Raw genomic sequence first — 232,406 nt, 5'->3', positions numbered from 1 at the left:
AAATCTCTGCAGACTTCTAATCTTAATACAAACACGTGGGCCTATATTTCTTAATGTTGACGTTTTAATGGCACTATAGATTGAACGTCATGAATGCATAATTTGCTTAATAAGCTTGTCTCCTGTAGATCAAATTCAGTCTCGGATTTAACACAGAATAATCTCATTTGGCAGATACGTTTGAAATACATAAGAGCAAGAACTTTTATATATCTGATCAAGAATAGTAAGAATGAATACATCGAGTAGAATTTGTTGATTAATATGAATATTTTACCTTTGGTCTGGATCTGAAAGGCTTAGTCTACATTTGCTTTGGAAAATTGCAACGAGAGTGAGAGAGGGGAGGGGGATACCATGGAATCCACATTTGAGGAGCGTGAACGCCTAGATACATAACTTGGTAAAACTTTGGTGACAGCGCGCAAAGTGACAAGAGAAACTAATTGTGTGACAGCTTTGATGATAGCCCTCCGCTGGGTGTTACGTGGCAATGTGACAACTTGTCATTATGGATCTAGTCATCGTTCACTAGCAAGGGGTGAATGGCCTCTTCCAGTATACATCCAAAGACCTAAAGTTCAAATCAGTGAATGGATAAACCTTGAACTTAGAGATCGTTAAATTGGTCATGACCAATCTTTAATGAACGTTGAAAAGGGGTTATTGTACGTTACCAGCAAACGGATACTGCAGGCTCTTGAGAGCATAGAGACAGTCTCGACTTTTGGAAAATGCATTAAGTAAGAATAGAGAAAAGGACAGAGAGAAAAGAGGGGAGGGGGAGAAAGCGCGAGGGAATTTTTTTTTATGTAGAATGATATAAATTAAAAGTAACATAATAACGTTACAGATAAGTAACATTAAAACAATGGCTTTATTAATGACAGTTGTTTCAACAAGCGAAGGGGAAATCTTGATCTCGATCTATATAATAATGGCCCATCCTAAAATTTGAATCTGCCGCTCGATACACAGGACGATAATGCAGTAATGGGTAACTTGCCAAAATGCCATAGTTGGCAGACTCATATGATCATTCCCCAGGAGTTGTAATGGCCGCATCGCATCCATCAATCAGTTGGACGACAAAAGTTATTAAAAATTTTGAACGTTGCTTTGTTCTCAAGTCCCTGTGGTATGAATTCAATGTTTTTGCTGTTCCCACCACTACTAAGTCTTCTTTTCATCGTTACCTCTTATTTGACATTTTTTCATCAAACTTTCCTTTCGTTTATTACTTCTTCTCCTCATTATTCTCCTATCTTCAGATCATCCTCTCCGTTTATCTTCTTGACTTCACATCTCCTTATCTTCTTTCTTTTTTCCTCCTCCTCTTCCTTCTTCTTCTTCATCTTCTTCTCCTCCTTCTTCATCTGTTTTGTCACCATTCTTTTGAATAGCTGTCTTTAACATGACCTTGAAAGGGTGAACTGCGTTTTCACTTGCAGATGACACGTAGGAATGGTCGATACAGTTATAAATGGTAAGATAATAATTCTGCCACGATTATTTTTCCAGATCAAGCAGGCTCCATGATGAGAAGTCTTCGAGGGGCGTTGTACTTATATGAGACAAAAGAAAGTATTTTGATATAGAATCAGGGCGAATGAGGGTGTATATGTATACGAGATGGTGAAGTATGCGGGCACAAAGAAGGCAAACTTAAAGAATAGATGAAGAGTCATGAATTTACGAGTATTATTGAAAAGCATGACGATGATTATGGTTTAAAGGAAAATGATCACGATGATAATAAAGATGTCGATGATGATTATTTTCATTAATGATGATGATGATAATAATAATGATAATAATTATGATAATAGTAATAATGATGATAATAATAATATTAATAATAATAAAAACATAAATATATAATAACAATATCAATTATGATGATTACAATGATAATGATGATGACGATGCTAATAGCAATAATACAATAATAATGATAAAAAACGATAATAATAACAATTTTACTGTTATATTGTCAAAGGCATTGACTATTTTTTACATAAACGTGCATACTATTCATCGCTGCATCAAGCAGGTATCTCATCCGGAGATCGAGTTTCCTTGAACGATGAAAACGGAATCCGTTCATGTTCCCGGAATTAAACGTTTTTCTTTTTTTCACCGTGATCTGATTTAACCCCTTTTTAGAGACTTTAGCAGGCTTACATTTCAATTTCCACATGGATTTAAACCAAAGTTGGGCACGCAGATGACTACGTGTACCCCAGCAACAACGTGAGATGACCTTCACCAAAAATTGGTCGGCAGGTATACATGAGAGTAGAGGGGGGGGCAGTGCGTATAGTTGGGGTGGGGTAGTATACAGGTACTTTTTTCTTTGCTGAAGAGTTGGGAAATATGAAATATGAAAACGATGAAAATTTACGAGAGAGAATGGTGAAAGGAGAGGGGGAAATATTGGAAGATAGAAATAGAGGGAATACCACAGAGGAAGCAACAGAGGGAGACAGACAAACAGAGATGATGAAATAAAGAAAGACGAGCGATAGAGAGAGGTACAGTTGTGAGAAGAGAAGGAACAGACAGACAAAAAAAAATACACTCAATATCAGAATATCTCCTTGAATCTATTTCACACCTCCCCTGCCCCATTAGCATCGTAACAAAATATATAATTACCTATCTCGGAATATCACCACTTCCACCTCGATTTTTATGGTTTTCCCTATTTCTTCTAGAATGAAATAATTGTACTCCAACGGACCTTCGGTATTTTCATCAATCAAACATGGTTTTTTACAATTTGAGGAATCGAAAAGTTAAATCTTTTATTATTTTTTAAAGTGAATGTAATGATGTGCGGTTTTGTTTCTTTCTCTTTTTCAAAAGTTTATTTTCCCTAACATTTTTATTTCAAATACAAAGTAAGACATAGAGTATAAAAAGTAAAATATGCTACAATATGCTTTGTCTTACATTTCTCTTTCGAAATATATTTTACACAGAAGTAATTATATTTTGGCATACAACAGATATTTCATCAACACATTTGCTATAGTTAAAAAAATAACAGAATTATATTTCTTTCCATTCAACTTTTTTACATTTATTTTCCTATCTTTAAACACATTTTACCTGGAGAAATTTTTAAATGATCGCAAATAAACTTCATCTTCGTTTATCCATATGTGCATGGACCAGGTCCATGATTTAAATGTATCTGTTACAGTAGTCCTGTACCTTGTAGAGTCTCCACAATACTATGTGCATTAGCGCCACCTTGAGTTGAATTTTGAACAGCAAGTTAGTTTGCTTTGATCGTTTTCCTGTGAAATATCATGGCCTCGGATATCATTGCTGCTTTGCCCTTTATTAATAGAGTCCACCACTGATTTCGTGAAAACATACAACATATATGAAATATACAAATTGATGAATGAAACAATGTGAACATATAAATACAGGTAATGAATTACTCTACATAAAAATAGTAAACGAAATAGTAATTTAATTAAATTGGAAAATGGTATTGTATGCCATTTCTTTCTCTAGTCTCGTTTTGAGAGCTATTTTAATGTTGTTTTATGAAGGAGGGGGGATAGAGATTGAGAGTAGTGGGATGTAGTAGTAGGATGGGGTGTTGGGAGAGTGAGAGGTGGTAAGATAACTTCTCCATTTTAATGAGAGAAGCAAGTTAGTAGGATGGATGTAAGGTGGGGAAAGTAAACTTCTCCATTTTATAGCGAAAATCTTTTAAAGTTCAATAAATTGGGTAAGCACTAATATAAAAAAAAAAAACGATTCGTTACAAAACTCATTTTGCTCGTCAATAATTGTGATCAATGGAAAGTTAAAGAAACTGAGAACGGATTTTTTTTCTCATCTTCTACAAACATTTTCATCGTCACAGATTCACTAACTATATTAAAATGAGTGTTTACAAATACTACTTCCAGACTCTTTACGAAGCGCCGAGAGATCATGTTCCACATCAACTGGCCAAATTAAAAAATTAGACCCCAGTTACAACCATGTCACAAATAATTGTAGAAAAAAAATCACCTGATATTGTGAGGGAAATGTCAGGTGATCCCCGCACACATCTTTTATGTTCAAGGGCGATGCTTTGACACTATACTTTATGCAGATTCGTATAAAATTTTATTTTATGCTGCCATCTTGAGTTTTACAATGCTCTTTAATGGAATCAGTTCCGAGTATAGAGTTGTGTGTGAGGGTGTGGGTGGGTTAGGTGCGTATGGTTGTATACACGTACAACATATAGTGAATGAAAAGGGGAAAGAGAACAATGATTTTCATAAACGATGACAGCTCTTGATTCTAAGCCACGTCTACTATTTCTTTTTGAAAATTAAGTTTATTCAACATTAATAGGCCTACATTTAATTATTTCATTGTATTTCAAATTTTTTTCCTTTAGGGCCTCAAACACAAGCACAGACTGCTTTTAAGATATGGATCTGTTTTTTTTTACATTGCACACTCTTGATTGTGTTATTTTGCCCCCAAAATGAACTGAATTAAAATGTATAATACATAGAATGCAAATGAAACTACAAATACATGAATAAATTAATGAATAAATAAATAAATAAATAAATAAAGCACTATCGTGCCTATGAGGGGGTAGAGTGCGCCCCTCCCCCTAATGATTTTCATGACTTTTTTCTTTTCGTTTCTTTTTTCTTTTCTTTGCTTTTCGTATTTGTTTACCTCCAGTTGACGTTTCTTGATAGGCCACATACATGACTTAAATCAGTTCGGTTGACCCTTGCCTACAGGGGATGGCGCTGTTTGGGGCATATTTTTACAAGGGGACATTAAACATGGGATATTCAACCGACATAGTAAATCTCTATTGCATGCCAATATGGAGATGCAACTTTACACCAGTAACTTCGTGAATGCCTGTCAACTGGAAATCTGACAAGAATAGTATATTCTTTCTTGGGATATGTCAGGACAGCCGTATGAATGAGACCACGTGACCACGTTATGACACACTTTCCCAAGGGAATATAACGGATGCTGAGGGGAGACTTGATCCCTGGCGCGTAGTCTGCGCCCAAGGCGTTAGAGTTTGCGTTATGATTTCATGTCACATCCGATCATCGTCCGTTATTTTTATCTTTGCGTAGTCATGTTTAGGAAGTTCCAGCAATTTATATTTTTTTATAAGTTGTCAGGAATTTGATCTTAAGTAGCAGTGGGCAGTGATATTGCGATTGGCATTACGCCTCCCTCGGACCCCCTTTCCCTTTTCTCTCACACATACACGCGCCCATACTTACCCCGCCCGCAGAATTGTATTTCCGATGACTTTTTGTCCCTTTTCCTTTCCTTTCCTTCCCACAGATAACCCAATTCGAAGTCTTTGATTCAGGCTACAAAATCTTCAGCTTGTATTTAAATCTTCCCTCAAAAAGTCAAGCAATAAAAAAGGTGAAAAATGAAAACTGAGTTCTTGACCATATTCGGATTCGAACCCGCAACCTTGCCGTTGTAAGCGCAAGGATTATCATGACATAATGCGCCACGTGTAGCTTAGCTAGCACCTTACTTCAAGAATTGCAAAAATGCATCTGAAAAAATTGATGTGTTCCCACTTTGTCATTCATGAAAGTAGAAAGGGTATAGCCCCCTCCTTCCTCGGGGGCCTGTGAACGTTATTCAAAAAGGCGGGTGCTGGGTTGGCTTGTTTTTTTTTTTGGGGGGGGGGTGACAAGCAGAAAAGGGGGCTTACTCCAAAATGAAGGTGATTTTGATCAAATTTCTGCATTTTAGTATACCAACCTGATTTCCAGGGGGTGCTGGCAATGGTGTATAATGGTTGCATTACAGCATCCCGCTTTTCAGTGCCATGCTAACGGGGGAGGGGGGGGGTACACAAATTATTTTTATGGGGGGGGGGGGCGTGCCTCGCGAAACCGTGAAATGGGGGAAAATCCCCGTACTACCAATATAAGTGAGTGCCCCGGGGGCCATGGCCTTCCTCTTCCGCCTCTCTCCTTCCTCGGTATGTATTTCGCTGCTCCATGTTTTTATATACTAATTTTGAAACAATCGTTGGATTCATTTGATAATAAAAAAAAAAAACTGTACTATGATACAATGTCATTAATGGAGTTATTTGCACTGGTTTATCACTGTACAATATTCCATTCATTCACTTTTCGTTAACCTTGGGCATTGCTTTCCATTGACGCTATTAGTACTAGCCTGTCGCGCGTAAACTGAAACGTTACAACACATGCTTGTAAGTGTTACTTGTCTTTAATTAGCTGCTCTACTACCGCATGGGTAGAGAAAAGTACAACTAAGGACATAAGTAAAAGAAGATAGGCGACTAACTGATTAATAAGTGATCATTGGCATTATGAACAGGTAGTCAAGTCTTAAAGTTAAGCTATTGAATAGCAATAAGGACACACACATTATGCGCATAGATAAAAACCAGGTTTGAGTCCAAACTAAAATTGTCCACAATTCTAAGGAATGCCAGAATTATTCTTCTTTATTCAAAATGCAAAAGATAATGTATAGACAAAAGACATAGATTTGAATATTATCTTCTGCTTCTCATTCTATTGCAAAATTATTTCAAACAATTTTCACTGCAGGAAGCGAATAAATTGACAACTTAAATGTAAGCAAAAATATTTCAGTCCTACGATCCAGACCTCACTGTTGAATCTAATTCAATTCTTTATTTCATTTCCATTCAAACATAATACAAAATAATATAGATCAGATACAAATTTACAGATTAACACTCTTAATTCGTAAAAAAAAGATAAAATTGAGCATAAATGGAAATAGGGGGTCAACTAGGAACAAAGCTCTTCCTTATGCTTTTTATATATATATATTCCAATATATTTATCATATTAAAGGTGATAGATGCAGTGCCACACCCCCAAAAAAACTAAATGAAAAAAAATTATGAAAATAAAAGATTGCAGCCCCTTCATGATAATACTACAGAAGTGGTCATTGAAGGATGAACGAATTGGGGCTACTAATTCCATTCATCAATTTGAAGTTTGTCATCATCATAATCAACTAAATCCGCTGATTTTTTTTGCGCAAATAATGTCCTACAAACTAGACGTAGTAGTATAGTTGTAGTAGTAGTAGTCGTAGTAGTAGTAGTAGTAGTAGTAGTAGTAGTAGTAGTAGTAGTAGTAGTAGTAGTAGTAGTAGTAGTAGTAGTAGTAGTAGTAATAGTAGTAGTAGTAGTAGTAGTAGTAGTAGTAGTAGTAGTAGTAGTAGTAGTAGTAGTAGTAGTAGTAGTAGTAGTAGTAGTAGTAGTAGTAGTAATAGTAGTAATATATAGCTTCTACTTCTTCTTTAAAAACTATTGATATCTCGATTTAGGATTAGTCTACATGAGATTTAATTGCGGCTAAACAGTTTTTCTGGTTGTTCCTTTCAAAATCTAATAAAAGAAATATAGGAAGACGTGGTCGAGGATTCGGATGAAATCTATCAAGTAATTTGTAGGTCGATCGGTTTGCGTTTTACAATATACTTGATCTCTTTATCTCATTTCAAAATCAGATTTCATGTCGTGGGTGATTTTCAACTGAAGTGGTTACTCTAACTTTGATCATATGGAAAGCCATCTAAGCAAAACTGTTTTTAAAAAATGTGACTACAAAAAAAACCGGATTTGATTGGTTTGCCTTGGCCTATGTCATTTCACAATTTATTTCATTCTATTGCAACCAGTTTGCTGCTACTTTCCTACAAATTTCCCCCATTCTTAGCAGAGATAAAATTTTTAGCAGTACAGTGTACACGATAACTTGTTGAAAAAATTTTATCATCAACTTTTTATGTTGGTATTGATAATGATTCATCTTCTATTTTCCATAATTTTTTCAAAGAGGTAACAAATCTGTGAATCTCATAGAGAAAATATGTTTTTATTTCCATATTTGAACTAGATTTTTGAATGTCTATAATCTATTAAAACGATATTATTTAATAACAGTCTCACTCGACTGATTAAATATGAATACATCATGGCATATATATACACATAAATCGAATAACGTGCTTTTCGTAGCCACATACCTAAAACTATTTTTTATGTCTCATCCGGCGGGGCAAATTATGAAGCGATATACATAAATCACAAGCTAATGACGCTTGATTTTTTTTTATAATGATAACGTGATAAATCTTCAAAATCCTCATGGAGCGGTTCGGGAAACATACCACGTGACATTCCTGATGCTGACGGTATAGACCAATTTTCACGTTATTGGCCAGCCATAGCAAGTTACCCACCCCCTTTTTCCCGTCAATTAGCTCAATTCCGATGTTTTTCGTCACACTCACTATCCATTAGTTTGTGGTAAGTATATGAATGCTGTCAGGTACAGATGAGCAGCTGATCACTTCGACGAATATCGGTTAAAGCTTGGCATCACATCGGGGATCCAGGATTTATCAGGAAGGGGAAGGGCCCCATTTTTTTTCAAAAAGAAGGTCAAAATGTCATCGGTTTTTATATCCCTGTTGTACCATTTTCTCGCAGAAAAAAACAAAAATAGGAAGGGGGGGGTCTTTGCGCCAATCACACCGTCCCCATTTACACCAACAAATATGTACCCCATTTTGTATTGTCTTTTTTTTACATAGCCCTTCCGTTTATATCCTACCCCCAGCACCCCCCTGCCAAATAAACAATCACATTTAACCCTATTTGTGCTATGCATATAAGCTTTATTACAAAGTTGAATTTATAAGACAATGTTAGCATCTTGTTTTCTCCTCTAATTCGCCCTTTCACCCCCTCCCCCCCCCCCCCTAGATCTCTCCCTCTCCTCATCTCCACCTCCCCCTCTCTCTTTCACCACGATCTCTTTCTCTCTCTTCGTCCTCCTTTTTCTTTGATTCATCTCCAAAACGGTCGTCCAAAAGAAAAGAAAAGCCGAAGTATTATAACAGGTGATTAATTGTGGTGTAATTATTTATTTTACTTAATCATGTTAATGAAGTTACTGGGATGATGATAATAGAGGTGGTCCATAAATTCAAGGAAATAATTTGACAATTAATAAATATTTTGTATGCATGCTATAGATGCAGACAAATAAATTATGCCAAAGACACGGTTTCCAGCATTCGGCACCAGGGGCCCGTTGCAGAAAGAGTTGCAATCAATCGCAACTCTAAAAATCACAAGCGCAACTTGATTTTCAACCAATCAACAGCGTGCATTTGGGACTTGCGATTGATTTTTTGACTTGCGTTTAAACGAAACTCTTTCTGCAACGGACTCCAGATGAATCAACAATATCAACAACAAAAATAAACCTGAACTTCGTCAAAATTCATTTTACATTTAATACGAGTAATAAGACAACCTGTTAAGGCACATTTTGGTAAATTACACATTTTGGTAAATTGGATTACCAAAATGTGCAATCTACCAAAATGTGTCGTAATTATGTCACTGCACATTTTGGTAATTTACCAAAATGTCCTGCAACACAACCATACTTTGCAGCTTTGAGAAGGGAATGGCGATCTTTTTTGGGAGAAAGCGAGAGAAAGAAAAAAAATCTTGTTGATTTATATTTATCAATCTCAACACGTGTTAGTATATCATCAAAGTTAGAGACGTTTATGTACTAACCACCCAGAAGGGTGTATAAAGAAGGGATTCGAAGACGTGTCGCACAGAAATATGGCCCAAAACAGCCAAAATCTTGACATTTTCAGAATAGTTAAGAAAATACGTGTAAGTGGGTTATAGCTAGAACATCGTTGGTGTTATGGATATGATTATCATTATCATTATGGAGTACACTGTAAAAACGCTGTTTAAATTTTAAGGACGTTGTTTAAGCCTGTCACTCTAACAACTACTGTTCAAACTTTTAAACAGCTGTTTAAACTTTTTAAACAGTTGTTTAAACTTTTTAAACAAGTTGTTTAAAAAGTTTAAGCAATTACAAAAAAGTCTAAACAACCTGTTGTTAAAGTGACAGGCTTAAACAACTTGCTATTTTTTTTACTGTGTAAAGACTTCAATACGCATCTACGTACAAGTGTGGGAGGGATTTGGCAGGGGCTCCGGCACATTAAAAAATAACGAATATTTGAAATTTGTATTTTCAGACATTATCATTTTCGCCCCGTGTTTCTTTGAATATCTGGTTGTCTGGGTGATTGTTATGCCTATCTTTCATTGGAATTCCCTGTTTTAAAAGAGATCAAAATACAATTTCGTTCAAAATATAACAAAATTAATAATCATTCTGTGAAGGCATAATTTATAACCTTTTATTGCTCACTCAGATCAATTCACTACGCGAAATGTTCTATTGTCCTTCACCGTACCTCCCTTTAAAGATTATTGTTTCATTACGTAAATGTTCCTGTGGGAATTCAATAGCTGCAATAAAAAACATGAATGAATGCATTCTCCAAATATTTTGCATATTACAAATCTAACAACAGAAATTGGCCCTTCAAATGATATTCTTTTATATTTCATTGCAATGGAATCACACAACACTGAACATTTCCATCTAACTCATACTCTATACATACATGTGGAGTAAAATATTAATATACGAAATGGGTTTTTTTATGATTATGCATTCGACATGTAACCTGAGTTTTTTAATAAAATTGTATAATTCGTTTTTTCAAAGTTTGATTAACGTAATTTTAGTGTAATCCGATTGCTTAAAATATATGACATATTCATTTTTCCTAGGTGAATGTATCCCAAACCTCCTTGCTTAAGACGGGAGCAGGAAGAATCATCTTATCGAAAGTTTGCCGAATAAAGTCCCAAAAACCCCCCCCCCACAAAAAAAAATTATGAGACAAGTGAAGAGCTCACTTGCCAAAGGGGTTAGGCTCATTGATCATGAATTTTTATTGTTTTCTGTCTCAAAACCTCAAAATTTGTAGTCGCTCTGATAAAAGCAAATAAAATTTGAAATTCACATGAAAGCGTGAATAAAAGTGACAAAGAAAAATCACTATTTGAATCAAAATAGATTGGATTCATTTCAGTTTACTTGGAAAAGGGGTTAGGTCCACAATGATAATTTTCAAAAGAATGTATAAAACAAATTGAAGACAGGTAGATTTATTTTATACCCAATATAATGTTCACACGATAGAGTAGACTTCATGACAATTTAGTTTCTCATAAGAATATTGCAATACGTGAGAACACGTAAAAAACATGGTTTTTCTCGGAATGGTCCAAAGTGGACCTATAACACCTTTTTCAACCCAACTCTTCAAATATAAAACATTTTATAGTATTTGGTATTACATTGAAGTTTACGACTTCTACACTTTTATACAATAACGAAAGAATTTCATATGAATATCAAGAATCACGATGAATTAATATATATCAATAACAACAATCACCTACAAAATTCATAAAAAAATCGTCACAAAAAAAAGATTTTATTTCCATACCTTGAATATTTCTGTTATAAGGTGATTGGAAATCCGAGCCCATAACAACATTACAATATCTTGCTTACAACATACAGACATTGCCTATTTTACATCTACGTTGATATATATTTTAATGGTATCTTTATTCTTTCACTGTAAAAATATTGGATAACATTTTTACCACCGTGAGGGTAATTATGTGTCCAACCAATTTGGGGCAGTATTTTACCCAATGTGGAAAGCATAGTAAGGTTAAAAAATAAGCAATTACTAAAACATGGGCAAAATTTTCATCACACTGGATAAATAAAAATGCCCAAAAGAAATGCTCAGTGTTGGTTGGATACATAATTATATACCCTCATGGAGCACTTTCACCCAATATTTTTTAGTGTGTTTTCGGCTTCTAATCTAAGGCATGCAATTTCATGCTCCATTGTTTTTTTTACATGTACTTTACAGGAGCAGGGGATGCTAACATTAGAAAACAATGATTTCCATCGATGATTGATATTGATCAACATACCTTAAATTTGCAATTGAAAAATAGGTCTCTTCCCCAACCCCATGCACCCCTGCATAAAGCCAAAGTTATGCATGTTCCTTGACATATATGTCAAAAAATGAAACATTTATGCGGCAATCCAAAAGCCAATTTGTTTTCCTTTCTTGAAACATAAATCTTGAATCTTGAAAAACATATTCTTTGGGCGATGATGGCGCCATTACAAAAATAAAACGGTGCCCTTACTGTCAGATAAGTCTACGGACTTGAACTATCCTCCAGAAGAGGAAAAGAGCTAAAAGAAGGAATATCGAATTAATAAAATTCTCTTTGTTTAGGGATGTTTCTGGACTCAATTCCATCGCGATTTTACGGCTCGTTTAATCAACTTTCATGGTTAGACGAGTTTCTCGTTGACTTTTAGAGGGCTAAGTAGCTTTGGGGAAGGTTTTTATGAGAGGTGGCAGGTCAATGTAGTTTGAAGAGATGTGTATTGGTAAAGTCTGTGAAAATAGCGATTTAAAAGCGTGAAATGGGGGTCATAGTTCAACAAGAGCAATGCAAGCACATGTATCTTATCTTCAAGAGGAAGGCAGATGACGAAAAGAAGAACAAGTGAACTGAGGAGATAGGGAGAGATGGAGGCATCCATGTCTTTCAGCAGACTTTATTTTTTTATTCCAAAGGAGGGGGTATGTGAAATAAGTCAAAATGTTAGCGAGTGAGCAAAGTGATCAAACTGCCCACTGCGGCTTTATTTCTTTTTTATATGGCGATTTACAAAATAGAGACTATTTTAATGGAATTCCCCAAAAGCTGATAGCAAAAATAATGTATATACTACTGCTGATAGAAATGAACCGTCTTCTTGTGTGGCCTGCGAAAGAAAGAAAGAAAGAAAAAGTGAGAGAGGAAGAGACTAAGAAAGAAAGACTCAAAAATAAATATTAAAAAATGAGAGAATTACCGAAAAGAAATATGAATTGATGAATAGGAGCATAATAGGGCTATCCCCCCTCCCCCTTCCCCCCCCAAAAAAAATGAATAAAGTAAATAGTTCCTATAAGGAAATGACGTGGAAGAAGTTGGTGAAGGCGGGGAAAACGAAGAACGAAAGAATTTGTATTTGTCTTTTTTTAAGAGAAAAGTCCAGTATCAAACCGAAATCCTCAGTTGACTATAAATTTTCCCACGATCACAGCGACAAGTCCAGTTTAACAATTATATTTTTTCATATGACTCTCAACTTTTCCCTTCATTTTTTCACGTCATGCCGTAAATGCCGCACACGCGTCCTAAAATTTCATTTCTGACGCTCCTACGAGCCAGCAAGGAACAATTTTGTGTCAAGTACACGAAATTAATAGGTCATAATAGGCCCATTTGGTGACTTGAAATGCATTCCATATGTGAAAGGGAAACCTGCATGTCTACCGGGAGAAATATAGGTATCACTATCTAAATCTCAAATAACCACCGCGTCGCGAAATAGAAACAAAGAAAAAATATATATTCTAAAAAGCAGTGGAAATGGTTGCACTTTTTGTATTTTGTCATGAAAAGCAAAGCAGAAATTGCATTTGAATAAACTACTTGAACAAATAAAGAAGATTATCAATGTTCCCCCGGTCCATTTTTATGGTATAATAATTGATATAATAATATTCCAAGTGTTGAATAACAAACGACATGGGTGTCCTGATAAATGCTTTAGACATAGTGCCCTCTCAGAGATATTTTCGAATTCAAGATTTGGCCGGATTCTTTTCATCCTTTTCCCTTAGATTTCTACAACAATTTCAGAAAAAAACGAAAAATGAGAACAATGTTTTTCGTGTTCGTGTTTTTCATATTCCGCCCCACCCTTTTTTAAGGTTCTGGGGAAGGGATTATTTGTTAAATGTTTTTTTTTTTCAAATGGACACTGTTCCAATGATATTTCATGATTTTATGATATAGACTAATAAAAATATATTTTAAACCGACATAATTTGGGATCATTATGGGAAATATGAAACTCACTTAATAAACCCGGTGGAATTTTTACGAAAGAATGAAAGTTTATTGTACATTTGTAAAAAAAAAAGAAACGAAAAACGTAAATGTGAAAGGCCAAGTCCAACCCATGAAAAAGTTGATTTGAATCAATAGAAAAAAAATTAAACAAGCATTACCCTGAAAATTTAAACATTATCGGATGCAAAATAAGGAAGTTATGATATTTCAAAGTTTCGATCATTTTTTAAAAATCACAGTTATATAAACAGCACAATGATATGCAAATAAGGGAATCGATGATATCACTCATTCGCAATCCCTTGTATTTTGTATTGTTCGAATCAAATAATATTCATATTTATATTATGGGTATGCGGTAGGATGCGAAAGATATTGCATGTTTAAATTTGCCAGTGCCATAATGAGGCTGCGATGAATGCAAAGAATGCTCCCCAGTGAGTGGATATTTTGTGTTTATTAGAAATTAATGCTTTAAATTACAATATTTGCATACAACTGGGAAGATCATTATGAATAAATCAATAAATAACAAAAGACATAACACACATTTAATTGTCTGTAGATTGTAATGTTACATGAGCAAGACCCTCATGTTGGATTTCAGATATGAATATACACTAGAGAAGAAGGTCTTCTAGAAAATTATAGAAAATATGCAAGCCGTATTATTTGCATCCAATGTTGATTAAATTTATGTTTGTTAAATGTTTCTCCTTTTATTCGATTCATCTTTTTGATGCATTTACATCTTGATTTATTTGAAATATTTTAAAGAAACAAAAATAAAGGGTTTATTTATAAATCTGAAAGAGCCTTTACAAGAAACCGAAATTAAGGTCTTTAAGCAGAATGATATAACCTTTTCGAATACTTGTTCAGGTTTTCCCTCTCAATAATCACGAAGGGCCTATATACCAAGTATAATAACATATGAGAATATATTTACCAAATTGCAACTAATATGCTGATACCAATTTCAAAATTTAAATTTGTTATTATTTTAGGTTTTTTTTTTAACGTTAACTAATTTAAATTATAAGCAAAATGTTATAAGCAAAAAAGTCGGTCAAACTGTTATTGGCGACCTTTACTTATTGTGTCATTCATTAGTGAGAGGATGATATCACAGTTTTCTGACCTCAGTGTCCACTTGTCTCAAACAATTATAGATTGGAAAAAAAGGATTACAAACTTTTAATTTCTTCGACTTTTCTCAAATTTCAATCATTTTAAAAACTTGTTTTCTCCATTTATCAAATTTGGTCTATCGTTTTACTTTGAATCATTTCAATCGTGTTTTCATATTCATTTTGAAATTTCCACGGGCACTGCTAGTTTTGAAATATCACGGTGAGAGTCACATTATAAAAGTCTGTAAGAGTATACGTCTATAGTGAATATTTAGAACAGGAAAGACAGATAGGGGTTGTACTAGCCTCGGGCGACTAGCCGTTTAATCCACCATGTTTTCTTTCTCAAGATATCGTCATCGAATCGGACCCGTCTCTCTCGATATGATCTTGACCCTGACTTCATCAACTTCCAGCTTTCCATCCAAATAAAATATGAAGAATATGGTCTGAAGGTCAACGGTGGTCTAGAAAGGGTTAACTTATACCACCCCCTAAAAAAGCAGTGGTCAAGCCTTTTACAAGACATTAATTATTTGCTCCGAAAATAGCACCCCTCGAAATTATCTCCATATGATTGCAGCCTATCAGAGCTTGACATTTTATCCTGATATGTTAACCAAATATATATAATCATTCTAACCAGTAAAAAATAAGTGATATGTTTTGAGGGGTACAACACGTCATACAGAGGAGTTAGCATTCGTGAACGAACAAAAAAAGACCTTTGTTAAATGAAAATATAATTGTCAGATTTTAACATAATATTCATAACGAAATTTCATCGCTCACCATTTTTCTTTTCATTTGCTTTTATTTTTATTTTATTTATTCATTTATTTGTTTATTTTTATCCATTTAATTTTCGTTTATTTATTTCTTTTCATATCTATCTATGCATTTATCTATTTCATTTGGGGTTGGTGCCCCAAGCTCTAACTCTATACATTCTCATGGGTGGTATATACTATTTACGATAAATGACATGTATAACTGAACCAAAAAATTCATTAAAATTGACGGACTATATGTTTGCATCTTTAACATAAGAAATGTAACATACATGTGTAGATAGAACATCCTGTTTTAATAAAAATAAATTACATTATTGGTAATTCAGCATGTTCAAGATTAATGAATTCAATGAAATTTAATTGAAATACAGGAGGAAGGAATTCATATACTATATTTGTATAATACTAGTAATATACAAAATAAGTTTTAAGTGTGTGGCATCATCACTTCCCTCAATTGCATACATCACACTGTATGCACAATAGGCCTATAATCGTTTTGTGAAAATGAGTAGAAATATGTTATATTTGATTGTTTTACATCCATGTTTAAATTAAGTTCTTGGTGTTATGTTTGTGTGTGTCTGGGGGGGGGGTAGGTATGGGTGTGTGTGTATGTGTGTATTTTAGTTTTGTCAGACGTGTTTCAATAAGATATGATTAATTACGTCGCGGACCGACCACCATCCGGAAGACGTGACCAGGGCTCGAACCTCGAACCTCTGCATCAATTTGTAACTTCCCCACATAGCTTAGATTACAAGTGTACGCCACAACGCCCAGTTGTGTGGTGTTTCTCCATTTATTCAATTCAACTTAAAATGGTCGATATCATGGTTATGTTGCATGTAACGTTATTTCGAATGGTATACCATCGTTCGGTTTGGAATCGATTTTGTTGGTGTAACCAGGAAAGTGTTCCCTGGTGTAACTGTAACATTCAGCTTGCGCTACGATCACTATTGCTTTACTAGATTTGTGTCATTTGGTCAGATATTAATATTTCAATGTTCATCTATATGTTTACTAGAATATTGTAGCTGTACTTGTCTGATCGAGAAGTTTATAATCAGACTATATAAATCGTAATTGTACATGTTACACCAGGAGAAACTTACTCTAGACCGATCAAAGCTATCATGTTATTTCGAATAAATGTCCTGTCTATTTCATCGGTGTGAGTGCAAGTTCTATTCTTAGAATGATGAGTCTATCATATTTGTGTTTTTCTAAGACCTTGGAATTTCCCAAGATGATTTTCAACGACGTCTGAAGATCTCGATCTAGGTGCGAGAATGGTCATGGATCCTATATTGACCGACTTGAGAGATTTATCACGGAAGGTATTTAGTCCGTGCAGCGATGAGATGGAAAAGATAATGAAAAGTAAAAAAAAAATCGAATGTTAAATCAACATTTGAAAGGTTGGAGGAGTGACAACCTTTTTTCAAATGTTACATCCAACCTTGTATAAAGCTTTGTGGTATATGCAGCATTTAGAAAATTTTGTCACTCCTCCAACCTTTCAAATGTTAAGTTAACATTTCTTGTTTTTAGAGTGTAGATATTGGTAACTATTTCGTCATCGGTATATAAACATTTTATTAGTGACGTCTAAAACATTAATCATATAACTTCATCAGAACTTCATATACTGAAAGGTTCATAGAGGTGTTGAGATAAAGTATTCCGAAGTTGATTATGAAACAAAGAATGGGAGGGTTGAAAAAACAGAGAGAAAGAAAAAGGAAATGAAAGGAAATGAAGAGAGATATGGGGAGGGGAGGGGCGAGAAACTGAAAATTTGACAAAGAAAATTAAGTACACCGTGGATTATTGTGCAGAGATGGAGACAGTTGGGATCGAGTTATGCAATGTATGCATATAGGTTGGCAGATATAAAAGGTGGTGGAAGAGAGTACGTAAAAGAACAAAATTAAACTTTAAGAAAAAGCAAGGGTTGATACAGGTACAAGGAGAGGGAGTGTGAACTGGTGAAGACGGGAGATTTTTGTATCACTCAGCATTCACGCAACGGAAGACGAGACCCGCGCGAGACTCATTGTCCAAACAGAGTCACTATCATAGCGCCTCGATGCAGGCGACACAACAACCCTTTTCTCCAAGGTATTTCCCGCGCAAAACCCTGTACTGTAGACAACAACATCATTAAGGCCAGACTTTAACATGATCTGAGGACACCTCGAATGTTATGAACTGCAACTTTTATGAGAAGTCCAGATCGGTTTTAGGATAAACATCACGTAACTTGACTCGCAATTTTCTTAATTTCAGTTCATTAAACATGTTCAAAGAAACATGAAAATAACGATTATATATGGTACTTTGATAACAAACACATAAACAAAAAGACACTAAGAACTATTTGTCGTATCATATTGATTTCTTAAAAATGTGTGGTTTAAAGATATTTACCAATGCTTTTCATTGTATTTGTATAAATTTTGATGCTTATACGCTTTCGAAAGAAGAACACAAACAACGACAACAACAACTTGAAAAAAATATGTATTTTTTTAAAATCCCAATGCTTTTCAAAAACATAAGCAGTACGTGCTACAATTGAGTTATTGGTGATAGGATTAGATGTTATTCACTTTTTGGTTTACTTCAAAGAAGTTGCAACCATCTGCTCCACCGGGGGACTTCGGGGTGACAGGTGTGCCTCTACCACACGCGGGACACACCCGGCACAAGTGTGCGACACCATGCTGCTCGAACCTCCGACATTCAACCCCTCGTGACCTACCTAACCACATGGTCTCATTTAAGTTCACGGCTTTCCAACAGGTAAGAGTCGATTGCAAAGTGGGGCAGATTTCATTTTATGTAAAGACCACACACATCAACTTTGTAACATTTATTATCCTTTAAAGGTTACATGGAAAAATATGATTATTGCAACGAATTCCAGATTTTCAAAAAAGACGCATCCACAAATAAAACACGAAATCACGAACTCGAAATAGATAAAAACATTGCATGAAATTGCTTTCAAATATGAAATCACTCACGGGCTTGCATGCAATTATAATATAAACCGTCTGCGTTTTCTGGAGTAAATCGTATTTTTTTGTAATTATTTAAACACATTGATCTCGAAAGTACAAAAAATGTTAGACCAAATAATAAATAATTGATATTAATATGAATGGATACATATAATAGATAGAAATGGATGTCTTGAATGAATGAACGAATGGAGGAATGAATAAATAAATAAATAAAACAATATAGATAAATGCAGAAAATAATAAAAAGATTAAAATCAATTCTATACTATTTCAGGAATTTCACAAAAGACATCTTAGTGTATATATATATGTGTTAACAACTTAACATTTAAATGTAAAGCAGTACCTTTATTCAATTTATTTGTTTTGATAATTGACCTATAAAATGACTAAAAATTGAATCAACTCTATTTTAACAAGAAAGATGAAAAGTACAGATATTATTCCGCAGTAAGAACGAACATCCATTCAAATTAGGTCTTTGGCTCAAAAAGGGTGATATTTTATGACTTTAAAGACATAAGTGGCACCTTGCGACTTCGCTAAACGAATCTTGTTTTTGTAGAAATTTGAGAATCTTTCTATCAAACGTACTTGTTGCAAATGAAATTAGGACATACTGAAGTTCAAAAAGGAAAAAAATATTGTCGTTTTTAATGAAATCGTGTGTGGCAAGATTTAGCCAACAGCTAGTGTCACAGTCAGACGAACAAAAGATACTTTATACCGATCGAAACGATTTTTGTCAGTTCTTTAGCTCATCGATCGTTTTAGTCCGGCTCGTTGAGACTGCGGCAGAACAGGTGTATATTTTTTGTATTTTCTGTCCTTATCTTTTGGGGCGTAGATTCGCATGCTTATCATATCCAGTATATTCATCATTTGTTCATACTTTCTTTTTATTTCAAAGGTGTTATATATTTTTTTTTCTTTCTTATTCCACATTTAAGCCACCTTTATCTAAAGATCCGTTTCCATGGTTGATACTTATTCAATAAGAGAAAACAATTTATTCGAACATGCATCACTTACTTATAGGGAAAATGATGCAGTCATTAATGGTAGGTTTTAAACGGAGTTGGTGCAATTCAAGGCTATATATTTCATATATTTTTGTTTGTCAGGTGTACTTTGATTTTTTTTGTCATCATCGTTGAACTTATTTGATTCATTGATTTCAAGAGGTAGGGAAGACCGGGGTTAGTTGGAATATGGGGTAAGTTGAAACATTGTAATTTTCTTTAACGCGTGCAAAATAAATTTATGCAATACTGCCCTCAATTTATTGCAATAATAATTCTACACTGTTGTATTATTAATAGCAATAAATTGAGGGTAGTATTGCATAAATTTATTTTACAGGCTTTAAAGAAAATTACAATGTTTCAACTTACCCCATGTTCCAACTAATCCCGGTCTCCCCTCCTCCGGGCTGAAAATTCACAAAGCAAAATGCTCAAAAAATTCATAAAAATCGGATAGCAAATAACGAAGTTATTGTTTTTTTAAGTTTAACCATCTGTGTAAAATTACACGTCATTATGAATATTCATTAGATGGGCTGATGATGTCATATCCCCACTTTCCTTTTTTATGTTATTACATAATTTTTCATACAAGTTTGAATAATGTGTCTATTCTATAATGAAATAAGTTGCAGCAATGAAAATCTAATGCACTAAATCAGTTGTCCATCCATTTTTTTAGTTCTTGGTAGAAAAAATTTGAATAAACATAATTTCATATAATAAAACACAAAAGAACAAGTGGGGATATGATATCATCAAGTTGTTCATTGAATATTCACGAAGGCATTCCTAGAACATGCCTAGAATAATACAAATCTTTAAAATGCCATAACTTTGTTATTCCTTGTTCAAATCATATTATTTTCAGCCCGGAGCATTCCTTTAAGATTCAATCTATATGTATTTTGAAAAAATAATCATAGGTTAGACATAGGCAGAGTATAAGATGCAACTCTCCCTGTCCTCAACGACGCCATTCAGTAAAGTTCGTACAAGTAAAAAAAAAAGAAAGTTTTATATATTTTTTTTCCTTTATTACGTCATATTATTCGTCATCTAAATAGTCTATTGTGGTCTCAATTACTCATGTATCTGTAGATTTGCCCACATAAATGCTGACAAGGGTCAATGGACGGAAAATTCCCCCGATTACCTTGATTACATAATTCATGTATACTGGGAACTTGTCTGTCATAACATCATTAAATGTTGTTCGGTAACGGCCGCAGATGCAGGCGTTTTATCTTGACTCACCTGCATAAAATCGGGTGATCAATTATCGCGACAACCGAAGCAACAGTAATTAATCTAAATATCAATAACGATATAGTTGCATGACCGTAAATGATTTGATAGAATGCTTGCATTTTTATATAACTGAGTATAGAAAAGAAAAATAAAGTGTAAATGCGATGATCCGTCGCAATCTAACCACCCCCCCCCCCTTAATATTGGGTAAAGAGGGGGGCGTGTCTGAATGTTTGCTGGTAAAGTATACGCAATGTTGTGTGGAAATTTACCATTACGCCTTTTAGTTTACCAAATAATTTTTACTCACAAAACGTGCATAATATTTTACAATTTTAACTAGTTTTAGAGATTTAGAATGTAATTACATGAAATAAGTTACTTTCATAACAAAGCGGAATCATTTTACAGAGTACAAGAGACTTGTTGAACGTGCAATGAGACTTTCAGAAAGTAAAAATATATACCCTTCATGATTGTGCGTGCTCGATCGCCCCATTCGCTTGCTTGGCACTCAAGCAGCATAGGTACCTCCAAACACCATGAAACACATCAAGAATCTGCATGTCGTACGTTACACCGAACACTATAATTACGATTGGTTGCATTGGTCATTATGTGAAAGCAGTCTTCCGACTGACACTCTCTGTTACCGGGGCCAAAAATATCAAAAGCGAAAAATATTATTTGGTCATGGTCATAATCAACCAAATAATACCAATTTGATTTGAATTTCTATTGGAATCTACTGGTTGATCAAGCCTAGAAACATCACTCATCGATCACCACCTTGTTACATGGCAATGTGTGTCCGAATTACTTAACCGCTTTCCTCCTCGTTACATGACGAATGAAAGTTCTTGGCTCGAGGAGAACGAGTCAGTTTCAGGCAAATCTTGTGTAAAGTTTAAGGACGATCAAATCCGGAAACCCAGACAGTGTTCTGATCTGATGCGAAGGAGATAGATACGTGTGAAATGTATACTGATATTCCTTTATATTAATTTCCATGATCGTGTCTAGAGTGCAATGTCAAATTTGAGGAATTATTCCTTCCTTTGAAACAAAATGAATACATTACCGTTAATCCATAAATTTATTCGAGTTAACATTTGTCACAACCCTGATGCTTCTAAACATGGGGGAGCCTCGTACGAAATGTGCACAATTGTAAGGGACGATTGAAAGTCCTCCATGTAACACGATTAAGAAGGGGGATCCTTTTTAATTTCAATTTGTTCCCGATATTCATGATTTTGCGACATTTCATGCGATAGTGCATGTGTCCAGGGATCTGGGAACGATTTTTTTTTTACTGAGAGCACTGATGTAAGTTTTGACAAGCAAAACAAAAAAAACAGTTTTTTATAACCGAATGAAAGTTATTTTGATCACAAGAAATTTCACAAAGAAAAAAAAACACACTACAAAATGGAGGTTATTAATATTTTTTACATTTTCTCTATTTTTTTTACACCTACCAGAATTTCAGGGGTGCTGCCTATGGAGATTAATACACGCAGCACCCCAATGAAAATCTTGGGGTTGCTTCAGCACCCCGCTTCCCTGTGTCACGTGATTGAAATTCAATAATTTTTCAAAATGGCTCATGATAACTAAATATATATGTACATGAAATAAAAGGGAGTAAGTTGTTTGCGTGTTACAAATTAAAAAAAAAACAATTAAAACAACATAGTGTTTTTTATTTGATGGATTTTCGCCATCAATAAACTCATGTTTCTCTCATGTTTTCCGCTTTAACAACATTGACAAAGTTGGCGTTAAGTTGAACTTTCCCTTTATGTAACACTAATGCACACGGCATTTGCCTGTAACGGACTATTACCCCCTCTTTCGTCGGATAAAAGTCGGCTGGAAATGGTTGATGATTCTGATGATAGGGATGTTTTCCTCATTGTGTGGTCCCAATGCATTCAGTAATCCGCGATTTAGCGGAATTTAACTTATTCTTTTCACTTTCTTTTTCAAACGTTTGAGCAATCGATCTACACCACTTAAAAAGAGACCGAAGCGAGAAATTAGTTTTAAAACCCTCTATCAATCAGCCGATCAATATTTTAAGTGTCGAGATCGGGAGTAGGTTTGGTGGTGTTGAAAGGGTAGTTGCTGAAAAATTAGCTTTGATTCAGCAACAAATTTGAAATTATCTCCGTTTGTGGCATTTAATGTAAAGTTGTATCCATTTCATTATTGTTTGAATCCTCGCCACTACCATCGTTACCACATTGATTTTAGTAAAAAAAAATTATAAAATCTAGACTCCAGAATCGATCTTCCATTTTTTTTTTTTAAATCATTGTCACCATCAGCATCATCATATTTATTATCATTTCAATATGTTTCGTTGCCGTCACTTACCGTTATCGATTTGTGTATTGCAAAAGTGATACAGACATAATGATTAGTTTTCCGATTAAACACCTTTTAAGTATTTTTTTCAAGTTGTCTAAGCCTTTCCTCCAGTTTAACTTCTTTCTATCAATAATACAATATTTTCATTCCCCATAATATACTTTTAGAATAAACCAAACTTGTTTATCGGTCGTATTCTTCGTGATTTCCCGGACATCACTTATTCTCCCAGTAAATACTTGATGAAGACATCACTTCCCAATCCACAATACAAACAAAACTCGACATCAAAGTGCTTAAAAAATATCCCTAAATTGGTCAAATTCTAAGGAACAAAAAGGGGGGCAAGAGGCGGGAGATAACAGCGCGCTTTTTACGACCTTTTATATAAAACCTCTCTTATAATTCGATGTTTTGGGCTAAATAATTGCGTTAGTGTCTGGACAATGACGCGGAATAACCATTTAAGGTTCTTTACTGGTATAGAATTAACAAATCAGGATATCAAAAGACGGAAGACAGGTGACAAGGGGAAAGAAAATCTCGAAGTTGGTTGTGCAGTTCGTTGACACCCCCGTTTAATCATGATGGTTAAGAATTAATCAGAGGTTGACATCGAAAAAAAACCTTATAGGATATTGGTAATGTTTTGATGAGTTTGAAGAGATGTTTCATCAGACAAAACGGCTTCAATCAGTGTCACTCTAAAGATGGATTATCCTCAATTGGTGTTCTCATCAAAGAAAAGAAGAATATAAAGCAGTGGGATGAGTTAAGATGAGACGGTAAATACCGCAAAATTTATGTTGCAGAGAAGCCGTTTGTGGAGGGATTGCTTGGCTCTTAAGATGTGTCAAAATGCGATGACCACGATGAACTTTTAACAGCAAGATTACAAGAAAGCGAGATTGCTATTACAAGAAAGCGAGATTGCTATTACAAGAAAGCGAGATTGCTATTGAGCCATAATCAAAAGTAAATTACTTTGTTCTGCGAAAGGACAAAGTAGAAAAATATGAGAAAAATGAGAAGAATAAAATCAAATTTTGCTCTTGCAGCTTGCAGGCGATTTCTAGGTCGAAACATAATTGCTTTAGCATAGTAATGATTAAAAAAAATCGGTTTACGTACTTTACCTTTACTTTCTCTCATTGCTCGGACCCTTCATTTTCATGAATTAAAAAGCTTTATCTTAAACAGCCAAATGTAATACTACAGTGAGGAGTAATAGTAAATGTATCATGTCAGATGAAATTAAAACGAGGCAACTGGTGAATACCTGTATTATCTTCTGGATAAACGACTAGTTTTTCTTATCTTGTCTGCTGCCAGCTTTCGCTAATATTTGAATTTTGGTGTCACGATCTTCACATTTTCATATTCCTCCTCTTTCCGTCTATATTAATTCTGTAATCATCATTTTTTTTTCACTATAGTTATCATGATTTATTCATTCATGTGTTTTTATTTCTTGACCTATTCATACTTTCCAGTTAATCCCCTTATTTGAGCAGATATTTATATTTACATATCCCCAATCTTTTTAAAGTCTTTCTTTTATTGCGTATAACGGGCTCGACTTTGCCACAAAAGGCAATTGTTCTCTGATTTTAAAGTGTTTTTTTCCCCTCACTACATGCAATTGTTAATAAAACTTGAGCAATTCATATCATTCTAGCTACTTGATGCAGATTATCATTAGAGTGTGGGAAACGATATGTTGATAAATAATAATAACAACGCATCTAATACATATATTCAAGAGGCGAATCGAATAATGTTCTCGGAAAAAAAGTCCTTTTATCTGTCAGTCGCTCGGCTCGCTTGTAGAATGAAATAGTTTTGGTCAGCATTGTGACAAAATTCCAGAGTAAAGCGATATTCAGCAGATATATCTTACCAAATATATTTCGCTTATATTGTATTTTGATCATGAAATTACATTTCGTTTACTACATCGCTTATTTTCTCATGTACGCTATGATTCGTATGGTACTAGGGATGATTGGAAAGCAAACGAATTAAGCAAGCGAGGTGACCATATATTTTCTTACATACATTTCAGAGAAGTCTGTGACATGGTGTAATTAAAAATATGATTAAAGACTTATCACTTATACTGTAATAGAAGGGTGCTATTTTTCTCGCTCGTTTCGCTCAGTCTGATATTATAACACGACATAAACAGGATGGTGTATGCAAGACGATTTCAGACCTCAGACAAATTACAAGATAGATTGATTGAGCACGCATATTATGCTTACAATTAGATACAGCTAGCTTTCCAATTTTCGTCTTTAAAAAGAAAGTTTCCCACCTCCATCACGTGAAAGGAGGGATCCCTGTCCTGTTTGTCATGCTCTAACATGTTACCCTCTATGACTCATCAATGCCGCCCCCAAGTTCTCGGCCACTTTTTTCATGGAGCATAATGGTACCTCTAGAAATAGCCTATTCTAAAAAAAATCAATAAACCTAAAGTATCACATACTTGATGATGAGGTATTGGGGTGTCTTAAAGCTTTTGTACATCCCTCTACACTCTTCTTTCTTATTCTAGGATAACTTGACTCGGTAAAAGAAAAGAGAACAAAAAGCGGGGCGAGATCACTGGACAGTGAAGCTTTTGAAAGCGTCAATAAAAAGTCAAATCAACTACTTTGTGAAAATCCTTACTTAAGACCACCTTGTATCAATACAGTGTTTGTAACTGATATCTAACCGTAAGAGTTGTATGCAGTTATACATCAATAACGAAGTTTGTGAACTCCATGTAGGCATGTAACCTCCCCCACCCCCCCACACAAATATACCAAAATACAATATGTTTACCTGAAAACACAGGACGCAATATCAATGTATAATTACTATACTGTTGATTATGTCACAGTTTTCTTGGGGTACACTCGGGAAACATAAATTTCAGCTATATTTTAAAAATTAACAATGTTTACTTTAAAGAAAAACCCTGCAAATCTTTAAGTATCTAACTCTAGTAAACAACGAAAGTGTGTAAAGTATAAATGTATGTTTTCGTCACAGAGTGCCGTCTTTAACGATATAGTTGATATAATCATTTTTGGTGAGTTAGTAGTAAACTGTGACTTTCATGAATAATACCTCTCTCACTTCATGGAAATCCAAAATAAGATTGAAAATAAGGACGATTTCAAAAAATGTTTCGAAAGAATATAAAATATTTTGCGTTTCCACTTGGGGCAAAGACGCGCGCGTCAAAGCGGTAGATGACTTTTGTTCGTGGACTCTTTGCAGGGGTCGAAGAGTTTTATTGTCAAACCTTTATCCGGATAGGGCTAACTAGAGATGTACAATGCCTTTTGTGTGGGCTTGGAAGTAGCTAGGTTTAGGTTTGAAAAGGTTAATTAAGTGGTTGGAGGATTTAAGGCTCGTGCGTAGTACTTACTTAAATTGTTGGATTATCCTTTATTTGGTTTTGATGGGGAATGTCTTGTAGCTTCCACATGCGTTGGCATGGGGCAAAGGGATGGGGCATTGACAGAATTGAAATAGTAGTTGAGACTTTGGAAGTTCTTGTGTTAGAGGTGAGAGCGGGCGTGAATAGTAAAATAAATAAAAAATCTCGCCATATTTCATTGAAAAGTCTACTTCGAGAACATACCAATCATACTTACCAGACTAACCAGTCCTCAAACTTTGTTTGCTTTATATTCTACTGAAAGAAATAAAATGTTAATTCCTCTACGAAAAAGACATTCATTGAATAAATCAAAATCATGTCAGAAAGAACAATACAATATTTTTTATCAGAGCCCTATCTGTCTTCGCTATGCAATAAACATGATAGACAGCCTATCTTGTTTATTGCATATCATAGACTTTTCCAAGAAATTTGTAAGTATGATGCACGGTCAGTTTTCGCAGGCCCCAAACTTTGAAAATTCGACGTTTTCAATTTCATTTCATTTGTTAATTTCCAAAGATCTGAAAGAAGGCAGTATTTTTTTCATTTTATTTTAACTTTAGACATTTATTTTGTACAGCAGAATCCTTTGTATGAAATTACATAAGAAGTACAAATGTAATATATATATATATATATATATATATGAATACAAATCAAAATAAATGCACAACGGAAAAACACAAATTATAACGAAAAATGGTAAATGAAAACAGAGCAAAACTAAAAAACCAAACAATTAAAGTTTCACACGGATTAAAACGGAGGTTTGTTAATTCATATTTAAAATGTCATTTTAAATACTACCTACAGATTATAGCTTGGACATCTCTGCAAAATCATTGCAAAAAACCCTCATAATTATTGATAACTCAATCCATTCCTGAATCAGAATTTCGTTATTTTCCTTTCTACCCTTTAGAGGTCGAACGAAGGTCTTCCATGGCTGGCCTAACAAGGAAACACCCTCAATATCCGAAACTTATTGTGGTCAAACATTGAGCATAATAACAGTGTAATTTGTGTTGAGAACCACCCGGCTAGTTTAATTGTGGTCAGTGAAAATAATGAAAATAGGTTATACCCCTTCTGACCAATTACCATATTTGAGGATACTATAATAGCTTTGAAGTAAAGGATAGTTTCCGAGTTTTGATGACGTAGTCATTATTGTGAGAAGTAATTCGTATGCACGCGCCGACAAAAATTATATTGGGTGGCTACTGTAGCTTTCCATTTAAAAAAAAGCTCAGGAAAACAAGCAATTTGATAAAAATTGAATGTGCGTGGTTATCTAGTTCAAGTATTAGATAAAAATCATATTTTTTTTGGTAATATTCACATAAGATTTTGCATTATTGTCCAAAATGCATTTATGCGTGTTCTGTCTCCATGAGATAATGGGTAAACTTTTTTTTAGTGTAAGTGGTACCGTATGTTACTTTCGTCTGGACTCAATCTATAGTATCTTACATGTATTCTTCGTTTCTTGAAAATAATTTCCATCCGTGTATTAACGAATGAAAAGTTGCTATGCACTCATTTTGTTTTTAATTCTTCTGTCCAATACAAGGAATTTTTTTTACACTATATAATGAACAGTGTTAGCAATAAACGATTCATGCCTGCAATATAACTAGTTATTTTAGAACCATTTCACTAAAATTATTAATTATGCAGAAGAAATGACAAAAATTTGTATATAAATTATGCCTACATAAAATAAAACATCAATGTCAATAACGTTAAAATTGACTTATCTGGTGCGCCACAATAACTTATTACCCAACATTAGCCATGCAGCCTGAAATGTAGTGCTCTTGAAAAATGGAAATTAAGATATTTAATGGTCGTTGTCAGCGTTATCAATTTTAAGCATTACAGTCATTACACAGAATGAAAAATAACTGTGGAACTACAATTAATGTTTTGATTGTTCATTCAGAATGTATGATGATCATTTCCATTGTCATTCTTTTCACATTTTTTACTCAAATTATACAGGAACCTCGTGGCTATTAACACATTATCAGAATACATTTACCCAATATTAAAAATAGCAGGTTCTTGGGTAAATCATGTTAAATATACGTTGAGTGGAAATTTTCCTATCAAAGCATATTTGTCACCTAATATTTCACTCCTATATTATTTTTACTCAATATTGGGTGATTTTTTTACTCAACCTTTGTTGAGTGCCAGATCATAATTCTCAGTTTTATTAGTAGAAAAGAACACCTTCAAGTACAACTAAACAAATTCAAATTTTAACCCTAAAGAGTGTAATAAGCAGAAAATTGAGAAATCAAATCATACCAGAATATACAGTGATTTGTTAAGATCTTTGAAACTTTAAAACAAACCGCGGATTGTCCAACGTGACATGTGATGAGAAACGGAAATGCGCCGAAGAATTAAAAAAAAGAACTACAAAGAGAACTTCTTTTGAAATATTCTCTATAGCTACTGCCTAAATAAGGTGTCAATGTCTTTTGATACGTAATTGTCACTTCCTTTTGATATCAAACATATTAGGATCAATAAGAAAAGGACAACAGCTAAGAAATAATTTTCTGCTTACGGCCTTTATTTATTGCAGCGTGGTATAGGACACAGTACAAATTACAAGTTAGCTCTTGAATATAACAAAGACAGGCATGACAGGAAGCGATTAAGTTACATTTATATATTTTATCAAACAGTTAAGACAATAATTTTAACATTACAATATTTGGTTAGACATTATTTCAGAAAAAGATGTCTGCCATTATAAATGGTTTGAAAATGTTAACAATCTCAAACAAAACTTTTAAAACGGAAAACAATGATTTGTTGAAGATATTGGTTATAATGATGAGCTTGTTGTCGATGATGATGATGATAATGATTATGATGATGATGATGGTTAGGATAATTTTGTAGTTACTTTTCTAACGATGACTATGATTGTGATAACGACGATGGTTTTGATGATATAAGAGGATTTTTTAAGGATGGCAATGCGATAAATATTTTTTTTAAGTCCCCTAATATTGACCTTAATTATTCTGATTGAAGCCGATAATTAAAACTTCGCTTTATTTAACGAACCAAATCACGAGATAAGATCAGTACATCGATAATGTGACATCATCACAACATATACAAGACTTATAAACTGTGTCATGTCTTATTTTCTTCAGGAAAAGTGAAATTGTCTAGTGTATAGTATTTTACGACCTCACACAAATTTGAAGAAATCGTGCAGGAAAAATATAAAAAAGTAGGACGTTGATGGAACAAGAACCTCGATGACGCAGCACTATTTCGTTCGTTAAATCTTTATCATTCTTCTTCATCTAAAGTTCAGTATAAACATCTGATAAAATGGTTTAAAATGACAATTGTTCAAAGTATTATATTATCAGTTTGATTACATGTATTTAATATTCGCTTTTGAACATGTTAAAATCGTAGTTACATATATTCTTTACTCTGAATATTATCACAATTTTACAGTTCATTATTTTCTTTGTCGGAATAATGATAATCCGATCTGAAAATATAATAACCGTGTTTTTTTTGTTTTATAATGAAAGTAGTGCACAATAAATGCAGAACGAAATGATAAAATCAAGATAAAACATTAAACATGCGAGATTCAACCTAATAGGTGACTGAATTTATTAATAAATACATTAATGCAGTTTTATTTTGACACAGAAAAAAGTGTATATAACATTTGAAAACGTGCTAACTATTTTGTAATAGTGAATTCATCATCACAACTGATTATTTTTTAATGGACAAATTAATTTAGAATAATCCTCTATTATCTTTTAGTATGCGTTGATTAAAGTTGATAAAAAAATAAAATGAATAAATACAGAGGCATGGAAACATGTCATAAGAGTCTATTAGTCTTGAAAATTCAATTTTACCGTTCAGAAAGATTTCAACTAACTACTCATATAGAGTAAAATTCATAAAGATTCTGATGATCATCATGATGATGCAAAATGTATCTTTATTCTAGAGACAAAAGAAAAGTTATAATAATCATCTAGAATATCAAGATTTTTATGCTCGGGGGTACAGGGGATAGGCCCTTGGAACGATTTTTTAAAAGGGACTCTGTTAAATTTGACAAGCAAAAAAAAGTTTGCAATAAAGAAAATGAAGGTGATTTTGGTTAAAATCTTCAGCACACCCGCTTGTATAGGGCCATGGCAGAGGGGGGGGGGGGCATGGGTGTTGATCAGGTTTGAATTAGTAAAAAAAAAAAACGGAAGAAAATGGGAAACAGAATAAAGAAGATTATCGAATAGGATCTTGTTTGTTCAACTCTAATAGATTACCCGTTATTACACTGAAAGAAAAAAAAATGTTGCCCCCTACCAAAATACATAGGCCCCGCCCATTGTTTATGACGTTTCTACCCGTGGCTCAGAATCAACTACTTTTCTTCTTTTTCGCGCCATTTTTCCCGTCAGGTAATTGAGTCAACTCCATCGTCTCCCACGTGATGTAACATAGGAAACATGAAATATCATTCTCATAAAACTCACCACGATGAGAAGGCAAAACTCACCAGCACAATGAACCCACAAACAATGCTTCCCAAGCTACAAGAGACTCTTCTTAGAAGTGTCTCCACTTTTGAATAATGTACTTCGATAATTTGTTTCATTCTATCAGACATTGATAACGAGTAAATCATGTGATGGAAAGTATAGGACATATCAGGGCCAACTGGAATATTTGCGTGTGCGTCGGGGATGGGGAGGGGGTGCTGCCCAAATTAAATTTTAAAAAAAGATGATATTGTTCAGTTTTGTGTTGAATTTTGAACATCACACTTTTAATTGGAATTGATAATGACAGAATTAGTATATGTGTTGGGGTAGGCTGTTACCAAAATAAGAAAAAAAAAATGATATTTGTGTTTTAAGGATGTTTTTATTGCATTCTCTCAAATCAAAATACACATTACTATGTATTTGATCGATTGTATTTTTTTTTTCAACATCACGGTTTTTAATCGAGCTTCCTGTAATATCTGGCTGCTTTGATTTATTTTACACACCAAATTTTACCAAACATATCGATTGTGGTGCTCGCTTGGTTAGCTCACTTTCAATTTCCCCTTCAAAATACTGCACCTTATTTAAACAAAACTCCTCTTGTTTGCCTCTTAACGCTATTTGCAAAGGACACTGTTGCACAGATATTATAAAGTTTGATTTGTTATTAAAAGTACCTACCATGGTAACAGGCTTCATATCCAATCAAAATCAGGTTACACGATGGAAAAGTTGCTGTCGAAAGTTATCGCAATGAAGTAATAATAATGTAAGGAACCACTATAGCGCACGAAGGGAAGGGGCCATGGACCCCCCACCCCCCCTCAAAAAAAAGAATAATATAAAATGAAATAAAAAATAAACAAGAAAAAAACAGGAAAAAGGGGGGAAAGGGTGAAATATTATACTATGTTAAAAAACTTTTCTTTCTGGCTTCGCTCATTAGCCATGTCTGTCCCCCTACGTTTCGGGGGCTCATTATGCCACTGTAATGAACTATAATAGTGACCAATTATAAGGTATTGTAAGATTTTTTTTATTATGCAATGTTACCCAAGCTGCGATCATATCAAATCAAGTTTAACTTGAGATCTATCAAACCTCTTAAGTAAAAATTGAGATCAATCTCGGATATAGATTGGATTTAAGCAGTTCATTTTTTTCTCAAGAAAAGTTCCAGATCGGCAGACTTCTTTTTGGAACTTGCAGCTTATATGGAATTAATTCATAGAGTTCGTCATTTTGAACTTAATTCGATCTACATTGACCTACATAAAAATGGTCTATGGTTTAAATTTTAGGCCACTTGAAAGAACTATAAAACAAACACAAATAAACAAAAATAATCATATATTGATTTTAAACCAGAATCACGTATTTAGGAAATGCGTTTGGTATTGTTATATCTTCTCCCTGCGTTTGATTTGTATCGAATAAATTCTACAAACCTTAAAATGTTTTAGAAAGATAATTCTATCTGCAACAGACACGAGTGCTCTCCTCCTTATTGTACATAATCTGAAATGAAGGCCCATGGATTTGTTTATGTTATGTTCCTTTTAGAGAAAGAAAACTTTCACAGAATGAAATATAGTGGACGTGGACATATTCGATGCCCAGAAATGTGATATGTGCTCAATATGCCGCTTTAATGAAGACACTGACTTCCAAAATGTCGAAAGCCAGTCAGAAATACTTGATTAACTCTTTTTATCAACAGAATCTAACGATTGAACACTAACTGGCTTCAAGTTTTATGATATCATTGAAATAATAATTTACAAGATATAATTGTGTTAGCATCGTGTCCTTGGCATTAGATGTATTCAATTTTATAGTGACGTACTGTATTCTTTCCTGAAAAACTGACACCGTGATTGTCATCTAAATTGTGTGAATTAAAATGACATACTGTCCAAACTCTTTTAACACTGTAAACAGTAAACAAAATATATTTTGACAAATACTCTACGTAGGCCCACTACTGGTACATTATGATAAAAGTGACTGCCAAAATACAGGGCAGTATTAAACGATGTGTACTGAAAGTTGGACAGAAAAATATCAAAGTTGATTAAAAATCGTTTCGAGTTTCAACACAAACAAAGCCATTCTATTGTATGATCGTGTGAACTTGCGCGATCTTGAGTCAAAACTCAACACTTCAGTCCATTTATTTCATTATAAGGTCGAGGCAGAGTTTCTTACAAGTCTTAAGCGATTAGAACATTGAAAATGAAATAGACAGAAGAGAGAAAAGAAAAGGAAAAGAAAAGAGAGACAAAACTTTGTAAAGAAGATGCGCAATTTCCCACGGGACGGTGTCAGGAGTGAAACGATAAGTACATGCTCGACCCAGCTTTTGAGAAGGCAAAGAAAATTGAAGCTTTTGATTGGGCGAGAAGTTGTCCAATCACTACACTGCTGTCGACGTGAATGCGGCGCGCGGTTTGTAAGCTATTGTTTCGCCCCGTTAAAACTGTACCAATAGCCCCAAAAGCTATAAGCGACCACGACAAAGTGACCGGTGTATCAAACAGGCATCATACTCTAATACTTATCGATAGACAGTAAATACTGGGTCATTAATCTCACCTAGAGCTTAGTTAATCCACAGCAAATAGCTGAGAACAAACCTCACCATCCCCGCCTCTCTGCGCTATCTGGATTTTGTAACGTCGAAACTGTCACTTTTTATTTTTGTTGTCTCCGTCCGTCAAAAATTGTTTGCTCATTTAGTTATATGAACGAAGACAGGAAAGTTTGGCTTTTTTATTTTCGTTTGTCTTATTGGCTGATTTTCCGTTGTCTCTCTCTCTCTCTCTCTTCGTATCATTTTATAATTTGATCAATAACTTCTCATGGTCATGAAAAGGAAAGATTGCTGTTCCGTCTGGCCTCAGCACGTTGAATACTGAAACAGGTTCCGGACATGATTGAGTAAGAAGTGGGAGTTAGTTTGGTGCAATATCCAGTTGTTCTGCCAAGCTAAATACTCGCGGTAACGGAATTCAATCTACCCGGTGCCCTTTATTTTTAAGCAACATTTTCATCTGTTGGCATTTGTGTCATAACCCGCAAGAAGGATTGCCACAATATTGCTAGGCAACTAAAGAAGTACATGTTATCAGGCGAAGTACCTTCATCGGGATGAATCGTCAACCTATCTAGGATATATAGAGGAAGAGAATGAGCATCTTGAATTCTTGGATTCCTACAGCAGTCTCTTCATAATGTCCAAATCAACCTGAGGAAATGACAAGATTCTTCTGGACGTAACATACTTCTATACGAATTGAAGACCGAAACTGAGGATATTCTATTTTTCATTTTGGAGGATTGCTAATATCAGCTTGAGGATTAGAAGGAGGAGAAGGATCGAGTTTATAAACCTTACTTGACGGGACAGTACCCCTGAGGGGGCTAGCTAGACAAGGTTGGAAATACGCTTCAATTCATCTTCGTGTTTTGCCGGATTCTTACATTCTTTTGTTACACTTTACACTTTTTTCTTGGAGTTAGTTTAGATGAGGATATTGAGATGAAACTTGAGTGGTTTGTAGCGTTTTTCTTCATTCCAACTGCCAGCTTACTCGCCAAGAAGACAACAGCGGCATCTAGTACAAAATGGTGGTAAGTGATCCCTCGATTCTTTCTAATTCGTTCTCAGCATCACCGACAATCGTCTTGTAAACCGTAAATGGATTTACGCTTAAAGCTTGCGTCTTCGCGTGTGCAATATCAAACGATAATTCACATCACACCGTGAAAAGGCAGATAAAATAATATTACCTACATAAACATTTCTCTCTCGTGTTAGTTTAAATGATTTATCCTTTATATTTGTGAAACTCGAACTGATGCCTCGTTGAATTCTTGAAGAAAAAAGGTATTCGATATTTAATAATAATAATAACAAGCAGTTCTTGTATAGCGCATATCAAGATAATGAATATAACGTCTCTATGCGATTCCAAATGACTTGAATATTATTACCCATCAGGCTTCAGCTTGGACGGATCGTTACAGCAAACCGCTGTAATTTATTTCAATGACAATCATTTCAGTCAAACATGTCCCACTTAGTTTGAAAGGTAAATGTGCATGTAGATAGATAGATATCAAATACCAATAAACTATGTAAAGTATATGATTGCATGTAGTACTAAATTATCATCAAGCCTAAATAAAATTAAAGGAAAATGACAAGTCATGTTAACCAGCATAGGTATAAGAGGCCCGCACTATTATGGCGCCAAAGATTTGGGAGGTTTTCTAGACTTTAATTGACCCTATCTACGCGATTCTCCTTTCCTCAATGCCATGCATTCCGTGTCTTCCTGTTCGAATAAAGTCTTCGTTGAAAGCCACTATTGTATCTGCTTTCAATCTTTCAATATATCACCTATACGAGGAAACTTCATAAGAAAAGTATGAAGCTTGTGAGAGACTTATTTTGAAACCAGACGAAGTAAATGGGGAGTTACTTGTATCTATGAAAGGTGTAATATATATATATAGTTCACATTTCCAAAAACTAAAACTCAGTTTGAGATGTAATGAAACTCAGTTTTGTTTTCATTACATGGAGTATTAATAGTATATTCCTTAATTATACTCCCTTCGAAGTGCGTTATAGGAATTAAACATTCGTTTCAATTAAGGTGAAGTCATCTGCCTAATAGGTACACGATTGTTGCTTTGAATAATGCACTGAGAACATAATAACATATGGGACGATTGTTGTCATCAGATATGGTGTGCTGAATATGATAACAAAGTATGGCAGTGATATTGATTTATTTCAATCAGATGAACAAATTTCATTTCAGATGTTAGTATTTTATTCTTTGATACAGGCTTTGAAGTTTTTTCGTGCATGCATTTTCGTATAGGTGCCAGCGACATGCATTTTTGCATTGCAGCTCGTTTACAGATAATAATTATAGCTTGCCAACAGTGTACGGAAGTTGACTGGTCTATGAACACGTGTGTTTTAGGCGATGAGCTCATAAAAGAGTGCAAAAAGATACCTCATTACAATACGTGTTGACTGCTACCTGTCATAACCTCATAACATCGACGAATAATTCCAAGCAGCTGAGGTAAACACGACACTACCACCGAACACTTGTTCTTTCCGGCACTACTAAACTTTCTGGGGAACTAACATTTAATCCATCAAGACTTGTATGTATGAACCGTGCCAGATATATCAGCATAGCCTTAAACAACTCTTCCATCCAAAATCAAACTTACAGAGAATACAAGAAAGGCAAAGCGCGTGTGAAGTATTGTTTACAAATATCAAGGTGATGGCGGTAATCATATTTAATATTCAAATAGGAATGAGCTTGATATGGGCAGACTTAAGGGTTTTCAAGGACAATAATTATGCACAACGAGAGTTCAGAAAATATATATTTAAAGTTAATGAGTATTAGAAATGGATGAGGAGTAACATAATTTGGATAATGCTGTAAAATCAACATTTCACGTTGGTTCAAGGATCATCACCTTTTTCAACAAGAAGGGGAAATCTACCAATTTTTTAAATACCACTTGTTTTTTTAATGTCGATTTAGTGATTGTATTAAATGCAATATTTTTTAAATTATAATTATAATTCAACTAAATATGCAAGTCAAACGATTGACAGATTAACAAGTGAAGACAATTTAACGTTGATTCAATAAAACACTGTATAATGTATTCGTGGGCGTTTGTCAGAAACATCTGTTAATGCATCCAATACAGGAATCGAACTGGTTCCGTACAGGGAGGTAACCTTTTCAAACCAGTAATTTTTTTGTGTTTTTCCCAAAACAAAAATATAATGATATAACGATACTGACATAATATCAAAGCATTTTATGTAGACCCCGTATGATTTGAATGTTACTTAAGATATACATTATAAGGAACCCAATATAATCTCTTAGAATTCAAGAATTCATGTTCTCTTCAAAATCAGATAAGGTCATTGTACTTTGGCTAAAGCGATGTTTAGGTTTCATGTAAAAATAATTTTATTGAATATGGTTTATTCAATATTTGCCGTATTGGGTGCATACTTGATAGATTTATCTTTTTTCTGTTTTACTTTAATCTTCGATCGTTACGTCACCCTTCTTTTGGGGAGAGGTAAACATATCTGCAGTGAAATTATATAGAATAAGCGAATAAACAACAATTTCCTAGTATCATGAGTATGGGAATCCAGAAAGTGGATATTGTTGTCATCTTCACATTCTTCTAAATTGATTCTATTGTTCAAGCCAAAAAAATATTATGTAATATTTCCATACAGTCCAAAAACCTTGATATATTGGACTTAATTTTTTTTACGCTTTACATTTATTTGAATTTGATATTAAGTAAAAACATTTAAAAATGCAAAGAAAAAATAGACAAGATTGTATGATCAAACGTGAATCAAGAAACGAAAAATACTGGATTAAAAAGAAATTTTGATATGGGAATCTTCACAGAGATTACCATGTATAAATTATGTTCAAGAACACCTCTTTGTAAGGTACAACCCCTAAACACCAACGATGATATGTTTTAGTCGATTTAAACGTCTGTTCTTTACACAAGCCACATGACTTCTCTTTCACACGTCTAGGCATGGCAATTCAATCAATTCACGACAATAAAGATATGATTGAAGAATAGGAAATATGACAATTTTTCTTTTCCGATTGACAAGTTTTGCCCCTTTCCTGCGTCTAATGAATCCAAGGCGGATTGGAATAGGATACTACAGAGATGCTAAGAATTGATAACTATATTTGTCACTGCCCCCTTGTTGAATAAACTTTCGATTCACAATGTAGTTCACAGAACAACATTTCTTACAAAAGTGATTACAATATCTTTAGAAATAAAGAGTTTGTATTATATGATATCGTATATTCATATATTATGTACATGGAATGTTATTAGATATATTAATAATCTTTAATAAAAGCAAGTGAAGTATGGTAATCATATCACCAAATCATAATATTGTTTTCATTTTCAGAAAGCACAAACATTATTTTGTACCAATTATTCGTCTGCACTCATAATGAAATCCCAGCCACATTAACTCTCTAATTATAAAGTTACGATACAAAAATGATATAGGTTCTATTCTTGTCACATTTTGTTAGAATTTCGGTCACTTGCCGAACGAAGTCGAAGTGGGTTATTTTCAACTGGATCAGTCTGTTTAATAAGTAATTTCATGTAAGTCGAATATCAGGAGGGGACAATCAGTAAGTTACGTGTAGTAAAGAATGACACATTATTCATACATGCACTGTAGATAAATATTTTATTATTTTTATAATCATCTATTAATATTCCTATATACCAATTTTCATACATTTATTTTAATTGTTTATGCTCTACAGAAAAGGTACATATTCAACTGAAATGTGTTTTAATTAGCAATACTCTTGTGTTAGTGTAGGCCTACGTATATTGGTCATTCGATAGTGTTTAGAAATAGAGTGGTTACTAAAATTCACTATGATGTTATATGCGTCATATTCTAATTGTAATGTTCATATTATATAATGATCTTCTCTTGAATATAAAAAAAACATGAACAAATTTTACTCCTTTATTTGAATTATGATAGAACTTAGATAGATACTATCCTCCTTCACAAATATATAGTTTTGTCAAACAAACTCAATATCATCATGTAAAGAATATTTAACAATTAGTTATCATTGCTTGAGTTCGCTGTATTTATCTAAGAAAAAAAAAAGATTTAGAAAAGTAGCGTTATATACACTTTTGTGTCACGTATGTGTCACGTTTGTGGTATGAACTTGCAGTATCAGACTCCTGCTCAAAATGGCAGCAGTTGGCAGACCAATCGTGCCAATAGAAAGAATTATAATCGCGTTATCATGGTGAAAAACATTATGATGTTCATAATTTCAACGCCTTGTTTTATGAGCACGCGGAAGTCGTCAAAATAAGTAAGTAATTTGGCCATTACACCGTGTTTCGTGCAGTTGAGAAGCCCCTTTTTGGCTTCAAGTCGGTGTGAAAGAATATATTATTAGGGCATGCCGGTTGCCTGTCCTCCATATCATATCGAATTAGGAAAATTGACATGGATTTTGACGCCGTGGCCTGCGTATATTCAACAGATTCTTTTCCGGTGTAACGGGGAGAGGGGTAACGGGGCAGAAGGGACACAATACACAATAACAGGGTTGGTTTGAAATAATTTACACTATGATGGGTAAAATGAGGACATAAAGTACATGTTTCGGGAGGGGGAGGGGATGTTGGATAGGTATTTGTTGGGCGTTGGGGGCATTATACTCTTCTTTTCTCCGTTATAGTTTCAGAGTTTATTCCATAATTCTCATTAAATAAATAGAAATATACAATATACCAAATATACCGAGTATTAAGTATAATACAGAATCAGTATAATTATCAATGGTTCGAAGGTTATTTTGGCCTGTACGTATATCCATTTTGCCTATATAAATGGCTATTATATAGGCCTTTATATGGAAATTTCTTTTATCGCATTTCCTTGGGATTTGGATATTGATAGGTGTATGAAATTTTTTTTGTGTATATAGGCACTATCCATATAATAAAATTGTTAATTCTGTTACATGTAAATCAATTACTTGAATTGCCGATTATGTAAACGTCATGATAATAGGAATGATAAACATCGATATTCTGAGAGATAAGGAGATTTTTTATGTTTAAGTGTCAGTGTCTATCTTAATTTACTTTCAAGTTCACTTAAAACCCTCCTTCCATGAAACGAAATTCATCAAAGATAAATGCCAAAATATGACCTCAAGTCCTTAGAGAATGAGGTTCCTCTGCCATTCTTCTTCATGCTATTCATCCATATCTGGATGTTTGTAGACGTTTGTAAAGTTCAGAGATGGCCTACAGGATCTATTGGCTCATTTCACCTTCTAACCGTACAGATTCTCACACCCCCTCCATGAAAACAGGAGGTATGTATTGTACGTATCACCGATTATGTCCATCAGCTCCTTGCCGGGTTTTTCACCGAGGCGTTACATGAACTCGACCGGGGAAGTGCCCCGACTGGTAAAACATGCTCTCGTGGTGGTGCGTAGCTATCAATAGCTGGCACGACGTTTGGCCTCGCTGACTTTCGTCATCATGAGGATCTATATCCGCTAGTTTCCCAAGCTTGCTTGCCTGAACTTCGGAACAGCAGGTAAACTTGAACTTAAAGCCCCAGAAGCAAGATATAAATATCACTAGTGGCGCATTCTTTCAATAAGCCTTCACGGACGGGGCGGTTTCTTGCGTTACCCCTCCGGAACTTTGAATCAAATACGGCAACATGTGGTTCGAAGCGACAAAAAGTTCAGCAGGAGCCCTCAGGGACCGGTTTTTACTCCGGTTCTTGAAGTTCTCAGTCCCCCACTTGTTGTCCGTTCGGATCGTTCCTTTCAGACAATAGCATGATTCAATACAACATGGTTTATATTATAACAATCACCCCATCCCACCTATTTGAATCATTTAGCATGAAAGATTATTATGCTACCGTGGGATTGTTAGACATGACGGCAGTATCGCCTGAAATACATTTACGCCTTGATTAAATACGTCTTGTGGTGAGCCATCAGGGCATCTGTTTTGATGTTAATTGAATATCAATTCATTATGAATGATTCAGTGTTCAATAATGAATATATGATCAGGGTTTATATCGATATCATGTGTGTTTCCTTTTCCAAAGTGTTTGGCGTTTATACAGATAAATTCTTGGCCGAATGAGAGTTTTCAAATGGCCATATTTTCTTCGTTATATGTCGTTAATTGAATAGGATTCCCAATTCATTAATGATAATGACAATAGAGGGCTCTTATAAAGCGCACATTCTGTCAGACCATTGCCCATTATTGTAGCTTCAATAACCTGGTTAGAAAAACATTTCAAAACATAAATTCAAATTACCCAAGAGTGCACACCGAGTGCACAAAAGTTCTTATGTCCAATTTCGCCTCTCATTTTCAGAGATCGACCGTCATTTCTTTACCTGATATTTCCAGGGTCTATCAAATTTCTTTGAATATCCCATTGTTTTTTTATCTGTTCTCATAAAACTTTCCAGTTTATCCCCAGTCTAAGGTACAGGTTATAGAAAACGTGCGATGAAAGTAGGATAAATGTTTACGTTGCTGTGGCAACGCCTGATGTCATAAAAACGGCAGACGGTTTTAGCAATCTCCAAGTCCCCACTGTTTACAGGTACAATTTCATCAGCATAAACTGTCCACTCCTGCATCCTTAATGTTAACTAAATAGAAAGAGTTGATGAATCCAGTGCGGTGCACAACCATAAACACAGTGAAAGCTAGTCTTCCATTGGCAGTGATGGCAGCCCAACGAAAGTGTACGTAAGGAAGAATAAAGAGTAAAAGACATAAACATTGTAGAAATCAGTCTCACTGATCAGTGTTATGATACACACAGGCTTCAGTTAATAAGCTGTTCTATGCTAACCATACAATCGGGGACAATGGTCCGGATACTTCAACATCTTGATAAGATTCTAGATCATGCTTCATGTCACAGATTCATTTCCAGAGTAAATACATGTATAAAAAAATAAACCTTTAAATGAAGTGCAGACAAATACGAAGAGAATTAACTTCTTCGCTTTAGATAAAAGTTTGGATATTCTCTAATTATGACGGTTCTGATGCGGAATACAAATAATCATCCTTTGGTTTTACTTGTAGATGGTACAAACTATCGCTTCATGGGCGATGTGGATGATAGATGTTATAATTCTTTATCTCTGCTTCGGAAATATAACTATATCGCATATAATATAATCCACTTTTACCAACGGTAATTGCTTCATACCCTTTGCGCTTTATTCTCCAATATTAAAAGAACCAAAATAATGTTCAAATGATGATGAAATAATGTATTGTTGCTTGATGATACACCTAACAATATTTCTGAACTTCATTTATCACACAAGCCATACAAACGCCAAATAGTACATACATGTCAAGTACATACAGGCATGGCATAATTCCATGGTAAATGCATTATCTATGAATCATGTTTAATATCTAATTAAGTTTATCCGCGTATAGCAAGTGCATGACCTCAATCTAAGCACATTTTCTATACAGATTTTGTTGTCAGAAGCGGAAAAACACGAAGATGGTGCCAGTGTGAACACATCCATGGAGAGTGGAATTCTTTTGAATTTGAGGACATGATCATAATCTTTGGTTTTTGCCATGGAATCTAGTGGAAATGGAGAGAGCACGAATACCGTGGTTTTATATCTGCCACAATACCATAACTTTGATGAGGCATTATTCTGTGTTAACTTACCGGACTCGACATAGGAGTAGCAGGATGTCCCAAGTGATTAAGTCCTTGGATATAATACGGTTTGTGGAGCCGAACCTAAGTAAAATGCCTAGATTTATTATTTAGTAATAATAATAATAATGATAAAATCAATAGTAATAATCGTCATCATCATCTTAATTACAATAATAAAAACATCAATATACTACTACTACTACTTATACTAGTATCATCATCATTATCACATAATGATGATATCAAATTACTAGAGAAAGATGAAATGTGAACACGAAGTAATTTACCTTGAAAGCGATCCATGGCAATCTTGTACGTGTGGCATACATGTTACGTCAAACTAGAATATCTAAAATGATATGACAGGTACATTATGAAGTCCTTGTTCGTAATAAAAACTATAGTAGCCAACAATATCCAAAACTTCCCGTGTAACAAGGCAATGTCTTCTTCCTGTTAATATTCAAGTCGTTGGAATGATGAAATGCAGTTATGAAACATGGATTAATACCTTAATTACTTTATTTCAGTAAGTGTACATGGGATCACAAAATATAAAGAAGAAAGATTCTTAAATACATTTTCTTTCATTCAGAATGATAGAATAATTTTGATTTAATTGACAAATTAAAGTGTTTTGTATTAAAATATCCAAGAGAAATGTCAATTTATATATTGACAAAATAATACAGATTAAGTTTCATGAAGGCATAACAAGGTGATGTTAATTAATCAAATCGTGAATGCATTATCAAAAGTGACGCCAAAGAATTCACCACACTTAGGAAGTACTTTCTAAACAATTCATAGTGATTTCAATAAAAGCATTATAAGAACATTTTACAGAATGTCTGCAACTTAATTGACCGTAGAATCTTGTCGAAATGAATCGTTCTATGGTAATTACAAGATTTCTATTTTGACAAGAATGGTGCGTTTAATAACATAAATTTAATTTAGTGTACGTCTGGTGACTATTCAAATTTTAGTATATTGTTTTGAAAAGTGCAACCATTGCGTTCAGGTATAAACCGTCATTGTTCACATCCTTGCATAAAATATGTTGAAAACATTATTTGTAACATGGGCGTATCTGTAAAATCACTTTCTTCTATCCCGAATAATTATCAGTATCACCTTGTAATTGGAAAAGGAAGTGATCATAAACTATCTGCATGGATTTCATATCATTTAATTGTCATCCACGGGAGAGCCTCATATTCTTCGACTATGTAATTGGAAAATAATTTCTCAATTTCTCAAAGAAAGTCAATGTTAACAATGTTTTTAAGTAAAAGGAAAGCTAAATATATCAGGCTATTTGAATGGAGTTGTAAACCATTAATAAATGTTACGGTTTATATTGCCATATCAATATTTTCAACACATCATCTTTCTACTATTGAATGATATTTCAATTTATTTCATACAGTTATTAGAACAGCTCAAATCTGTCTTCTCATTTCGATCAATGTTCACAATTTCATTTTGTTGAAAATATTTAATAATGTTTACATTTCTGTCACTTTTAATCATCAATGAATTGTCTGTATACCAGTCATTATCTCTCGCATCATCTCAGCTATCGTGGAAGTATGATGTGCAATATTACCAAAGTTCTTGTCATTATGATGATGGCAACCATCTTTCTATTCCACTATAAATCATTTTTAATTTATAATACAAATATGTATCTATCATGGCCACATTCTGGCTTGAAATATTTTTTCATTCTAATTTATTTTTATATTGCCCTTACGCTATATGAGCACTATCTGGAATACCACACTCCATTTGCAAAGAAGAGTGAAATAGGAAAACAAGACGATCCGAGTTAGCATGTCTTAATACGATTCATTCTAGCAGAGTACACGCAACATTCGCCATAAGATCCTAATCTCATTTCACAAAATTGGATTAATTTCGCCCGTACATGATATTAATATCATAGGCGATCTCCTAGTAAGGCACACGATACAAGCATGACCATGTGTGAAGGAAGAAGACACTTCAATACGGGACAAGAGGTGAAAATTTGATCGACAGTCAGTGTGATTAACTTATAATGAAAGTCAAGATTAATTTTAGTACGATGATGACCTAATTATGAGACGGGCTATGATTATGCAGGTACATAGGCAAACTGCATGAGAACCTCCACGAACAGTCCCTTTCGATAGGAAAGGTGTTTGTTATCTTTCATAAAAATAGTCTCTCCATTATGACACGGTTTCGTAGTAAAGTATAAGGTTTATCTCAGGTGTGCGCAAGGCAATTTTCGATGATAGGAAAAACACACGAACATGTTGACTCATGCACTTTACCTTAAAGCATTTAATTGATATTAAATCGAATTGTCCCCTTTCTTATAATATACCACTCTCCAAAACTAGGTCGTATGGGTTATTTAGCTCAGAGATGTGACATCAAACATTACTATCATCCTTGCCCTCTTCATTTCTTCTGAGATAAAGATAGTTTTGGCCATGATATTGAAATGTGGAAGAAGAAAGTATGTCACTGTTTTCGGGAAACATTTTTCACTCTAGAGTTGTTATTATTATTGTAATATGCTGTAAGATTTTTAATTAACAAAATTGTCAGAAATAATTTTGTAACTATTATTTGTTAAACACATTGTGGAAATGAAAGTGCTATCGGATGGGTTGAGAGAGGAAAATACTGGTTGGTATTACAATAATGTCTTAAATGGGTCAATAAATTCTAATATATCCTACTATAAATTGTATAGATGTTTGCATTCATACTTTAAGAGTATGGGGAAAGGGGAAATATATTATTATATACACCAGTGACCATTACATATTCACTGGGGCATGATAGCGCGGAAGTCAAGAACAGCATAGTACTAACGCTTTCAATTATATAGGTTGTACCTGACCTTAAAACAAATTGCTACAAATGGTTGCTACTGATCCTGGTGACCTTTCCTTGTCTGTCCCGTCCAATTACGAACCATAATGGCACCTTTAAGGTGTCGATAATAAAATAAAGAGCTTGATATTTCATAGTGGGTTACTTGAAAGGCGATAACGCCTTTCTGAATTAGAAGAGCTCGTGAGATTTCTACAGTATATGTGACGTCATCTATAAGGAAACGATTTCCTAAATTATGTTAAACGTCATAACTGCAATGTTGGTTATTCATTGGGTCAGTCCTTCGTTAGCAATTCTCTTCAACCCACATGCACATTAGTATCATTTTAGCTATAATATTTATCGATTAGATTCAAGCAGATGTGGTATATGATTGGATAGCATGGAAGTATACATGTATGAGTAATAATTGTTGCAATAGTATAGTGATAGTAGTAGTAGAATTAGTAGCAGTAGTAGTAGAAGAAGAAGAAGCAGCAGCAGCAGCAGCAGCAGCAGTAGTAGTAGTAGTAGTAGTATAGAGTAGCATTAGGCCTGTCTTGTGGTACTATTTGCAGCAGCATCAGCTGCAGTATTATAGAGAAAGTGGTTTGTCCTTATAAGTAGTTTCTTACTGTGTTATATAGGAGAGAAATTTGTAGAGTATTAAAATAATATTCAAATAATTAAACATAAATACAAGATACATGAAACGAACATCATTTTGATTAATGAGCATTGTTTAAAAGAAAGAACTGAGGTCAGCGCAGTCGATGATTTGAAAGTGTAATAGAGAAACTCGATCGGGGGGGGGGGGGTAATTAAGGTAACGAGGTAACAACATGAAAAGATTGGTAAAATTAAGGTCAAACAAGGTTTTATGAATTTAGACTATCCGTCAAATTGGCGAAACATCTAAATATGACAGATTCTAGTCGTCCTTGGGCTATGCTCGCCATAGACATCAATGGCGACTGAATTCTGGCGTTACATTATTAGAAAGTCGTAAACGAGAATGAGCGGATTAAAGGCTACACTGTTCCTTCAATGAGCAGAAGTAAGCACCTATTCTAAAACCACATCGACAGGTGACCATACACTCATCGTGATGTAATTGGTCAATAAAGTAACACTTGCCGATTATTTCAACCAGTTCATGCAGATTGAAAGTAGGCAACCGCCGTAAATATTCGACTTCCTAAACACAAACACGGGACATGCACATCTACAGTACACTCACACTCACGCTACAATGTATAACTTAGCGTATAATGTACACTGCTCCTAAACTCATCAGTCTTTGTCACTTCTTAAAAGCATAGTAGTAAAAATGAATATGGATCAATATGATCAAGGGGGTAATCAAGTCAAGTCACATTCGATTAGCCTCTAAATTATCTAGTAATTAAAAAGACATAGGCACACCCGCGCGTAAATACATACACAGTGCACACACTACAACAGCAGAAGATTACTTGCGCTCTTTCGGGTGGCATGTGGTCATTGAACATCGACTTGAAAATTTATCAATGATAAAGTGTAGATTTTAAGATTGGTTAAAACATCTCAAAAATCAGTAGCTATCTACAAAATATGGATTAAATCTTAGAACATTCTCCTAAGATTCTGAACGATGTATTTTCTTGAAGTTACGCGATGATATCGTGGTCTTAATGTTTGTCTTTTCTATATAGTTGAACATTGGTTTAGGGCTACTAGTATGTTAGAAATTTTTTTAAAAAATGAAATAACATCAATCTTCACCTAGTCATGCTAGGGGTAGGCTAATAAATCTAGCATAATATGTCCTGTGGATTAAAATAAAAGTAATTATACATGATTATGATATTCATATCTCAATCGCTTTGTTATTGTTCGAAAGTGCGATTTAGCGATTAATTTACAAACCTTTGAGCAATATAGAGTCATAAATATAAAACATTTATTTCAATAATTACCGCCATTCAGAGTATTGTTGATTTATTATCATGTCTCAATAGCAAAAACACCGACCGGTACTTTGTTAGGGGTACCTCAAGGTTCAAGTCTGGGTCCTTTGCTTATCATATTTTTTTATATTGTGACACAAATAAAAACAAAACTGAATAATGAATTACGAGGTAAAATTTTAAAAAGAGGAAGAATCTAAAGTTGAATGACATAAACGCGAAGTAATTTCCTTACTGAAGTTGCTACCCTGGGTAGATAAAACGTTATTATTATTTTTTTTTATTATTTATGTCAAACAATATTTGATAACTTTTTTTGTTATCCAATATTATCTCGATCATTGCTCATTTCTTATTTACCCCCAAAGACGTTTAACCTATACATTTATAAAATTCAGTAAATTAATCTGGACTTGTAAATAAAAATGGTCAATCTTGTAAACGCTTTAAAAGTGTTAATCTTGATTTATTGGTTATATTTATTTTGTTTTAAAATCTTTTTAATTATTAGTGTATGCGTACATAATAGGCCTACTAGTTAAAAATTGCAAAGCATGACTGGTTACTACAACCCTCGGTTATCAGAATTTGACTTCTTCATTTACAGAACACCCTACTTTGATCCCTGACCAAATACCACCTCTATCTCAATTACAATCAGTACATTTCTCTTCTTATCCCACTCCTAAGCAGGCTTCTGTCAGCGGTTAAATTGTTCTTAAATGATCCGCCAGAGTTTGGCTTCAGACCGCCCGCTTACCCTCTGCTTACGGCGATAAACATGCGGCTACGATCAAGGGATAGAGCGCGGAGAGTTCGTAAGTGCCCCCCGAGCTGTCGGCCTATTATCCGCACGGCGCGAAGGGCTCACCCCGTAGAGCAACGTTTGTGGCAGCATGACCCCATTGTGGCGTTGCCTATTTAACGCGCAGTAGGGATTCTGGTCATGTCTGATTGATACTTGCTTGTCCTTCCTCAGAGAGTTTAATCTTGGAGAGGGAAAAGATACTGTTAAATATTGTTGTAGGTATTGTTATCATAGAGCCTGGGTTCTCGTGTACTTCTTAGAGTTGAAATTGTTTCAATTTGTTCCTGCTTGATTCGGCCTCGCTGCTAAATCGTCTGGGTAGATGAAGTTCACGTCCCCTATTCATTGCCAATGTACATTAATATCTGCACGTATGGCTGTATTCACTTGTTTAATGTCCCTGTTTTCATGCCATGTACACTTAAAGAAAAATGCGTGCACTTTTTGGAGTTACACGAAAATAGCCTTTAAAACACACATTTCACAAGATAATTTGAAGGCAATCTTATCATGATGCACTGTAATGGCAGGGTTAATGGCAGAGTTACTGTAGTTGTTCCCAATAATGTTTCTAAACAGCTATTAATTTCTTGCACTTATGCCTTAAGCCCTAAATTTTGTGTGGGAGTGTGCTTCAATGGAACGAATAAGTTAAAATTAATTATTGAAAAAATAACACGTTCATATCTGCTTAAGATTTAAAGCACTTTTGTCCTTCCATTTGAAATGATCTATTGTTGGTTTTATTCAAAAGTTCATGGTACAAGAACAAAACCTTGGGCTAAGATAATTTGGTGAATATGTAATTTACAAGATTTATATCACTGATTGAAGTATTACGTTGATTTATCATTAATGGTTCGTTTCAATATTACATAATTACATTAATAATAAAGATGCAGCGTGTATGAATATTCATCTTGTTGCATTTCAAGTGAAATGATAATCACCAACATCTTTGTTCAAATCACCTCAACAAATAACGAGACTTTTTTAAATCTAAAGTGGCGTTAAATCAAAAGTGATATCCAATCATATTTGAGAAAAATATAAAAAAAAATGATTGGTAAGATGTTTTAAATTGTGGTGACGTCATTATAATCAATTCCTTTTATAAAGTCGATATTTTTGGCTGTACATTTCTTTCTGGGATATACAAATTTAATTGTTCCTTATTTAGCCAGAATTTCATCCTTCCCCTTCCAAGAGAAGATGATTGTCGATATTGGCTTGGCACTACTTACCAGTCTCAAACACAAATCGAATAAGACTTGCAAGACCGTGCGTGCAGTTTAACAATCAAAATAGGGTGACTTTCTCGACTTTTAATCATGAATTAGGTTGTCAGATACAATGGGATCATGACTGATTTTTTAGATGCATTGTTTCATCTAGGTCTAGAAAATGTCAGAATGATGATATCGAGACGATCTTATACAACTGTGGTATGGAGACATAATAGTCGAAGGCAAACAGACTGCCTCCGTCCTTCCTTAGATTTAAATTGGCACCTGTTGTCAGCCCTATTGCCCCTCGTGATAATTTCGGCCACAATATTGTCTTTGTGTTGAGACAAAGTAATCTTCGTATACGTTGCTCAATAATCTCATTCATCGTTATGAATGTAATTTAATGATGCCAATCGAGTGATGCTATATTAAATAAAACTGTATATATGCCAATCGCAAAGGCACATTTTCTTTCGCTAATTTCCAAGTGATCAAGTCTTTTGGGGAATACATCATTCATACTCATTGCAATACTTTCAATGTTCAGTTCATATCTTAACTTCTTCTATGGACATGATTTATGTGACGTCACTCATGCATGGTTCGTCGAAGTGTGCGCCAGTTTCTACGCCATGCGTTAGCAAAACTCCTTGAAGATTTCAAACTTTGTTATTCTTAAATTGGCCCTTTGATATTATTTGGGAATTGGTAGGGCTAATAATGTTTGAATCGTATTTATCGATTGAAAGATCATGACGGTTTTACATTGGTCAATATAAAGTAACCCTCCTGTAGGCTCAATACCCTTAACCTTCTCTGTATAGGGTATACTACAGGCAACAAAAAAGTAGTGAAACTTTGCTGGAGGGCTAAGGAGTGTTCCAAGACCAGTAGCGCGTTGCTAAATTGTGTAGGTGGAAGCGAAGAAGGATGAGAAAATTCTGGCGGAAGGGGGACGGTCATTGCATATTTCCGCGAGGCTGGGTGAAATAATTAGACCAATTTCTAAGTTCTTGTCTCGATGCGATCAGCTCAGCTGCTTGAGGATCAGCCCAAGACGGCAACGTAAATAATGACGCGCTTCCGAGAACCACTGTGCACTTTTTATGTACTCTCACTTCCACCTATAGCCTACGTTCCTTCATTCTTTGACACGCACGCGTCTTACACATCACCAATTCATTTCTAGATGTCCATTCGAGACGCAGTCTGAGTGTCGCGTTGCTCGCGCAGGTTACAAAACCGTCCAAGAATGCGTGAGTTTAATCACCAATAAGTATCGGACGCGCCGCTGCCAATTTGCAATGGTGTTGTCTTGTACCCATCTAATTGAAGCTAAATTGGCAAAACCAATATTCATCCGTTCTAGTGGCCGACCTCGTTATTAGGTCAGAGAACACGTGAAACTGTCCAGTGTTAGAAAATACTTATTCTATTATCTTATCAGCACGTGTCCGGTTAGATGGATACCCGATTCTTGTTAGGTGACGAAAGGGCTACCGTGACCTTACATGCCCTTGGTTCAAGAAACCAGATTACACCTTGACAATAGACACAGTCCGCAAATAGGCCAAGAGGCGTACAGTGGGCCCTTGCAGCTATTGAGGGGGTGGGGTGATGCACTTTTAAAAAAAATATTGGGTAAAAATGTTCCATGAGTGTAATTTTGTTTGTCCAACCAACATTTAGGCACTTCTTTGGGGCATTTTTATTTATCCAGTGTGACGAAAATTTTACCCATTCTCAAGTAATTGCTGCTTATTTCTTAACCTTACTGGACAATATGCTTCCCTCATTGGGTAAAATACTGCCCCAAATTGGTTGGACACATAATCACCCTCGTGCTGGTTAAAATTTTACCCAATATTTTTACAGTGTGGACGGGGAGAGGGTACTTAGTCACTTAGTAAAAAATAATTCCTATCTTACAGCCTCCTTATGTATAAAAGTCTTTTCTATTCTGTTTAGTACTCTTTCACCGTTTTATCTTTCCTTTTATCCAATATGTATTGGAGGGTAAATATTGATTTTCTTATTTTTTAAACAAAAAAGCGCTGTTTGTTTTTTATAACGATCTTTTCATGGGTTTGTGAACGTGAGTGTAATCATTTGTAATAAGTGTCCATGATGTAATCCCTCAAATTACATAACTGATTCCCCAAATGGACATCCACTTAATATCTTTGACTTTCGTAAGTTTTAGGCTTTGATCTTTATAACGGTCAATTATGAATGATGAAACAAATCTTCGAAAAATAAACTACTGCTAAACCAATATTGGCACTAAAACTTCTAAAATATTTCTCTAACATCCTATCCACCGCAAATAGTCTAAACCTGTGCAATCTCCTATTAGTAAGTAGATCTGTAACTTTTCTAAGTGGCATACCGCCTACTAAGACGTTCTCCCATAGGGCATTCACAAAAGAACGAGAGAAATAAAAATTTCTGTCGTGATCCCCCTCCCCCCTCAGCTTTTAGGTATCAAGTCCTTGTGTAAAAGTAGAGAACTTCCGATATGTCATATTTTTCCTTCCTCTAACATTTTTGCTCGTCGATATGAGAGTCCCATGGGCTCGTCAAAATGGAAGTCTTTCATCAAAATCAAGACTATTGTCTCAGTCGGTCTGTGATACTTGAAAACATGAAAATACGGCAAGAAAAACGAGATTCTCTTTTCATGTCAAGGCCAGAAGAATCAAAACTATGAAAATAATACTTAGGATAGCAACTCATCATACCACAATATAGACTATATATCGTGCATGGAATTTCCCTATTTTGAACATTAATTGCAATTATCGACAATAAAATAAAACTAATCGTTAAAGTTTAGTTTATGCCCAAATCTGTCGAAAAGTTCATTGTCCTTAAAACCATATTTTTAGGGGCGGTGTTATGTTGCATTTTGGGTCGAAAGTAAGGTAAGAATTGCATTATTATATATAGTCACCAATTCGTTAATTTTAAATTAGTTCTAAATTCATGCGAACGCTCCACGCTATATAGCCATGAATATAATTATCATGATTGTTGTTAGAGAGTGAAAGAGAATGAAAATGATTAGGCCTAGAGTGAAATGCTAAATCAAAAATGAGATAGTAGTATATTGTCAAGGCTACTTTGAACTAATGTACGGATTAGACATTGGATGCTTAACATCGATCCATGCATGGACCATTAGTAACTAAGGCATTTAATTGAAATACCCACTAATGTGTGATTGAAAAGGGATGTGATTTAGAAAAGTGGGGAACGATTTCAGAGAAGTTTTCCTACAGATATCCTTAGATTTATATAAATACAATGCCTTTTCTATGAGTTCAAATCCATGGCTTGTGTGTCGTGCAAACCACTAAAGATTTCTTCCAAGTCGATCACCTCGTTGAGAAAGTTCATTGTATGATCCTGTCTCAACGTCACACTCTCCCAACAAATCCATGAAATCCAAAGAGATCAGAAAGAAAAATGACGCGGTTCCTTGCATGTGACACCATAACTAACTTTCTACTAAACATTGCCATTTGTTTCTTGCTTAAACCCGGGGATTATTTTTGTCGAAAGATTTAAAATATCTGAAATATCCTTCTTTTCCCTCATTTTTTTCTCGATATATCTCGATGAGCTCCTCTGTGTGCTGTTGCTTTCAAAGGGTAGATAGTTTGAGGTTTGTTTTGTGTCAAAACTGTGATTTGTACAAACCGGAAAGATTTGTTGGAAAATCCTCGAATATGTCGGTTTTGACCTTTGCGGTGGAAGATATTCTAGAATAGGGATAGTGGTATGGAATTTGAGAATGACACGAGGGACTAAGGGAATTAGACATGTTAGACAATAATCTATGATAAGAAACAATGAAAACATCTTCAAGTTCTGTGCTAAAGATATCTTTCCATTACTTTCTTCCAAAATGTTATGAAAAGTAGGTACTGGCTCTTAATAATTATGTCCACTTTTGCCACAACTACACTCTCTTTAAGCATATCAAGCAGAAGGGTCATCTTTTCATAAATCTTGATTAGTGAAGTTTGGAGTATTACCAATGACAATAATTGATAACAAAAAATCCATGTTTAAAATGTTGCATCAAAATTAAGAAAATGACTAGATCCATTTTTACAATTAATCGGTAAGGGAAGACGAAGGTGTTCATACACTATTTTATTCGAAAGCATCTCTCTCCCATGGAAACGGCAAGCTTTCCCTTCATAAAAAATGCATTCGCGATTTACTTTAATAAGCTAGTGGAAAACCTCTTTATTACCTGCCATTAGGCTTAAAAGATTAACTCGTAATCTTTTTACAATCATAGAGGCACAATTAGGAGGTAGATTACAGACTTCGATGATGTTATTTTGGCAACCAGTCTGACTATGTTGCTGTTGCCGTCTTTTCATCGTGTACCTGTTCTATGACTCAGTCAATGTTTCCTTGAAATATTGTGCAAAGGATCATATTGGCAATGTTAACATGACAACACTGTATGGCGATAGAGGTACAATATTGTCAGATTATTTATTTGGTATAAAAATATTTTGCTTCATATGGAATTTTCAGTGATCGAGACTGAATGTAATATTTGTTTATCTTTCAGTAATCTATTGTGATAATTATCATTCTTGTTATTATTTCCATTATTGTTGTTTTTGTTGTTATTATTTCAATTATAATAATTATTATCATTTATTACTATTATTGTTGTTGTTATTATTATTATTTTGTTTCAGTTAAGTGGATTATTCTATGAAATAAAAGAGACTTCTTAATATGGCTCATGAATCTGTTCTTGCGTTGATTCATACATGACTTTATTGATTCGTTTATTTCATTGATATGTTTATTAATTTGTAAGCAATCTTCATTATTTATTTTGAAATATATTATATACCTTCGTTTTATATTTCCTAATTGAATTTCTCTTTGTGTATTTCCATATGCCTCAAAACAGAAAAAATATAGATATTACAGACAATGTGAATACAATGTTGAAATACGTGTGTTACATTTCTAATTACTTTATTTGATATTACCGAACAATAGTTACCCATTATAAAACATGATAACAAAATATTGTCATATATACTGAAATTATATCATTTGATTGGTCAAGAGAGATCTATAATACTTGTAATGAATGATTTTAATTAGGATGTTCGAATTTCTCTAATTTGTTTGTCTTTATATTTTTTTTAATAGGAGTATGGTGCTATCACCGAGTATGACGAACAGTGTGACAGATACACAAGGCATCATAAACATCATAGATAACAAATTGAAGATTTTAAACAAACGACAAAGAAGGTTGGTCTCTCAGAATCGAGGGGCATTAGCCGCCATTAACAGAGCAGTCAAGATGGCCGTTTCAGAATGTCGATACCAGTTTAAAGAAAGAAGGTGGAACTGCCCGACTTTCAACAAAGATAGGGGTCCAGAGAGCCTCTTTGGAAAGATTTTGAATAGTGGTAAGTGTGAACGTTTTAATTGTCTTATAGCAGTCTTGGTTATACAACAAGATTGAGGCCCAACTGAAAACAAAGAAAATGAGCGAAATTAACATTAATTTTATTGTAGAATTGTGATTGGGTCTGTAATTCGAGATTTGATATTCAATATTCAAGAGTTTGTTTCTTTAAAACAGTAATTTACAAATGTAAATTTTTAAGAAACAAAATATGTATTGACATATTGTACAGTTAGGTTGGCAGTGGAATCCGTCAGTCACATCGGTTATAATAATATAATTCTTGTCCAATTTGGCACAAATTTGATTACTATTCTCTTTCTGTTCTACGACCACTGAATCACACTGGGACCAAAAATTACTTGATCAAATTTTAGCAAAAAATCAAATGAATTCAAGTTTAAAGAAGAATCAGTGTTACGAATCCTTATGAAATTTTGTTGTTTCCATGTATGTGACTATATGCATGATCCGATATGTGTCTCAAGAGAATATGTATAATGTGTAATAGGGCATTCAATTGGCATTGCGATAATCATAGTGCAGAAATAGTCTTCTCTACTTGAATGCTAAATACTACATGCTAACATGATTATTATTGCTCTATAAAAAATTATTACCGAGAGGTCACTTAGGGCCTCCCGCAGTTCTTCACATCGATTGATATTTGTGACGTCAAAATTCATTATTCATCATTGTGACGTCATAATGCAGGTTCAACATGTCAAAGTGATGGTGCTTTTCTTTCAATTCATTTATTTTCTCTTTCAATCTTTTTTACATTTACAATGATAGTTCAATATACATATTTACAAAATATAATATATAAATCATTTCTATAATACAATAATACTATGAAACCGAAAGAGAAGGAGACCAACTAAAAAGCAGAGCTTGTAGGGTGAAGGCCCCCTTTCATAAATACATTTATGAATAAAAATAAGATAAAATAAAGAAATAAACAATACATATATACAATGAATAAAAAATAAACAAGAATGAAATAAATAAAAATAAAAATGAATGAATCAGTATACACTGTATACAGAAATCATAAAACGATTAAATATATATACTTTCTTTGAGAGAAAGTATGGTGTATCGTGACATTCAAGGGGCATTTCGATATTCTTGGGACCACTGCATGGTGCACAGTTACCCATCCACATTAGATCGACTTGCAAGCTATATCCGAATATGATTATTATTGCACTAAAAATTTTCAAAAGAAAATTACCCAGTGGTCACTTGGAACCTCCGGCGGTTCTCCACATCGATTGACATTTGTGACGTCATAATTCATCATTCATCATTGTGACGTCATTTTATTGGTTCAGAGTGAGGCTATTTTTCCATGTCCGAGAAATGCAATGACAGCATTGCAACATCACATGACACAAGCAATATTCTCGTCCTCAATTATTGTTCATACTTTCCATTGAATGGGTTGTGATTGCATCGGATTGGATCTATGTTTCATGTTATATCCCCTCCATGGGTGGCATATCATTGCAACAGCGCTGGTCAGCCGCTTCTCTACAACACAGAGCAATAGCATTCATTCCCTTTAGGCAATAATGACTACGACTCGATCGTTAATTTTGATATCGTTGTGACCCACGGTGTTATAATAATAGTTTGGATGAGGATTAAGGTGAACTAAATTATTTTGGAATAATTCTTTCAGAAATAAATTGAACAAGAAAATGGGTAAGGAATCTCAAGCATAAAAAGACACTGAAATTGGAAGTTCGATTACAGATTTATTTAAAAAAAAAGGTGTAAATATAACAATGCATGTAGTGGTTAGTTGTTTGAAAAATATATACATGTACACAGCTCTGTGCAACAATAACAATTATCCTGTTTTTATAATTTGAGTATTATTTAGGTAATAAAATTATGCTAAATACGCTCAGGCTGATACATTGACACGAGTTCAATCCCAAATCATGGAGAAAAAAAATTGAAGAAAAATAAAAAATCAATGGCAAATTTCTTTTATGAAATATTTGTATGGTATTTTTAGAATTTACGTCGTGACTCTTGGACTGGCATGACGAAAACGTAAACGAACGTAGACCATCTGTGTCGTTTGAAACAATAGAGGTATAGTAGGAACATTGGGAATCTGGGAGGGTGCTTCAGGATTCTTACGTCTTATTTTGGTGGGGGGGGGGTAAAGAAAATCTAATCTATTTTTTCAGAGGGTATTATGATGTGTCTAAAGACCATCGTTATGATGATTACACTGTGAATAAAGCGTACCTTTTAACAGCGTATTAATATTATTAGTCAAAATAATCATTGTGCTTCTATGTGCTCCTGACTTTCGAGATGAAAAAAAATCGTTATGGGGCCGAGTTGCTACATCTTTAAGAGTTCTCTCATAGGTAAAGTTGGGACCACCAGTTTACTTCTCTCTGTTTGAATAAAACAAAATATCATGACAATGTTATTGGACGCCATTAGCCAGCTAAACTCGGACGAAAAAGGGATGCGCCTCGACACCCCTGTTCCTTTGTTCCTTCTCTTCACCCCTCCGTACTGGTTCCTCCTTAGGCGTCCGTGACATTCTAAACTAGACTTCTCTGCTTGTTTTTCGAAAGGATATCTGACATGTGTTCATTTTGTATGTGAACGGAAAATCAGAGGTCTCGTTTCGTCCTGAGAGAGAACAAGTTTCTTGACATCAGTCGACAAATTCTCTTCTATCATCTCACCAGCCTTCATCCCCCGAGTTGTCTGTCGTTAACACAATTCTCTTTTCTTCTTTCAGTTATCTTTGAGTTTCGTATAATAATCGACGGATGAATATATATCAAACAACTTGTGTGTCTAAAGTATACGTGCCGAGTTCTTTTCTTAATCTTCTAATTCCGCAATTTGCACTAATCATTTTTTTTATTAATGATCATATTTGTTTTAAAATGGTTATGTTAATTATTAGATTATTTCGTTTAAACAGAGACATTTAAAGGTACAAATGCCTTTAGATGAAAAGAAAAATTCATTGATACACAAGCAAAAACAAAAGTAACGTACCAGAATTTGTTAGGTCAACTATTTTCATAGAGTTGATGAAATCATCGTGCAGTCATTCCGGCTGAAAAAAAAATTGATTGTATAGAACCACGGATGTGATTTGTTTTATCTGAGATTTCTTTTGTAAAATATTCCTTTTGTTTCTCTCTCTAGTCCTTTTTTTACATTTTTAAATTGCTTTTCTAGTTCAGAGTTTTATTCAGCATAATAAAGCACAAATGGAAATAATTATTAAACATCTCTTCCTAAAAGGCTTTTGAAATGGCCGTCTTTACACCAACAGATGGCACCATACCAAGTGAGCATAATAAAGTTAATGAGACTGGATGAACATTGAATGCCACAAAGAATGTATGGCAATCCTCAATGCAAAACAAGCAGTAGCAGTCCAATTAACGTTGAACTTTCTATATGGCACTGAGGCCATGTTACTAACACGCATTCATCCGAGCCTTAGAGTAGACAAACAACCCTAAGGAAAAACCCCACCAAGACATCCTCTCCAAAACAAAAATTGTTACTGTGTCATACTTTCCATTTTCATTTTTCCCCTTGCCTCCATTGCTCATCTGTTGCCATCATCCCAAGCCCACCGCAGCGGGGTTTATGAGAAAAACCCATCAACCCAGCGCGAGATCGCGCCGGGCGCTCCCCGGCGAAATCTGCCGAACCTTTCGCTGAAAATGACATTAAAAACCCCTGCCAAAATCTAATTTTCGGGGAGAGTCCATGTCGTGAATTTATTAAGTCAGCCAGCGGCAATGACTTTGATTTCTGTCGCGAGGAAGACAGGTTTAGTTAGAGCGAGACATGTTCAATACTATGTGACTACTATGAGATAAGCTGAACGATAGGAGATAAATTCATTGGGTTAGGCACTTTACAAATTGGAATTCGATAATAAGAGCTACAATGAATAATGACATTATGTATTCTTATGAAATCTAGCACGAAATGAACCAGGAAAAGGGGGCTGTAGTATACTTCAGGACTTGCGTGCGATTATAATAAAATAAAAAAAATTATTTCTGATACTGTTACTGTTTATGTGTTTAATGAGTATTAAGGCCCAGCTCGTCGTACCACGTGACCTGAAAAGTACAAAATTCATCCGACACCTATGACGATTATGAGTGACATACACCATGGGCCTTAACCTAACAAAACACCTGACACAAATGATTTAGAATTAAAATCATCATGGTCATAATGATTTTTATTGTGCAGTCAATGTTCTTTGGCAAAGTTGTTACGTGCTTGTTCTCACGTATATTACCTAGTTATATTATCCCGACCAGTTAAGGTTGAACCGAAATGGGGGCAAAGCCACGCCCTTAGGTGTACTTCAGACACCCCATAGAAGCTTCTTGAAGAGAAAATCATTATGTCAGCTTCAATATATCTGTGATGTAACAGTTGTACAAACATTTATTGAAATTGATCTAGTTCTGTTTGAAAGAGAATGTGGGTAAGTTTTCAAAATGTCAAGACTTGTCATCTTCTCCTAAAATGATATTGGCAAAAAATGAAAGCGTCAGGTAACGTTATGAGCAAAAATCTCATTTCACATTTTCAGCAGTCTTTTGACGAGCTTTGTTTATCGAAGAATCAAGCCGTTCGAGTTATATTCAATAAGAGAAAAAGAAAAAAGTCTGCTTTCTGATTTTAATATGTTTAAGGGTGATTACTATTCCTTTCAAATTTCCCCGTCCACTGATGTCTGCCGAATATCTTAACTTCTTGTTGGATCTTCCATCATCATTGCTGATCAGTATTATTTGAGATGATAATAATAATAATAAAATGATGACAGTCATGATGATCACCACTATTATCTTCTTACAAAAAAATACACAACCACTGTCGTCATTGCAATTAGTATCATTATCACAATGCATCGACAAAAAATTGGGGTTATTTCATATATCTTATATCTTTCCTTCTTTATTCACAAAACCAGCTTATTCAATGGATGATATCGATTTCAAGACGATAGACCTACAGCGTCGGACAAGTCGAAAACATCTCTACATAATCATGACAAAATTGTCAAGGCATGTTTCGAAACTTTGTATAATCTATCTAAACAAAGATGAAGTCCCTTCAAGAATACGACACTAAACATGCTTGAAGAATTGTCCGTTTCATAAAGATATGCAACTATGGCAACTTTGGCATCATATTGCACCTACCATGGTTACAGGGCTCAGCAGCCAATCACAATCAAGTAATCCATGGTAGGTAGAATAAAAATAACCATATATATCATTGTGAAACAGACCCCAGAAGTTGAATATGCATGTTATGCCACATTAGCTTGACAAAGTACTTTTGAGATAAAATTACTTTCATTAGCGAATCTAGTAATATTTGACGGGAACCTGCGTCATTTGACTGATGAATTACAACTTGAATTCACAGATGGACCCCCTTAATTGCACAGTCTCTTATTAAATCTGACAGTAAAGATGAATTCACAGATGGACCCCCTTAATTGAAGAGTCTCTTATTAAATCCGACAGTAAATATTGTCTCTTTTGAATGTGAAACTAGTGTCTCAATATTCACCTTCTATTGGTTACATCTTATGTCAACACCAACTTGCGCGGGCTTGATAAGTCTGTTTCAGGCAGATGCCAACATTTTAATAGACCGATGAAAGGAACTCACTTTTGATGGTAGCTTTTATCACCAAGATGTCTCGAAAGAAGACTGCTTAAAGATAGTTCAGATAAAATGATCCAATATCTTAATTTTAAAGAACATTAATTGCTTTACAGATTTATTCCTTGGTGCATTATTATCTGTACACAACTTGCTGAGCTGTAGATATTGTCCTGCTGCCCCGTTGCGTGGCGCCCGTCTCCTTATCTCATCTCGTGATATGTAAAAATAGACCAATCAGTGGACGTTGTTGAATAATTTTTACTGCATGAGGGTATCTGTGATCTATTAACAGTGGGCATGTGATCTTACCAATATTTCATAACGTGTATGTCGACAGAACACAGGAGTACACACACACCCACACACCTTCATCGACACAAACATACATTCTCACAAATATAAAGAAATTAAAAAAAACTGAGAATCAATCACGTAAGTACATATACACAGATACAAATAAAGAAAAAAATTCAAAGTGTGTTTTAATTTAATGTGTCATACACATTATGCATTGTAAAAGTGACGATCACAATTATCGAACCATGACTTTAACTAATGAAAAAGAAAAAAAAACTGTTTACCGGGTGTTTCAATTTTATTCAACGAATTAGTTTACGCATCTATACCTGCTACATTAAAGAGGAAGTTTTTTAAGTTGATGAAATATTTCATATTGACTGTTCTTTGGCATATGGGAATGGTTTCTGAAAGGGGGCAAGCAAATTTAACGCCTCGTCATCTTCGGTTGCGAAAATAGTTTCTTGGACATTCAGAGCTTATTACCCTCGACACATCTCGAGACATGCCACGACTGGCAAGATGGCCCTTTAAAACGTTTCAATTTCATTCTGACATCGTAGGAAGTGAAAAGCAATTTGTACACTGTAGCAAACTCCTATTCACCTGTTGTACTCAATCACTCTTTTCTCTCACAGAAAGCTCTTTGCCTTTTTTTCATCGATCCTATGTCGTGTGTGAGGGTGAGTGGGTGTGTATATGACAATAAAAAAGAGAAAAAAAGGGAGAAGCTGGGATAAGGAGAGAGAGATGGGAATAGAGAGAATAGGAGGAACGCAGAGGAAAGTCTTGAAAAGAGGTTGCTAGGGGAAAAAAGTTAGAAGAGGATGGAAGGATGCGGGCGACCACCCCTAGCGATGGAGGAATGTGACGGGGCAGCTTCCCCGGAGAACAGCGGCCTGGGTTGCGGTAATTGAGTCGCAAAAGAAGACAGATAGAGAGCCGCGCTGAAAGAGTCCGTTACACGGTTCTTAACGAGCAGGTCATTTTGTTTGGCAGGGAAATTGTTACGCAGATCGTCACCTTAAAGTCGATTCATCATGGTTATTGTGATGAATGAAACAAAGAAAAATAGGGAGAAGGAACTTAATCCTTCATGGTATGGGGAAACATCCTTGCATGGTGACTGGGTGTGAGTGGCCATAGTGGGAGTGTTTGTGTGTGTGAGGATGTGTGTGAATTTACAGATGTTTATATATCCGAGTAATACGTCTGGGACCGACCTTTAACACGCCATCCGAAAGACGTGACCACGGGGCTCGAACCTCGAACCCCTTAAACATCACAATTCGAAAGACGTAGCAAGGGCTCGAAACTCGAACCTCTCTACAGATGTTGTTGAAAAGATGATTTTTTCGATGACAAGTTCTTTGAGAGTCGGCCAAAGTTTATTGTTTGCCCGCGCGGTCGATGTCCAAATGTTTAGGAGTTGGGGAGGATGACGAAGGGGAATATTGAAGTATTTCGCAAAATCTTGGCATCCTTTGGGAGAGTCGCTCCATGCAATGACATAGCAACCACAACACTCTATCCCTTCTACACCTCTTTTCTCATCGACTTTGTGGTTAGGAGCGAACTGTGACTGAAATATATCCATTACTTTGACCTCATTTTGCGTTAGAGGGACCGCTTTACACCTGAAAACTGTTTATTATCCTATACCCATGCTTCTGAATGAGGGATTGTCAATATTTTCACATAATTCACGAATAATCATGATACTTATAACAATTTTATGGGTGCATGTTGTGCTACTATGCGCCTTTTGGTCTGAAAGCACCTAGGTGCATGCTGGGTTACTTTGCACCTGTATGGTCTAGGAGCAGAATAAAAGATCATTGATTTGTTCGATAATCATGAGATGAAATGTGTTTTTCAAAACTAAAGCATACACAATCTGAAAGTCATATCTTTATAATGGAATGTTCATATACTTTGAAATATTCCGTTCAATATCATAGAACATGTAGAAAAAAAGATCAATGATATTTCATGTCTCGTTTTCTTCTTCAAATGAAGAAACATCAATACCATAAAGAGATGACGATAGATGTCACAGAGTACGTTAACGCGTCACATATGTCTCTGATTCAAAGACGTTTGGGTTGAAATTTAGAGGAACAATCCTTTGCCGCTTAACCTATGCTGACACCCTTCATTCGACCCTCTTGTTCCACAAAGTGGGGTTTAAGGAGGGCTTGTCGGACTTGATTCCTTCTCCACCTAAGCTACTCTCTTCAGTCATCGCCATCACCAATGAAAAAGCACAGTGCTCGCGCCGTAACCCCGTATAAAACGGAAAAGGAGTCCACTCTGGCGCCTTGCCGTCTGCTGCGGGCTCCCGCCGGGATTCCAAATCAAGAAGAAACAGAAGAATTAGATGGATAAGAAGGTGGAAGGTAGCAAATCTTAGGGAATCTTGCTTCTTTGGTCGAGAAAAAGGTTGCTGGCGATCGATAGGGGGTCGTGAATTTATTTGATAGGATTTTCGGCAATCTTAGTTACCACCGGAAAACAATTAGCTCAACGCTTCAGACCAAATATTATTTTCACGCCTTTGAGGGTTCAATGTTTTTCCCCCTTATTCTATATGTTTGCCTTCACTTTGCTCTTGACATTCATAGAAGAGGGGGAGGATTGTCGATAAAACCCTGAAAGAGTGGAGCGCGTTCAGTTCATGGTCAAACGTCTTCAGGCAGTACCGACCTATCTTCGTCACCCATTCGTCAACACGCCGGTATCGTACGCCTTGGTCGTTACCGTTCAAAAACCATTCCGAAATTCTGGGTGTTATCCCGCTTAATCTCAACGAATCCTAAGGACCTACTACGCGTTGGTCCACGTTAAGACTGGACGCATTTGAGAAACCATTTCGCAATTGGAAAGAGATAATGTGACACTTTAGCCAGGATAGGTTTTCGTGAGCATGACTCATGCAAAAATGTTTTGATATGGACGAAACTTGTGAAGGTGTTATAATATATCCTGTCAGTCGCAGCTGTCGAAAACGTATCCTTAGTAAGGAATGTCTATTCTACGTGTTCAAAACATCTGCTTGTATGACAAAAAAATATTTCAAAAAAGTTTTATCTAGTTATATACTTTATTTTTATTAGCTTAAACTAAAGTTTCCCTCAGCTGTCATACAATTTAACAACGAAAAATTGTCAGGATTAAAACCATCTCTGAATCTTGAAAGGGAGAGAAGGGGGTAGAAGATTACCGTGTTTAATGTCCAATAATGTCATTCATATTTTTAAAGCCCAAATAGGACCAATATTTGCAAGACTGAGTTAGGGATATTCGTTTACCACATAGATATCCTAAGTCACCATGCTAAACACCTTGCAAACCTGTAAAAACTTTCAAAAGAGAGATTCACTTGTAAAGGATTTGGTGGTGATCGGAAAAAAGTATTACCATTAAGGAGGAATGTGTTGATTTTTTTGGCAAGCAATTATAAAATATTTATAACTCTAAAAACGGACGTCATTTCTATATTTTGGGGTATTTATCTTTTCAAGAGGGTTCACGCGGATCCCTCGTTTGTATGACCATGCAATGCACTTTTACTCCGTCTAAAATATCCGATGAAACTCGGAAATGTTCAACCACATTTACAAATGACATAAAAAACATTTTAATGTGTTTCCTCTCTTGTGCGTTTGTGACTTTTGTTGAACCCGGAGGCAAATGGAATTCACCCGTTTCCCAATTACCTGCTCAATTTAAGCTGCTGAAGTATGCATGTACGACTCATCGAGAGGAGACTGTGAAACACAGGAACGACAGAGAAACCGAAAAGGGAAACAGTGTTTTAACTGTCAACACCGATTAATAATCTGAATTCAGAGAGACCATTTTGATAGTGTTTCAGATTTGATGAGTAGGCGGAAAAGTAAAAATTAACAGATTTGATGTGGATATGATAAAATTCGAACGTAATTATACTGCTTATGTATAGAAATCCCCATTGTTCTCTGAAATGACGAACTAAGACATAAACACGGCACTTTCGAAAGTTAGTACTCTGTATTACATTTTAAACCTCAGTCGTAACCCTAAACGTTAGTGTCTTGATGAACATGCAAGCATTTGAATACCTCTTATGGACCTCATGTGTCCTAGCAACATACGCAGAGAAGGAATACATCAACGCGCATGGGGCTTGGGGAAATAAATAGAGCATGGTATACCCCTAATCCGTCTTCGAGGACACCGTAGACAAAGCGGAGCGAGTGGGGAAAACTTCAGTCGAAAAGTTTGTTTACTATTTGGCGGCTAACTTCAGTGTCAAAAGATGGGGAGGGGGAAACGGAAAGACGGGTTAATGTCCCAAAGGAGATGAAGCCTTCTTGAATAAAGAAAGATAAGAAGAGGTAAAATTCTAGAATATAAATTGAACAGAGAGGAGGAGGAACGGAACGAATAAATGATAAAAATGGTATGGATGATCAGACGATTCATTACACGAGATCATGTAATTTTTAAAACAAGAGTTAATGAAAGTCAAAGGCAGTTTATACTGTCTACCCCATGCCTCGTTCTGATATATCATTCAGAGATTTCTTCTTCTTTTCTCTCACCACATTCTTTATAGTGTTATTCTTCTCGTTCAGATATTCTGTTTTCCGACCCTATTTCCATCTTTTCTCGAAATAACTTCATGTTTCCCCCAAGAACATCTCCCTAGTGCTTCATAATCTTATCGCACACTTAATCTATGTTGTCGAAAATTATAGAACGGAACTAAACTTGCTGCTCATTTATGTCAATACAATTAAGTCATGATTTTATCACGCATGAAGAAGACTTTTGTATATCCTCTGACTGCAAGTCTCATATAAACACGATTTCAATCAAAATAAATTTTAAAAAGCGGTATGACGAAAAAATAAAATGTCCAAATCAAATAGGTAGCATTTTTATGCGAGCATGATTATTATTTACAAATCATAATTAGCTTCTCAATTTCCATATGATTATCATATTTACAGGGAAAAGGGATATTGCGTAGCACTAATGACGATCAATGACCTAAGGAAATACCATTCATCAATAAACAAAAATCATTTTCAAAAGTTCGTGTCTCTCGAATTGCAAATGATCTTTTTAAAGATTCTTCTTCCTCTGATATTGTTGACCAAAGAATTTTTTCATTCTACACACGGAACATGTTCAAAGTTTACGAGCACCTTAATATCCCACAAGAAGTTGCCCTCTTTTTCTTAAAATCCTACCAATCTCATTGATTAGTGGTTGAATCTCTTTGTTCGTGAAAAAGTGGAGTTTATTGAGACATCTTGTTCTGCCAAACAGAGCCAGAGTCAATGTATAGTCCATGCACGCATGCCTGAACGCATTCGGAGAATAACGCCATCGACGTTCAAAAACACGTACGTGTGAAAATCGGTCCAACTGTCCAAACCAACGTATCTATTGATTTGATTAAATCCTTTCATAATCATCCACATTTTTGACACTTCAATATCGCTTTTGACTATTTATATTACCCGCTTTAAATACTATTGACTGATTGAATAGAAGTTAACACAATTGGTGAGTAAAGAATTGCATATTGCCCGCGCGTTCGGGTATTCCGCAACCCGCAAAGAAATTCGATTGCTCTTAATGCATAATTCACTACTTAATATCCTTAAGCTCCGTTAAGCTGCTATTGATACCTGTAACTCTTGTCTGTCCAATGTCATCTCGAATGACTAACGGGGAGGGAATCTCTTAACCCGCTTTTTGGAGGTTATAATCTTGAGTATGGATTGTTAAAGTGTCACGGTGAAAGGCAAGTCTCAATGACTCACCCCTCTTTGACCCGGAAGTAGTATCTTCCTGTAACCCATGCTCATCAAGATGGTGTCAGCATAACCATCACCACGCCTTTGTCGCAGAATGATGAAAGCAATCATGTCAAAAAATGCTCGGTCATTGATGAAGTCACGTGACTGTTCGAGATTTCAAGGTTCAGCATGCAACGAAAGATTATTTGAAATGCTTATCGTATTAATTTATTTATCACCTCACTTTCGTCACATGCATTTCTCAATTTAAATTTATATTCAGTTTTGTTTGGATTTTATGGATGGAAATGAAATGAACGGTTCTTTTCGATTTTCCTTCGTTTTTGGTTTATACATCGACAAAAAGGATTAAAATCATATAAAGATAGCGCAAATACCTTTGTCGGATTTTTTCACCATTTTTGTATGAAATATGAACTTATTATAAAAAAGAATTACGAACTTTGTTGGCAACATTTTATAGAACAGTATGGGCTTGTCAAAACAGCACCGAAGAGATAAAATAAAGAAATAACATTGAAATAATGAATATCAAATAAAAGAGACGTATTAATTCGATTTTCGATTGATACAGTAATTTTGACTTTCTCTCTTTCTTTTCTGAACAGGTTGTCGAGAAACTGCGTTCATCTACTCAATAACCAGCGCAGCAGTGACGCACTCGGTGGCCAGATCGTGTAGTGAAGGAACAATCGAATCTTGCACGTGTGATTACAAGTACCGCGGTGACAGTGGAAATGACTGGGAATGGGGCGGTTGCAGTGACAACGTCGACTTCGGCCACCGATTCGGCAAGAAGTTCGTGGACTCGGGCGAAAAAGGACGAGATCTCAGACACGCTATGAACTTACATAATAATGAAGCAGGGAGAAAAGTAAGAATATATTTATTTCTGTCGATGCTCGATAGCATTGGACTACACGATTTAGAATGAAGCGCGATTGATTAAATCTAAGTCCTCCCGTGCAGTCCAAAATATAATCACTGGTAACACTAGTGAGTTAATGACATCCTTGTCTAACGCCAATTTATTAGTATTGGAAATTTTTAAGTAGAAAATAGCATATGTTCCCTTGGCCATTGAATTTAATATATTGAAGTCAAACTTTTTCTTGTTGAGTAGTTTAAAAAACTAATACAGATTATAACAAACTACATAGCTAGTAAAAAGGTAATGTAGGCTTCAATGTTGACTATCATGACTGCACTTATGTCAACATCAGGGTAACAAAAGTCAATGAAAAAACATAGGAGGTCGTTACTTATGTACTCTTATGACTTGGTGCTCATACCGTACAGAGCATTTTTTTATTATTATTTTACTGCCTCGTTCGTCTTGCTCGGGTGTCGGTCAGAGGGGAAGGAAATTAAAATCTTGAAACTTTTCTCATGAAATGGGAGGCAATTTGGCAAAATAAGAAAAAGAGAAACACGGATAACTTTATATAAAAGCAAACCCGTATTCCAAATTGACGGTGTTTACTAAGCGGCTATTGAGAAATGAAATGGGCTAAGTGACTAAAGCGAATGGGACCGCTTTTAAAACGAAAACGCTCTTAAAACGGTGCTTCTTTTCACCAGTTTCGACTTGAAGAGATCGTAAAATCTCTCTGAAGTCTGAGAGGATGCCGCCTTAGCTTTCTGAATGGTGGTCTATAGTTGAAATGATTGGAACCGCATGCCGAGTGTTTCTTTATGGCTCTCGACCATCTTCACAACCTCTACTTTCATTATTGGGTTGGTTTTCTATTAAATGTCATTTTAAGAAATGTCATGATCTCACAATCATTACTAATTATACAACCTAATATTAAGTTTTAGACCTTCGTTTAACATAGTAAAGGGTGTAAAAAAAACACGTATAGGATCCACGAGAGGGGTAGAATAGGGACAAAATCTAATGAAATTGGTGGAATATAAATTGACTATTTCAGGGAATGAGAGCCTGAGTAACTTTTAATACCCATTTCAAGAGTCACATGAAATGTCATGACGATAAGAAGTAGTGATCGTGAAAGATTTTGGATATTACAACATGTTTAAGGATCCAGTGTTGGTTTCAATGTTGAATTGCTCTAGAATTGGGAATGATTAAAACAAAAACTATTACTTTTTGAAGTTCAATATTCACACATTATTATTGTTATTCCCCCCCCTTTTTTTACTTTAGACCGTTTCCAGTGAGATGCGTCGAGAATGTAAATGCCACGGGATGTCTGGCAGTTGTACCATAGAGACGTGTTGGATGAGATTACCGACCTTTAGAACGGTGGGAGAACTAATCAAGGACCGTTTCGACGGCGCCTCACGAGTTACGATGAGAAACGACGGCAATCCAAGCGATCGCGAAACCGAATCCAGCTTCGTGCCTTACAACCCATCTCATAAGCAACCTTCTTCACGAGATCTGGTGTATTTTGAAAACTCGCCTGATTTTTGCGAGCCGAATCACAAGTTCGGCACCCCAGGAACGAGAGGGCGGGAATGCAACGCCACGTCATTGGGCGTGGATGGATGCGATCTTTTGTGCTGTCAAAGAGGTTCGACAACAACTGAAATCAAAGTAAAAGAAAGATGTAGTTGCACCTTTCACTGGTGCTGTAAAGTTAAATGCGAGGAGTGTACGTCGTATCGGAACGTGCATAGATGTTTGTAGTCAAGGTAACCATGTCTGGTTCCCATGTAGGTGAACCAGGCGTGATGATGAACTTGGTTAATGACTGAACAGAGGTGCATTACGAAATCTTGATTTTATTTTCTTTAATGCGACGGCACTTCAAATCATAGACTCGGAAGACTTCGAAGTGGATCTCAATTTCTAGTTGGACAGGTCATTATTATGATTTCAATTATCAGCGAATATTTACTGTCCATTTAAAGCCTGAAATACCTGATTGTGAATAAAAACCATGGGAGTTTGTTCTTTAAGAACTTTTTGATAAACGGGCATTTGAAGTGTGTGCCAAACAACTGGACTCTGCTGATATTGTTTGACAATACCACGTAAGAGTTCTGGTGTATCGTAACAGGTGATTGGCTGTGAGACAGTATCATGTGACATTTTGTCTAAGCCAATCAAAGGGTGGCGTTTGCAAGTGGATGGCGCCATCGTATTCAATAGCACCACTCTTTCATGTCTTTTAATATGACCTGCTGTGAATTCAATTGTGACGCTAATAGTATATAATTGCATGACAATGTATCTAAGATAGTTATTATTTATGATGAATGTTTTCATACTTGCATTGCTTCCTTGTTTGTGTTTATATGTGTATAAAGTGATTACCACAGAGAAATGTGGAAAGGAAAATGGTTCATGTATAACGATTTATGTGGTACTACAGTACTATTGATAAAAAGAGTAAATTCAGAGAAGTCTTAGATTACTGTACGGAAATTTCTCTTATCAAAGGAAAACAAGAAATTGATCGATGTAGAAAGCTTATCAACAGATTAAAAATGAAAAAAGACAGCCTTTTCCACTTATTGGTGATACAAAATATTGTTTCTTAGAAACTTAATGAAGAACATGTTTGTTTTCATTTACCATGTTGGCATTATTTCACTTTCAATAACAGTGAAATCATTTAATCTGGGTGTAATGTATCTTAAAACTCTTAAAACGTAAAACTCAGTCTTCAGATCTCGAAAGATATAATACTATACAATATCGTATAAAAAAATGGTATAAATTATTATGTACAACGCTTTAGCCAAATTTTTTCCCCACTAAAAACCATTTTTGTTGTGTTATATCGCGACGTGTGCTATGTATGATGTAAAGAACAGTATTATCATGACTTATTTGATCATCATTTTTGGTGCTGATAGTAGATAGTTGAACAGATTATCAATTCATTGCCAAACATTTTCCATTTTATGCCGACATGAAATGGTTCATACGAAATCTACGAAAAAAAAACATTGCTTTGTTAAACTTTTAAACTATGTGCATTGTCGGGGTATATCGGGCTATCAGAAGACACTGAAACCCTGAAACAATCCGATCATTGTAGGAGATGTTGCTTGGTCATAGTTACCATGGTTACATAGAATTGATCGGAGAAACCACTCAAGACTCGATTGACAGCAGGAAGGGACACGGTGAAATTCAAAAGGATTTCATTTATCCATCATGATAGTAGTAGATCAAATGGATTTGAAAAACAAACAACTTTTATGCTTCTTTTTCAACATTTTGAAGTCATTAAGATAGTTTTGATACTTACAATCATCATACTGTAATAAACCTTGATTTCGCTTTTCTGTCTCAAGAAATCCATGATGATGGCGGGACTTCAGTAGCTCACCTTGCTCTCCTCCTGAAAAACAGTAATTTCTAATGTTAATCAATAAATGCAACAACAAAGTGTTAACTACTCTCAATTTGTCCGATTAATATACGATGTACGTCTTAATTTATTGGAACGAAGTTGATAAATCCACTATTTCTTGAAAGAAAATCTCATTTGGTGAATAATCTGTAATGTCAGATGTAAAATTTTGAAAGAGGAAGTATAGTAAGGCATGATTTGTTTGGGGACTTTACAGAACTGCTCACATCACATTCAAAGAATAGCTAACAAAATTGGATTTTCCGTTTAGTATATGACTTGAGGTGGATCCAGAAGATCCCGCAAAAACTGAGACACACAAACAACTGGGAATTGTTTTATTATCATATTGCGCCCCCCCCCCCCCCCGACCTACATTGGACAGATTTTTTTCTTCATATTTCTGATTGGCTAAAGAAATAAAAAGACAAAAGTATCACCAAAAATGAAATATTTTTTCAGAAGAAATATGGACAAAGTACTACTCTGGCAAGGGGCACAATAAAATTGGACGAGTTCCTGTCATCTGAGCCCCCCTCCCTCCCCCATTTACTCCTGGGCCGGCGCCAGCTCGTGATAGGTTTCTCTTTATTACGTGTGGCCTGACATGAATTTATGCTGCAAAATATTAGTCTGCATCCGTAACATTTAATCTTGTTCATCTACACAGTTCCCTAGATCAGAATATATTATCCTAAAATTGAATTAGATATAAAGCTTAGAGTGTCGGGCAGATGTTAAGATAAGTATCAAGTTATTATTCACAAAACTTACATCTTGATGGCATTTGATCGATATGACAAGATATCGCTCAACTATTGATATGAATTTGATTCGTTATTCAGAAGTATTTTTGTCAAAATTTATTTAACAGTATTCAATATTTCCCATGTATTGACTTTAGGCAAGCCAAAATATGAAATAATTATCGTTATTAAACCTGATTCTTTTTAAAATGTATTCGAATTGTGATTATTTTGTATTGCATATGTATATAGTTCACACAAGGCTGATAAGTAAAAGTTGAATATATATTTTCGTAAAGAGTTCTTTTTATATTTGTCGTATTATTTGTCAACGTTCGTTTTGGCATCGAAACGGAAACAAATGTGAAAAATGATAAAAAAAAATAAACGTACTGTGTGCAAGTTAATGAAACAATGAAAATAAGTGCTGAAAATATTGTAAATATTTGTATGAAAAAAGAAACCACTTGCCGGTTTGTGAAGCATTAAATATGCGATTGAATACTAACAAAAATTATTTTGTATTGTATGATTTCTTAAGATTAGATCGATCGAAAAGAAAGGATTATATTCAAATGTTTATTATTACACTGTTGAAAATAACTTAAACAACGCAGTTTACTATGTGAATCGTACAGTAGTTTTTTAAACAGTTTAAAATCTTAAGCAACCATAGTATTGATAATTTAATATTTTTGTTGTTTAAGAGTTTAAACACTTGTTTTAAAGGTATAAAACGTTTAAAATAACTACTGTGCGATTCACATAGTAAACAGCGTTGCTTAAATTATTTTTTAACAGTGTAAGAGAGAAAAGGTAATTCAAGGAATTGAAAGATCGGGTGACAGAAACTGAGAGCAAGACATTAAAGAAGGAATAAAATTGAAAGTAAGAAAGAGAACTGAAGAAAGCATAATATAGAGGGACGAAAGTTGTGATTACTAGATCTTGCCAACTTGTATTGCTGAGAGAGAAAGTATACAAACTGCATATCAAACACAACGATTGGATATCATTGAAAATTATCTAGTACAGAAAGAGAAAATCGACAGAGAGAGAGATAGGGAGAGACAGAGGGAGAAATAGAGAGACGAAATGAATAAGGAAGATAAAGAGAAAGAAGTCCCCAAATATAAGGGAGGACTAGAAATCAGAACGAATGAATCATGGAAGGACAAAAAAGAACACTCTAACATCAGAGAGTAAATTTTACCCAATATTGGGTAGAAAGGGAACATGCATGTTCGTTGAGTAATTTTTATCCTCCAATATCGGGCAAAGTGCACGTTTGAAGGGTAAAATTTACAAAATATTTGGTTTCTTTTTACCCAACAAACATGAATTTTCCCATTTTACCCAATATTGGGTAAACCTTTTTTAGAGTGTAGTAGTTGGTCTAATTTTCAGAATTTCGCACACCACTTGGACTAAAGCGATTTTTTTTAGGTGTCCAAACATGGACCCTACGGTCTAACCGTCCCTCGTTCGTTTGCTCTGTCATTTAGATTAATGACCAGGTCTACCCAGTGGTGTAACTACGGGGGGGGCATGGGGGCACGTGCCCCCCCCCCCAATCGGCTGACACCAAAAAAAAAAAACGGGGAAAAGGAGAAAAAGAGGGAGAAAGGAAGATAAACGTAGTGGGAAAAATGTATTATTGTTCATTATAATGTCATATTATATCGTAATTATGTTATGTTATATAACATAAGAAACATTTTTTCATAACTTTACGAAACATAATTTGCTCAGGGCCTATGTCTTCATTGTTCCTGGTGCTCGCATTGTCTGTTTAACGAGATATAGAACCCTGTTATACTAAATCCTCCCGTTTTCAAGTGAATATACAGCATACTGCCAAATATATTTCCTCGCACTTCGAGTTATTATTGTTTTATGTACAATAGTATGCTTCTTTTTCATGACTACTCAAAGTGATTGCCCTATTTTAAGGTCTTAATATTAAAACATTTCCTTCGCAGTAGTGGATTGGTGAAATATGTCTGCTCTCCATGAATTCCTAGAATCAGTCCTTAAAATGTCCCTTTTCTGGTCTGAATATCAAAAATTTTCAGCTCGCGCTTCGCGCTAGCATCATATGGTAAGTGAACTACGTATGGTCTTTGTGAATTCCTACAAACAATGCCCCTCTTCGGGTCTGAATTTCCTAAATTTTCAGCTCGCGCTTCGCGCTCGCAAGATTTGATTAGTGAGATGGGTATGTTAATCATGATTACAAGTGCATTATGTGCATGTTTATATGTAATTCTAACAAAATCAGCAAGCGCTTATTGGCACTCGCATTAGATGACTATGGTGAGATGTGTATACTCTTAATGGATTCCTAAAATCTAGTCCTTAAAATCTTCCTGTTTGGGGTCAATATTTACATAAATTTCAGCTCGCGCTTCGCGCTCGCATTATTTAGTGAGACAGGTACGTATCATGATTACAAAAGATTAATTATAGTGTCCCTTTTTAGGTCTGAATATCAAAAATTTTAAGCTCGCGCTTCGCGCTCGCATTATTTGACCAATGAAATACATATCCGTTTAATGGCACTGTCCTTAAAGTGACTCTATTAGGTCAGTATACCTGGCAACTGAGCGCGCTTCGCGCGCTCACTAGTGACTCAAAATTTTTGCTGGTGCCCCCCCAATGCCATGGCCCACGGTACGCCACTGGGTCTACCCATATGTCTACTTACTTTTTGCACTTAATCAAACTTAGTTGCGAAACAGTTACAAAGTGTGTGTATAAACCCAAATAAGAATTGGACGAAAAGGTATACATGTACAAGAAAATGAGCCAAGTGGTTATTCGAACAAACTGATAGTGGATGTGGATTAAGTAACAATTACCGAAATTGAAGGGGAATTAAGGGAATGATCCGGGAGGGGGTGGGATATAATAGGATAAGACATGAGACACATAAATGCCATCGAACACCTTACGATGACCCGATGTGGGATAAATCGTCGTAGACTTTGATGCTAATATTGAATAATGAAATACATTTTTGTGTAATGTTCAAAATCATCGTATATACGAATACCTTTGTTCAAATTTGTGACTATGCTATCATCCTTATTAGAATAAACAGCGAATTTAATATCTAGTCGTAATACGGTTGGCTACGATTTGAAACTAATTTGGACTTTACTCCAAAGTGAAGGCTTGCAATCAGCCAAAATTTATATATTGATATCCTTTCAGTTAATTTGATCCTTAAATTAAAAGAGACTTTTGTTCACCTTTTTTTCGAAAATGAGCAAAATGCGAATTGTTTCAAATTCGGATGGTGTTAAGGTGTGCTGTTGCCTTATATACTGACTGCGAGGCGGTGTGTTATATTCCTGTAAAAAGTTTTCAAATTACTTTGGAGATGTGAAAGTATACATGAAAGTCAATTTTGAAATACTAATAGAGCTTCATCGTTTCATTCAATATGTTAGTTTCCTTTGAACAAGAAGGCATAAAAAACAATTATAGTGAATACTACAAACCCAATATTTTTTCAAATTAATTTGCTCTCTACTTTTTTCATCTAAAATGTGTTATTTCTGTCAAAATTCTCAAATTCATTTCCACAAATCGAGTAAATTGAAATATTATATACAATCCAAATAAAACAACTAATAGAAAATCAAAATATAAAAAACAAATAATAGGCCTATCGACGAGTCCACTTTTCTCATAAATATTCAAATATCGTCACATCCTTATAAAAGTCTTTTGTTGTGCAGGTCAATTTAAAAAGTTGCGGTCATAAAAAAAACATTGTAACTCGTATTGCTGTTGCAGTACAAAATTTCAAATCACTCTGCATTAAACTTAAAAATAATCTTGTCTACTCTTTTTAAAAGTCACTATCCATAAACCTTATATAACCCATGATTTGTATTTATGCCTTTTCTAGGATATTGTGTCTCATTTTTTTATCTCCTGATTTTATTTTCTCCGTGTCTCGGAACAGCCCTGGATTGCAGCCAAGCAGGCATCGCACTCCATAATGAATCATAGCAATGGCGGCGATGGAAGGCGGGCTTAAAAGAAAAGGAGTTAAACAGAATTTTGTATCTATGTAGTATCAACTCGCAGACGTTAGGAAAATAATGACTGGCGGCGAGGAACAGAAAATCATGTAATTAAAAACCTCGAGACTTCCCCTGTTCAGAGACCAGATCCTGACCTCAGAAAGTGCACGCTCGTGTTGGACGCTAATTAAATGACAAGTTGAACAACTTGGAGGTTGTCCGAAAACTTGGAGATGATCTCCCGGGAGAGGAGCCCGTTAGAAAGAGATATGACTTACAAGAGAGATGACGGAGGACCCAGCCTCCTTCAGGCTTAGTATGAGTCGTAAAACCACTCTTAGCAATTTGTTGTTTTTCCCACTTTGGTTAATGTCTTGTAGACCTAATTTTCATAATCGTCGCGAATTAAGAACACTCTTTTCTATGACTTTGCAGATTTAAGTTGGTTCACTATCATTATTTTGAGAATGGTATAGGGCAAAGGGTCAGTTTCGTCGTAGTGTCTTACAATTACAAAGTCATAGCAAGTTTGATTTTTCTTTTCTTTTCAAATTCGTGAAAAGGCAATTTCTTGTCGCTTATTTCTTTTCGTTTTTTACTGGACTGAAAATGAATCATAGTTTGACCGGTAGAATTTAGTGATAAATCATTACAAAAGAAAACGATATCCGACCTTATTGAACGTCTTGGTAGGATTCAAGAGAGAGAGAGAGGTGGGTAGACAGGGTTTCGAACCGTGGTGGTCAGACTCCGAGACTTCTACCCTACCAATGTTGTGTTATTATTCCTGCAATCTGAATGCATCATGCGAAGCATTAATGTAATATACAATACTACCTCAATGCAATACATAAAAGAGATATTGAATATAACGTGTCAGATAGAGGGACTGGCGTTCACTCATTGGAGATGGGAAGTAATTTCCCGGTTTAATGATAAGCACCATTGATGCATTTGGTAGGTGAAAGTCAGTTTTAAAGCAGATCTAATTATTCGAAAGAAACGGTATGACATCTCACACAAGATATTTGATATATTTTAATGGTGAAATTGACCTGAAAAGAGGAAGGGGGAAAAGGGAAAGGGAAATGCTGGATCATAGAATAAAAAGAGATGGAAGGAAAAAGGAAAATGAAGGTCATGAGTATTGTAATAAAACCGTTATACTCTGGTATTCAAAATATTTCTCGGCCCTTTACAATTAACACAGTTTAAAGTGTGTACTGTTAAAAAACGAGAATGAAGGAAACCAACAATATGAGCAATATCCATTCCAATGTCACGAGGGATGAGGATACCGCTCGCTTGAATGATATAATTCGGCCGTACATATTTGTGATGGCGCTCTTACGTTTTAGATGGGATATGAGAGAGAGACACAATACACTTGTACAAGTTTTAATCTATCACTGTAGGTACTATTCAAAAGTTGTAACCGAATGTTTTCCACAAATAAATCTTTAAAAAAAACAAAATTGATGTTTAAATTTCAAAACTTTTAGAACAGAAATTGTAAACCAGGCCCCAGAGAGCATTCACGATACATACACTCAGCATACACTCTCCCATAAAAAAATCCATCTCTCTTTCTCACACACACCCACACACACTCTTCTGCTAAATGTCTTCCTACCCCCCCCCCTTCTCCCTCCTCTTTTTTTCTGTCATGCTTATAGTGTATGTGTGCGTCTACCTCCACCCCCCCCCATCATGACCAATGGCTCATCTTCAATTTCATTATTTCTACTAAAGGGACCGTCATATCGGTTTTTGAAGAGCGCCATCACAATAAAATGACGTTTTTTCTTAATCCCCAACCAAAAGGGGTCATCATTTACAAATGAAAGGAATTTCGTCTCCTGAAAACCTGGACGACCCCCCCCAAAAAAAAAAAAAACAGGAGAAAATATTTGTCCGAGCCCCGCCCCCAAGTCAGAATCATCCAATATTCTTTTATGTTTTATCTAATTATTTTTTATCAATAACCATCACATTTGTCAATCTATACCAATATTTTGATGGGTCACATATACACAAACAAGTTGGTTATTTTGGCAAATGATAATATATTGCACCATTTTTACTTAGCGACACCATCCCACTTATATGAATTATGAAAACGTCATAAATAAAAAAAAACATTTCTGTAGTAAGACTGTCTTACTTGATTTAAGAAGAAACGAGACTTGAGACCGATGGATAAGGAGTTCCTACGTAGAACGGGACATGCGAAGAAAGTGAACTGATGATTCATGATATGGTTCTATTGGAACATCGAAGAATAGGTTTAGCTCCTGAGGCGTCGATTATGATGATCTATCATGTCAATTTTCTTCTCATACTCCAAGCGAGTAGACGACACGGACCTTGCAGTATACGCTCACAATATAGATGACCTGACAACATTTCATTGAAGTTTACGTGAATATCCGTCATAATGGTTTAAAGCATTAGTTTAACGATTTTGGATGGAATGTTTTTATCAATGGAGATGCTTTGAATTCATATTTCATTATATTCACCATTAAATAGCATAAAAGATGAATTAAAAGTATCTCGAAAAAAAACTTCAAATATTCCAGCCAAAAGATTAAGCTAACATGGCTAAACTATAGACCAAGTCGAAATGAAGTGTCCGCCATTTTGCTCTTTGAACGGCTGATGGTAATCACCCACTGTCATTACATGGAGTAAATGTATACGGATTACTTTGCATTAAAATGGATAGCCAATGAAGTAACTCTTTAAATCACCTGTCTGTTAATTTGAAAGCCTTCAAGACCAGCCTTTGAAAATGAGCATGACAGCGGAGAAAAGATGGCAATCTTTTGTATCATAGGCTTTGGAACTAGTCTCTCACTCTTTTAAATTCAGACGTCGAAAGGAGGTTTGTGTGAGAGTGTGCGTAGCGAAACTTTTATTATCCCGGAATACTTTCTTACTTCAAATCCAAAAAAATGAAGCATTGTACTTGTTTGATTTTAGTCAGTTTTATTACAATCATGTTTTTGTTGGGATAGGCATGACATTTAACGTTTTCTTATCCATGTTACCCAGGGATGTCAAGAGGGTATAGCTTTTGGGGAGAAGACGAGGGCATGGCGACCCAAAGATGATATTCGTGTAAATTGTTATGATGATATCACTCTCTCTTTTTCATCATGTTTATTTTTCTCTCTCAAATTTCCCCCTTTCAGTTCTACCGCGTAAAAAATCACAGGGACAGTGTCACCCTTCCCCCTTATACCAGGGGAACTGACCATGCTCCACCACAACATATCACAAAAATGGCATTCACAATAATGAGAAAGAAAAGCTGTTTCTTTGGCTGAACATTTCATTTTATTCAGAAAATCGGACAAAAAAGTTTAGCTGGGGCTGTACTCCATACACAAAAACGTATTACATGCGCTGTCAATGTTATCGATAAAAACTGCATTACATAACAATCATGTCAATACAGAACGAATCTCAACAATGTTATAGAAGCTTCTTGTAAACCCGGGGGTCGTTTCATAAAGCTGTTCGTAAGTTAGGAGCGACTTTAACAACGAGTGGTGAACCCTTCTTACGAGCTAAACCATGGCCAATTCAATATACCAGGGGTTCTTAAACTACGGCCCGCGGGCCGGATCGGGCCCGCAGAGCTCAGTTCTCAGGCGGCCCGCGAGACTGCTGGGATTCAATTTGATCACTATTAAGTTTTAAGTCACAAAATGAAACATAGCTCAATATGATTACATTGTGTATCATTGTAGACCTAACTAATAAAAGTAATGGCAGTCAAATTAATTAACTTTTAAACAAAGTTTAGTGGAGTCGTTTCTGTCTGTTCGATCTACTCTCTTATTAGATGACCAGCGCTGTTCTCACCATGTTTGGTTATACATACAGGTGCGAAAGTGCATTTTCCACAATGATCATTTTAAAGAACTAACTCATACTGAAGTACCTTGACAGGGGCTGTGGAACGGTTGAACAAAGTGTGTGTGTGGGGGGGGGGGGGCTAGCCATGCACAAAATCACAATATGGTCATTACGTTTTTGTAAAAAAAAAAGTGGAGGCTGAAGCCCCCCCCCCCCCCCTGCTTGACCAGTGAACATTTGCACCAGTGCCTTCGTCTCGCAATTACATCTTTTGTGCCAAGGTTCAAGCAACTCGTTGCTGACAGACTGTCACGTTTCCCATCCTTGTTAGAGTCTACAATAGACATGTTCTATTATTCAATCTACCTTGACTACAAAAAAAACATTGTTACTTCAAGACATTATCTGTCTCCCAATACCAGGTATGAATAGGAACAATCTAGATTCCTTCTAACAAAGTACTACAATTTTGTTAGCATTAATATTGGCTCTCGCTGTATTTTGAAATCTTTTCTAATTTTGACTGCGTTTCATATGAAACTGTTATAAATTTGTTGGATTAAATGCTCCCAAAATAAGGGCCAGATTGCACAAGAGAGCATCTAGGACTCCGGCCGCAAAGGTTTTTGCGCTTCGCGCACATTTTTTTTCTAAGTATCCACTTCACTCTGGCCCTTTCAGGTTTCTTTAGAGTCTCATTTGGCCCTTTAAATAAAAAGTTTGAGAACCCCTGCAATATACCATTTACAACAAGAAAGGATCACCAGTCGTTCTTAAAGTCGTTCTTAACATACGAACAGCTTTATGAAACACCCACCCGGTCACAATCACAAAAGTGAAAATTCTTAGGAATAAATGAAATAACGCTAACAGCGATTTTCGCTAAAACACGTACAATCAGATTGAAGGATCTTAGGAGCTTATAACTTAAAGAGGGCGCCCCCAACGATCATGGTGGAAATAATCAGCCACACCCAGTATATTATTGATCAATGTACATTTTGTGATAATTAATGGGGATAACGATGAAATCCTACTTTTTACATGAGAGACAAGTGATACAAATTTACCATCTGCCTTACACTGTGGCTCAGTATTAAATAAGCATTATTTTCTCTTGGAGCAAACAATAAGCCCCCTTAAAAAAATATGTATCTATAGAAGAGTCCCATAAACATGATAAAAACGCTTACGAAAAAGGGGAGCGAAGTACAAAATTATGATAGAAAAGAAGAATGCAAGGAAGCAAAGTGACAGGGTGGTCAAAGTTTATCCTGATCAAAAAAATATTGTGAAAATAGCAGAAAAATAGTTTTAAAATATTGGTTAAGGTTAGATGAAAATCCAACACAGAATAAAAATAAAAAGTTATTAGATTTTCTATTTGTGACGTCACAATCGAGCAGCTTCACACGTATTGTGAATTTGAAAAAAAAATCAATGAACTGTCATTTTCTGCAAAAAATTGATAATGGGTTTTATCGGACAGCATATCGTGCAGCATATTGTTAATGAATAATAAATATTACTACAAAACAAAATATTATTTCACACCCGCTCCTGAAAGAAAAATTTTAGTCATCACGAACCATTAGAAATTTATGCAGCTGCTCGCATATGACGTCAAAAATCAAAAACCTGAATTCCAATAAATTTCCTAATCTTTAATGGATTTTCATCAAACCGTGACCGATGCTTTGAATCATTTTTTCTGCTATTTTTACAATAAAATATTCGTCAGAGTGAAATTCTCCTCTAATGACCTGCACAAAAATGCACACTACATTTGAATTAATGTTTCCCCCTTTTATTCCTTTTTTTCTTTTGCTGCTTTGTGCTTTCTCCGAGTGGCACTTGTGGGCACTTCTGCCCCATAAGATACGCTATTAATAAAAACAAATACTGGCTCCCTATATTTTTTTAGAAAATGAAATTATGTTAGTTTTTACCCTTATAAAGGAGGCAAATATCACTTACATCATCACTACCTAAGAAGCTGTACTTTATTAAATGCTATTATACAAGAAGAGAAAACAAAAATCGATTTGAAAGTCACATTGTTAATTTGTACCTCAAAATAACTTGACAGTTTCTCACATCAAAGTAGAATTTTCTGAACTTTAACCCACCCGTTTCTGTTGATCGTGCACTTCTACAAATAAACTTAATTACTGTTTTTATATATATTTTTTTAAGAATTGTATTTACTAATGACGTTTTGTTATGGTTTCTCAAAGAATTCAACACCTTTAACAATTGTCAATGTGGTGTGCGCTCTGAGCTTAAAAAGTACATTCAATCACAAGTATAACAAGCTATAAAGAAATTATCATAAATATATTTACAATAAAAAGGTGATTTCACATGCAAAAATAATTAATTCATATAACATATTCATCTTGGGCAAAGATGAACGATGAATTGAATACATGAGATGTATACAATGTACACTGTACACAATAGAATACAATTTACATTTGCTTCGTAAAGAAACATAACTCAATACATAATATATTTTCAGTAGCAATTGAAAAACAGTTCATAATTTATCATAACTCCAGACTCCAAAATTCAAATTTCATTAGATGACGTATAACGACTTTGTTCATATACAAATATTTGATTTTATTCAGAAAAGAAATCAATTCATAAAAATTGTTTTGGGGTCTTAAGCATGAAATTCAAATATTATTATGAGTTCATATACAATCATGGAAAATGTGAAAACTAATAATCATCGTACGATATAAAAACCCTACTGTAATTAATTAGTACAGTATTTGACTTTTTTTTTACTATTTATCATATTTCTAAAAGAATACTTATTCATCATTTGACTACAAAGTGAATTTATTACCGCTGACGAAATGAATCTATAAAAAAATATCTATTCATGATCTTTGGTATAATAATTCAAAGGACGAAAATATTTGGATTTATTTCCACTTTCATCTCAGTCGGACTCGGAAGGAACAAAAAAGTGTTCAGACATTGTCATAGCTTCGGAGTTTAAAGGAAAGTTGCTTCTGAATCCCAATTCGACGAATTTTCATTGTAATAATGTTATAATCGCCATAATTCATTAATAGACAAAATAGGCGGAATATTTTTATTGCCAAAACGATTATCATCTAATTTTGTTTAGTTTTTATCTTTTTGTGGAGCTCTGTAATTGTGTTAAAACCGTGATTAAAGGAAGTCTCTCTAAAGGTTACGTGACATTAAACTCTATTTCTTCCATACTGTGGTTAAAAAGGGCTAGTGTACACACAATGTAGGCTTCATCTTATTTTAACGGAAACCAAGGCCAGATACGTCTGATGGCGCTGTTTACGTCCACAGCATGTCTCTGAGGGCCTATCGAGAACGCCCTCACTATCAAAATTATTCAGTTCATGTATTTTTAAGTCTTGTAGGTTATCATAGACATTTTTCATTCACTCTCTTCTCATTTCTCATTTGCATACTAGTTTTACCAGTGGTAGAATCTTAAAAATGTTTGATGGAAGTTAAATTAAAGACTGGAAGACAATATATAGAACTCATTAAACATTTCTCAGAACCGAAAAAGGGGTTAAGCCAGATGTCACATTATATGATTTCGGAAGCTCTGGTCTACTGGTGGAAAGCAGGACAAACACCAATCATTTTATATAGTTAAGATAATACAAAGTCATCATAAAAATGATGACGAAATCCTGCGAGAGTTCATAGAGTCGAAAACAATGATAAGTAACAATTCAACTTAATGTTATATGTTGACGAATTCTGCCGCTTTAAGTTCTTTTTATTTCAAGAATAGCTTCAGTGCATAGAGATGTATAATAATATACATCTCTATGCTTCAGTGTATTCAAATGCATAAGTCCTCCGTCTGAAAAACATCATGAACTTAAATCATTTAATGATTTCTCCATTTGTTTTCCGATATTCCCATGTTGAACTCTCACTGCGTTTCTATTGTCATTTCAAGGTTCATCACATCTCATAGAGATGTATCTTATTGACCTAGCTCTATGTCACATCTAGTGTCTTATGCTCGACAGAGGTGTATCTCTTCGCGCGTCGTGCAGCGCTGACAAATGACGTCACAGCACCAATGGAATCTACACTGGCATGCGCGTGTCACCATAACGCTCCGAATATTGTAGCCTCGTCCGCAACAAATGCTGTTACAAGTCCTAACCTTATCACAAGTTCGACCTCCAGTCCCAACTGAATATTTACTCGGCGTGCAAAAATCCGGCGACGTTCTCTCGAACACGAGATCACCAGACCCCGGCGAGGTCGGCGAATCGGGGTAGAGTTTCTCCTCATTACGGGACTGTCGTCTGCGGACGAGCTGGTTTTCACCGTCGGCGCGGTTGGCAAGAATGACCTGAACACTTCGTTCATATTTCTGTTTAAGCTCATCACCGATGCTATGGAAAGGCCCAAGTTGTTTCCAACACGTCTGCGTGGTGCATGCCCCTGAGATGCCGTGACATTTGCAGACCTTGTCGACTCGTTTTTTAACGGTCTGGAATGGAAGAGGGAAGCGATATGAAAAAAGGAGAAAACATTAAGTAAAGAAATTCAATTTTGATTTTAATTCAAACATAACATCGAGTTACAAAGTACTTGAAAGAGAAATCAAGAAGGAGAAATAGGATTTTGTATGATAAATATGTAGACCTCAATTAGAGAACTGAAAAGAACATGTGTCTGTATTGTTCACCGTCACCCTAAACACCTATCATCCGGCAAAATCAATGATTCCTAAATCTTTTTTTATTATGGCCTATTACGATACGAAACAACTTCACATGATCGAGGGTCCTACCGGAGTCACCATAAACAGAAACAGAAATATGATTTTTGTATTGCTTCATCAATGATGTCACCTATTTAGAGCAACCGTCCTCATACGGCACCACAATGACAGTGGGGCAAATCGATTTAGTCATCCAACCCATAAAGTGGACTTTCACCGACAAAGAGATTGTCATTTCATCACACTTTCATCTTACCGACTATATTGAAAAACATATTTTCTGTTTAGGCTTTCTTTGGGTCAAAAGTTCACCAGGATATCATTTAGGAACTTATGTTCATGTTGTGTTTCACATGCCTGTGAATCTTTACTTGATAATCAGTTAGTTTGAGTTATGACTGTTGTCTTAATTTCTTTGTTGCTAGTATCATTGATTTTTATTTGTTAAAATTTAAATCGAACCGAATCCGTTAGTTAGTGACTTTGAATCTCGTTATGTCATTGACAGTCTGGTGATTTATACGTTTCAAAGCGCTTACAGATTTATTATAAACTCGGTTAGTCAGTCATTCCCGAACACAATGCATGCACATTCTCCACTCCCTGGGAAGTATTCAAGCCAGTCGCCTTGGGGCGTGCACAAGCTAAGCGACTTTCACGTCTTACCAGGGGCCTGTTGCATAAAACTTTTTACCTGAGAAAACTCTGGTAAAAACTGAAAACTACGGTTAGTCTGTCTGATTTCTACCATTGACTTTAACACAGGGCAAAAACTCTGGTAAAAATAACCTGAGTTTTCTCAGATAAAAAGTTTTATGCAACGGGCCCCAGCTACCCATTTAGTACTGGATGAATTATGGCAAAGTGTGGATTAATGCCTTGCCAAAGGACATTAGGCCGAGGTGGGATTCAAACACACGACCCTCTGATTACAAGGCGAGAGTCAGAACCACTACACCATGACTATTCCACTTCCATTTGTAATGAATTTACAGGTATACATGAAAATTCAAGTTGTTGTGTTTTATGAAAAGCAGTAACGACCTCTGATTACTAAATCATTGTAAATGATCACTACAATAAGCCCATTTCCAGTCTCGTATTTCAGTAATTATTCATATTTAATGTACATCGGACAGAAGTATAGTGATTGATTATAGCCAGAAAGCTATTTATGAGAGGTGGGCCAGACGTCACCTGATAATCAAAGGTCAAAAGTTACGTGATAGACAAAATGAGATACAACCTGGCACATATAAATGACCTTTGATGTCATTCATCGGCTAGGCTTCCTGTCTCTATTGTGACAGTTCCACATCAGGTTCATGTTTGAAGCCCCAAGATTGTTGTTCTTACTTTCATGTTTCTCTTTCTGTTGTCTTGTTGGTTTAATAGACAACGTTTTTCTCATTGTAACTTGTTTGTTTTGTCCATCAAAAATAAGAAAGATCCCCGAGTATTTATGGTAAAATATTTTTCTTTACGTACCAGCGCATTGACTGTCTGAGTAAAATTGGTGTGAGGAGAAAACAATTTTATGATTTGGAATGGAAAATTTTGGATACCATGGGACATTTTTCCTTCCCAAATGGTTAAGCTTAGGGCTGGCTGTGGCGCGTTTTAAAGCTATATACTGATCATTTTTCTCCATTCTAATTAACTCTATACATGACTTGAATTAAATCTTCATTTTCCCCTTTTTTGCTTATAGATTTTTTCTTGGATCAAAATCACCTTCATTTTGTGGTGACACCCTTTTTGGGGGGCTTGACAAAATTTTAACCAGCACCTCTATTTTTTTTTATAAATCGTTCCCAGAACCATGTGAATGCAATGACCGAAAACGACTAATTATGGTACCTTACCCTTATTCCCAGGTCACTGTTATGCATCTCCATCTTACTTCTTAGATCCCTACTTCCACTAGATCTGTTCTTCAAGAAATCTTTGAGGAACCTTTGGCTGTACTTGAGGTTATCGCCGCACCCTCCCCATTTCCACGCTTCCCGGTTTGCCTCGGGACTGAAGCTGACATCGTCACACGAGCATCGATCGAGCGTCCCTCGACTGCAGCCCTGGGCGATGGCGTGAACGAGACCCGCTGAGCTGATGGCGGAGAGGAACGCAGTCTCTTTCATACCTGAAAACAACGCAAGGGAGAGAGAAAGAGAGAGGGGAGTAAACGATTTGGAAACGACTTGGAAGTATGATTCATTGTAACATAACTTTAACTCAATCTTATAAAACTGGATTATTAAGAGGAATATTGAACACGAATCGATATCCACTTCAAAACTAGTTACCCTAACGTGAATTCTTTATTAAGTGAACAAGACAAAGTTCAAGGTTAGTATTTGAATAAACTTCGTGCTACCCCTTTTCCTGTAAATATTTTTGACGAAATTATATAAGCACGGTATCAGGACAGAATTTACCTATCACGATGAGGAAGTTTCATACAAAAATTATCACAGATAATTATTCATTTACCTCAAAGTCAGAGTTGAGTTGACATTTAGATTACAATTGTCTAAATTTGCAAAATATATTGTGATCTGCAAATAATGAATGGAAGAAAGGAGTAATTCTACTGGGAGCACAGGGACATCATTCTTGATCATGGTAGGAGAGTAGAAGGGGAGGTCGGGGTGTCCACACTTCAGGTCAGCGGGAGGGACACCATCAGTCGGAATAAGGTTCGCCAGTCTCGACTGCTGAAGGCGAATTCAAAATGGAAAGGATTTGAACTTGGTTGGACTGACTGGCGTCAAGTTAAGTCAACGTCATTCAGTGAGTGACAGATTTATGATGATGACTGGAGTGTTGAGGGAGGAGAATGTAACACTGTTTGGTACTTGAAAGTGATGATGAAAATTTACCTCCATGTCCGCAAGATAATTCATTCAAACCTTTTTCTTTTTTTTCTCTCTATTTTAGCATATTCAAGGTATAGTCTCATTTACTCGGCGTCTATCTTTCCACACATTATGATTTCATTCGATTAAGACGGTCTTGGGGCAAACGATATCATGAAATACAAAATCCGTTAAATGTGTTGGTTGACCCACAATATCAGACTGGAATTTTCAACTGACATGAGAGTGCACATTGTGGGCCTATTCACTTACACATTTATGAGCCAAGAAAAAAAACATTCAAGAAATACTCCCGGCCTCTAGCACAAAAATACTATTATGGTAACATTGTCATTCAATGATAACTTCCATGGCAACATTATCATTAATCAAAATAAGTACTTTTCATGAAAGTACTTATTGACAAAGTTTACTTTTATTTCTAAATTCATCATGAAATGCTCCTTGCCCAGCCTTAGTGTGAACGAAAAGAAAGAGGTACAAGCCTTAGTGTACAGGCACAGAAAACAGCAAATTTATCGTTGCTGCTGGTAGAAATAACATGTATTGCATAGAGTGAAAAAAAAGTGCTGGGACGGAAAAGGTTTTGGATGCCCCCTCCCAAACTTAAACCTTGTATGACCCTTGACGCCAAATTGCACGTGAAGGCTGCGATGAAAGACGAAACAAATTAGAAATACGTGACAGAGGAATAGCAAAACGACAGCCACTGACGAAGTGAAACCTAAATAGACGCTCTTTATTGCTCTCACCGTTTCTTTCACACTAAGCATGCATCTAGCTTTTGAATTAACATAACATTTTTCACAGTTTTTGACAAATTTAAACATGATTTGAAGCATTAAAAGTAGTATTTGAAGTCAATTTGATGAACAAAAAACTTCAAATAATACATACAATTCTAATTTGACATATGACTTGTATTCATTAGGCATTATACCTGAAATAGTCAACCCTACTACAACCCCCACCCCCCCCCCCTCATAATTGTGTTGGAATACAACATTTTCGTTCGAGACCTTATAGATATTTTCGTTCAAACCTCAATCATATTAAGACCGAAAACGTTAGTTGAATCATTAATTTTATTCTACTTTTGTCAGCCAGTTTCTATCATGACAATTTGCATGTGATTTGAGACAATATTGAGGAGTTCAGTTGTATGGTCATTGTTGAAATTAGCAATTAGACCATTCAGTCATTATAGTAGACAAAATAGCCCAAATTGGTATCAAACAAAGAAATAATGATTGACCAAAAATCAACTTGGTAATCAGAGAAACTGAATAAAATCTACACCTAGTCACTTGATGTTAATTGGCTGATATGATAGACCGAATCGAGGAGTGAACGTACGGCGGAGAGACGATGATCAGTGAGTGATTCACTCTCAGAGCATGTGTTAAAAACATTCATTCAACGTCTCCTAAATTCTTTGCTGTATGTTTGACCATCATAAATCACTTTGCTTGACCAATGACTCAAATAGATATGGACATCTGCCAAACAAACAAACGATAGAGACAGATAAATATAAAAACAGATATTTTATATATACAACTAATACAAGACGAAAGAGTGATGATGACGGCCAACATAGTAAGCATGTGAGAATAGTTTGTGGGGGAGGGGCTCGAGGGAGTATGTGTGTGTGGGTTCGGAGAGAAAAAGAGGAAGGGCGGGAGAGAAAGAGAGAGAAAAAAGAAAAAGAGGGAGAGATGAGGAAAACAAAAGAATACAAAGAAGAAAAATAAGCGTAAAAATAGTTTCAGCGAGAGGAGGCCAGTGTGATAGGAGGGACATTCGAAATAGTTCATGTGCTATATTGGAGAGACCAAGAGAGGAGGATAGAAACCTACTGACTCAATTTTAGAAATGAAATGTACATCTGACTGTGGAATCATGCGAGGTCAATGACCTTTGACTGGATAATTATACAAGCACATTGTTAAGTGAGTGGTAAACTTTTAATTAGGGTTACCCTGGTCGGACAACGAACAAGGCGTAGATTGATTCGTTGGAACGGCTGTTGGGCGAGTGTCCAGTTAAACTGATTAGTCTACATTGCCAGACCTTCTCATTACTGTCAACACTCATGCGTGTACAACCTAATTAATTGCAATTATACAGTGATAACATATTTTATTTTCAATATGTTGACGATGATCTAATTGTAAGTTTTGTATAGGGGAAAAGAACTTAAATCGAAGTCCATTTGTGTCACGTTTCATCAAGGCTAAACGAAATACACACCACTGCCTATATCTACACTATTTTACACAAATACAAATCAACTAGCGATCGAATAGTCATTCAAATCAAAATTGGTTGTTTTTATTTTTACGCAATCTATTTTTAACAAGAAACAATTGTAGCTCATATTTATCAAAGTACTTTCGTGTAGGGGTCAAGCGAAATGGAGTCCCCATTCTAGTCCAGAAACGTGATACATTGATTGGCTATGAGTGAGTGTGAAGAAAACAGTCAAACTGAAGGACAAACATTTTTGTCTTTAGACAGTAGGTATCGTATCCAGGGAAGTTCACCCTATTAATTGACCTCTGTGAATAAAATTGTTAAGTAATTGGCGTTGTCAGTCTGACATATAAGAAAAATGACACGCGTGATCATTTTCCCTATGACGACAAAGTAGATTTAACACTCACTGATATGGAAAGAAGTTATTTTACGAATTTTCTATATATCTGAAGTAGGCCTACAAAAATTGCTGAATGCAAAGACTAAGCGCGCAGACTGATCGGTTGAGAAAGCAGCTGATTGGTTAAAAGTTGGTTCAATTCGGTGAAGCGTAAAATGATATGCACACCGATGTTTCAACTAACTGAATAAACGTGCAAACTTCGTAAGACAACTGAGTTTTGATGGCATTGTGTTCGTAGTCTTGTCACTGAGCTGGCGCGACGTTATGGCGTGCGCTTGTAATCTACATTTTTATTTATTTATTTAAAATCATGTTAATAGTACCACCTTAGCGAAAATCATAAACTAATTAAGAGGTCTGGAGTTCGAGCCCTAGGACACGTCTTTCAAAAAGGGCTCGCTAGCAAGATAACTCAGTAGAATTGTGATTGTTTAAAGATCCAATTTATGGCGCCATCTTTTTTTTTTGTACGTTTCCGTTTCAAATAACTCTACCTTGATTTCGTCATCTACAACGCATTTCTATTAGAATATCATTTTCTGCTTTTGGTTCCTTAATAATGGTTTTGTATTGGTTGGCTCTTTGATTTAAAGTGAAAATATGTAAAAACTTTTCAAAAGTTATGCAAGAAAAATTCATTAAATCGACAATAAGTTCGATCAAAACAAATCACCACAAGAAATTGACGTAATATCCATTAGTGACCTCAGTAAATAGGCAGACTCTGTGTAAGACCATGGACCTACTAGTAAGACGGGCAGTTTTGCGGTAAGTACTGTTTGTGGTTTTCGGGCTAGGTAAACTTTGCGGTCAAATGACACAGTTGTAAGGTGCCTGAAATTGTTAATGAATACATTCAATCCACACTACCGTTGAATTAAACGTTGCTTAACCCAATTAAATTATCAGACATTATGCATCCGGGTTTGCTCGTTTGCTCTATTAAACGCGACCAAAGAAAAATTTTGACGTAAATCATCATCTTCTCACCTGCACGCATAAACAGCTATATTGACCGCGCGAGTCGTATTTCTACCTATGCGTGGTTGATGTTTATTTAGATGATTTAATTCTTCCATCCTATGTTCATTTTAGTCAACAAGAATGTCAGAAAAGCAAGATGATTACAAAATGAAAAGATGTAAGATATCAACCTATACCAAAGGCCATAAGCTTGCATGTGGTATTGTTTGGCCTCAGTGCCTTCTCATTATGGTCTAGTTCGATTTATCATCTTTGCTGAAAAACTAGCAATGCATTCGAAAGAGAAATGGCGTTATCGTAATTGAAGGTCTGTCTCCAGCGATATTAAAACAATCACATGGTCAGGGTTAGTGACCTCTTGATACTCCAGCCGGAAAATGATATGATTTTTTTTTGTGAAGTCAAATGAGCAAAACACAACAAAATGAAAATCATCGAAATCGGACTGATATCTTAAAAATAGAAAAAAAATATTTTTTTCTGACTTGAGTGTCTGTCTGTACCTCTATATTCCCAATTTGATGTTCTTTTTTTATTATGCAAAAACATAGAGTTCCATAATTTCGTTATTTTCCATCCGCTTTGATGAAATTTTGGTGTTTTGCTTGCATAAGCTCTTGATTTCATTCATACCAATTTCAGGTTGGAGTATCCCTTTAACGTTATTTTGACATGTTATTGATCATTTTTGTAAAAGTCACAAAAAATCACAATTACAAAATCATGTTTGTGTCTCCAAATAATTTCGCGAATTTCTTTATAATAATAATAATAATAATGGTATTTTATTCAAAGACTGTTCGCAGCAAGAGCTGAATTGTACAGATTTTTTACATAAAAAACAGCATTAAACATAACAGTATCAAAATAGAATTATAAAAATACACAAAGCATAAAAAATCTACTATCATTAATACTTTGGGGGTTAATATGAATCGACAGAATATTTTCAAATATAAGTAACTGCAGAGGTTTCAAATTTTGCTTAAGATATAGTACATGTATACGAGAAAGCGGATTGGAAGGATTTATGATGTAAGTTAATTGGATTGGATAAAATTGACTTGAGGATATCGAGATTTTGAATTAGTGACGTATTCAGAGTAATAGTGTTAATTTAGTCTGTCTCATGGTGTAAGTCGCATGTAAGCAATAAATGTCCATTAATCAATCAGAGATCATATCATCTTGGGAACTTTATTTTTCATCAAACAATCATTTTAATCTGATATAGATTCCCGCATGCGTTTACCTGTTTTTTATTAGTCCATTAGCTTAGTTACGATCAATCAAATACGATAATAACACCATAATGCAGGATCATCCTTAAAACCAGGTGTTTTCATATTGTCGGAAAACAACAGACAAACAATAGCCATTCCCCCTCCTATTTCCTTGAATGTTTAATATCGTAGCATATGTCACTAATGATTAAGTGTGCAGAATGACGGGTATGTAATAACTATACGAGGCGTCAGCATAGTTTTTGTTCAACAATCTTAACCTTGTAGAATAACATGTGGCATAGTACATTGCTATTTGGTTCTGTGTATGCGGGAACTGTAGGGGTAAATCCTGGCTCGAAAATAAAACCTTGATTGTGAATTAAACCAAATTAAACCAAATGTTCCAGTTACGTATTTCGAGGGAATTCATATTATTAGATTATAATTTGTGTAAAAGGCTGGTTTAATGAAACGACTGATATGCGAGAGTAATCAGTATTTGGTAGAGTAGGTCTTACCTACTCTGGTAACAACTGGGTCTTTTAGTAATTCAACATTTTGTGACATTCGTAATTTACCTTGTGGAATATATAAAAACTAATATAAGAAAAAGTAAGGAAAAATGACTCTAAATCAAACCAATCAAAATAAAATATTCCATGGTATTTTGGTGCCACGATGAGAGTGTTACGATAGAAAGTTCTTCATGAAACCAACCGCTGTACCGAGAGGAAGATATAGGCGATGAGGATATGATACCGATGTACTATTTTTTCAGAAACTGTTAACATACTACTGCCCCCCCTTGCTCGCCGTTCGTCCTTCCTAAACCTGTATCCTTAGAAAAATTATAGGATCACTGCACATACTATCATAATTTAAAATTCTGGCAAGTTATCAAGCCATCTAATAAACTGCTACAACGCTGAATTTCTCCAATAAAACAATGGCAATTACAATGAAAGGAAAGAAAATCAACAATCTCTGCTTTGAATTGTTAGGTTTGATAATAATTCTCGAGGGTAATTTTGGAGAGTTCAATACCCCCTTTACATGAGAGTACATACACATGGGAATGGGATATTTCAGAGTTCAAATAGGGCTGTGTTCTCACGTTTGCCATTCAAATTCGCCAGGATCACATTATATCTTCTTTTTTCTTTGCTGTTTATTTACACTTTAAAAATACTTACTAAAATTTGAATAGGTAATTCAAATGAGGGGCACTTAAAGTAATTCTTATCTAAAAAAAATCAACAGCAGATGATTCTTTTCAAAATGAATAGATTCACTTCACTCGTTTGAATAACAAGCTATACTTGTATATTTTTAATAAATAACATTTCACCTCCCCTCCGAAGTTATATTTTTCCCTCGGGAGAATATTTTCCCTCAGCGCTGCGCGCTTCGGGCAAAATATAATCCCTTGGGAAAAAATATAACCCCGTCGGGGAGAGGAAATATTATATTTCAACTCTAGGTAGGCAATATCTGTATATTATTTGACAAGGAAATATTTTTAAATAGAACTTGTATTCCTCCGATAAGATGTCTCTTTAAATAAATGTATATTTGTTATGGGTCTACATAAAAAGTATATGGTTTAGAACTTTTCTTGCAAACAAGGTAATACATTTACATCGTAGTGTCAGAAAATTTCCATATAATTTATGGCGAAAATTCGCACGTATGAACACTTCCCCCGTTACTATAAAGAACAACCGCAGGTTTGATTCACCATCGTAAAAATAACCCATCCATAAAAACAATTTACTCACAACATATGCACATAATTATTTCTAAAATATTCTCCTCAGACCTCCTTCGAAAAAAAATTACTATACCTTATACGTTTTATCAGCCAATACCAACTGATATCAATGATAAAGAAAAAAAAGTTGTTTGTTTTCATTAAATGATATACCACGTAGTATTTAAAGTTCGATTTATATTCTACTTGAGGCTTCAAAATTAATACGAAGGAATTTGTGTTTTTTATCATAGGTCAAAACATTCTTACTAGATTTTTGCATGAGTTTAGAAAGTAGTATATTGAATTGGTTGATTTGTCATATTTAATGTAAATTCATCCACAACCAAATCTACTCTCACATGTACCCCTCCCATCACCCACGTGATAAAGAAAAAATGTTCATTACCGTGTTATGGTTGTAGTAACACCATTTTGCACTTATTGTGGGTGCAATAAATACGTTTTTTCCTCCGCTGGGGATTTTAATGTAATTACTGGAAGAATAAACTGTTATGATCATAAATCTGACCACATGTAAAAGAAATGAAAGAAAGAAAGCGAAATATGACTTCAATATGACACGGGATAGCTGCTGATTGGTTTATGATAAATGTTGTGACATTCTGCCCTTCGTGGTCATTTTTCCTAGGAAGTTTTGATTTCATTCTAAATTAAATTCGGAAGATAGGGTCTCTGGTGGATATGTGCATACTTGCTGAATTTCTTGCCCTTTCATTTTCAGTCGGGATGAAGAAATTATAAAAACATTTTTACTTTAGAAGATTCAGCTCCACCACTCCTTTCTTCCTCTCCCTTTGTCTATTTTCTTCTTCTCTCTTTCTTGCGTCATATTCCTCTCCCTGCTTTCTATTTCGTTTCCCATTTTCTTCCTACTTTTTCTTCATCTACTTCTGTCTTCTTCTCCTTTATCTTCTTCTAATCCTCAATCATCTTTTCCTATTACTTTTTCACAATCTCCAATCCAAATTTGGATGTAACTTATCACACATAAGCCATCTTTCGCTTCATAATCGGAAATAATAAATTTTCCTCCTCAATAAAGAAAATTTATATAAATAGTAAAATAGAAGGCCGATATGGAAAACGATATTATTGACAAAAAGAATAAGAAACGCTTTGCATTTTTCATTCTGTGCAAAGAATGAAATACAGTTTTCTACTTCTGATGATCAATGACATACATTACGATTTAGATCAGGAAGTCACGTAGCAAAAAGAGATCATGATGAAAGATGTTTAAATCAGAATGGCCTTAAATCAATTCATTGGGAAAAAAATTCCATATAACAATGCAACAGGCAGCCCCACATTAATGTATTTGTGTCATCTTTTCCAATATGTCATGAATCTATCATGATTTCTCTTTTTCAAACCGGAAAGACGGAGGTGTGCAAGTTGTCAACGCCTACAATCCCTTTTCCAAGGCGAGACAGGAGGAGCCCCTGGTAACAAGCTTGTTATTTTACATCCAACGTTCTTGAACTCAATTAACATTTTATAATTTCAAAACACGAATCCAAAGTTCAAATACTAGTTTTCTGGAATCTGAAAATGAGAAAGAGTTGAGTTTTAGAATGCTATTCCCAAACTGGCAATCGCACTATAGGTTAATGGCAATCGTCACCGTTACTCCCATTCTTATACTGCCATCCACAGAATAAGGCCAAGATTTTTCTGTTTTAGAAATTTCAGTGTGATATTAATAATGCGAAAATTTGCTTGCTATAGGGATTTATCTGAAACAGTAGTGTTTTTCACCCACAGGTTACGAAGCTAACACTGAAAAACAAATCATTCTAAGCCTTCAGGCTATACATGTTTAAGATCATCATACGCAAAAAAAGTGCACGTATACATGTGATGTGATTTCAAACGAAAAGAAGGGGAACTTTCGAGAACAAGGAAAATAAAAAGTGAGAAGAAATGAAATGAAGATATATGTGAACATGTCAGCTATTTGATCAGACATCACAACAATTTCATCAAGGTCTACACCAAAGTGGGGTAGGAATCCCACCTAATGCCAAATACTTAACTCAATTACATTTGGATCAAGATGGAAATATGTAGAATTATTTACGATCCCACGCAACTTAAAGGGCGACCCATAGTATCTAGGGTATTAAGGTCTACTTTCCGACCCAGCATCTACAAACTAAAATGATTCAGTGATACATGATCTGTGCAGATCATGATCAAACATACATAACTAATATTTCAAGTAGTTGTTTTCTTTGTGAACTCTATAAACATGATATGAAACAACTGATATTTTGTTTTACACAAATTAAATTTTTTTAACACTTCCTTATAAATTATGACAAAAATTAGACATCATGATGACCACAAAATGATGATCATAATTCATAAAAGTAAAGTATACATGTCAATATAAAATCACTTTTACTATTCTTAATCTTTTTTATTATTCCTAATGTACTTTGTACGTAACATGAAATGTTTTGCATCGTACATCAAACGTCGTGGCATCTTCCTAAATTTGATTTAATATTCAATTTTTAAATGTTTGTTTGTTTTGCTTTCTTAACATGTCTTACATATTCACTTTCTTTCCATGACTAGTTTATACCGTGATACATCCATGATGGTTTCTGTTGAAAACCTTTAATATCAAACTGCATGATCGAACGAACGGGCGGTCTGGCCGGTACAGAAGCGCAAATTTCACATCCAGCCCGCCATCGAAAGTCAAATCCTTAAATTGTAGGAGTGGATTAGTAAGACCCCATGGATCATCCGAACTAGATCCCTTAATCCAAATTCTGGTGGAGGGGCAGTGACACGAGTGAAATGGAATTCTCTGTATGTGTGTTCTGGGATGTAGATGATGCTAACATCTAGTTCATGCCAACAAGAAAACCAACATTTTACAACAATTTCATGATTTCTATATAAACAACTTTTATATGATTATGAGGAAAATAACAAAGACATATTAATAATTTTGTAAACCAAAACATATGCAAAAATCGCTGAGAAAAACAAGAGAATATGCACTTTCCCTTATAACCGTTGCTAAAATTCGTCTTTATTAATTTGCAACAAAGACATTTACTATCTCAGTATAGAAAATTGGCAATCTAGTATCGCGTTATACCAATCTTACCAAACGCAGCATATAAGGCAACACACATTTACAATCACCCCCATACACACCCCCCACACACATTTACCCCTCCCCCACCTTCTATCTATATACAAATCTCATCCCTCATAATGTTTCTTCATCTCAATTGGAAATTGATAGTCAATTCAGGGAGAAGGAGACGGTGAATAAGTTACACAACGATCTAAAGTAGATGTAGAATTTGAGGCCTATTTCTTCATAGCAAAGCGAACTATATCAGCAAATTACTTTTTTTTACGAGACTTGATTCCACATCATTTATTTTCAGTTTTGCGAATAGATTTTATGCGAGAATCTTTTTTTTCATAACTAATTCTTTTCCCACTCCCTTTCAAGATGTCAAGAACATAATGTATACAAAATTAATTAAGGTCTTTCAAAATGAACTTTATAGACTTATATGGCTACATATATAAAATCATTACCCCATAATCGCCCAGAGATAATGTATTAAGATATCGAAAAGAATGAACATGATGCCTGCTGAATTTCCAACAAAACATTTGAAGTTTTGTTTAAAGTTTGCTTTACCGCTCTGATTGCGACAAAAGCTAAAAGGCTGGCCACTGAAATATTCAGAGCTCAAATAGGCCTGCTACGAGAGACTTACGCGAAAGCATCGCGATATATACATTTCCCCCATCGGATACTGGTGCATTTCAAAATTGTCCAAGGGAAGACAAGCTAGGCCTGTATTTTCAACAAGGAATTTATTTGCACTCTTGTCTAAAGTTTTTGGTTAAGTATGGATAGACAATTATTGTGACGCAAATTTTTCTAACCGTACTGGTGCATTGCATCACTAGGCAGCTCAATGGACACTCAAATACTTTCTGCCAATGAAATCAAAATAGTTTTCGTCACTACTACAGAACGCGGTATTAAGAAATATACATTACAAAAAAATCCTCTTCACCTTCCATAGTTTTTAGCACAGAGTTTAGATTAAAGCCAAAGTTAAACCTGGCTTCAGAATCCGGACCCTGGGTCCCGTAACACAAAGGTTAGCTATTAATCGTACGATAGATTTTCATGATTAATTGAAAATTTTATAGTCAATGCATGCAATCATTCGTAAAAAAATTGTACGATCATTCCTAAGCTGATACTAGAAGAAAATCTGATTACCGTGTATCATGTGGGAAATTCTCCTTATCCCGAAAGTCGATCATTCATAATGGTCCTTTATTCTGGAACAGTCTCCCTGAAGATGTCAAAAGTTCTCTATCCCTTCATGTATTTAAATATAAACTAAAAACATTTCTTCTGCAAAAACTTTAATTTCCTAGACTAAGTTACCTCAATTCATTTGTTTTCTAGTCTTTCTCTGCAAAATTCAAACTTTTATTTAAAAAATTGGGATTATGTTATAAGTTTTTAACTTTTTAAATGATCCCCCACATTTATACTGTTTCTCTTCTTGTGTGATTTAAGTATTGTTTAGATTTTGGTTTATTGTTTTGTGTAGTGTGTTTTCTTTATGCACTGGAATATATTGTACTGTATTTTGTAATACCATCTTTACTCTGTATTGTTTTTTTTATGAAGTGTGGAAAATAAATGAATCAAATCGAATCAAATCAAGCTTTGTGGAGTCCGGGATGGACTCGAGGCCGGTAGATCTGAGGTGGAACCTGTACAGGGTGAATGAAATGAAATCTGCCATCAAGTTTGTGCACGTGAACGCGATGAGTCGGCTCTAACACGAGACTGGACTTCACCCCAGCAGATATTCTAACCCCAACTCCTTGGGTTATGATCTCCAGGAGCATCAGTGATTATTAACAGATTATTTAATTGTCTTACCTCCCTTTACAATGTTAAGTCTATGAGCATCATTCGCCATGCTGCAATTCCATCTTTCATGTTTGAACTGCTGTCTACATTCTGCTAGGCTGAGACGGAAGGCATCCAACAGAACCAGGACCATCCCGTCGTCTCTATTGCACAGTTTCTGCTGCTTCTTGGTAAGGAACAGGTTCTTACAATCACGACCCATTCTGTCAAGTGATATCCGATTTGTACTTGCTAACCTGCAATCAAAATCAAGGGTAAAGGCAATAAGGAGTATATCAGATTTACTCATCATGCGATCATTTTTGGTGAAGGGCAGTAGTGGCTTACACTCTATCAATTTGACCAGCAACTATGGCAGGGGCCTAAGTTCGGTTCATTTCCTAATTTTTTAGGCTTATCGTTAGGTAGTTTGGCTTTAATCAGGAAGAAAGGGTTTAAAATGTAGAATAATTTGATAGAAAGGACTGAGATTAATGTTGGGTTAGGGTACTTTTTTACAAGAACAATTGTAACGAGAGGAAATTGCACTTATTTTGTAGGTTAGAAATGTGAAGCAATAGTATGAAAGTAGAAAATAAAGAAGAAAGATGGCATATTATCCAGTCAGTCTTTGTCATCCAATTGTGATGTATTATCTGAAGAGAAAGAATAGTAATCAAAAGGCTTGACATTTGTAAACATAGAATTGGACATGATGATTTATCAGGAAGTCAAATAAGTTAAAATGCACTTGAACTGTATTAACGTGAAAATCCCTAGGTTTGTTATGAAATTTAACGGTTCACGCCGTGAAACATGATCACAATGGCCTGGATTCATCTCCCTCTAGTAACCTTAGAAATCATGAGATGGAAAGCAGGCAGTTTCCTGGATTATAAATCCATCGCAATTATTTGATTTATTCTGGATAACGATTACCTTAGAAATGAATCAATTTGATTGAAACATCTAGGTCAACAGTCATCAAATATTTACGAAACATCTCTCAGAAAGGGTCACTAGGGGTTTGGGGAGTTTTGAAGACTAAGAAGTAGAAAGGAACATCACCCGATGTATCATATTCACGCAATTTTAGATATGTTTGTTTTTTATCGAATACTCGTTGGACTTCGTTTATCATGTTTATAGGGTGCATTGAAGAATGTATTTTATGAATAGGGGGAATCTTGTATCTTATAGTATACAACGATTTATAAACTATCATGCGAGTAGAACAGAAAGCATTCTAATAAGTCGATTTAAATTGATAGAATGAAAGGCAAATAAACTGATCAAATCTATTAGGAACGAATTGAGGGGTACACTAATAATCATGTTTTTTTCACCAAGGGTTTATGAACTGTTCTCTCAGTCGGTCCTGCATAACATTATGGTATTATTACCCTTCTCCATTGAAACTTCGAGCGCTATAAGGCAAAATGATATATGTTTAAAAAGTTTTGGTATGACTTGGCTTACCGGGAATTGAACCGTTCTCATGAGGCGGGCGCTCTAACCACTGAGTCACCCTATCCAGGGTGTGTAATTGAATGAAGTGCATGGAGTGAAGCTGATAACTGTGTACATGTAATTGTTACTTTTTTCGGAAGTTCACTCCAATAAATGAAGCTACGTGCAATAAAAATGTTATCTTTAATGCTACAACCATGAAGATATTATTGAAATCTCCACGCTATGACAAGCTTTATATATAGCTCATGAAATATAGCCAGTGCCCCTTCCGATGTTATTGGAAACTCATGAAAGTGGACTCTTCGAACTATATTACCGAGGAGAATATATTTGCCACAATGGCGATAAACCTTATGAAAACAAACATGGTATATTTATATATCGCAATATATCACAGTTTTCATAGAACGCTGGCGATTGGGAACAATTATTTATGAACAGGGAGTTCCCATTACCCTGTTATGAAGATGCTCAATATTCTGGTTAAAACAGTAAGTAGTAGCTCCGACCATCCCGGAACAAGATATTTGAGCTGTTACAGTAGTAGGTCCACGGTATAACAAGGGTGCGAGCTAGTTGGGAGAATATTATTTTGTGCAAAATGGAAGGGGAAACGGTGAGTTTAAAAATGGGCAGATCCAGGATTTTTTTAAGGGGGGGGCACGTTTTCCAGAGGAAAAAAATGACAAAAAAAACAAAGAAAAAAGGGGTTTTAACCAAAAATTAAGGGGATAATTTGACAAGCAAAAGAAAAAAAAAAGGTCACTTTCAAAGGGGGGGGGGGCAAACATAAAGAAGTGTGAAAAAAGAACATGGAGAGAATTTGTTGAGAGGAAGCGGGGGACTGGTATGGAGTTGAGTGATGCTCCATATTGGTAAGCAATGTTTAGACGGGTGTACCGGTGAAAATGGATTTGGACTCGGTAGAGAAGGCTCTCACCATAGGAATGATAGGTGATCTTAATACATGGCAAGGGAGTAAAATTTGAAGAATGAGAATGGATATTAGAAGTGAGATGAGAAGAAAAAAATCGTTTTGTATATGGAAAGAGTGTAGAATGCACATGACTGAAGGTGGAAAGATGGATATTAAAACAGACGAGACAAAAAAAAAATACCCACAACTTTGTCTGAATAAGATGGATTTGTTTCTACAATTTTTCATACGTTGGGTTTGCTATTGTCGAGAGCAGGGAGTCAGGTGAAATAAGTTTCATGAATTAAAGTTTAGGTAAGAAATTCGCTACATAGTAGAATTATCTAAAAATCGATAAAATAGAATTGGAAACCATACTATAAGGGATTTTTTGTGCAAAAATATGTACATGAATTATGGCGTGATTGGTATAAGCGTACTGTGAATGTGTAGATCGACCTTCCACCCCACCCCCCTCAATATTACACCAACAATTGCCAGATCTAAAATGAATCAAAGATTAACGACAACCCATTGTCGACCCAATCTTCGCAACATTTATGACCAGTGTATTTTACGACGTATTATTCACTATTACCCGATTGGTTGACGAACAAAAGGACATATGAGAGTGGGATCAATTTCAAGTTCAGACGCCCATTGGCAGAAGCAACAATCCTAGTCTACTGTTTCAGACATTTTTTCTATCTACGTTTCTCGGTCAAAAGACAACCCCGGAGACAGCAATAATTGGGCAATTGGTAGAAATATGAACACTTTATTGGTCAATACTCTCCTTACTTTAGTCGTAGGATGTAACCTGATGGAAAACACAATGGCGTGTAACGAAACATACCACTAAATCTAACAATCAATAGATAGACCCGGGCTCCGTAACACAAAGATTAGCGATCAATCGCTAAATGAACTGACCAATCAATATCAATGTTACACATGCATTAGGTTTGAAATACTGACCAAGGACCAATCAGTGCGGTTCTTTCATATTTGTGATTCATCGCAAACCTTTGTGTTACGGAGCCCAGAACATTGAAATCAATCAGAACATTCTGGTGTTGTTCATGTTCTTAGTTGGTATAGATCCAAATCATCAAACAGTATTGACACCTCCATGGTTAATGACAACTCACTTGTAATATCAAGATATACACTTTTCAAGACTCCCTCCTACTTCAATTTAGAAAGGTTATGTGCTCTTGTTTCTCTGATGATAATGACGAAGTATGGAGCTTTTCGAGATAGATATATAGTGGGAGATATCTTAGGAATCTAGAGAGCAAAACCTAACCATCCCAAATGCAATTGGAAATCCCTATATAAAATTCCAATACAATAAGGCTTACTTATATTTTTCAACTCTTTCTGAAAGAGTAGCAATAAAATTGTAAAAAGCGTTACCTGATTTGCAGCCTTTTAGAAAAGCGCTTCCTTTGTATGCATTTTGTATGTATTCATTAATACATTTATTTATTTTATTTATCTAAGCTGTGTATTACACCGGGGTATTACAATGGGTCGTTTTTTAGGGTTATAGCGACAACGGAGCCAAGACTACGCAAATCATGGAGAAAAATTGGGGTTAGATGAGATGAAGAGAGGGCGTAACAAGATACAAAACTTTCACACGAATGGACAATCGAAAAGTAGCAATGAAAACTTGGGCTAGCATTCCGAAACACGGTCGAATTTCTAATATGCTTTGTGGAGATGTTGCTTTTAGTGTTAAGTCATTTCACCCGAGTCATTCAAGTCAGCAAGCATCGACATTGATACTTGAAATGTTTTTTGACGGATAATCAGGAAAGAATGCTTGCCGCAAGAGTAGTCCATATAGCATGATAATCATTTCAAAGCAAATCAAGACACATGTATACCCTATTACAGTAAAATGGCTAAAATTGATTTTTCTTGCAAAAAATTTATGTATGAAAATGCGTCGAGAACCAGTTAGATTATTATGATGTGTGCCCATAATAATGCAAAGCAATTACTTTATTCTTCTTATGAATACACTGAAGTGTACTAGAAGTGTGCTGGAGATTTGACTATTCCAATTCCAGGCCATTTTCTGCAATATCGTATGATATCGTGTAAGATGTCTTACAATGTTCATTTTTTTTCATTGCGAAGATTACTCACACAAGAATATTTTAACATGTTTAAGCCCCCAAAAAAATCCCTGACTTGAAGACTTTATATCAATTTTCGTTGTTTCGTTTTCGAAACAAGGCACGTTGAAAATCGTAGTCCTGGTGGAGGCGCAGTGCACGCACGCGATAATGGAGAGGAAATATGCCAATTAATGAAGAGAAGATTCGAATGATGAAGTAATAAGTAGCTGTGATGTTATCATTGTTACGCCCTAATTTCTCAAGAGTTCTTTTTCCTGCCAAGATGATCAACATATCACTTCACACCTCTCAGTGATTAATGTTCAAGTGGTGGGTTACAGCTAAGACTGTCATGGTCATTGTGCCGATTCAATGTTCAAGTGGTGCATGGGTTACAGCTAAGACTGTCATGGTCATTGTCGCCGATTTAATGTTCAAGTGGTGGGTTACAGCTAAGACTGTCATGGTCATTGTGGCCGATTTAATGTTCAAGTGGTGAGCGTCAGCTAAGACTGTCATGGTCATTGTTGCCGATTTAATGTTCAAGTGGTGGGTTACAGCTAAGACTGTCATGGTCATTGTGGCCGATTTAATGTTCAAGTGGTGGGTTGCAGCTAAGATTGTCATGGTCATTGTTGCCGATTTAATGTTCAAGTGGTGGGTTGCAGCTAAGATTGTCATGGTCATTGTTGCCGATTTAATGTTCAAGTGGTGGGTTGCAGCCTAGATTGTCATGGTCATTGTTGCCGATTTAGTTCAAGTGGTGGGTTACAGCTAAGATTGTCATGGTCATTGTTGCCGATTTAATGTTCAAGTGGTGGGTTGCAGCTAAGATTGTCATGTTCATTGTTGCCGATTTAATGTTCAAGTGGTGGGTTACAGCTAAGACTGTCATGGTCATTGTTGCCGATTCAATGTTCAAGTGGTGGGTTGCAGCTAAGATTGTTCATGGTCATTGTTGCCGATTTAATGTTCAAGTGGTGGGTTGCAGCCTAGATTGTCATGGTCATTGTTGCCGATTTAATGTTCAAGTGGTGGGTTGCAGCTAAGATTGTTCATGGTCATTGTTGCCGACTTAATGTTCAAGTGGTGGGTTGCAGCTAAAATTGTCATGGTCATTGTTGCCGATTTAATGTTCAAGTGGTGGGTTGCAGCTAAGATTGTCATGGTCATTGTTGCCGATTTAATGTTCAAGTGGTGGGTTACAGCTAAGACTGTCATGGTCATCGTTGCCGATTTAATGTTCAAGTGGTGGGTTGCAGCTAAGATTTAATGTTCAAGTGGTGGGTTACCATGGTTACATCTTTGACTGCATAGTCATTGTTGCCGATTTAATGTTCAAGTGGTGGGTTACAGCTATGACTGTCATTGTCATTGTTGCCGATTCAATGTTCAAGTGGTGGGTTTGAGCTAAGACTGTCATGGTTATTGTTGCCGATTTAATGTTCAAGTGGTGGGTTACAGCATAGTAGGATCCATGGTTACAGCTAAGACTGTCATGGACTGCATTCTTCGCCACTACATGTCGAATATAATTGTTAGAGTGGAGATAATAAAATGAGAATTTGAAGATATGGCAAGCGTACAAATGGCGTAAATGATACTCTTTCCATCGTGTGGAATTTTAGCACGGAATCTATTCAATTAATAGCTGGATTAAACCTTTCCTTCTTGTCATTGACTTAGGGATGTTCTCACTTTCATCCGGATATCCCTCACCTAGGCTTTCAAGGGGCTCGCTTCCGAACAGTTGTTTTTGTTGTTTCCGTTGTGATTCTCGTCACCCTCATGTTTAATGAGCGAAGGATTTCTTAGGACACGCGTGCGGATTGCTTGTCTCCTTGTTTAATTAACGTAAGAACTCAAAATTAAGAACGGTTTTACGTAACCGAATTAAAATGACATATGAACTAATGTTGAAAAAAAATTAAATAAACAAATGGAACGCCTTTGGCAGTAGACCCTAAGTGACCTTTGACCTTAATCATGTGACCTGAAACTCAGGCAGGACCTTCAGTAATGCTGACGACGCCGCCGTCGGAAAAGCGGCGTCTATAGTCTCGCTCTGCTATACAGGCGAGACAAAATGATCAGAAAATATGGGGTTGTCATTTTGGGAAGATATCTTCTGATCATCCTATCTCTTCAGTTTTCAGATCATAGTCCCGTTGCGTGAGGGATATGTCAACGCTGCTAATATACTCATCATTGAGAAAAGTATGGATATTATCAAGACTGCACTTGCAAACAAAAATGCTCATTTCAAACTTAAAGTAAAGGAACCCTTTATCCAATGACAACAAAAGTGTAAAGCAATATATTGAAAGAGAGAGAATATATATTTATATTTTGGGGAGTATGATATCTGTATCTTTGGTAAAGGGGTCCGACTTATTTACGGTACTCTTGGATCGTGGCAGTAAGTGGCAGATTATTATTGTGACTCCTTATTTAACTGAACACATTGTGTTTTAATTGAGTACAATTGAATATGACAATTTGACAAATATAACTCTCTTTGACCTAATTCATCCTATTTAAACCCAAAAGCACGAGAATAGAAACTTGTGTGATCTTTACAAACTGTCTGGAAAATTAGGGTCTCAAGTTCGCCTTCCAAAGATGTCAAAAAGTGTAAAGGAAACATATGATTACCTGTATTTTGAAAGAGAATAAAATTTGAAAGAGACCCCGACGGAGTCGAGGGAATTTCTCTGTTCCAGATCATAAATTTCCTGCGTTCTATTTCACAACCATTCTCACGTGAATGTTGTCTTAAGCAGACTGTCGCGATGTTTGGACCTCTCATTTTGTCTTCTTTCATGTTTAGTTTGTATTAAAGTATATACCAGAGATAAAGTGAAATCATTGCGAAAACAATGAGCTATCTAAAGCTGTATCGTCAGAGATCCAAGTTAAGGTCTAAATGATTATCGGTTAAAGTAAAAAAACTTGATAGCATATACTCAGACAAACCGAACGTGTCAGTGAAATGGTTGTAAACTTGAAAGGTCATGCAGATTGTGAACGATTAATAACTTATAAATTCGGTGCTCGCAGCTGGATGGTAGATAAAACCCCCCCCCCCCCGAAACTTGAAAAACCCTCTTTACTGTTGCATTTTTGGAGAAAAAATCAATGTGTCTTTTACATTTGTTTTAAAGTTCAATATGCTAAACGGATCAACAAAGAAAATGACGAGGAGTGTCACTGTACGTATATGATTCAATGAATTTCATGTTACTGACCCCTATTTATGGCTTTGACCAACGACCTCTATGTGTAATAACAAGGTAGGATGAATTTTGATTGGTCATGAATTGGAAAGAGAAAAGGTCGCTATAACAGACGTGAAAGCACTTCAATCATCACCATGTGTTACAATAACAGCAATATGTTTGAATATGGCGCATCGAGAATATGATTCATGACTTGAAGTGTCCCGACAAGGAAGACGAAAAGTCTAATTGAACTGATTACATAACCCAAAAGATTGTTGGATTATTATTTCGATTCATAGTAGCCAAGATTACGTTACCATACTCCCCTACGGCTACGTTGTCTAATATGATAGTTAGAATGTCATCACTGATTTTAATGTTTTTATTACCAATCCATTAAATATTAGAAGATGGAAGTACTTTATAGTCTTCGAGGTAAAATAGCATTGGACAAGAAACGCAAATGCAGTTAAGATTCGAAATCAACTTTCTTAATCATATTTTTAAATGTTATTTTAAAAACTGTTGAAAGGCCAGGATATAAGTCAAAAATCAGAAGGCGATCTGAAGTTACTAATTCAGTAATGGCATGACAGTCCCGAATATTTGCCTGTTTTCCAGATTACAAAGTTTTTAAAGATATCGGCACAGAAAAAAATTCCGAGTCCCTCAAATTTGATGAAACCAGTAGCTCTCGAACACATTTTGGGAGTGTGTTCGCCACAAATACATTTTCAGTTATATTTTGGTAGGCCTATATATTTTGTTTCTTTAATTTTACTCTCTTGGTTCAAGTATATATCAAGACAAAGTGGTATGATAATCAAGAGAACTTCAAATTGACATGCTTTCTCATCACTGTGTATAAAGTATAGACATACCAGGTGCCGTTTCATAAAGCTGTTCGCAAGTTAAGAGTGACTTCAAGAGAGACTGACGATCCTTTCTTGTGTGAAATGATATTCACCATTAAATGTTCATTGGTGATTATTTAGCACGTAAAGATTCACCAGTCGTTCTTAAAGTCGAGACTTTGTGACTTCAAGAGCGACTGACGAACCTTTCTTGTGTGAAATGATATTCACCATGAAATGTTCATTGGTGATTATTTAGCGCGTAAAGATTCACCAGTCGTTCTAAAAGTTGCATTCAACTTACGAACAGCTTTATGAAACACCCCACCAGTTTGGTAATAACCGCCTAAAATAATCTACGAAATTCCGTTCTCTTTACACTTTACTTATGTATAAGTATCTTCCTTTCCTTATCCACTCCCCCTCTGAAGTGCTGCTTATTAGTGTGTATCAGATAAACCTCAAACAAAGTTGGACAGACGTAAACCGGATATGGGGGTTTCCGGTGAACCACACGCACTTTGTAGACGAGTTCAAACTGAATTTGTTGGCCTTTGGATGACGACTAACACAACTTGGTTGAGTTCGTCAACTATTTTAGAAATTTCCAACCCGTTAATGAAGAAACGTAAAGACAATGGGGATACAAGGAAACGAGTGAATAGGAGAACTGAGGGAGTGAACAGAGGAACCAACGCACTCTGGTTAGTGGACCCGACCCATTTGCGAAGCATCGAGAACAAGCCATCTAAGTACACGCCGAAGATATCAGATAAAATCACTGAACTATTATCATACGGCATGCATTTTATTTAGTTACCCCCATGCAAAATAAAATAGCAAAAATCTCATTAAGCAATATTGGCTCCTCCAAGAAAAGTAACATGGTTACTTTTGTCAGGTTGAAAATATACAAAATATCCCAGAGGCGGGTTGAAAACTGTTCAATATTATGTAGAATATTGAAAGTTTTAAAATCGGATTCTATAGGGGGAAAACACTATAGGGGTTAAATCTTTTCTTAGAACAATCGATGAACGTTTGATCTGTTGCCAAACCCAAACAAAGCACAACAAGCTTAAGTGTATACTATAAATGAGATTCCTCTCTCAACTGTGCACTGTAAAGACTGTGGTGTTAAAACTGACACCAATTGGTGTTAATAGAGGACCACACCCTGAGGTGTTAAAATAACACCCTAGAGATTGAACATAACACCAAAGAGTGTAAATGTAACAACCATATAGGTGTTGTAATAACACCTATAGGTGTAAAAACTAACACCACCAATTTTACACAGGTATAAAATATCTGGTGTGGTCCTCTATGTACACCGGTTTACACCACAATTTTTGTTGTGTGTTCGCACTGATCATATAGCGTGATAGTGTGATATCGTAACACTATTTACGGAAGGGTTGCAACTAAATTGTCTTCAAGCTTGAAAATTACTAACTGCAAAATCAGAAAACATTTATTTCGCCAAAAATGTTCCTTAAACTCACACGTGCACAATATTTTGTATGTACTCTCACAACTAATGGGTGTTTTGAATGAGTAATGTTTATAAAACAAAGCAAAAATAATTTCAAGGTCAGATATATATCATGTCATCACATCAGTATAGCTCAGACTGTCGATACGACAAGTGACGAAACTGTATTAAAATAATGTGTTCTTACAAAATTGCTGAGATTATTCTATTCTTAGTAGAATATACGTGCAGAAAAAAACAATTTGTTTCTGTTTATTCTTATTTTGGAGTATTCATGCACATGTCATGCTGTGCCTGCCGTGTAAGTATGATTGTATGTCGATTTTCTAACTAAAAAAAAACGAATTCCAAAATATGCTTTACTGTTCCACACTTTTGTATTCTTTCGAGGCTTATAGATTTATATGTTAAACTTCTTCAACTGTTATTGGTGTTTATGGTTTGTCATCTTTAGAGCAAAAAGAACTCGATGCAACTTCATATTTGTTTTCGAATAATACAATAAGGGGGGGGGTGAATAAATTGGTCGAACGGAAAACAAATTAATCTATATTCGAATATCTTTACTCCCTACACAGGCATATAGATTAACCAGGATATTTCATATTGATTTTTTTTAAGTTCTGCTTAGTGCTTACAATACCTTTCCTTTCTTAGCTGATGTGTAATATATAACTTTCGTGTCTATAATTTTATACTCATCATTGCCTAGTCATCAATTTTTTATTTTCTTTCATGTATCTATATCTTAATATTTGACACAAACATTCAACCTGTTCTTTGAATGAGCTAAGCTTTGTGATAGTGATGAAGAAAGAAAAACATCCGTAACCTTGCTGCTACACGTCGTGCTAACAATTTCATCATAAAGACATCATCATGATCATAATCTAATTGAATTTTGTCATGTTGTCCGATCCATCAGTCAAATTAAAACATTCAGAATCGACGGGGCCCCTAAAAACAAAATAATTAGCATTGTACTTGTCTCGCCACCTACGTTGTCCTACATTGGCGTAAAACGTCTTACTTATAAAGTTCACTTCGTACATGGTAGATTGAATTAAATAAAATACTGTATCACTTTGTAATAAATATTGTTTGCGCACGATATTGAAGCTTAAACGGCTACATGCGGTGAGTCGTCTCGGGTAGTCCCTTTGCCCTTAAACTGATTTTCTCCACCACAACCAACTAAAGAGAATATTACCAAATTGACGTCCCTTGGCGATGTGATTTTGCTTTGATCGTTGCCGACTTAGTATCCCGTGTGTGGCCCAATAGCAGCACGAGGCATGTGCAGCGGCTTGATGCTGGGTTTAAGCCCCGGGAGCGTCGGCTGCGCAGACCACAGAAGTAGGGGTGAGCCGTTGGTCTGGATCAGCAATGTAATTTATCCACAAAGGGGTGAGTGCAGTAAGAATGTTCGAAAGGGGTATCCGGACGAGTAATTCAGCTCAAAGACAGCATCTATGCACAAAGCAACCAATGTTTTGTAACCGCCGTTGACGATTGACATTCAATTTTGATCGTCAAATGTGCATAATGCACATTCGACCGGACATTCGAATCTTTAGAAGATATGGAGTTGTTAAAATTTTCTTTAATATTTATTTAGAAAAAAGAATGAAAATGATAATTAAATGTTATTCATGTCCAATTAATACAGTTTGAGACCACTAAACAATAGGCTATCACATAAGTATATGGTTTTAATACAATAGGGTGATTCAAAATATTTCAAAATGTTTATCTTGTGTATATTCACTCGCAAATGGGTCATCATCGAGCGACTACATGCATAAGATATCAACAAAATACTTTAACGATGGGCTTACATGGAACATACTTTAGCGACCATTAAAGAGTATACTTTTATGTCATTTTATTCTTTAAAAATGTAAACATTTTAAAAATTTCATTTCTATATGATCACGTAGTCATTCTCAGTTACAAATTGACTTTTTTTTTTGGGGGGGGGTAAAGACTAAGGAATTTATCACTAGTTCTCTAATGATTAAGGTCATTTCATTTTATCAATTTCATTTTCCCTGATGGTGATGAAATTAGGGCATGACATGTTGGGTAAAAGCTTACTTTCAGAGGAGAAACCCAGACCTACCTGAGAGGGGATGAAGTTTTGCCACAGGCAAAGGATTATACAGTACTTACAAAATATGATCGTAATATTTCCTCTCAAGAAAGATATATATATCCGGAAGAATACCCTCTCCCTCTAAACAAAATGAGTGGAGGTGACGAGTGGCAGTGGAAGTAAATGCAGGTCCTGGGTTCGATTCCCTGCACGCGCCCTTGAGCGAGGTATTTCATCTTCGTTGCTCTTTTATAGGACCTTAACGAGCTAAAGATTTTGAAGGAGCACAACTTCGCGTGTGCATGGGAAGACTTCTTAAAAGTTGCGATCGAGCAAAAGTTTTAAAGTCTAATTTTGTGATAAATATCAACATAATGCTTATCACATCTATTCATTTTTTTTCTCTTTTTTCCCCTTTGTCGTTGAACTTTTTGTAGTATTCCAGTGATATAAGTATTAAATGTGTATACGTGTTCCAAAGACTGTTAAAATAAATTATAAGTCCTTCATGGAATTGAAATAGACTATACTGTGCAATATTCAATACCCGGTTAAAATATATCGCAATCAATATCTATCAAAATGACAATCATATTTCATGCAACCTTTAGAGGCTTCTCAGTACTTGAGGAAGTTCTAAATATGGACGCCGGTCGAAACGCAAGTCTCTGATATATAAATTCAATTTCTATGACACAATATTGGCTAATAAATCATTTTCTATGAGGAACGATTCATATGGTACCACTTTTCACCAGTTGTTATTGAACTTGCACACGGTTAGGGCCGAGAAGGTATAGTGCATAGCATTATGATACAGAAAACAATAATATGAAGATTTATCAGAACACAAGCGTTCATATCGTAAAGAATATCGTAGCAATAATCACGAGAAATAAGAAAATTATATTGCATTCTAATTTGGAAGTGATGGATATGCCGAATTGGAAAGGGCAGTTAGATCTGGGGAACCTTGAGTTAAGCTACGCCTAACATTGTTCTCTTCATCAATTTCTTTCACAAAATATTTAAATAAAAGAGTTGCCAAAGCTGATGTACATGTATAATTTCACACATTTATATATCATGTATATATACTACCGGTAGTTCGAAATTTAGTATGTTGACATTTCCACCGTTTGACCCCACTCATATATAAGTTTTGGAGAACCATGTTCATCTTGTAAAATGTTCAATTTAAAACTTTGGGATGCCTATTGCTTTAAGGGGGAACCGGTCTTTAAGGAGCTCTTTTAACATAAATCTCCTGCTTCAGGCCAATATGCTTCATGCTGATATTGATAATGCTCATTGTTAATAAAAAGCCGTAACATATTGTGAATATGCGGTCAAAACATTGTGATATATTTTATAGTCATTCGATTTTCATTAAAAACCAAAAAGATTGCAACAATAATATAAACATTGTATTTATGGCAGTTATTGTATTAATATGTAGCTGTGGAATATTATTCATCATTATAATTGGCATTAAACTACATGATACAAAATGTTGAATTTTGGGTAGGGATCTAGGCAATTATGAAAAGTTTAAGTTTGTAGCTGGAGCTGTTCAAAGTGGATGGGGATACTTGCTTTAAAATTTTCAAATCCAATGATTGCAAGAAGTTCCATGTCAGTTCCATCAGTAAAATATGTGTCATTTTGACTTTAAAATAAATTACGTACATTTCTCATTTTGCAACGAGTGCCAGAAATCCCCCCCTCACCTGAATTTGGTCAAATTAAGTTTGTTGGAAAGAATTATCATAATCACATTATAATAGTCTGGCTTTGGTCATAGTAATGCGAGTAACATCATGATTCAGCGACTATTGCTTGGTTTCAACAATGCCCACTGACCATCGATAAGACTTGAATAGAATCTGTATATCATGGGGCTTTTAGTCGTTCAGGTTTTATTTCCCAATGTTTTCATGAGCGTGATTTTTTATGTTTCTAAAAATAAAGGAAGAGTGAAGATGGATCTAATCTTGATCCACTCGTGCATGTACGTAACCATGGCAACACTACGTTGAGAGGGCTTGGGTTTTCATCTTACTCATTGTAAAAGAAAAAGACTTTATTTAATGTATGGTGAGTAATTAATAATGTCTAAAAAAAAACCAAACATTTTACCAATTTCCTAGCAAATTTCAAAATCATCATCTGCACATTTTCCCCCGCAAGTTTAACAAATATTCTCACTTCTACGTTACACAAAGGTTGTCTAATTCATCATTGAGGGTGACGAAATGATAGCAATCTTCTTTATAGGTGATGACAGATGACTGAAGAAATTGATTGACGCAGAAACAATGTATCTTTTAGGATTTCCCAACAAGCAATAATGAGTCAGAAAGTTTGGCCCTCCTTCGACAATAATTTGCATGTTAGCATGGTTTCTAAGTCAAGTAAAAATTGATAATTTGTGAGGAAGTATCATTTTACAACGAAGCTGAACATCACGATTTTACGACATCCTAAAAATGACTTCATTTTCCCTGGTGATTATGTAGTGTAGTTCGTTGGCCTGTGGCATTGAAATGGACATGTGTACGTTGCTATTCCTGGAAATATTATTTTGACTGTCATATTGGCCAAGTATAAATGTTTTGAAATAAAAGCAATAAATAAAAGCAATGTCCCTTTTCACTATATACATGGACTGTTTTTCTATAGGTCAGTTTTCCTCGTCATTATACCGAGGTTTTTTACCAGACTGCTAAGAAAGCACGAATGTCTGTGAGCAAGCAAGCAACCAGGGGACCAACGGCTTATGGTCCTCTCCGAGGGACCTGGTAATGAGGATAAATGCCTTACCAAAGGGCACTAGCGCACCACTTGAGAATCGAATCCGGGTCACCGGAATCAGAAACCCCCGCTCTACCGACTTAGCTATCGCGCCTCCTCATTCGTATTTATTTTATTCAAGTCATGTTTTACCTTGCCCTCTTTCATTCATCTTTATAATAAGGTGGACCAATCGAATTTTATTATTCTCATTACAGTTTAAAAAGGGGGATGTCGTTCATTGACAAGAGTTTGGTCCCATTCTGATGGCAACAACTTTTCTGTTACATTATCACACTTTCCCAAATAAAAAGCAACATTACACTGTATATTGAACAATCTAAGAAGCCGCTTGCTTACTACACTCTAAAAACACTGAGTAAACCCAATATTGGGTAGAAAGGGAACATGCGTGTTTGTTGGGTATATTTTTTCACCCCATATTGGGATACTTCAACGCAACATTTACAAAATATTGGTTATCTTCTCACGACCCAACCAACATGCATGTTCCTATTTGACCCAATATTGGATAAACCCTTTTTTTTAGAGTGTATACTGTTATCAGCTAATCAAATGACTGCTTTGAAAGCGAGTTGCAAATGTGAACAAATAAGAATAAGCAAGTTTCATTACAAAACTGCAATTGAAGTCCACCACCCAAAATGGAATCCAGCCTATACCTGTCAATCATGGTGGTATCGATGTTCTTCTCGCTACGTTTGATTGCTTTCAGGACATCGATGCTTTTCACGGGTCACCACGGATGATTATCAAACACAACACAGTTACTCTTGAGAACATCTCGGCCTTCTCCTCCTCCTCCTCACCGTCTCGTCTCATCGATACGGTATCATCTCAACAACGAACAAATTGTCTAAACTTGGCACAGAATATCAGCTTCTGGTTCTTGAGCTGCATTATTGGAGTGTCTATCAGCTTCTGGTTCTTGAGCTACATTATTGGAGTGTCTATCATGGCAACCGTAGAATACCCCAAATGGCAAACAAAGTCGTTCAAGCGATTTTAGTATTCTTTACGCTTTAGTTCTGTTTCTTGGGCTTCATAGCCTTTCCTAAAGACGATCGTTGCTATGGCAGTTGAGAACAATGACATTCACACGATTATGATTTTCCGGAGAGCCCAGAGTGCACTTTTCATAAATGCTTGAATAAAAGCCTTAACAACAAATCGATAAAACGTGAAAAGGAGTGGGTTTTGAGAGATACATCATCTTCAAGTGTCCAATATTGTTCTGCCATGTCTGTGTTGGTCTATTACACAACTGTTTTCGCACCAACCCCCAACATGCCAATTAACTTCAAAATCTAAAATGACCAAAATTAAGTTTGAAGATGTCAATAGGAAGGTAAAGCTAAACAACTAGTAATAACAAACATGAACATTGTCAGATGAAGACAAAGATGAAAGTTCCGTTTTATCATATTTTATGTACATACGGCGAATTCGTAATGCCATTCATCATGTTCATGGGTGTACAATATACATTCAGAAACATGGAATAATAATTAGTTTGGAATAACAGGTATACCCTAGTGCATGACTGTCGATATCAATAAAACACAAGTATTAATGTATGAAGTACGTCGAACAAAAGTAAATATATGTATCTCAAATGAGCGATGGCACAATCATGTTAATTTGATATGATGATACGGAGGGGGTCTTTGATTTTGAGAAGGAATTAGTTGTTTATGATTAGTTCTGGAAATTGAAGAGACGTTTCTTCTGAATTGTTTGAGTCTGCGAGAGATATTACTGCCACCCGGTACAGTGACGTGGAGGTATGATACTAATGGATTGAATAAGGGCCCGCATTGTGGACATAATTGCACGGATTTTAATGTAAAACATCCAGCATGTTATACCGGTCACGCTTAAAAGGGCGGCATTGCAAAGAGTTGCCATTTGATATGGTGAAGCTGAACCTTTTTATTAGGGCCTACTCAAATGTGGTTACAAAACGTATGAAGGTGATCAAACCATGTCAATTCGATGTTTGAATGCACAAATAATTATGTAATCGTTTTCAACTGTCACGGCACGTGCAAATGAATTTGATCAATATCAACAAAAAATATCAACTTGTTTTTCACAAACTTTCAACGTAAGAGACCACATGCACATGCTGACACATCAACAGCGAGTGTCCCAACAGACAATCGTTATCGCAGCCAAGAGGCAACAAATCGAAATATCGTGTGCCAAAAATATTACATACCTTGTCAAAGACTTTAATACAGTAAAAAAAAATACTGACGCATTGCAACCAACGGACACGATGCCTGGAAAGGCGCACAAGTCGCTGACGCAGTGCAAAGCCAATTAACAATGTGCAACTGCTGGATGGTGCAGTGTTTAGGGAGTTTTCGTTCAGCAACGTACGGAGGAGAATAAAAGTATTTTTGAAAATGCCCATCAAATGAAAAAGAAAAGGTCTTTGTCAAATATTGGTGCAGCGGAGCAGCAGTCTCGTTTTAATTTTCAGAGCTGACGAACAATTGTAAATGTATCGTTTGTCCAGAATCAAGGACCAAGCTCCTGTTTCGATTCACCACTTTCCAACCAAGACCCCTCTGTTAATCTTTGTCATGACGGGCATGAAACAATACATTTATCTGCTATTGAATCTACGTCGCTGGGCAAAAATTCCCTCAGAGTTGGACCAGCCCCGGGAACCAGCCACCAGTCCATGATTAAGGTAAATGACAACCAATTATCGACATACTGTGTAGGCCTTGGCATAGACATAATTTACCACGTCAAAGACCGAATCACCGTTGACGCATGCAGTCCAAAAACAAAAATTGGCGCATCAATCACGCAAGAGACCACACCAGTTCTTTCCGCATTCCTACATCAGCCAATAGACTTCTAAATGCAAAAGAGCAACAACGCTTCGACAGTACTTTCGATCTCTAAAAATGAATTTCCAAGATTTCATATCAACATCTCAGAAAAACACAAGCTTAACCATTTGTATTCTTATGACATATTTTTTGCAAAATTTTATTCAGAATCTACCAAATAAATCTAGAATGCATTCTTACATGACTATGTTAATCATCATTATCTGACGAAGTCCTACAAAGAATTATGTTTTATACTTATCGATACTGGCACTTTCGAACAGATGACTCATGATGTGAGAAACGATCAGAAAAATCAATTCAATTTTTATGGCATTTTAACCTCCCTCTCCCCCCCCCCCCAAAAAAAATATATGTATATATATTTCCATTTAAAAGATCGTAAATTTTATGTACATGGAAATTATTTCCTGGTTGTTTTCGTGGGTTCTCTTTAATTTTCCTGTGTTGGTTGTTTGAGAGACTGTAAATGACAAGAACAGATTACATGTTGGTATTGCAATGGACGTCAATTTGTTAGCTTCGATTCATCTCATGCGTTCTCTTCGTGTGGGCTTGTCTTGTCACAGTGTCAGCTAACCCATCGGATGCCAAAATTCTTAGGAAACATACACCAGGGATGTCCTGGATTCCTGGTCTATTTATACCGGTATCAAAGGGTTAAACTTGACAAAATACTAGAACACTGCACCTGTCTCAACGTGTGGGACTGAGGCAGTCACTGAGTTTCTGATATCGTTGACATCGGATGCATGTAACACGGGGGTTGGATTAAAAATTTCCGACATGTCAGCATCCATAATGCCAACGATCGCATCAGTAACGTGAAAATGCTACAAGAAAACAAACCTCTCTGTAGAATTATATAACTTAAAAAAAATCAGATACAGATTAAAAGGAACATGACAAATCGTTTCTTATTATATTGAAATGGAGGGCATATTTGTCAACATCTATATTTGCCAAACATGACCACTTTCCAGGGGGGGGGCACTCCTGGCATGTCAGGAGTGGACATTTTACAAATTGATTACGTATAGATAATCCATATAGGGATAGGGTGGGGCTTATTTTCAATTGAAAAAAAATTACCCTTATAAGTTATACAGTCAATCAACTTGATTTCAATGTAAGTTGTCAATGATGCAGTTTGGGAACCTTGATAATCTTCTTTTACCATGTTTACTCCAACAGAGGAGCTTAATTTTCTATTGTAGATATTATATTGTTGGCCTTTGTCCTTTAATTCAATTTGAAATGATAACTGATGCGTTTTTAAACATTGATATGTTAGAAATGTGACACTAGAGTAATGCTGCTTGTTGGTGTTACAGCTATACTGATGGGATTGTTGTCGAAAGGATATTTGCAAATTTATGGGTTTGAATAAATATAATTCCATATATGAACCTTAATTATTTCGGGTTGCTGTTGATTTGTGTCAACTCTGAACACGCAGTAGATATTTTAGCGACCATCCTAGCTGACTTCTTAATATCAATTACTCAAATGGAAGATACTTTATTCCCTTAATAATAATAAAAATAAAAACTAAATTAGATAAATAATGATATAACAAGTATACTAAAGATGATGATGATGATAATTATAGTAACAATAGTAATAATGATAATAACAACGACGATGACAATATTATTGATAAAAAATGAATAACAAATAGATACATCAATAACTAGCATATCATAAAATAACAGAAAATGTATTAAAAAATTAATTAGTGTAGTGAATAAAGACAAAATACTGTATAGAAGATGAATGAATTGATAGATTTATAAAAAAAACAAGAAAACAACCAATTCTTTATCAATATATATTTACTTTTCCCTCCATTTAAACTTGTCGGATGACACTCCTGTCTAGTACAGGTGTCCCCAGGTGCTTTAATTCCAAATGCAGCATAACCATCATTTTCGGATGAATGAAAAAAAAAAACGTAGCAAAAGCCACAAAAATCAGACGACTCATCATATGTATTTCTCTGTATGTCTTTCTTCACGGGGACGAATGTTTCGTTACGTTTTTATCAATTTGGGTGCGATTGTCGGCAGTGTCAAGTGATTTGCTTGGAGCAGGTGAAGGTCAACTTGCCGAATCACAAAACGTATCATACCAAACCATAAATCTCTCATACAACACCAAAGGCACGTTAAGGGCTTTGCAAATACAAGTATTTTATCACAATTTCTCAGCGGTAACATGGATTTCATTTAAAGGAAATTACTTTTGTTTCATTCACTCTAAAAAAAAGGTTTTACCCAATATTGGGTAAAATGGGAACATACAAGTTGGTTGTGTAAAAAGATACCAAATATTTTGTAAATTTTACGCAATGATGCGTTAAATAGTCCAATATGGGGTAAAAAAAAGTACCCAGCAAACATGCATGTTCCCTTTCTACCCAATATTAGGTAAAAAAAACGACTGTGTTTTAGAGTGTTGGTTTTGTTCAATCAAATTTATTTTAAATATTGCCCGACATAGCAACAAATCGTTATCTATTGATCAGGTTTATATTAGTTACTGAATTCGACGTGATCTTTAGGTGATAAATTAGTTCTTGGCCAAATTTGAAATTCAATATCTTGTTGGAAGGTGATTACGATATCCCTGGTAACACCACGTAAAAGTTTCATGAGATATATAGTACCGCAGCGCTCGTATACATATAGGCCTTTGGGACTCTATGACGTCATCAGTTCTAAATATAACATAATCGTCACTAACTCATGTATGACGAGTTCAAGTTTGTTAACGAAATAACTTGTTCAGAGTGGAGGGGGGGGGGGGAAATTTCCTCTTTTGTTCCAAACGTGAATAGATTAACGGTGGCACATCTCGTCAGCTTTCAGCATTGACAATGCTTACCCCCCCCCCCCCCTCCCTCCCCTTCCACAATAAGAAAAATGCAATGATAGTGTTCTCAATAAGTATTTTCTTTAAACTACAATAACCCTATCATGAAATTATGTACCTACGCCATAATACGGTGTCATCACTTGAATTCCAAGTCAATAAAATGTTGGCTTAAAGAATTTTATCCTAAAAATCTCAAACTCTTGATGTGAGGACACGATCACATATTAAATCGTCTCTTGATAGATCGAACGACAAATCTCGAACTCATTTTTTCTATTTGCCCCTTGACGGAAACTTCTTCATAAAAAAGTGCGTTAAGATACAATGCATCATCTCTCAAAATGATAGTGGCGCGATAAAACCACTTGAACTTAAACTTAACATCTTTGGTTGCTATCGTATGAATCACTTTACTGACTTCGTTCAAGACAACAGTGAGGGTTGCCTATCTTGACGTCGGTTTATTGTGTCAGCCCGAGATCTGACAGAAAAGATTTACACATCGCTATTGTTTCAACCAATAATAAAACCTCGCCTGATGCTTGAAGTTCAACATCCAAAAATGTCGTGTCATTTGTAAGCCGAGACAATTATCGTCGATGGGGGTGGCTATTAAAAAGAGCATTAGCGGAAATTCCTTTATCATCCGTGAAGATTTCTATTTCTTCTTATCATCTGCCGGTGATCGTAGTGATACCAGCAAGGAATTTGTCATTTTCGTCTTCATCATCATGTCTTTGATATAATATCGTTTATGACTGAAAGATGTGCTGTAGCGTATGATGTAACGGAGTGTGTAGTGAAATAAACATTACATTCTCGACCAAAATACCCCAGACATCTAAAAGTGGAAATCTACAAGCAAATTGAAGAGCTGAAAAGAATACGCAACTGGACTACTTCTAATAGCTCAGTGTTCTATGCATGGCGGCATACATGTTGTACGGATGTTTTTTGCAACTACAATAAGCGACTATTTAGTTCAAGAGTTGATGCAATCCCGTATTCCTCATCTCCCCCCCCCCCCTTCCCCTCTCTCTCTAACTAAGCTGATCCCTTCAATTCTTTAAGTTTAAGATTCAAGGAGTCCATCATCTATTATTTTTAAACATTGGTTGAGTAAGAATTGGAGCATTATCTCATTTACCATGCACTGATATCACCACTTTTGGAGAACTAAGTATACAGATACAAATTTAGAGAAATCGCATAACAAAAGAGATGGAAGACGGGGATTGGTAGAAATTGGCTTGGGGCGGGATTGTTGAGCAGCTTCCCAACGTCATACTGGGTTTTGGTCGTTTTATGATGTTATTCCATTCAGAATTCCAAATACCGATGGCGACAACGACGACCATGAATAACTATGAATGATCATAAAGAATTGTTGAAACTTAAAATATTACCTTCTCATGTTGTCCAACAGCAATCTTATTGATCATGTAATTGCATATTTCAATGTTTAAGGGTTGAACTTAAATTCATAAGATGTCTTAAAATTTTGAATACAACAGACCTCGTTTTCGCCTTATTTCCCTCAGAGATGTAAATATATATTTCTGATAATTGCAATAAAGAAAGAAATTCATATGGTTAGCTCTTTGAAAACATTTATCGTAATAAAAAATGAAATATAAAACTATGTGCATTTCGTCTACACCGTTTATATGAAATACATCATTCTCATAGGGATATCTAACCAATGATGCAGTTTCACTACATTTTACAGGATGAATTCAGGTTTGTTATGAAATAATAGAGCCGACTTTCAATAAATATTTCAATTTTCTATCAGTACTTACCCAAAATATCCACTAGACAAGGGCGCATTCATTATCAGCAGCCAGGTAATCGTGTGCAGTATGCTCCAGATAGCTGAAACAGCGAGCACCCCGTGGTAACTCCGTTGCATGGTAGCCCCCGGACGACGGGCATTCTCAGCCCGATAAAAAGGCAAAACGTAAAAATCCAAACGGCAGATCACGGACAAAATGAGAAAGCAAATCGACTTGGAACACTTTCAAAACTCCGATAGGTAGGCAAACTCTAGCTGGATTATATACCATGAATAAGTATAAATCCGTTCAATGATTTATGGAGGAAGAACATAAGAATCCAACGAATTGGTCGGAGGGGAAGATTTAAATCATGGCGGCGCGGATGAGAAGGCGCTCAAACTTTTAAATTTTGCAATGCGATGATGTCGTCTGCTCCAGCTGTACTTGCGCGAGTAAGGTTCGATTCACAGCAGCCAGACCGACGGCTGGGCATGAGACAAGTCCACGCAAGGGGGTACACATATCTCGGCAAAGAAGTGACGTCATTCGCAGTCGACAGCTGGAGTGACCTGTATTGGTGAAATGTTCTGAAGTGGGCGGAGAAACCAGCAACGACGAAATGAATGACAGGTGGACTGGTCATGAATATTCATATCCCGTGTAACTTGGATTTGCTTATTTAAACTTTAATCGGATTCGACAACAGTTTTCGTTGTTAGTAATTAATTGTCCAGTCTTATATGTGTTCATAAATTATGCAAAACGTTCCTCGTATAAACCTGACCAAACTGTTAAGCCTATATAATTTCTTCCTGGAATTTATTGTTTGAATTAATATCATGAATTTCGTCCATATCATCACTATGGATTCGTATCCTAGAATTTTAAAAGAAGTAGATGAATTGGGAAAGATCACGTGACTCGCAAGTTTAAAGATGAGTAAGCACAGAAATATTACAGCATGCTTCGAAGCGATTGGCCTACACATGTTTACCATATAAACAGTCTATAAAGTTGAATTTAAAAAAGCCAGCCCTTCGAGGAATTTGACCCACTCTCGGTAATCATGTTATGGGAAATGTTTTTCTTGTCATAAATGTCCTAATTGCTCAATGACTCTTAAATTGTCCTACTTTGTAATAACATCTAAAAATGAAATGTAAAAGCTTGGAGATTACTTACCCGTTTATATTCTTTCTATTGAGAAAAAAACTTCATTTTTCCTTGAGGTTTCGTCACCCCATACGAGATGTCCATAAACGAACTAATATTACACTAAATATTTGCCTCCCAAACCTCCAATAAAATTTGTCAAGGGAATTTCAGAAGTTTGAATAATTTCTTAAAGGACAAACAAGTAGACCCTATATCAAATCGGTAGAAATGTTGCCGTCGTCGTAGTGTACAGTGATGAACGATGATGATGACGAGTATGATCGTGGAGATGATAGTAATCATCAAGATAGTGATGATGATGATGGTGATAGTGATGATAGTGATGATGATGATGATAGTGATGGTGGTGATGATAGTGATGATGATGATGATGATAGTGATGATGATGATGATGATAATGATGGTGGTGATGACTACGATGACAAAGACCATGGGGGCCATCGCGACACTGAATATTTGCCTATAAACCTCCAATAAATAAGGAAAGGAAAGTCTTCATCGTTGCGTGAGGTGCTGAACGATGATATCAACAACGATATCAATGTCCATGATGACGATGAGGATGGGTTTAGTGATGATGAATATGAAGATGATGATGATGGTGGTGGTGACGACTCTGGTGGTCATGATGTGAAGGATGATGATGAGAGTAAGGGTGGCAGTGGCGGTGGGATGTCGATGATAATGACGACGAAGATGATGATAATGATGATTTTGCTATTGACGACTGTGAAGAAGGCGATGGTGGCAATCATGGCAAAGACGACGAAGATTTTATTGATGAAGCTTTTCTTTGTAGTTAATTTGGGCTTACATGAGGAGAAGGAGGAGGGGGTAGATGGAGGAAAGCGGAAGGAAGAGTGGGAGGAGGAGGGGTAGGAGGAGGAGAAGGAGGAGGGGAGTGGTAGGAGGAGGAAGGGGTGGAGGAGGAAGGAGGTGGGGGAGGAGTGGGAGGAGAAGGAGGGGTAGGAGGAGAAGTATTTTAAAGACGGATAGTGACATTGAAGATGGTCTAAAATTGTAAATGATCATGTCTGATTAATTCACATTTGTAAAGTCCCTGAAATACAAACGCAAAGATAGGTGCACTTCCAAAGCCAATCTCAAAATAGCAACAGCCCCCCCCCCCTGAAAATAAAATTTGAAATGCAGAACACTCTTATTACACAATTACAATCTCACCGATGACCATGATGATGTATTCATGTTCGTTTTCCTTAAATATTGGGTGAAGTTCATGATGTCCTCAATAACAATGTTCAATTGGTGTGGGGTTGCGAGCTTCTGAAAGCAAATTTATCACCCCCCCCCCACTCCCTTACTAAGAGGAGTTTACTTCCTGTGTGAAATTAGAAATCTATCATCAGTACACCAAATAGCTACAATAACGAACAAAGACTTTAGCTGCCCAGACTCATAACGATGGTATTACAGACAGACAGTCTTAAATAGGGGATATTTATCATAAAACGATTTTATAACGGTAATAATCCGTCTTTAACATCCATCAGAGATTTAAGACCACCCGAGACAAGCTTCATGATTTCTTGGAGGAGAGCAATATCATCAAACCACGAAGAAGATGGGGAATAGAACCTTCGTGTGAGGGTCAACGAGTGACATTAAATGACATCCAGAAAACTCTTTTGTACTTAAAAAAAAATCATAATCATGTCAATGGTGTTACCCGTTTACACAACTTTCATACACGAAAAAGCCTCCACATACATCATGAGCCCTCGTAAGACAAAAAATAATAATAATAAAAAAGTTGCGTTTAATCACAACAAAAACAAATTCGAACGCAGGTAAAATGGGAAAAATGCACCGTTCTCATTGGTTGAATATCAGCTTTCCATTTTCTCCATTTTATTTTACGTCTTTCGGGAACTGGTCCTAGACCTAGAGTATTACCGTCGTGACCAAGGAGTGTTTTTTTTCCTTAAATAAAGCATCAACATTCAATATCGTCAAATCATTAAACAAGACAAATTAGAAAAAGTGATAAAGTTACGAATTCGAACATTACACGCAAATCTTGAACAGGCCTAGGTATAAGTATTTTGTGTTTATTAAAAAATATTGAATTAAGGATGGGAATTTTCAAGCATCTTAGTGCTAGGATCTTACATGTTATAACTGCACCAATTCGGTCAAAATATATATATTGGTAAAAACAATCCCAGATTGTCTCATCATCGTAATTATTCAGTGATAGAAAGACGATGCTCTTTGGCATAAACCGACAATCAATGTATCAAAGTTATCTTCAGCATGTCCTGACTATGACTTTCATTTTCGTCATAATAAATGATAGTCTGTTCATTGTTGTTGTTGTTTATCTTATGACGATGCTTGGTCATTTATTTTTCTTCGAAGCATATTTTGAATGGTAGAGAGGGATCAAAATACAATTGACATCCAATCATGATGCTAGTCTAAAATGAGGAATACAACTTTGTTAAAATTGTCACAAGTTTCATCCTCAGATCAGAAGGACGATACTACCTGAAATAAATATAGGCCCTAATGTTGACTTTGACTGATCATTATTAGAAATTGTCTAATCTTTCAACCAAACCTACAAAAGGAAGAAGGAAGTATTCTTAAGAACACTTAATGAATGTCCATGAATAAATCCCTCATTAGATTGGACTTTCCAGAGTAACGTGTGTTTTATACACAAGAAAAATGCATTTTTTGGTGGATGCCGATATCCCACAAATTAATAGGTATCCGAAACCTGATACCAAAAGTTATTATCATATCAGATTTACCACTGTACAATGGTTGTAATGCTATAAACAACCAATCAAAATCAAGGATTTCAGAGAAGTTAACACTGGATGCCAAAGTTCCGATAATAGTACCTCTTGTGCAATGAACCATGGATTCCGTCTTTTAAATTAGTAATTGATTCAATCTCGATTCAATCTCAATTCGAGGAAACAACCGTATACACATGTAAAAACAAACCTAAACGTTAAGATTGATGCGACTTAATCACAATTTTGAATCGATCATGTGGGTGTTTCATAAAGATATTCTTAAATTAAGAGCGACTTTAAGAACGACTGCTGATCCTTTCTTGTGTTGAATGGTATTCATCATTAATAATATTATTCAGCGCGAAAGAAAGGTTCTCCAGTCGTTCTTAAAGTCGCTCTTAACTTACGAACAGCTTTATGAAACACCCGCCAGATCACTGTAATCGGTGAATGTGCAAGTGTTCGGTTTGGATCGGTTGTGAGCTGGATGTATTAATGGTTAGACCAACGGTGGTTTAAAGAGGTAGTAATTCATTATAGGAGTAAACAAATAAATATATTCGACTCGGCTTCCAACTATCAGCCATCCCTTTCACAAACAAGTAAACTTCTTCTCTCCGATATTGATTTCCCGATATTCACTAAGCATATATTCATTTCTTTTATATTAGCGCATAAGACATTGCAATAGATGTCCCAATATACATATGGATACATTATCTTCAAAACATTGTTGTTTAATGCTTATCATGCCAGACATGTCACTTTAGAGAGTGAAAACGAGTAACAATCATTAAAAAAAATCACGTATTTTCAAAAGAAATAACTGTTTTATTAGATCCTAAATTTTTGCGCATAAGTGAAATGAATACATACTTTAGACCTGACTTTTGATTTCCCGGCTTTTTTTTCATTTGTGATTTTTTTTCTCAAAAGAATTTTCAAAAATTGATAGCTTGAACATATGGAGAATCCAAGTATGATTATGCGAAGCTTAGCATGAATCGATGTCTAGTGATGAATACTAACTAGTACGTACGGTTTAAGAAAGTGCTTTTGCGCCGAGTGTGTGAAGGTTTTTATGTAGGCCTAAACAACAGCATACCTTTCTATCCAAATCCTACTAGGCTAATGACAGGTGAAGGGATTATTATTCATCATTTTTGGTTTATTTACAGTCATTATGATCATGACCTTTTATTACTTTCTGCTGGCGCCAAAATATTGAACCTGTGGAGGACAGTTTGTCGCAGATTCGTCGCGAGTTTGTCACCATGTACATGCGAGCACGCATGCGCATGATAGCCAGCAACCGTTGGTGTATGCTTATGCCAAAAGTGACACAAGCTATTTCATAGATTGGCCTAAGACGAAGGATTTTACTGGAATGTGGATGATGACAAATTGTCAGTCATCTTGTATTTAAGGATTAAGCCGAAGTAAAGTCTAGGTGGTATATATAGATAATATCAAAACAATAGCTAGGATTTAATAGGATTGAGCAATCATCCCCCCGAAAAAAAGATTAGAAATATTTGATAAAAATTGTAATTTACTTCATCATAACTTAAATTGAATTACTTTAAATATGCAGTAAGTTTTTGACAAGTCAGATCCATGACAAAATCATGAATTATGTTTAATGAATATTATCGATTTTTTAATGATTTTTTTTTCTAGCCGCTGGCTACGCTTATACTTATCGTAAAAGTGCACCGAGTTCAAAACTTCTTACCATAAATAGTTGTTTCATTAAGCATTTAAAAAGCACAAAAGAAACAAGAAATCTGGAAGGATAGGGGGAGAGATGGAGGAGGATATAAAGCACTTCTACTTGATTATTCACAATCTCAGATTGGAAAGCTCTATTGATATTAACCGTCACTTCTGACGATCACAACTCACATGCGATCGTGTGTTCAATACTTACAGACCAAAAAAATGCATCATCAATCATCTAATCACTATATATCATTTATCGACATCTTCATTATTCACGGAATTGTCAATTTTCGTTGTATCACTGCACTTTACTTCCGCGTAATATCTAATCATATTTGGCACAGTTTCAGAGAAGAGGTCGGGAGAGAGAGGGAGAGAGTAGGTCAACAAATATCCCAGAAAGCAATGAAAATATAACCCTTTATCAGCCAACTTTTTAAAGTTGTAAACATTTGTATTAAACATCCAAATATGCAAATTATGCAAATGTGGGCACAGTGAAAACTTTTCGGTGGGGGAATTGCCAGGGGGAATCGGCTGACATCCTTCATGAATCAGTTCGTTTCCAGTATGTTGAGAGCGAGTAAAACAAAGGCGAAACATTAGACGTGGACACCGGAAAAAAAAAACTATTCAATGTACATGATGTATGTTTAGGCATAAAAACGTCGAAAGGGGTCCAACTTCTATCTCTGTGCTCCCCTTTCTATTTTACACTAGAGCAAAGGTAGCGAGGATGAGGGCCAGACAGCAACATGATTTTATCATCACGACATAATCGGAATGTGGCTATTGGAACATAATTGTATTAGCTTATAATTATTTGGAGCATGACTACCCCAAAAATAAGTAAATAATAATGATAATTAAAGGTAAATAAACGGATGTTACTTGGAAAATCAGCACAAAAATGTTGATTTAAATATTTTTATCACGTGTTGCTTAAAAGGACTTTATATTATTAAATCGTCACCCCTCAACTCATAACAGTTAAGGGGAAACTTATGTAAGATTCGTGTATATCTTCATAGCACCGTTATATATGCACATGATCTTTTGCAAATATGAAAAGGGCGGGAAAATGAACTTCAAAATTTCAACAAACATCCGTTTTAGAAAACTGTCCGAAAAAAAACTCGACGTTATATGAGAGGCATGTCCCATATGTATCCAAAGTCTTTGATGACTCGTAAAAAGGCAGTCATCCCGAACTTTTCAACAGCGATGTCCTTATTTTTCGGCAGTAGATCGCAACAAGCAAGGTGAATGCCAAGAATTCGTTGGATATTTGGTTTCCGTTGATGACAAGGCCCTGTCACATATAACCTACCGTCTATATAACGAAACTGTATGAGAAACAAACGTGAACATGGAGAAGGTAGGCTATGGTATATTCGATTATTAAATTCGTTTTCATCTCGTTTTATAGACCGATTGACATATGGTGTTCTTTATCATGTTTATTCACCGTTCATGGCAAGAAAATTCGAATTTGCGGTCATCTAAAGTTTTGTCGGACGGAGGCAAACGCTATCCTTAAAGTTAACAGCGATGACGGAGTATAAAAAGAGTTGGAACTGCATGCACCGTTGTTCCCCTTGGAATTGAGGTGTATAGATGCCAAAAGTAATGTGAACCATGTATTCCTGTGGAACACTGATCGCAATTACCTAGATATTTACGATGCAGATACGGGGAAAGGGAAATAAGAGATGACAAGTCAGACAAGAGAATAATTATTATGGTCTAGAACTCTAGATTTAAACAGAAGTCAGGGAGGGTATGTGGGTTAATGTATACGCAGGGGGGGCACTTCCATTGACGAGTGGATACCATGCGCGACCATGGGGTGTCGATAAACACCCTAAACAAGTATTTTCCATATTCTAAAAATGCACCCCTTAACAAGTATTGGCGTGTGAAACCCTACCTTTAACAAGTATTGGAAACAAATCGATACTCTTTGCAATTATTTCCTAAATTGTACCCCCAAACAAGTACAGCGATATTTTAATTATGTCACGGACGTCGGTCGTCGATTTTAACTTTATGTACAGAAAAATCGACGGGCTCTTTCCAAATCTAAATAAAAAAAAAGATATTGAAAAATATTTTGGATGGTATATAAATATCACAAACTTTGTCAAAACACTTTACACACCAAATTTTGTTTAATGAATGTTCGAAGGTCTCATTATCAATTAAAGAGACTGTCAGACATAATCTACATTAAATAAATAAGAAAAAAAAACTAAATTAGTCTGATCAACATTCATGAAGAGGTTAATTAAATCTCCTACATTTTTTTCACTTTTTAACAAAAATAATCTGAATTTTGTTATTTTGTTAACCCGCCCCTGATTTACTTATCAATTACAACGTGGTGGTGTGGCACTTTAAGTTTGAAGTATATGGTTGTCGGCTGAAAATGAAATAGAACTATATAGGAACTCAGATTTACGATGAGGAGACAAGATGAAAACACCAAATGAAGATGACAGAATGATATCTGACTTTTAAACAGAGTGAATGAGATTTACACGGTTGTAAATTCTGACGTCTTCTTACCAACTGGAACGCATAGTATATGTCCCACATCAATTACCGGTGCTTCCTAATACGATAAACAAACAATAACTTACAATACAAACATCCATTTTCAATAAATTATCAAGAATAAAAACGTCTTTTTAGTTGAATCATAACCGGATGTCATAAATGACCGTTAATAATGACCGTTGATAATATATTTTCTTCTTATTCTTTTGAGTTGGGGTCCTCATACAGCAGTCTCGGATTATAGGAAACACAGAAATTAGTTATCTTAAATGAATAAAGTAGAATAAAAGAACAAATGCAGAACATTTTTATTGCAATCGGATGAAAATATCAATACTATATTATATCCTAAGTTTTGTATTGATTGGGAAGGAAAATGTGAGCGGATAATGTCACAAACTTACTCTTCTTGTCAATCAATTAATTAAATTGATATGTTTTATTTATCATATTTTCTGTATTGTGTATGTTGTCCAATATTCATTGTACGCATTGAGTGTTCATTATCTACTGATAATGTGCGCTTTATAAATATTTGCCCTTACGTGTTATATTCATCATTTTTCTCAAAGAATGTAAGACCCCCTCCCCTCTTACTAAAACGATGAAATCCAACTTGGATAGGAATTTGTATGAAATAAAAATATCTAGATACCAAACATTGGCAGGGGCAGACACCTTCCCCTTGTCAAATGACCAGATCAGAGGGCAATGGAACGGGAGGGAGAGTGAGGGGTGGGGGCGTTTCTGCAAGCTGACGCCAGAGATACCATCTTTAGGCCTGGTCACACCGCCCGAGCGTTGTTGGAGCGGTCGTGGAGTGGTGGGGAGAGAGGGTCGAATTTCGCTCACAAAATTGGGGAAAAATCGAAAAAAAAATCGAATAAAAAAACAAAAAACAATCGAAATCGAAAATGGTGAACGGTAGTGAGCTGTGATGATTTTTTTCTCTCCGCTCCACGACCGCTCCACGACCGCTCCAACAACGCTCGGCGGTGTGACCAGGCCTTTACACTGCTACCGAAGGCTGACGCATTATGTCATTTAAAATAGGCGAACTCCGTTATGTTAGAAATATACCGCCTCGGTAATCCTTTTGATGGCTTTGAAAAAAATGTCGTTGATTTTCGCTATCACAATACAACAAGGTTTAACTACTGACCGCAATCATCCAAGAAATTATCATGAATATGAAACCTAAATAACCACACGTCTCATAAAGTAAGAAAATGATTTAGGATATAAGGGTGTGGAAATGAAATCTGGCAGACCAACTGGCGACCGACGTCTTTCGTGACGCTACTACTTATGTACTGTACATTTTAAAATAAAAAAACCTATACTTTTCGACAGTTAACTTTGATCAAGTTTAAGAAAGCATTTAAAACACTATTTCCGCCTTTCCATATATCCTTACGCTTCTCTCTCTCTCTATCTTTCTCCATCCCCTCAATCAATCTTGTTATATCCAATCTCATTCAATCCATCTTTCTCTGATCCCCTCTATCAAATCAATCTGAAAGAAGAGCTAAATGCTTCCTCTCAATAGCCTGCGATGGTAATGATTATCCTAAATTTAATTTCACCTCTCAAAATAATTGGTCATGATCAGTGATATTCACACCAGTATGACAGAAGAGAAGAATTCATTTGCCAACCTACTTATCATATTTTTTCCCTTGTTGGACTTTTTCTAAAATCGATCCTTCCTTTCCAACTGGCCCTTTAGAATTAAGACTCATTTCCCCCAACTTTTCCCTTTCTTAAAGATAAGCCTTTCGCTCGGATATATATTAGAGAATACGCCCATACACTTTCATTCCCGCCCAAAATACGAATGGTCTTAATTAGAGGTCGGTATTTCCATGGATTCTACTAGAAGAATCCATGGTATTTCAGAGGTATGGAAATCATGCACCTTCTTCCAAGTTTTCTCGCGTAAGTTCCAATCGTAAAAAAGAATATGTGGAAGAGCACGTGGTCTATGCCACAGACTAAATACCAATGCTTTAAAATCGCAAGAGTGATGGTGATGATGTCGATAATGAAAATGACGATGATGTTGATCATCATCATCATCACTTTTATAATCATTTCTACTTCTACTTTCATTATTGCTTGGTTTATTTTTTCTTCTTCATAAGTTCCTTTGGGAGGAGAACAATTTCCTTACATTATAATTTTATCATAATTATAAAGATAAAACGTACAATGCATGTAGGTTCAGGGACCACAAAGAGAAGCTGCCAACGGTCAATTTTGGCAATGTGACATGTCCTGCCTGAGGTGCAAGTCTCAGAGAAATTGCTGCTTTATTTCATAATTTATTACATCTTTGACCGGAACGTTTCCCTCTCACACCCTTATTAGTAATTACCAAATGAAAACTGAACGGCCAAATGGATTTGCGAAATCAGGGAAGCTTTCAAGCCAACTGTTGTAGGTCAATATCATCCAACTTAAAAACTGCTTAATTTTTTAATGATTGAAAAATCACTGCGGTGTAAATAGGCTGTAAAAGAAGTTGAACTTTTAAATTTTGCTTCCCACAATTTTATATCAAAATAGATGCAACACAGACGATAAAAATGAGGAAATAATTGTTGGCTTACATCATCGCTACTTTTCTCTCATTCCAACTACCTCTCTCTTTCTTTTACTCCCATTCCCAACCCTATCTCTCACTCTTCCTTTCTTATTCCTGTCCACTCTCTCTTTCTCCCCTCCACCTTTCTTTCTACACCGCTCTACTAATATAGAGGTGTACTTACAAATGTAGAACAAACTAGTACTTATGAGTTATACAATGTTATATCATACACAAAGTAATTTAATATATAATATATCCCTTTCACTGTGTCATAACAATAATCATATTTGACAAATACATACGTGTATATTATCATTATAATATACTCTAATCTAATTATATCTATATTATAACTACACTTCTGTTTCAGTCCCTCCCCCCCCCCCCCCCCCCCGTTTATATTGACCTTAACAATGGCAATGTTGGACATTCAATTGTTTATTATAGTAGATACATGTTTTTATCAACTAACAAGACAGTGTCATCTCATCATCTCACTTTCAACTTCAAACGATGGAATGCTCGCCTTCAATGTATGGTATTTAGGGATAGAGGGCAGTGTTACCACTTCGGCTAAGAGCCTTGATGAGAGAAGGTGACCAAAACTTGGTGAGTTTGTCACAACCAACGCAACAAGACCTACCGGTGTGGTCTACTGTTATGAACCTTATAATTTGTACATTGGGAAAGCATTCAAGATGCAGTAATCATCATATTGAACTAGACTGGCCAATCGCGGTAATATAGGGACAAAGGGCCAGTTTCATAACTTATCATTATTGTAACTTTGCTATAATGGTAACCATGGAAACCTTGATCTGTTTGGCTGCAGAGTCCTCTTACAATGGCAGTACAGTTAAGCATAGCAGTTACACGTGCAATACATCATTTTATATATTATATGTGTGTGTAGGGGGGGACTGATGCAGGAGTATCCTTTATATAATCATGTTATAAACAACAAACAAGTTTTGTCACACTAGGTTATAATTGGTCTCTTCTCTGTTATTAGAACTTTTTAAGACAGTGTGTTCAAGAGGTCAAAAAAAGCTAACTATTCCTTTTTGTGAGTGTTCTTGTTAAAAATTCCTAATAAACATTGTATGGTACCAGCAGCATCACGCTAATTAGCAAGTCTATGAAATAAAGTGCTGTAGTATAGATTAACCCACATCAGTTAGGACCAATTTAGTTTGTCATAGCATGACACATGTTGTTATAAGTGTTGTTTGCCTGACATAACAAAGTATGTTACATTATACCCAAATCAAACTGGGTTGGCCAAACTCTCCTATGCTGTGGCATTGCTACCAATTTACGTCAGTGGATAGAAACTTCCTCATCCCAATACAAATACCATTAGTTAAGAACCAATACTAATTATATTTTCAGAGCCATTGGAATGTACGCAATAGGTACACATTATCATGGGACCAATACACAGATCCCAATTAAAATCACTGACTGGCACAGAAATTGAAGGAGGATCAAAATTGTATCAACATTAACATTACTTCAAATTCCCTTTGGAAACTAAAGTGTTTCAGTATTGTCGATATATGAGAAAATAAGTGTTAGTTTGGTATCATTATCAACAAAGAGGTCTCTGACATTACTACTTCATGTAGTAATTCAGTAATAATATCCTGTTAAAATATCTCAATAACAAATGTATTTGATGGATGCTTGGCCCTTTAAAGGACAAGTCCACCCCAATAAAGAGTTGATTATAATGAAAAGAGAAAAATCCAACAAGCATAACACTGAAGTTTTTAACAAAATCGGACGTAAAATAAAATATTACAGTTTAAAGTTTCACTTAATTTCGCAAAACAGTTATATGCATATCCTGATTGGTAAGCAAATGAGGAGACTGATGACATCACCCACTCACTATTTCTTTTGTATTTTATTATCTGAAATATTCTAATTTTCTCCTTATTAACATGAAACAATTAATTCCTCCCTTAACATGTGGAATTAGCCTTGCTTAATACTATATGGTTCAGTCAACTTGGTCCTTATTGTCAAATATGTAAAAAATGAAATATTGTATAATTCAAACAATAAAAAACAAAAGAAATAGTGAGTGAGGGACATCAACGACTGTCTCATTTGCATGTCACCGAGTTGTGCATATTACTGTTTTGTGAAATATAAGCGAAACTTTAAATATAAAAATATTTTGCATCCAATTTTGATGAAATTTTCAGCAATATGCTAGTTTGATTTTTCTCTATTTATTCAAATCAACTTTTTTCTGGGGTGGACTTGACCTTTAAGAAGTAATGTGAAAAAAGTAATGTAACAAAGACACATGTCATTCAATGTGTAATGGTGACTATTACATTCAATATTAAAATATGCCATGAAACACAAGACAATACACTGAAGACTAACCATAGAGAAAACACTGTTGTGTCTGACGAATTGTATAAAATCAAAGAAATTTATAGAACAATGAAGGTTTATTCCATCATTTACAACCCTTTCAGAGTAAATCTGAAACATCAGTCATTGACATGATATTCTATGGAGTACTGAGTTCTAAGAATACAACAGTTATAAGAATGAGTTTGCAATTGCATTCACTTTCCAATGTGATTCACTCTGAAAAAATGTGATCAATTCAAATCATTTATGCTTCTAATCAGCTTGTGGTGTGTTTCTGAATAATGATGAAGTGTATTTACTCAAGAAGAAAGAAGAATAGGCTTAAATGTCCTTCGATGAAATACAAGCAGGCACTTTCTCTGGAAATTTGAAATCATGTAATTTGTAAAATCATAGCTTCCTCACAAGAAGACCGGTAAAGCATTTATTTGAATGTTAATGACAATGCTATTATGGTAACTACCATGGAAACAGTGATCAAGATAACCCGTTGAACCCTTTTACCATGGAACTTGCCATGATATTTTTCTATGAAATGAGCCCTAAGTCTTCCAATGGTTCACAATTGATACAATGTGCTTGAATTTCTCAAAAGAAAACATGAGAGGAGAGTTGCACTGAGTTTGAAAATAATTCTTAGGTTTCTTCATAACACATCTTCTCCATATGCTGTGTAGTAGGTCCATGGTTTCATACACAGAAAAGAACTGACCGTTATTTCTAATCAGCTGGCCAAATATTCTCTGAACTGTCTCCATACAAAGTCATTTATCTTGCCTAAACTTAGCTTCAGAGGCATTTTATATGCAATTCACAATTCATGGTTTGAGGATGGTATACTGAGTAAGGATTGTTTGGAATAGAGAAAAGGGCAACTAGTAAATAGGGTCAGAAGAGAAACTGCCTTCAATGGTCCAAACACATCATAAAAATGGTTGACGGATACAACAGTGTTTTGTACAGGCTTTGCTGCCCATGGATACACTATGGAATGTTCTTCAAATGGGAATAAGTAAAATACAGTAAAAAAAAACAAGTGGAATGCCTCTGGCCGTCTCACCTGCATCACGCTGTTCAATATAGCAGCAGTGCTGACTTTGAATACTACTCTAACTCGCACAAGATGTTCAGTGATACGTGGTTACTCTTATGTCCACTTTTTATGAACTAGACCAATAAACTTACAGAGATATGATGGTTATTCAACAAAAAACCCCAACATGGCCAAAGTTCATTGACCTTACATGACCTTTGACCTTGATCATGTGACCTGAAACTAAAACAGGATGTTCAGTGATACTTGATTACTCTTATGTACAAGTTTCATGAATCAGATCCATAAACTTTCAAAGTTATGATGGTAATTCAACAGATACACCCAATTCGGCCAAAGTTCATTGACCTTTGACCTTGGTCATGTGACCTGAAACGAGCACAGGATGTTCAGTGATACTTGATTACTCTAATGTCCAAGTTTAATGAACTAGACCAATAAACTTTCAAAGTTATGATGGTAATTCAACAGATATCCCCAATTCGGCCAAAGTTCATTGACCCTAAATGACCTTTGACCTTGGTCATGTGACATGAAACTCATGCAGGATGTTCAGTGATACTTGATTAACCTTATGTCCAAGTTTCATGAACTAGGTCCATATATTTTCTAAGTTATGATGACATTTCAAAAACTTAACCTCAGGTTAAGATTTCGATGTTGATTCCTCCAACATGGTCTAAGTTCATTGACCCTAAATGACCTTTGACCTTGGTCATGTGACATGAAACTCTAATAGGATGTTCAGTAATACTTGATTAACCTTATGGCCAAGTTTTATTAACTAGGTCCATATACTTTCTAAGTTATGACATCATTTCAAAAACTTAACCTCAGGTTAAGATTTGATGTTGACGCCGCCGCCGCCGTCGGAAAAGCGGCGCCTATAGTCTCACTTTGCTTCGCAGGTGAGACAAAAAAAAACAAGAAAAGTTGTCATTACTACATGTAGGAGGAAAAGGGGCCAAATCTCATACCTTGAGGATTCAAGATTTATTTAAATTCAAGATTCAGGGGAAAGAATGTTTTTGTGACTATACTGGTATACCATACAAAAGTTAAGGGACTGAGTTGCAATGAGGAAAATGAAAGCTAATCTCCTAATTCAATGGGGATAAAATTCCTGTGACTCTTTGTATAAAGAAACAATATCACTTTATACTGCACAAACATGATGTGACAATAAATTCAAAGCTCATACTCTAAAGAAAGGACACATTTGCGTCTCTGAAAGTAGACACATCTGCCAACAGGCAAATGATAATTCTGTTCTTTTCCTTTGACAAGTTAATTTCAAGATACAATTTCTTCCAGTGTTCAACCTGGTTTTGGAGAAGTATGTCAACAGACAGGTGACAGGGTACAAGGACATCTATGAAAAGTTTTTCCAACAACTTGCAATATTAAGGAATACAACAACCCATCAAGAGATGAATTCATCTTTCTTCTTGCTAACAACCATGAATCACATGTATTGATACATGTTGTTAACATAGTAAGAGAGAATCATGAGAGAGTGGCATCACTCGGCACACATAAGCTCCAGCAATCTGACAGTTCTGTATTGGCCAACTGAAGAAAGCAGAAACTGTTGATCAGAGAAGTTATTTGTGGAACAACCCAGGAATAACAATGCCAAAGTATAATATTCCAAGAATCATCTCGAAGGCATGGCCTTGGGAAGCAGAGGTGCTATGCATATTATACTCCATAGGGAGCATCCCCGGGAATTCTGGTAGGTGTGATGAAATGGAGAAATGTTACCAAAATTACCTACATTTTGTATAGAAACCCCCTTTTTTTGCTTGTCAAAATTTTCGGGACCAAAATGACCTTCAATTTGTGGTGAACCCCTTTTGGGGAGGCTTGTCAAGTTTCTCGGGACCAAAATAACCTTCATTTTTCAGTTAAACCCTTTTTTTTTTGCTCATCAAATTTCCATCAGCACCCCATGTAAAAAAAATATGTTTCCAGGGCCCTGTGTGAGGGTTGACATGATGCTTCCATGCCACAAATGTTGCCTTGATCCCAAGACCCACATATAACTTGAATACTCTTTACTCTAACTTTCACAAAGTTGACTTATGACCTAATTGTTTGTATAGCAATAAATTGGAATATCTATTCTGATACAGTTATTTTGGAGGATGAGCAGTGGGAGCAAATACAATCAAGAATCGCCATCCAAGGCAGGCAGTATCATGCCTATGTCCAATAAGATTCTGCATTCTGTGGTACGACTTGTTCCAATTCACCCTACCAGCAATACAGCAAGCAGTCTCCATTATCCAGTATCCATCACATCTGTTTCGCAACTCCCTTTTCAATCTATTTGCCAACAAACGCAATTTGACATTGAACAGTTAACTGTCAGCCTTATACTTATCCATTTTAGGAGTGATTATCCGTGACATTACCTCATCTTAATGGCACAAGAAGAATCCAGATGGGTGTTTCATAAAGCTATTCGTACAGTTATGCACCACTTTATGCACGACTGGAGTATGTTCTTAGTTGCTAAGTCAGTTACACATGGATATATCATTGAGTACGAGAAAGGGTCACCAGTCATGACAGCAACATTTTATCAGGGGCTAAGTAATTTACACAGGGTTATATCATTGAGTACAAAAAGGGTCACCAGTCCTCCATAAAGTTATTCATGTACCTTACTAACAGCTTTATGAAACATCCACCAGGACAGACTTACAATGAGCTCGATTAGACTCACATAGTTTATAGCTAAAATTAAGTTGAAGAAGTTTGACAATCAAACTCTTGTGAGTTCTGAGATCACCAAACCAATGCATTTTGTAACGCACATGTGCAGCATGCGCACTGGAAAATGATCCTGGTTTGGTTTCAGCATTCAACCTGTCAAATTGGTGGTCATCAGGTGATGATAACGATAATTTCAATCAAGTCTGGTATAGCAGGTACCTGGAATCGATGTCTTCATGGGACGGAGCTGTATCAACCAAAGTACTTGTAGATGTAATACATGATGATAAGAGTCAAGATCATTCCTCCAAAGAGGATGATTTTATCCTGAAAAGTTCTTTTTTCAATGAGTCTCATGACGGTGTTGCTGAGTCCTAACATGTTGGACACGTCCAGCATCTTCTTCTGTGCTCCCTGTTAGAAGGAGAGAAACATTCAAGAGACGATTACTTAACTATCATCTGCCATCTTACAGGTTGGTGGATGATAATATGGAATCCTGGTTCATTGGATCCATCAAAATTACCTTGTTATGAGGTCGTAAACTACTATTTGCAAAGGTTTGGATACTTCATTAAATGTAATGGTAACCCAATAGTAATATACTGTCCATGTGTACAGAATATCAAAGCCAGGATTATCCTTACAATATTCTTTTAAAGGACAAAGAAGCCCTAGGAACAAATAACAGAATAAGATCAACAAAATTTGAGTAAAATTGGAAAACTATAAGACATTTATGAGCATTTGAATTTAGCCTTTATACATACCACTTCTTTCCAACATATTCAATGTTTGTAATTCTTTTCTTTTTTATTAGCATATTTTAGCTAATTTTCAACCTTATCGAAAATGAACATGAAGCATTCTTGGTTTTCCAGTGGAAATATATAAATGAATGAATGAATGAATCCTCTTATCAGCAATGCGACCAAGATTTGAGATGGACATCACAGAAGTACAACTCTCTTCTTTGTGCAGTGAAAATCTATTTTTCCTCATTCTAATGATAGTTTGGGGACACTCAATGGGGTTTTTACCTTTAACATTCCTCTTTGGTCTCTGAGATTAGCAATTGTTGCAGACCCTGTTGCCAGTAGGTTGTCCATCTCTCTATTGCTGTTGTGTAGTGATGTATTATGCTGCAGATCATGGTCTATCATTATTGAAGTGTTATCATCCTATGGAATTGGAATATCAGAATATTATATATCTGTTCAATCGCAATTCGTACAGCACAGAAGCCGCGGAAGCAGTTTTTTCCAAAACGTAAAAATAACCCTTTGGGTGGGGGCCCCCGGACAGTTCTCCCTGCAGCGGAGCCGTTTTTGGTACATCGATGGTATTTGGATCTGTGGCGGTGTTTTCTGAATCAATTATTAATTGCGCAAAACTGATGCGTTTTCAGGATTTTTAGTAAATGTAAAGATGAAAGATCAGACATTTTTCTTTCTAGAAATAAAGGTTTCGCTTATAAAATCAACATAATAGTTAAGAAATTTACGAGGAAAAAGTTAAGTTATTTTGTCAAATCTTCGCTTACCCCCAAGTCAATAGGCACTGTGTACAAAAATGTGCAAGGGTAATCAGCACGCGTGGACAGGTTTGGTTCGATCAATACCGCTTTGTTATCTGCTCTCGTGTTTTTTCATTGCCTATTATCACGCTACTCATGACTTTTGGCTTTTGGGCTTCAAGACGATGGCGTCACTGTTTCACTAAAAATCGCATTTCGTATCTTCTTTTCATAAATTATAGTTTTCTTTACTGTCTATTTTTCCACGCAGCACTGTTGTAATAAAACAAATTTAGTTCCTGAAGATTGTGTGTTGCAATTTAAAAGAGTGAAGCTGGTAAATGTGACTCGAATAGTGGATCTGAAATCATTCCTCACAACACTCTCCTTGTCTCATTCTACGTTTCATTTTTCTATCTCCCATTTCCCTCCAAAATAACCATGCTACCGATTACCATTCATCACAATGAGAGAAAGTAAAAGATTTTTTATCTAATGAAATCGTAGCATCCGCAATCAACAGTGTTTTATTTTGTTCTTCCATTTTATTCATTTTTTAACCGTTCTGGTTTTTTTTTCACAACCGAAAACAAAAGTAATAAGTAAATAATGAAATATTTGTATCCCATTTTGCCTCTTTTCAACCGTTCAGTTTAGTAGTACAGAGGCGTTGGAGTTGGCAGGAGTCATCAGTCCACCCCCCCCATTCAGCAAATGTATACAAAAATGTGAAGTCCATAAATTTGTGATTTTGGGGGGGCCGGATCGATCCCACATTCAGCTCAACCCCTCGTCTATCAAAAACGCTCAGCGGCCCTGTTATTCATACATCTTTTTCAAATTTTTTGGTGTTGATGCTAACCAGTGTAAGTGCCCCAAAAGTATGTTTGCAGTAAAGAAAAATATTAGGTCTATCTGTTTTCTTTATATGGATCCTTTTCTTCTACGCTATTCGCCGGAAAAACAAGACAAAAAAAGAAGAAAGAAATTGGCAGAGAAGTAGGAAAATAAATAACATTTTTTTAGGGGGAGGGGGTAGGTCACACATGAATAAAAGAATCAAGGTCTGTAGGATTGAGAGGGGTTTATCGGCACACGCCAAACAAACATTTTTTTTGAAGGGGTGCCTTAACGTAATTTCTCATCCTATATCATTCTATTTGCTCCTTTTCAGGCGAGGAAACTTATAGTTCATTATTGGTTTTATCCTTTGAAGTGATTATGTTTCCGTCAACTTTTCAATGCAAAAGTTTTCATCTGAGAGAGAAAAGGAGAATAAGATGAAGAGCTTCTTAAACCTAACCTATTATACATTCATTCTGTAAAATGACATGAATTAAAAATGGTGATTTTTTTTAGACGATATCGCCCCCCGCCCCACAGCTCAATCCCTCCACCATAAAAAAATTTATGTCCCTGATCATTTTGGTTTGGATGCTAACCATGGTAAGCACCCCAAATGCGTTTTTTTTGTCGTAACGAGGTAAAAACTGGCCAGGTCGGTCTTCATTCTTATCTTGACCATCTGTATCCTGCTCTTTTCATTGACATTCTTTTGTTCGGGTAGTGCTGATATTAAGAACTACGTGGACGTTTCCATTTTGAAAAGTGCATAAGATCAATGGTGAGCTAAACTGCTTTCTTTTCTCTTTATTTTTTAGAATAGTAGACAAAATAATAACAATATAAGAAGATGGATGATGGGGAGGGAAAAAGTTCAAAAGTGCACCGAGATCAGCTCAAAGTACCACGACAAGCTTGTCGTTTTTCTGAAAAAACAATCAATGAAACCAAGGAGATATCATTCTAGAGTGATATCTCCTTGATGAAACAAATAAGACAAAAATGGTGAATAAACGCATAGCTTATTATATGACGATCTTGCAGAAAAAAATATTAGCGTATCTATCAAAGAACAAATCATGTGATCAGGCCTTGTGCGCGCGCATACGTGCTTGTCACAGAATTTATCCTCCCTGTCTGACTCCAACGGCAAAAATCGGGTAAAGTTGAAATGATTTCCTATTTTCGCGATTTTTTTTTCCATGTAGCTATAAAATTTGTTCATTCTGTTATCGAAATTGGTTTATAATGGAAATAGTGGCAGAGGTTTTAGTACATAACAATTACGAAAAAGCTGAAAAACTTCATCGAATCAAACCAAACAAATCTCGGCTTATGTAGAAGCCCATCATAGCTGACTCGCTGGGCTTCTGTCGAAGCCCATCGCACCCAAAGGGATAATCATATGATTGTAATTTTTTGCATGGTCAGCCCCCCTACTTTGAAGCCCCCCCAGCAGAAATATTTTTCATTGTAATTACACTCACAGCAGAAATTCAAGTCAAGCCGCTGAAATGCAGACATTTTAGTAGCTTATAACTTTTGTTCACTATGTTCATGATAAGATATTTCATTAAAAAAGGATGAATCTATTTACCATAAGTGCATGATTCTCTCTATAATTTGGCATTATCCAATGCAACTAATAAAGAAACATCCATTCAAACTAAAGCAAGTTACATGAATGAATTAAATCAATGGGAGCATAAGCACAAATAAAGCATGTTGAATATAGACCTTATGCCTATGACATCAAAATCTCATAGCGCTGTCCTTCAGAGGATGTAGGAATACACGTAAATGGAGTTGTCATGGATATGCCAGCTGCAGATCATCAACGAACGCAAGGCAATGTCTTTAGGCTCTAAGGCGTTGCGATGACATCAATGCATAGGTTCTATCAGAAGTTTTTTTTTCTGAATTTACCCTAATTCAAATCAGCACAACCCTGCTAAATCCATGTAAATGATGTTTGTTCAGCAGTAATCTATACACTTTCAAATTCTGTCTCGTGCTTTGCACTTCCCATAGAACCCGGTCTACATGAAGACCTCATCTCAAAATGGGTTAAGAAAGACGAAGTGATGAACAAGTGTAATATTAACTTCTTACATTCACTTGGGAAGCAGTACCGATATGTTACCATGGTGCTGTTTACACGCACAAACATTATTTTGAACAATGAAAAAAATGTGCCAAGGGATGCGCATGTGTAATGCAATATATTTGAGTGCCTGATGACACAACATTTGCTCCAATGACAACTGGTTCGGGCTGTATTTCTTCTCAGATATTGGGTTAGGGTTAAAGGTAGCAATAGGGTTTTATGTTAGGTTTAGGGTGTGTAGAGTAGGGCATAGTGTTAAATACATTGTTGAAGTTTGTCATTCCATTAGAGTGTGGAATTTACAGCAGAGCAACTGTCGCAGGAGCAAACGTCTTGGAACCAAGTGCCTACCCTTCCCTCAACCCTTCTTCCTGGGCCTTGTCAACTCAGCAGTAATGACTTACGTTGGCAGTGAATCGACGTGTGAGAAGGTCTTCTCTATCCCTTTCCTCTTGTTCTCTTTGATGTCGTCTGTGCTTTATCTGACGGAGGGCAGCATTCAGGTGCTGACAATCATACTTTAGCTGGTCAACTTTTCTGTTTGAAAAACATTTTCAGAATCAAATTATACAATACAAATACCTCCTCTGAAAAAGTGCTTATTAGTAGAAACCTTTTTTTTATTTTTCTTATTTAATTACCACCCCTGGGATGGAACAACCTATCAGCAAAAGCTATTTATCGTAGCCTGCATTTGACCAGGTCAATGAAATTATCTCCAGCAACTTGCTTGAATTGAAAACATGCATTGTACATAGGCCTAATCATACATAAGCCAGATTTAAAAATACAATTCAAGTTACGGATGTTGCTGTGGGAATTAAATTTCGTACACTATATGTATCAACTCACAGTAATGTTTAACAAGGATACTGGTAAGCTAAGTACCCTCAATAAACACACTCTATCATAACCCTATCCAAAAACCAAAGCCTTCTGAGAGATTAAGACAGAAGCCATTGTCACAGGAGCAACTGATGTGTCCCTGGTTTTTCTCACGAGTTTACTCAATCTATCCTTTAAAGCATTCACACAGAGAGTAATTGTTGACCCCAGCATTGTGAAAAGCACTCGACATTCATGTCACTGTAATTAAATACCCAGCTACTCGCTGTCACAGCAAAAGCACCTAAGACTGGTATTTTTGGCTAACTCGAGCAAGACAATGACTTAATAAAAAAGAGGCAATGTGTGAAACATACATCACATTACATATATATAATATTATTTGTCACAATTGTTTCTTTCCATCCTGGGTGATTGGCAACACCTATTTATAAGCACACAAGTGGTATGGGTAACTTTCTTCAGTAATGTTGATAATACCATTTTATGGTAAACTTGCCTTTGAACTTGTGCACATCACATCAAAGCAAAATATTACTTCACTACCAAAGCTAATATAGACAGTTAAAAACGAATACAAAAAGCAAAGAGATACTCACAGTTTTGCATTTTGCCGCCTTGATACTGGTTCTTTGTTAACAAGAATGTCCAATGTCTCACAATTAGACGCTAGCTTATCCAACCTTGCGTTGATCTCATTCTCAACCACTGGAAAATAAATGATTGATATTCAACTTTTCTTTACACATTATATTAACTTATCAAAAAGCCACATTTCTCACAAAGTTCATAACCATTATACGAGGGGAGACTAAAAAGTTATGATCCTCGTGCAGAAAGGATGAAGATGCGAAGACCAAATTAGGTCCATGAAATCTTTCTTAATCATACCCACAAAATTTCTTGGTCACAGCAATATTTAGTCTGACTTTACAACTCCCTATATCATAGTGTCTAATGAAAAACTGATAAACTTGAGTTGGCCTTCTTTGGGGTTGATGACATGGGATGCTTCCACTGTTTTGACTGTTCCTTGGTCTCAGGCTGGTAGTGATAAACCAAAGTCTCATCCATAGTCACAACTCATTCCAAGAAATTGGATGGGTTACCTGCAAAGGGTGCCAAGTCTCAGCTGGGGTCATGCCTTTCAGCTGCAGAAACTTGATGACAACTCGATACTCAGGTTTGTCCATTTTTCACGAGACACATGATACAGAAAAGTAAGAAACCTGAAAATAAGACTATTTACTACTGTGACGAAAGATTTTATGGCCCAAATTTGGTTTCCATCTCCCTATCTAATATAGGCTCAAATTCAAAACTTTTCAGTCACCCCTCATATCATCTTAAAGCACCGAAATGGTCTCTAATAAAATTACATAAAAGTCATTCAATTTGACTATAGGCCAATAAATAAAAACAAGACATCACCAAAGATTGCTATTATTTTCAGTCAACACAGTGGCATTTTTTAAAGCAGATACAGACATTGCTTCCTCCTTTCTTTGGTAAAGTACTTGGGAGAAAAAACAAACATCCTGATGAAAGACTTTTCTGACTGAAATGCTCATTTAAGATTTACATATTCTGAGTTATCTCCTTTTTAAAACAGCCATTAAATTTCTATTTCATGGTCAGATTTCTTTCACACTTTAACCATTCGGCTTTCCTTTATTTTACACACAATACCATCGTATTTTGGATTTCCCTTTGATAATTGATCTTCAAAATCAACTTACAATGCGCATCCTCTCTCCTTGCTTGTTCCACACGACTCAAACCATTCTGCACATCTAATACGATTCTAAAACATAAATATAAACAAATTTAATAAATCAGTAAATTGATGAAGTGATAAATACATCCATCGATTTAACAACAAGTAGAATGCCTCTGGCAGTCTCACCTGCATCACGCGATTCAATATTGAAAAATGGAAAACTACTATAACTCGCACAAGATGTTCAGTGATACTTGGTTACTCTGATTTCCACGTTTTATGAACTAGAACAATACACTTACAGAAATATGATGGTAATTCAACAAATACCCCCAACATGGCCAAAGTTCATTGACCTTACATGACCTTTGACCTTGATCATGTGACCTGAAACTCGTACAGGATGTTCAGTGATACTTGATCACTCTTTTGTCCAAGATCTAGATCTCTCTCTCGCAGTAGGCCTACTCTTTCAGATCTAAATTACCGGTGATGTGTGTAGACTATTCACTAGTTGCTTTGTAGCTATTATTACTATTTTTGCCTTCCCCAGGTGCCCATTTCTCAACACTGTCATAAGTCTAACTTCTTGACTAAATCGGAGATAGTGAGCTACTTGTCCGCTATCCGTTTCACGAAGCCCTCTTTGCCAAGATCAGTGACAACAACCTCACTAAATATTTATGACACTTCCGAACCTGTCATAACCTTTTTCTAATGACGTACATGTAGTGGCATCACGTTGGTAGACTATGACATGCAAAAGTGCCTCGAAATTTGAAAATTTTAATCTTACGTAATCAATCATAGAAGTTAAAATTATATTGCAAAACAAGTGGGATAAATTATTAAAAAATAATTGTATGGCATAGAAACCATAAAAACTGTTGGTAAAACACCTAAAAACCATTCATTTTGAAATAGTAAAACAATTACATTGACAAAGATTGAAAGATCCATGACTGGATGCATATTCGCTGTTTTCAGACCCTTATTACCATTCTGATAAATTCTATCTCTAATATATGCATAGAATTTGTCGAATTTTATGTTTCTACATTACACTATACTTTGATGTTTTGAATCATATAAAAAACATATAATTATCATCCTTCTATATATAAAAAACTTAAATGGTCTACTTCGGTAAACTATTAAAATTTGATATCCCGGGGGTACCCATCTCACATTCACAAGTGATTTTTAGTCATGAAATGAATTATTCATAATTTCATTTTCTAACCAACTGAATTCTCAATTCTTCATAGTTTAAGTATTTGTGGTGCATATTTTGCCTCTGCTATATTTGGATTAGATGTATCTCCAAATTCATCACAATATTTGCAGTTTAATAATAAGTGAGGGACATCATCGACTGTCTCATTTGTATGCCACTGAGTTGTGCATATCACTGTTTTGTGAAAATAAGGGAAACTTTAAAATGTCACAACTTCCTTATTTTACATCCAATTTTGATAAAATTTTCAGTGTTATGCTAGTTTGATTTTTCTCTATTTATTCAAATCAACATTTTTCATGGAGTGGACTTGACCTCAACTTTAAGGATCTTCCAACGGATCGGACGGAGTATCTTGGCTGAGTTTGGAGGTAAGCGTTAAAAAATGATTTTTATAAATAATTTCGACTATATTTTTAAAATCAAGTTAGTTGATAAGATTGAAATTTATGTACTAAGTGAATAAATGTAGATAGTTTTGGCGTGTTTTATTCCCTCACACTCGTGTGACGAATGAAAATGTCAAAATTCATATTCAAATGACATATGTTGTTCAAGGTTAGTATAGCTAACCTCGCATGCTTGTGTGACTTTGAGTGATCTGGAACAGGCACTCAGTCTAACCGACTGAGCCAAGGCAAGCCTAGTAAGGGTAAGACTAGCTGCCTCCCTTCTGTTCTTTGCCAACGTTACGCGACACACGCGTCTGTATTGTTGGTGAAGAACAATAGGAAACAAGATGACGGCATAAACATCGGGCAAGTCTCTTCCGTCTTGTCATGATATTTTTCTAATTTTGATGAATTCTTGTTTAAAAATAAAATAGATGGTGCAGAAATGTCGGAAATGAAGTTGCATCCCATGTACATGATTTAGGGCTATATCTTTTAGAAGGAAAGTAGAAATCTCGAGGGCGAAAGTTTCAGGTTTTGGCGGCCTACACGCACGTGAGTGGATACGAATACCTGGCTTCATTAATGAGAGTAAGCATATGTCAGTAAGTCTAAGCCGTCTGGCCTGGCTACGTCTTGTCACTTGTTCACTGTTACCAACCCTGCCTGTGGGGAATCTAGATGTAGGACTATGGTATGCCAATGTTGTACAGAGCACACACTTTAAAAAATTATTAAAATATCACTTTTGTGACCAAAATTACTAATTTCCATACAGTTGCAATTTATTTTTCACTAGTAACTAAAGAATAATTTTTTCATTTACCAGTACGCTCAAAATCTTAAATTTTGGGCATATATTTGTATGCGCCCTCTATTGGTGGAAAGTAATATGGCAAGAAAATTTTCATTTTTTGATCTCTATTTTTAATTTAGAAAAAAATGATTTAAAGAATCAAATTTTAATAAGAGCCAAGTCGTATGAATAATAGGTGTATTGGAAACTGTCAGTGTAAAAAAATCAAGCATTTGCCCCAAAGAAAAAGAGAAAATAAGCCAAACATTGCCACCCTTATTTTGCCACACATGGAGATATATCTGAGAACAAGGTTATATTATAATTTATAACCTTGTTCATTGAATGAGTGCGTCTTTTGTCTACTCTTTCTACGTACCGATATTATCAATTTCAAGGGATTCTAGTTAGGAAGCCCTTCGTGAAACAGGTTTAGTAAGATTGGAACTAACCCCGTGGTTGGTGAATAAAGATATGACTAGATCTATTAAAATTGTCCGGGTGTTGTCGAAATTTTTTTTTTAAATAGGGTAGGTCCTAGGCCGTAACACCATTATTTACACGTGGGACTGTTCATCATACTTCCACTTCCAGATGTTCGAACACCAATCGAAAAATCACTTTTTATACTCGTATTATCCCACATAAAATTTTAGGTCATATATATCTAGTCTCGATGCAATTAACTCACTTATTTGTTTCATGGTAAAGTTTCTCCATTTTCTACTTATTTTATCCTTGCGAGTGCCTTGTCAGCTCCGAGTCCGATTAATTGTCCACCGTGGCTCGATTGTTTATTAACGGAAGTACACGTTGTATAAAAATACCGGTAGACCGTACCCGGCCGGCCGTATGTACGATTTGAGGTCGGGGCCGAGACGCCGAGATACCGAGCTAGCGGGGTAGTAGTTATAGGGGTGGAGTCACCCAAGGGTTCATTACCTTCCTGCCTGTGGGGAATCTACAGGTAGCACTATGGTATACTAATGCTGTACACAATACACAATTTAAAAAAATCATTAAAATATCACTTTTGTGACCAAAAATACTAATTTCTCTACAGTTTCAATTTATTTTCCATATTCACCAGAGCGCTCTAAGTAAAACTTGAATTTTGGGCATATTTTTGTCCGTACGCCCTTTATTGGTGGAAAGTAGATATGGCACAACAATTGAGAAAAAATAATTTAAACTGAAGCCAAATTATATGATGAATAGCTGTAATGGAACCTGACAGTGTCAAAAAAATCAGGCATTTGTCCCAAAGAAAAAGAGAAAATATTATAGGTGAAACTTTTAATTGTAAAATTGCCTGGATTTTAATCAGTAATCTTAGAATAGGAGTCTAAATTTGTGATCTTGTGAAAGCGAAACCCCGCCCCTAACAGTTAGAAGGTCTACTCCGACTCTAGACAGGAATAACTGTCGTTTCTGGGGATTTTTTCAACCATTTAGGGTGGCTTGTCCTTTAACTATACAAACCACCCTAAAAAAAGTTGGTCCTTTTTGTCAAACATGTAAAAAAAATGAAATATTGTATAATTAAGAAAATAAAACACAAGAAATAGTGAGTGAAGGACATCATCGACAATCTCATTTGCACGTTAACAGAGGCCAACTTTGGTTAAACGGTGGTGAACGGTAGCGAGCGGTGATGATTTTTTCTCTCCGCTCCACGACCGCTCCAACAACGCTCGGGCGGTGTGACCAGGCCTTTAAAAATTCAATTGATTTAAGGGCAATCTTATAAAGTAGCTTAAACTCCTATTATAGAATTCTTTGTCCTCCTAAATTTCGCAGGAATACTCCTTTTCAAATTATCCACTGCACGACGATCTAGTCTTATCCAAGTGCCTTAAGGGTACATTTGGCAGAATTATTACTTTAACAAAAATATAAATATTCTCTATAATTGCTGTTATTCATTATTGTAACTGTCATTGTTATTTGTTGAATAAATAAATTATGTATAGATGCAATGAAATGAATCCATGACAGAATGGTGGAATTCTTTTAAATATATAGTAATCATCATGCAATTTTTCTGAGTTGTCCCTACAATAATGAGATTGAATATTTAGATTATGCATTTTGTAAACAGGCGGTATATCTTTAGTGGGGGTAGCACAGGCGTATCCAGGGGTATATATAGGGGTAGAACAAGATAACATAAAGGCGACCTATCAAACAATTTTTTTATAACCTCTCGAGTCTCTATTCGAATCTTTTTCCTCCCCCTTTCTCTCTCTCTCTCTTTCTCTCTCTCTCTTTTATTTCAAATCATTTTTACTACTAAAATCATTGTGGGTATACGGGACTAGCACCCCACGCTCCCGAGCTGTAATGTTGTCCATCTTTGCGGAGGGGGGGGGGGTTCAATTCTTTGTAGAACTGCATTGTCTTCCCATGATAGGAAAGAATAACTACCAGCAGTCTGACTATAGTCTTCTAAAGGCCTATATATACCACATTTGACAGCAAAAGAATTCCATGGAGCTGTGGCGGCAACGGGATTTTTAAAATAAGAGGGCCAGTGCCAAGGCAACCCCCTTTTTTAAGAGAGGGGGGGGGGGAGCAGGAACCACCTTTTTATATTTCGACCTGATAACTGGACATTTTTAGCATCATTGGAACAGGATAAGTCTTTGATTAGACATTAAATTAGTGCGCGAAGCACCAGTATGACAAAACGACGCAGAATTATTTCATGCGCATTCACAATAGATATCACAAACCTCACAAAATAAAACGACACACGCATAATATCAGCGAGCTAATTTACATTGTATTGTGTTTCAAGTAACAAAACACCACTTTTATTGTTGAGCATCCTCGAGAACAACGGAGGAAGGATACATATTATAAGATGATTAATTAATCAAAAAGAAATTTAAGGGGATTTAACGACTACATAAATTCGTTTCTGCAGCATGAAATACCGATCCATTCTTATAATTGCCCCTTAACCTACTGCAGTGATACAAATTATCTTTACCATCTATCTATCTATCTATCTATCTATACATTTATCTATCTATATACATCTATCGATATTATCTACATATCTATCTATCTACTCAGAATAAACAATAAATTTCTTCTAGTAATACTAGCGATACGTGCCTTAAAATTGCTGGCCATTACAATATTGGTGAATGAAATATAATAATGATGATAAGAAACAATTCAAGGCAGTAGACTATAAGGTTGGGTGCATGTGCGCAGGGTCTTATTTCCAATTGGTATAATGCAAATTCGTCCGATTACAATCTCCTCTACTATAATTTTGTCTACCATCAATTTGTTCACTATCCACATGATCTAATTGCAATTTCTTCCACTCGCCATTTCGTCTAATAACAAGTTGTTCCAATTGCCTGTTAGTCCATATACCATTTGGTCTGAACGGGACTTAGTGGTAATTGGGCAGAATGAATGAAAAGAAAATGGGTATTAGACCAACTGGTTATGAGACGAATGGTCATAGACAAAGTGATAATTGGACCAAATGGTTGTTAGACGAAATGTTGATTGACGAAATGGCATCAAACTAAATAAAGATGTGATGAATGGACGAGTTGGCAATAGACGAATTGGCAATTGACCTCCGCGAGCACCCTCATATGTTGGTACAGTAATATGTTTTTGGACATCTTGTCAAGCACAGAAGTAATCTGCCTAGCTCACGTACATTGTACATGAAAAGAAATAAACAACACATTTAAATGAAATATACACTGTAATAAACAATGAGGCAATTTGTTTCCACTTCCTTGATTACAAATACAGCCAAAACAAAGATAAATAAAAGTAAAACTATGATAATGGACTTTCTATTAAAAAGTTGCAACATTTTACAACAGTTGAAGTTCAATCAATCTTTTTATTATTATAATATAATATAAGATTATAAAAAGATGACAATTCCTCAAATAACCCCATTAAGGCCAAATTTTGCTGACCGTAAGTGACCTTTGACCTTAATCACGTGACCTGAAACTAAGGCAGGATCTTCAGTGATCAGTGTTGTAGTCAAGGCTCAAACCTCCAAGGCCAAGGCTTATACCCAGGCTATGGCTTCCATACTAAAGGCCAAAGGCATGGAAACTCAAGGCCAAGGCCTAAAAACCTCAAGGCCAAGGCATTTTAAATGATATATGGAACAATGAGCCAACAATGCTTAGACGGCAGACATGGCACACAGGGCAAACTGTATAAAAGGTGAGAGCATGTGAGCGAGCGAACTGTGCGCGCAAAATTGTTGACTTTTGTACATGTAAAACAAAAACAATTTCATGATATATTTAGACATAATATCAAAATAATAATAAAATTACCTTTGTACATTTAATACATTATTTTTCGAGGCGATTTACATTGCAATTATCATCACCACGGTCATCTGATCCTGACATGCCCATTCTAGATCTCTACTTCTCCACTCCACGTGACAGGGCCGGGAGGCAGAACGTTTTTTTTTTAGCGGAGGGGGGTTCAAAGCCAAAAAGGACATTTATATGTCAAACTTGACAATTTGGTGCAAACAGATACTTCCATAATGAGATTATTAACTGCGTGAGGTAGTTGGGTGCTTTCTAGAAATGAAGTTGAGCAAAGTCTTTTTTAAGCGATTTATGATTGATAATATAGATATTTTGATTTAGGATTTACTTTTCCCCGAGAAAAATCAGTTCTGAAGTTGCAAAACTTGATTTTTGGTCAATTCTGACGCTAATCACTCTTAAAACGGTATCCTTGCGAGATGTTGCCAGCGCGAACCAAGAGCTCAAACTTATGGACATTACGTTTAATAAGACAGGGAAATTAAATATTCCGAGCTGTTTTTGTAATCATAAAAAAGATGTGTATCTAACTAAATAATTAACGCAATTGCGAGCTGAAATTTTTAATAATACTGACCAGAAAAGAAAGCTGTTAAGGACTGCAATTAGTTACTCATAAATAGGATACATGAACTCACCAATCAAAATAATGCGAGCGCAAAGCGCGAGCTCAAAAATTTTGTGATATTACAACCTGAAAACTGGACATTCTAAGCATTTTGTGGAAACTGAAACAGAAGGAGTAACTTACTTAACAATTGATGCGAGTGCAGAACACGAGCCAAAAATTTGTGATATTCCAATCTGAAAACTGGACATTCTAAACATTTTTGTAACCATGAACAGGATTAGTACCGTAGTGCGCTCCAAAATTCTGTGATTTTCGAACCTAAAATGTATTATGTTTTGCTATAATTTTTATAAAAAAGATGTTTTTTTTTTAAAGGGGATATTTCATTTGGAAAAAAAATTAAAGGAGCATTTTTCCCTACATGGAATTTTTTTGGAGGTGGGGCAAGAGAGCACAAAACACAAAACGCAAGTTGAAATTTTCAGATGCTGCTGACCTGAAAATGAAATAATTTTTAGGACTCTTGTCCTTTTTCATGTTTTTTCTGCTTACAACCACTTTAAAATTTCAATGCTCTGTTCCTTTATCTTCTACTCTTATTTTACCTCGAAAACCGGAATAAAGAATACTATAGAATTAAATTTATATTCAAAAGGATATAAAATAAATGGGAAGCAACCCATACCCTTAGTTGGGAGAGGGTAAATCTTAATTATTTCTTGAAGCAGTAAAATAGAGTTCTCTATTGAACCATATTGACACAAAAACAAATATATACGTTGTTTATTTCCTTGAAACTGTAGTGAAATGAAATTCACTGTCAAACCATATGATTACCGGTAAAAAGAAATAAAGATTTTGTTTTTTACTTTGTTTTGTCAATCTGAGACACTAGACCCAAAACAAAATATATAAACGATGTTCTGTCCATCAACATATTAACTGATTTTGCAGTATATTCTGTCTAACCGTGGTCCATGGCCTAACGGGCCAAATGTGTCACCCCCACCTTTCTAACGCTCTCACATGTTTATCCCCCTTCTCCTCCTTCTCTCTCTCTATCTGTCTCTGCCTCCCTCTCTCTTCCCATTCCTTTTTCTCGCCTGTTTAAAAAATATCAGACCCCCACCAAAAAAAGAAATAGAGAGAGAGAGAAGGGTGGGAGAAAGGAAGTTCCACCACAAAGAATAAACTTAGAAAAGGAAAAAAAAGTACAGGAAAAGGAGTAAATGTGATATTATTTTTTAAACATATTGTCCCAATCTGTCATAAAATCAGCCTTTCTCAAAGGGTAAAAAAAAATTGCCCGCTCGCTCACTTCAATCGCTTTCAAATATTTTTTGGCAGAAATTTTGCTCTATATGCCATGCCTGGCCGCTCAAAACTTTTGGCTCATCATGCCATTGACATAGCCCATGTGGATATGACAGAATTGAAGATTGTGTTCAAGTTTACCAAATCCTTTCAAAATATAATTAATACTTATAACATTGTTTTTGACCAAAGAAAATAATATGAGGAAAATCCTAATGGAATAGAAATCAACCTTGTTATCATTCTTCAGAATTAGCTTTGAAATTTAATGTAAAATTGCAGTCAGATCTGTCAGAATTGTTCCTGTCATCAAATCACTATAATCTTTATTATTATTCCTATCATTATTATCAATACAGTGCGTATCAAAAAAAAAGGTTACACTTTGAAAAAGCCCTGGGAATTAAAAAATATACAACATGTGGGTAATTTGTTCACATATAATCTTGGGTTTGGGTCTCATCTATCCAATGAAAGTAAAAGTTTTGACAGAATGTTACACTTGAGTGAGCACTGTCCATTTTTGTAGAAATCTACAAAAATTCGCAGAAATCTGTTTGCGCAGAAATGCTTGTTTTCACGCTGTGTCCAGGAGAAAGGGTGAAATCAAACTTACCCTGCGAAACATTTCTCACACATTTCCCTTGCACTTTTAGTCAAGTGAAATAAAACGGATACGTTCAAACATTATGTAACAGTTTTGCCACCCAAATTGTAATTTCAACACTTAGTAAGCACAACCTTAGCCCTTTTTGTGCCAGCTGGATCTGAGGACATAACTCAATCTGAACAAAAATTGATATCAGACATCTCCAGCATATTTTCACTAAGTTTTTATAATTCAAAGTGGGTTTACATTTCATTTTTCATTTAATACTTGTTTCTCCACACTTTTCCCAATCTTTACAATGATTAACAAAATGAAAATCAAGCCTGAGCCATTTCATATAAATCACAGCTCAGTGTAAAGCAAATATTGTCACGATGGCCCTCGGTGTGTGGGGAAGTGGGGTAGGGCGCAATGCACTCTTCGAAGTGTTTTGGGCAAGGAAACAAGTTGAAAAGGTAAAAGATATCTTCAAATCAATTTCACTAGCTAAATTCCATGTGTTCTTCATGATTATGGTCTACTTTTATTCGCATAACTATTTCAAAGTTCTGCGCAAATCATTTTTCCACTAACTTTTCAAAAGTAATTGGTGCTCACTCAAGCGGAAATATTTTTCGACATTTATATCGTCATTTGCTTAAATGGATCTGTACCAATGTAAAAATGTGGAAAAATCCTCAGGATTACAAATGTATGATTTTACAGGACTTTTTCTAAGTGTAAACTTTTTTTTGATATTGTATTGTCATTATCATCATTAGTCATGATTTCAACACATAAATAATGCTTCTGTTTTCATCACTGCTGTTTTCTTTGTAACATATGATAATTCTTAATGATAGTGATAATTACAATTGATGGCACTGCTAGTACACGTACTACTGCTGCTGCTACTGCTATGGTTGATTGGTAGTATTGTCATTAAAAATACAAACAATGTAAACATTTATACTTACTTGTATAAAAACAAATGAAAGTACAAAACACAAAATGCCTTGTAATTTCAAGGCTTAAAATCCTCAAGGCCAAGGCTTTGAAAAAGTAGGCCTTTAGGCGCCTTAAGGCCAAGGCCGAGCATCAAGGCACTACAACACTGTCAGTGTTACACTATTACCTTATGTTTAAGTTTTATGAACTAGATCCATATACTTTTAGTTTTGATGACACTTCAAAAACTTAAACTCGGTTAAGATTTCAATGCTGACCACGCCGCCGTCGCCGCAAACGTCTGAAAAGCGGCGCCTATATTCTCGCTCTGTTGTGCAGGAGAGACGAAAACAAGATATTCGATTCTTTATAGGACAGTTATTACATCACTCAAAATACATATAAAAGTAGTAACTTATGAAACGTAATATTTTGCATTTAATAAAAATATAAATAACTGACTCTATAAAATTACTTTATCCATAATACCTAACCACAAACACTCTTGCCGAACGATGTTTTATCCCAATCCAATACTCATATCCAAAACACACACAAATAAAATATTTGCCTACTTTACTCGGAACACAATACTAGTAGCCAATAAAGCCTCATGAATTCAAGAGATCGATTTCCTCTCTTTTTTTAAACAAAAAATAGGTTTCAAAAGATATAATAAGATAAACCCTTTGCACGAGTTTTATTTTAGAATCGACTATTGTGATCAAGAAAGCCTCGTAAGTGTATCCTGTTATATAATCAGGAAAGGAAGAGTTTAAACAAGGTCATTCTTAAAGTGTGTTAACGTAGATTTGCTAGAATTGAGTTATACATGTAGTGGCAATTCAAACTATCCGTGTGATAAATTTTTCATATTTTTTCTTTTGCATTTTCATGCAAATGAATTAAAACAGATACATTTTAACACTGTGTAACAACTTTGCCACACAAAATAACATTTTAATCATAGGTAAGCATAACATTTACCTTTTTTGTTCCAGCTGCATCTGAGGACATAATGAAAACTGAATATAAAGAAAAGTTTATTTCAGACATTTTACAGCATTTTTCAAACTAAGTTTTTATCATTTAAAGTGGGTTTACATTTCATATTTCACGTAACACTTGTTTCGCCACACTTTCAAGCATGTCCCAAGCATGAATGAAAACCAAGCCATTTCATGTGAATCATTGCTCTGAGTAAAGCAGATATCATCGCGAATTTTGTGGGGAAGGGGGGGGGGAAGTGTTATGGGCTAGGAAACAAGTTAAAAGGTAGAAGGTATCTTCACACACAAACACAAATGAACATGATTGTATCCTTAAAGGGTTCTCCAAATAACTGGAAATGGAATAGGGAGATTCCAATATGATTATCTTAGAATCCTTTCTTGTGGATCCACTTCCTTCTAGAAGCTATCTAAGGAATCCTTGTTCTGAACTTCATTACCGGGGTCATCAGCATCGATAATGATTGTTCGGTGAAACGGGTTTGTCAGTACTCATCATATAATCTGAACAAAACTGGGACAAGAACAGTACCCTGGGGAAGTACTTTCGTTTGAATCATAATGGTCCGTCTGTTGCACTTACCATTCAGCTCCACGAAAAGAGGCGAATAATCAAGTAAAGGAGTTAGGTCAGATGATCTTCTACAACTAAAGAATATCCGGTGGTTAACGGTTTCCGAGCAGAAGTAAGACCAACATTTAGTTAAGGCCGTTTGATTTAGTTCGAGGCGTAGACAGGTTGGGGGATCTGGCCTGGTCAGGATATCTGAAAGCTAACTGGCCTTTTCAGAGGTTAGGTGTGGTTGCTTTATGTGTGCATGAGACGGTTGATGAAGGATTATCATCGTCCATTCCTGGTCGCAGTTACCAGGAGTAGGAGTGGGTCGGGAGTGCTTTGCCGCTCACTTACGAGTGAAAACCAATATAATTCACTCCTACAAACCGGTGATATATATTGCACCTCAGAGAGTAAACGATATTCTTTGTAGGCCTCCTAATGAGCACATCGTGTGGATGATAGGGGTTTGGTAATCTGTTCCTAAATCTTTCAACACGAAGATGTTTATTAATAATTTTCAACAAACTCTACTAAAGTTGGGGCTGATTCTTTGAGGAGATTTCTGAAATCTTCCCTTCGGATGTGACCAACCTGTGATTTAAGGTCCCGCAGCATGCTAAGCCCTGCCTCAGGAATATTGTTAGAAGCCTGGTATTTGAAGGCGTCCAATTGGTCGAGGCTATACTTAAGTGCCAGGCCTAGTTTATGATATGATTCGTTGCGGAGATGTCGAGACAAGTTATATAATCCAATGTCATCAATGTCACTTCCTGGGCACGGCAAGGTGTTCCGTGGGAGAGGTGTCCTATTTGGAAAGGGACCATGATGAAGTATTGGACGTGTTGACTGTAGCGATCTTGGAGGGTCACTGCATGAAAGATGATAAGGTGAATTTTATAATGAGTAAAATGCTGACAGTACATGTACGCGTGTTGGTATAAGTGGCAAGCTTGGAAATAGACGATATCTATTTCAATGTCTCTGAAACAAGGCCACTTCATTAATCCACGTCATCTATGCAGCAAATTATCAGTATAACTAGATCGATTTTGATTTTACAGGTTATCTGTCTAGAGTCCGAGCCGAGAGCTTTGCTTGATCAATCATAAAAAGATCTCTTTCCACGATCAGTTTGCGCCCCCGTGTTATACTTTACAATGTTTTTATTTAGAATTCAAGTGTAATGCAGTTTTTTTTTCTTCACTGTAGTTTTGAGCAATATTGGGAAAAAAGAAAATCTTTAAAAGGGAAGCTTGCCGAGATAGATATATACAGACCATTTATGAGATATTGGCAGGATATTGGTTACATTTAAATAAATCTGTCTACATCGATTTTCAACAGATGAGTATTTAGGCATAAACTAAGTATTAAAATGATTATAGAATGGGAATGCTTACATAGCCTGACTGGAGCTCGCTGGTACGCTAGCTTGTGCGGCAAAATGAGGCGGAGTTGTAACGTATTCCAATTTTCGGCCTTTCAAAACAAAAGAAATGAGTGAAAAGATGGTAAAAGAAAGAGTTATAAAAGTATGATTACCTTACATGATCAACTTATATCATATTCTATTGCTTGAAATAATAAATTATTTTGGAAATCATGAATCATACCCTTCAGATGTTCATCGCGCCATGTTTTTCCTTCTATACTATATCTTGTATAGATTTGACAGGGGAAAAAAGATATTAATGAGGAATCACGAACATGAAAATGGCTCGATCATTAGCGAATTTACTGTACACGCCCCCTAACCCCCCCCCTGTAAATAGTTATACAATAGTTATAGAGGAGGCTTGAGAGACACATTATGTGTAAAACTTAATTACTTTATTGGGTGTTTCATAAAGCTGAAATTTTTAATAAACTGGCCTGCGAAAAGACCTGTTTAGAGTGATCCATAAATAGCACACATATCTTACCAATTCAAAAATGCGAGCGCGAAGCGCGAGCTGATTTTTTTTTTATTATTCTACCTGAACAATCGATTGTTTCCATGAAGAGGATGGATATCTTATTTGCGCGAGCTGAAATTTCCGACCAGAAAACTCAACATTCTAACAACTTTTTGTATGAAACTCATTCAAATCAACTGAAACTCGATTAATTGATCTGAAAAGGGACATATTACGGACTTTTTGCAGTGACTTATGAATAGGATAAATTTCTCACCAATCATTAGAGCTAGCGAAACACTTGAGCTGAAATTTCCGACCAGAAAACTCAACATTCTAACAACTTTTTGTATGAAACTCATTCAAATCAACTGAAACTTGATTAATTGATCTGAATATTGACATATTACGGACTTTTTGCAGCGACTCATGAATAGGATACATTTCTCACCAATCATTAGAGCTAGCGAAAAACTTGAGATATTCGACCTGAAAACTCGACTGGTTAAGCAAGTTTTAATAAGGAACACATCAAATAAGCGGGAAGCGCGAGTTGATTTTTTGCAGATTAAGAACTAAAACAGATTATTCGAAGCAATGTAATCATGAAGAGGGTGGTCACAGAACCAAGCAATTGATGCGAGAGCGAAGCGCGAGCTGAATATTTTTTTCTTTTAAGATCTGAAATTTGGACATTCAAAACACTTGTTGTACGTATGAATATTATGCGTAAATAACTTAGCAATACATGCTAGTGCGAGTTGAAAGTTGAATTAACCGATTTGAAAACAAGCACCTGTTAATAACTATTTGCTGTGATTCATGCATAAGGACGGTTAAGCACGTTTTTTATAATAAACAAAACACAGTTAACAAGCGAGCTGAGAGTATCCATGGAGGGTGGGCATTGAACTAAATAACTCTTGCTACCTGAGAATTGAACATTGTAAACACTTTTTGCAATCATGAACACGGTCGGTATCTAATCAAACAAGTAATGTAAACGCGAAGAGCGAGCTGGGGTTATAATTATTATCTTTTTTTAAATTGAAGCTTCTAAAAGTCGGATATTCCATGCAGTTTTTGTAATAAAAAAGTGAAGGTTATCAATGAATGATGCGAACGCGAAGCGCGAGCTGAAAATTTTCGATATTTTGATTTTTTTTAACGTTTTTATTATTCAGAACAAACTCGGATTCTGCATCTGTAATAAGACAGACTGTGTACCCCAATAAACAGAATACAAGCGCGAAGCGCGAGCTGAAAATGTTGATTTACTGACCCGAAAAGGACTATTATAAGCACTGTCCAACATGAAGAAAAAATGAAGAGAGGATGTGGATTTCAATATAATGCTGCGGGGTTGTTGTTTGTTTTTTTAGATTTAGACTTAAAAAATGGGCATTCCATGCAGTTTTTGTAATAAAGAGAAGGAATGGTATCACGTGAGCTGATTTTTTGTTGTTGATAATTTGACTTTTTAACACGTTTTGGTCTCACCTGCAAAGCAGAGTGAGACTATAGGCGCCGCTTTCCCGACGACGGCGGCGTCAACATCAAATCTTAATCGAAGGTTAAGATTTTGAAAGGACAGCATAACTTAAAAAGTATGTAGACCTAGTTCATGAGACTTAGACATAAGGTTAATCATGTATTACCACTGGCGTAAATCCGTGTTGATGGTTGGGGGGAATGACTGAAATATTTTGGCATTTTTTGCATTTTTTTTGCAATCATGTTTTTAGATATGCAAGGAATTGTCATTGATATGTCCACAGTGGCGTACCATGGGTCAAGGCATGGGGGGGGCACCAGCAAAAATTTTTGAGTGAGCGCGCTCAGTTGCCAGTTATTCTGACCTAATAGAGATATTTTAAGGACAATGTCATTAAACGGATATGTATCTCACTGATCAAATAATGCGAGCGCGAAGCGAGAGCTGAAATTTTTTTACATTCACACCTTAAAAGGGACATTATGATTATAATCAAATTTGTGTAATCATGATAGGTACCTGTCTCGCTAAACATTAAGAGCGCGAAGCGCGAGCTGAAGTTTTCGTATATTTTGACCCCAAACAGCGAGATTTTCAGGAATATATATATTTTAGGAATCCATGAAGAGTATGCATATCTCACCAAAGTCATCTAAGGCCGTGTTTATGCTTCCACTTTTCAGGCCAGAATCAGCGTTTCCAAACGTGGTTAGTCCAAAACACGGTTGCGTCCATGCTTACTTTCATTTAAACGCTGTTTCAAAACGCCGATCGTAAACTCACAAAAAGGTGCGTTTGTAAACGTCGTTTGACCAGAATCAGGCTTTCTGGGGAAGCATAAACACAACCGCGATCGTTATAGAGATCAGTGTCGTAAACGTGTTTAAATGACGTCATTTGGTACATGCTTCCGGTGAGATGAAAATCCGCGGGCAATACAGTCGTATTGCTCCATGCTTATCTCCACGTAATTACAACAATCGGAAAAAAACTTTCGAAAAAAGGCGCGCCCAATTTGACCTCGCTTTACGATGCGATGCCAGCTGGAGATCATGATTTGCTCTGAAAAGTTAAGCATAAACAACACTCCCAGAACCACGTTTACGATCGGCGTTTTGAATCGACGTTTGAAATCGCTGATTCTGTCCTCGCAATGGAAGCATAAACACACTGCGAATGCCAAGCACTTGCTGATTTTATTAGAATTACATCTGAACACATGGAACATTTTTTTGTTGTCATTGCAATCATGATTATCATACGCATCTCACTAATTAAATATTGCAAGCGCGAAGCGCGAGCTGAAAATTTTTGATATTCAGATCAGAAGAAGGGACATTTTAAGGACTGATTTTAGGAATTCATGAAGAGCAGACATATCTCACCAATCCACTAAGGCGAACGTAATCACGGACAGAAGATGTTTCATATATACGAAGACCTTAACATGGGGCAATCACTTTTTGAGTCATTAAAAAAAGTCATTAATGTCACTACATAAAACAATGATAACTCAAGTGCTAGGAAAAAAATTTGGTTTATATTGCCTTGAAACCGGGATGTACTTTTAGTACAACAGGATTATGCATCTCGTTAAACAGACAATGCGAGCACCAGGAACAATGAAGACGTAGGCCCTGGGCAAATTATGTTTCATAAAGTTATGATAAAAATGTTTCTTATGTAATGTAACATAACATAATTATAGCATAATAATATAACATTGTAATGAATAATATTTTCTTCTTTCCCACTACGTTTCTATTCCTTTCTCCCTCTTTTCTCCTTTTCCCCATGCACCCGTAGTTACGCCACCGTATGTCCATATGGAAAATACCCCTCCCATATTATTATTTTTTACCCCATGATGGTTTAATGGTTTTATTAGAGATTACATTCAAAATTTGTTGACATTCCATCTTAATCCCTTCCCAAAGACCCCAACATTGATGAATTGGAAGAAACGGGGCTTTCTCTTCAATGTTACAATAAGGACATAAGTATTTCGTTTGGAAATGGTGACCTGGCTCTTTATTTGCATTTTATGATTATTTAATATTGTTTTATTTGTTAAGCGGTATTTCAGGAAGAATTTTCACCAATAAAACAATGATCTCATGTGATTTTTTTTTCATTTCTTTCGTAAAAGTGGGGGATGTTTGTGCAGGCCACCCCCCCCCCCCCCTCCTCGCAAAATGGGGGGATATATCCCCCCATCCCCCGGAATTTACGCCAGTGTGTATTACTTAACGCCCTGCCTGAGTTTCAGTTCACATAAACAAGGTCAAAGATCATACACTGTTTAAAAAAAACGTGATTTTACAGAAAAAAAGAGAAGATTTAGCAGAAAACGATAAAAGAATCATTCTGTAAATTCATACACCAGGGATTTTTCTGCAATTTAACAGGACAGGTCTGTTTAAAAAGGGGAAAATGGTGTTTTATTTAAGATAAAAATTAAAATTTATGAGATTCCATACACCAAATACCAATTTCTTGTAAGATTACGCAATCTGGTAAGACTACATGTGTTCTCGAGACTTTGCTGCAGGAACTTCTTTTATTTTAAGGATAAATTTTCTAACAGTGTAGGGTCAATGAACTTAGACCATGTTGGGGGAAATCAACATCAAAATCTTAACCTTGTGTCAAGTTTTTGAAAGGACAGCATAAATTCGAAAGTATGTGAACCAAGTTCATGAAAATTGGACATAAGGGTAATAAAACATAACTGAACATCCTGCCTGTGTTTCAAGTCACATGACCAAGGTCAAATGTCATTTTTCAGGGTCAATGAACTTTTACCAAATTTTGGTATTTGTTGAATAACCATCATAACTCTGAAAGTGTATGGATCTAGTTCATAAAACTTAGACATAAGAGTAATCAAGTATCACTGACAAGTCTCAGGTCACATGATCAAGGTCAAATATCATTTAGTGCCAATGAACGTATATTGTATCATTATATGAATGGTGTTTTTTGTGAATGATTATTTTATACTAGTAGTAGTTTTCAAAGTCGGCACTACTGCTATATTGAATCGGCTAATGTAGGTGAGGCTGCAAGAGGCGCTCCACTCATTATTTAGAACAAGTTCGGATTCTGTAACTGGACAGGCTGTGTATCCAAATAAAGAGAACACGAGCACGAAGCGCGTGCTGAAAATGTTGACTTACTGACCTGGAAGGGACTATTTTAAGCACTGTTCAGGATTTTTTTAGAGAGGATGTGGATTTCAAAATAATGCTACGAGCGCGAAGCGCAAGCTGGGGTTGTTGCTTTTTTTTATTAGGTTTCGCACCCCCACAACTCCCCCCCCCCTTAGCGACGGCTTGCATTTACCACAAGAAAGGATCAACAACCGTTCTTAAAGTCACTCTTAACTTACGAACAGCTTTATTAAACGGCCCCTAATTCATTCGTACAATTAATTGTCATTTTACCATGGATAGAGAGAGTAATATCTTCATCTCATTGGAATGTGTGGTTACTTGAGTCATCATCTTGTGATGTCTCACACAAAGGAGTTATACAGAGGTTATCTAAAGTCCCTTCGCTTTAGTATTGCTGTGAATTCCCAGTCATAACACCACTTTTTTTTCTTTTAATAGAAATGACCTTCGATTTCAGGTTTACGTCCATTATTTATTCTGAAAATGGTCACAGTATCTTGAGGAAAACACCTTTTTTTACATGTTTTAGTATCAAATGATGACGTGCATGCTACCGGGGTGTATAGAAACCAATTTGTATTACTCAAGGAACGGGAATATTTGGTTATGATTATGAGCAATGGGGGCATATAGTATAAATGCTAAATACTTACCATGCCGGACCTGCAAAGCCAATGAAACCACCCCTGCCTTATCCAATCCATTTGATAAATTTTCTCTCTGATCATGGTCTAAGACTCTCTTCTTCCAATCAGTAAGCATCTTATAAGTGCCCTCATAGCTTCCATCTCTGTTTTGCATTTTGTATCTGCTGATCGCCGCTTCATGATACCCCAACATCAGACCAAGGCAGCGGAAATCATCCGGATGGAGTAAACCGGCTAGCTCGTGACATTCTAAATCTGTAAAGGGGCTTCGATCCACTGCATTCAGGTATAGTGAGATAGTGAAGGGAAAGAGATTGATGAAAAAATTGGAGGGCAAAAATTTGGCAAAGGTATAGAGACAGTTTAACAGACAAGCAGAAGGGTAGGGAAGAACAGATAAAGAGGGGGTAGATTATATCCATTGTTCTTATGTTGGATCAAGAAACATGCAGAAATAAGAGTGAGATTTAAAAAGTATGCTCCGGGCTGAAAATAATTTGATTTAAACAGACAAAGAAAAATCAGACAAACAAAACCCTGAACATGACTTCTGATTAAATCGGACAAAGAATAACAAAGTTATGGCATTTTAAAGATTTTGCATTATTTCGGTGAAACAGTTCTTGGCATGTAATATTCAATAAGCAAATTGATGGTGTCATATCCCACTTGTTCTTATGGATTTTATAATATGACGTTCATAGGTTTGTTCATTTTTTTCTACCAAGAATTGAAAAAAATTGATTGACTGCTGATTTAGTGCATTCGATATTCATTGCTGCAACTCATTTCTTATATAAAGGAGACACATTATTCACACATGAAAAAATGAGACAATTATGATTTTCATGTACTAGAAATAACATTAAAAGAGAAAAGTGAGGATGTGGCATCATCAGCCAATCTAATGAATATTCATGATGACGTGAATATCATTTTCACAAAAATCGCTAAACTTAAAAATTCAATAACTTCATTATTTGTTGTCCGAATTTGATGAAATTTCCAGAATTTTACATTGTGATTTTTACTCATTTATTTAGATATAAAATAGTTTCAAACCGGAGTACCCCTTTAACATCACCAAAAGCCATGAGATTGTGCATCCCATCCTCTGTCTGAGCCTAGTCAGACCAACGGAACACACTCTAGATCGAACATACATTGTATCGAATGGATTATATAATTATGACCGGTCGGTTTGAAGCCGATCGAAATTTGGTTGCGTGACTATAACATAAATAGGCCTATACGCCATTATTAATAGAGGGATATTACAGAGAGTTTTCGCAATCACGACGCGGCCGCTCTCTACAACGCACCAATTCCTTTGAAAATGCAAATCAAATCACGATGAAAAGCGGAGAGGCTTTCTTCAAAAGTTGGTGGACCGGGAAAGCAGATCATCCGAATATTTGGACCAGACGAACAATTGCAAATATCTCGTTTTCCAGAGTCAAGAGATTCCGATACTGTCCCAGTCCATCAACTTTCGACAAAAGCCTCTCAGCTCTCCATTGTTATTTGACTTGCATTTTCAAAGGAATGAGTGCGTTGTAGAGAGCGGCCGCGTAGTGATTGCGAAAACTATTTATTATCGGTTTTGATGACGCATTCTGAAATCAAGAAAGTTAAAAAAAAAATGTCAATTTTGATAAATAGGATTTATTCAGAATCTCCAAAATGGTTCTTGATATCTGTCACCTATGATAGATATCTTTGTTCCAGTAATAGCAGAACATCAGGCAACACTGGTGAGGAGATTGTTTGACTGATATCTTGGCTCGAGAATTAAAGTAAACAGACGAATGTTTGCATCTTTTTTGGCAGTCATCTGATCATACTTTTTTTTCGCAACATTGTCCAACTAAAATCTTCGGCTTTCACTGAAAGCCTTTCAGGAATAATTTGGATTAATTAATGTAATCAATTAAACAAAATCGTATAACCTATACTTGATTGTTCTAATTGATAACCGTCAGGGAAAATGGAACCGACAGGACTCGATCCTCCCGTTTACTGCTTGCCGAGCAGAGAGTGTGAAGGCAATACCATTTTTAATTTTAATTGACTGGGGTGATATCCAGTTGCCAAATACTATACAATCATAAGAAATGAATGCATAATAGTGACATTTGGTAATCAAAACAATTAAAAATCATTTTAAATTCAAATATTTCCTGATAAAGGCGGGTTAGTTGGGTTGTTTGGAGGTGCCTCTCCATCGGTCCTGAGTGACCCTGGTAGGCTTATCAAGTCTCTTGCATCCGTCACAACTAAATACATTCAGAAATCATTTGAATTTATTTTTAATTTGTCTTGGCTTTGCCCCCCCCCCCAAAAAAAAACCCCGAGAAAATACGTTCTGTGGCCCCTGATAAAATGGTAAAGGCTACTTTGATTAGCCTATAACTGATAACAGGGGCGGATCCAGGATTTTGAAATAGGGGGGCGCCAGCAGCGGCGAGGGAGCGAAGCGACCGAGCGGGGGGAGGGTGTGGGAGGGGGGTTCCCCCCTCCCACGGCAAGGACTTTTTCAAAAAATCATGTCCAAAAGTCGTATTTTGAGAGCACCCTTAGAAGAAAAATGCACACTTAAATCACTGTAACTTTATGAATAAAAGACACATACTGACTCATTTAGGAGCTGGTTTCCAGTCACACACCGTATAAGCGGTCATTCAAAACATACATTTGGCAAAGGCTCTTCACTTGCTTGCATCGTGTGATTGAAACGTCAAATTTAAATGATATGAAACTGAGACTTGTAATCGATAAGTTCCGAATAATCCATTCTGTTTATTGTCATTTGTGTATTTACATTGTGTGTTTCAAACGAGAATTGTTTAGTCGTATGGCAACATGCATAAAATTTGGTTCTTTTTTCCCCAAAATGCACAGTTTGCTCCTTGATAATTCGTTGGAATGATTACTTCGGCGAAACTTAGTTGGGGCGCCCTGGATAATATGCCTCTGAATCTACCAGAAAGTGTAAAAGTTAGTTTACATTAAATACAAATATGTCTGACCTATACATTTCAGTGAAAACGTACATGACCAAGGCAGAATGATAATGCTGCGCAAGTGGCGCCCGATATAGGGCTTCATCTTTGAGTGAAGAATAATCTAGGGGATAGACATTATCATTCGCATCGTAATCGTTGACACTTTCTCTCGCGATCTGTTACTTACAATTTACATGTATTTGCCATAAAAACGGACAAACGCATGTTACAAAAAACACAAAATTTCGGGAAAAAATGATATCCAATCCAACATCTTCACACTGGTCACTGCACTGCAACTCACGATTACAAGTGGTGCAACTTTCCAACCAATCGACTTGCGCGCCCTGGAATTCCGGAATTTACATATTGCAATACAGTGTGACAGAGGTGCATTTGTGCGAACACAAAGGCCATGAGCGTAAGTTAAAATATAGTTTTGACTAGATCTAGCCCTTGAAATTGACTACATTGTACCAATCCAGTAAATATAACCATCCAAAAAAAAATAAAAATCCGGCGAAAATAGGGGGGCGCGCGCCCGGGGCGCCCCCCTTGATCCGCCACTGGATAACTGTCAGGAAAATGGAACCGACAGGACTTGATCTTTCCATTTACATAGTAAAAAAATAGCAAGATGTTTAAACTTGTCACTCTAACAACAAGTTGTTTAAACTTTTTAAACAAGTTGTTTAAAGAGTTTAAACAATTGTTTAAAAAAATAAACAAAAGTTGTTAGAGTGACGGGCTTAAAAGATTTTAAACAGCGTTTTTATATAGTGTACTACTTGTCGAGCAGAGAGCGTAGAAGCCTATACCATTTTCAGCTATCACATTATCAGTTACTTTTCTGGAGGATAAAAAAAAAATCAAACTCATGCTGTGGTAAATGTAGTGACTGTGGTGGTATCCAGTTTCCAAATGCTATACATGTATATCATTTTTATTTGGTAAATAAAATCAATTCAACTTCAAATATTACCTGATAAAGGTGGGTTCATTGGGTTGTTTGGAGGTACCTCTCCAACGGTCCTGAGTGACCCTGGTCGGCTCATCTGGCCTGATGGGGTTGAACTTCTATTTGTCGGATCTCCTGAATCTGCCATGTCTTCTGTCGCAATTAAATACAATCAGAAATGATTTTGATTTATTTTAATAACAAGATCTGAGTTTGTTTGGGAACAATGATGATGACGATTAGTAGCTATCGGGGTAGCTATCTGTCCAGTTGACTAGCCTACTCGGGTGTCCTTATCGACTCTTGGCGCCTGTGATAGAAGGAAGACTTCGAATCGGAGGTAACAAAAACAGAAACAAACGTGATTTTAAGCGAATCATAGTACGCGTGTTATTTTTCTTCTTCAACGGGCTCCTGGAAACTCGCGATGAAAATTAAAAAGTGGGATTTTAAAGATTTTTTCAGTGTCCTGAAAGGTTTCAGTCGCGAATATTCTTTAAGTTGTGAACAGATCTCCATAACGTGGAGATCCTGCTTGAGATCCTGCGATGAGATAGCTGAGAGGTTTCAGAGATGAGTCCGCTTGGCAAATACTTTTGGTGTCATGGATACATGAATGCGTGGAGGGGGAGTTCGGCGACACCAAATAGCACTGAGGCAACATTTTTTTCCTGCCCGGGAAGTGGAGCTAAGGTGTTGTAAGGTCAAACTAATATTACTAGTATGATAGAGAGTATAATAATGACCTAGCAAGAATCCCGGCAAGAAATACATGCGTTTCTTAAAAGAAAAAATGAAATACAAACGAGTAATATTGAATCTGTGACATCATCCTCCAAAACGATGTATATGCACAATAGTCGACCATCAAGATTTTTTTTTCTGGTGGTGTAGCATAGCATATAACAATACGATACTACAAGGCAATGCAGTTTCTCAAAGCTCTTCAATTGCCCAAGTGCTCAAGCTCAACTATACTCTTCCTATCCGGACAGTCCGCGCATGCTTAAATGGCCCCACAGAACGACCTATACAGTTTTTCTCTCAGCAGGAATCATATAGAGAATGAGTATAATGTTCCCTGTATGCCGTGTCATTGTCAGTACTACTAGTATAGGTCACTGTCATGAATAAAATTACCAAACAATATTTACCATAAACAATGGTAAAGTCGACAAACTTTAACTACTCACATGATTTTAAAATTCAGGTTTGCTGCGTATACTCTTGCGAATTTGTCCATTCACAACCGACAAGCAATAGCAAAATAGGCTTTTCGTACACAGAGCTTGCGGCGTCAAACATAAAAATCCCCTCTAATATTGGGCGGGTTTTTCCCCAGATAGTACCGTTGACTGAGATCCAATGAGTGCTGAGATATATCTACATCGGTACTTATAGGCAGGCTGAACCATTATACTTTAGACTTTGGACTTATTTTCATGAATGAATTTCCAGGGATCTATCACGTAGTGTTTCGTTTGAAAGTCACTTAAGCAACCTACTGTCATGCACGGAGTACAAAACAACCAAGGATTGATTGATAAAGGCATGTTTATTGTTAAAGTTTGTTACTACGTAAACTAAAAATTGAACAACACACATGTTGTAGATATGACAGAAATTAGAAAAACTAATGCGTGGAGGAAAATCGATGAGACTCTTTTGAAATAGATAAATCAGAATGTTCGGGATCTGATTCTTTTAAATGAAATTAATCCAAAGTTAAAAGGGGGTACGCGGAAAGAGTAGGCCATCAGAGATGGAAGTCGTCACATTAGTAGATGATTTTTCTTACCAATGACTGGGGACCTAGTCAGAGTAATATGGACATTTTTCAAACTTAAATACTTTGGACAATCTTTAAAGGTATAGAATATGGCTTTGATGTAACTTGGATCCCACCCCCCCCCCCCCTCCCAAATAAAAGGTTATTTATACCAGGTCCTAACAGTTTCTATGAAATCATCCTTAGAGAGGATTTTTATATATAAAATGAATATTCATTTCGTAATATTACTCTTACTTATACATTTTGGATTAATGTTCTATTATGAGTGTTATTGTTTGGCTTTCACATAACGTTGTATATGTCCTATGAAACAGTCGCTGTAAATGAATATCATCATACAAATATAAAATTATTTACTTGAAACTGGGGATTTGAATTTATTTTCAATAAAAGAAAGGAAAGAATCAAAGTGATGTTATGTGAAGGATGCTCTCTAAACCTTATTTTCATGGTAAATTTCATATTCAAGATGTCGAATAAAAAAATTCCCTATTCTTAAAGAACTGTTCCTCCCCCCCCCCCCCCCCCCCTCTCTCTCTCTCTCACCCCCTTCGACACTACACCCATTCTCAAGCATGAAATGGGACGGAAATGTAAACATACAATCTCAGCTTATAGCTATTAGAATAGACAACTGTTCAATGGTCATTTTTACAATTTTGTTTATAATAAAGTCACTCAAAGATTGCATTCAAATCCAAACCTTTACCAAGATTTAATTAGTCCACTCTATTCACTTTCTTGAATATTAACCAAATTTTTGAACGGGTTTTCATGAAAAGAAAAGAGTTAAAAGGAAATTACTACGGTTTAAAGCATAATGACATGCATGGACTGGATTCACAGTCTCACTTCCTGAAATCATTTCCTCTCCTTCCACGAAAGTTATGAAGTCTGATCTTTAAGATACTGAAAGTATAAACCGTTTATTGAAATAAATCCGAATGCAGGGGGCGAATCCAGCATTTGGCAAAGAAGGCAGAAAAAAATCCAAACTATATGGTCACAGATTGGCCGCTTTGAGAGCTAAAAGCTTTTTTATTCTTTGGTCGGGTTGAGATATTCCTAAAAAAAAAATTAAGCTTTATTTCATATAATGATGAAAAGGATAAGACATAATTGAATAACGCGAACGCGAAGCGCAAGATGAAATTTTAGGTTATTTTGACCTGAAAGCAGAACGTTTTGTTTGCAATTGCTTAGAAGTGATAGAAACAGTATGCGAGCGCAAACTGCGAGCTACATTTTTGTTCAACATTTTTTTTATCAAGGATTTCATTCAAATAAAACTCAAGATAAATACCAACAAAATTAACAAATCTTCATTTTATATCAATAACAAAATACAAAAAAATATTTACAAAAAACTATAGTAGTACACAATCATCAACACTCACACCACACTAGACACATCCTACCTATTCACATTCAAATCTCTTTTCAACTTCATTTCATCCCATTTTTGTTCAGTTCAGTTCAGTTCAATTCATTTATTTCCAAATAAAAATCACAATATAAAAATTCATAAAATACATAATTGAGCAAATGTAAACCAATATATACAATAAGTCAACATTTTTTAAACAGAGGAAATAAAGAAATTATAAACCCCAAAGTAGAGTTTGTCAAGATAACCTCCCCCAAAGAAATTAGACAAAATATAATTGACAAAGTAAAATATAAGAAACTTATTTTCCCACAATAAAATACAAGATCAGAAAGAAAAAAAACAACAAACAAACCCTACACAAAGGTAAAAGGTGGACAATAAATCTACATAAATCTTTGTTTAAATTATCTTGCCTTATTTTGATACCAGGCGATTTCTTCCTCTATCCAACCCATAATATATCTGTTTTTTAATGAAAGAGGGTAACTGGCATTCAGCTCTTGAATTAAAAATGAGCATATTTTATAAATAAAATAATAGAATTATTATAACACCTGTATTTCTATTTTAAAAAATCCAGGTAATCCAAAGAATATACCCCTCCAATTTATAGCTCTTAATTCAATTAAACAAAAATGATCAATACAAAATTGCCACAGAGGTTTAACTTTTATAACATATCATCTACTTGTTAAACTACTTTGCGTCAGTGGCGTAATTTCGGTCTGAGGGGGAGGGGAGTGGGGGTGATAGCAATATATACAAAGTCAGCTGAATTTCTAAAGTTCAGGGGGGATCCCCACACCAAGTGTTAAATTTACGTGTGTGTGTGCGTTTGAGTTTCGTCAGATGTTTATCAATCAGAAATTATTATTTACGTCTGGGACCGACCTTTAACGTCACCATCCGAAAGACGTGACCAGGGCTCGAACCTCTGTATCAATGTGTAACTTTCCCATATAGCTTGGATTTACAAGGATACATAATGCTACCATTTATAACATTTGGTGATGACAGTTAATGCCTATAACATGCAATTTTCTTGTCTTTTCAATGGCCCTTTTAATGTTTTTTATGATAAAAATAATAATATAATATTACATTTATATTGCGCAATATCTGTATAAATATATTGATATAATTATATTCAACTACGCATTTCAATATTCAAAAGATAAAATAGTTAGTTAACAAGATTATTACAAAAGGAACGATTAAGTTATAGTTGAAAAGAGAAGCCTACTGTCTCTATATAACAAAAAGTGACTTATACAGTGCGTATCAAAAAAAAGTTAACACTTAGAAAAATCATGTAAAATTATACATTTGCAATATCTTGAAGATTTTTCCACATTTTAACATTGATACAGATTCATTTAAGCAAATGAAGATATAACTGTCGAAAAATATTTCCGCTTGAGTGAGCACCACTTACTTTTGAAAGTTAGTGAAAAATGATTTGCGCAGAACTTTGAAATAGTTATGCGAATAACAGTAGACCTTAATCATGAAGAACACGTTTGAATTTAGCTAGTAAAATTGATTTGAAGGTATCTTTTACCTTTTTAACTTGTTTCCTTGCCCAAAGCACTTCGAAGAATACACTGCGCCCCACCCGACTTCCCCACACACCGAGGCCATTTTGACGATATTTACTTTACACTGAGCTCTGATTTACATAAAATTGCTTAGGCTGGATTTTCATTTCGTTAATCATTGTCAAGCTTGGAAAAAGTGTGGAGAAACAAGTATTAAATGAAAAATGAAATTTAAACCCACTTTAAATGGTAAAAACTTTTTGAAAAAATGCTGGAAATGTCTGATATAAACTTTTGTCCAGATTCAGTTGTGTCCTCAGATCCAGCTGGCACAAAAGGGGAAAGGTTGTGCTTACTAAGTGTTGAAATTTCAATTTGGGTGGCAAAATTATTACAAAATGCTTGAATGTATCCGTTTTATTTCAATTGAGTAAAAGTGCAAAGTATGAGAAATGTTTCGCAGGGTAAGTTTGATTTCGCCCTTTCCCCTTGACACAGCGTGAAAACGAGCATTTCTGTGAGCTTTACAAAATGGACAGTGCTCACTCAAGTGTAATATTCTGTCAAAACCTTTACTTTCATTGGATATGAGACCCAAACCCAAGATTAATTATGTGAAATAATTACCAACATGCTGTATATTTTGTAATTTTCAGGGCTTTTTCAAAGTGTAAACTTTTTTTTGATACGCACTTTATATTAAACTCCCTTGAAAAGGTTTAGTTTAGTTTTGAATAAGCTAATAGATAATGCTTTTCTTATTGAGGAATGGAGACTATACCAGAATTTGGGTGCAGCACCTAGTGTACTCTTTGTTCTAAAATAAGGGTTTAGGTAACATAAGCTACTGATAACATTTGGGTGAACATGCATATCAGTATGCGAGAGAGTGAATCGAGCAAGCAAATTTTCATTAGTTTGAAGACTGAAATATGCCCCCAAAACGAATTTCAAGGTGTGTGTAAGAATATGAGATACTATAACGTAGCTGGGATATATTGAAGAAAAAATATAACAATAAAATGAATCTATTTAGTTATTTTACTCTTACTACTGCATAACTACTGTATATTTTTAATATGTTCTATATGAGTGTTACATATTTTTACCTGCGCATATAACGTTTTAAAGTCGCTATATAGATGAGTATCAGTATACAATGGGGTATATAAGCCGATATATGTGACATACTTATAGGGTATGGAATTTGTTGTCAATTAACATGATTAAGATTCACTTTACTTTATTCACATCCATTAAAAAGGTACAATATACAACATACATATATGAACAATAAAAATAACAATCAATACATAAACATATCAATATAATGACAAATAGAAAAAAAATAACCAACATGCAGTGGATGTAGGAGATTAGCAAAGGCTAAAGACCTTGAAAAAAAGTAAATAAATTAAACTGGTGTTTTGTAAACAAAATATGTAATCTAAAAACTAACTTTCTATAGGGGAAAGTGTTTTTTCGTTTTAGTATAAAACGATTCTCAAGGATGAAATGGGACAAAACTGTCAATGTATTCTTTTTAAAAAAAAATAGTTATTGATAAAATAATTATATAACAGCAATGAAGAAATAATTTCCATTATAAAAAGAAAAACTAATGAAAGGGCAAAATGGATTTTATCACGTAGAGACTAGCAAGATAACTACACTAAAAAAATGAAGTGCTAATTTAGCACTTACAGTGCTTGTATAGTGACTACATTACGAATGCATTTAACGAAGATTCAATTGATGAAAATGAAGATATCACACACTGAATACACATTGATTGAAAATCAATATCCAATCGTATTCACTTTATTGAATCTTAATCAAAGTTTAGCCCTATCTAAGCCGGGGGGGGCTCCAAGGCCCCCCTCCCCTCAGCGATTCGCGCAATATTTTTGCCGCGCCGCTCACTGACCTTTTACTTTCAAGTCTTGCACAACTTATGAGAACAATTTTGCGTCAGCCGGGTACTCGGTTCCGAAATTACGCAACATTATGTACAGTGCATGTCGGACCAAAAATTTGCTAAAAAACGTGATTTTGTGTACAAAGTCCAACGTCAATGCAAATTGTGTTTTCAAGCAAAAATCATACGGTATGATTATTTTAGTTTTGCTAGTCTAAATGTATTTATTTTATGCATTTTATGATCTCAGAAGAATCTCCGACAAATTTCATTGAAAAAACAATGAAAAACAAAAGGTAAAAAACAAAGAAATGCATAAGAAATTGCAAAAAAACAATATAATACATAAGAAAATGATTTGATATCCCAATTTTGTTCATGTACAATTACTAAGAACACCACAAAGAGTTTCTATACTAAAAATCATAACATTTGGAGCTTTATTTAGGGAGTTACAGGAAAAAGTATATGATTTTGCATACTAATTACGCATAAATTAGCATAATCACTTAATAGCAATTTGCATGAAATAAATTACTGTACAATTTTGTAGATTATGTCCCAGACAACAGCTTGCCAATTTTTGTTCCTGTACTTTCACTGAGAACACCACACAGAGTTTCTAAACCAAAAATTATAACATTTGGAGCTTTATTTAGGGAGTTAGAGGAAAAAGTATGATTTTGCATTTTAATTACGCATAAATAATCATAATCACTTAATAGCAATTCGCATAAAATAAATTACTGTACAAAAATACCCAGGCCTAATTAGGGTTAAGACCGGGTTTTTAACGAAATGAAAACAAACAAAATTCTGACAGTTTAGAGCGTAATGACGTGCATGGACTGGATTCACAGTCTCACTTCCTGAAAGCATTTCCTCTCCTTCCATTGAAAGAAATAATATATTATATTTCGGCTACTGTATGTTATTCAAAAAGATCTTACATTACCACTTATCTTTGAAAAATAAAGAGAGGTTAATAGCCTTCTTTGAAATAGACTGAAAGATTCTGATTGTGTTTTGTGTTGTTTGTTGGATTTTACTTTACTTTATTGAAATTAATCATAAATTAAACCTATTTTCAGCTTTGGTCCCCCCCCCCCAGTGACTATCATTATTCCATTGCTAGATTATTTATTTTATTCACTTTTATCAATCAAAAGAAGTTTCCCATTCAACCCTGGTCGAATGGGACACAGAGCAATTGTAAAATTACGTCCTAAAACTGTTAAAATGTGGAAAATGTGCTTTTTACTGGATAAATTTGCAATTTTGCTTAAAAATTTATTTAATCGGCTGCCAGATCAACGTAAACTATCCATATTTTTATTCTTTTATATATGAAACCAGTGGTGTAATGCGCCAAATGTATTTAGAGGGGCGATATATGGCGTATCTCAAAAATTTGTTGTGTAAAAAAGTCAGAGTGAAGCGAGTGAGCAATTTTTTTTTTATTACAAAAATCAAATTTTGTGATAGATTTGACATGATATAGTAAAAAAGAGAGATCATATTTCACCCTTCGCTATTTCCTTTCCTCTTTTTTTTTCTTGGTCGTGACTTTTGGGGGGCAAGAGCCCCCAATCCCCATCTGTACGCCACAATATAAACAACTTCTCATGTGAGGACGGGCTATCCTTTATCAGAACTTACCAATGCTTTTAAATAATATTTATATAAAACTTATTTCATAGTTTTATTTGTTTTGTCTTTGGTCCATTGTCAATACCACGCACATGTAGGAACGGGATAGGGCCAATAAAAAAAATGTGAGGAAAAAGATGCAAAGATCAAAATATGTTGAGAAATAATTAAAGGACAAGTCCACCCCAACAAAAGTTGATTTGAATAAAAAGAAAAAAAATCCAACGACCATAACACTTAAAATTTCATCAAAATCGGATGTAAAATAAGACAGTTATGACATTTTAAAGTTTCGCTTAATTTCACAAAACAGTTCTATGCACATCCTGGTCGGTATGCAAATGAGGGACTGATGACATCACTCACTCACTATTTCTTTTGTATTTCATTATAATATGAAATATGATTTTTTTTCCATTTTCTCCTCATTGTCCTTGAAACAAAGCTCCATTCCTCCCTGAATATGTGGAATTACCATCGCCTTAACATTTTATGGTTCAGTCAAGTTGGTCATTATTGTCAAATCTGTAAAAATTGAAATATTCTATATTTCAGACAATAAAAAACAAAAGAAATAGTGAGGGACATCATCCACTCTCTCATTTGCATGTCATTGAGTTGTGCATATTACTGGTTTTTGGAAAAAAAATAAAAATTTTATAATGTCATAATTTTCCTATTTTACATCCGATTTCGATGAAATTTTCAGCATTATGCTAGTTTGATTTTTCTCCATTTATTAAAATCAACATTTTTCTGAGGTGGACTTGACCTTTAATGAATAAATAAAATACAAAGAAATAAAGATTATGAAATCATTCGTTACAATGAACCACCTGTGAGTCGAGAAGGAGAGGAAAAGGGGAGGATTCAATGAAATATTCCATGGGCATTGGGGTGGGGGGAGAAGGTGTGACAGATTACCTTTTCTAGACTCCGGGGTCTTGGACATTTTGAGTGTCATCTGTGAACGATTTTTTTTGTTACATGCCTTCATTTTTTTCTTTTCGTTACTAAACAACACACAAACAAATGCAAATTTTTATCTGATGAAAGTTTGATTTTATTTCCTCAAAAATAAGGCAAACTTACGATGATTATTAAATAGTCACACAGTTGACTAATACAACAACGATAAAACAAATTTACTACATCAAATATTTAGACCATTTTTACCGTGAAAACAATTAAGTTTAGAACATGAATGCTGACAACGGTCTCGCCTTACTATCATAAACTATCTCATTTGAAATATTACTGTTTATAAAATATCTTCTAAATTACTATTAGAATAATCTACGTGCCGTAGTTTTGCAAATGCATATAAAATGATTCATTCATTCTGAATGTTACAACAGAAACTGTAACAAAAAACTATACCTCTTTTTACTTGCTACTTTATTAACTACGGAATGATGTCGATTAAATTGATAGAAAGCAGAATTCAAGCCAGTATCTAACTAAAGCCCCTTTCGCAATTGATGGTGCGACCGCTTACAACCGTTACGATTCTGTGCAACATAATATTGTGACCAAATCGCAAACGATCGGACGAGTAATTGTGAAAGCCCTATTAGGGACACGTGCGCCAACTACCACTAATACCTTTTTAGACAGGCTAAAATTTCCTTAACCCCGTACTATTGGTGGGGCTAAATGGCAATTTAGCCCCACCTATAGTACGGGGTTAAGCTTAGCCCACTTTCGTTTTACACAACGTTTTTTCGAAGTGGGCTAACCCCACTTATAGTACGGGATTATTTGGCCCTGCAAAAAAGCAGGGTTATCCCACCAATTGCGGTGCTAAGAGCAATAGTACGGGGTTAAGATCGCATGTGTAAAACGAAAGTGGGCTAAGCTTAACCCCGTACTATAGGTGGGGCTAAATGGCATTTTGGCCCTACCTATAGTACGGGGTTAAGGAAATTGTAGCGTGTGTAAAAAGTGTACGAGTGAAGTACTTGTACTACGAATGATCGACAAAAACCACTAGTCCGGGGTTAGCGAGTTTCGTGTGTAAAAAGCAAGCATTCCTTATCCGGGGTTAGCAATAACAATTTGGCATGTGTGAAAAGGAAAAAAATAGTACGGGGTTAAGGATAGTACGGGGTTAGCGATAGTCCGGGGTTAAGAAAATCCTGTGTAAAAAGGGCATTAGTCCAGTTTGGACCTTGTTGTTTGGAAGTGCCCTTTCCCCAAAGCTAACATAGAGGGCACATGTCTCCCAATCTCTAATCAGCGCCGAACCACTCATCTTCCCTCCTCAGTTGAGGAGGGAAGATGAGTGGTTCGGCCACTGATCTAGATCAGTGGGTTCGGCGCTGATTAGAGATTGAGAGACATGTGCCCTCTATGTTAGCTTTGGGGAAAGGGCACTTCCAAACAACAAGGTCCAAACTGGACTAACTACCACTCCGAAAGGGTGTAAAACGGGAGAAATGGAGGAGAAAATAGTACTAAGAAAGACGTACCAAAAAGAGAGAAAAGGGCAAAACTAAACAAAAAATAGTCATAATGGACAACGACAGATTTAAGTCATGGGTACCAAAATATTGGAGGGATAAAATTTCAGGGCTGGCCCCCGGCGTTAGATGTTGAACGGGCGCAGGTTTTGAACGCTGATTTTCCGAGTAAGCCACTGATTCTATACGTACATAATGTTATTGATAACTAGTTTTATGAAGCGGAACTTGCATTCAAATAGAATTGATTTTTGGGGTAGCAAAGTAATAAAATAGAAAGTCCACCTGCTCAAAGATAAAGGTTGTCCAACAAACACAAAAGTGAAGGAAGCGGTTCACTGGAAATCTATACATGTATAGGAAAAATTGAATGTATCAATTTTTGTCACTTCAGAAAGCTCTGAAATCTTCAAAACCAAATTACAAAGGCCCACCCAAACCCAAAACCACAAAATCAGAAATAATTACACGTCAACAACGATGAATATACTAATAGAAACTATATATGTATTTCATTAATGATTTATGATGATAACAATGAAAAAATGCAGGGCCCACACATAATGTTGAAATGGTAACATCGCTGTAATTCACAATCATGTACTCTTATTTGTCATATGGCGGTTAAACAATAATGTAAAACCTAAGTTTCTATTGAATTCATGGTACATGACTTGAGATAAAATAGGGCAGTATTAACCTCCCATTTAAACCGAATTTACGACAACATTTGAAAGATTCATACCAAAAGACCGCAAAACAAACAAAGTTCATTTGCCAAAAAAAATCATGTAAATGGGACATTATATATTTACTCTTATTCAAAGCACATACTAATTTTTATTTCAGTTCTTAGTCTCTTTAGTCAAATATTATTCTGTGTCGAATACTGGGGTATGATAGTGATGGGGATAGTGATAAACTCGAAATATAGAATTTCGGAAAATATGGACTTAGTATAGGTATTTCATGTTTGAAAGTAATTGTATAACATGTAAATTAATTATGAATATTCCTATATCCAAGTGAGACTTCATTAACCAGAAGGAACATAACAGGAAGTGAGTCAATTTCTTCAAATCCGACACCATTGCTTTAACAAAAATGTAAAGAGAGAAGATGGGGCTTGTACTGCAAAAAAAACAAGCAAACAAAACAAAAAAAAACACGGACACTTTATCAGAAAATTTAGGGGACGATGTATATTTTTAAAGGACAAGTCCACCCAAACAAAATAAAGAGAAAAATTTAACAAGCATAACACTGAAAATTTCATCAAAATCGGATTTAAAATAAGAAAGTTATGGCCTTTTAAAGTTTCGCTTCATTTCACAAAACAGTTATATGCAGCACATCTCGGTCGGTATGCAAATGAGGGAACTAATGACATCACTCACTCACTATTTTTTTTGTATTTTATTATATGAAATATATTTATTTTATCGTCATTGTCGTGTGAAATGAAGTTTCATTCCTCCCTGAACACGTGGAATTCCGTTATTTTAACATTTTGTGTTTCAGGCAAGGAGGTCCTAATCACCAAATTTGTAAAAATTGAAATATTGTATAATTCAAACAATAAAAAAAAAGAATTAGTGAGTGAGTGACATCATCGAGTCTCTCATTTGGATGTAACTGGCTCGTTATATTTTGTTAAAAATAAGCGAAACTTTGAAATGTCATAACTTTCTTATTTTACATCCAATTTTGATGAAATTTTCAGCATTGTGCTTGTCTGATTTTTGTCTATTGATTCAAATCAAAATATTTCTGAGGTGGACTTGATCTTTAAGGAATCGGAGGGACGATGGCATTACATGGGTAGTGTTTCATCAATAATTTTGTCTGACAAGTTGTAAGATCTGACAACTTTCCTTGATTTTGATTGGCTGAGAAGCAGTGATACTATGGTAACTGTCGGATAAAGTGGTACTTGTCAGATTAAAAGTCGGCGACAGGTCCTTTCATGAAACGCTCCCCTGGTTTCTGAGTGTGCAGTTTCCTGACTCTTTACCACTTAAACATGCCCGATCGAGTCGCATCCTAGTCATTTTCGAGATCGATGGAAATGTCTGAGGTTTGTGTGAGAAAGGTAGATACTGTTGACCCGGTGCTTTCATGGCGCTGACTCACGACAGGGAATTGATTAAAAGATGGACACGGTTGGATCCTACCGTTATCACACATCTCACATGCATGACGACCACCACCCCGCGGTAGATCCCTCTCGGGCTTCGGTCCGATTCTCAAGGGCATACACTGCCGATATCAAGAAAAATGCAAAACATTAACAATATCATTTCCATGGCCGTACGCAGCGCAGGACGGGGGGAGTGAGGGAATCCCCCCCCCCCCCCGAGATCGTAAAAACTCACATTTTTTTACTTTCCTCTTTATAAAATGCAAAAATGCCCCGATAAAAAGCTCGGTCGCTTCGCTCCCTTACTTTCAATATTCTTTTTTTTTAATGTAGGTGTCTTGCCCCCTCATTTCTGGTGTTGCCGCGATATTCACCTTTTCGTCATTGTTTAATTTACTTTCGGCATGAACATTCAATTGTATAAAGTTTGAAGAGCTGGTGTACATTTTGATGAATAGCGAAAAGAAGAAGGTATTTATGAAAAACCCCGATGAAAGCAGGATACAAAGATTACAATCACTTCTTGACACTGTTATGGTACAGGAGAAGCCCCAATAATTATATTTAATTGGTCGGAGGTCAGTTTCGCCGGATTGACAGCGCTAGCAACTCACCTTCGTAAATCAATGTTTGGTTATTAAAATATCTTACCATTCTTCCACAAACGAAGCAAGGTGCTGGAACTCCTGCAGTAGCCCGCCCTGTAAATTCATTTCCACAATCTCTACACCTGTAGAAACCATGTCCAAATTCACTACCACGAGGAATAGGATCATAACGGACATGACATTTAGCACACCTGAAAAATAGATAATGTCAAATGTGGTAATATGAGCATGCAATATTTACCAACATTGTGCTGCACCCAACCCAGGTGAGGTAAAATGGGTACCGGTAGGAACTAATTTCTCAAAAGGCTGTGAGTACCGGAATAGGTAGACTAGTATATAAATCTGTATATAGGAGCGCCTTGAGCACCTACCAAAGTGGATACGTTCGCTAGGCAAAATATTATTATCATATGCATCGACAAGGCTCTGACAAACTAATGGGACCTACTGATAAATGATCCCAATCGATGGCAAAATAAATAGAATGTAGAAAATGTGCCTATTATGTCTAACATGAACCCTTACCCCAAGTTAATGTTTGGTGAGGGATGGGGCAGAGAATCGTTTGATGCATTTTTTTTGGGGGGGATGGGGCCAGAAATTACTTAAATCTTAAAGAATTACAAGTAATAACATAATTTAAAATGGCATTTTTTTTCATTCAATGATTGACATAAAAAAGGGAGAGGGGGTGAGAGAGAAAATTGACAAAAGGTTCACTATACTGGGCACTTTTGTGTTCCCCATAATCACTGCATTCATGTGTCGTGTTATCCAGGGGTGGGCTCCTGCCTATTCCCCTCCCCGGATCCGATATTTTGTACAAGTTCTAATCTACATGAAATACTAATGTGAATTTAGCGTCTTTGGAAATTATGCTATATGAATAATGACGATTACTGTATTCCTTACCGTGAAACAGGTTTGCAGCTGAACACTTTTCGAAACCAAATCTTCCGGCAAGCCCCACATACGAACTGCCTTCTTTCTGTTAGATTCTTGTTGTGTCTCCTGATATTCTCTACAGTTAATGGGACTACCTCGGGAGGGGGCTGTTCGCCATCCTGCCAGAAAACATATTTACTCATTTTGACACTAAGACAAACTACAATTCATCCATTCAAACATCCGTTAGCCTATATTAAAACATTTTCTTGAACATGGAAACAAGGGAAGTTTTTTTTATAAACTTTGGGAGCATTTCCCCAACATTTTTTTTTAGATTGGCAAATTATGGTTGTGATTGGCTGAGGAGGAAGGAGCACGTGTATCGAAATACTGCACTGAGTGTTGGATTTTATCGAGCTGACAGCACTGGCGTAAATCCGTGTTGATGGTTGGGGATGACTAAAATATTTTGGCATCATCATTTTTTTTAGATGCAAGGAATAGTCATTGATATGTCCACAGTGGCATACCGTGGGTCATGGCATGGGGGGGGCACCAGCACATTGTTTGAATCAGCGCCAGTTATCATGACCTTATAGAGACATTTTAAGGACAATGTCATTAACGGATATCATCTCAATGATCAAATAATGCGAGCGCGAAGCGCGAGCTGATTTTTTTTATATTCACACCTACAAAGGGACATTATAATCATGATAGGTACCTGTCTCGCTAGCTAAAATATTGAGTTTTCGTATATTTTGACCCCAAACAGCGGGGTTTTAAGGAATACCATTTTAGGAATCCATTGGAGAGTATGCATATCTCACCATAGTCATCTAATGCGAGTGTCAAGCGCTTGTTTATTTTATTAGAATTACATCTGAACACATGAAACACTATTTGTAGTCATTGCAGTCATGATTATCATACGCATCTCACTACTCAAATATTGCGAGCGTGAAGCGCGAGCGGAAAATTTAGATAATTCAGACTTGAAATGGGGCATTCTAAAGTTTCTTTGTAGGTATTAACTAGGACCGCATACATTCGTAATTCCGAAGCTTCGTAATTCCGAAGGTTCGGTTATTCCGAAGGTTTGTATTTCCGAAGGTTCGTATTTCCGAAGGTTCGTAATTCCGAAGGTTCGTCAATCCGAAAACGAAATAAGGTTCGTAATTCCGAAGGTTCGTCAATCCGAAAACGAAATAAGGTTCGTAATTCCGAAGGTTCGTTAATCCGAAAACGAAATAAGGTTCGTAATTCCGAAGGTTCGTCAATCCGAAAACGAAATAAGGTTCGTAATTCCGAAGGTTCGTTAATCCGAAAACGAAATAAGGTTCGTAATTCCGAAGGTTCGTTAATCCGAAAACGAAATAAGGTTCGTTAATCCGAAAATTGAATAAGGTTCGTATTTCCGAAAATGAAAATTATTCATTTTGGTAACAAACACGGATAATAATAATAATAGCTGGGAGAACAGTTTTCAGAACTGAAGTGGCTTCCCAGGGTAAATAATATAATTTTTATAATTTTAGGCCTACATGAAATTTCCAAAAGTTTGAGCACGTGATTCGCTGGCAACATGTCACAAGGATGCCCTTTTAACAGTAATTGACCAAATAGGCGAATTTTACATTTCCCCTCAAACCGCTTGCTCGCTACGCTCGCAGAAATGAAACGTAAATATATAACTTACCAATCAGAGATTACTTAAAATTTTTTCCTAAACTTAATTACTACAAAACACACAACCTCTTTACACAGATGATAATCTTATGGCGAAAATATCCGTTTGCACCAAAATGCCCCTATTGGCCCCTTTTTTGACTCCCCCCCGAAAGGAAAATACGTTCCGCCGCCACTGGTTGAAACACGCATCGTCTTCATGGCTAACTGCAAAAAGTTCTTAAAATGTCCCCTTTAGATCAGGTCAGAGCTTATATTTAAAATTTCTGTTCGCGCTTCTTGCTCGCAGTTATTATCTAGTTACATAGGCATCTCGTTTTCAAGATCACAAACATATTGCCCATCATTTAAAAAAATATATAGCTCGCGCTCGCATTATTTAAAAAGGGTTTATCATGTTATTACATATTTACTTTATTTTATAAGTATAAAGCTTATTATTGACTGTTAGGACTACCCTTTCAAAAAACAAACGAAAATCAACTTTAAGCTGCCGATTGAGGAAAATATGGCTGAAAAAAAAATTGCCCCCCCCCCCCCCCATTTGACAAAAGTTGGATCCGCCGGGAGGGAGGCAGGGCGCACGTGCACCCCAAAAATGAAATAAAAAACAGGGAAATGCATATTTTTCCAAAAATGGGAAATATCTTTTTTCAAAAATAAATATGCTGTTTTTCATGTTTTTGAAATAAAATACTTTTTTTAAAGTAAAGTTTTCAGGCTGGAATATCGCAAATTTTCAGCTTGCGCTTCGCACTCTTAGTTATTCGATTGGTGAAATATGTATCTTAAAGAGGTCACTAAATTCTTTCTTTAAGATTCCTTTTCTGGTCAGTATGTTTAAGCTCGCGTTTTGCGCTCGTGTTAATTCTTTAGTTAGATGTACTGTGACAGCAGAAATCTGCTCGGATTTTTAAAAACTTATTTCCATTTTGATTGAAATTCCCTAAAGTTTTAGCTTGTGATTCACGCTCGCAACACCTCGCAATAATGCCATTTAAAGAATAATTGACCCCCAAAACTAGTTTTATAACTTCACTTTTGATTTTTTCACCAAGCCGCTCACTCATTATACTCTCTCCTGAAAAATAAAGGCTAAATGTACATTTTGCCATAATAAGAAGTAATTTCAAAAAAGTTTTTTTGATAATCTTAAGGTTAAAATATCACCAAAGTGCCCATTTTGACGTATGAGTTTCATTTTTTGGCTATACCCCCAAACGAAAATTCGTTTGGCCGCCCTTGCCTTCCCATCCTCATAACAATTGAACGGCAAGTGTCCACCCCCCCCCTTGCCTCTGCCTCTGCTTTCCCGGTTTTCATTTTTCGGATTAACGAACCTTATTTTGTTTTCGGATTAACGAACCTTATTTTGTTTTCGGATTAACGAACCCTATTTCGTTTTCGGATTATCGAACCTTCGGAACAACTAACCTTATTTCGTTTTCGGATTATCGAACCTTCGGAATAACGAACCGTCGGAATAACGCCACAAATGTTCGGATTAACGAACCCTTTTTCGTTTTCGGATTAACGAACATCGAGGTATAGGCAATTTACGTGTTTCGGAATTACGAACCTTCGGAATAAAGAACCTTCGGAATTACGAAGCTTCGGAATTACGAAGTGTAACCCATAAACCAACTAGGACCATATGTATTTCATTAACCAAATCATGCGAGCGCGAAGAGCGAGCTGAAAATTTTTGATATTCAGATCCGAAGAAGGAACATTTTAAGGACAGATTTTAGGAATTCATGAAGAGCAGACCTATCTCACCAATCCACTAATGCGAACGTTATCACGGAAGGAAATATTTCATGTATACGAAGACCTTAATATGGGGGCAATCACTGTTTGGAGTCATAAAAAAGAAGCATATGCCACTACATGAAACAATGATAACTCAAGTGCTAGAAGATATATTTGGTTTATATTTACTTGAAAACGGGATGTTTTAGTACAACAGGATTATATATCCCTTTAAACAGACAATGCGAGCACCAGGAACAATGAAGACGTAGGCCCTGGGTAAATAATATTTCATAAAGTTATGATAAAAATGTTTCTTATGTATGTAACATAACATAATTATAATATAATATAACATTATAGTGAATAATATTTTCTTCTTTCCCACTACGTTTCTATTCCTTTTCTCCTTTTCCCCGTTTTTGAGTCTATGGGGAGGCACGTGCCCCCATGCCCTCCGTAGTTTCGCCACTGTATGTCCATACGGCAAATACCCCTCAACATTATTATTTTTTTCTTTACCCCATGATGGTTTAATGGTTTTATTATAGATTACATTCAAACTTTTTTGACATTCCATCTTAATTCCTTCCCAAAGACCCCAACATTGATGAATTGAAAGAAACTGGGGTTTCTCTTCGACTCAACTGGTGAGCTGGCTTTTCATTTGCATTTTATTTCAATACGGTTCAATATGGTTTTGTTTGTTAAGCGGTATTTTAGGAAGAATTTTACCAATAAAACAATTATCGCTTGTGATTTTTTTTTTCATTTCTTTTGTAAAAAGTGGGGGATGTTTGTACAGGCCACCCCCCTCCTGGAAAAGTGGGGGGATATATCCCCCTATCCCCCGGGATTTACGCCAGTGGCTGACAGCTTTCATAAAATAGTTTCCCAGTGTTGTCTCTTGATATTCAAAGCTATGGATATAATTATTTAACCACTTGACAATGTATTTTCAGTCTTCTTTAAAACTTCTGCAAGTTGGTTTAAAAAATCCCTCTTTCAGTGTCTTTTGTATTCCAAACAGGCCCGGAGATCGACAAATTCATGTCCCATCAAATTGATTCACAGATGTTTCTTTGCCTGTTCAGTTATTTCAGTCCAGGGAAAAACATTTATTTTACAACAATAAAACACTGGAAGTAATTTACATATCAGTTACGTTAAATCGATGGGTCATAAATCTCCATTCTACTCTGGATGAAAGAAACTACTGCTTAACATTCTTTATCAAAATAATTTCCATGGAAACACGATTGACAGTCTGTAATACTCACTCTTCCTTTAAGCCTAAGATGTATTAACCTAAGAGCTAGCTCCATCTTATCGTCGGCTCCCCTGACAAAGAACTCGGTCGTTCCGTTATCACGGACATTGAAGTCTACCCTTGTGTAGTTACATTCTGTCGAGATTGCCCGACATATCGACCGTATCTTGTTCTGATCCGGCTGCAGTGAATTAAACATTAAGCCAAATTTATAACGAGAGTGACGAAACATATTTCAACGTTTCAATGAATGTTTAAACTTTGAAAATAATTTTTGTTAAGTTTAGTATAAAGATTTATGTTTTGGGAACTCGCTTGTCGTATACTGTATATTGTTTGCTAATTGTTTTCTTTGTGTGTTAACTTTAAGAATATCGAGATATTTTAACAGTATTGTCAACATTATGATTAATGCGATCAGACCCGAATGACCTGGTTTCACAAAGGTGCATGGATTCTGCAAATTCAATATATTTTCGAATCCATCTTGGTGAAAGCTGGCCATAGCTTTTATCTTTTCTACTCTAAAATATTGAAGCTCTCCTCGTTGTTTTTCAATTATTGGGGCCAACCATCTTTTCTACCTCCTCTTTTTTGCTTGTAAAAATTCTAAAGAAATCGTCTAATTTCAAATGAACCCATCACTAATTTATCAAACCTAGATGCACCACCGATAAGAAAAGAAAAGTTGCTTATCTGCTGAAGTAAAGTGTTACTAACCTGGCCATCTGTCAGGTATTTGATCCGCTCTCTACCGATGCGATGTGTCTATAATGATTAAAAATAACAGAAATGTTCTTCTTTAATCTCCTAAAAACATGAAGTTCGTCATAAGCTGCAAAACTAAATAGTGATAATCTTCTTGTTCTGTTTTGATATGCCTAAGCATGACAATCAATTAATAAAAAATAATAAAATAGCAATGATAAGATTGATTGATATAAACCTACCAACTGCTGTCCTCCTCCCCCACCCAGGCGCGCCGGAACACTTTCAGTTTTTGGGGGGCAAAATCTCGAAGGGGGCACAATATTTTTGACAGCGTGAGTAACCGAAGCGATCGAGGGGGCGAGGGTGTGGGACCCCCCCCCACACGGTAAGGACTTAGTGTAAAAATGGAGTATTATAAAAGTTGCGTTTCTAAGAGCATTCATAAATACATTTCTTGAGAATTAAACAGTCTTGTAGCCTGGCTCCTTAATTCTGTTTCCTCCCTTCTGACCAAGACTGGTGTTTCTTAATGATCAGGGTCGCAGTTCCAGCAAATGATGAGCCTTATTGCAAACGAAATTGTTTCAAACGGGGTTTCAAACCAATGTAATATAGGCCTTTTAAAGACTTTAAGATGACAAACATGACCGTACGCAGCCGGGGGCCGCCGATCGAGAGGGCAAAATTCACAAAAACTGTGCACGAAATCCTTCAATTTTATTCTAGAAAATGCAAGAGCTCCCCGTCACAAACCCCCTCGCTCTTAAGTTTCTTCGGAAATTTAGGTCTTGCAGCCCCACCCACCCCCGGATTTTATTTTTTATTTTTGCAAACGTCCATGAATAACAAAAGCTGGGATGGACCAGAGAACATAGCTGCCATCTCGATCTGATTAGTAACAGGTATTATGGGAAGAAGTTTTGGAATCTATGATAATGTAATTGCCCCGTCAGGGGCGAAATTTTTTCATTTTTGACAATGGAAATGACAATTTTTAGGCAGAACAGTGCCTTCATCGTTTACTTTTGTCCTTAAAAAATCTATTATTTTTCTACTCTCAGGGGGGCACATGGGGGGGCGGGGGCAAATCTCGTTTTGCTCCCCAAAAATTTTATTGGGGGGGCAAGTGCCCCCCTGCCCCCCCCCCCGCTTCCGGCGCCCTTGCCCCCACCATTGTTGTATATCAGTTCTGTATCGTGTTACTATTTGTATTCATACAGGCAAACAGACCTCAAGTTTACATTTTGGCATAAAGTAAACCTAATAATCTCTAAGCACAACAAAGTCTTTTCTGTGTCACCTCGGGTGAAAAAGAAGCGGCCTTGTCATTCTTTCATATCAAAATTAAATCATTTGTGTTTTTGAAGAATCATACGGTATTGATTGAATTTTGTCTGGCCATCTGTTTGCATGACACACAAAATGTGTATCTTTATAAAATTGGGAGTTTCCAAATTCCCAGCAGAGGTTAATTCCATCTTGAGGAGGGGGGGGGGGGCAGGTGTTTGTCTGATTTTGCTTTATCTGTTTGAGCGCCCCTTTAATTTTATTTGATTATTTATACGTAAATGTATGACAAAATTATCATTAAAAAATGCATCATAATGGTTATCTGAACGTTTTGTTTACAAAAAGCACCATGATCATTGTATATGCACCCTATGTTTCTGCATGCAGGGGAGCAATCTGGATGATATGATGTGCAGGGAATTAAGAGAATTGTATTTAAAAAAAAGAATAGTGAAAGTCTGAATCACAATAAGAAATTGATTGTGGCTGTATCAAAAAAATTAAGTCATTTTTTTCAGACTAGCAATGACGTACAAAAGAGAAATCCACACCCCCTCCTTTCCTGCGCCTAATACCAGGGGCCCAAAATGTCAACCATTTTTGGACTCGACAGCCTATATTAGATATTTTTTATCTATCCATATTATTTATTTATTTTTTTGGCTTACTTATCAAATCTACAAACCTCAATACAATCTAGTGTCAACCGTTTTCGTCGACTAGAACAACACTTTTGACAAACTTTAAATGAACCCCTTAAAATGTATTGGTGCACGATATTACAAAGAAATTGGCCAACTTCGTGTTCACGTATACGGTATACATATGAATCTGTGTCTTCATGGGCATATGTTTGAAGTAAAATTCATAGTTCAGAATCACCTTGTTCCAGTTAATGATGATTTATTGTCTGAACTGAATTCATCTTTGCACCCCCCCCCCCCCCCGCCCGTCTCTCGTTCTGATCCTCTCGTCTAAACTGTGTTTTGCTCCAGGACATGATTTGAACAAATAAAGAAAACAATTTGATCAAAATGATACACTTATAACAAAATTTTGATATATTAAAGATCTGCACTATTTCGTTGAAACAGTTCAATCTTTACAAATATTCATTGAGCAATCTGATAGTCATATCCAGTGGCAGATTTTCCACAGGGTGGGGGCAAAATCGTCCGCTCCATACTCTTCTCCATCGTCTATATATCTCTTTCTCTCCCTCTCTCTCCCCCTCTCGCCTATTTCTGCATCCCGACCATAATCATGGCCGTGCCTCCTATACCCTTCTCTCCATAATTATTGGCATTCTTCAGTTTTCTTCACTTCCAGAGCGCGCAAAATTACCCTCCCCCTCCCCGTCTCCGCGCACTGCTCCCCCTTCTCTCACTCTCACCCCTCTCTTTTCTCGTTCCTTAATCTATTTGTATCTCTCTTCCATCGATCCCCTCCCCTCCTCTTTTCCCGAGTAGAGACAGGGGAGAGATAGAGCTGTAATTCAATTTCAAAATTCAAGATTGAAGATCTAAACAAAATTCTGACATGAGTACGATTATCATATAAAGCAATGTAGGTCTATGCCAAATTATCATACTATCACACATTAAGCCAAGTATAGATAATCAACATTGGGCCTGCAACACATAATAATAAGACTTTAACATGAATAAGATTATCATTAATGCTTATTTTTTGGTTCGTCATGAAAATAACATTTACATACCCGTTGACCATTCTCGGCCATGATTCCTCAACTCACAAGTGATTCAGACAATGTATCAATCTGCTGTGCAAGCGAGGGCTAGGAACATGTTTGGAAATGTGGTGAAATATGTGTAGCATACCTACAACAGTTTGGTTGGTGCCGTTGTCAGTCGTACCGTACCTACCTTGAACCTGGCCTGATGTATAATGTCGTTGGGGACTTCAGTGGGGAATACCAAAAGAAGGGGAGGGGCAAAAGTCCAAAGCATTGAGAGTAATAGCGCCAGCTCTTGTCAATCATTGGCAGTACCGAGATTGTTCTCATTCTGCTGAACACGACAAGCTTCCATTGATCTCTTTCACTGTTTTGGAACTCTGTTCAAACGTGCCTTATAGTCCAGGATAGAAGAGGCATAACCTTGTTTTTTTATATATACAATATTTTTTGATGGTTTCTTGTCAATTCGAGGGTGCTGATTACGAATCTGAATGATGCCACTCGTGTAACCTTGAGCATTTTCCGCAAATTGGCAAAATCCAATATGGCCGCCAAAATATGCAAATTACCCATGAAAATCATAAAATTGTCCGCACATTGGCTGTGAAATGCATGAAATTGTGTGGCAGAAGTGAAATACAATCTTAAAAAAATAAATTTTGACAAAATATTTGTCTTCCTGATATTCAAAATGGCCGCCATAGGCCATTGTATACACTATCATGTACAATATGAATAGGGAAAACTAATTTTCACAAAAATGAGCACTAAACTGCAAAAAATCGCGATGTATGAACGAAGTAATATATGTAAATCACCATTACTAACGAGATATATAATTTGTAATGTCATATATGGGAAAATTGCAGTATTTTGATATGTAAAGTAGCCGCCACTGGCCCAAACAGTATTGCGTACAATGGCAATGGGGGCCAAAAAATTCTCAAGAGTGATCACTAAAATGCTTATTATGAAGATTAAACAGTTGGAATACTGACTATAAACACAATTATTAACGAAATATATAATTAATATGCCATGTATGTGGTGAATGTTGTATTCTGATATTCAAAATGGCTGCCAAAGGCCCTAAAAGTATTATACACAATGAGAAATGGGAGAAAAGAAAACACAAGAGTGAGCGCTAAAATGCATAAATATGTGATAAATTAATTGGATACTGTCTAAAAACGTATTTTCTAACGAAATATTCATTCAGGTTTCAAGTTTGTCTTAAATACTGTATTACGACTTTCAAAATGGCTGCCATGGACATTAATTGTATTAATAATACAGTGCAAAGTGGGAAACCAATATTCACAGGAGTGAGCACCATAAATGCACGTAATAGTGATCTATGAGTAAAATATTGTCTGAAAGCATAATTTCTATCAAGATGTATCATTTATTCTGCCAGTTAGGTGATAAATACGGTTATTTTTAAGTCAAAATGGCCGCTACAGTCCCTTACGGTATTATACACAATATGAATGGGAACAAATCTCAGAATTTGGCTTTGCTTGGTCAAATGGTGATGTATGAGTGGAATGTTGTCTGAAAACATGATTTATAACAAAATATATCATATCTTATGTAATTTAGGTGATAAATACTCTATTTCAACATTCAAAATGGCTGTCATATGCTCTTTTTGTGAACATTATTTGTCTCCACCCAAATTGTATATTATACGATAAGTGCCTATATATGGTGGCCATTTTAATTTAAAAATGCAGCTTTTATCACCTTAATTAGACAATATTATGATATATCTAGTTAGAAACCATGGTTTTAGACAATAATTAACCTTTACATCACAATACACAATTATATGCAATATTTAGAGTCAAGCAAAGCCAAATTCTGTCAAAATTATATGTCCCATGTTACAATGTACACAATACTTTTAGGACCTATGGCAGCCTTTTTGGATTTCAAAATACAGCATTTATTACCTCCACCATATCCACGACCCATATGTGATGTATTTATTTAGAAATAATATTTAAGACAATATCTTTACCCGTACATCACAGTTATATGCATTTTATGATTCTCACTATAATTGTGAAATTAGTTTCCCTGTTCGCATGTTACATAATTTAGTTAGGGCTTGTAGAGGTTGTTTTGAATGTCAAAATACAGTATTTATCACCTATATGAAAGAAGAAATGCGATGATTAAAAAAAAATGTTTTCAAATAACATTTTACCCATACAACAGGATTATATGGATGTCATAGTCAAACAAATCCAAATTCTTACAAATTATATGTCCCAATTCACATCGTAGATAATACTGTTAGGGCCTACATGTATAGGGGCCATTTTGAATTTCGTAATACAGTATTTATCTCATGCATGACAAAAGAAATGATATGTCTTGCTATAAAACATGTTGTCAGACAATATTTTACTCATATATCACAATTACATGCATTTTATGTTTCTTACTCGTGTGAAAATTAGTTTCTCTATTCGCATTGTACATGATGAATATAGGGGCTATGGCGGCCATTTTGAATTTCAAAATACAGCATTTACCACATAAATGGCATATTTACAATTGTGTTTTTAGTCAGTATTCCACTCGTTTATCTTAATAATATGCATTTTAATGCTCAATCTTCTCATTTTTTGGGCCCCGGCCATTGTACGCAATACTGTTTGGGCCAGTGGCAGCTATTTTAGATATCGAAATACAGCAATGTTCCCATATTTGACATAATAAAAATATATCTCATTAGTAATGATGATTTGCATTTATTACTTCCTTCATACATCGCGATTTTCGCAGCTTAGTGCTCATTTTTGTGAAAATTAGTTTTCCCTATTCATATTGTATATGATAGTGTATACAATGGCCTATGGCGGCCATTTTGAATATCAGGAAGATAAATATTTTGTCAATAATTATTTTTTAAGATTGTATTTCACTCCTGCCACACAATTTCATGCATTTCACAGCCAATGTGCGGACAAATTTATGAGTTTCATGGGTAATTTGCATATTTTGGAGGCCATATTGGATTTTGCCAATTTGCGGAAAATGCTCAAGGTTACACGAGTGGCATCATTCAGATTCGTAATCAGCACCGTCGAATTGACAAGAAACCATCAAAAAAAATTGTATATATAAAAAAACAAGGTTTGGTCAATTTTTCTATGGGGCCTATCCTGGACTATTAAGTTTCATGAGTCACGTAAGTGGGGTAAAGAAGTCATTTTTGATTTGCTTTAAGATCATGGCCGGTACGCAGCGGGGGGGGGGGGGGGGGGGGGGCAATTGCCCCAGTTCGAAAACTCACATTCATTTACTGCAGATTTTCACAAAAAGCACAAAAAATATGCTTAAAATCCAACGATTTCACATAACAAAATGTAAAAGTGCCTCTATGGACAGGTAAGCTCAGTCGCTTCGCTTCCTCGCTTAAATTTTTCCTAAAAGTTTACGGGTGATGCCCCCCACCAAGCGAAAAATATCTGCACATATGGCCATGTTGAAGATATTTTTCGAAAGAAAGGTGCCCTATCTACCTGTGCCCCCCCCCCCCCCCCACTTTCAACTTCGCTCCACCGCCCCTAGCTGTCATCATCATCATTATAATCTTCATGCATCATTATCATCATCAGTCGGCAGCATCATCATCGTCACCATCCCCAGGTCACCACCACCACCATCAACATCATCATCATCGTCACCACCACAAGGATGAAACTTGTAATTTGCCCAGGGGGGGGGGGGCAGTCAAATATATTGCTTTACACATGCGTGACAAAAAAAAAACTTGTTGAAAGGTGTGTTTTTTCAGTTTTGGACACGTTTTAGAGTTTCAAAAAAACTGATTTTCAAGAAAAAGGGTGGTTTTGAAAGACTGGTCAATGGTCAATCGCAGGGTCAAATGATTTAGGGTATTTTTCCCCCTAAAGTTTTTTTTTGACACTACACAAACGCGTGTATAGAGTATATTTTTTTCCCAAAGCTTTTTCCCCCCGAGGTAATATTTTGGCGACAACTTGTTTAGGGGCCAAAATGTGTAAATAAATCCCGCGAAAAACTTTTTAGGGGTTATTTTGCACACAGAGAAAAACTCGTTTAGGGGTTTTTGGAAATTCCTTGGTCACGCATGTGTACAGCAATATATTTGACTACCCCCCTCCCCCCGGCCCCCCGTTCATCTCCTTTAGAGAGCTCGGATCGGATTAACCGCGTACCCGGTATACGGTATGCAGGCGCGGTAGCGCAACCCGGTCCCGGTCTAAAATCGGGAAGAATATCGAATAAGATCAAAACTGCCAGTGAGTACCGGTAGCAGTTGAATCGTAAAAATTACGTTTTCTCGTCTATTGATGGATTAGTTTGTCGTTTCCCTTGTTTACATGTAATGCAATTGGTGAAGATTGGGTAAGGTAAGACACAATACCTTTGCGAAACATGTTAGTTTTGTTACTCTGTGTGATTTATTCCCGTATGCGTGTATTTCATGATCAATGATGTGACTTGTGAATGCCACTCCTCCCTTTTCGGTTTGAGCTATGCCGCTGACTGTGTTGTTAGCGCCAGCTCTCCGAGCCAAGTACGGTACGGTTAGTCAAAAACACCAAAACGGAGCAGCTGGCTGGAAATGGAATGGCTTACCATTCCCGCTTCTACTGTTGTGACACTAAAGTGACAGTCAGGCAGGCAAGAACGTGAAAGATCCGCTTATTTAAAAATAGGCCTAGGCCTATCTGATTTTTTTTAGTTCAGTCCTGTGTTGGCTGTTGCTTGTCGAGGTGTCCTGAGAGTGAGACTGAGTGGCTCCTGCTGCCATACAACAGAGTTAGGCCATACCTCGGCTCGGGCGAAGTTCGTGCAGGCTCCACTACCACTACACTACGCTTCACCTACCCAAACTTCTGGACGATGAACCAATTCGGATGTATGGTCAGTTCCCCCATGTCTGCGCGGTCTCCCAAGTCTGCGCACCCGCGTATCTGCGCGATTCTAGTAAAAGAATATACGCAACGAGCACAAACTTTGCACATTCAATGCATAGACAGCTATTCATAAAAAAATCCGACTCAAAATGGTGGAAAAATAATGAATTCAGGGCATTTTCAATTTCATGTGACGGTCTCAAAATGCAGACTTGTCATCAAAATCCTTGAATCGTGTGCAAAGTGAATGAGTGCGCAGACATGGGGTACCATTTTTTTTTCAATCTGAAAATGACTGCCCGAGGTTTTTTCCAAGAAAATCATATATTTCTTTCAAATTTTATGAGATATTTGGCACACTATCTCATTATGATGTAAGGAACATTATCAACTGAAAGATTTTGTGAAATAAGAAGAAATTCATGTTAAATCTTAACTCAAATTGTTAGGTGCACAGACTTGGGGCCCACCATCATACCGAGTGACAAAGGTGGGATCAAATGGTTGTTTATTGTAAAAATTATAGAATAAAATATAATGAGAAAGATAAAATAGCTTTATTTCTTACTCTTCACCCTTATTTCACTCCATGTCCATCCGCTGGTTATCCTCAAAATTGGTGATTTGGGGCCAATATCTTTTTCCTTACACATAGACCTATTATTCACGGCCGATTTCAAATCATCTCATATCGATCGACGCGACCGATCGCATGCAATGGTTTGAAATCCGCCGTGAATAATACTTGTGAGGAAAAAGATATTGGCCCAAAATAACCAATTTTGAGGATAACCGGAGGATTGACTTGGAGTGAAATGAGGGTGAAGAGTAAGAAATAAAGCTATTTATCTTTCTTATGATATATTTTTTTTAATTTTTACAATAAACCACCATTTGATCCCACCTTTGTCACTTGGTACATCCGAATTGGTTCACCGTTCTGAAGATCGGGTAGGTGAAGTGTAGTGTAGCAGTAGTGAAGTGGAGTGGAGCCTGCACGAAATTCGCCTGAGGTAACTAGGCCTAGGCTACACCCATCACTAGCCAGGAGGCTCCTAAAGATTAAAGCCATGTCATACCACTGACGTACTTAATCTCGATGGAGCAAGGGACAGCATGCCATGAGTCTATACGCACCATCAATTTTCCCACAATTAAAGTCAGGCTCAAAATCACACAAACTCTTAGGATTAGGGTTTTGAGCCCAAACTTATGTGAACGTGAATCGATGGGCTACAACTTCATCCCCCCCCCATTAGAAAATACTAAACACCTTTTTTCATGAAAATTGATATCAGAATGAAGAAAAATCATATTATAAGAAGATGAGCAGTTACTGACATATGTTGTTGTCGCCATCTTGCCGTCTTTGTTATCGTAGCCTAGCTACAAGACGCTTATGGGTGACAACAACATTCATTAAATATGAATCTTACCTCAATGCTAAATCCTGCTTCAAGTGGTCTAGCATGTGAGATATTTCAGCATCAAGGTGGGATTCATGATATTTATCGGCCGATGCAATTATTTTTTTTATCAAGATCTCAAAGTTAAGAGGACTGCAAGTTCAGATTCTAATAAGGGACAAATCTATTATTAAATTAATCTAGATATAATGTTTTGAAAAATAACACGGGGGCTTGGGGCAAGTCTAGCTCATGAAATGCTCAAGAGAGCCCTGGAAATCCTCATTCATTGCAATGTTAAAGCTTGCCCAATGTTGCAGATTTAGGCAGTAAGTTGTGAACAGTAGCCCCCCCCCCCAATTTGTTTTGGGCCTGGACCGAAGTATCCCATATGCACTACTTTGATGGTGGTAGACATGCAATGATGGTAACACATGAATCCTGTCTGTTTGGAGTCAAAGTTTTGTATTTTACACAGAGCTACCAAGTCTCACGCAATATGCGTGAGACTCAAGCATTTTGGACTCTTGTTCATCCCCTCAAATTTCTGTCTCATGCAACTATCACAGCCTATAGTATCCCCATATACATTGTACACAATGTCTTTGATCTCACTCAGATTCACAGAAAATCTCACGCATAGCTGGTCTTTGAACTTGGCATCTCTGTTTACATCACATATTTTGAGAAACTGGTGAGAAATTCATTCACAACTCACAAGCTTTGTTTCACCCCATAAAAAGTGGGAGTAAGGCAACCCAGTGAGCCCACTCCTTCCCCATAGACGCAAACCACCACCCTTACAAGTCCCAGGCTCTGGGAGACTTCCATCTGTGTAGGTGAACTTAGAAAATTCAGAAAATATTTCTAAAACTCCTCCAAAACAGCTGATTTTAGTCTAGGATAGAGCACTCTTGAGTTAGTTTTACAAGCTTCAGTCTTGACTCTGACTGGCCATCATTTGTTCCGCCGAACAACTTAAATGCTGATGGGACTGACTGCTTGCCATTTCAAAATAAATAGGCCTATTATTATAAGTTGAGAAACTAACATTACATGTAACTTGATAATTTACATTCTTCTTTCCTTGACATTGAAGAAAAAAATTACAACCAGAATTTCTGTGTCCAAATTTTTAATCATGGAATGTTGGATTGTCTAGAAATTTATTAAACTATTTCTGACATTTGACTACATGTATTCTCTCCAGACACATGTAGCCAACACAGTTTAGCAGAACAGCACAGTGAATGAGACCAAAGCTTTTGGTCTACATGTACATGTAGATTGTCCTCTACTCATTTTGTCAAGTGTTGAAGTGTTGACATTGCATGTATGTGGGTGGCAATGATCTAAGTTACTTTTGGGGTTATGAGGTTAGAACTTACAGGTAACAGAGGTCATCATCATCATCATTACACACATCAATGTATCTCATTATTCATAAGATAACATAAATAAATTTCAAACTTTGTTCATGTAGGCATATTGACCATCTGATTAGAATTTTGGCCACAAGAAAAAGATGAAGGGACCCAGAGGTCTTTTGCCTTTAAAACCTTTATGCATGTAGGCCCTACATGAAAATATGTATTTCTCTTTTGATATGAAATTTTAATAACCATAACTTGGCTCACTTCATGTGGAAGAGACCAAGATCACGGGCCCGTTCATAAAGGACTTGCAACTGTTGTAACTTTGTCATTATGGCAACTAACATGGTAACCTTGATTCTGATTGGCTGATGAGCCCTTTACCATGGTAGTTGCCATAATGGCAAAGCTATACAACAGTTTAAAGTCCTTTTATGAAACATGCCCCTGATGAGATTTGGGGTCACAATGTTTATTTAATCATAATTTATCTTTACCAATATTTTTGTTTTTCAACAGACCAAGGCCAAGGTAGCTACAGGATAGTTACCATTTACATGGAATGTGGTTTGCCGTTGTAGGTCTATGTTGTTGTTTTAAGTACAATTTCTGGCTTGAAGGCAGCTCTTACCTTTCATATTTCCCATCATCACTGCATGGTTGGTAGAGTGTGGGGTTCGCCGTTTACCAACCACTAAGACTGACTTCAAGATGAGTCTTACCAGTGGACTAACCAGGCCTAAGAGAATGGCTGTTGGTATCCTTTTACTCCTTGTAGTGGATGTCATCTGGGTCGTTTCATCGGAGATAACTCAGGTAAGCTCTAAATAAATCAAGGCAGTATGTAGCTGCAGTATACTCAAAGTGTGTTCTATTCTTTTTAACTTTGTGCCTAAATAAACTTGTCCCCAGGTTGTACATGTATGTGATTCCGCACAATGGTATACAAATAGCGATTAGGCATGAGTGTGATGGTGCGAGATTTCGCATGAGGTGAAAGAAAACGCCTCGTTGAATAGAGCTTCTCTTTCTTTCACTGAATGCGAAATTTCGCACCATTGCACGAATAAGAATATTTGCTATTTGTGTTGTACAACGCCTCGGAATCTAGCAAAAATATGAAAAAACAAGAGATTTTTCCCTGCAGTAATCTATGAAAATTAGGGAACAAAAAATATTGAAAGCGAAAAGCAAAATTCCACAAGTGCACATGATCTCGGGCAGCATTGCGCATTTGGCCAGCAGGCCAGGCTATACTCGTACATTGCACCTTCATTTTTACTGAGCGCAATGAATTAAATCGTATTGTGACGTCACCTAAAGCCGTGCAACGGTGCATTTTGGATGGTACGTCTTTTGTGCAACGGTATGAATGTTTGACACTCAGCCTCCCATTTGCTCGCGTACAACAAGCTAAGTAGGCGTTGTGCAATTAATTTTAAAGCATCTGTTTAAAATAAATGAGGTCTACATGTACTGTAGCTTTTTTAGAACTGCATTGAGGTGTGAAAGTGGTTTGTCGCAAGAGTTGCTTGAGCCTGTACACACTGCACATGTCTTTTTATACTGATCAAACTCAAAGGAGGTCTGGTTGAACATGATTCTTGGCAGTTCTTTAATATAAAAGTTATCAATTTCAAGTTTTGCTGCTGAAACCGTGCCATTATCCAGTAGAGTTCTAGGACCTGATGAGTAATTATACAGCTTTGTAGTACATTGTAATTGCTTTACTCTTCTGCCAGGATGTAGATTTTCAGTTCTACATCATACTTATCCTTTTTATTTCAATTGCATACAAAAATCTTTTTATCCAAGTTAATAAAAGAATGTTGTTGACATAATTACTGAATTTTAACATTCTTCTGCTACTAATTTTTATTCTTAGAGTATAAATTTACATGAAGTTTGGATCCTGGATGCACAAGCTGAAGTGCTTTGTAAAGAATTGGCTAAAATTGTCCCTGAATTACATGTAGACTCAAACAATTTTCATCAGCCTGATTGGGATATATCATTGCTACTTGTATTTTATGATTGTACATGAGTTTTAAAGGCTCCGCTCAGTGTTTATATTTACCAAATCCATTTGCTTGCATTTCCTCATTTCAGTTTCCATGAAAAATGAAGATACATGTGAATATTTATCAGACATCCCGGGGGGGGTGGTGGGGGCCACTTCCATTCACGAGTGGATACCATGCGCGACCATGGGGTCTCGAAAAGCACCCTAAACACGTAATTTCCATATTCTGAAAATGCACCCCTTAACAAGTATTGGCGTGTGAAACCCTACCCTTAACAAGTATTGGAAACAAAACGATACTCTTAATTGGCAAATATTCCCTGAAATGAACCCCTAAACAAGTACAGGAATGTTTTATTGTTACGGTCCTTCGGTCCTCGGCTTTACCTTATTTGGTTTAGTACGACCCCACCTTCTACACCTCGCGCAAATCGGACTCTAAACATGAAGTTTAGGGGCAAAAAGGACATCCTTTATAAAACATTTAAATTTTGTTTTATAATCCCCGCATATTCGACCCTAAACACGTAATTTTCCTAGCGAAATAGATACCCTTTTTTCATTATTTTTGTGTTTTTGACACCCTTATCATGTTACGTACGTAACGTGCCCTATCGTGAAAAAGACATCCTTTTTACGTGTTTTGGGGGTCGCGCATGGTATCCACTCGCCAATGTAAGTGGCGGGTCAGACATGTCACATGACTCGTATAGATGATGGTACTACATGTTATCTTTGAAAATAAATTTCATTTACATTCACTAGATTGACTAATGGAAGAAATTACTTATGCAATGTGATAGTGAGTGAAAATGTTAGTTTAAACGCACCAAATAATCTGAGTATTGTGTAAGAATTGGGAGTTCCAATTGATGATACATCTATTCAAAGTCTCTTGCACTGAACACAGAAACTGTATTACTTCACAGTTCACACAAATGTTTCTCATGAAAATTTTCAGCTGTCTGGGGTCAAAGCTTAAAATAAAAGTGAAAGTATCTGAGGAGCAGTCATTTGCAGCACTTGAACCTTTTATCACATCCTTTGTATGATATGAACAGAAAATGAAAGCTCAAATATATTTTCCAGCATCCCTAAAACACTAAAGCATTTTTTTTTCTTTACTCTTTTGGAATATTTGATTTGTCTCTCAGATCTTACATTGTACAGGTGTAGGCCTATGTCTTATATTAAAATTCAAAATTTTCAAATCAAGGCCTACATGTATTTTGATATGTGCTCCATATTTTTTTTCTTCATAAGAATTTTTAGAAGTTTAATATTGTACAAATGACAAAATAGATCAGATTCATCTTACATGTACATGTACATGTACATGTATACTGTAGAATGAAAATAAACAGAAAAGATACCAGGAGGTACCGTACTAGAAATTCATGTTTAATGTTGGCAATGTGTTGGTCAGCAATGTGTAATGAATGGGTGTGCAGACATGGAGCACAATTTTTTTTTAATGACAAGGCTGTAGCTTTATGTAATAAAGAATTGTTTTCTATTTGGATTTTTTTTTTTTGGGGGGGCATACAAGTTTTTAAAAAAATATATAAATTGAATGATTTTTTTTTTCATAGATCTTCAATCCACTTGTACATGAATGTGTACAGACATGGGGGTCTCAATTTTTAGTTTTCATATTTTTCTTTAATACTTTGGAGCCTAGTACATGTAGAGGAGAGTGATTTGCGAATTCAACTTTGCTATAAAATGAATTGCATATTACATGTACATTGTACATGTACATGTAGGCCTATCTGACAAATAAGCTGATTTTAGTTGTACTACAAATCAGTAATGATCTGCATGTATTGTGTTTGTTTTAGCCATTAGAATGTTCTCCCCCCCCCTTGCCTCCCTACCCTTGTACACTTTAGCTGTAGAGGAATTAATTTATTCCCAACTTTTATGAACGAAGGTCCTGAATTGCTTTGGTAGGTGCCTGGATGCCTTGCATGGATATCTGTGACCTAGCGTGACAGAGCCCGAAGCAAAGAGCTGATATAATAAGCGGCTTCTCACTCCTGTAATTGAATTGGAGTCCTGTTGATCAAGTCCCAGCCAAAAAATACCATTGCTTTTTAATAACAAAAACCCCAACTCTTTTTATAATTTTCATGTACATTTGAGAGAGGAATTGAAGTACTGTGGTTTTTATACAATACTGAATTTGTTTATGCTGTGTGATTCCCATCCCTTAAAAAAGATGGAATATACCAAAAAATGTATGCAATAAGTGGATATTTTTGCACAGTACCAGGAATCTCACGAAATATTCCCTGCATGTATTGTACATGTAAACTCACTCTCTGATGTGATTTTTTTTACTACATGTACATGTACAGTATATAAGTTTATGCAATGTCTTTGAATTAGAATAGATGCTTTACATGTATGTGTACTACAGTGTATGTACATGTATGCATCCATTGCCTGGACAACCCAGTTAAAGGACAAGTCCACCCCAACCATTAGTTGATTTGACTAAAAAGAGAAAAATCCAACAAGCATAACAATGAAAATATTATCAAAAATAGGAAAGTTATGGCATCTTTAAAATAAAGTTTTTCTTAATTTCACAAAACAGTTATATTCACATCCTGGTCGGTATGCAAATGAGAAGACTGATGACGTCATCCACTCACTATTTCTTTTGTATTTGATTATATGAAATATTCAAATTTTCTCATTGTAAAGTGAAACAAAGATTAATTCCTACCTGAACACATGGAATTATCATTGTTTATGGTTCAGTCAAGTTGGTCCTTATTGTCATATCTGTAAAAAAATAAAATATTGTATAATTCAAACAATAAAAAACAAAAATAGTGAGTGATAGACATCATCGACTGTCTTCTTTGCATGTCACTGAGATGTGCATATAACTTTATTGTGAAAAATAAGCGAAACTTTAAAATGTTATACAGTAACTTTCTTATTTTACATCTGATTTTGATGAAATTTTATCGTTTTGCTAGTTTGATTTTTCTCTGTTTATTTGAATCCTAATTTTTCTGGGGTGTACTTGACCTTTAATGCCTGGTAATTCATTGTGCATTGCATCAATAATATTGAGATTAAGAATGTATAGTGTACTGGTACACAGATTTACAAATGTAGACCCCTAAAGAACTTTACACATTATTGAAAGCCAATAGAATCTTGATTATTGAATGAGAAAAGAAAGAATACCAAATATTGTCTGTACACTACAACACACAATTACATGAAAAAGGCATCTCTTATTATATTTTTTTAATTTTTACTCTTTCTTTTTTATATAAATCTTATATTTTAGTACATCTTCAAGGATATTGGATATGACAAGCCATTCTTCTCCACCTATTTGAAGACATCAATGTTCATGCTCTATCTACTGGGTTTCTTGTTTTGGAGACCATGGCGGCGGCAGTGTTTAGATTGTTTTGAGAAGTCAAAGACTCTGGTAAGTAAGCTCTTCACTGAAGGCAAAGATTAACTCTTCCATGTTTGTTCATTTTCTAATTCTTTAAGCTCAATTTTGCATTGCCCAACTAAAGACTATTATTATGTTCCCTTTAAACAGGAAATTGACTGAGGTATAGGCAATTGCAGAAAATAGGTTAGTTTAAATGGATAATTTCTTTCCTACAAATGTGGGTGGTAACAAGGTATTCTCTTGTAAAGAAATAATAGAACAAACTGAGACAATTTTGACATAGCTGACTTTAATTATAAAGCAAAGCTGAAGAAAGATGTAGGTGATACAGTACATACATGTACATGTAGATATCACTATATGATTATACTTTTCCAGTATTTAACATACTTTTGACATTGGTTTTAATAGTGACTTCCGTAAGGCACTGTAGGCACATTTTCAAAAAGACTTCCTTCCTATTGGTTAGCCTACCTGGTTGTAAAGATATGTTAGAAATTGATTTAGTCCCAAGTAGAATGTTTATAATTGAGTACATGTATATTGTCAAGGTTACTTGGCAAAACACATACTGCTTCTAAAATATTCATTGAAAATGTACATGTACCTATGTGCTTGCAAGAAATAAAAGAAGGCTATAGTACATCATGATTATGCGCTGAAATTCTCATCTGGTTATAAGTTTGATAAGGGCCTACACTGCATGTAAATTAAAAAAAACCATATTCTTGTGTTATGAGGAAAAGGAAATTTGTTCCCGGTAGAAGTCTCTCTTTGGAAAAGTTCAGGTAGATGCAGGGTGCAAAATATCACAAACACACTGATATCTGTATGGCAACACATCAGAAAATTGTTCGAGTATGGTTTCATGTTTTCAAGTAAAACTATAAAAGTTGATGTCGTTTTATAAGCTATTGTTATTGTTATAAGCTGATTACATGTAGTTGAGAACGGTATTATCAGAATTCTAGCATTTGTTGATTGATATTATAATGACTTTGATTAAGCAGGACCATCCCACCAGAGCTGTTTTGATGAGTGTGTTGATTAAAGTCAACACACTTATATGTATGTATGTGCTCTTACCTCAGAAAAGAAAGGGCTTTCTTTATTTTTTTGTTCGCTCTAAAGCCTTACAAGCATTTATTACCAAAAGCTTTGGTGCTGAACATATTGACTCTTGAAATAAGGCTTACTTTGATCCCAGATTTCACACACAAGACATTTAGCTGTTTAAAAAAAAATCTACATGTATGAATAACAAAATAGCAGAAGTATTTTTGTCTAGTGTTCATTGGGGCAGGATATAATTTGTATTCTGTCATTCAGTCTAGTTGCAGTCTGCTGCATGGAATGAAAAGATGAAAAGAATGTTGTTTGCTGAGCTGTAAGTTTTGCCAATAAGGACTATTCAAGAACTGTGAATTGTTATTTTTATGCACTCTCTGAGGTCGCTGTGTGAGTTCCTTTTAAAATGTGTCCAAATAAGGTAATTCTATTACAGGGGGTAAAAAAAAAGTATGAAGATACATTTTGTGGATGCTTTCAAAAGATGCATGTCCTTTCAGACAATACAGTCCTTGGAAGCAGTTACTTTTCATAGTTTATTCTGTTTTTATAGGTCACCATTTCTACCATGAGGAAGGCGTGCATATGATTTCAACATTTTAAAAAACACTTCCTAATTAAACCTTCCTCTGATAGTATGTGTATTGATATTTCTGTAGACCGTGTTGTTAATAGATTGTAGCCTAATGCCTTCCATGTATACTACATGTATTGACCCATGTGTCAATTGATAAAAAGCAAATACCTACATGTACATGTTTCTTTCAATTAGTACACACATGTATAATGCTGTGTGAATTTCAGTTTTGATATGTGTTGCCAAGTGTCAGAGTTTGTTCTCTTTCCAGTTATTGGATGATTCTGTTTCTAGAGATAACAGCAATATTATGGCCATATTGATATTGTACATGTAGTCTACACTCTATACGTTTACAGTGTACAGTACAGGTGCATCAGCTCCTTGGGTGCATCAGTCATTACCATACCACAGTACATCATGGGAATATACATGTAGGGCCAAGCTACAAATATACCAAGTAGAATATAAAAATACATGTATATCACATTTTATTTAGTTGCCTGAAAATTCATTCGTTCTGTATCTTAGAATATACTTGAAAATTTGTTTTTCAGCCAGGACACTATCAAATTCAAAATTACCCAGTAGTTTTAAGGGATGTACAGTATGTTCACGTAGGACTATATTTTAAGTGATAACCCAGTTGAAAATCCAAAATGATTTATCAGGAAAGGTTCTCTGTAATGAGCTAAATTCAATGTTTTGGCTTCAAATGAAAAATTATGAAATTGTCTTTTTAAAGGGGAAGTTCAGCCTGACCAAAAGTTATTGTAAAAGTAACTGAAAAAAATATTGCAGAAGGTTTGAGAAAATCCTATCAAAGAAAAAAAAGTTGTTTGAATTTTAATTATTTGATTTGTAATTTAGTCCATACCATGTGGTCTAATTTGACTAAGTGATAATTGGGCGAAATGAATGAAAATAAAATGGATATAAGACCAACTGGTTACAAGATGAAATGGTCATAAACGAACTGGTGATTAGACAAAGTGATGATTGGACCAAATGGTGTTGAAAGACGGAATGGCATTAGACTATGAAGGTAGACCATGTGGGGACTGGATGAGTTGGCAGTCGACCAATTGGCAATTTACCCTTTAGCCCCAGGTACTACGTTAAACCAACTTTACCCAAGATACATGTACAAGCATATGAAGGCCATGTTTTTGCCCTGTTGAGTTTCATTTAAGTAGTTCTTGCACAGTATTATGTGTGCCTATTGATTACTATAAAACATCAAAATCCAATCCTGTCTTTCCCTTCTTTTGTGAATTTCTTCAATCCAACCTCTATGTGAATAATGGATGTTGGACTACATGCGCATGTAGCCCAAAGGAGCTTTATTTGAATAATAGTAGATTGTAAAATCATATTATTTTCAGCCATGGATACCCCTTTTAAGTTTAAACCCATATTTTATTTGTGACTCATTTTATTTTGTACATCTTCACAAGTATATACATGTACATGTATCATGCCTACATCTTGCAATATGGCAATCAGGCATTACTTACTGTTTACTTTATAGTTCAGAATGCCCCTATTTTTCTGCATTAAACAAACAAAGCACAATGAAGAAGAATTTGAGTCACAAGTTTATCGGATCCATAATTAGCAGACTTCAGATATGGACATTGGTCAGGCCATATTGGAGAAAAAATAAAGGTCAGGAAACACGGCACTCAATAAAAAAAATTACCATGTAGGCCTACAGTGTACATCTACATGTACAGTGTAAGGATGTATACCAATATCAAACTATATAAAGCTTTCATATTTCTATGTACATGACATGTAGAATCATTTCAATACCAGTCCACCCTCAGTCATTCTGTTTTTTTAGTATATATTTGTTTTTTTATTATGTTGTTTATAGTGTTAATGATAATTTGAAATTATTCATTATGGGATAGCTATGCCTACTGTACATGTATGTACAGGACTACAGGTATATGTATTGCTGTGCTGTGATGTAGCAGAGCTCCCATTCTTAAAGCTTGTGTATAGTTTTGGTAAATCCACCAAAATGCACCTATCACTATTCCAATTCATTGCTACTTTTGCTAGCTAATATGAATGGATATGCCCTATAACAGTTACTAGTATGATGTGGAGGATATGAAATGAAAATGTGTTTTTACAGGATAAATTTTGTGATTTTGCATGGAAATTTAACTTGATCGGGTCACCCTCAAATTGAAATATCTGTGTGTTTTTGTCTTTCAATTAAATCCTATTCCAATACATGGAATGGGCTGAAACTTTCAAGATATGTTCTTTGTCTTTAACTTTTGGATATCTAATCACTAAATTTATAAGATAAGTGCTTGAATGCCCATTTTTTAATTTAAAACAAGCATCGCCGAGAGATGGCGCTATATATCCAAGATTTGAATATTTGAAATTTTCTCAGAGAAGTGCAGTTGGAAAAATATCTAACGGTCTCTACGCTTCAGTAAGACTGTCATATTAGATGATATTCGATTATCAATCACATTATTGACCCTTTACCAAAGCTATACACAGGCTTAAACAATGCTAGAAACATATTAAGAGATCACCCATTTGAAGAGATATAAGCCTGAAGTCTTTATAACTATGCCTTTCTATTTATGTGGGTAATTTAATCCATAGCTTTGGAACTGTTCAATACAATGCACATTCGTAGGATTTACTTTTGTATATATTTATATGTTGCAAATCCTTTTTTTTCTTAAATCAGAATATTGATGAGAATTCAAATGATGACGAAGATGTGTTGATCTGCAGTCAAGAACATTTACTGGTAAGTTTATCTTCTCTGAATTTGTTGCATATACATGTACGTGTAGGCCTTTGAGGCTATGTTTGCACTGCTTTAGGCCTTAAACAAATTTAACATAACAAATTTGGGATGTGCATATTTTGAAAAATATGTTTCTCATAGGAATTTGCTGTGAATTCCAACATGTCTACTTCTAATTTCACCCCACTGTGATACATTACATGTTATATAAAGTTTTTTTTTTTTTACATCTGCCAAAAATGATATATGGTTTCTTGTCATTGTGGATTCTATCCGATGAATATACCCTGAGGCATTTTTCTGGTGTAAATTCAAAGTTCTCACTATACTCTGAAGAAAAATAGGCCTACCCCAAAATGAGAGATTTGAGAGAGTGCTGTAGCAGATATTTTTAATCTGAGTGTGAAACGTGTGAAACTATGAACATAAGACATCAGGTACAAGTACATTTTGAAGCCTGAACAATTTCTCATCATAATACATGTATTTTTCCAATTGGTGAGAAGTGAAAACACTTCATCATAATCTCTTTCCTGAGCTTTCTCCACCACAAATATGTATTATTAATTTAGCCTTGAATAAATACCCCAAGACATCCATTTGTGGTTTCATGATGTTTGCATTACTCATTGTCAGAATGTTTGTGGAACATACTATACATGTAACATCAATAATTGTAGCAACATGGTTTAAACATTAGTCATTACTCAGTCACAAGAAAATTTTTTTGTTTTAATAAGGTTCTTGCATTTAGTGATTTACCTCCAAGACTACCCATAATTTACTTGTACGAGGATATCCAGGCCTCAAAATACTTGGTACGTGTGTTTACATCCCGGGGGGGGGGGGGAACTTCCAGACGAGTGGATACCATGCGCGACCAAGGGGTCTCGAAAAGCACCCTAAACATTTTTCAAATTCTGAAAATGCACCCCTTAACAAGTATTGGCATCTGAAACCCTACCCTTAACAAGTATTGGAAACAAAACGATACTCTTGGCAAGTATTCCCTGAAATGAACAAGTACAGCAATATTTTATTGTTACATGTATGTCACAGGTCTGTAGGTCGTCGGTTTTACCTTTCAGTTTACACACCATTTGGTTAAGTACGGCCCCAGCTTCCACACCTCGCGCAAATCGGACTCTAAACACGTAGTGTTGGCGCAAAAAGGACATTTATAAAAACATTTTAATTTTGTTTTATCATCCCCGAAAATGTGACCCTAAACACGTAACTTTCCTAGCGAAATAGATACCCTTTTTCATTATTTTTGTGTTTTTGACACCCTTATCACGTTATGTACAGTAGGTAACATCTCTATCTTGAAAAAGACATCCCTTTTACACATGTACGTGTATTTTGGTCGTGCATTGTATCCACTCGTCAATGTAAGTGCCCCCCCCCCCCCCCCCCCCCCCCCCCGGTAACATCCACCTGGGGAGCGATTCATGACAAGAGTTGTTTTATCCGACAGTGACCAGGGTAACATTGCTTCTCAGCCAGTCAAAATCAAGAAAAGCTGTCTGTCAACTATAAATTGTCCAAAATATATTGATGTAATACTCCCCTTGAACCAGAAGTCAGCAGGAATTCTCTTGCATTGATATCCCGGGGGGGGGCACTTCCATTCACGAGTGGATACCATGCGCGACCAAGGGGGCTCGAAAAGCACCCTAAACACGTAATTTCCATATTCTGAAAATGCACCCCTTAACAAGTATTGGCATGTGAAACCCTACCCTTAACAAGTATTGGAAACAAAACGATACTAGTCTTGGCAAATATTCCCTGAAATGAACCCCTAAACAAGTACAGGAATGTTTTGTTGTTACGGGTCCTTCGGTCGTCGGCTTTACCCTATTTGGTTTAGTACGACCCCAACTTCTACACCTCGCGTAAATCGGACTCTAAACACGAAGTGTTGGGGCAAAAAGGACATCCTTTATAAAACATTTTAATTTTGTTTTATCATCCCCGCAAATTCGACCCTAAACACGTAATTTTCCTAGCGAAATAGATACCCTTTTTTCATTTTTTTTGTGTTTTTGACACCCTTATCACGTTACGTACGTAACGTGCCCTATCGTGAAAAGGACATCCTTTTTACATGTTTTTTTTGTGCGCATGGTATCCACTCGTCAATGTAAGTTTGATATGCATTATATTTGTCTCACTTTTCGGTTTCACACAACATCATACCAAGTGGGCTACCATGGTAAATAGTACAGTACTATCTGGCCCTGCTAGAAAGCAGGGTTAGCTGGCTTACCGCAGTGCGAAGAAATGCAGTCTGAATCCAAACCAGGCAGAGAAAAATTTGGGCTAAGCATTATTCAATCACAGAAGTCGAAATTGTATATTAATCACGCACTGTGTGGCGAAATCATCAATTTTCATGAGCTGTGCGATAGTCCGGTGTTAAGGCGATAACCCCGGCTATTAAAGCAAATAGTATTGGAAAGTCAGTCTGAAACCCCCCAGAAAGATATGGTTAAAGGATAGTCCAGGGGAGCGTTTCATCAACATTTTTCTCTGACAAGTTGTCAGACCTGACATCTTTCCTTGATTCTGATTGGGAGGTACTGTTACTATGGTAATTGTCGGATAAAACAGAACTTGTTGGACAAAAACCCTTCATGAAACGCTCCCCAGGTATCGGAATGGTAGTGGGTTAAGGAAATGCAGTATGAAAAGCATACTACATGTAGAGACCTTTTAGAAATTCCTGTGAAAGATTCTGAAATTAAGAAAAGTACCTACTACATGTACATGTACTTGTAGGTCAACTAGTATCAGGTATTTTTAGGGTACATGTACATGTATGTTGGGTAAGTTGCTTTCATGCTTTCCTACAAGTATATACTAGGCCTACATGTAGGCTGCATGCAGCTATATATTTGTCTATATTTAATGAAAGCAACATGTTTGATGCAATGAGACTCCAAACAGTGGTGCTAAGCAACCATTTCCTACATGTAGGGCTTTACATTATGCCTTGCATTAGTATGTTTTCTCAACCATTATCTGGTACGGGTTACAAAAATCAAAAGATGCCTGAATTGTCTCGATTAGATCTTGATCTTTTATGTACAAATCATGTATGGTGGCATCCATGTATACATATGGATATTGAAAGATACCACATGCTAATCTCACCTCCATAAATTAATCTCAATATTGTGCAATTAAGCTATTAAGTGAAGATAGAATTTTATTAAGTTCAACCGTATTTCATGGTTACATTGAATAATGAATATGATAATTGAATTACATTAGCCAATTTAAAACATTCTCATTACTGCCTACATCATTATAATTGCAATGATCACATCATTAATCCATTGTGTTGGACCAGGTACATGTACATGTAAATACAGTACTACTTGTATTTTATTGGAGCTAAGTATTGACCAATTATTTTTTTCATTGTGTTTGAGCAATTGATGAGCATGCATGCATCATTGAATATCAAGGATAATCGCTTTAAATGAGTTCTCATGGTGATTATGATTACTACATGTATTTAAACTGTCCTCATGCAAAAAGAAATAGAAATATTTCAACAAGGAAATACGTGGCAGTATTTGTAACATTTATATTTGTGGGGATACAGTACATTGTACATGTACTGTACAAAGGAAACTTTGAACTGCATTATTGTCAACATTGATTAATTTTTGCCCAGCAAATACATCCCTAGTTAATGCTCTGAAATACATATATTTTAAGAATGACCTCATATTAATTAGTAATATGGTGAGATTTTTTAATGATACTAAATGTACAGTCCAGTCCATAATTGTGGAGGCTTAATGAAATTTGTGTGCATTGAACCATTGCTATAATTGCTGCATGGTTGATATTGGTAACTGAGTCATAAACGTGTCTCCATGACTCATTCGCAATTTACCTGTAGACGGGCAGAAGTCATTCCAGTTGCAAAGCAGTGGCCGCAAGGCACACTGATGCATTCATTTATACATGTATCAAATTGGAATTTGAAATTATATTTGATATAAAAGAGGGAATTTATATGTTTTTCACATTTTATCAATAATGCAATTGAATTTTTTTCTCTGGCTTATAAAAATTCATTTTCACAAACCTACAATGTACTAGATATAGGCTGTACTATTTCTCATAATGGTATGTATGTGCCTACATGTATGAATGATACTGTTCATACCATACTTAATTTACATTTTACATTTGAAACAGAATTACATGTACCACACTTGGAACTGATGTTTTGATCTGCTGCATTCATGAGAGTCTGCTTTTGCAAACTATAGGCGTTGCTACATCATTCCAAGTTTGCTCAATCTCAAGATTTTAGCCCGATCCCGGGGGGGGGGGGCACTCGACCAAAAAAGTGGTGGGAGTGTGCCGCGGGCGAGACAAAAAACGGGGGCCTTGGAGCGGGCTTATTGTAAAAAGGAGGGTCCTCGGAACGGGCTTCGGAACGACAAATGTTTGTGAAAAACGGGGGTCCTTGGAACGGATCGCCAGCGTGTGAGCGCATATGCCTCCCTACGGAATGGTCATGCGTACATGATGCAGCTAGCGCGGCCTCCGCCGGGGAGCTCTGCGGCCGCTTTTCACCAAAATTGCAGCTCATTCAACGCGATCGGAGCAGCGTAACGAAAAATATGCGAAGCTTTGGAGCGGATTTCTTCTTTTTTCTCGATAAGAAGAAAATGCTATGCCTTGGAGCGGCTTTCTGTGTTCTTTTTCTCAACAAGGCAAAAATGCTATGCCTTGGAACGGAAATTTGAGTGTAAAAATGGGGGTCCCCTCCGCGGCACATACCTACTATGCATTATATACTGAGTGCCCCCCCCGGGAGCCCGATCGGCCCTCTACGTGATTAATCTCGAGATTCAAGAAACCCCGTCTCCACCATCGCAAGAAGAGCGATTCCTGCTTGAGCGAGGCATTGATGCATTGTGGTCTGACGCCATGAATAACAATCCTGAGTGCTTCTGCACCTACGAAATTGCACGATAATTCGTAAAACAGCGCGCTATTTTGCAAATAATCCCAAGTTGACTTGGGATTGCAATCTCGAGATTAATCCTACAAATTAGCGCGATAATTGCATCTCCATTGCAAATAATCTCGAGATTGTTCAGATCGGGATAATTTATCGGATCAGAATCAGAAATGCAGACAGCCCTTAAGTTTCATATTCAGTACATAGTAGGTCTTGGGACCATTAACAAAAAGCATGCATGTTGAAGTACAGGCCTATATTACAAAGGACAAGAAATATTCATGATTCAGCGACTCATTGTACCAATAACTACAATGTATGTCGATGATAGAAGGAAGCTTTCTGGATGATGGAGTGTTGTCGCGGCTATATGAATATCGCCAAGGGGCAGACACAAGAGGACTAACCCTCATGATTTGTCTTGGCATATGCTGGAAGATCTTCAGGTAGACTTTGAGGTTTACTTTCATGTACTATATATAGGTGCTTTTACACAATCACACTTGCCTTGTATTTTGCCAAATTAAGCTATTAAAGCAAAGTACAAATTCTTTCTTGGTACTTTCCAAATTCAATTCAATTCATTTATTTTTAATCATGAGAGCTTTTGCACATCAAGTTTGTAGGGATATTGGAGTGTGACATGTTCATAATGAGATCCTATAGTGCGAGCATTGAGCTCCATGGTGCGAGGCAAGAAAATATTGCATCATTTGATAATTGGAGCGTACATGTAAGTCTTGTTGCAGACTTGAAAATGATCTTGTTCAGGAAGGGGTGAATGTACATGAATTAGAATATCAGATATTATTTGTGAGGCCTGAGAAATTTCTTGCAATTAGCTTTCACACATTCATATACCAGCATTAGCACCACAAGGGTTGCCACAGCGAAATGACTTCACTATAAAGTATTCCAAATGATCCTACTACAATTCTTAGCTTGTAAACTTACCCAATCATGAAATCATGAAATGGAATAATTGAATGCAATTAGTGGACTATCATGCAAATATGATGCAATTCATACAATCCTGACTCAACTTATTTCTTTTTAGCTCCCAATTTTGTGAATTATTCAGCTAAAAGCTGACCTGATCACAATTCAATGTCAAAGTGAAAATTCCCTTTAGTATCTTTATGGAGATTGGTTTTTATAAAGACTGATCTTATGTCTGGCTACTGATGAAGAGCTGTCTTTGATATACTTGTTCTAGAATTATGCACGCACTTGATATGATTTTTTAAGTATATTCTAGACCCCTGAAGATTTTCGTTCCCCCTTTGGGCATACTGGACACGCATTCTTCAAACACACACTTGATGAGAGACCCCCAAAAAAGGCTTGAATGTTTTGTCAGTTTTAACCTAGATTAGTGTTCAAAGAACATGTCATGCTTTAAAAATATAATACTGATGCTTTTTACCTTTCCCTCAAGCAAGAGCATCCTTTATGAATATTGTATGCTACATGTATGTTCATGTATGCAGGTGCTAATGAAGGAGGTTTCGTTTGTTGGGGGTGAAAATGTTTTGGGTTTTTTTTGTAAAGGTTTTCTTTATTCTCAAAGTACAGTATGTTATCAAAATGTTCAAAAATTCCAAGTGTAGCTATAGGCCTACTATACATGTTGAATTGTCTTGTTGAAAGCAAATTATCGAAGATTAAATTGAATGATGTGCATGTATGTAAGTACTGTACTTTTATTAAGTCTGACTTTGATGCTATTGTTATTTTTACAGAGTGATCCTCTGTATGTTCCAGTCAAGTTCAACGACAGTGATAAAGAGAGCAGTCGGAGTAACAGTTTTAGTGAGCCATGCGATTCTTGTAAGTCAATTTAGATTTTGGAGTCTATACATATTATACAATAGATTTTTTAATATTTTTTTTTGGTTAATATCAATGACTTCAGAGAGTACATGTAGCTGCTTTGCCTTTAATTTATACTGTGTGATGGTACAATCGGTGAACTGTGCTCATTATGAATGTATGAACTTAAAAGAATGTAAGGTGAAATGTACTCATACATGGTTGATACCCCCTTCCCCCCCCCCCCCCCCCCCCTTTCACCTTACATGTAGTTCACAGAAACGGCGATGTCGTTTTTGGTAAATTAGAATATTTGCTACTCTTAAGGTATTTAATAAAATCTATTGTACAGTATTTCTTTAGATGTACAGAAAGCAATTTATTATGATTTTATCCAGGCAAACAATAGATTCAGTGAATTATGTTAATAGTTTTATTGTTTTAAATGATATGAAGCCAGAAAGTAAATTAAGTTTTTTTTTTTTTTTTGGGGGGGGATATGTTAAAAAAAAAATCAAGTTAAATATAACTTTATATACCGGTACATAATCAAACCATATTTCATTTATTTTCATTATAAAAGCAAAAGCATGGTGTCATCAATGTAATTTGGCAAACATATCTGTTCGATTTTAAAGTCTATCCTTTGTTTTCAATTACAGTTCCTATAAAGTACAATTATTTCACTTTAAAATGTATCACATTTTTAGTCTACAATTCACATGGATGACCTGTATGTAATTAGTACTTTGCCAAATAATGTTTATTATACAAATTCCCAAAATGTTCTGTAATCTGATTGGTCCAAATCTGATCACATGATATTCAGCAAATTGCACTTTTGCATCCAAAATGCACTATCCCGCACTCTTGACGTCAGAGTGCAGAATAGTGCATGTTCTAGAATTTACATCAAATTCGGGGCAACTCAATATTATGGGTGGGTTGTATAAAACAAACAATACTACACTCATTCTTGTGCATAGTCATAGAGGACCTAAATAATGAACTTTGCTCAACTTGCCAAATGGATGTACCGCACTCGGTCCTGCGGACCTCGGTGCATCCATTGGCTCTTCTCGCACCTTGTTCATTATTTGGCCCTTCATACACTCGCTTACGTGCATTATTTGTACATATTGATACTGAAAGTGTTTAAATTATGTGTACATGTATTTTCCTCTTTGCAGCAACATTGAATTCCAGAGTTCGATTTAGTAATCTGATGGAAGTCAGACATTTGTCTGGTAAGAATTTGAACATTTGACTTTTAATAAGCAATTTAAAACAAAAATTGTTAAGATTGGTAATGGTGGATTACTGTACATTCATTTTCCTTTTTTCTTCTTTCAATAATTTGATTCACTCAAAGATCCCAAGTTATTGTTTAAAAGTTTGACATACATGTGCATGCACAATGAAGGTATTATAAAGTATTGAATTTTCATCATTCAAATAAAAATTCTGTTTGTATTGACTTAACGTTGTGGATGGTTGAAAGCTATTTGCACAAGCTCAAAATGATTATATGTGGAGGGATCAAATATAGTCATTGGGTAAAATCAAATATTGATTTTTCAGGATCTCTCTCTCAAGGGCAGTTTGAATGCTGAGTAGAATAAAGGACTCTGCATTGAACCTGATTTCAAGTGGCTTTCACTTTTCATGCACATAGGTCATTTAATATTTTTTGGTTAAGTTAAGGGTAGTGCACAATCATGGGACATACAAGAGAGTCTAGATGGAAAGTAAGCACATCCTGAATACATGGACAATTTATTAGATCAGCATTACAAATTAATGCTTGTACACCATTAGTTTGGTGGCATTATAGTCTTTGTCTACAGATTACACAATGGCATATACTTTTGTATGTTCACTGTATGCTCACAATTTCATTGTATGTTTATATGATCATTGTTTGTATTTCAGATGATGTTGCAGATGAAGCCATGATGGCTAGGTTGTCCTTCAATGCTACACAGAGAGCGAAGGAAAACCTTCAACAAGCAAACAAGTTTACCATTCCTCAAGTCGCAAAAATTAGCTTCATGTTTTGTTTAGTGGTAAGATCTATTGGAATTTTGTACAAAACTCTGCCTAAGTTCACCTTCCATAATTTGAATATCGAAGGAATTTTTTAAAACCAGGTGATTCAAAATAGGTGTAATTTTCATTATAAAGTTGAATATCTTTCTTTTCAAACATATTTCTTTTGTTCCAAAAGATCCAAATTAGGTATAGTTTATAATGAACTTCATATTAAAAGAAAATAAATCAGTGATTTTCACAAGCAGTTTAACAAACATTTAAAAAATAAGAAACATCAAAAACATATAAGGTACTTCAAGAATAGTGAATTTATTTATAATGTCTCCATGTGTATACCTCTAAAAACTTGATTGATGTCACAGGTTAAATTTCCACATTATGTGTAATGTAACAATGTTATGATTGCGTTCATTTTAAGTCTGTGGCAAAGAGTAAAGAATTAAAATCCATGGTAAAGTGATTGTTTATCCTCGTGTCACAGGGCGCTAATGAGTGTTACTTCCTAGTGGTTGTAAATTTGCCTTGGTAATTGCTCTTCGAACCCTGGCATTTATTGGCCCTTGTGTTTCCTTTGTTTCATGGTAGTTTATAACTTTATAATCAATATACATGTACTATCAACCATAATATTTTTGCAACAGATCCTAGAAATACAGACATCCCCCCTTGTCTTCCACATACTTGAAACTCAAAACCTTGAATTTGAGAGGTTATTAAATGATTTTTAACTGACTGATGTATTTGGCCTTCAATGTAAAGGAAGCATAGCTTCTGCGATGAATTCCTTCTATTTCCGGTCCAGATAATATTCTGACAGTATATCTAAATGTAGTTGTCTGCAGGCCAGATATGAAATGGTTATTACAATGCTAGGTTATTATTTTAGATTACATGCTACCTTTTGGACATTTCCATGCATATTTGGTGTGGATTTTGGTCATGAAACTGTTGGGTCACTATAAAAAGAAGTTGCATCCATTTGATATGTATACCTTTAGACTGCCAAATTATATGTTCCCATGAAGAAAAGGCCAAATCTTTTGTACCATATTATTGCTATGATCTGTACAAAAATCATATTTTTCTTTTACTCTCTTTCTTTCAGTGGTTCCTTGCCAATTTTTCTTATCAAGAAGCATTAAATGATTCCCAGATGGCTATTGTCAATACCCTGTCATCAACATCAGGTCAGTATTGAAGTAATATGCATTGTAAATAGTACAGTACTATCTGGCCCTGCAAAAAAGCAGGGTTAGCCGGCTTATTGCGGTGCTAGCACCACAATGCAGAGTGAAACGAAACTGGGCTAAGGAAAAGTGGGGCTAAGTATTAGCCAATCTCAGAAGTCGAAATTTCACGTTAATCGCGCTCTGTATGGTAATATCATCAATATTCATGAACTGTGTGTTAGTCCGGGGTTAAGGTGTTAACCTCGGCTAAGCAAATAGTATGCGGTTAAGAAAGACAATGTGAAACCAAAAAAAGATTGTAGGGGTTAAGTATAGTCGGGGTTAAGTAAAGTATGGGGTTAAAGAAATGCAGTGTGAAAAGCATATAATAGCTGCATTTTCAAGTTTGCCTCACATTGTACAATCCAATTTGTTTTAATGCTAAATCACAATATCATTGAATTTAAACATATCTTAGGTCTGAGCTAACTATCAAATCTAACTGGTTCAGGACATGAGCAATAATATTGCTGCATAGTACATGTGGAGTATAACCCAAATCATTTTCAAGTTGCCCCACACCTTGTATGCACTGACATGAATATGATTTTTTTAAAACAATATATATATTCAATGAAGAAGGCTTATCATGGTATAATTTTAACTTTACTACCTCTATACAACTATTCTGTTATCTCAAAGTGTGTACAGATGACTGATTTATTTGTATTTACTTTCAAAATTGGATCACAAAGAATCTTTGTGAGGCAGGCGTCAGGAAATGATATGTAAGTACTGGCATACTAGACATAAAAGGGTGGTTTGTGAGAATGACAATTTTTATGTAACATGTATACAGCGCCTGATAACAATGTTTCTAAGAACTGAATACTGCTACCCTAGGTTAACCATGGCTCAAGCATTCAAGGAATTCTGTCCTATACTTGTGCTCACAACCGTAACATTTCATTTTATCATCTTGGGCTGTTTCTCCTGAGAGAATTTGGAAGAAGGAACGAGAGAGAATGTTTTAACAAAGAATAATACTGATCTCTCATTGTACAACATATTTTTTTTTTTTTGGGGGGGTGGGATGGTTTGTGCATTATAAAGTGCTGATGTGACAGAAGTATGGTCTCCATTAATCTTGTTTATATGACTTGACACCCATTTTTAATGTTTTTCTATTTCTTTACTTTCTTCTTTTTCATTAGGATTATTTACTGTTATTTTAGCAGCACTGTTTCCCAGTTCTCAAGGTGATAAATTCACACTTACAAAATTATTCGCTGTTCTAGTGAGGTAAGTCATTTCCTATCATAGTCATTTTTTTTTTCATTTTTAAAAATCATAGTGATGCACCTATAGTTTGTAGAAAGTTATTTTAAGAAGGAAAAATAAACCACCCCACCAACATATTCTGTATGGAGCTATGTACATTATTGATAATATAGACTTTGTATGGCATGAGGATTTGATATGAATGAATTTGAATGTGATCTTATTTGTGTATCTGTAATGATAGAAATTAATAACAAATAAAATAATCCATAAAATATACCAGTAATACGTGTTTTTCATAATAAAATTTATTTAGATAATGTTTAAAATTGCATATGTGATTAAGTACATGTATATAGATTTCATTGGGATTTCCTTGTAATTATTTTATGAATTACCCACACATCTGATTTTTTATATTAAGTTTTAATTGTGGATTTCTAATATAGTTTTGTTGGCTTATGTCATCATTTCCTTCTATGTATGTATTAATAAAAAAGTATCAAATCTTCTATTTTTATCTATCTATTACATTATTTTTACTGGTAGTAATTTATTGTTGTATAATTTTTTAATTGTTTGTATTGTATTTATTGCATTCTGTTTTTATTCTCTTTTTTCCTTGTGTTGATCATAATTACAATTATTTGTTGTTATTTTTTATGATTTTTTTCTTTTGTTATGTGTTGAATGACATGTTTTTGCTTGTTTATTATTGATATGGTTATCAAATTTTCATTCAGTAATGATTAAATGTCTGATTTTTTTGTAGCGTTGGAGGAATATTTATGGTCAGCTACTCAGATAGGACCAAGGATAACCAGTTTAAACTTGGCTCCCTTTGGGCTTTAGCTGGTGCTTTCTTCTATGCAGTGTACCTCGTTGCACTCAAACGAAAAGTAGATAACGAGGACAAGATTGATATTCCTATGTTTTTTGGTGAGTTTACTCTATGGAATTGTTAAAAGAAAAGACATTCTGTTCAATCCGTAACTTTCTAAATATGTGCCTCGAGTACTGTACAGATTAATTCAACTCTTTATACATTCATGTTATTAATGCAATATGATACATACAAAGCACAATATCATTATGCTCCTGTTGTAATATTTCATGCTTTGTAACATCTTGGGATGTGTTCTATAATGGTGTTTAATGGCAATTTGCCATTTACTGATATCTAATATTTGTTCACTTACTGTATCCTCGCAATTCTCTTTCCACCCCTGCCTTAGTACAGACCTGGTCTGTATTCAAGCTGTTGATGGAATTACATACCAATTAATACTTGAATAATTTGCAATTGTATATATTCTATTTAAGATAACTTAGGTATATGGCATTTTGTTTTTAATCCTAACAGTATTTTGTTTGTAAGTCTATTTCACACTGCCTACATATATGTGTATATGTATTTGTATTTTTGTAAACCCGATGTGAAAGGAATTCCTACGAAGGACAATAAATATATTCAATTAAATTCAATACGATCCAACTACATGAACAGGGAAATGATCAGCTGAGAATCGCTGTTACTGCATGGTAACATGCTTTTCCTGTCAATTAGTCATTTATAATGTACAATGAAGTAAACATTTAATATATTTTAAGGCTATTTCCAGTGGTCAAAGACGTTAAACTTGTATTGTAATTCTGAATTCGTCATTTTAAATCGTGGTGGTTATTTTGCAGAGATCCACTTGTTGTTTCTTCTGGCCTCTTTTATCTTCATTTCAGTATTATAGATAGTGTTGTGCAGTTTGATTGAATTGTATGTTGTCACATGGGTATGTAAACTATATTACTGCAATAACTTATAGATAGGGTTGAAATGTATTGAAGAAATTTAATTGATTGTTATTCTTACTGTATTTAAATGCTTTGAACTGTTGGAAGAGTAAATTTCAGAATTAATTCGCTCATGCACAAGTCATAAGACACTAATTTCCTTTTGTTTTCCCTCAGGTTTTGTTGGTCTATTTAATTTCCTAGTGATTTGGCCTGGAATAGTCATCCTACATTACACCAACATAGAGCCGTTCCAACTCCCTAAATCCAACGTTTGGATATACCTTGCTGTTAATGGCATAGTGGGAACAGTGCTTTCAGAGTTTCTCTGGCTCTGGTAAGTCATATCAAATGTCATAAATATGAAACAGATATCCTTTCAGGTCTGTTATACAACTGTAAACATAAGGAGAAAGAGAAAGACTTGATTGGTAAGATTCCCAACCTGAAAAACACTGAGAGTACATTACCCTTGGAGAAGAGCTCCTGTGTGTGTGTATTGGGGGGGGGGGGGAGTCAGAGGATGCCCTAACCAAACAACAATTCCTGAAGACAATTTGTCAATGAGCGTGGGACCACAATCTCTTTTAATAATTTGATAACAGAATTATTAAAAGCAATACTTTGAATTATTAAAAAATCTTTTTTTTATTGAGCCAGGGTAGCAGTTTATTGAATTTTTAGAACCCATCAATCCTGATCCTAGTTATTCAAAGATATATATGCACACAACTGTTAATGGACAGTGTCATGGTATGTGTAATGTTGGCATTAGGAAATGCTAATGACATTGTCGTGGTATGTGTAGTGTTGGCATTGGGAAATGTTTGCATTTGATTTATGACAATCGCAGGTCCCAGTCATTTTGAAATGTACCCATCTGATACCTTGGGCAACATGTAGTAAGGTATAGAATGCATGGGTGTGTTAATCCTTTCTTTTGTGGTGGGGATTAGTGCTGCTTGATTTCTTGGTTGAAAGAATGGTGTTTGACATCAGAAGGGAGGTCTTTAATCTTCTGAATGAAGTGTAATATAAATAGACCATATGTCCTATTGTTCTTGAAATAGGTCACTCTCTACTTCTAGGTGAAAGGGCGCTGCACTATTGCAAAGGGAGTAGATTGGTAGATTTTCATGCCCAAGAATTTGATCCCTGATAATCTAATGATTGCAGCATGAAAAACTGTCCTTTTTTGTTCCCCAATGTCCCCATGCATGATTTTCACTTTGTCAGCTTTATTGGCAATATGTGTTATTGGGAAAGATCTCCCATATTTATCTTTTATTTCTTAAATTGTTCAAAATACTATGTCTGCAATTCACACTTTGCTTTGGCCAAGTATTACTTTTTTGGGGGGATCCCGTCATTAATTCATAATGTTTTGTTTTTATATCATAAATGAGAATAATATTAATTTGTACCTTGCTATCATGTTGCTTTTGATGAAAGTAGAAAAAATCAGCATAAAATAAAGGAAGTAGACAAAGGAGTAAAAAAAAAGTCTTTAATGTATACATTTTCAAAGAATGTTTTGCAAATAGAGTGCTTATAATCAAAGCCTTAATGCCAAAACGATTTCACTTGCGAGTATTGCCCAATCAGATATGCTCATGCCAATCCAAATTTGAAGTGTCTGGCAGTTTGTTGGCTGATTCACTTATAATCATGCATATCAAATACTTCCTCAGTTTGTTTTAGGAGTGCTCATGAAATTTAGCACATGCAATGGCCTTGTGAAATGTATGAGAAGCAACATTACCACATGTGGTAATAGATTATATGGCAATAAATCAAGCACGTTTGTTATCTCAAATTGCAAGAAACCTCATGATTTCCTATATTCAGAATTCCTTGAACATTCAGCCCTTTCTCCATTTGTTTCTTCAAATGCCATTACAACTATACAATTCTTGAATGCTCTGATAGACATGTTCTTTGAATCTCCAAGCCCATTCACTTAAGTCTTGACAATCAACTTTCACATCAATAAAGTTTTCTTTCCATTTCAGAATTTTCAAAAATAATTACTTGTCTTCATTTCTTGTAAAACTTTTATTATTTATAATCTACTTTCATGCTAGCACAGAATCCTGTGAGTCTTTGTTTTAATTGCAAAGTTCATGTTCTTCTCCTGGAGTTGATAACAAATCTGCTTTCATTTTTTTCCACAGGGGGTGTTTCTTGACATCATCATTGATTGGAACACTTTCTTTGAGTCTCACCATCCCCATGTCAATCCTTGTAGATATCTATTATAATAATGTAAGTCAAATTCAGTATTTTACTGTGTAATATGATATAGATTATGCTAGATTAACTTGCTATTGCATTAAGAGATGACTGTTGTGTTGACACCAATTAACAAGGAAGTTGGAGTGAAATACCCTGTGATTTCCTGAAATAATTTAATTAAACGAAGCCCTTGTAGGCCTGTAAACATAAAGCAATTCTAGTAAATGTTTGGTATGATATACATAGAACATAAATTGTTATTGAAGTACTTATTATTGGGACATAAAAACAAGGTGCTTAAAAATATACATACCAGTAATCAGGATACACACAGGTCCAAAAATCCTGTAAGAGGACTAATAATAACCTGTTTTTTACCATCTTTATGCAGAGTCTTTTCTTGTTCTGGATAGATATAACTACATGTACCATGATAACAGTGCATTCATTACCAGAGGATATGTGTGCTGCCATGTCAGGATATTTCTACTCTCATTATCTTTACAGGTGGACTTCTCCCTAATGTTCATCTTAGGTGCCATACCAGTGTTTGTGTCATTTATTGTGGTAGCTGTCCTAACCCATTACAATGATTGGGATCCTGCATGGGCTCTTATCAAAAGACTTTACTACTGTTTTCATAGACTAAGCTGCCTCTTCTGCACGATATGCTCAATATGCAGAAGGAAAACACCTCATGTCAGGTAAGCTAAATCTCATTCTGTCCACAAAATTTGTGAGTTTCATTTTCACTGGAGGCCTACTTTCCCCTGCGGTTAAATTTTTCAGAGATAGCATGCACTGAAAATGAATGGAAAATTAAAAAAAACATGTTTTTTTAACTGAACAATGAATCCAAAGCACAGGAAAGAATAAGTATTTATCAATATCAGTAGAACTGTGAGTGTGATCCAATCAAGATTGATGTGAAGGTGTGAAGTCACAATAAGGACCCACCTTGCGTCCGTGTATTATGGAACACAAATGATCTATGATGCAATTACTTTGCAATTTTAAGATCATGTTAATTTTCTCTTTCTTTTTTTTAGGGGGGAGTGGGAGGGAGGGAGATAGTTCTTACCTAATATTGCATTATACTGTGTTTGGTGTAGAGTAGTTTCATACATATAGTAGCTAATATGTGCAAATGAAGAACAACTTTTCTCTTTGATACTGCTTGGATAGACTGGTTTTCTCCCCCAATCATTGTACCACTCATTGAGAATCCCTTTTTTTTCTTACCCAAAGTGCTTGAAGGGGCCCCAAAAATACTATTATGCTGTTTGAATGGTTTCCATCTTATTACTCGTTGCATCTATTTTTGTTGTTGTTCCTTACCAGGTTACCAACGTCAGATGACAAAGATCAGTCGGAAAGTTTAATAGCCCTTCATAGCATGGATGGTAGTGGTAATGCTCTGGATTGCTGTTGAGACTCACAGATGAATTCTTTTCTCTAAACTTCGCTTGGACTGCTGATGTGCAGGCAGAATTGTACCAAAAGACTAATCTACTTATTTATTTTTTCTAACCAGAGTATGAGTAATCAAGTAGAAACTTGCTATAACAACAAATGCAAACTTTCTATGATAAGTTTGCTAATAGCCAATCACATACCATGGTACATTATACAAATATTGAATAGGCATGAGTGCGATGGTGCGAGATTTCGCATGAGGTGAAAGAAAGATGCTCTATTCAACGAGGCGTTAGCCGAGTTGAATAGAGCGTTTTTTTCTTTCACCGAATGCGAAATCTCGCACCATTGCACAAATAAGAATATTCGCTATTTGTGTTGTACAACACCTTGGAATTTAGCGAAAATATAAAAAACAAGAGTTTTTCCCTGCAGTAATCTATGAAAAGGGAGCAAAATGTTGTAAGCAAAGGAAAATCCCACAAGCGCACATGTCCTTGGGCACGGGCTGCTTTGCACATTTAGCCAGCAGGCTTATAAGCGTATTGCACCTTCATTTTTACTGAGCGCAATTAATGAAATCGTATTGTGACGTCATCTATAGCCATGCAACGGTACATTTTGGATGGTACGTCTTTTGTGCAATGGTACGAATGTTTGACATTCAGCCTCCCATTTGCTCGCGTACAACAGGCTAAGTAGTCATAGTACAGTATCTTTCAACAATATGTGTAGTGTCTATGAGTAGATACACTCATCCCCTTTAACAAGAAGGATCACATTTGATGACTAAACCAATGGCAATGTGCAAATGTATGACATGTATAGATTACATTGGTCCTTTGAAGACTAGATGAGATGATGGTGTCAGTGGCTTTCCATAGATTCATTGGATCAGTCACACTCCTGTGTGTGATGGAGTCCATATGACCAAGCAAACAGATTTATATTCCAAACTACATCATTCAACACTGGGCAAAATACCTACATGTACCTTACCTACATATACATGAATACTGTAGGTATGTTATATTATTATATCCCTATAAATCAACTAAAGATAATTTGTCTAAAGACAGTTCAGAAATCTGTTGTTAGCTTGCTATATTCCAGTTATTTGCAAAGTCATCCGTAAGTCATCTATTATTTATGTTAAAATGGTGTTTAAAAAAATATTGTGGTTCAACAGGCCATGTTTAGAACAGAAAAGGCATGATAATCTTTGTCATGAAAAAATTAATAATTTGACATGATTTTAGTATTTTTATTTCATGCAAGGTAGAAGAGAATGATAATGGCAGCACTGTTTCGTAATCATATGCTTCTACCTCATCTAATTAGAGCATGTTTTACGTAGTAGTTGACAATGAGCTCTGCAGTGGGTCATAATTACGCTGCCCAATCATTGGCCTATTGTAGCTATGCATTGCTGTTAATTATTCCTTGCAAGGTTCTCACTGACACGCATCAAGGAACAGTGATTTTCAGTTTGCTGGGGAATCATAATGAAAAATGTGTTCTTGTTCCCTACATTGCCATTGAATTAACAGTGAAAAAAGAAAAAAAAACATATAAACTGCACATAATTACTGCAATAAAAATACATGTTCAAATTACAATAAACTGGATTTACCATAATAATTCAAATATACAAAATAAATTTCATTTAACAATTCTAATTTCAATAAACAATGATAATTACAGTTCACAATGATAATTTAATTAATAGAAACAATTAAGTAGATAATAAAAATGTATTTCATAAACTTTAGTTTGAATGTCCAAGAGAATGGTGGTATTGTTTCAAAGAAGGAATAAGCAGTGTTTAGTTGAATAAAATGAATAAATCAGGGCTTTATTGAATTTACCTTTGCAGAACAAATTTCATGTTTGTGCTGTGTACTTTTTCTATGATTAAAAAAAAATCAATTTTCAGATCAAGTTTTAAACAGTATAATAGGTTTAAAAGAAATGGAAAAGACCTTTTTTTTTCAATGGAAAAAAGAGTCTACCTTGGAGAAGTTGCCATGACAACTCAACAATTTTCAAGTTTGCAGTTTTTTATAGCTAGTGTGAATGGGCCTGCTAACATTTTGATTTGATTTCTAGAAAATTATTTGTGTGCCACTTTGTAACCACCGAATATTTCCACAATCTTTGTCTAAAATAGATATTAAAGATTATCACTCAGATAACTGCCAAACTGTGAGGACCATAAAGAAAAACTGCCATTCTGCAAGACTAGAAAATGAGAGAAGATTTAGCTGGTTTAATTTAAGCAAATGACAATATTAACCTTACGCAAAGCTATATTAACCTGTTAACATTTTAGTATGATTCTAGTTGTTGATATTTAGTGAACAATTATTGCTATCAGAAATGATTTACATGGACAGAATGTTTTAAAGTTTCCAGATTACTTTACTCTAAATTAAAAGACACCAATAAACAAAAGAACAATTATAAAAGGAAAATATGGATTTAAATTTAGGTTGAACTTGGCCATCAGCCATGACAGGCTTCATGTTGTATACTGTGCAGGTGAATACTGCTGCAAGTTTTAAATCACCTTGATTTTTGCAAACATAGCTAAATATTCTCCCTGGATATGTGTTTAATATTTCAAATATATTCATTTTTTGAAAATTCTTATTTCATTGGCCTTTAAAGGCAGTGCATCTTCATGAAACTTGCAGAGAAGACAATGGCGCTGGAATTAAACCAATCAGACAATATACTTTAGGAGGTACCATTGCTAATACACAATGGCTTACCCCTTTAAACTTTCGTCTGATCTGGGGACCTGTTTCATTAACACTTATGTTGTAATCTTTGCCATATGGCAACTACCATGATAACAGGGCTCATCAGCCAATCACAATTGAGATATATCCATGGTAATTACCATAATGGTAAAGTTACCTTGCAGTTCTAAGTCTTTATGAAACAGGCCCCCACAATGTTCCAGCAGCACTAGACAGGACTACAGATTTACTGGCTTGGCATAAACATATGGGTTGTTACCAAGGGATTTCTTATTCTAAAGAGATTGATGTATATGTTTGGAACTAGTCTATCTTGTCTTATCTACAGATTTCATGATTTTCTTTCTGCCCAGAAGTCTATATTACCACAAATACTGTGAATGTTTCTATTCCTGTTTAGTTGGTATGGTTTTAATTTCATAATTAATTATATTCACAAAAGCGCCATTTTTGTATTTGAATATTCCAGCCCTTTTATTTTGAAAGCCTGAATTGTTATAGCCATTTGTACTTTGAGAAGAGGAAAGAATAACATCTCTTATCAAATCTTTTCTATGATAGTGATTCATCTCATAATATATATATATAATGTGTGCTGCAATGGTGTTTGTATACATCCATATCTGTTGCTGGTTATTTTCAAAAGGTATCTAGTCAGCTCATATAAGGTACTATATGTCATTGTAAATATCACATTTTGTCAAATCATATCGTTGTGTGCTTTTCAATGTGTAGTCTTACCATTGGATATTGTGTCCTTATATAGGAATATGATATATATTGAGATTAATTTTTTTCTGAAATATAAACAAAAATCTACCTAATTGCTATATTGTATATAATTCCTGACTCATATTTCTTTTCTTGAAAAATACTTGTGTAATATGTTTCTGTGGAAATTTGTTATATTAAGATTGTAATTGATTTGATTTGACTTGTATATCTTTGTTTCTACCTGTTCATATTTGCAAAGCTTACAGTGGTATATTTTGTATGAATCTGTATATAATTGATCAGACTATATATCAGAAAATCTATTACCAATTAGAGGGGTTTTATTATTATTGTGCGAATCAAACTTCAATGAAAATTTTAGAATTTCTGGATACAATTTTGTTTTTGGTAAAAATTTATGTGTGAAAAAGAGTAAAATTCCTAAATCAGGAAAATCCACACTCGTGAAAGATGTATTTTTTAAAGGAAAATACCGATATTACTTTTTAGTATTTCAAATTCATGTGTGCATCAATAATTCCCCTGCTCTCAACTTTGAAATGAGTGTCCGCCAATCTTGGTGTATCAGGAAAAGAGGAAACCCAGACTTCATATATTTTCCTGTACTAAGGAAACCTGACATAAGTGACAAGAAAAATAATTATGCCATAAAACCGAATCATATTAGCATTCTTATTGTACCTTGATGATGCTTGTTGGATCACACATGTGACACAGTGAACAATGAAACCATGGAGCTTTTACTGAAAGGAACAAGAAAATTACAAAATCTCACTACTTGCCGTCCCATAATCTGTGTTTGTTTTTATTCAAGAATCCTCTTTAAGCATATTGAGTAAATCTGAATTCAGATGCATAAAAATGAACATTCATGAAAAAATTTAAAAAAGTGATAAAGCAAATACATAATTCCATTGTCCATAGGGACACACTATTTCTGTATTCAATGTGCAGTGGAACTGAAATCCCTTGCTATTTTGTACTGCTTTTAGAACTTGAGTGTTCACCAGTCGTGGTTCTGAAAACACAGTTCATGTATCTTTGGAATGCTGATAAGTTGTACTTTCAAATAATAGAAGTTTCCTTTGATGATTTCTTATAATCAGTTGCCTTTTTTATTGATACACCCTGAGTAGAATTATATAATAAACTAAATAATAAAAACTAATAAACTATATTAATGATAATTAATTATTACCGTCCAAAGAGAAGAGTTTGAGTTTTGCTGTGATAAACTGCAAAAAATGTTCAAAACAAAGAATTTAAGAACCATTTCTAAGAATCATCTACATGTATATTTACAATATTCACTCTATTTTCTTTAGTTTCATTTCAAGTGCCTATGACATGTTAAAGACAACAATAAATTGTCATCAAGATTCAAAACATGAGATAAAGTTTATGGCATTTTGAAGCTTTTTAACATGGGGTGTATTCAAAGTATTGAATTTAATGAATTCATTATCTCACTGATTTTTTTTTGTGCAGTCCATGTCATTAACAGTTGTATGCGTATTCTTTTCTTGGATTTGGATATTTTTTGTGATTTGTTTGTTTTTAATTTGAGTCATTTTTGTTATACTCAAATTTTCATGTGTTTGGATGAACATAGCCTTTAAGCCATGGAGTGCTTTCATGTCAAATATAGGCTACAATCATGGTGCTTGAATATTGAATTATTTAGTGATATATTGTTATTAGCTATTGTTTTTATATTATAATTATAGTGATGTTCTGAGTTAAGTTTGTTGAAATGAAACTAGTGTCATCATGGAATTTAGTGACATTAATTTCCTTTAACAAGAATGAATCGGGAGTTAGCCAATCGGCTGTTCAACATTTTAAATCAAATATAACAAGAATATGCTCCTTTAACAATGGAAATGATAATTTTAGGATGGATATCTCCCTCTTGCTCACTGGATGATTTAGCATTCAGTATTTGGAGCTGGTGTCGGTGTTTTGACTTTGCTTGTACCAGTCACATCATCACACCTCAAATAATCCAGTGTTAGTGATGGGACAAGGCCAGCTCTGGCCTCTTGGAGGGTTTGGCCCCTCCTCGAAAGTTTATGAATCCCCCCCCCCAAGAAAAAAAGGAAAAATGGAAAAGAAAAAGTTTGAACTGTGATATTGTTGAATATTATGTAATAATCTATCATTAAATTAGATTTTGATTTGATTTGATTTTTATTTTTTTCTTGCTCACACCTCTTTAGAAAGTTTACCCTGTACACCATCTTTGGGTCCCCTCATTCTTTTTAAGTACTTCAATTATGTGGAAATATATTCCTATTTTGTTTTATTATTGAATATTGAAACTCAAAAGCTTGTTGATGTAAGAAAATCTACTTTCCGAGTCCATGAAATTATGCAATGTTGTGTAATGATTTGTCAATTTTACATTTTGTTTGTATTGTTTTCCTTCTAATTTTTGTTCTTTCATTTATGTTAACTATGGAAGCAATTATAAGAAAAGAAAACTGATGAGGAGACTGATTATTTATTTAGCTGAGTTAATTATTGAGTATATTATGTAATTTGGGTTAGTAGTGTTCATATGAACACCTAGGCAGGATTTTTATTGTGAAAATTAATTTTAGAGAACCAAAGATGACTTTTGATGGTTAGAGAGAAATGGGTATGGCTAAATTTGAATTAAAGTACATAATGAATATAGATAAATAACAATAATATGCCTCATGAAGAAAATGGGAACAAATTAAATATATATATATATCGACCATTGGTAAATATAGAATGATCATGGCAGATATAAATGATTATTTTGAAAGGTCTGATTTATCAAGCACTACATTTGAAAATACAGAGTTGATATATCTTTGTAAAAAAAAAAAAAACAATTCTTGCACATCTGGTTTAGTCGAAGATAACTATTTTGTTTGTTGTGTTTATTTTTTTATAAAGAGAAATTCAAGTCTGAATAAGAAAAATGACCTGTATTCAGTGAAAAATATGACAAAGACCTGCATAGTATAAATAGCAA

The 232,406-nt window shown here is 35.6% G+C and overlaps 6 protein-coding genes across 7 annotated transcripts; 2 read left to right on the top strand and 4 right to left on the bottom strand.

Annotated features, from left to right (window-relative positions):
* Positions 1–34,069: 34,069 nt before the first annotated feature.
* Positions 34,070–72,398, top strand: LOC121424114 (protein Wnt-1). The gene is made up of 4 exons (XM_041619716.1): positions 34,070–35,217; positions 55,015–55,280; positions 67,713–67,978; positions 69,275–72,398. Exons 1-4 carry the CDS (start codon positions 35,126–35,128, stop codon positions 69,758–69,760), a joined length of 1,110 nt encoding a protein of 369 aa, XP_041475650.1. The 5' UTR covers positions 34,070–35,125; the 3' UTR covers positions 69,761–72,398.
* An 11,537-nt stretch (positions 72,399–83,935) lies between these two features.
* LOC121424104 (protein Wnt-9a-like) lies at positions 83,936–122,465 on the bottom strand. The gene is made up of 4 exons (XM_041619704.1): positions 121,837–122,465; positions 99,318–99,544; positions 86,707–86,981; positions 83,936–84,607 (listed from the first exon to the last, which is right to left on the bottom strand). The coding sequence occupies exons 1-4, from the start codon at positions 121,944–121,946 to the stop codon at positions 84,122–84,124; spliced, it is 1,098 nt and encodes a 365-aa protein (XP_041475638.1). The 5' UTR covers positions 121,947–122,465; the 3' UTR covers positions 83,936–84,121.
* Positions 122,466–137,888: 15,423 nt separating this feature from the next.
* LOC121424095 (Golgi SNAP receptor complex member 2-like) lies at positions 137,889–149,060 on the bottom strand. The gene is made up of 6 exons (XM_041619693.1): positions 148,945–149,060; positions 145,848–145,912; positions 144,708–144,816; positions 143,667–143,799; positions 139,837–139,977; positions 137,889–139,210 (listed from the first exon to the last, which is right to left on the bottom strand). The coding sequence occupies exons 1-6, from the start codon at positions 148,971–148,973 to the stop codon at positions 139,049–139,051; spliced, it is 639 nt and encodes a 212-aa protein (XP_041475627.1). The 5' UTR covers positions 148,974–149,060; the 3' UTR covers positions 137,889–139,048.
* A 7,204-nt stretch (positions 149,061–156,264) lies between these two features.
* On the bottom strand, positions 156,265–170,128 carry LOC121424087. The gene is made up of 5 exons (XM_041619683.1): positions 169,957–170,128; positions 168,788–168,916; positions 164,807–165,076; positions 158,988–159,066; positions 156,265–158,455 (listed from the first exon to the last, which is right to left on the bottom strand). The coding sequence occupies exons 2-5, from the start codon at positions 168,909–168,911 to the stop codon at positions 158,095–158,097; spliced, it is 834 nt and encodes a 277-aa protein (XP_041475617.1). The 5' UTR covers positions 168,912–168,916; positions 169,957–170,128; the 3' UTR covers positions 156,265–158,094.
* Positions 170,129–181,482: 11,354 nt separating this feature from the next.
* Positions 181,483–191,799, bottom strand: LOC121406556 (shiftless antiviral inhibitor of ribosomal frameshifting protein homolog). Its single transcript, XM_041597567.1, has 6 exons — positions 191,585–191,799; positions 188,584–188,631; positions 187,874–188,044; positions 183,177–183,328; positions 182,305–182,452; positions 181,483–181,772 (listed from the first exon to the last, which is right to left on the bottom strand). The coding sequence occupies exons 1-6, from the start codon at positions 191,603–191,605 to the stop codon at positions 181,557–181,559; spliced, it is 756 nt and encodes a 251-aa protein (XP_041453501.1). The 5' UTR covers positions 191,606–191,799; the 3' UTR covers positions 181,483–181,556.
* A 4,076-nt stretch (positions 191,800–195,875) lies between these two features.
* Positions 195,876–226,098, top strand: LOC121424074 (solute carrier family 35 member F5-like). Of its 2 annotated transcripts, none has more exons than XM_041619669.1 (14): positions 195,876–195,967; positions 199,781–200,077; positions 204,598–204,744; positions 209,088–209,150; positions 215,889–215,976; positions 217,149–217,205; positions 217,891–218,024; positions 219,116–219,197; positions 220,394–220,481; positions 221,233–221,399; positions 222,426–222,585; positions 224,423–224,513; positions 224,991–225,187; positions 225,825–226,098. In XM_041619669.1, the coding sequence occupies exons 2-14, from the start codon at positions 199,973–199,975 to the stop codon at positions 225,913–225,915; spliced, it is 1,470 nt and encodes a 489-aa protein (XP_041475603.1). In that variant the 5' UTR covers positions 195,876–195,967; positions 199,781–199,972; the 3' UTR covers positions 225,916–226,098. The 2 variants fall into 2 exon arrangements, with proteins under 2 accessions (XP_041475603.1, XP_041475596.1); XM_041619662.1 differs by having other exon boundaries at positions 195,876–195,972.
* The last annotated feature ends 6,308 nt before the right edge of the window (positions 226,099–232,406 follow it).

This window comes from Lytechinus variegatus, chromosome 1 (assembly GCF_018143015.1).
Source record: "Lytechinus variegatus isolate NC3 chromosome 1, Lvar_3.0, whole genome shotgun sequence".
Taxonomy (NCBI): domain Eukaryota; kingdom Metazoa; phylum Echinodermata; class Echinoidea; order Temnopleuroida; family Toxopneustidae; genus Lytechinus; species Lytechinus variegatus.
Note: the sequence above shows the minus strand (reverse complement) of the source record. Positions and strands in the feature narration are given on the sequence as shown.

Coding starts and splice junctions, on each gene's coding strand:
- LOC121424104 (XM_041619704.1), bottom strand. CDS start 121,946: ATGCAACGGAGTTACCACGGGGTGCTCGCTGTTTCAGCTATCTGGAGC. Junction 99,545..121,836: donor TTGTCTAGTGGATATTTTGG/GTAAGTACTGAT, acceptor TTTTGATTGCAG/GTTAGCAAGTACAAATCGGA. Junction 84,608..86,706: donor ACAGTGACCTGGGAATAAGG/GTAAGGTACCAT, acceptor CTTCCATTCCAG/ACCGTTAAAAAACGAGTCGA.
- LOC121424074 (XM_041619669.1), top strand. CDS start 199,973: ATGAGTCTTACCAGTGGACTAACCAGGCCTAAGAGAATGGCTGTTGGT. Junction 217,206..217,890: donor GGAAGTCAGACATTTGTCTG/GTAAGAATTTGA, acceptor TTTGTATTTCAG/ATGATGTTGCAGATGAAGCC. Junction 218,025..219,115: donor GCTTCATGTTTTGTTTAGTG/GTAAGATCTATT, acceptor TCTTTCTTTCAG/TGGTTCCTTGCCAATTTTTC.
- LOC121424087 (XM_041619683.1), bottom strand. CDS start 168,911: ATGGCAGATTCAGGAGATCCGACAAATAGAAGTTCAACCCCATCAGGC. Junction 159,067..164,806: donor GGCTTTGCAGGTCCGGCATG/GTAAGTATTTAG, acceptor TTGTTTTGAAAG/GCCGAAAATTGGAATACGTT. Junction 158,456..158,987: donor GCGAGCTCCAGTCAGGCTAT/GTAAGCATTCCC, acceptor TCTTTCATGCAG/TGACCCTCCAAGATCGCTAC.
- LOC121406556 (XM_041597567.1), bottom strand. CDS start 191,605: ATGGCCGAGAATGGTCAACGG. Junction 188,632..191,584: donor TGGCCGAGAATGGTCAACGG/GTATGTAAATGT, acceptor TAATCATTATAG/ACACATCGCATCGGTAGAGA. Junction 181,773..182,304: donor GCTTCGTTTGTGGAAGAATG/GTAAGATATTTT, acceptor TGATATCGGCAG/TGTATGCCCTTGAGAATCGG.
- LOC121424114 (XM_041619716.1), top strand. CDS start 35,126: ATGAAACTTGAGTGGTTTGTAGCGTTTTTCTTCATTCCAACTGCCAGC. Junction 35,218..55,014: donor GCATCTAGTACAAAATGGTG/GTAAGTGATCCC, acceptor TTTTTTTAATAG/GAGTATGGTGCTATCACCGA. Junction 67,979..69,274: donor ATAATGAAGCAGGGAGAAAA/GTAAGAATATAT, acceptor TTTTTACTTTAG/ACCGTTTCCAGTGAGATGCG.
- LOC121424095 (XM_041619693.1), bottom strand. CDS start 148,973: ATGGAGAAACTTTACCATGAAACAAATAA. Junction 143,800..144,707: donor AGGCGGCAAAATGCAAAACT/GTGAGTATCTCT, acceptor TTTTTCAAACAG/AAAAGTTGACCAGCTAAAGT. Junction 139,978..143,666: donor CACGTCGATTCACTGCCAAC/GTAAGTCATTAC, acceptor CCAATTCCATAG/GATGATAACACTTCAATAAT.